This window comes from Stigmatopora argus, chromosome 15 (genome assembly GCF_051989625.1).
Source record: "Stigmatopora argus isolate UIUO_Sarg chromosome 15, RoL_Sarg_1.0, whole genome shotgun sequence".
Taxonomy (NCBI): Eukaryota; Metazoa; Chordata; class Actinopteri; order Syngnathiformes; family Syngnathidae; genus Stigmatopora; species Stigmatopora argus.
The window spans coordinates 10,878,338-11,158,736 of record NC_135401.1 but is presented as its reverse complement, the minus strand read 5'-3'; the positions used below and the strand labels follow the sequence as shown (position 1 = coordinate 11,158,736).

The 280,399-nt window shown below is 39.9% G+C and overlaps 24 protein-coding genes across 43 annotated transcripts in view; 14 read left to right on the top strand and 10 right to left on the bottom strand.

Moving 5' to 3' along the window:
- LOC144090379 (uncharacterized) overlaps positions 1-798 on the top strand; it is a 3,487-nt gene extending 2,689 nt beyond the window's left edge. The window contains exons 5-7 of one of the 2 annotated variants that reach the window (XM_077621862.1): positions 8-147; positions 232-358; positions 467-798. In XM_077621862.1, the coding sequence (XP_077477988.1) occupies positions 8-147; positions 232-358; positions 467-487 (288 nt within the window). In that variant the 3' untranslated portion in view covers positions 488-798. The other variant, XM_077621861.1, reaches the window with a different exon arrangement.
- Positions 799-1,848: 1,050 nt separating this feature from the next.
- LOC144090156 (uncharacterized) lies at positions 1,849-4,588 on the top strand. Its single transcript, XM_077621483.1, has 6 exons — positions 1,849-2,011; positions 2,109-2,225; positions 3,203-3,454; positions 3,564-3,727; positions 3,830-3,966; positions 4,331-4,588. The coding sequence occupies exons 1-6, from the start codon at positions 1,921-1,923 to the stop codon at positions 4,470-4,472; spliced, it is 903 nt and encodes a 300-aa protein (XP_077477609.1). The 5' UTR covers positions 1,849-1,920; the 3' UTR covers positions 4,473-4,588.
- ttc8 (tetratricopeptide repeat domain 8) lies at positions 4,507-9,601 on the bottom strand. 2 transcript variants are annotated; one of them, XM_077621481.1, is made up of 15 exons: positions 9,396-9,601; positions 9,175-9,198; positions 8,390-8,510; positions 8,254-8,317; positions 8,019-8,178; positions 7,839-7,928; positions 7,711-7,755; positions 7,528-7,613; positions 6,927-7,014; positions 6,717-6,827; positions 6,495-6,634; positions 5,654-5,828; positions 5,466-5,588; positions 4,934-5,017; positions 4,507-4,844 (listed from the first exon to the last, which is right to left on the bottom strand). In XM_077621481.1, the coding sequence occupies exons 1-15, from the start codon at positions 9,507-9,509 to the stop codon at positions 4,728-4,730; spliced, it is 1,542 nt and encodes a 513-aa protein (XP_077477607.1). In that variant the 5' UTR covers positions 9,510-9,601; the 3' UTR covers positions 4,507-4,727. The 2 variants fall into 2 exon arrangements, with proteins under 2 accessions (XP_077477607.1, XP_077477608.1); XM_077621482.1 differs by lacking the exon at positions 9,175-9,198 and having other exon boundaries at positions 9,396-9,600.
- A 1,445-nt stretch (positions 9,602-11,046) lies between these two features.
- eml5 (EMAP like 5) lies at positions 11,047-43,254 on the top strand. Of its 4 annotated transcripts, XM_077620816.1 has the most exons (45): positions 11,049-11,579; positions 17,687-17,846; positions 19,422-19,520; positions 19,869-19,937; positions 23,610-23,795; positions 24,698-24,833; positions 25,015-25,038; positions 25,383-25,584; positions 26,280-26,417; positions 26,504-26,760; positions 26,866-27,078; positions 27,143-27,310; positions 28,014-28,120; positions 28,206-28,324; positions 28,423-28,609; positions 28,723-28,828; positions 29,569-29,662; positions 30,835-30,935; positions 31,038-31,231; positions 31,376-31,487; positions 31,583-31,710; positions 32,800-32,941; positions 33,029-33,181; positions 33,268-33,399; positions 33,485-33,573; positions 34,595-34,771; positions 34,843-35,044; positions 35,117-35,243; positions 35,434-35,448; positions 35,889-35,897; positions 37,120-37,198; positions 37,437-37,566; positions 37,652-37,750; positions 38,365-38,385; positions 38,471-38,644; positions 38,735-38,943; positions 39,132-39,289; positions 40,187-40,301; positions 40,390-40,578; positions 40,679-40,851; positions 41,682-41,844; positions 41,909-42,012; positions 42,105-42,258; positions 42,861-42,961; positions 43,152-43,254. In XM_077620816.1, exons 1-45 carry the CDS (start codon positions 11,383-11,385, stop codon positions 43,186-43,188), a joined length of 5,949 nt encoding a protein of 1,982 aa, XP_077476942.1. In that variant the 5' UTR covers positions 11,049-11,382; the 3' UTR covers positions 43,189-43,254. The 4 variants fall into 4 exon arrangements, with proteins under 4 accessions (XP_077476945.1, XP_077476942.1, XP_077476943.1 ...); XM_077620817.1 differs by lacking the exon at positions 25,015-25,038 and having other exon boundaries at positions 11,050-11,579; XM_077620818.1 differs by lacking the exons at positions 25,015-25,038; positions 35,889-35,897 and having other exon boundaries at positions 11,050-11,579.
- A 1,988-nt stretch (positions 43,255-45,242) lies between these two features.
- Positions 45,243-46,520, bottom strand: isca2 (iron-sulfur cluster assembly 2). 3 transcript variants are annotated; one of them, XM_077621143.1, is made up of 4 exons: positions 46,434-46,520; positions 46,131-46,269; positions 45,727-45,842; positions 45,243-45,643 (listed from the first exon to the last, which is right to left on the bottom strand). In XM_077621143.1, the coding sequence occupies exons 1-4, from the start codon at positions 46,493-46,495 to the stop codon at positions 45,469-45,471; spliced, it is 492 nt and encodes a 163-aa protein (XP_077477269.1). In that variant the 5' UTR covers positions 46,496-46,520; the 3' UTR covers positions 45,243-45,468. The 3 variants fall into 3 exon arrangements, with proteins under 3 accessions (XP_077477269.1, XP_077477271.1, XP_077477270.1); XM_077621145.1 differs by having other exon boundaries at positions 46,104-46,269; positions 46,434-46,501; XM_077621144.1 differs by having other exon boundaries at positions 46,131-46,518.
- A 292-nt stretch (positions 46,521-46,812) lies between these two features.
- On the top strand, positions 46,813-48,638 carry LOC144089903 (NPC intracellular cholesterol transporter 2-like). The gene is made up of 5 exons (XM_077621146.1): positions 46,813-46,891; positions 47,148-47,247; positions 47,672-47,779; positions 47,865-48,037; positions 48,218-48,638. Exons 2-5 carry the CDS (start codon positions 47,169-47,171, stop codon positions 48,299-48,301), a joined length of 444 nt encoding a protein of 147 aa, XP_077477272.1. The 5' UTR covers positions 46,813-46,891; positions 47,148-47,168; the 3' UTR covers positions 48,302-48,638.
- Positions 48,639-48,666: 28 nt separating this feature from the next.
- On the bottom strand, positions 48,667-51,006 carry gskip (gsk3b interacting protein). Its single transcript, XM_077621147.1, has 3 exons — positions 50,774-51,006; positions 49,578-49,819; positions 48,667-49,432 (listed from the first exon to the last, which is right to left on the bottom strand). Exons 2-3 carry the CDS (start codon positions 49,815-49,817, stop codon positions 49,274-49,276), a joined length of 399 nt encoding a protein of 132 aa, XP_077477273.1. The 5' UTR covers positions 49,818-49,819; positions 50,774-51,006; the 3' UTR covers positions 48,667-49,273.
- A 151-nt stretch (positions 51,007-51,157) lies between these two features.
- atg2b (autophagy related 2B) lies at positions 51,158-67,551 on the top strand. 2 transcript variants are annotated; one of them, XM_077621106.1, is made up of 43 exons: positions 51,158-51,263; positions 51,780-52,166; positions 52,234-52,396; positions 52,484-52,636; positions 52,722-52,824; positions 53,222-53,384; positions 53,483-53,662; positions 53,765-53,861; positions 53,947-54,111; positions 54,744-54,895; positions 55,006-55,108; positions 55,380-55,626; positions 56,234-56,396; positions 56,492-56,584; positions 56,689-56,877; positions 57,927-58,200; positions 58,289-58,397; positions 58,471-58,672; positions 58,811-58,953; positions 59,324-59,478; positions 59,758-59,933; positions 60,027-60,177; positions 60,256-60,458; positions 60,841-60,921; positions 61,010-61,116; positions 61,209-61,301; positions 61,379-61,449; positions 61,529-61,605; positions 61,678-61,848; positions 62,532-62,664; positions 62,789-62,916; positions 63,246-63,475; positions 63,565-63,682; positions 63,821-64,012; positions 64,089-64,190; positions 64,286-64,364; positions 64,434-64,641; positions 64,727-64,796; positions 65,024-65,106; positions 65,402-65,523; positions 65,927-66,081; positions 66,426-66,575; positions 66,646-67,551. In XM_077621106.1, exons 2-43 carry the CDS (start codon positions 52,005-52,007, stop codon positions 66,874-66,876), a joined length of 6,147 nt encoding a protein of 2,048 aa, XP_077477232.1. In that variant the 5' UTR covers positions 51,158-51,263; positions 51,780-52,004; the 3' UTR covers positions 66,877-67,551. The 2 variants fall into 2 exon arrangements, with proteins under 2 accessions (XP_077477232.1, XP_077477231.1); XM_077621105.1 differs by having other exon boundaries at positions 62,735-62,916.
- A 270-nt stretch (positions 67,552-67,821) lies between these two features.
- tmed8 (transmembrane p24 trafficking protein 8) lies at positions 67,822-73,323 on the top strand. 3 transcript variants are annotated; one of them, XM_077621668.1, is made up of 6 exons: positions 67,822-67,988; positions 68,275-68,386; positions 69,857-69,938; positions 70,018-70,108; positions 71,337-71,633; positions 72,394-73,323. In XM_077621668.1, exons 2-6 carry the CDS (start codon positions 68,277-68,279, stop codon positions 72,609-72,611), a joined length of 798 nt encoding a protein of 265 aa, XP_077477794.1. In that variant the 5' UTR covers positions 67,822-67,988; positions 68,275-68,276; the 3' UTR covers positions 72,612-73,323. The 3 variants fall into 3 exon arrangements, with proteins under 3 accessions (XP_077477794.1, XP_077477795.1, XP_077477793.1); XM_077621669.1 differs by having other exon boundaries at positions 67,823-68,386; positions 71,340-71,633; XM_077621667.1 differs by having other exon boundaries at positions 67,825-68,386.
- An 807-nt stretch (positions 73,324-74,130) lies between these two features.
- Positions 74,131-79,433, top strand: LOC144089735 (uncharacterized). Of its 2 annotated transcripts, none has more exons than XM_077620861.1 (13): positions 74,131-74,302; positions 74,389-74,559; positions 74,638-74,743; positions 75,766-75,885; positions 75,947-76,060; positions 76,324-76,501; positions 76,608-76,736; positions 77,230-77,417; positions 77,488-77,675; positions 77,744-77,835; positions 77,921-77,975; positions 78,367-78,464; positions 78,940-79,433. In XM_077620861.1, the coding sequence occupies exons 1-13, from the start codon at positions 74,241-74,243 to the stop codon at positions 79,164-79,166; spliced, it is 1,728 nt and encodes a 575-aa protein (XP_077476987.1). In that variant the 5' UTR covers positions 74,131-74,240; the 3' UTR covers positions 79,167-79,433. The 2 variants fall into 2 exon arrangements, with proteins under 2 accessions (XP_077476987.1, XP_077476986.1); XM_077620860.1 differs by having other exon boundaries at positions 75,760-75,885.
- Positions 78,514-92,466, bottom strand: gstz1 (glutathione S-transferase zeta 1). Of its 2 annotated transcripts, XM_077620867.1 has the most exons (10): positions 92,240-92,465; positions 92,004-92,139; positions 91,869-91,920; positions 91,201-91,268; positions 91,051-91,131; positions 90,851-90,976; positions 80,402-80,477; positions 80,267-80,319; positions 80,147-80,196; positions 78,514-79,626 (listed from the first exon to the last, which is right to left on the bottom strand). In XM_077620867.1, exons 2-10 carry the CDS (start codon positions 92,019-92,021, stop codon positions 79,500-79,502), a joined length of 651 nt encoding a protein of 216 aa, XP_077476993.1. In that variant the 5' UTR covers positions 92,022-92,139; positions 92,240-92,465; the 3' UTR covers positions 78,514-79,499. The 2 variants fall into 2 exon arrangements, with proteins under 2 accessions (XP_077476993.1, XP_077476992.1); XM_077620866.1 differs by lacking the exon at positions 92,004-92,139 and having other exon boundaries at positions 92,240-92,466.
- A 135-nt stretch (positions 92,467-92,601) lies between these two features.
- On the top strand, positions 92,602-100,236 carry aldh6a1 (aldehyde dehydrogenase 6 family, member A1). Its single transcript, XM_077620862.1, has 12 exons — positions 92,602-92,744; positions 93,105-93,152; positions 93,243-93,317; positions 93,559-93,720; positions 93,799-93,877; positions 94,372-94,674; positions 95,983-96,104; positions 97,184-97,373; positions 97,642-97,823; positions 98,592-98,771; positions 99,387-99,485; positions 99,568-100,236. Exons 1-12 carry the CDS (start codon positions 92,706-92,708, stop codon positions 99,670-99,672), a joined length of 1,584 nt encoding a protein of 527 aa, XP_077476988.1. The 5' UTR covers positions 92,602-92,705; the 3' UTR covers positions 99,673-100,236.
- Positions 100,237-100,851: 615 nt separating this feature from the next.
- On the bottom strand, positions 100,852-107,814 carry LOC144089737 (basal body-orientation factor 1-like). 2 transcript variants are annotated; one of them, XM_077620863.1, is made up of 8 exons: positions 107,454-107,814; positions 107,317-107,384; positions 105,069-105,212; positions 104,921-105,001; positions 104,534-104,604; positions 102,929-103,073; positions 101,612-102,093; positions 100,852-101,544 (listed from the first exon to the last, which is right to left on the bottom strand). In XM_077620863.1, exons 1-8 carry the CDS (start codon positions 107,668-107,670, stop codon positions 101,436-101,438), a joined length of 1,317 nt encoding a protein of 438 aa, XP_077476989.1. In that variant the 5' UTR covers positions 107,671-107,814; the 3' UTR covers positions 100,852-101,435. The 2 variants fall into 2 exon arrangements, with proteins under 2 accessions (XP_077476989.1, XP_077476990.1); XM_077620864.1 differs by having other exon boundaries at positions 101,612-102,090.
- Positions 107,815-115,256: 7,442 nt separating this feature from the next.
- On the top strand, positions 115,257-122,259 carry entpd5a (ectonucleoside triphosphate diphosphohydrolase 5a). Its single transcript, XM_077621008.1, has 13 exons — positions 115,257-115,748; positions 116,024-116,103; positions 117,380-117,523; positions 117,823-117,898; positions 118,602-118,637; positions 118,931-119,019; positions 119,104-119,183; positions 119,265-119,326; positions 119,420-119,521; positions 119,968-120,111; positions 120,783-120,839; positions 121,166-121,281; positions 121,361-122,259. Exons 1-13 carry the CDS (start codon positions 115,328-115,330, stop codon positions 121,442-121,444), a joined length of 1,491 nt encoding a protein of 496 aa, XP_077477134.1. The 5' UTR covers positions 115,257-115,327; the 3' UTR covers positions 121,445-122,259.
- A 1,743-nt stretch (positions 122,260-124,002) lies between these two features.
- coq6 (coenzyme Q6 monooxygenase) lies at positions 124,003-133,721 on the bottom strand. Its single transcript, XM_077621703.1, has 12 exons — positions 133,319-133,721; positions 133,090-133,224; positions 132,117-132,175; positions 129,534-129,660; positions 128,331-128,461; positions 128,155-128,262; positions 127,776-127,838; positions 127,577-127,684; positions 126,871-127,073; positions 125,458-125,573; positions 124,600-124,766; positions 124,003-124,115 (listed from the first exon to the last, which is right to left on the bottom strand). Exons 1-12 carry the CDS (start codon positions 133,518-133,520, stop codon positions 124,086-124,088), a joined length of 1,449 nt encoding a protein of 482 aa, XP_077477829.1. The 5' UTR covers positions 133,521-133,721; the 3' UTR covers positions 124,003-124,085.
- A 72-nt stretch (positions 133,722-133,793) lies between these two features.
- Positions 133,794-139,725, top strand: fam161b (FAM161 centrosomal protein B). 2 transcript variants are annotated; one of them, XM_077621486.1, is made up of 9 exons: positions 133,794-133,961; positions 134,629-134,817; positions 134,896-135,305; positions 136,093-136,391; positions 137,272-137,390; positions 138,467-138,634; positions 138,824-138,923; positions 138,992-139,158; positions 139,394-139,725. In XM_077621486.1, exons 2-9 carry the CDS (start codon positions 134,630-134,632, stop codon positions 139,425-139,427), a joined length of 1,485 nt encoding a protein of 494 aa, XP_077477612.1. In that variant the 5' UTR covers positions 133,794-133,961; position 134,629; the 3' UTR covers positions 139,428-139,725. The 2 variants fall into 2 exon arrangements, with proteins under 2 accessions (XP_077477612.1, XP_077477611.1); XM_077621485.1 differs by having other exon boundaries at positions 134,893-135,305.
- A 2,273-nt stretch (positions 139,726-141,998) lies between these two features.
- Positions 141,999-147,312, top strand: ngb (neuroglobin). Its single transcript, XM_077621059.1, has 5 exons — positions 141,999-142,257; positions 142,327-142,541; positions 143,975-144,083; positions 145,037-145,156; positions 145,233-147,312. Exons 2-5 carry the CDS (start codon positions 142,444-142,446, stop codon positions 145,383-145,385), a joined length of 480 nt encoding a protein of 159 aa, XP_077477185.1. The 5' UTR covers positions 141,999-142,257; positions 142,327-142,443; the 3' UTR covers positions 145,386-147,312.
- Positions 147,313-151,239: 3,927 nt separating this feature from the next.
- Positions 151,240-176,912, bottom strand: tmem63c (transmembrane protein 63C). The gene is made up of 23 exons (XM_077621475.1): positions 176,755-176,912; positions 164,843-165,068; positions 162,478-162,557; positions 161,850-161,937; positions 161,688-161,725; positions 160,975-161,117; positions 159,716-159,767; positions 159,515-159,623; positions 158,617-158,690; positions 158,435-158,515; positions 158,248-158,368; positions 157,992-158,125; positions 157,788-157,910; positions 156,864-157,017; positions 156,677-156,783; positions 155,656-155,742; positions 155,507-155,572; positions 155,272-155,434; positions 155,084-155,189; positions 154,042-154,209; positions 153,832-153,944; positions 153,680-153,754; positions 151,240-153,470 (listed from the first exon to the last, which is right to left on the bottom strand). Exons 2-23 carry the CDS (start codon positions 165,050-165,052, stop codon positions 153,237-153,239), a joined length of 2,526 nt encoding a protein of 841 aa, XP_077477601.1. The 5' UTR covers positions 165,053-165,068; positions 176,755-176,912; the 3' UTR covers positions 151,240-153,236.
- A 1,524-nt stretch (positions 176,913-178,436) lies between these two features.
- On the top strand, positions 178,437-181,103 carry zdhhc22 (zDHHC palmitoyltransferase 22). Its single transcript, XM_077621355.1, has 3 exons — positions 178,437-178,526; positions 180,071-180,628; positions 180,714-181,103. The coding sequence occupies exons 2-3, from the start codon at positions 180,073-180,075 to the stop codon at positions 180,983-180,985; spliced, it is 828 nt and encodes a 275-aa protein (XP_077477481.1). The 5' UTR covers positions 178,437-178,526; positions 180,071-180,072; the 3' UTR covers positions 180,986-181,103.
- A 1,792-nt stretch (positions 181,104-182,895) lies between these two features.
- On the bottom strand, positions 182,896-188,561 carry cipca (CLOCK-interacting pacemaker a). Its single transcript, XM_077621709.1, has 4 exons — positions 188,413-188,561; positions 187,738-187,855; positions 186,836-187,005; positions 182,896-185,668 (listed from the first exon to the last, which is right to left on the bottom strand). Exons 2-4 carry the CDS (start codon positions 187,841-187,843, stop codon positions 184,958-184,960), a joined length of 987 nt encoding a protein of 328 aa, XP_077477835.1. The 5' UTR covers positions 187,844-187,855; positions 188,413-188,561; the 3' UTR covers positions 182,896-184,957.
- A 1,317-nt stretch (positions 188,562-189,878) lies between these two features.
- pgfb (placental growth factor b) lies at positions 189,879-203,178 on the bottom strand. 3 transcript variants are annotated; one of them, XM_077621039.1, is made up of 8 exons: positions 203,002-203,178; positions 202,789-202,926; positions 194,474-194,510; positions 192,843-193,051; positions 192,696-192,775; positions 191,448-191,477; positions 191,302-191,364; positions 189,879-191,212 (listed from the first exon to the last, which is right to left on the bottom strand). In XM_077621039.1, exons 2-8 carry the CDS (start codon positions 202,855-202,857, stop codon positions 191,191-191,193), a joined length of 510 nt encoding a protein of 169 aa, XP_077477165.1. In that variant the 5' UTR covers positions 202,858-202,926; positions 203,002-203,178; the 3' UTR covers positions 189,879-191,190. The 3 variants fall into 3 exon arrangements, with proteins under 3 accessions (XP_077477165.1, XP_077477166.1, XP_077477167.1); XM_077621040.1 differs by having other exon boundaries at positions 202,789-202,875; XM_077621041.1 differs by having other exon boundaries at positions 192,843-193,039; positions 202,789-203,178.
- A 21,349-nt stretch (positions 203,179-224,527) lies between these two features.
- Positions 224,528-240,584, top strand: slc35f4 (solute carrier family 35 member F4). 3 transcript variants are annotated; one of them, XM_077621004.1, is made up of 7 exons: positions 224,528-224,888; positions 235,018-235,318; positions 236,239-236,458; positions 236,536-236,661; positions 236,745-236,937; positions 237,569-237,658; positions 239,045-240,584. In XM_077621004.1, exons 1-7 carry the CDS (start codon positions 224,651-224,653, stop codon positions 239,284-239,286), a joined length of 1,410 nt encoding a protein of 469 aa, XP_077477130.1. In that variant the 5' UTR covers positions 224,528-224,650; the 3' UTR covers positions 239,287-240,584. The 3 variants fall into 3 exon arrangements, with proteins under 3 accessions (XP_077477130.1, XP_077477131.1, XP_077477133.1); XM_077621005.1 differs by lacking the exon at positions 224,528-224,888 and adding an exon at positions 231,777-232,253; XM_077621007.1 differs by lacking the exon at positions 224,528-224,888 and having other exon boundaries at positions 235,022-235,157; positions 235,229-235,318.
- A 291-nt stretch (positions 240,585-240,875) lies between these two features.
- On the bottom strand, positions 240,876-247,172 carry ap5m1 (adaptor related protein complex 5 subunit mu 1). Of its 2 annotated transcripts, XR_013305209.1 has the most exons (9): positions 246,651-247,172; positions 245,899-246,556; positions 245,112-245,339; positions 244,891-245,030; positions 244,144-244,229; positions 243,961-244,073; positions 243,773-243,869; positions 243,034-243,171; positions 240,876-242,936 (listed from the first exon to the last, which is right to left on the bottom strand). XR_013305209.1 is itself a non-coding variant. In XM_077621091.1 (8 exons), exons 1-8 carry the CDS (start codon positions 246,716-246,718, stop codon positions 243,095-243,097), a joined length of 1,467 nt encoding a protein of 488 aa, XP_077477217.1. In that variant the 5' UTR covers positions 246,719-247,172; the 3' UTR covers positions 242,985-243,094. The 2 variants fall into 2 exon arrangements, 1 of the variants encoding a protein (XP_077477217.1); XM_077621091.1 differs by lacking the exon at positions 240,876-242,936 and having other exon boundaries at positions 242,985-243,171.
- Positions 246,299-256,279, top strand: exoc5 (exocyst complex component 5). Its single transcript, XM_077621090.1, has 19 exons — positions 246,299-246,460; positions 246,986-247,141; positions 247,374-247,468; positions 248,392-248,539; positions 248,667-248,861; positions 250,044-250,108; positions 251,111-251,139; positions 251,221-251,330; positions 251,453-251,497; positions 251,567-251,707; positions 251,781-251,863; positions 251,942-252,151; positions 252,235-252,382; positions 252,466-252,574; positions 252,767-252,887; positions 253,381-253,467; positions 253,543-253,651; positions 253,734-253,949; positions 255,095-256,279. The coding sequence occupies exons 2-19, from the start codon at positions 247,115-247,117 to the stop codon at positions 255,281-255,283; spliced, it is 2,127 nt and encodes a 708-aa protein (XP_077477216.1). The 5' UTR covers positions 246,299-246,460; positions 246,986-247,114; the 3' UTR covers positions 255,284-256,279.
- Positions 256,280-280,399: the final 24,120 nt, after the last annotated feature.

Sequence of the window (280,399 nt, the reverse complement as noted above, 5' to 3'; positions counted from 1 at the left end):
TCTCCAGATACTTATAAGTGAAAACATTCCAAAAGCAACCTCTGGTTCCAGTTTGTGGTGGGAGAACGGGTGCTGGATGGGTCTACAAAAAAATCAGTCACAAGGAACGTGGATGTGGATAAACAACTCCACTATGGTTGAAACAGGGTGGGAACCTCAATGACTTACACATATTAATTCATATATTCAATACAATAATTCATTTTCTCATGCTTTGATGATTTACTCAAGATACTGGCGGGAACAACAACCCAGCATCATTGGACCACAGAGTGGGGACTGTGCGGCTTTTTTTTACTTCACCGACACGAGAAAAACATGGTACAATGGAAACTGCCAAGAACACCTGTATAATTGGGTATGTGAGATGGTCGCAAAGCCACTAAATGTATAAGAATTGTTCCATGAAAAATGAGTGAATAAAAACTTGGATATCTATCCATCCATACGTCCATTCTCTTTACAGTTTGCTGTCATGAGTCCATGAAGGGTGACAGTGGTGCAGGTGTTTGAGAGGGTTGTCTTTTGATTGAAAGATCGGGGGTTGGAATCTGGCTCTCCCTTTTGGACTTCACACAAATTACCTGTAAATGTGAATATTTAGTAGCCGAAGCGGTGCTAGCAGACAGGCAAGCAAGGCAGTTGCTTGGGGCTCTGGCCAAAAAATGTGGTGCCTGTAGGCTTTCAAAATATACTTCACGGAAAAAGGACAAGAATTGCCCATTTGGAATGAAAATTGAGTTACTTTTTTATATTATTAAATGTTTTTCTTCTACTAAAATGTTTGTATATATTGTCTGCTGACTTATTTTTTCTTTTGATTTGGCTACATTGTTTACTTATTTATAGTGAATTTATGTGTTTAAAAAAAATGATACGGAATGCACAGGTGGTCTGGACAGCATCCGGAATTCTTACTTAGAGCCCCAAGAAATCGTAGGATTGTCATTGGTTAGAACAGACTCGGGTTGGTTCGCGGGCCGCTTTAACGTCAACTTGATTTCACGTGGGCCGGACTATTTTAGAAATAATATTTAGATATATTTTTTTAATAAATTGATTAAAAGGACTGGATTAAAACCCCTGAATATTCAGTTTTTTTATAGATCTAAAACAATGTTTATTTTAGCTTTTTTTAAAATATATTTTTAGATTTTACAAAATGATTTTTGAACTAAAAACACAGAAAAAAAATGATTAAAAAATTACAATTATTGATTTAAAAGGGGGAAAATCAGGAAATTTAATATACATCTATAATCTTCATTTTCATTTGATCCTAAAACAGAAAGTTGGCACTCATGGTTTACTTTCCCGGGCCACACAAAATGATGCAGCGGGCAAGATTTGGCCCCCGGGCCGCCACTTTGACACATGTGGGTTAGAAGGTCCAATGGTGCAAATTGGCAACCTCGCTTCTGTCAGTCTGCCCCAGACCAACTATGGTTAAAACGGCCAGGGTAGCTTATCACCACCTTATAAGGACCGAGACAACAATGTGACATAATGCTCATAATTAGTATTCAGTTTAGACAACTTATCATCATGAAAATTATCCCAATGAACTTTGGGCATGAGTCAGAGTAGACCTTAAATTTGATGACGACCAATCCCATAAATTATTCAAATTCAAATTAGAGTCCATGTCAATTACAAATACTGACCAGATTCACACTGAATTATATAAGATGAATGTTTGAATTTGGAACCGCTTGACTGGGAGACAAACATAATGCAAGCTTTCATGATTACATCTGACTACTGATCATCAACCTGTTGGGATTTTGATTCAGTTTGAAGTTCTCCTTTCTGTGTGCCATGTCAATGTTTAACAAATGAACCTTTTTTGTTTGTAATGTTGCGGACGCGGGGCAATGTCCTCCCAAATACTCCCTACAGCTGGCTTTCATAACACTCAAAATGGAAGAGAGCGCTTATAACAAACTGATTCTTCAGGATGACTCCAGCGTGGATGAGCCGCCAGACTACTTGAACCATGAGAAACCACAAGGTAGGCTTCTGCTGAAAGATCCAAGACTTCTCTCCCATTTTATCAACATTGACTCGGTACTTAAAAATGATTTTACTGTCTTTGCTGCTCTATGGAGTCACCTTTTCGATGGTAAGGCCTGCCTCCATTTGGACCTCTCAAAGGGTGATTGAAATCACTCTGGCTACACTTGCTGCTGTCCTGCTAGCAGTGGATATTGGCTTAGGAGTCTATTGTGAGTCCCCATGCATCTATTGATTTCCAAACAAGTTGGAAGTTACCAATAAAGAGAGAGCTAAGTAAAAACAGAGCAATTAAACGCTAATCTAATCAAGATTTTGTGATCAGTACCCTGAAACGCTCAGGGATAAGTTTAATTCCTTAAATAACCATAACAAAATTATCACTTCATTTTTGTGAGTTTACAGGAAATATGTTTTTTTTCTTCTCTTTTACAATAGATCTTTAAAAGAGTATTGGTGTTTGACTGAATATATTACAATAAAATGAAAAATCTTTTTCATAGATGTTAGTTTACATGCGTAATTATGACAACAGAAAAGTTTAATTAATTCATTAGCCTAAATGGTACATTACTTGTGCATTTATCCAATTATTTCAATTAGGTTAGCACCTCTTTACCATAGTCTATTTCGCCGTTTTTCCCACTATTCATGAATACTTACATAGATATATGTTTTTAAAATTCTTGTATGCTGATGCCTTCTGGTCATCGCTGTTAAAACCTGAATTTATCCCCTGTCATCTTTTTTTTCATCCTGGTTTTACAGTACGTATGTACATTTAGGAAAATAATATCCAATATTTACAGCAAAATAAATCAGTGGATATGTTATATGTCAGGGGTGGCAAACAAGTTAGACACAAAGAGCAAAAATTTTAAATTGTGAGAGTCAAAGAGCCACACCTTACGTCAAAAGCTGCATAAATAAATCCAATCTGCCAAATTATTTTTATTATTATTTATTATTTGTTTTTAATGGGCCCTGATGAATTTGAGTGTGTTTTAAGAACCAACATAAACATGAAATGAGACAAAGAGCTATACTAAATACAAAATATGATAAGAAGCAAAGAGCCTTTCATGGTCGGGAGCCGCATGCGGCTTGAGAGCTGCGTGTTCGCCACCCGTTTTATGTGAAATGTTCGATAAATTTCCCTCTTTTGACTGCAACCCTTTGACTGCAACAGACAGCAACCTGACAGATGAGTCTCGGGCAGTGATGAGCATCAGCCGTGAAGTGGCTGCACTGAACGCTGCTTACGAGGCGGCCGCAACAAAACAAGCAGAGGCCCAAATGCGTTTGACACAAGAGAATATAAAACAGCAAGTGATCAGGTGGAAGGTGGAATACCAGGTTAAAAGAAATGGAGAATACAAATACATGGCAGACAACCTCCACAGGGATATTACCTTCTTAAAATCTCACGTGCCCGCAATAAGTACGTATATGATAAGATTTTGTCTTTTTTACATTGATCATGGACACACTACTTTGCAATTAAACATCCTGTTTTTCATCACGATATAAATGTAACTATCTTTCTGCAGAGGAGGGCTGCAGACACTGTTTACCTCGATGGACTTTAATTGATTCAGCGTGTTTCTTCCTAAGCTTTTCTGAAACATACTCTCATAGAACGTGGCAGGAAGCCAGGGAGTTTTGCAAAAAACATGACAGCGATTTGGCTGTGGTAGACAGCTTAGAGAAGCAGGTGAGACAAATCCATGCATCAAGGCGATATTTGTTCTTTCTGAGTCTAACCGAAATGTCACGTGTGTATTTTTGATTTTTTTTAAATGTCATCGCCTGTCAGCTGAAATTAAATCAACTCATAAATCTTCATCAAGACCCATCCAGACCCTTAGACAAGAATGGCTTCTGGATTGGATTGCGAGATGTGGACAGCGAAGCGGTTTGGAAGTGGCTGGACGGATCAAAACTGAATGAAGGGTAACTTTAATGCCGGACAATATGACTGTCAACTTCACAGCTCTGAGATCAAGGGTTCGATTCCAAGTCCGAACATTCCTGTGTGGGGTTTTCATGTTCTTCCCAGGCTTATGCTGGTTTTTTGGGCACTGTGGTTTCCTCCCACACCCCAAAAACATGCAGGGAAAACTCTAAATTGCCCTTAGGTATGAATGTGAGTGTGAGTGGTTGTCCGTCTGCTTGTGCCCTGCGATTGGCTGGCCACCAATTAGGGGTGTCCCCCACCTGGTGCCCATAGTTGGCTGGGATAGGCTCCAGCACCCCTCCACAACGCTTGTGAGGTACAGAAAATAAATGAATGAATGTGATATACCATTTGTTTCAGCTTCTGGAATGATGGTGAGCCCAATGATTCGGGTGATGAGGACTGTGCAGCCACTTACCCAAGAAGCAACCCTTTTAAGGGCTGGAATGATGCTCCATGCTCTTACAATCTCAAATGGATTTGCGAAATGTCTGTCCTGTAGAGCATTTTGTCACATCTGAATGCCAAAACTCAACGATCTTTACAATGAGATTTATTAAAAAACTACAAAAGACGTTTTCTGTATAAACAATAAATAAAATATTTTTCTTTTCTACATACATATTCCTTTACAGGTTACTTTACACTACACATCTTACCAGTGACTCACATCAATGTCAGTTATCCGGGTTAAACACAGAAGAATTTGGACCACATACAAAGAGATGTCATCTAAGTGAGTTAGATTTCCAAGAGTTCACAGTGCTGCAAAATGCTGCCGAAGTTGCACTAGGATCTGCTGAGTGTCCACGTGTTCGGGGAATGCGTCTTCAGACTTTTGGGCCGCAATGTAGCTGCTCTGGAGGTCTCCAATCTGGATACAAAAAGAAAATATCAACAAATGACTTGAAATTACTTAATAATTGTATAATTTCAGTAAGATGTTTGGTGGATTGTAATCACCTTTTCACAGAGGATGGACAGATTGTAGTGAGGCTCATACATGTGGGGGGACAGGGTGGCAGCTGTTTGCAGGAAAGCTTTCGACTGGATAGAAAAGGACAAAAACAATCAGTCATAGTTTGAATTTCTTAGCTGGAATGAAAACACTTGGATTTCAGACACCTCCCCAATTTTACATGAATACTATGTGAATTTATTATGTATGTTAAGCTAAAGAGCTGGAGGACCATAATATATGTGCATTTTTAATGCTGATATAAAAAAACGCACTGAAATCATTTTCTAACATTTTAAAATATTTCATCAATAAGATGAGTTGAGACGGGAATGTGTTTCCAAGTATAGTTTTTTTTTTTATTGGACTCACCTTTTCAAGTTAAATCGTTATCCAAACGGTAGGTTTTGAAATTGGTCACAGTGAGACGTGAGCGTTCATTACTGAAAAATGCCTTCTGGAGGTTCTGGACACATTTTAGCTGACAATAAACACAACTTACCTTGAGCCATCAAACGATCAAATGAAAGTGTTTACCTGTTCAACACGGCCTTTGCGCAGCTCCAACACTGCAAGGTTGTTGTAGGCCTCGGCATGGTCATTATTATAAGTCAAAGCCAGTTTAAAACACTGGTAAGCCAAAGTCATGTCACACATGCCCTGCAAATAAAGAACTTTGCGTTTACATCTTCAACACACAACATGTTTGGATTTGGCGAACTCACCACGGCAACCTGGCCGATGTTGTACCACACATCGGCCTGCTCTTCGTCGTTGGCCACCAGCGTGAGCGCTCGTTCGAAAGACGACAGCGTCATGTCATACTGCTGCGCGTAGAAGCAGCACAGGCCCAGGTTGTTGTACAGTTGGCAATTATACACCCCCATCTGGAGTAGCCGCCTAGCACACCAAAAAGTAAGTCGCCCCTATCATTCATTGGTATACGGTTGATTGGTCGCCGGTCTTTTGGTCGCCGATCTTTTGGTCGCCCGGAAGGTAAGTGATAATTACCATTTAAATTGTTGCTCAAATGCCCTAAATACAAACTGCGAATTACTATTTAGTCATACTTAATGCCCTAGTAATTATTAGGCTAAAGAAAAGCTCCAAATTTCCCGGACTTTTACTGTTTTTTCTTGGAGAACTTGTTAAGACCCTGACTGACGTCCCTTCCTACGGGGACAACTCATGTACATACAAACTCTTATACACTCACACGTCGGCTCAGTAAAACTGCTCATGGCCATTGTTGGCTTTTATTGATGCGTAGACCGTGTTGTTTTACCTTGTTTTGTCGCCGGTCTTTTGGTCGTCGGTCTTTTGGTCGTCGGTCTTTTGGTCGTCGGTCTTTTGGTCGCCGGTCTTTTGGTCACCCGTTGTCGCGGTCGGTGCGACCAAAAGACCACGACCAAAACACCGGCGACCAAAAGACCGCAACCAAAAGACCGGCGACCAAAAGACGGCGACCAAAAGACGGCGACCAAAAGACCGGCGACCAATCGACCACACACGCATTCATTACATCGCGAAATGCGCACGACTTGGTCGCGAGAGGTTTCGACCGACCTGTAGAAGCGCAGCGCAATCTCAGGTTGATCTGAGTAGAAGTGATTGCTGCCTATGCAAGCGATAGCCTCCACATGCGTGTTGTCTTGCTTCAGGACGTCTTTGTAGTACTCCGTGGCTGACACCATGTTGTTCATCTCCTGTGACAAGGCGGTCCCGGAAGGGAGAATATTACAGGCCAAGAAGATGAGCGAATCCCGGGGTAACGGCGACAAAGCTTACCTCGTATATGCGGGCAATTCCTGTCAGGAGCGTGACCTCGCCAGGAAAGTGGTCCAACCCTTGTTTGAAGAGGTTGAGGGCTGTGATCGGTTGATCCAGACGTTGATATAACTGATAGAGAAGCATGTTATTTACTGTGGTGGCTTAAATACTCATACTGTGGAGTTTTCTAATAGTGCACAGTATTTGTGTAAACATTACATCCATTACCTTAGCAAGATAAAGGTATGTGTCCACCATTTCTTGGTGGGTGAGAGCTGATCGAAACTGTTTTTCGGCCTCTCGGTACAAACCAAGTCTGCAAGGATCAGACAAATATTGAGTATTGTAGTAGGTGGTACATCAAAATGTACTTTAAAAGTTGCACATTTAGCATCAAAACAAATGTAGTAGATTCCTATGGGTGTGTACGCATCAATCCTCAGAGTATTTATGTATTTTTTGTCATAGGGATGATTAACGAAAATAGTTAGTTAGTAGTAGTTTGTTCTGTTTAATTTTTTTAAATTACTATGGCAAATCTTCAGATGAATCAACTTGATGACACCTGTGATTTAAGTCCTTACTTGTCATACCTACCATTAACTCTGTTGAACCTTTTTTCAAAATTGCATTAGAGTTAAACAAAAATGTGGTATTATAAAAATGTGTGCATTTAAATGAGAGTACTAAGAGGCAGCATTTGGAAATAAATGATTTCCGAGGAAAATAATTACTTCCAAATCTGAGATGGATTGAATATGTTTACATTATGTTCTGCTGCAAATTAGATAAATGCATTGCGTGAGTGGCATGTTTTTGGATGAATTGCCTGTAGTAGCATTTCCCGAGCTGGACTTTCCACCACCAGTCTTTGAAATGAGCCTGTTCAGTTGCTTGAGCAGCTAAATCTAGCGCCTATGAGCGAAAAAACAACAACAACAAAACATGGCATTTGCAATAGAACTAATTGAATTATTGACTGCTTCAATGGAGGGTAAAATTGCTTACTTACATTTCTTACATCATTTTCATGGTGGAAGATGTACTCAAAGAGTGTCTGAGATCAGAAATAAAGGTTACTCAAACAATTGTACTAGCTCAAAACAGGTTTTAGGCAAATATATTAAATTTATACGTTACCCGAGATAGATTAGGCTTTTGGGAATACTTTGACATATTTAGCCTTGAAAGGTTTATAAATGGTCCATCTTGACTGGTTAACATGGAAGCCTGGAGGAAGCAGTCAAAAGCAAAATTTAGAGTGTGTAAACCTGCCACATGCTACATATAGTATGACATGAGTTCTCCATGTTAACGCACTGTTCCAAGACGAATGAATCGACCCGAGGCACTGGAGACGGGCCGGGCCGTACTTGCGGTGCGCGGCGTCTTAATTGCCTGCTCCATCGTGCCAGGGCGTCCTGACTGGGTATTGGGTCTCACAAATCCTGTGATGGGACGCCCCGACTGTGTCATGGGCCTAGAATTTAGGGTTAGTGCTTGATCAAAACAAATGAAACTTTTGAGAATTATATTTAGGTTGCGTTATTTTTACCTGACAGCTTGCGTGGGACCACCTCCGTGACTTGTTCCGGGCAGTCTTAAAGATGTTCCAGGGCCTTTCGTCAGATTAGCGAAGAATATTTCACTATAAAGTTTTAACACTAAGTCACCTAAGACTCAATACGTACGTGCAACCTGAGCAATGGCGTTTTCATCCAGTATCATCTCAGCAATTCCTTCCTGATCAACTTCAATTTCATCAAGGTAGACCATCTCAGTAAGTGCCCGAGTTTTTAAGCTCCAGGCAGCCTAAAATGACGAATACAAAACACATGAATACCACTTTTTAGCTACTGTTGTCACAAGACTAACATTTTCAATTCGATATTAATACCTAAAAAAATACTCAATACCATCTATGATACTACGTGAATTAAAAAAGAAATAAATTAAATGCTACTTTTGGCGGCCCGATGATCGAGTGGTTAGTACGGCGGCCTCACTGTTCTGAGATCGAGGGTTCGATCCCAGACGGATTCGGACCTTTCTGTGTGGAGTTTGCATGTTTTCCCCAGACTTGTGTGGGTTTTCTCCGGGTACTCCAAATGAATGAATGAGTGAATAAATGCTACTCTTTTTCAAATAAACTCTTAGTGCCAATAACGGTGATTGAAATATAATCGTGTGTCGCTTAAAAATGAAATAATAGACGTCCAATCCAGTTGAAGCTGGGTGGCTTGGACGTCTGGTGCTGTCAATCAAACCCAATGAGTTAAAAAGAAAAATGTCAAAATATAATCCATTACCATTACTTTCAAGAGTAAAGCAATATCAAATGTACTCCATGGTAAGCTATTTCTGGTAACCTGTTGTAGTAAAAATAAAATACTTTTTCAATACTTTTTATAATCCTACAACAAACAATGAGTAGTGCAGAGATAGAAAAAAAAGATTAGGTAGAGACAGTTGTTACCTCAGAAACAGACAAGTCTGAGTCCTAAGAGAGCATGCCAAAGAAGTGAAAAGAGTATTGATGACAACAGACATAAATAAACAGTAAAGTGGAAATGCGAGCAAATAAGGTGAAACAATGTGATGAGCAGTATTCCAAACAACATGTCGTCTAATAAGAAGAGTCATATTTGCAGAAGCGAGCTAGCAAGCTGTGCTAGCACGCTAAAAGCAACAAATTACCTGATCAAACGGGCTATCTGATAAAATTTTGGAGCAAATTTCCGAACATTGTTGCAGTTTCCGCCTCCTGAAGTAACTCCAGGCAAGAAACAACGGGTCCATCGTCACCTCCATTGCGTCGGTCGCTCAAATGTGGAAATCAGTGGTGGGTTTTGAAGCGAGAAGATTATGGTGATCCGAAGCTACCTCGGTTGCTAAGAGACGACAGACGAGGGCGGGGTTTCGTGACGTAATTTCCGGCAAGAATAGCGATATGCTTTTGGAAAATGTTTTTTCCCCTCATTTTTTAATTGAAAGATATAAAAATATACAAATTATAAAGACAAAACAGAAAATAACAAAGGGGAAGAAAACACAAAGCCTGGTATCACAACTAAAGCTATACAATATTAATGACATGAAATGACAGTTTCAAAGTTTTACCAGGTTTCTTATTCTTAGACGGAGAAAGTGAGAAAAAATCAATTGAATTTCTTTCATTAAAGGACAAAATATAGGGTCGCTTTGGCAAATTTACATTTGTGAATATAGAACTTTGAAAGAAAAATAATTTCCAGTATAATAGTAAAGTTTTCCTATATGTACATCTATTCCTAATGTTTCTTTTGCTCATCTAAATTTCTGAAGGGTAGAAAAAAAAGATTTTGGACATATATTATTGATAATATGTTTTCAGTTCACCTTAAAATAATTTAGTTTAGTTGAAATGTGCTGTAATTTTGTTTATGACGATAAAACTGTTTGGAAATGCATGGTTATTTAAATTTGGTCACATATTTACATTTAATCAGATAATGTTGATTTGCCATTAACTTTATTTCATCAGGTTTGTTTTCAGATTTGTCTTGCTTAAAGCCTTGTTAAACAATTGCTTGGTACTATCATGCTAAGTGAAAAAGGCTTCTACGTACTTGCTTTTTGTTCATCCATCCATCCATTTTCAACACTGCTAATTGCCCCTATGTATGAGTGTGAGCGTGAATGGTTGCCCTTGTCCTTGTGCCCTGCGATTGGCTGGCCACCAATTCAGGGTGTCCCCCCGCCTGGTGTCCATAGTCAGCTGGGATAGGCTCCAGCACCCCCCTGTGACCCTTGTGAGGATAAGCGGTTCAGAAAATGAGAGAATCAAAATTTCTGTCATTCTAAATGTGGGAAGATGCAAAAAAAATGGGGGAATTATATATGGGAAAAGCCCTGGTGTCCTGGGTTCAAATCCAGGTCGGTCCACCTGTGTGGAGTTTGCATGTTGTCCCCGGGCCTGCGTGGGTTTCCTCCGGGTACTCTGACTCCCCCCCCCCCATTCCCAAAACATGCATGGTAGGCTGTTTGGACACTTTGGTATGGGTGTGAGTGTGCATGGTTGTCCGTCTCCTTGCGCCCTGTGATCGGCCAGCCACCGATTCAGGGTGTCCCCCGCCTCTGGCCCGGAGTCAGCTGTAATTGGTTCCAACACCCCCCGCGACCCTAGTGAGGATAAAGCTGTTCAGAAAACGAGATGAGATATAGGTATACAATATCGGAAACTGAAAGGAACTTCAGTCATTCCTTGTCTTTCTTTCTTTATTTATTTTCCAGCGTGAAATCATTAGCAGACTATGATTGGACAAGAGACTTGCTTATTTTCCATATGGGCGGAGCCTATGGAATAACAGCGCAGCTCCATCTTTGTTGGAAGGATTTGACAGGAGCTTTGACCTGCGTGCAAGAGGAGGACGGCGACACGGAGCTGAGCAAATATGAGCCCGCTCCCGGCAATCGGGCTTCCCGAACTGCTTCTCCAATAGCCCAAGAGTCTTCCCCGCCGGCCGAAGGATTATTACTTCACAACAACCTCCCCAAAAATGCCACCTTGTTATGCCCCGGACTGGTGAGGACGGCGGGGAGCTGATGGGACCCACGAGTTAAGATTAAATCCTCCTCGTCGGCGAATGCCACTGTTTGAGATACACTTGGTGAAAGAGAGCGTGAGACACACGGAAGTGAGGACATGGCTGACAGGACTGCTCCCAACTGCCACCTGAGACTGGAGTGGGTCTATGGGTACCGGGGACACCAGTGCCGCAACAACCTCTACTACACCGCCGCCAAGGAGATCGTCTACTTCGTGGCCGGTGTGGGCGTGGTTTATAACACCCGAGAGCACAAGCAGAAATTCTACCTGGGTCACAATGACGACATCATCAGGTACAGTGCGATTTGCAGGACGCTTGCTTTTTTTTTGGCTTCAACCTGGTCTAATATGAGATGTTGGAGTCACTGTGGGGGGCACTTTTAGGTGCGCCCAGTCGTGACTGGGTAGGGGTCTCCATTGTTTTTTTTTTTTGCTCAAGGACACTTCAGCACCGCACCTTTCACAATCATCTGTCGCCATCCTTTTGGATGATTCCATCAAGTTGAATATGATCCATACTGGTCGATTCATTTAGGGAGTGGAGAACATCTACTGTGTATTTATATCACTGTGAATATATTTCATACATGGGTAATGTTTCATGTGGAAGCACAGTGGTTTTTACTTCTTTATGAAGTAGACACATCCAAATTGTTGATCTAAGCACCTCTAGATTAGCCCAATGTTTTTTTTATACCTGTACAGGGCACTCATTGTTTGCCATTGACGGTGCAAGATGTCCAACCCATTTTGACTGGGAGGGGCGACTGAATGATCTTTTATTCGCCCCTCATAAAAATGGATTGCATTAAAAGAAGAGCATTCACGACCAGTCCTTCCAGTTTAAATAAATTGGACATCTATCAATGTCAATGGCATCCAATGAGTTAAATACTGTAGAAATGGAAAATTAAATTAGTGTTACTTAAGGCCCAAATCAGAGAATATTTATTCATTTATTTATAACTATAACCAATTAAATTTAGAATTCATAGTTACACAGAAATGTAATACTATATATATAATGATTCAAATTATAAATATTCCTTTATAAACAATACAAATAATTGTAATTGGTTTTTGACGACAAAAAATAGTCATTCGCAAAAGGCTATGGGTCTCGAGTGTCAACCTTTTGAATAATTTTCAATTTTAATAACCACGGTTATTGGAAGGGTTAATATTTGATAGACATTTATCTGAGGTCAAAGGACTGCTGTGGGTGCATTTTTTTTAATTTGAATTGTGTGTGATACAACAAGTGACCAATATGAGACATTACGCTTGTTTTTCTAAGTGTAACTTGCAATTGGTTGGTGGATGTCCAGGGTGTGGCTACTCGATGATGCAGTGGTTCTTCCATCTGACTTCGCTGTGGTTCGATTCCTACTCGGTAGGGCTGTGATTCTGAGCATGTGTGGTTGCTGCCGGTAGTTGGCTGGAATAGCAATAAACACTGAGCCATTGTGTCATTATTTTTCCACACATTTACTCTCGAAAGAATGTATAAAACCTGAAATGGCCTAACGAGGATAAAGGCTTGTATTCGTTACATAGAAAGACCCATTGAGACAACAGTTTTTTAATCAAATAAAAACAATACTGTATTACCCCATTGATGACGGTCAGCACATTCTTAGCACTTCACACCACAATAACATGTGTCCAACGCTCCAGTGCCCGTGTTGACGTGCGCGTGTGTTGACCTGGAGATAACTAGCCTTATATACTGTACCCTGTCATTGCTCAGCTGGGCTTCTGTTCCATTATTCATTGGACTATAGTGATACCAAACGCTCCCCACCTTGTGGGCGAGGCAAATCACATGGGTGTCACTTGACTGCAATGTGTGAATTTGCAGTAACATGGAGGCAAGAGGCAAACAATACGGACTTAAAAAAATTGCATCGAATTCATGAGCCTTTAAAATGTAATGTATAATTCCATTCGATTAAGTGGAAAAACCTAAAGAAACTTTGCCACAATGAAAAGAGTTGTTTTTAAATACATTAGTAATGTGTTTGTTAGTTAATTACCAATAATAGCAAACACTGAGAACATCTATTTACAGCAGTACTGAAATTATTTGAAATTCCAACCTGAAAGGTTTTTTTTGCCATCACTTTAATTATCCTATTTTTAATGTCTTATTGTTGTTTAATAGTTTTTCAGACTAAAATGGACTGCCTGAAACACCACTTGGTGACTCAGTTTGGCTCAGCAAATTCTCACCAACTAACTACATATGTAAAATGCTTAAGCGTCTTCATTTGCAGGGAGTGCTAGAGCGTATCCCATCCAACTATGGGCACCCTGTTTTGTACCCTGTGCTAGATGATCTCCAAATTGTGAATTCAAATGCATTGTTTTCTTTTGAATAAAATGTAGAATGTCGGGAAGAATTATAATATTCTTCAGCTGACAATTGATTCTCACATTTCAACGTGGCCTTCTTTGAACATTAGAACGAAGCACTGCCTGTACATCTTTATGGTCTGGCAGATTCTTCCAAATCCCATCTTTCTTATGTTATTCTTGTTTGGCACATTTCCCAGCTGAAAGCACATCTTAATTTTCTGGCCTAAATCAACACGGAAACTCTGCTTTAGATTAGTAAATCGCAAATTTCTTCAACAAAGCGTCACATTAACACACGCAAGTGTGCCTATTTCGTCTAATCTCACGTTTCTATTTTTAGTTTTAAGTACCTAGTGCATGGGCAGGTGTCTCAGATAAAGTTTGGTGGGGAACTGGATTAAAAATCCCATACTATATACTCGCAGAAATTCTTTAATCCTGTCCTCCTTTTAAAAGACAAGATGGCGAAAAACGACAAAGCCAACCACTGATATAAATTGTTACCACCGTACATAGTTTGCTTTCATTTGTGCTTGGAGTCACAGATTGTAATTGTGACAGACTCGATCAATAAATCGGAATACACGACTCGGTGCAGGATTGCGCCGTATGTCTTTCATGCTGTTGCTTTGCTTTCTCTGCTGACAGAATCACTTTTCTGCGCACTTTAACTATGGCTATTATACTGCATGTCTTATGGATGCATTATTTAGCAAGTGTTGCATTTGTAAAGCGCTGCATAAAACAGCCCATTTAATCAAGAGGACCGTGGCACTATGCCACAAGCTAAATTGTTCGTTTCAATGTTAACGCCTTACCGAGAGAAGGGAAACGAAACAAGAGCTTTTGCTGTGTCTAACACCTCAGAAATTTTTGGTCTTCAAGCTGTTACATGGATAAATAGGAAGGGAGGACACGAGTAGTCCCTTCGGTGGGAGGGAGTGCATTTACGTATGATTAAAACTCGTGTTATTTTAATTTTGGCCCTAAATTACATATAGATTTCTAAATTTGTGGACTCATCAATTCACTATCAAGATGATGGCTGGCCTTTTAACTTGTCAGATTTTAAAAATCTTTTCCCCTTAATAAATTATAACTCTCAACATCAAATATTTTATAACAATACAATAAAGGCAAAATTTACTATTTTTCATTTGGTTTATACCAGGGGTGTCAAACTCGGGTTGGTTCGTGGGCCGCATTAACGTCAACACCATTTCATGTGGGCTGGACCATTTTAGATCTAATATTTAGATATTTTTTTAAAATTGGATTAAAAGAACTGGATCAAAAGCCCCAAATAGTCAGTTTTTATAGATCTAAAGCAATATTTATTTGAGCTTTTTTTTCTTAGTAATGGAACATTTCTTTTAATCATGTTTTTCATTTTAAATGGAAACAATATATTTTTTAATTATGTTCAATATTGAAATAGAAAACGGAAAATATCTATACATTTATTTTTAGATCTTACAAAATGCGCTTTGAACTAAAAACACAAAACAAATAAAATTGGATTGAAAATATTGCAATGATTGATTTTAAAAAGGTGAAAATCAGGAAATGTAATGTACATCTATAACCATTTGAATTTGATCCCAAAACAGAAAGTCGGCACTCATGATTTACTTTCTCGGACCGCACAAAATGATGTGGTGGGCCAGATTTGGCCCCCGGGCCGCCACTTTGACACCTGTCGTTTATACAGTGTATTTGATTAATCGCTAACTAGCAAGCACGTAGGTATCTCCCGCTGTGGAGATTAGTAATTCTCCTGAAATGAGAATGAAGGTAAAACTAGTATATTGTTCTGTGTCTTCAGGAAAGAAAAGTCAGATAAAATTAGATTTATTGTTGTTTCATGCTAGACTCTTCAGGTAAGATGCACACCTTTCTTGTATTCTCCTGCATCTCAAAGCATTCCAATTATTTTTCTCCTTGTCTGAATGTTATTTTTAGCAGCCTCGCTCCGATTATATAATTTTTGAAGAAGTGAGCTACACCAGGTGGGTGAGAATTTTGAGGGAGAAGTACTGAATAAGATCTATTAATCCAAATTGAAAATATAGTTGTGTTTTAGAATAAAGACAGTTGAATTAAAAGTAGTAAATACTCCAAACAGTTGGGGTAAATTGAGTGGGTAGTATGTGCATGATTTTCTTGACTAGATTGACACTGCACTGCCTGGGCATCCTGTCAGACCTACTCCTGAATAATATGTGCTTATTCTTACTACATACTGGCAGGCACTTGGCTAAACACTCACTCTGATTATAATGAAGGGAGTACCCTACCAATGTGGAAAATGTAGGCCAGGAGGAAGAAAGCAAAAGGCTCAATTGCTGCCCAGTGAAACTGGAACGTGACCGGCGGCTGCTAAAAGAATGGGTGGGGCAGAAGGGGGTGGTGAGCGAGCTTTATACAGCATTCTGTTGCTCAGCTGTAGACCAGGAGTGCTTCAAGTTGGCGGTAGAGAGTGGGGGATTATGTAAGAGTGTTACAAACATATGCCTGGTTGGTTCCATGAGGAAAGCCCCTGGATAAAAATGGGTAGGTGAATTTGAAAGCCATTGTTCAGGATGTTTGCACTGTGAAAATGTCTTAAGCTCATGCAAGATTTCTGAAAATGCTGCAGACACAGTGGGATGCTCCTCATTCTATTAAAACGCAGACAGAAATACATGATTTATTTGTCTATTGTATATTTACTCTATTTTTTGTGTTATTTGTCTTGTTAATTAGGTACAATAATCAATTTTGTTACAGCTATTGTTGTTGTTTTCCTTTTTTTAAATCTTTTTTTTAATTTTCAAACTGGAGCCTATCCCAGTTTACTTGGGGCGGACTACACCTAAACTGGTTGCCAGTCAGTTGTCGGGAACATACAAGGATACAAAACAATTTATAGCTTGACCGATTATCAGTGCCGATATATGGAAATTTGACGTTTATCTGTATTAGCCTTTTTTTTTAATCCGACCGCTCAATTGTGAAGAAATCAATTTAGAACTGGGTGATATATCTGACTCTTATCAATCATCAGGCTCATTAGGATCTTATACATGGTGTAGACAACCTTGTGTAACATAAACGTCCTGTCATAGCTGCTCATTAAGTCGAGGCGTTGATGTTGTTGCTGATACTTGGCTCCAATTTGTCTCCCTTTGTTACCCTCCCTTATAATTCAGTGCCGAATGAGCCCACAAAACAGTCACTAATGCAAATCTGAGGAATGTAAGAGTAGCAAGATTGTATAGTGGTGGTTATGCAACATACATTTATTTCTTAATATACTATATATGGGTAGAATTTATCGTTTTGACTTGGTCATTTCCTTAGTAAATCACCACTTTTGTGTGATTTAATAAAGTTCAATGGTTTAATTTTTTACACTTTTACTGCAAATGAATATCGGCTCCAAATATCGATTATGGATCAATCTCTAATTTTCACTCACAATTACACCGCCATTGAGCGGGAATCTATCCCAGGTGGCCCTCACCGAGGTCAGGTGAATGTACTACTGCACCATCAGGTGGCATTATTGTTGTTCTGCTCTTTAAATTAAGTTTATATAACTTGTATTTTGTTCCTTTTTCTCCCTAGCTTACTTGCCCTCGGAGGCATTTGTGTTGTTTCTGATGGTCTGCAGGGGCTCAGCATGGTGCACGCATGTAGACACTGGTACTGGTATCAGCAGTGATTAGGATATCCTAATAGTATAAAGTAGCCTCAGAGTTTTGCACAATTGGGTTTCAAACCAAATGAGCCAATTTGATTCGTAAGTCACAAACTGACTGCTTCTCCGACATCCTGCAGGCACACTTTAAACTAGGCTATGTGTGTCCGTGTTAAGTCATCCATGCCGCCTTGTCAATCTGCCTCTCGCCTTTGCCATTCAGTCCCAACGTTGGTTTAATGTGTTCATCTCATCCCAGTGGTTTCCACTGGATGAACACACACACAGACACACGACATGCTTGCAAAATGACCATGCTAATAGAATGTGTTATTTTCTCTTCTCCTGTTCCTTTTACAGTTTAGCACTGCATCCCGAACGCGTGCTGGTAGCCACTGGCCAGGTGGGCAAGGAGCCGTACATCTGTGTGTGGGACTCCTACACTGTGCAGACAGTATCCATCCTCAAAGACGTGCACACCCATGGCGTTGCCTGCCTGGCGTTTGACCTTGAAGGACAGGTTGTACAGTTAAGAATCTGTATGTTATAGATTTAAAGTATTGGACTTGGACTGCATCCAAGAGTCTATTATCCTGTATTACTTTACAAAAAAACATGTATCTTTTCAAAATTCTCAAAAAAGGGTTTTGAAGCCCTCAATATCTTTCCTTCTTTGAATGAAAAATGCTTTGAAACCACAACCTAAAAACTACTTCATCCAACCTTCATGCCAATGTCATTCAGATCTGATACATGTTCAAAATTGAGTGAATTCAATAGAAAAAGGGTAATACCGTAAAACATGGTCATTTGTACCTAATCGGTTTGTACATGACTCAAATATTTTTTGCCTTGGCTGAGGTCTGTGCTATTGTATTTCCACTTGAGCATGATTTGAGAGTGACAAAAAGGCTGAGCACAGATTAGCTTTGTTGAAACTGCAGAGGCAAATATGAGCTCATTTTAAAGGACAATGATTACTACAGCAGTTTTGTCGGGAAAAGAACACTCAGGGATGTTAAAATTATGAGACAATGACTGATGCTGTCACTTTATTAAGCATACACAGCTTGGTTTGCAGTTCCAAATAGTCTGTAGTCAAGATACACACATTAACACATACATAAAAGCTTTTAATAAACTAAATTCTCTTTCCAAGAAAAAGTTTGACATTCAGTTATGTGTGGTAATTGATGTTTCAAAACTATTGGCTTGCAAAGAGCAACGTACAGGCATGTCATAACCATTTCTTGAAATTCATCTTTGCATGTCTCCCGCGCGAGTGTTTGTAGTGAAGTTAAATCTCCTGCACTTTGCTTGGAGATGCAACCGCACGATATTTTCCTGCATGGCTAACTAGCTGCAGACTTATATGGAAAGTGACAGTATTTAAAATAGGAGGAATTTGCGTTGCTTCCTTGTGAGGTAGTTTTATTCACCGCTTTTATTCAAAAGAAGTCAAGATGATCCCAAGGGATCCCTGATGCGATTAGCCAGTCCAAATATAAAAGCAATTAAAAACTGTACACAGACGCTCTCAGCGTGGCGCTAACTAGAGGAAACATGAAATGCTTATGGTATTCTTTTTGGACCCAAATTCGCATTTTCCCTGGAGCAAAGCAAAATAATAGGGCATCAATTTTTAAATGGGTATTCATTTTTCAGCCTACTTCTGTGTACATATTTGCTTAAATATCCTTGAGCTGTTAGGTCTTAAATGGCATGTCTTGAAATTAGTTAAGAGGGAGCCATCCGACAGCTGATTTATCATCAGTGGATCAAGGAGGACCTCCCCTGTTATGCAAAGCAGGCAGCAGTGTGGAACTGCATTTCCATAACAGAGGCTATGTTCACTTCTGCTCGGCTGCTCCTGCCTACTCACTCAGTTAGCTATAGGAGGTTCCTCCAGCAAAAAAAACACTCCAATGAACTCACTGGAGGTGCCAGGGGCTGGACAACTGTTCTGCTCTGTGTTGCTGAAATTATTAACAGCATTTTCATTATGGCCTGCACAGTGAAGATAGAAGTGTTTGTTTGTCATTTGGACAACAAACTGAAATGTTTTATTTTAAACAATGTCTATCTATGTCTACAGTGCTTGGTGTCGGTGGGTTTGGACTCTAAAAATACTATCTGCGTTTGGGACTGGAGAAGAGGCAAAGTTCTGGCAGCCGCCCCAGGCCATACAGACAGGGTAAATACATTCCTCTATTCCTGGTGTCATCAGTAGCTTATTTGCAAAATTAAGAGCCCGGCCAATGAAGTAAGCAAACATGGCCATGCGTAATTGTGAGGTTTGTAAATCATTTTAAGGCACCACACATGTACTCAAAGAGGATATTTGAAATGATGATGATGATATAGGCAGCTGTTGTTTTCTAATGCAACCCACACACAGTACCACTGTCCACTCTCCTTTCATTTATATACCGTAAATCTGACAAACACGAGCATAACTGTGAAATAAATGCTTCAAAATTCAGCTCTCAATATGAGTGTCATATTGAGACTCCATCTCTGATATACCACTTTCACCCTGCAGATATTTGACATATCGTGGGATTTGTACCAGCCGAGTAAGCTGGTGAGCTGTGGAGTCAAACATATCAAGGTAATTTTTACATTTTTTACATTAGACACAAGATTAGTAAATCATCTTTTGCAACTACACTAGTTATTTGTCCCTTTCTCACATGCTTATTTGTATGGATCCTTTCCCCATGTTAATCTTTAAAAATCATTCAACAAAACATATCAGACATCGATAATTCAAGTAAACATAATCTTTAGTTTTTAAATGTTCATTTTATTTGTTAAGGTAAACAAGCTCAAATGAACTCCGACCGCACGGCTCCCTAAATGATTCATCAGCCCAGAGACATAATAAGCCAGCCCAACAAGAGCCCATGCCTTCTACTGGCAAACCTGGAACAAATTATGTGATTAATTAATCAGCCCTGATACAAAAAAGAAAAAAAATCCCCTATGAGATCAATACTTGTGCATCCAGAGATATACCCACCAAATGTCATTCTCTTGCTTCTATGAATAGCAGAAGAGTAGCAATTTGAAGTGCGCAATTAATCTACCACGTAACCAAAACAAATTCAACTAGCTACTCTCTAAAAAAATCATTTAGATTTAAGATTTAGATCGCTGTTATCACCCATTACCATACTGTACGATTAAAACACCCAATTAATTATGATGTTCACTGGAAGGAATGTTGTCTTTGCATGATAAGCCATGAATCATGCTCAGAAAGATGTTCACTGCTTTCCACAGTACAAGATGTACTTCCTCTCGCATCCGTTTTTTTTGCTCTCATTTCTATTGCGTTTCTTTCACATCCACGTTTGCGAATTCATCTACACTGTCAGTGCAAACTTCCTTTGGGAATTGAAATGGCAGAAAGGCAATTAAAAGTTTCCACAGCTTTCCACTTTGAAAACAAAATAGCTCGCGTCTGGCCCACTGCCTGTATTACTTCCCTAATGTCTCATCTGTTTTGTCGGCCCTGTACTCTGTCCACAACTGCCGTGGCACAGAAACCTCCGCCGGCAAACCCCCTTTTATCCACAATGGCTGCTTGCTTCTCTCCCTCCCTCTACACTAGTTTCCCGATGGCAGGGAAATCCAGCAATTGTCCCACATAATTCCCCAGCCTTTACCCTGCAGACCATGTGACATCTGCTCCCCGGCCCTGCGTTTGCTCAGTGATTATAGCACTCAGAGCATCCAGGAGATTTAGTGGCAGTAATCCACTCACTCGTGGGCTGAGGGAAACAACCTCTGTGACAACTAGCAGGTCCGTGGATGACGTATTCGCTTTTACGTGCACGTTCTAACATGCACACACGTACAGCTAAAAGCCTATTTATTCATTAGTTAGGTCAAAGCCATTCAATCTTTGGAGTTTGTATTTTGATAGCCTAATGAACAAAACAAACAAAAAACAGTTTGTATTGGCATTGATTTATATCTGATTTGTCGTAATTAGCCACACCGGAAGAATCTACAACTGCTATAGCTGCCTTATTGTCAAATCAATACCTTGCCGACGGTATTGAATCACATTCGATTGCAGGGGATTAACTAATGAAGTGGAACTGAAGCCATCATGAAGGATACAAGAGCCTTGAGTGATATGTTACACTGCTGAGTTGTGTAACTTGAAAGCAGGATAATATATGCAGTAGGTGAAGTCATACAAATATCACGTTGTTGCATTGGGTAAGCCATTTAAATTACACGAATAGAAAAATGCTTGGATTCTGGTTGGGACTTTAGAATTGAGAAGTGCATTTTATACAACTGTAACTCTGATGAAGTGTATTCTCACCCATTTCAATCCAGCCATGCACTTTTATGCTTTGACTTAATTAACAGTCACACGTTTGGAGGTACAATTTCAACTGGTCGCAGAAAAATGAAGTTGGGAAATTGTGTAAAACTTAAAAAAAGAAATACATTGACCTACCTACTGTATTTTCCATTGGTGCTCAGTCATGTTGGAATGGCAAAGGGCCCATCCCAAAACTATGTCCGCGAAGCTGAGAACATGGAATTTGTGGAACTTTTTTATCCCTTCGATTCTTTTGGAAACAAATCTGGATGCTTCAGCACAACAATTTTTTTTCCTGCTGCTTTCTACTTTAGCAGATTCCCTCTCTGAGTTTTCTGCTCATGCCGCTGGACTCATCATAACCCCCGCTGGCTTCTCGTCTCCGTCTAAGCAATTCGAAAGGGGAAGGGATTAGCTGGTGCCCAAGTCTTGCTGTTATCAGTGTTGGGCAGCGATGGTTGTGCACTCATGCTGCATCACCCCTCCAGCCTCTGGAGCATGCAGAAGTACAACCCATCCCACCTATTTAAAAAACAACCACCTTAAACATCTCACTATAGACCTATTGACAGTCTCTCCCAGATTCCCCGTGCTCTTAAGCATTCAAGTAGCTCCTGGCCTGTTGAGGTTTTGGGAAATTAACTTTGATGAATTAATCAATCAGGCACGCCCTGATGGCCGAGTGGCTAGCACGTTAGCCTCACAGTTCTGAGATTGTGAGTTCATTCCCAGATACGGACCTTCATGTGTGCGGTTTGAATGTTCTCCATGGGCTTCTGTGGATTTACTCTGGGTACTCTGGTTTTGTCCCACATCCCAAAAACATGCATGGTAGGCTGACTGAACAGTCTAAATTGCCCCTAGGTGTGAGTGTGTACATGAATGGTTCTCCATCTCCCTGTGTCCTATGATTGGCTGGCCACCATGTCAGGGTTTTCCATGTCTGGTGCCCCATAGTTGGCTGGGATAGGATCCAGCACCCTCGTGACCCTTGGGAAGATGAGCAGTTCAGAAAATGAATAATCAATCAGGCAATGGGAAAATCTGCTGAGATTTCCTCAATTAAAATAAACTATGGTACTAAATTAATAGAAATTATCTGTTGAAGTCTCCGCACAATTCCAAAAATATAGTGCCCCGTGCGCTAAATTTGGATTAGAACCCTTTTGAGATAGCCGGCTCCATGAAAGCTTCTTTGATTGAACAACAATTCTCTTAGGCATGCTCAAATATGTTGTAGCCATTCCAAAATAGAAGCTGTGTTAGTTGCAAAGAGTGAGGTGACAATTCCTTCCATATTGATTTCTTTGAGCTTTCTTGGCTAGATGGTCCATTCCTCAAATCCGTTTTTAATTGTAATCTCTGGTATGGCAGGATTTATTTTGTCAATTCGGTTTGTCATCATTTTTAGAATTGCTAAAAATATTTATAAAATAACATATTACCAATGTTATGATTTTCTACACCAGCCAGTGATGAGTGTGTTTCTGTTCTCACCTGCTGACAGTCAGCATTTGAGAAGCTCATTGCAATCTCATCTCTATGCAGACAGAGCATCTCCCCTTCTCTCGTACCTCCCTTCGATAGATTTAGCTCTCAGACGAGACTGTGCCCATGCATCGCAATGACCTTGCTTATAAATAATGAGCATTCTGGTGTATGTGTGAGCAACTGTGTCTCTGCATGTTCATCAGGGAGATACAGCACTGGCTCATCTGTGTTTGCGTGTGTGGTGGTGGGGATAGGGTGAATATATTTGACTTGAGTGTATTTTAAGATGGCCGAAATGTGTGCTGTTGACTTGTACTACAAAGCACTGATTTTCCGATGACTGTTGTATCCAAACACTGTAATTGTCCACTCACTGTGTCACAACAGGATTACGTGAGGATTATTAGCCACCATCGTGCTCTTTCACTTTCCTGTCTGTGTGTGCAGTTCTGGAGCTTATGCGGTAATGCCCTCACACCCAAACGTGGAGTTTTCGGCAAGACGGGGGATCTTCAGACTATCCTCTGCCTGGCTTGCGCCAAGGATGAGGTCACGTATTCCGGTGCCTTGAACGGTGATATTTACATGTGGAAAGGGATCAACCTAATGAGGACTGTGCAAGGGGCTCATGGGGTAAGTTTTAACAATGTAAATAAGAAATGCCTTATGGACAATTGTAAATAAAATAATTGTAAAGGATACTTCATTATTTAACAAGTGCAGATCGTTTACGAGTAAATGATGCAAGATGTGAGTTCATGGAACAAATATTAGAATTTTAATGTGGACATTTAGGTCAATGCTTCTGATCAGCAGACAGGATAGTGTGGCCTGATTAATGACAGACAGTCCTTCATTTAAATGCTTCATCTGACACTTATTGTCCTCCCTTTTGGAATTGCACATGAACACAACACACTCCAGTGTGTTCGCGAGTGCTCACTGCATTGAAAGCAGCTACAGGTAGGCAGTGTTGGAAAAAAATGGGGGGAAATGCTAGTTTTCCTCAATCTTTGATTTGCTATCAACTTAACTTTTAAGCTCCAGTTTCGGAGCGAGTAGCACACTTGAGTTGGGTGTTGCAATTTTCCTTTTCTCACTAAATGCCACAAAGTGTCCTCCATTTGGGTGTTGTCGGAATGGCCACTCTACTTCAGGCTCTGTCTCCCCCGCCACTGGTTTCCAGCATCGGTACCGTGCACATGCTTGCTTGATTCTCCTCAATAGAAAAGGATCAGTCTTTTGCTACATAGGATTAAATTATATCTGTGGGATCAACAGCTTTGTTAGGGAATGGGGGATGGGATAATAACTACAGTACATGCTGATATCTGCTTTTTGTTCCACCAAATGTTTTACTGGGGATTTGGGAACATGCCTCCCAAAAAAATATTCAAGAAGCATGGGCAAAGGTACTATATCAAGCAACTATAGTAAGCAGGTGTGTGAAACTGTGAGGGTCTTGTTAAACTGCCTTGCCTTTGTTTCTGCCATAGCTCGTTTATCACACGCTAAGAGCCTGTCATTTCCTCCAGTCAGGGATTTTCAGCATGAACGCTTGCGAAGAAGGTTTTGCCACCGGGGGACGAGATGGTTGTGTCCGTCTGTGGGATCTCAACTTCAAACCAATTACTGTCATTGATCTCAGGGAAACGGACCAAGGATATAAAGGTGATGTCAAATGTCGTCGCTCAGTAAAGGTTGCTGGGCAAATTAGGGCTTAACTCACCAAGTGACATATATACTATGGATACACCATGCTGCTTAAGCCATCCTTTTTTGTTCTCCCTTCTAACATTTCCTTCTTTTTTTCTTCCATTTTCCTTATCTTTCTGTATCTTGGATCTAACAGTAGCTAGAAGCGAAAATAGCAGAGGTGGGTAATGCGTTTAAAGGGTGGATTTAATAGCCGTGCCAGTTTGTTTGTAGTTGCCCTCATATTGTTCTTTTGTGTTCAGAGAAACAGTTGAACAACTTAATTTTAGATTTCCTCGTCATAGAAAAAATACAATATACGCTTTCTTCATTCACATCAGTTGCATATTATTTTGGCAACATACTGTCATGTAGGTACTGAATGGTAAACTACTGCTTTGTTAATGAACCACGTGGTGGCTATTTACACATCCTTTCTTCATCCTCCACGCTTTGTCCCTTAATGCAAATTTAAACCTGCTTGAGCTGTGTTATATTTATGTTTTCTCATGTGTGTGTGAATAGGACTGTCTGTCCGTAGTGTTTGCTGGCGGGGAGACCACATCCTGGTGGGGACGCAAGATAGTGAGATTTTCGAGGTGGTGGTGCACGACCGCAACAAGCCTTTCCTTATCATGCAGGGTCACTGTGAGGGCGAGCTATGGGCGCTGGCCGTGCACCCCACCAAGCCCCTTGCTATGACAGGCAGTGATGACCGTTCAGTCAGGTGAGAGTCGGGTGAAGTTATCACAATATTTAATACATTTCTATCACTTTTTTTCAAGAGCCTATGAGAATACATGAGACCAGGGGTGTCAGACTCGGGTTGGTTCGCGGGCCGCTTTAACGTCAACTTGATTTCATGTGGGCCGGACCATTTTAGATATAATATTTAGATTTTTTTAAATAAATGGATTAAAAGAACTGGATTAAAAGCCCTGAATATTCAGTTTATAGATCTAAAACAATGTTTATTTTAGCTTTTTTAAAATATATTTTTAGATTTTACAAAATGATTTTTGAACTAAAAACAGAAACAAATATAAAAAAATTACAATTATTGATTTTAAAAGGGGGAAAATAAGGAACTTTAATATACATCTAAACTCTTCATTTTAATTTGATCCTAAAACAGAAAGTCGGCACTCATGATTTACTTTCCCGGGCCACACAAAATGATGCGGCGGGCCAGATTTGGCCCCCGGGCCGCCACTTTGACACACGTGCATTAGACAATTTAGCACCCGTTATTTTGGATTCTAGTAGATCATGTGCTGCATGTCCACTAAAACCTTCCGTGATCTCTATAAATGAAGGGGAATCTTGGTAAATTAGGTCCTCTGTGCCAGTGCATAATTATTATTATTACAAATGAAGTGTTAATTTTTCTTAACTTTTGTCTTTTTTTGGCCTCTCATTAAGGATATGGAGCCTTATCGATCATGCACTGATAGCTCGTTGTAACATGGAAGAGCCGATCCGCTGTGCTGCTGTTAGCACTGATGGTATTCATTTGGCTTTGGGAATGAAGGATGGCTCATTCACTGTTCTCAGAGTCAGGCAAGTGGACACTCAGATAAAAGACTAAGTATTTATGCCCTAGCGTTTGGGTTTTATTGAAGATCCTTCTTTTGTCCTTTTAACAGAGATATGACAGAAGTGGTACACATCAAGGACAGGAAGGAGGCTATCCATGAGCTGAAGTATTCCCCAGATGGCGCCCATTTGGCTGTCGGCTCCAATGACAACTCGGTGGACATTTATGGTGTTGTGCAGAGGTACAAGAAAGTAGGCGAGTGCATTGGCTCCAACAGCTTCATCACGCACATGGACTGGTCCACAGACAGCAAGTTCCTGCAGACGAATGATGGGAGTGGCAGGAGACTCTTCTATAAGATGCCAAGTATGTTATGTCTTTATGTTTTTCAAGCAGCATATAAGTGCTGTGAATCTGTGTATCCATTTAAAAAAAAAGCAAGTTAATATGTAAAATGTGTCTTCTATTTAGGTGCTAAAGAAGTGACCAACAGGGAAGAACTTAAGCTGGTGCAGTGGGCATCATGGACATGTGTGTTGGGCCCTGAAGTTAATGGAATATGGCCCAAATACTCTGCTATCAATGATATTAACTCTGTGGATGCTAACTTCAATAATCAAGTCTTGGTGACAGCTGATGACTATGGATTAGTTAAACTTCTGCGATATCCATGTATAAAAAAAGGTGAATAAAAAAATCTATTTTTTACAGTGATGTTGAATTAATATTATATTTTTCTTGATTTTAGGTGCAAAATGTAAAAAATATTTAGGTCACTCTGCCCACATCACTAATGTAAGATGGTCACATGACTACCAGTGGGTTATAACCATTGGTGGAGCGGATCACTCAGTGTTCCAGTGGAAGTTTGTTCCAGAGAGAAAGTCTAAAGAAGCGCTGCATATTGCACCCCAAGGTGAGGGAAAGGAAAGTACCTTGATTGGTTCAAAACAGAGTCTTGTTTATATCACCTTGTTTATGCAGATCATGTTTTCTATGGCATGTTAAAATGTCGCACCCACCTCTTTTCAACGGTACTCCTCCAACCAATCTTATGGCTTTGATGTCCTAAACCAACAGACTTATTTTGTTCCCATTCAATAATATTTAAACCCATCCATTCACAGTGAATGAAGGTTGGAAAGTACAATTGCATACTCACTGCCAACTTATTATTTTGCCCTGGACAACGTACAGCTGGGCTCTCAAATAAAATACAGCCTAACTGCTTTTCCTTTTCATTTTGCTAATGGACTATGAGAGCAATCTTCCTTAGCGCCTACTCAAGCTTATAGCCTTTTCTTGGCTTGTCATCAATGTGCAGCTTCAGCATTTTGAAATACAGTGGAACCTCTACTTACAAATGCTTCCACATACGAAATATTCCGATTTCAAAAGGCCTTAATGGCAAACCTTATATACAAAACCAAGCTAACAGATCATAGAATGAATTATGCCAATTTAATGTAAAATATGTCTCTATTTACAAACTATCCTAGTTAAGAAATCACTTCTGGAATGAATTAATTTTGTATGTAGAGGTACCACTGTATTTGGTTTTGCTGTCATAAAACAGCATCATATTTACAGCATAACTCAAAACACATTTATATGTATAGAGACCTTGGTGGACTCTAACAGCGAAGAGTCAGACTCCGATCAATCAGACGTGCCTGAGATGGACTCTGAAATTGAACAGGAGACACAGCTTACGTATAGAAGACAGGTTTGCATTAGTCATCAAAATCTTCCATTTTGAACATCTGTTGATTTTCACAAAGCACATACGCTCATGCTTCTGCATAATCCAGGTTTATAAAGAAGACCTACCTCAGCTCAAAGAGCAGTGCAAAGAAAAAGATCGAGCAATCGCAATGAAGAAGAGAGAACGAGCACCTGGCAGTGGGTTGAAACTCCACTTCATTCATGGGTGAGCTTGCTCTTTTATATTATCAATTAGCAACAAATTCAATGTCAAATACAGATTCTTAATCCTGAACTTTTTTTTATCACTGCCCATTCCTGCAGCTACAGGGGGTACGATTGCAGAAGTAATCTGTTTTATACCCAGACGGGTGAGATTGTCTACCATGTAGCTGCCGTTGGGATTGTGTACAACAGACAACAGAACACCCAACGTTTCTACATGGGTCATGATGATGATATTCTCTGTCTGGCGATCCACCCCCTCAAAGACTTTGTAGCAACTGGCCAGGTAGCTCGAACTTTGAGTAGCGACATCAGTATTGCAATGACTGTTCTCCAAGTTTGGATATCCAGAAGTAACAGTGGGAGTCGATCATTAAATTATGATTTATGTCTAATCAGGTGGGCCGAGATTCCGCCATCCACATATGGGACACAGAAACCTTAAAACCAATGTCTGTATTGAAGGGTTTCCACCAGTATGGAGTGTGCAGTTTGGATTTTTCAGGTAATAAATCAATATTACCTCAAGATTGTGATCAATATCAATTGTCTTTCCATTGACTAATTATGATAGTTCTCAACCTTTTTGGTATGAATGATGAGTCACCCATTGATTTGGCATAAATTTACTGTTGCCAAACAATGTATGTCCAAACAGCTAAAATATTGCTAATATTTCTTTCCAATGTTAGAATTTCTTCAGCAAACTGCAGTGACATAACTATGTTAGCAAGGTAAATGTGTCATTGTTAAGGGTTTTGTTTTGCAATCAAAATGTAAGATCATTATGTTCCTTACATAATTTAATAGGAATACGAACTATTATGACGACAGAGTATGATTGAACTACTTCTCAGGATTTTATATTCCACTCAAAGCGAAAATGTTTTGTCACTTCTAATATAAATTAAGTCTTTAATTATTCATCTTAATTTCCATCATGACTCACTGATTCTGAAAATGACAACAAAGGCACTTTATGCTGATACCATCCTTATTAATGTAAAAATATTAGCTACACAGTTCAGCATCTTTCCAGACATCTTGCCTTTATACTTACTCTATCCTCCCTCATAGCACTTGCTTTAATTGGCCCCCAAGCAGACATAACAAAATCCATCAATTGCGCCTTGTGAATTCCACCAGCCTTCTTTTAGTCTGCTGACAGGAGCCACATTTTAAAGCAAACTCGTTTGCTCGATCCATCCCTGCCAATATAGCACAGGTTTGATTTATCCTCCACAGCGGATGGGAAGCGCCTGGCCTCGGTGGGCCTGGATGACAATCACACCATTGTGCTTTGGGACTGGAGGAAGGGGGAAAAGCTCTCAGTCATGTGGTAAGTGCACGCCCGTCATTGTTTACACAGAGCTAATTTCTGGAAACAGCGAGTCAGTCAGTCCTTTGTCTTAAATTTTAAGGTTATTGAAGCGTCTCTGTTTAAATATGGACATTAATAAATGAGGATTAAATCGGAGCGCTTTTTCGGCGCGTGGATGACAGTCTGATTCATGGTTTTGAGGGGGGTAGAAAGGGAATTGCCTTTTAGATTAAGAGGCTGCTCCAATGCGACACTTAAGCCTGCCAAGGTCTGAATAGCTAGAGTATGCCCCAAGGCTCCAACTGTATCCATAATGAATGAGAATTACCTCCAACGCTTGTCTTTTTGCAAGCATAATATGTCAGATTTTATTTGCAAACATATTACAACATTGCATACGACCAAAAGGAAGCGATAATTAAAGGTAAATGAAAAGTTCATTAATTTATTCATTTTCCGTACCGCTTATCTTCACAACGGTCATGGGGAGTGCTGGAGCCTATACCAGCCAACTAGGGGCACCAGGCAGAGGACACAAGAAGACGGACAACCATTCACACTCAAACCATGAAATTTCAACTGTTCAAACTGAGTACCCGGAGAAAAACCACGACACGCTAACCACTCGGCCACTGGGCCGCTCTAAATGAAAAGTTTTAATATAAAATCACTGATTGTTATTGACTCCAATAATGCTTGCCTCATTGAACACAAGTATATAACTACTGCTAGAAATGTTACTGCAAAACATTTCAAAATATTGTACAACAGCTTCTTGGAAATACTGGCTTTATTTTTCATTTATTTTTTTCTCCATTACACATCATAAAAATGAAATGCAGTGTTTATTCATTTTGTTAAAGTTTTTTTCAAGGTTAGACAAGGCGTAGCTTATACTTTTATGGGTTTCAGATTGTATCCTACTTAGATGTCTTTGGGCAAAAATAACTTGAAAGGTATTTAAATGAAGCATAAAGTCTGTTTGTGGCATTACTGCATGCCCTTACTAATTTTAGTATCACGTTAGCCTGTCCTGTCAACAGGATTACACAAAATTAAAGGACTAATTTCCATAAAACCTGAAGGAGGCTTGGAGGTTGGCTTTAGGGAGAGCATATTTTGTTTAATGTAGAAAGTGGAACCCATCCAGTTGGCTTCATTAATAATGCATATTGTTGGTTTTGTTTCAGTGGAAGCAAAGACAAGATCTTTGTAGTGAAAATAAATCCCTACTTGCCTGACAAGCTCATCACTGCCGGTGTGAAACACATGAAGTTTTGGCACAAAGCGGGTACGAGCCGCCGCCTTGTCGGTGATGACAAGCATCCGCGGTAACAAGCTGCAGTCAGACTTCAACGCAAGGCATTATTTGTGTATACTCTCACTCTCTCAGGTGGTGGACTAATTGGGCGAAAGGGGAGCATGGGAAAGACGGAAACTATGATGTGTGCTGTGTACGGCTGGTCGGAAGAGATGGTCTTCTCGGGCACGTGCACCGGTGACATTTGCATCTGGAGTGACATGTTCCTAATGAAAACTGTCAAAGCCCACGATGGTCCCGTTTTCAGTATGCACGCTCTGGAAAAGGTAATGAAGGGCTTTGTATACTGAATTAATTCAACATAGAAATGGCCCATTCATAATCTCGCTGGCGGTGGTGTGAAATCCATTTTTCGGCTTCTGGTGACATGTTCATTGATCTTTAAATATGCCATTACACTGTCTCTGTAGGGATTTGTTACTGGAGGGAAGGATGGTATCGTTGCTCTCTGGGATGACACGTTTGAAAGATGCCTCAAGACTTACGCAATCAAAAGGGCAGTCCTAGCTCCAGGCTCTAAGGGTAATTTGATCAATCCGATATATTGCACATATCTAGTCAAAATTTCTCCTTTTTCAAAGATGACTTTTTTTGTTTTATTTTCCTCGAATGTGTAGGCTTGCTTTTGGAGGACAACCCATCCATACGTGCCATATCACTAGGCCACGGCCACATTCTTGTGGGAACTAAGAATGGAGAGATTTTGGAGGTGGACAAAAGTGGCCCTATTACACTGCTAGTCCAGGTGAGACAAACTCCCCAAATATTATTTGGGATTCGTTAAGTAGTTTAGCTCAGCAACAGCCATCTTCAGAAGATTACATTATTAACATTAATTTAGTAGCTGCTATTGTTGGGAATTTCAGTTTTTAAATGAGATTCTTAGTTGGGTTTTTTTCTTCTTCAAATTTTGGAATGCAGGGTCAACCCAAGTTCCTCCCAATTTGATCCGGTTTTAAATTTAACAGGAATAGCTTTTATTTATGTGTTTTTTTATGTATAAGGTTATATGTAGATGGGTTTAACTCTTTAAAGGGCACTCATTGCACTCTGCTTGGCTGCTGTTGACAGTCAATGGTGCTGAAACATAATCATTCACAGTCAGTTCTCACAGGTAAAATGAATTGGACATCTATTTTTGTCAATGGCAGGCAATGAGTTTAGAAGGAATTTATGCACTTATTGCTTAACCTTTTCCCAGTAACTTGATTTCCCTTTGTCCTAGTTGCAAGATAATATACGTTATAAATGTACAGACGGACCTTTTTCATTTACCGTAGATGCTCTTATTAATTTATGTATTTGATTTGATCTAATATAAATAGGAGACATTTTTTCTCAAATTGGCTGGTGTGGAGTGGTAGTTCCTGCCATTAGGAAGCAGGATTAATCATGGGATTGCAATTGTGGAGATTACAAGCAACTCAAAATTGTCTTAACGAAAATAAAAAAATTAAACTTTCTTTGGTTTTACCCTTGTACAGATAAAAAAAAAACAATCATCCATTAGATAATACTCCCTGTGATATTCCACACAACCAAATGAGATATCCACTGACAAAAATGAATTGCTGCTATGGTTAATTTGGCATAGTTCTGCAGGGTGAGGTTGTCAGAGTTGTATTGATCTCCTCTTTTGAATGCTCTACCAACCAAACTGGATTCTAACTGCTGGGAACAATCGATAAGTGAAAAATGCAGTAAAGATTGGGAAGCAATCAAATCACTGTGAAAATTGTACACGGTATATTGGAGGATATATAGAATACTTTCTAGTCTTCAAAGCTTAATTGAAACTGTAGATCTTAAATGTACTAAAAGCCCCATCATGCAGGGTCACATGGAAGGTGAAGTCTGGGGCCTGGCTACCCATCCCCATCTCCCTCTCTGCGCCACTGTCAGTGATGACAGAACCCTGCGGATATGGGACCTCTCCCCCAGTCACTGCATGTTGGCAGTGCGCAAGCTCAGGAAAGGTGAGTCACCCGACCTACTCTCTTTTATCATGACTGTGGCTGAATGAGTTCCAGGTCTTTAACAAACACGCTGTCTGTGTCCCACAGGTGGCCGCTGCTGCTGCTTCTCCCCTGATGGCAAAGCCTTAGGAGTCGGTCTAAACGACGGCAGCTTTCTCATTGTAAATGCAGACACCTTGGAGGACCTTGTGTCCTTCCACCATCGCAAGGACATCATCACAGACATCAAATTTTCTCCAGGTATCGGCTCTATCTTGCCATCGACAAGTCCCATCTTAAATACATGACTCTATAAACCCATTAACGATCCCTTCTCTGTTTTTTAGTTTCTGGCAAGTACCTTGCAGTGGCATCAGGAGACACATTTGTGGATATTTACAACGTAATGAGCAGTAAACGGGTTGGCGTGTGTAAAGGATGTCTCAACTCAATCACCCACTTAGATTGGGACAGGAGAGGTAAACATCCTTTATTGTTGATGCTTGCGCCGTAATGTGCAATAACCGGCAAACATGGTGGCCCTGGGGGCTCTTTAATTCACAGGAAAACTACTACAAGTCAATACCAGTGCCAAAGAGCAGTTTTTCTTTGAGGCGCCACGTGGCAAGAGGCAGATCATTGCTGCTACCGAGGTAAGATGGGAGAAGAAACACAACAGAGGATGTTGAAGTCATTGAACATGCTAAATTTGGGGTGTCAAACTTATTTTGGTTAGTGGGCTACATTGATACCAACTAGCTATCCCCCATAATGCATTTAGATATGAGCAGAATAAGATTACCTTTTTATAGATTTTTTAAAAACTTATTTACATAAATCTGTCTTCATGAACTGCTGGTTCAATGAACAACTAGCTTTTACTCCTGATATAACGCCAACATAAGTAAACATTTGATTATGCCGAATATTGTGAATATGACCAAAAGATATCAGGCCTTTGATCGTTTATTACCTCTTATTGATAAGTATGGAAAAATTTGGAACCCAAAGTGTACTCCAATTCTGGGGTGACCCTTAGTCTAAGCCACAGGTGTCAAAGTGGCGGCCTGGGGCCACATCTGGCCCGCCGTATCATTTTGTACGGCCCGAGAAAGTAAATGATGAGTGCAGACTTTCTGTTTTAGGATTAAATTCAAATGAAGATTATAGATGTATATTATATTCCCTGATTTCCCCATTTTAAATCAATAATTGCAATTTTTTTAATCCAATGTTTTTTCTTTTGTGTTTTTAGTTCAAAAAGCATTTTGTAAAATGGGAAAATAGATATCTAAAAATATTTTCTGTTTTCCACTTTAATATCAAACATAATTAAAAAAAATATTTTGTTTCCTTTTGAAATGAAAAACTAATTATTAAAAGATGTTTTCCCCTAGTATGAAGAAAAAAAGCTCAAGTAAACATTGTTTTAGCTCTATAAAAAAACTGAATATTTAGGGGGTTTTATCCAGTTCTTTTAATCCGATTTTTAAAAAAATATCTAAATATTATATCTAAAATGGTCGAGTTGATGTCCGCGAACCAACCCGAGTTTGACACCGTAAGTCTAAGCGGTAAAGAAAGTGGATGACTGGATGAACGTAGTCTTAACAAAAGTTTAAGTTGCCCCTGAGGAAGACCATAATGTAATACCTATATTCGTCTATGTCCTAGGTAGAGAAAATCGACTGGAGTACGTGGACATGTGTTCTCGGCACGTCTGTCGAGGGCATCTGGCCTGTGATCAGCGAGGTCACAGAGGTGACCTCTGCTTGCCTTAGTCATGACAAGAAGGTGCTCGCTACAGGAGACGATTTAGGATACATCAAGATCTTCAAACACCCTGTCAGGGTAAGTGTACAAGACTCGAGACAAAATACAATTCTCGCTGAAGCAAGTTGATGAAGGATTTTCACCCATAGGGCAAGTATGCAAAGTTCAAGCGCTACGTGGCACACAGCACACATGTTACAAATGTGAGATGGACCCACGAAGACAGCCTTTTGGTGACGGCTGGTGGGGGGGACACGTGCCTCATGATCTGGGCCCATGAAGCTGAGACCCATAGGGAGCTCAGACAGTGTGACAGCGAGGAATCAGATATTGAGAGTGAAGATGATGGAGGTGCATGAGCCGCTTCTTCTTTTTTTTTGCTAATTTAGGCAGCAAATCTGTATCACTCTTGTCTTTCGTCAGGTTATGATAGCGATGTGACAAAGGAGAATGAGATCAATTACACCATCAAAGCCTTATCCACCAACATGCGCCCCATGACTGGCGTCAAACCTCACTTGCAAATGAAGGAGCCTTCTGTGGATGAAAGGTATTTTTCAGTGAAACTATGGGAAACATGTCCATATATAGTAAAGAAAATGTGCCTCTCTTTTGCCTTAAATCTGTGACTTCAGTGTTTCACCTATCCTTTTAAAGTAACTTGCACCTTTTCTGCTCTTCTTTCTTGTAATGGCTGCATTCTGTCAATGTCCTACTTTCTTCTTTCTTTCCATCTGAAGACAAGGTGTGGTCAGGTAAGATCTCTTGTTTCACATTTTGGAAAATTGCAACCAAAATAAAGCCTGAGTTGCAAACACTGTAAATAGACAAAATTCCAAGCCATTGATGTCAAAGTAGGAGAATTGGATGGAATGTGCAGAAACTGTTTTCCAAACAAGCGCAGAAAATGTTAGAAATCGTGTTTTATCAAACTCAAAATAAATTGATACTCTTTTACGGAATAGCTGAAATGTTATATGAACCAAGCAGGCACGAAGGAGGCACTCACAAAGCAGCAGATGTCATTGAAATGGACTTTGGTTGTCATGGTTACAACATGGTGCTGACTTCTCTCTTTATGTCTTCAGCGACTGAAGTGTTTTTCAATTGCGTATGCGGAGATCAGAAGCAGTGAGTACTGTTATGAAACATTTTGAGTAATTCTTGTTCTTTCTTTGCTATTGCTACCATTTAGAGGTTCAAGGTAAGCAACTTGATTTTTTTTTGTATCACACATATTTAAGTACACAGAAATGAACCCATTCATGGATGCATATTTTACCTTTACAAGGCAGTCATTTAACTCTTTGGCTGCCAATAATGGTGCTACACCTAATCCATTTTTGTTTTTACTGGGAGGAGGCGAATGACCTCCCCTTCCAGTCAAAATGATTGGAAGTTGTTGAAAGATGAAGATTCACAGCAAGTGCTGTGATATTAAATGCATGTCTATTTTTGTTAAAGGCAGGTAAACACTATGGAAAAAAACTTTAGTGTTACCTTAGACTGCAACCATTGGGTATTTATGCTCTTTTAAATTTTTGTTTCTTGTTATTAACATTGTATTAATTGACAGATTTATTCATAATTAGAAAATAGAATCTAATGATTGATCCTTAAAAAATATAAATAATAATGGCTAACACTTTTTTATTGTACTGTATTTTTGGGAGTTGCATCAGTCAAAATATCTACAATGAAGTGGAAAAAAATAGTATGTTGAACTGGAATAAAAGGTGCCTTTAGGGGAGGGAAACTTTTTGATTTGATCTGAAACCGAGAACAAACATATGTCAAGGAAACAATACTGAAATGGAGAACAACGGGCTAAATAGACATCTATTAACAGAACCATTATGTCAAGGAAACAATACTGAAATGGAGAACAACGGGCTAAATAGACATCTATTAACAGAACCGTTATGTCAAGGAAACAATACTGAAATGGAGAACAACGGGCTAAATAGACATCTATTAACAGAACCGTTTTTCAGATAACCCTAACTTTTAAAGAAGACCATAACAGGCTGTCGTGGTCAGAGATGAAAAAAAATACATAAGTCACATTTGAGTATTAGTCGCATGCCCAGCAATACCATGACAAGCGCGACTTATAGTCCACAAACTACGGTACCTATTCACATGCTCTATAAAGGGTTAACGGTCTTAGCTGTCACCTTTTGAATAGGGTTGAAAGGGTTAAACATGGTGCTTTTCATCAAAAGATATAGCATTCGGTGGTTCATTATTTGTTAATGGTTATTTGTATTAGTGTATTACTACTGGTTACTAAACAACCATGTGTGCTCTAGTCAAGGTAAAGTAGTATCAACCCATTTTTCTCCTTCATGTACTAATTCATGAATCACTACTACAATCAGCATTTTGGTGAAAAGCAGCCCACGTAATCCAGCTGTCTGTTTCAGGCCCCCTGTTAGCAGAGCCCTGCCACAGCCTGAAAAGCTGCAGACCAACAACGTCGGCAAAAAGAAGAGACCTATTGACGTAAGACTGACTCCATATTTATCCCAGTAAAGTAAATCAGTAAAAATCCAGTAAACAGTACACAATGATGCTTTCTGGTAAAATGATGTCATTTGATGGTGGGTACTGCTGTGACATTCTTTCTGCTGATGCTTTTAATCCGATGATGATTTCACCTAAGAGCTGGAACTGGACGTTATTGTTGTCATGACAACCACCTTTCTGACTTTCTAACTGCCTTCTCTGACTTTCTCCGTAGGACCTGGTGTTGGAGCTGGTGTTCGGTTACCGTGGCAATGATTGCCGCAATAACGTGCATTACCTGAATGAGGGGGCGGACGTCATTTACCACACAGCCTCAGTTGGCATCGTGCTCAACTTGACCACCTGTAAGTTGTTAATCAGAAATGTAGTTTTACACGCTGCCGTAGTTTAAAGTAAGAACAGTTCATGTGCATGTGACCCCTTTTGCAGCCTGCCAAAGTTTCTACGTTGAACACAGTGATGACATTCTGTGCCTGACAATCAATCAACATCCGAAATTCCCCAATGTGGTGGCAACTGGCCAAGTAGGTATGTTTGTGAGACGACGGCCTCTTGCATCACCAGTTATTTGGTCCTCTTTCCTTTTTCTTAGTTTTTTTTCTTCAAGTAGCACTCCCTAAAGATTTCAAGATAATCACCATATCAAATGTCCTTCTTTTGAAATAGGAGGGTCATACCTGAATTGGAGGACATTTTATGTTTTGCTCTTCAAATTTGAACACTATATGGCCATACTTATCATATTTAATACATGAACAATGTGATTTGGGTTCGATCCCAGGTCTGGACATTCGTGTGTAAAGTGTGCATATTCTCCCCGGGATTGCGTGGGTTTTCTCTGGCGTACTCCGGTTTACTCCCACATCCCAAAAACATGCACCTTAGGCTGGTTGAACACTGTGAATTGTTCCTAGCTATGAGTTTGAGCATGAATGGTTGTCTGTCTCCTTGTCCCCTGCGATTGCCTGGCCACCAATACAGGGTCAGTTGGGATAGGCTCCAGCACCACCCGCTACCCTTGTGAGGATAAGCGGTTCATAATTTTTTTTAAAGAATTTGGACTTAAAAATGTCCTCCAATTCTGAAGTGTCCTTTGAAGCCAGGTAACACGAATCTGTAAAAATTCTTCTCTGCCTTTTTAGGTGACACTGGTGACATGTCAGGTAAGAAATGAGTTTTAAAGGATATGAAACTTAGAAAGGAACAAATCTACATTGTCCTTATGATGACGTTCTCTAACTCCCTTAGCCACATCTCCATCTATTCACGTGTGGGACGCCATGACAAAGCAGACGTTATCGGTGCTGCGCTGTTTCCACTCGGGCGGAGTGTGCTCTGTCAGTTTCAGTGCCACCGGGAAGCTCCTCTTGTCCGTGGGCCTGGACTCGGAACACACCGTCACCATTTGGAAGTGGCAGGAAGGTTGGAGCTCGCCCGAAACATTTGGATTCCATCATTCACTTAGACTGACCTGGATTCAACTTTTGCATGTCCCTGGATTTTCTCTCTCAGGTGCCAAAGTGGCCACTCGAATCGGTCACACGCAGAGGATCTTTGTGGCCGAATTCCGTCCAGACTCTGACACTCATTTCGTCTCTGTCGGGATCAAGCACGTTCGTTTCTGGACGTTGGCCGGGCGAGCATTGCTCAGCAAAAAAGGAGTGTTAAGCTCTATAGACGACGCCCGAATGCAGACAATGCTATCTGTGGCTTTTGGAGCGGTAAGTGTCTTCAAATGATTGTCCATCGGCATGAAGTTGGCTTGCTGTTGATCTAAGAATTGTTCTGTTTTAAAATGCTGCTTTTGCAATGTCAGTTTTCTTGGATGAAATGCTGCTGAACAGTTTGTTGCATTGCTTGCTCTGCTCTCTTAGACCACTAGATTAGTGCAGATTTGTTTTCTTTTCAGAATAACTTGACATTTACAGGTACCATAAGTGGGGATGTATGTGTGTGGAAAGATCACATTCTTGTAAGGATAGTGGCCAAAGCTCACACAGGCCCTGTCTTCACCATGTACACCACGTTGAGAGATGGCCTCATTGTCACTGGAGGCAAGGAAAGGCCGTAAGTTATCTCCTCATTTTTCTTGTAGTCAGGGGTGTATCTAGAGCGGGCTTGTAACTTTCTGAGTGGTAGCAAATAGTTCACAATGGTATAGTCAAATATCAATTCTTTGAATAATCATACGACATTCTGCTGCGATTCGATTCAAGGACCTCTGATTGATTTCTTGCAATATTATGCGGCCCTGTTTGGAATCGTTTGGAGACCCCTGCTGTAGGCCCGTGACCGGACTTTTGGTCGCAGGACTTTTGGTCGCCGGATGTTTGGTCGCCCGGACCCAAACAACGGGCGACCAAAAGACCGGTGACAAAACAAGGTAAAACAACACGGTCTACGAATCAATAAAAGCCAACAATGGCCCTGAGCAGTTTCACTGAGCGGATGTGTGAGTGTATAAGAGTTTGTATGTACATGAGTTGTCCCCTTAGGAAGGGACGTCAGTCAGGGTCTTAACAAGTTCTCCAACAAAAAACAATAAAAGTCCGGGAAATTTGGAGCTTTTCTTTAGCCTAACAATTACTAGGGCATTAAGTATGACTAAATAATAATTCGCAGTTTGTATATTTAGGGAATTTGAGCAACAATTTTAAACGGTAATTATCAATAACCTTTTGGGCGACCAAACGTCCGGTGACCAAAAGTCCGGCGTCCAAACGGCCGAGTACCCTGTCGGCCAATTTGACGTCAGCTCGGGCTGCGTTCAATGCGGTCGCATTAGAATTTCGCACCCGTAAATGGCAAATTGACCAGAGTTTTTTCTTCTTCATTGGTACTAATCGGGTGACAAGTGTGTCTTTTTAGGTGGCATTTGCCACCCTGGTAGAGCCACCCATGCGAGTAGTAGAAATTTAAATAATGTGAGGGTGAATTTCATGTGTTTCATGTTTGCCATTGCAGATCAAAGGAAGGAGGGGCGCTGAAACTCTGGGATCAGGAGTTAAAACGTTGCCGAGCCTTTAGATTAGAAACTGGACAGGTTATTGACTGTGTGCGTTCTGTATGCAGAGGAAAGGTAGCTATTAATTAAAAAAAATGGGAAAAAAACAGGAAACAATCTCTTAAGCATCATAAATAGTGTCTATGGTATTTTCCTGTACCAGGGAAAGATCCTAGTTGGAACGAGGAATGCAGAAATCATTGAGGTCGGGGAGAAGAATGCAGCATGCAACATCTTGGTGAATGGTCACATGGATGGACCAATTTGGGGATTGGGGACTCACCCGAGCAGAGATGTGTTTCTGTCAGCGGCAGAGGATGGGACAGTTCGACTTTGGGATATTCCAGAAAAGGTCAGTTCAGTTTAATGAGGTCACTTTTTTCACATGGTCGAAAAAACCTACAATGGGTTAAGCAGAATGATGCAATTTCCTGTCTTGTTCATGTCAACAGAAGATGCTTAATAAGGTAAACTTGGGTCACCCGGCATGCACCATCAGCTACAGTCCTGAGGGAGACATGGTGGCCATTGGCATGAAGAATGGGGAGTTCATCATCCTGCTAGTTGCATCTCTCAAAATCTGGGGCAAGAAACGGGACCGTCGATCTTCTATCCAGGATATTAGGTCAGGATTGTACAGTGCAAAATGGTTTAAAGCAGGGGTGTCAAATTCAGTTTGGCTCGTGGGCCACATTAATTCCAACTAGATCTTCTTTTTGGCCCAAAAAGTTAACTTACTTTCTTTCCACCATTGACGGCGTGAGATGTCCAATCTATTTTGACTGGGATGGGCGAATGAACAGTCGTCCGAAATGAAAGCATTTCATTCTGTCTACAGAATGAATGAGTGCCTGTGCAGTAAATCCGAAGGGGGGTAGGTTGGACTTGTCCCCATAGCAGGCCGCTTTTGGCCCACAGGCTGCACTTTTGACACCTATGGTTTAAAGCACATGTGTCAAAGTGGCGGCCTGGGGGCCAAATCTGGCCCGCCGCATCATTTTGTGTGGCCCGGGAAAGTAAATCATGAGTGCCGACTTTCTGTTTTTGAATCAAATTAAAATGAAGAGTATAGATGTATATTAAATTTCCTGATTTTCCCCCTTTTAAATCAATAATTGTAATTTTTTAATCCATTTTTTCTGTGTTTTTAGTTCAAAAATCATTTTGTAAAATCTAAAAATATAAAAAAAAGCTAAAATAAATATTGTTTAAATCTATAAAAAAAACTGAATATTCAGGGCTTTTAATCCAGTTCTTTTAATCCATTTATAAAAAAAAATCTAAATATTATATCTAAAATGGTCCGGCCCACGTGAAATCAAGTTGACGTTAAAGCGGCCCGCAAACCAACCCGAGTCTGACACCCTTGGTTTAAAGTGATGTGGGTGAAGGGGTTAGTGAGGTTTTTAGTTAAAATACACTGTGCGTCGTTTGGTTGAACCCTTTTTCTTGTAGGTTTAGTCCCAATTCACGCTACCTAGCCGTCGGCTCCTGCGAAAGCGCCGTTGACTTCTACGACCTTACCCTCGGGCCGCAGTTAAACCGCATCAACTGTTGCCGGGACATCCCCAGCTTCGTCATGCAGATGGACTTCTCCGCGGACAGCCTGCACATTCAGGTGCATTTCCGTCACGATATCCGTCCCAGACCTTGTTTAATCCGCAGGTGATTTTTCCAATCAGGTGTCCACCGGTGCTTACAAGCGGCTGGTGTACGAGGTGCCCTCGGGGAAGCAGGTCATGGAGCCGTCCCACATTGACAGGATTACCTGGGCCACCTGGACCAGGTCCGATGAGAAGCACTGCATCTCATGAATCGTTGTGTTTCTTTGGCATATGTGCGTTGAAAATTCTGAGTGGTCTGCATGAATGTGTCCAGCGTCCTCGGGGACGAGGTGGTCGGCATCTGGTCACGCAACACGGACAAAGCAGACGTCACCTGCGCCTGCGTATCCCACTCGGGCCTTAACGTTGTCACGGGAGATGACTTTGGAATGGTCAAACTCTTTGACTTTCCATGTCCTGATAAGTTTGTAAGTGTCACTGTATGCTAATACTTCTAGTAAAGCAGAAGCTCCAGTCGCGAAACAAATGTGAACAGTGCCCGGCTACTATTAGTATTAATGGGGCCCTTTAAGTCAAGTTGGCTAGCACAAGTGGGTTATACTAAATCATCACTCGTGGGCCCCTAGAGACGATGTGGGTCTCGTCTCATCTCATTTTCTGAACTGCATTATCCTCATTAGGGTTGCTGGGGGTGCTGGAGCCTATCCCAGCTGACTCTGGGCCAGAGGCGGGGAACACCCTGAATCGGTGGCCAGCCAATCACGGGGCACAAGGAGACGGACAACTATTCACACTCACACCCATATCTAGGGGCAATTTCAAGTTTCCAATCAGCCTACCATGCATTTTTTGGAATGTGGGAGGCAACCGGAGTACCTGGAAGAAACCCACGCAGGGGAGAACATGCACAGGTGGACCAACCCTGGATTTGAACCCAGGACCCCAGAGCTGTGAGGCCGACGCGCTAACCACTCACATCACCGGGCCTCCCCGCTTTTGAAATGTTACATCTAATTACTTTATTGCATTTTGATCTCTCCTTTTGTCAATTTTTTTACTCTAATTACAGGCAAAACACAAACGCTTTTTGGGTCATTCGGCTCATTTGACAAATATTCGAATCACAAATGGAGACCGTTTCGTGGTGAGTTCTGGTGGAGATGACAGAAGGTATGGCTTCAATTCACACTATTAACTACTAGATAAGTATCAACAAGCTTTTATTTGTTGGAGCCAAGCTTTAATTATAAGTAGTTTGTTTTTGATAACCCAACTCTTTTTACAGTACAATCAAAATTAACGCTTCAAGGATGTTTCCCTAAAATGCAATGTCGACATTCTTTCATGTCTCCTATTGTAGCCTCTTTGTCTGGAGGTGTGTCCACGCCCCCCACTGAAGGCCACATCGCCTCCCTTCACGGTTTTCTAGTCAAGCGTTGAAGATTTATTTAAAGGAGCAGGACGTGAAGAAAAAGTGTGACGCTAACTTACTGCCTCAAAACTTGGAGCTTGCACGCGTGCGCATCATGGTGTTGATTGACTGAGAACAAATGTGTTGTGCATTCAAACCTATTCAAATCATTGTTGAAAGAAAAAAAAAATCATGTATGCATATCAACTAAGGCGGCGTTCCCCAAGAGCCAGGTTGTGGACTGCTACTGTACCGTGGGTCATTTGAACACAAAATATACTAAAGGGACAAAGTGCAAATAAGCATTTACAGTGTGTAGTTATAAATTATACGCACCTATTCCAATGTGAGTGTTGTTTTGTTCTAAACAAAAATAGGATGACCTTAAAGAAATTATTGTGACCTGTTTAACTGAATTTAAAGTGTGTAAAAATAAACCGAGCATCAAGAGAAACTCTTTTTACAGTATAAAAAAAGTTGAATACAGACAGTCATTCTGTGTACTGGTATGATTCATAAATGATAATTCAACAATGAAAAACTGGATTTTCTGTGTCTAGAGCAACCAAAACAAATTTACAAAGATGAAGTATTAGAAATATACAATAGACTTTAAACAATTCTAAAAGAAACAAGTGCATTAATCCCACGTATTTCAACTACATTCAGTGTAATAGCGTTATGTGTTTTTAACTCATTGACTGCAAATTATTTGGACGCCTACCCACGCTAATAGCAGCCAAAGAGGCTATAATTCTTGTATATGCTGTAACAATGGCGGAAAAAAAAGTTTGGGGATTGCTTGATTCAAAGGATGCATCACTTTACGTGAGTTACGTCCGCAGATGAAGGCCTATTGTTTACTAACAATGCCATTAAAAAACATATATATAGGTATACCTGTAGCAAACTCAGTTAGCCTTAACGTGAGTCTAATGAGGTGTTTTCTTTAATTTAATATATTTTCATTTTGAATCACTTGGTCGTTTATATTTACTTTTTAACTGGTCATTCCAACTCGTGTGGCCTTCCTCCTGAATGTAACATCCACTGTTATGTTCTGGATGTCAGCATGCCAAAGCAGACTATGCACTGTACACCCGACCCAGTCACTGTGTCACCCTGATGATTTATTTCCGTGCTTGTGTTGTGGTGGTGCTGGTGATTGTTGTTGTTGACTTGTCAATCCCACTCATGATGTTCTTGGCCATGAGTGTAGATGTTTGTGTTTGTTTTTTTAGGTTTGCATGGGAGACGAGTCATCTAAAACGCCCACGTCATCCCTTCCCCGCAAAAAAAAAAAAGAAATTAGTTGTAACTTGGTGTTCTGATGCATTCTAAAATATTTCACTCACTTTACAGTGCGCTGCTACAATGTATTAGTCCCATTCCATGAATATGAAGGGTGTAAATTATTGTTTTGTGTAATTGGACATATTACTTAAATGGAATGTTTTATCAGAAAAGAAAAAAGTGCAAACTATTTTGTTCCTTTAAGTATATATACACAGTAAATATATACATAAAATAATACATATTTTGATTTACACCAGTGTAAATATCATTTGTAGATATTCTTTTTGTATATTTTTGTGAGCTGTTTCTTAAAGTCTGCTTTAATAATTAAACAAAAAATGAACAGGAGTTCTAACTTGTGAGTGTATGATGTTATGATGTGTGCAAATAGAAAACTATTTAACCAATGTTATCAACTACTGGTGCTCAATTATTAATAAAATGATTTCCAAAACACTTGTCTGACTCTTAACAATTTTGAAGATGATTTTGTGTTTTTAAATTTTGCTAAATAACATTTGTTGGAAGAAATTTATGTGTTTTACATCTCCTATCTGGCTCCATATTCTATCATTTTGTTCTGAAACAGCCTAAAACTGAATTGAGACAAAGAACATCTTCTGTTTGTATATAAATTTTGCAATCTACCTAAAAATCTCTAATATTTCAGACATTTTACAGAATTTTAATGTTTGATGTCCATTCATTCCTGCATAAAATATGTACATTAAAACCAAGTAGTACTAAACTTCACAATCACCTTTTATTTTCATCTACATTAAACTTTTTTGGGCTAAGCTTATTTACATATTTTACATGCATTAAAAAAACTCAAAACATACATTGTAAATCACTTCCAAGGCGCAGTTGACGAAATTCAATTTTAGCAGAAGTAGCTTCTGATATAATGTATAAATAATGTATTCATTTATTCAAAGCTTGTCAAATTGTGCAGGTAATGACATTTCATCTAAATTTTGACAGAAAATGAGCTGCCACAGGAGCATCCGTGTTCAGCTCGGGGATTCTTGAGGACCTGGAATGTGGCCCGGATGAGTTCTTGGCTAAAATCCACTGTGGCCCCTTTCACAAACTCCATACTGTCTTGGTCCACGATGACTCCTACCCCGTCCTGCTCAAACACTCTTAACAAAAGAGAGATGTGGACAGTGTATGGCAGTGAGACTTTGATGAAATCCCCCCCCCCAAAAAATCACATGCTGTTTACCTGTCATCTTCATTGGTGTTGGCATCAACCAAGAACTTGTACTGGAAACCGGAGCAGCCTCCCCCTTCCACACGTATTCTCAGGTACTCTCCTTTTTCCATGATTTCACTAAGTCTCTGAATCCATACGGATAAAACACCAAAGTCCATGACCAGTTAAAATACTGTCTTGGCCCAAATATAATTTAAAAAATGCATTGAAATAAGCAGTGATTGGTGCCATTGGCGGCGATAGACGTCCAATCCAATTGAACTGGGTGATCAGGCACCGACGACTCAAATTGGATTGGACGTCTTTTGTCGAAAGTGGCAGACGATAAGTTGAGCAGCTGTTTATTATGAACTTTAGTTTGAAAAATGGATGTGTCATCTGTTCACCTTGACGCATGACTGCGTGAGGTTCACCTTGTCATCATCGTCTGGGATCTGCTGGGTTGAGGCGTCGCTGAAGGGTCGATTATTAAGAGTGGAAATGAGCTGCGGACTGGTGAGGGGCCGACAATAGCGTTGTCTCACGGCGATGTTACCGAGTAAGGAAGAAGCCCTACAAAACATTTTAGCAGTGGCGTAACAACGGTTCGTTCTGGCGCAGGAGTTGAAGATAACGTCAGTCTGACGATCAAAAGTTGAACGTGCCGAATTATTAAATAATAACTATACCCTGAATTGTGATGTCACTGTAGTTGACAAAAAAAAAAACGCTTTTACCTGGTCAGGCTTAGCACTTTCGATTTTGTAGCTGATATCATTGCTAGTCGGACTAGTGACATCTTCCATAACAAACTAAACGGAAGTCCCGCCTGAGTTAACGGAAGTCATGGCTCAGCATTCAATTGATTTGTTGAGATACACGCCACTCATTTTGTTTCAGATTAAGTAATACCTCATTTTGGTTTGCAACGCTCAAAAGTCACCTCTTTTTTTTCTTTTTCAGTATTCATTCACAAGAAATCTCATGTTTTAAATTCATTGGAATTAAAAATGTATTTTAATTAGTTTCACCATTTCATTGCTTTCACATCAAGCAAAACGTTTTCCTGTAAGTCAAAATTCGGGCAAAATACTACATTATTTTTCTGGGCGTTTTTTTTCTTTTTTAGTCTCGTGACATGAGGAACTAAAACGTGTTGGGCGTTTGATTCCTGCAATACATCGCGCCTAAGCCGGTAGGGAAAATACATTAAAAAGTTACTTTTGTTTAATCTTTGGTTGTTTATTTTGTTTTGTTTTTTGTTTTTATGTTTTTGTTTGTTATTTTTTACTTTGATCGCTGACTTTCCAGAACAAAATTGCCGTGTTAGCTATTTAGTGTTTACTTAAACAGTGTATTGGGAAATCGAAGTCACAGATTGAACATGTTGTGGTGAAACGCCTTTAATGTGCACATTTTTTAATGTCCTTTTTTTAATAATTATTTTCTAGACCGTTGAAGGGGAAGGAATCATGAATTTTCCAGCTGGCGTCGTTCTGCTTTGTTTAATAGGGTTCGCCTGGGCAGATCCAGTCAAGTACATCGACTGTGGCAAGTTTTAACTCATTCCTACGTTCACGTGTAATAGAAATTCATTAAGAAATATTCAACTATTAGCATATTGTTATGGGAATTTTAGAGTAAGCGCAATCAAACACTTTGACAGACAATATTAACGATTTATGTGTTAATAATTATCTTCTAACGCATCAATTGATAGCTGAGGTATGATGTTCACATAACTTTGTTTATTTGTCAAAAGTGCACTGGTGACCAACCTTAAGTCAAATTGAAAACATTTGTTTACACATTTTTTTTTATTTAGGAAGTATAATTACAAAAACAAAAGAGTCTGGTCAACATTTGGCTGCTTATCCCACTGCCGTCTCAATATCTGCAATTTAAGCAAAGAAGGAAAACAACCAAAGACCTTTCCCCGTCATGTCATGTGACCTTGTTTGCGTTTTATCTTCAGGCTCATCTTCTGGCAAGGTGACCATTGTGGACATTACTCCTTGTCCCACTCAGCCTTGCCAGCTGCACAAAGGACAGTCATACAGTGTCAATGTGACTTTCAACAGCGGTGAGTGCTCCTTATTGATTTTGCTAGTTTACTCTCTGTACTATCTTGGAAGTGCTTCACTCTCATTTGCGTCTATTTTGTGCAGCTGTACAGAGCCAGACGAGCAAAGGCGTGGTCCACGGCGTCATCGCCGGCGTTCCCGTCCCCTTTCCGATCCCCGTCGCCGATGGTTGCAAGTGTGGAATCCAGTGCCCCATCAACAAGCTGCAGAGCTATCACTATGTGAACCAGCTTCCCGTCAAGACGGAGTACCCTGCGGTAAGTGCAATAAAGTAGTAAGTGGATTTTCTGTAATTCTAAAGTTTAGTGTTTTGAAAAAGTGAACCACTCAAATAAATCGTTTTTACAAAACATCTAAAATTGAGGGCGAAAAGTCGAAATAAAGCTTTGACTGTCTCTCATATATACAATATTTTATTTCCTTTTTTCAACTTCCAGATCAAACTGGTGGTGGAGTGGGAACTTCGAGATGATACCAACCAAGATCTGTTTTGCATTAAGTTCCCTGTACAGATTGTTTGAACCAGGTGATGTGGAACACGTCTTTTTATTGAGGGAATATTGACCCGTAAGAATGAAATGTTAATGATTCTACCTACAAATCTGTTTTAGTCGCTCTGAAAATTGATTTTATAATGCACATTTGCCACATTTGATTGCACGACGCCAGTGTTTAATGACACTTCGCAGATAAAACGTTTCTAAATCAGGCACTACATTGTCCTAATGGCTGCTATGTAGTCTGAATTTACACGAATAACATTTATAGCTGATAGAACTTTTGTAATGTCTTACTCTTTGTGCTCTATGAAAATTACTAAATGTGATGAAAATAAAGAATTAATTTGTATCACCTTAATTGCTGAGTAGTTTATGACACAGGCATACACATTACTTGAGAAACTTTTATTGGTCAGCAGCACGAAAAAAGGGCAAATTAGCGCTTGAACATTTCAAATGAATTCCGAAGTAAAAATTCCTGGAAAAAAAAAAAGATTAGCACTGAAACCCCCCCAAAAAGCAAATGCCATTCACTGCATTGTGCTGTAGATCAACACAAGATGTTGTTACACCTTAACATGCCTTTACTATCTTGGGAAATAAAATAGATAAAGAGGTATTTTGTACTTTTCTAACCAAACGGTCATTAAGGCAGATATTTGTGGAACGTGAGAGGAAATTCCGCTTTGGCCCATGTATTACTTCGGGGAAGTTAAACAGATATCAGTCACCTGGTCACAGCATCAGTCACATTTGCATTGCAAGGAGCACAAAAAAAGTAGAATTCTTTTTCCACATTAAGTCAACAGCAGGATGTTGCAATTGAGCGTAAGCAGCCAGTCAGGAATGAACTAGTAAAACAGGGTCCTTGGAAGATAAGGAAGAATGCAAAACGGATAGGGCAAAACTCCTTGTTATAATCGGCAGGTGGACAGACAGTCTGTAATGGTAGATATTTTCTCCTCCAAGTATTTTGATTGGCCTGTTTTCTGGTTACTGTCCATTTTGCTTGAGACTTTCCAGTCGCTGGAGCAAAGCGTTCCCAAATGCTTCTCTGTAGCCTGGACTCAGCGTGTCTAGAAGCGAGTAAACTGTCTCATGGTACTGAGTGCTCAGGTCTTCATCCACTTCATTAAAAGCGTAGCCCACCACCTTTTTGGACCGGGACCAGAGGAGAAATTAGTCTATAACATTTAATCCATTCTTAAAAATTATTATTTTTTTAAAATTATTTTTAGGAAGTTACATAGAAATTGTTTACATGTCAAATTATGGCAAAAAAAAAAGTTTTTCCCACCCTCAATCCTGCTTCTGTGAGCTCCAGACAATATCTGTTGCACTCTCTCGTCTCCACGTTGATATAAGCCACGTCTGATGAATTGTTGAGGTTTTTGGACACGTGCATTTGGGCCACGGCGAAAAGGACATCGTTGACAATGGCATCCGCCTCCAGTCTCATGTCCTTGACGTCACAAAGCTCTATGCATTCATCTTCGAATGCGGACATGGGGTCCTCGGGCTGGTAGTCCACTTCCATTGCTTTTAAAATAAACACACATACAATGACTCACTACCGTTTCTTCAAAAATGGAAAATACTGTACAAAAAAAGAACCCTGATCTCTTAACCAGCTGGTGTCATTGCATTTAAAAGCATGTGATGCTGTAATTCTAGTCCTAGATGTTAATTATTTGTACAGTTTAGTGTGAATAAAACTTTGACCTGGTGCTGAGCCTCACAACTGAAACAAGTTGACACCTGTCTTGATCTAATTGTGTCTATTTCCTGCATACCAGCTGTTCACCCAATGACAAATCGTTTCCTGGCCTCCTCACAATTTAAGAATTGTACAACACTTGAGGTGTGTACCGTTGCAATTACCAAAACTCTACAAAATTTCAAACGGAAAGTTAATGCCAAAGGCACGTAACTATTTCCAGCCTGCCCACAAATTGTCATCCGTAACAGCAGGGGGCGCTGTTAATTGAATAAAACGCCACCAGAACGTCAGCTTTCGCAGTCAAATGGATAATTAATTTCGATAGACGTCCACGATAGTAAACATACACAAAATCTAAATTGAAAATATTCCGTAGCTGTAATTCATGGGTGTAAAATGATGCTATTATACTAATAGCCCATAACTTCAGTATTTTGCTTTCAAGCTGCTCATGAAACGTCATTCACACGCAAGGGTTATTAACGGGGCATAGAAGTCCTACACGTATCATAAATAAATACTATACTAGAAATTCGTGAGAACCTTTTTTCAAACGTTCATGCATATCACTTTATAAACGTTTTTATACAACAAACCTTGAATTAACATCCGGCTATCAGAGCTAAGTCCTACTTATTACTTAACGCCCTTTATAATACGCTACAAGTAAATAGTACGTTTACATCATCATAACAATGTGATATTTGTTATATTTCATTACGATACAATAAATATGGAATAAATCCTTTGAAAATGCGTGCATTTTTCCTCACCTTCCGTCTGGTGTTCTTCCGTGGAAGCTTCCAGCCCAGAGAGCTTTCCGTGGGGGCGGTTGAGTTGACAGTCAATGGAAACTCCAGCTCGTGGACAAATAAAATCACTCTCTTACGTAAAAATAATTTTATCTGGTTTGAGTTTTTATCAAATTAATTACAGTATAAAAATAACTGAATAAAGTAAGTACGCTGTACGTGACAACGCCATGTTATGACGCTTCTGTGTTAGTCCCGCCCATAAAGAGCAAAACTAGTTTCTTTAGGAGAAATCTACTGGTTGAAAAATTGGGGTAGGCGGAATTTGAGCATTTTCTATTGGCTTTCATTTTAGCTGACGTTAATATAGGCCAATCAGATTAGAATGTTTTGATTCCATCGTTACTTTGTGCTATCCGCTGCTCCAACCGAGCATCAAGGATCCCGGAGAAGTGAGAAGGCGCAGTCGGTGGGGAGTCATGAGAGTGTTTGTAAACAACACATTTAGAAGGTAATTTCGCAATCACGCTTAGTCCTTTAAAATCGCTCATTTACGTTTTCTACCTGCACGCCCAGTTGGCTACGTACGTCACTTAGCGACAATGTGTTCACATGTTTTGCTTAATCATTTGACTTTGAACCTATTTTAATCCGTCCATACAACTAACAAGCAATCGTATATTTTGCCATTGTTTTACATTAGTGCCATGTTATTTAGAATGCTAATGGCACTGGACTTAAATGGTTGCTGCGCTGTTATAAGCTAGCTTGATCCCGGCCGGTTAGCAAATGACATGCTTTTGTCTCACGTCGTGACAGCTTTGCTTAATAACGCAGCTAATCACTAGCAGTATACATCGACACACCTTAAGCAATTTCGGAAGTACATTTGTTTCCTCAACGTTTGCTAAATTGATACACTAATGTAACGTTCGTAGAGCCTGATCACTTTAAAGTTGCCGTGTTATTTAATGTGAGTGATGTAAACATTGTGTGTGCAAGCATTCCTTGTGTTTATTCTGGGCAGAAAACTGGAGTCAGAGCTCTGCCTTCGCACATCTTTGTACCCCATCATACCCACCATCATCGTGGGATGTAAAGGATGTCAGAAGTCATATACTTTGATTTCATACAGGCGACAGGATGGCACAACACTGATTCATTCCTAAGAGTCATACATGTAATCACGCTGTAGTTGGAGCGCTTTAAGATATTTTTGTGTTTGCACTATACTGTCAAACATTGAGTCAAGATGCCTTGGCCGTTTTCCGAGTCCATCAAGAAGCGGGCGTGTCGATACCTACTGCATCGCTACCTTGGCAACTTTCTGCAAGAAAAATTGAGTTTAGATCAGCTCAGTTTAGATCTCTACCAAGGCACCGGATCTCTGGCACAAGTGCCTCTGGATAAGTGGGTAAGTTGGATAAACACACAATAGGGACCGACTCAAATAAACGTTAACATGTATTTTATCCTTTCAGTCTCTAAATGAGCTCCTGGAGACTGCAGATGCTCCATTTGAGATCATTGCAGGATTTATACAGTCCATTTCTCTAACCGTCCCATGGGCAGCCTTGCTGCACGATAACTGTGCCCTCGAGGTCAAAGGGTTGGAAATGGTGTTTAGACCAAGGCCAAGAGTAGGTAAGCAAAATTCAGATCATTGGGTGTTGACATTCTGATGCTTCTTGTTGATGTAGCTGAAAACTTGATTGCGACATTTTTGTCCAGCGTCTGGCACTGAACCCATGTATTGGTCCAGTTTCATGACGAGCAGCATGCAACTTGCCAAAGAGTGTTTGAGCCAGAAACTCACGGATGATATGGGGGAGAGCTTCCAGCCGTTTGAAGGACTGGAGAAGTTTGCCGAAACCATTGAAACTGGTACACATGTTGCGGAAGAGCTGAAAGAAGTTGTCAAGTGCTGAGATGGAGCATTTAATAATTGTTTGAATTGTCTCTCCCTTAGTTCTCCGAAGAGTTAAAGTGACATTTTTGGATACAGTTCTGAGGGTGGAACACATTCCAGAAAATTCAAAAACTGGAATTGCTCTCGAAGTTCGAATAAATAAGTAAGTTGGGACACCTCACATAAACAGACATATACAAAAAATATATGCACATATAGTAATCTTAATCCATAATATCCCTCTACTGGCTAACTCGGAAATCAGGCAAGAAAAAAAAACAATTAGGACTCAGATGATCAATGCATATAAATACCTGGCATATATCTACCACATTTCATTGTTATTTGTCTAGGAATAACATAGGAGGCGCAATTCTAGTTATCTTAAGAACAATCACAAAGTAAGTGATACTTTGAGACCTCCTGCCGGGCAGTCAAAACATAGAAATGTTCAATTAATAATATTGAAAGGTCTACCAGTATAAGAAAATCCTGTGTGTAATCTTTAAATGTATGCTTATGGATGGAGATTTGTAGTAAATATCTTTTTTTTTGTGCAGAATTTTTTATTCCGATGAAACTGGGGAGGAGACCTCAAGTATGAATGTGCATCAGCCAATAACATTTGCACACAAGAAACTGCAGATGGATGGCATTACTATATTTTGGGATGAGTTTTCTGAATTGTCCCGAGCTGACTTTAATTCTTCACCCCCTCCAAAGGTTGGTTGTTTCAGATTTTAAACTTTGTTTATATGTCTGTTGCCAGTCCCCCACCCCCAAACATAATTGAAACAATTCACTTTCTTGCATTTTAACAGGAGACAGAGCCAAAACTCTCTCCCAGTTGGAATCCAAAAATTATTTGTGAGCCTCATCCGCAGTTCACAGAGACCGTATCTTCCACGGTACCTTTCCAACCTGTGCAGGTTGGAAGTCTCTGTGGTAAAATTGAGCTGTCCCTCACCTTGAAAAACAACCTAGCCATGCCAGGAGCAAAAGTAATTCACTGAATCTGCCCTCTATAAATAAATATGTTTGCAATTAGACTTTGCTATTGATATTTGCAGACGCGAAACCAGTAATGTTTCTTTGCCTCATAGCTGGATGTGGGAGGGCACATTGACACACTGCTCATTTTGCTCTCCCCGCGCCAAGTTCACTTACTTCTGGACTTGTTTGGAGCTTTTTCCTGTGAACGTGAGTATTTGGTAATTCATTAATAAGACCCACAGTGTCACTAAATCTTTTAACTCTTTGAGCATTTCTCTACTTTGGCATGAAGGTGCAAAGGATTGGTCCAAGGACAGAAAAAGTCGACCGATGCAGCAAGAGGATGAATACCGACTCCACATGGAACTAAACCGCTGTCTGAAAAAGGAGACTGCAATGGCAGGCGGAGAGGTTGAGCTCTTTGAGAGCCAGAACACCCGAACTGTCTCAAGTCGAGGTTTGACTGAAACTATTCTCCACAGTGCAACAGCCATAATTTCCAGCACAATTCCTTTATAAGTATTAGTAACAGTTTGACCCTGGAGTGATTTGTATCTATCAAGTCATTTCTTAACAATTCGCAACAGTAAGGGTATTGCGATGTGATCCAATATGGAAAAGGGCATTCTCAATACATATTGCGATGCTTGTCAAACTTTTAGGTTCACAGATGAATGAAAAACAAAAAACATTGTTTTAACATGTTTAATGTAAAAAGGGAATTATTTAGTATGTGCTATTACAAACAGTTTTAAGGAATTAGAGCTAGCTATAGTCATATAGTTTGACTTATGCCAAATATCTGAAAATATGTAAAAAAAAAATATATTAAAAAAAAAGCTAAAATTGAAACTCTTTATGATGCGTTCTTGTCGTTTTCACCCAAGTAACATTTAATTTTGAATAATATCCCTTGTAAATTTTTGGATTGCCAGGGCACCGATTCGAAGTGTCCCCTGCCTAGTGCCTGTAATTAGCTTGGATAGGCTCCGGCACCCCTGTGAGGATAAGCGGTTGAGAAAATGAATGAATAAAGGATTATTGTTTTTGTCTTTCTCTAAATAAACCCACAATTGAACCGTGGAGTAGATGATGTCTTCTTCTCCATGGCTGACATGGACATGTCCCACAGCTTGTCCTCCCTTCCCCCTTTGGGCGAACCACCCACTGTCGATCTGGACTTGTCACTCAATAGCAACTACTCTGCCTCTCCGGGAGAATCCCCTTCAGGAAACACTAATGTAATTCTCATGGAAATGTTTTAATTATATCTTTAAAGAAAATTGTATCACATTTATACTTCCAAACGTCTACATTTCTAATTCTACCCAATGTATTTTTGTGATTGTAGGTTCTATGGGACGATTACATGGATGTACCAAGACAAAGAGACAAGCATCTTCCTGGAAAGTCACGAGATTCCCAATTCCCTCAAACATTATTACGACCAACTTGTAAGTGTGTGACAAAATAATGTCTAAAGACAATAGACATTTGTTCATTTACTGCCAACCCTCACAGTTCATTTGGATTGAACGTCTAAAAAGTACAAACTAATTTAAATTCACAGTACAAAATGAAAAGCGCCATCTGATTGGATGTCATCGGGCCATCCGTTTTCTCATTCCCCTTTGTCAAAGGCATTTGAAGAGTTACTTTTCTTGTCATTTTGGGCCAGTGATAGTGAAAAGCAATACTGAACACATCTTCTTTTGATCATTTCAGCACATCCATCCAAAATGCACGGTGACGAGTCACGGCCAGAGCTTGTGTTGAGTCTGACACTGAGTAGTCTGGCAGTCGCAGTCCTCCACATTGACCCGCTGCCACCATTAGATGCTTCCCCTAGTCCATTGGGCCCCATGGCTGCACACTTCTTCAACATATTGGGCCCTGCTAGACAACTCAACCCAGCTGCTTTCCTTCAGTATCGATCAGTCTTAAATCAGGCCTGTCCACAAGATCATCTCAGGTGCACATAATCTCTATTTTTTCCAGTTTTTTGTAACTGCTTGTCTCGGATTAGAACATCACATTGCATAAGAATGTATCTTAGTGTTGAAATTGTTTGCCACTAAAGTATGTTTTTTCATTTATGGCTTTGTTTTGTAATTATGACGGCAAGGCTGCATTAGTATATGTCAGGGTTGTGTAAATTGGGTGTATGTCGCTGCTTTAGTAGCCAAATTCAGCTGGAAGAGGAGGACCTCCTATATTAATGCTCAGTTAGATAGTGGTGTGGTAAAAAAAACTGTTTTTCATGTTTAAAATGAGCAAATATTGTCCTTGTCCATCATTAAGTATCCCTCAGCTGAAGTTGTTAAAAATTTAAACGTGTACAGCCCTTGTACAATGCAAATTACCTCCCTAATATCCAATTTCATTTTGCATTTCACTTATCCTTTCTTGTCAATTTAATGAAATCTTAAAATGTTATTTTGTGGAAGATTTATGTTGATGACAGTTTAACACTGAAACAGATTTGGATCTGCACCCTGGAAATTATTATTTTTAATCAATCATGTTCTGCTGTAATTCTTTCCAGATAAGTTATTTTTGTCATGTTGCTACTTCTGCAGGTTTGTGGGCCAGGGTCTCAAGATAAACTACGAGCATTGTCAGGGGTCCGGCCTCCGGATTTTTAGCACTGATGTTTCGCTTGAGCAAATGGAGTTGCTGGAGTGTCTGTTCCCCTCAGAGGTCGGCGACGGTAGCTCTCAAAAAGGCATTCAGTACACTGAGGTCAGCCATGCAACGCTGAGTTCAGCACATGCTCTGCATATGCATTTCTGAGGGATTCACGGCACGACACTCACCCCCTTTCTGTCACAACTCAGCTCCTGACTTTTGGCACCGCAGCAAGTGGCAACGCACCTCTCAGCACCTGCTTTCACCTGCTTTACAAACAGGCTGAGCGTAGAGGGCCGCAGGTAAATCCATGATCTGAAAAAACAACTCACTTGTTTGCCACTCACTTATATTTACAGCACCTTTTTATCCGAGTGGTACCTCATCCTGAGCTTTATGTCTGCAGGGCGGCCAGGTGCGGCTAAGCACCATTCCCAGGAAAGCTGACATGCACATAGAACTGGGCCCCGTAAGAGCTGAGCTCGACATCAGTATTGTGGACCGTCTCAATTCGGTGCTTCGGCCTCAAAAGCTGGCCGCCACAGAGATGATGGCCTCACACATGTACACGTCTTACAATAGGCATGTCAGCTTGGTAAGAAGCTTTCGTTATTATGCAGAACATTTCTCAAGGTCAATTTGATTGATTCTTATTACTAATTAAAGAATAATCATAATCACAGACACTGAGAAGTCACTACATTATGACCCCACTCTAATGTAAAATGATACAGTTCATTTACAATGGTGAAACTGCGTAGTGTGTTAAATTTATACCTTTATTAAAGTTTCAATAGCAGACCTTTGTTTACAATGAATTTTAGAATGTATTTAATCACATGTATGCCTGATAATAATTCACTCATTGGCTGTCACAGATGGTGGTAATTAAACCAGAGTAGCTCTAAAAATAAACTGTTTACACATTTACCACATGGATTTTTGGCATGATACTGGTACTTAAAGCAATCAAGGAAACACATCAACAAACGTCCTTTTTCTAACAGCTTAAACTTCTTTTGATAAATTAACTTATTGGATGCTATTGCCGATGCTAGTCGTCCAATCCATTTTGACTGGGAGGGCTAGCACCAATCAATCAAAAATAGCTTTGATGGGTGTTAACGGTAGCCAAGGAGTCCACTAGTCACTACACCAAGGGTGTCAGACTCGGGTTGGTTCGCGGGCCGCATTAACATCAACTCGATTTCATGTGTGCCGGACCATTTTAGATATAATAATTTGATTGTTTTTTAATAAATGGATTAAAAGAACTGGATTAAAAGCCCTGAATATTCAGTTTTTTATAGATCTAAAAGAATGTTTATTTGAGCTTTTTTGTATATTTTTAGATTTTACAAAATGATTTTTAAACTAAAAACACAGAAAAAAATGATTAAAAAATTACAATTAATGATTTATAATAAATTTAATATACATCTATACTCTTCATTTTAATTTGATCCTAAAACAGAAAGTCGGCACTCATGATTTACTTTCCCGGGCCACACAAAATGATGCGGCGGGCCAGATTTGGCCCCCGGGCCGCCACTTTGACACGTGCACTACACATTTACTTCTTGGTTAGTGGTTTGTTTTATGATTAAGCACAATAACGTGGATACAAATGTGCATTCTTTGCAGCATAAAGCATTTGCGGAGGTTTTTCTCGATGACAGCCACACACCCTCCAACTGTCACGTGTCATTGACCGTTAATGCCCCAACACTGGGCCTGGCCGTCCGCTTTCCCATTCCTGACCTGCGCTCCGATCAGGAGAGGGGTCCCTGGTTCAAAAAGTCTTTGCAGAAAGAAGTACTGCACCTGGAGTTGGAAGATGTGGAATTTAAAACTGAATTCAGGGGTGGCAGTACTCCAGATCAAACAAAGATGGAGCTCACCTTCAAAGAACTGATTGGTATGATGAGGTCCATTGTAAAGGAAAGATAACCCATTATCCACAGAAATAGCTCTATCTCTATTCTCCCTTTTCCCACTTTGTACAGGCCGATTCCAGGAGGAGCCAGAGCAGACAGCTGCCAGGTTCCTCAGAGTGTCTCACACCATGGACGGAGACATGACAACATCTGAAAGTGTCAAATTCGATTGGCCACGGTCTGTTTCATAAAAACAGTCTGGTCTAGTTGTTCTAGGTCATCTCCAACTGACTGTGGACTTTTCCCAACAGTGTCGTGTTGAAAATAAACCCTACTGCAGTGCACTCAATTCTTGAGCGTGTGACAGCAGAGGATGACGAAGGGGCTGAGGACCATTCTCTTGAAGAAGAAGAGGAGGAGGGGGCTGCCCATTCTCTAAAGGATGTTTGTGATTTTGGGAAACCAGAGCCATCACCCTTTTCATCCCGAAGGGTTATGTATGAAAATGAAGAGGTACGTGTCACTAACACCAAACTTCACCGGTTTGCACCTTTTATTTAAATAGCTACATTGATACCACTTTACAAATACGTACCTCAAGCTTGCATATATGTTTGGATATTTTGAAACGTTTTATTTTCATAATTCCAGATGGTCATACCTGGCGATGCTGCTGAGATGACAGTCTTCCAAGAGAAAACTATGAACAATTCTCGTTTTGTCCTTGAGCTATGTTTGCCGAATGTGCAATTAACACTACCGAGCAAAGCATTCTACGAAAAACTACACAACAGGTAAAAATGCAAGCGGAATTAAGAGCTGTACATGCTAACGTGATAATACTTTACATCACATTAGCGTTACAATATAAGTACTCTACTGTAGATATAGCCTCTATGAACGACCTAAATCGATATTAATGCTATGCTAAATATTGTAATGTACCGCACTAGCCGAAAATACACAATGAAAGGGAAAAAACATATGTCGCGTTTTTGGGGGAATTGTAGTTGCTAAAATCAAAAACAAAAAACAGACGTCATCTTGGCCACCATAATGTAATGATGTGTGAATAGTTTCACACAAAAGGCACACTGGAGTACAAGCCCTCCTCTGCCCCAATCACTTTATATAAGTTGTAAATGATCTGTATTCATATTATAGAATAAACAATGACCTGCTCCTGTGGGAGCCCACTGCTCCTTCGCCCGTGGAAACTGTGGAAAGCATGCCATATGGTGTTGGACTGTCTGTCGCCAGTCACTTCAATACTTACACCAAGGACAGCTTCACCCAGTTCCACTCAACAGGACCTGAGGGTGAGTTGGCTTTTCTCCTAAATACTGTTTATAGACTTGAGTTCACAAAATTTACTATCATTTGTACAGTAGTGCAATCAGGGTGTTCTTATGTCTTGTAAAGTCTAAATATTAGTACTCCTTTATCAAAAGGTAAACATTTTTATATTGACAGATTTTTATGAAGCCACATGTATTAAATGTGGCTATGGAAGTTTTGTTTGGGGGGGGGAAGAGAGTTACACTTGAGAAATTGCTAAACACGGGAAGATGTCTTGACATTTTCTGTTCTGCTTGTAGAAGACAGCGGTGGATCAGATGAGGAGTACATGCACTACTATTCACCTTCTTCTGACCGGGGAAACAGGTGTCAGAAAAAGAAAAAGCCTAAAGCTCTGAGTAAGAGCTCCCAAAGCTTGTTCTCTATCATCATCAGTGTCAATCATGGGTTGGTTGCTCTTCAAACTAATGCTAAGGTACCTTCATCCGCCTTATTCTTCCTAATCCTTGTTCCAAACTCTTGTTTGGGCAATTATGTATAACTTGTGCGGACGTTTTCCTTTCCCTAGAAAGAGGATAAAACACTACTGAAAAACAAACATGGGGAATTCTGGCTGGAGGTGAAAAACGCAGTGCTGTTCACTGTTATGCAACATCAAGGCTTTAAAGACCAACACTATGTCTGCTTCCACACCACCAGTAGTTCCATGTATCACCAAGGTAACTAACTGCATTGCTGGGTATTTAATGTTAATTTAGCCGGAGAAATTGATTTGTTAACCTCTTTCAATTACACAGGACTTGTAGATGGAAGCCCTTCCTCTTCAGACATCAAGCTACCATGCAGGTTCCATCCACATTGGCTGGAACCAACTATTTATCAGTCAGAGTCGTCCACCGAGAGATCATCAACTCCATCAGAGGTTATTGGCTTGGAGGCCCGCAGTATGGTGTCTGTTGCTGTCAAGATCTCATCCCAGAATGCAGAGGGGAATATCAAGGTAAACTGTTGTGATTTATGTCTGGTAAAAGCCATATCTGTGGGCAATGGCATGACATTATGGTAAATTTATTGCCTGCATGACCTTAAATGTGCATATGGAGTTCATTCTGTTTTTATATTACAAAAATATTGTTACTGCCCCCCTACAGGGTTGAGGTTTTCAGATTATGCAAAAATCTTCTCAGTTTTGAGCCGAGTAACATTAACATATTTAAAACAGTATAGTATTGACAATGCTTAAACCCCAGATATAGAATTATTACCAATAACTATTCTAATTGCCTTCCTTCTGGGTTAGTTTTTGCTTCTTGAATATTTGAATTAAGTGATGTTATTTATACTACATTTCCTACTTAATTCTGATTTACTTTCACATGCAGGAATTTTTGGTTGCTGTTGGAGTGAGAGGAGCAACAGTCCAGCACAGAATGGTCGCTGCCAATCAGAGCTGGCATGATCAGGTAGTGCCATTAGCCTCTCAAATTGAAATGACATATAATTCATTAAATCGATAGAGCGGAAAACCAAAGACCAATCTATTTTTTCCAGATCTTTGAGTTTTTGAATATAGCTGATGAGCCTGTTTTGGGTTACTCCCCTCCCACATCTGTCAGTACTCTTCATCTCCATTTATGGAACTGCTCTCTTGACTATCGGTAAAGTAGAGCTCACTGGGAATTGCCAAATGAATTAGCAATTAGTTGTCGACCATTTGTTCTCATGTGGTTTGTTTTTTATCTTTGGACAGACCTTTTTATCTACCTCTCAGATCACTGCTTGTGGTAGAAACATTTAGCATCTCTAGCAGTGTTTCTCTTGACCACTCTTCCTCGACGCTTAGGTATGGCGACTCGGTGGCTAAAACCCAAGGTTCTGTTCTCTTACAGCAGATATGTTAAGTCTCTGACTCTGTTCCAGGATCATTATGGATGAAGCTGCTCTTTTCCTCTCAGACAAATGTAATGCTGTCTCTGTCAACTTAGCACGTGGTAAGGTAACCTTAATAATGAACGAACTGCATTAGAAGCATGCTTTTAAGCGATGCTTGTGTTCTTGTTTTTGTCCCAGACTATGTCCAAGTAGTAGGCATGGGAACTCTGGAACTGCGGATCACAGCTGTTAAACCTGCCATGGATGGGAAACTGGTAGGAGGAACATTCCTATGACCTGAAGGAGCTCGGACTTTTGACACATTCTTGTCATTTTTTTGGTCATAGACTGAGCCGAGGTTTGAGCTTCGATGCTCAAGTGACGTGATCCATATCAGAACATGCGCCGACTCCTGTGCTGCCCTCATGAATTTAATCCAGTACATTGCCAGCTACGGGGATTTACTCCCACCTGGAGAGCCAGAGGCTAAGCAAACCAACTCTACACAAAAAAACAAGGTAAGCAGTGGAACAGTATTTTTTCAGGTCTCTGTGGTTGATTTTAAAATTGGATATCTGTTTAATTGTTTAACCCTTTATTCAAAGTGTATTTTCATTTAGTTTTATTTATATTCTTTGTATTATGTATTGTCTATTATTCATTTAACATGTTTTGTATTAGTTGTGCCAAAAAAATAAAGCATGGTTATTTTCCAGTGTGGTCAAAACCACATTTTGCAAATTGTATGACTGAACACATTCATATTCAAGAGCTAAGATAACAATGGGATGAAACCAAGACAATTTGAAGATCTGAAAATAGGGGAAATTAAGCTGCATCTTTAAACAAACAAACAACTCCATGCTTATAGAAAGTTTGAGCAAATAACGAAAGAGTATTATTTGGCGGTAAAGAAATAAAAGGTGTGGTATTGAGAGAAAAAAAAGTAGTAATACGCTTATAGGTGACCAAGAAAAAGAACAAGCTTCAAATTTGGATATTATTTTGCTGTTGTTGTAATTTTGAAATAGAAAAAGACTGACACTAAAACTCGGTTATTTTATGTGTAATGTTCAAAACAAGACGGAAATCAATCAACACCAAAAATCATGTATTTGTTCATGCCCACATAACATTTTTTTCAGTTATTGAACAATGGCAAAGATCTACAGATTCTTAGTCTGGGTGTATGTTTGAGCAGGCGGACTTGCCCAGTCAGCTTGTCGCACCGACACCGCTACTACCTGAGACCGAGCAGCAGATATTGCAGGATCTGATGAGCGAAGCAATGGAAGAAACTGATGGCCAGCATGCCCCTGGGCCTCAACAGAATGGTAAACACTGGCTCCATAATTATTCTTCCTGCATCCTTCTGCTTGATTGTATATATGATCAAACTTTCAGGTGCGCAGGAGAAGAAGAATCATCATCCCTGCTCTGACTTGTTCCTCTTCCCAGATGAGAATTTTGGTCAAGATTCCAGCCCTACTTTTCCCATTCGCCACTCTCTCCTCACTCTTGCCATCAATCAGACACAGGAGACTGACGACTTTTGTATTCTGGAGACGCCTGGTTCTAGAGCAGAGGTCAGCTTATTAACATAGCCAGTCCTAATAAATTTAGTTGGGATTTACAGTACGGTATTTTCCGCACTATAAGGCGCACCTTCAATGAATAGCTGAATCAATTAACCTTAAAATTTGTTTCATATATAAGGCGCACTGGAATATAAGACACAGTAGTAGAAATAGTGGTGGTGGTGGTAATGGTGGTAATAGTAGTAGTAGTAGTAGTTGTTGTTGTAGTAGTAGTAGGGTATTGTGTTATACATCCACTAGATGTTACCTGGATTGAGAACAGCTCAACTCTCTTAGCTGTCTGTTTCAATTGCATTGCTGGGAAATTTGTGTTTCAGGATGTCGATCAGGAGCCTATTGTGAAGTTACTCATCTCCGAGCCAGTCCAAATCAAATACGATCACTTCAGTCAGCCTCTGGATGGAGGGAATGCCACTCGTGGAGCCTTAAATTTCCCTGTCCCTGAGGTGCGTTATGTCATCAAGGAGATCTCCGTTGTGTGGCACCTCTATGGCGGCAAAGATTTTGGCAGCTTGACCTTCTCAGCTTCCCCTACTAGGAGCCGAGGGTGAGTTCAGAATAGAGTTTAAAATCGTGTGAGGTTCAATATACAGAGAAAACAACTGAATGTTTTTCTCCCCCCTCTATGCGATTTAGGACTACCCCTCAAAGTTCCCCCTCTCAAACCCCAGTTCGCCGGGGTAGAGTTTCAGGACGCACTGGAGGTGGAAAAGGGCGTAACCCTGATGTTCTGATGGAGATCCAACTCAGCAAAGTATTTTTTTCTCAGCTATCCTCAAAACATTGTGCTCCTAGGCCTAACGTTGTGGCTTATTTATGCCTGTTCAAAGCCGTTTAATGACATTTCCTCCGGTTTTTCAAGATATCTATCAACATCCTTTTCTCTCCTCAGGTGAGATTTCAACACGAGGTATACCCACTAGAGCAGGAGGCGGCAGGATCACCCGCAGAAAAACCAGTCTCCCGCCAGGTGTTTGTTGTACAAGACTTAGAAATCCGTGACAGACTGGCAAGTTCCCAGATGAACAAGTTCCTCTACTTGTACTCCAGCAAAGAAATGCCTCGCAAGGCTCATTCTAACATGGTGAGGAAACGCAGTGTACGTGTGGCACCTACTGCAATTCCAATGTGGTAAATGGAAACTGCATTCTGGTACTCAGTTAACAGTTAAGGCACTACACACGTGTCCTGAGTCTGGTCAGTCGCCACAGGAGTGCTGCTTACGTGTTTCTCTGCTGCCTCTCCGCCTAAATATTGATCAGGTAAAGCATGTTTGTGTGTGTTTGTGTATTGAACTGACAAAAAAAAGACTTAAAAAAATTCCAGTATAAGAATGCCATATAATTTTTTTTTTAAGGATTCACTCTTCTTCCTGAAAGACTTCTTCACGAGCCTTTCCACCGAAGTGGAGTTTTTCTCCCCGCCCACTCAAGATGGTAAATAATGCAAATGAGTTCAAAGTGTACTTGAAAATTGGCCGACTAAATCGTTTAATCCTGCTACAGTAAGCGTGTCCATGAAAAAAGCCGCCGCCCCCGAGATCTCATGCAGCTTCTCTAAGCACGCTGGCACCAATCAGGACCCAGCACCTATCATCTCTGTCCCTGCACAGAGACGTATAAGTCAAAATGGTTTCTCCATGTGTGGCCGGGAAGAGGTGGGTGAGAGTGACGGATGCACCTCTTCTTTTTCAGACCAGCCCATATTCTTTAGGTCAGTACCAGATACGGTGAATGAATGAAAAAAAAGATCCAATTTTTTGACAGCCTCCTTATGTACTCATATTTTTCTACCACAGGGAGTTCAGATTCACCTCTGAGGTTCCCATTCGATTGGACTATCATGGAAAACATGTCTCACTGGAGCAGGTAGTCTTAACTCATTGGCTGCCATTGACCGCGATAAATATTCAATTCATTTGAACTGGGAGTTTGTTAGCTGCCTATCCTCCCAGTTCAAATGGAATGGTTGTCTACTAGAATCATAACAGAAGGGTGAAAAGAGCCACGTGATTGGACGTCTATCATTGTCAATGGCACTGAAAGGGTTAACAAAGCTTTGAGTGTGCTCTTAATAATGTTGTTTTTCTCACCAGGGAACATTTTCAGGGATCATTATCGGCTTGACACAGCTGAACTGTTCAGAGCTCAAACTGAGACAGCTCTGTTATCGACAAGGGTACCGTTTTATTATTATTACTATTACTAAGAAAGAAAACTGATGCCCAGTCTATTTGTAATGAATGCCTTTTTAGTAATGTATGTTATTAGTTTCTTTGTTTAGTTTTTCTAGACTAAATTGTTGTACAAGTGACAGATTATTTGCCCACTAGTACATTATTACTATTAAATTGCCTATTTCAGTATAATGAAATAATGTAGGCCCCAGAAATAGTCATATTCAAAATTACATAAGACTTGTTTGCTTTATTTCTGTTCTAATTTTGCTCTTTTTCACTTTGAAACTCTTGCAGGTTATTAGGTGTGGATAAGCTCTTTTCCTATGCAATTAATGAGTGGCTTAACGACATCAAGAAAAACCAGCTGCCAGGCCTCCTGGGGGGTGTGGGGCCCATTCACTCACTTATCCAATTGGGTAAATATGACCTTCAAATGCATCCATGAAAGAATAGGATTGGATATAGATAAGAATTAGATATAAGTTTTTTTAATTACTTCACTGATGTTGACATTCATTGATTGGATGTCTATCAATGAATGTCAACATCAGTGAAGTAATTAAAATTTTCTTATATCTAATTCTTATCTATATCCAATCCTATTCTTCATGTGGCTCTTTTCATCTTACTGTTCATTTAAATGACGCTATCACTAATAGATGTCCACTTTCGTTTGAACTGGAGGGAGGTTTGTTCATTTGCCCAACTTCAAATGCATTGGATGTTAATCGCTGTCAGTGGCAGTGAATACGTTAATATTGGAGTTAGATTTCTTTTTTTCTTTTTTAACACAGCCCAATGGTTAAATCTTATGTTCAGTTCAGGGATTCCGGGATTTGGTGTGGCTCCCAATTGAGCAGTACAGGAAGGACGGTCGTATTGTGCGTGGTTTTCAGCGTGGCACCGCCTCGTTCGGAACTTCCACAGCTATGGCCGCCTTAGAGCTCACCAACAGGATGGTGAGAACCATCCAGGTAATTTAATGTTCTGGTTAGAGACTAAACCTGATTGTATCACATGCAGTTTCAAAAGTCTGTTTAGAGCAGGGGTGTCCAAACTATTCCACAAAGGGCCGCAGTGGGTGCAGGTTTTCATTCCAACCCATCAAGATGACACCTTTACACCAATCGGGTGTCCTACAAGTGCAATCAGTGGATTGCAGTCAGGTGCTTCTTGTTTTCTTCAGAAATCTCATTGGTCAAAATGTCTGTGCTGGATCGGTTGGAACAAAAACCTGCACCCACAGCGGCCCTCGAGGACCGGTTTGGCCACCCCTGGTTTAGAGCTTTTGCGATCATGACCTGATTGGATTTTGTAGGCAGCAGCGGAGACAGCCTATGACATGGTGTCTCCAGTGGTGAATGACAGAGATGTGAAGAAGGCGAAACGTTTCTCCCACTACGGTTTGGCTCATCAGCCTGTGGACTTAAGAGAAGGTGTAGCTAAAGCCTATACAGTTGTGAAAGAGGTAACCATCTTAAGCAAGGGTATTCATGCAAAAGTGCTGTTTCTCAATGGCCAATCTTTATCCACTCAAGGGAATCACAGACACAGCACTGACCATCTACGACACGGCCACTCGGGAACACGAACAACGCGGCATGACCGGGGCAGTGGGCGGCGTTCTCCGTCAGCTGCCGCCCGCAGTGGTGAAGCCCATCATTATGGCCACGGAAGCAACCTCCAACGTCTTGGGTGGCATGAGGAACCAGATTCATCCTGATGCCCGCCAAGAGGAGACTCAAAAATGGAGGCAAGGCGAGGAGTAATTGAGAATAACTGGTCCTGGTGTAAATAATCATCACCTCATGATGGTCAAATGCACTCGTTCCCTCACAGTGCCTTCATGTCAATGGTTATTCAAATCTATTCAAAGAGACACATTCAAGTCATATCCTTCTTAGATGGTGGAGTATCTAAATATTTAAGCATAATGATGACTTGTTTACAGATTGTTCTGTTTTATCCGTCCGTGTCAGTAGTAATTCACACGGGTAACCTTGGATTAGAAGTTTACGTGCTTTATGTTGGCTTTATTTACTGTAAATAGTCTTAATTTGTAACATTTCAAGAAAATATATGAAGGAAAAGGAAATAGTATTTTGGGGGAAGCTAAAGGGATACATACTAAAAAAAATGTACGGAATGGCGCAGCTCTCTGTGTCAGGCTAAATATTCACCTGTCAACATAGTCAAATTACCAAATGGACTGCTTTAAATTATGTCGAAACTAAATTTGGGGATCTTCTTTGTTATTTTGATCCAAAAGCTCAAGATATTACTCGGATTGTTTCTCTGAATTCGGTTTTTTTTTTGCAACTGGCTGCATTATTTTCCTTTTTTAGTAGGAGGTAAACATTGTATATACATGTACAGTTCATTCATTCAGACTTTATTTAAAAAGCATGAATGGAAAATTAAAAACGTACAATGTTCAAGAATAATTGTACCATTATTGTGAATGCAATGATATGCACGCTGACAAATTTTTGACCTGTTGAATCGGAAAAAGACGTTGCCTTGGCAACAGAGAACACGCAAACTTCGGACGAGAACTCAGGTGAATGCTGTCGTCCTCTCAAGACGTTTTTATTTAACATCCGATTGCATGCAATCAGTACACACAAGAAGAAGAAAAAAACACTATAGAATATTTTTAAAATTCTAAACAATGATGTGGATATCCACAAATCTCGCGAGAAGTATCATTGAATCGCACACATCCTCTTGCTGCGCTACTTTCACGGAAACGAGGAAGTCTCTAAATTTCCATCACACGTCACATGACTTCACTGACATGGACGCCTGCACCCCCGCAGTTTGAGTTGGATTAAAGTGAAAGCATTCAAAGACGTAACGTTTCTGCTGTCGTCGTACCGTGGTAAGAACGCCTTTTAGAACAGTTTTGCTGCAGCTACGACTCATTTGCTTCCCGCTACGCCAGCTAACGTAGGCTCACTAACGGGCGTCCTGGCAGAAAAATAATTGCGCCACCGCTTGTCTCTCTCTCTCTTTAAATGCGCGTGTCAAAACAATGATATCGAATAGCTGTTATTCCACTGTTTCCGATTCGTGCTGTTTATAGTTTGGCCCTCCCTGACTTCCGGTGGGGCGGGGCTTCATCTTCCCGAGCCTCGGACACTGTCCTGTTTGTTTTGTGTTGCCAGCTATGGAGAGCTTGGAAGACACATCAAAGCTTCAGTCGCGGCTCTCGTCCTTGTCTTTCTCGTCTTTTCCAGGTATAACTTCCAAACATTGTGACAGCGCCCCATCGGACAGGTAAGCCCGCCCCGTTATTACTTGGTGAAAAATAATGTAACTCTCGCTCAGTGACATTGACAGCGATAGACGTTGAAACTATGCCTTTTCTTGCTACTGTCACAATGAAATTTCCCGAATACGGGATGAATAAAGTTATCCAATCCAATCCAATCTATTTGAAAAGGGATGCCAGGTAGCGAGTGTCATGATTCAGTGCCACTGACGACTACAGACGTTTAATCCTTTTTTTTGACAGGGAGGGCTGGAAACGGGATTCGCTGCCACCTATCACAGTCCAAATAGATTGGACGTCTGTCATTGTCAATCGATGGGAAACAATGTATTGAAACTGTTTGTTCTTACATTTATGAACCAAACCTGTAACTTATCCATCATCAATTTGCAGAATTTTCAAAAATGTTTTCCTTTGTTTTAAGAGATATATAAATACTATTAAACTTTTTAAAGAATCTGATTAATCGATTAATTGAAAAAGAAACAAATGATTTGATTATGGAAATAATTATTTGCAGCCCTGGTCCAAATCTATACTTAACGTTTCAAAAGCCATCTGTCATTCCTCTCAACAACAAAGATAACAAAAAAGGAAGTAGCATGCTACCAATACGTGGAACCCACCATGAAAAATCTATGTACACTACTAAGCTCCATTGTAAGAAAGCCTCATATTTACTTATTCATACACGTGGTCAGCTTATGCCATCATGATGTGCGACCTGGCCGAATTTTAATACACGAGTGGACAACAGCTACCTTTTTGAAATAACTGAATTCGATTACTTAAATTAGTCACCTGATTTTGAGGATCTGCCTATACCGAGACCCGTTCCCATACCTCGGAAATGTATTGAGGGAAAAAAAGAACGTCCCATTGTCGAACAATGCTATACCAACATTTTAGCCATATCATTATTAGTAGTAGTAGAACAGTGTTTTCAACAAAACAAGAAAAAAAATCCAAAATACTTTTTGGGGGCTAATCGGTTGGCTGCACAAAATGATATTCCAAATAAATTACATTTAAATATTTACTTTTACATAACTGAACTAATATAAAATACAAAATTGGTCTTCCAATGTTACAAATTGAGTTTATTTGGGATTTTCCGGACCTTTTTTTACTGTAACTGGGCATTTTCTCTTTTTCCTGCATAATTTATTTCTTTATAAAAAATATAATTTGACTGATGGCCTAGTAGTGATGGAACAACCAATGCCACCCCTGCCAGTCAAAATGGCTTGGATACTAAAAAAATAATAACAAATAAATATATTTTAAAAAACACCATCCTTTTCCACCCAATTCCGATCCACTGAGAACAAAATCGGATCAATGTTCTTTTTTTCTTCCAAGCCTCTAAATTGTTCATACGTGTGTGAGACTGCGAAATCTTGCGCCCTGAGATTTTTTTTTCTGGCATCACCTCTGCAATAAAAGAAAAAGATTGTGTTATGTGTTCACTTCAGGCTCCAAAACACAGACCTCTCAACGAACTCAAGCCAGTCCCCACAGCTCTCTAATATGGATGCATCTGAGCAACGCCAAGAGGTAGTTTGACTTGAACCTAAAGCCAAGTTCACGTTGGCGGAGTGCTTCTGCTTTAAATGGCTTGTTTATGTATTTTCAGGCTAATGACGAGGCCCCTGCTGAGCACGCCTCAGGGGATCAGGGTGAGAAGAACAACGCCGAGAGCCCTCCGCTCTCCGCTGAGATGAAAGGTTTGTGCGCAATGTTTTTGTTCTAGGCAGGAATCGGATTCAAAGAGCAGTTTGCCAAGGACTGGGTGCGGAAATCATTTCTTTTCCATTATATCGCTCCCTTTTGTACTGCGGTTTGAATGTCCGTCCAATATAGCCCTTGTATAGTGGCCTCCTTTTAAAATACTAAATAACCAACGGTCTCTAGACAAACCATATGTCCTCACACAGAATAATCTGCTCTTTCTGGGGTGTTGTTTTATTTTTTTCCGTCGGAGGAGTGGTGATGTATAAATGTCTTAAATAGACGAAGAATCACACCTCGCGCAGATGATGGACATTGTGCTTTATTCGTATTCATTCTGCCAAATGCACTCATTGTAAAACAACACAGACTATTTGAGAAAGAAAATGAACCAAAACCTCAACCGATGAGTGAGTGAGGTTGTCCGCTTTATATAAATGTCTATACAGGGCCACTCCCTCAGGATACGATGTCCTGCAATGTTTTGACTTTACGATATCTGTGCCGTGTCCGCCTTCAAGTCCCCTGCAGTATAGTTTCTATTTAACTTAGTTCTTGTCTGTGTTTGTGCCCTGGCAATATCTTTGTTTTTTAGCCTCCTTTTATCACATGATGGGCCCCAAATGTTCAATGTAAGCAATTACCATGGAAACAAAGATTAACTTCATAAAAAGGTGAAAGATACCGATGTACATCGCTAAAGATATGCTACGTTCACACCAAAATTAAACCACCGTGCGAAAACACCTCAATGGTGGCCAAATGAAGTTTTGTGGTTACACTGACCTTACGTCGCCTGTCGTCATAGTCAAACAACTTCCAGTTCACGTGATCTTAAAAGGATAGTCATGTAATGAATTGGGTTGCATGTATGCTTCATGTTGCAGTTTTGAAATGTTACGTGCTGTGATTTTCGGGCTATCCCTTTGTTTGGGAGTTGCTCTTTTTGGTGTCATCTACAGCTGTCAATAGTCATCAATAAATACGCCTCTAAGCAATAATGGTAATTACTACATTTTTATTTATTATTTTAATGTTTTTATTTTGTATTTTGTAATCAATTCCAACTTTGAAATCCGACTTAGGCAGAAATTCGGGTTACAATGACAATGTAGGAACGTGACTCGAGGACTCCATGTAATTACGTTTTGGAAGTACAGAATGATGAAATGATTCCTTCGGATTGATAATCAAAGTGCCACTTCTATTTCGTGCTCCTCGCAGCAGCTGAGACGCCCCCCCTGGAACCCCCATCGACGTGGACACATGCCGCCCTCAAAGAGCTCAAGGCCAAACTTCGAGCGGAAAAAGACAGCATGGTGACAGTGTACCGTGGGGACATCATGACGGTTCACGTGCCCATTGTGCCGGAAGCCAAAAAGGTGTGCTGGGAGTTCGCCACGGACGGCTACGACATTGGTTTCGGCATCTATTTCGACTGGACTCCCGTCACGAGCCGAGCCATCACCGTGCACATCAGTGAATCGAGTGATGATGAAGATGAAGAGGAGGAGCTGGAAGGTCAGCATTTGTCAAATCACACAATAGAGTGGATGTAAAATGTCTTCACATTTTGGGTGTCAGACTCATCGTAGTTGTGGTTTCCCTTTGGAGGGCAATTAGTCCGCTGACCAGGGCTTCCATGATTAATTGATGACTAATTAATGATCAAAAGGACGGATAAGAATATTTTGATCAATTGTTTCAAGATCTTCATTTTTAACAATGCTCGTCCTTGTCACAGTTGCGGGGGGCTGGAAGCGTAAATATTCATTTTTTAGTCTTTATGACATTTTTAGTTAAAAAGAATGCTAGAAAATACTCTTTGTAGTTGTTTGAGTTAGTATTTTTTAAGTATTTTTATTTTAAAATACCTTTTATTTTGATATTTTCTACTTTTTGTTTATTCATTCATCTTCTGAACCTCCCTGGGGGTGCTGGATCCCAGCTAACTATGGATAGGAGACAGAGTGGGTACACCCTGAACAGGTTGCTAGCCTACTTTTATTTATATAAAAAATAAGGGGAAAAACTGTATTGATGACTTCAGTAATTGTATTTTAATGCTATTTGAATGCTATTCAAAGGAAATGCCCACGATTTCCTTTCGTGGACTACAAAAAATGATTCGGCAAATCTGGCACCCTCACCATGGCTCAAATGGCAGGTTTTTGGTGATATAAAAGCATGGATCGTCCTACTGGTTATATCAGATTCAGTGTGCAAATCTGTTTGGTCTCATTTTGTGTTGACATTGTGGTTTACATGATTTTCATTGCAGGCCCTGTCACCAATGGAGACGTGGAGAAGGGCTCCAAAGCGCAAAACAACTCCAACCTGGTGGAGCTCATCCCAGTCTACCGCCAGGACAGCCACTTGACCGTTTTCGGCGGAAGCCATGACTTCCCAGGCGAAGGCACGTACCTCTTCAAATTTGACAACTCCTACTCTCTTTGGCGAAACAAAACACTTTATTACAGAGTTTATTACAGTGCCTGAAAACCCCCCCAAGTCTCTGAATGTCTGATTTTAAAGGAGGAACTTACTCTTATTACAAATGCTAAAGCTATTTTAAATGATCTAAAGTTCAAATAAAAGAGGTTACATTAAGTATATCTATTTTTTAACACTCAGCTTTTGTTGCCAAATGAAAAATTCGAAGAAGCCTTTCATTCGCATCCGTGCCGTTAAAATCTAATCTTCGACATAGATACTGTGACATCTGTTAAGTAGCGGTTATCAGGGAAGACCTCCTACACAGCATCTACTTGCTAGGTGTTCGTAAGTGCTTTAAACGTGTATTATTTGCTGTTACCTGTAATTGTTTCTTTCAATTTGAGATGTGTTATAGTGTTGTGTGTCAGTAGGGGACATAAATCAAGAATGTACTGAAGCAAGCAGTGGCAGATAGCCAGGGTGTGTTTTTATGACATCGTTTGAGCCGCTCGTTATCACATAAAGCTCTTATTATGTAATAGTGATTCAATATTGACATTTGCCCAGTTCCTGCCTTTAATTTGCTGTAGTAATGTTTCATCGTATATGTAGTTTTGTGCAAATGTCTACATGTGAATGAAGGTCACTGTGTTTGTTCAATAGTTGTATTCTGCTCACTTCACATGCTTTAAAGCTTCCTATTGTTTGCGTGTTCTGTATATAAGTTCTGATGATCCCAAAAATTTATATTCCACAATAAAGAGAATATTGTCTATTTTGATGTGTGAGAGCGCCAAGACCGAAAACCGCCATACTGGATGTGAAAGAAAAGTCTTTTTGCCAGAGTGTACATAGATACAGCCCCACAATTACATAATTTCTCCTGAGATTTCAATGTGGCATTATGGGAGCAATGGGGGTGATGTAACTGTTACAAGTGTATCCCCATGAAAGAAATGTGGGCTATTCTCAATCTCAAATGGTCAAGGTGTGAATTGGTTGACGTCATTTGCACGATTTCCAATATCAATGCTGAAAAAATGATTGAAGCTATAAAATTGCATAATGCAGTGTGCGGACACGACTATGAAAGACAGGCAACCAAGTGTGTGTTAGCTTTGCACAGCCTGGCATGATAATTTGCATGTTATGCTAATCATTTGGTTGTGTTATCGTGGCAATTGTTAGGAGGAAATTTTTCTTTTATTGCCGTCATTGACAGCCGATTTTAATTTAAAAAAAAACTGGCTGTTAATGGTGATCGATTTTTAAAGGTAGATTCCTTTTGTGTTCGAAGGGTGATATTTAATTATTATATTATTATAATAAAATAGTCCATAGTGACTTTACTGCATTTATGTTTATGAAAATCTGTTCAATATTTCTCAATTCAAAGCTATTTCAAATAGTACGTTTCAATGACCATAGCGTTATGTTTAGTGAATAGCACTGACACAAAATGGCCAACAAGTGATGAAAGCTATCTTGATTGGCTCATACTGCACATTATGCATCTAGCTCTTTATATATGAGATATTTACGGTCGACAGGTGATCAATTAGGCTGCAGGTGCAAGCCTTTCATTACTTCCTCATTGTCAGCCAATCACAGGTCAGGACATGAGTTGGACCTTTCAATGAGCAACAAACAAATTAAGTTAACACACAGAGCAGTTTCTGACCCCAAGGAAATATGGGAAGGCTCAACTTTTATGTCATTTGGTCTCTGCGGGATGCGCCACGCCAATTTAGCAGGTAGGCATTCAATGTACATTCAAACCCACTTAATTGCCAATTATCATTTATCCCAACCAATTTTGACAACTTTGGCCATCGTGCAGCAAATCAGACCGCAGTTGCTTCCACGTCCACATGCCACTGCCTCTGCCTAAACACCTGGTGATCTTCAGTGTCGGCGAGTGGGCTTGCGACAAGACCACAATCTCCGCGGAGGTCGTGGTCAGCGCTGACATGCGGCCTCAGAACATCGGCACACTTACCTCTCGCGCCAGGAAAGCTTTGTTGTTTTCCCTCTTTTTCCTTCCAGTGGAGAATGGCTCCTGTGGCTGAGCTCTATTCTCCTCTTGCAGATGTTTGACTTTCGAGGGTGGTTGGAGTCCTGATATGGAGGCGGTGGCAACACACAGAGCCAGGAGAGGAGTTCATGCCAAGATAGTGCTCAGAGTGTGTGGACAGGTGCTTGATATCTCATTGTATGTTTCAGCAAAGGTCTGTGAGGGCTAGCTAAAATGGTAAACTCGCTTAAATTTGAGCCCAAAACAAAGGGCATACCTGTCAACCTCTGCCGATAACTGCCCTTATAAATGATTATGATTCCCCTTACAAACCCCCAAAAACCTTACAAACACCGTACGAGTCGTACGGTGTTTGTAAGGTTTTGGGGGGGTTTGTAAGGGGAATCATAATCATTTATAAGGGCAGTTATCGGCAGAGGTTGACAGGTATGGGTTATTCTCAAGGGTTGCGGGGGGTGCTGGAAACTATCCCAGCCAACTATGGGCACCAGGCAGGGGGAAACCCTAAATTGGTGGCCAGTCAATCATAGGACACGAGGACACAGACAACCATTCACGGTAAATCTCATATCTAGGGCCAATATAGTGTTCAACTAGCTACTGTGCATGTTTTTGGGATGTGGGAGGAAACTGGAGTACCCAGAGAATACCCACACAAGCCTAGGGAGAACACGCAAACTCCACACAGGAAGGTCCGAACCTGGGATTGAACCCTTGATCTCAGAACTGTGAGGCCGATGAGCTAACCACCCCCGGTCACGTGCTGTAGAGCTTTCATTTAATCTATTTTTGAGAATCCAGTGCACGGACGGGGCTTAACGGGGTTCGGTTTGGGGGTGTAAAGGGGACGTGGTTGGGCGAGGGGACAGTCTAAAACAAATTTCAGTCTTTAGGTGTTTAAATATCTTTGCAAACCTCTGCCGATCAGTTGTCTGTTGTGGCATCATCATCATCAGAAGGTGTACATGAGTGATGATTCCCTAGCACCCATAAAACTTAGCCGGTTGTTTGGAGGGGTTCATGGCTGATTATTTGAATATCCCGCAACTGGTGCCAGGGGCTTGTTGATACTTTTTGGACCTAGGCTTGTTCACATTTGTTCCACAATGGGCCCGATGTATTGATTTTTTAATGTTTTGCATTGCAAACGTGAAGCAATTTGTTTCCCTGAATCAGTTGCAGGACCACGGACAGATCCTAAGCAGCTGTATTCCAAAAATGCAGGGGAAATGTCAGTTCCCTGAACAGCTCAGCAACACAAATCTGTCATGTACTTCACTCCCAAATATTGCAGAGGACACGGTGAGACTACAGACTTGAAGGATGTTCTGCTTCAGTCCAATTCACACACTTTTCTTTGCAGGTAACCCTCAACTCTTCACAGTTGGCCAGCAGTGCTTGCGATAGCGAGATCCAAGTCAATCAAGTTGACAGCAGCCCTGCGGTTATGGGGAAAAAACCTTCACATTGGCTGACAGTGAGAGCCATGTTTATGAGTAAATTTGGGTATTGATAGATCTGAGTTGCAGTTTGTGCAGTTGTCAATTTGGCTTTGTGGACCAAAAAGCCTGTTGAGATATTTGCCATTCCACTACTTTGCATTAAATTGTATACATAAAAACTACTGGTCTTTAGAAGTTTTGTTTGTGTGTGTGTGTGTACTCTTTACCTAGGTAAGGGTAAGCCTAAATATATAATGAAATATTTGTGGATCTTTTTTTGTGTGACTTTCTTTGAAAGGATCAGACCCCCAGACAAACTGTAAACAATAAGCTTGGATTTTTAACATGGTGTCCTGAGGATATGGATGATCACATTGAAGTCAATGACCGAGCTTCAACTCCCAAGAAGATGAGGCTGTCCAGGATGAACAGCCAAGAGGAATTGGCTGAGCAGATAAAGACAGCAGATAGAGAAGGTAGGGAACAACATTTCAAACAGTCTCTTCTTTATACGTATATTTTTTAAAGAGTTTAACCGCGTTGGGCAATTTATTTGTATTTTTATTATTATTTTTTATACAGTTTCAGTCCGTCCTTCAGCGCGATGGACCCACACAATGTGCCTGACTGACCCCGACACTGCCATTCTCATTGGTGGAGAAACGTCCCATCAAACCTCTTGCAAGGACTCTTTGTGGAAGCTGGAGTTGGGTCTGTACTACTTAGTAGAGATTTCTAACACTATAATATTGCTCTCCATATCATCTCACATTTGTTTTATACTCGTCTTCATTACTTATTTATTGATTATTTAATTATTATACATCGGTTTTTGTTATTTGTGGACTTCCCTACTTATTTATGTTGTTGACTACTTATGTATTTATTACTGATTTCTTGATTTATTTATTGTTGTTGTCATTTGTGCACTTTGTGGTGAAGCTTTACATGTCATTATAGTTGTATAATGACAAAAGCATTTAATTCATGTCCTAAAATTGTGGCGCAGGTGTGGCCTAACTTTGGGTTCCTTTTGTAATATTGTAATGATAATCCAAACTACAGCAAAAATAGTTATGATACCAGTGATTTTAAAATGATAGCAAGCTATATTTTGGACACTAATCAATTCATATTTCTGAAAGAAAAGGAATCGACCAATTTATTACCTTCACTACTACGACGTTCATCTTTTCCCCCCCAGACAATGATTTTTGGTACCCAATGAGCGCTTCCACATCTGGACCTGCACCTCCTTGTGCCAGAGGACACTCCGTAACTTATGACCCGGAATCTAAGTCCATTTTTGTTTATGGAGGCCTGAAGGAGGGCCAGTGCTACAGCCAGCTGCACATTCTTAATACTTTGACTTGGAAATGGAAGCTCGTCACAGTGGGTTTTTTACTCACATTTAAACATGTCGAAAAATAAGATGAACACTTGTGACTTTTTTCTGTTTTAGGCAAAAGGAAATGTTCCCTACTTGGCGTATCACTCTGCTGCTTTTTATAAAAAGGAGCTTTTTGTCTTTGGTGGGACTCACCAGAATGAGGAAAAATCATGCAGTAATGCGCTTTACATCTTCAACCCAGAGTTTGAACTATGGTACAAGCCAATCGTGGAGGGGGATAAACCACTGCCACGCTTTGGGTAAGTCTACATTTCCATTCATTAGAATGCCAATGCTCATATTTCTTGTCTTTTTTTGTGTGGAAAAGCCACACTGCCACACTTTTGTCACAAAATCTGATCATATTTGGTGGTCGGAAAACTGCCACATACTTAAACGACCTTCACATTCTGGACCTGGGTAAGATATACATTTGTTGACTGTGCATGGATCAGATTTTATGTTGATGTTTGACCAAATGTATTTTACATTTTCCTGCCTCAAGGATTCATGGAGTACACAGCTGTCAAGTGCGGAAACATGCCTCCGCTGCCTCGGGGGTGAGCACAGTTCTCAACCTTGAGAAATGTTACTCTTGTAGAGAATAAACATCATCCATCTAATTAATCGTTCCCCATTTTAGACTACTTGTACAGTCATCTACATGTGTATTTTTCTGACAAATCGCACTAGGAAAAAAAGTGCTCAATGAAAGGGGAAACAAAATATATGTTGCAGTTTTGGGGGAATTTTATAATAGATAATATTATAGGAACAATTAAAAAAACTTCAAATCAGTGTGGAAGTAACAGGTGGAATGATTATTGTGTGAATAATTTCACAAGTCGCACGCACGGCAAAAACATGTAAAAAAAAAACCTGCGAGTTATAGTACGTAAAATACGGCATTTCGTATGACAATTGTGAATTTGAAATCTTTCCCATGAACAGGTTTCATGCTGCACTGCCAGTTTCAGACAACAGGATTTTAGTGAGTGGAGGCTGTAGTGCAATAGGAGCCTTGCATGATGTACATGTCTTCAATACAGGTAAACACTCTAATTTCATTCGTTTAAATAGTGGAAGCATTTAAGGATGTTCCAATGTTGACTTTTATTTTTTTACTGAAATACTCTATTTACAAACATTAAAAAATGTTAGTTTTAAAGAGAAATAGTCCCACTCGGTGGCCATGTTTGATTTACAGAATCCAAAAAGCACAATGCCACCTAAAAAACATGACCACAGGATTTTTAAGTTGACCTCGTGTATTTCAGTCCACTGTCTGTTTTTCAGATGTAGAAACATTTTTTTCCATGAAATCTACTTGGTGTCAAACTCATGTTTGTTTCTTTTTTTTTATCATAATTTTTTTGACATTTGAAACAAGAGCAAATTTTGATGCTTTTATGGTGATCATGAAGATGCAACTTTGGAAATATTCAATGTGTTTTTTTTAAACAGTCTTCTAGTTTTCCTACCAACTACATATATTGTGTATGCTTCTTCCTCCTTCCCCATCAGACACCAACTTGTGGAGTTCATTGACATCATCGCAATTGAGCTCCAAGCCCCGCGCGGGACACAGCATGATAGCTGTAACTCCGTCGACTACGTTAGCAGACTCTCAAAGATGCGGGCAGGATGAATCTGTCCATTTCCAATGCACGCTGCTTGTGTTCGGTGGCTCAGATTACTCTGGTACTTTCTACAATGACACTGTTAAGTGCACTGTTGAGATTCCTGTTTAATGTTAATGAATTTTACAAAACACGTCATGTAAAATAATTTCCTTTCTTGCATGGTGTTTGCAGTTATTTGTATTCTAGTTGTATTTTATCCATGGACATAATTAATTCTACTCGATATGCTGCAAGCAATGGATGTCACACTTTGCGTTGCCAATCTGTGATTTGCATATTTGGCAGAGTAGCCCTGTGGGGAAAAAAAGAGCAGTTATCTTAATCGTTTTTGTTCAATAAAGATTTTAATAAAAGACATTGATTCATAATAACAAAGAGGTCCTGTGTTTTAAATTGCAGCAACAGAAAGATTCATGCTCAGAGCATTTTTGAGTATTTCTTCTATGCTCGCAGCTCATCAGGCGTGTCTGGCTGGCAAGATGGGTGGCTCTCCTGGAAAGCTTCCATCTCCACCAGGGTTTGATTTAGCCTTTGGATAGTTGGATACAAGCTCATGTCCACTTTAAATCTGCCGTAAAAGTAAACACAAGCCCACTGAAATTAAAACTATGTTCAAGGGGCTTTTATATGAATTTCTATCCCCTAAAAGTAAACTAGTTTTTCACTTTTTTTGCCTGGGATGTGCTTTGATCAAAATGCCCAAAAAATAAAGATTTGTTTAAATGTACTGCTGTCATGCTGGAGAAAAAAAAAGGCTCAATTTTAAGATCCACTTGAATCTATGGGCACTCAGAGTGTAATTTATGTACAATTTACTATTTAAAGTTGTTTGTGGCATTATTTTGATATGTCCATCTGCTTTAAAAAGCTTAGGTTAATGTTGTAATGTAAAAGAAATAAGTTCTTAATTGGGCTACCATGTGACCCTGGAGACGATAAGCGGTAAGGCAAAAGAATGAATAATTGGGCTATTTTGATTAAGTACAACACCCACATATATAGTATTACTAACACACAACTGCTTGAATTGAGAGAGAAAAATGCATCCCCACACTCAGTTGAGCAATGTTCAGGCCTTAAAAATATACCTCTCTGCATTGTATACTTGAGGGACCAGACAGATATCAGCCATGGATATCTAAAAAGTAAAGGACTTGAATCAAAGAGTTCCAACGCTCTTATGATGCTGTTGATTTGAAAGCTCTTACCTCATCGCCTACACAATATTTTCCGGACGTTTGTTTCAGCAAAGGCTCAAGACCTAGAAAAGTGCAATTTTGCATGTGGTTAATATTGAAATGTCTTGCTACACTGGTTTGTAAAGTGCGATCTTGCTCGCTGACCTTCAAAACCTCGATTAATAAAGTACTGTGCCCACTGCACTTTTTCTGCTCCCACCTTTTGGAGCACATGTAGATTCTGAAATACACAGCAGATGATTCAGTTCATCAGTGATGGACTTTGGGCAACAAAAGTACCGCACTATAAGGCGCAAATATAAGACTTAAATTTTCTGAAAAGATGACAGTGTGCCTTTTCCAGACCAATATTGGTTAATCATTGTATGAAATGCCCTTTAGTACAGCTCCATCTAATTGTTCTATACCCCTAACCACTACTAGTGCTGCTGCTACAGCTCTAGCTAGTGGATGTCGAACACAACCCACTACTACTACGAGTACAGCTTCATCATGTGGATCTAGAACACCCATCGTATTAATTCTACAACAGCTTCATCTAGTGGATCTAGAACATAGCCAAGGGGAAAGTTAGGAAATATAATATACATTTATAATCTTCATTTGAATTTGATCCTAAAACAGAAAGACAGCACTCATAATTTACTTTCTCGGGACTCACAAAATGATGCGGTGGGCCAGATTTGGCCCTTCGGCCCCCACTTTGACACCTGTGATCTAGTTGCTGTATAACACAATCCCCTACTACCACAGCTCCATCTTGTGGATATATAACACAATACTATTAGTACTACAGACGCTCCCCTACTTACGAACGCAATTGGTTCCGAGCGATTGTTCATAAGTTGAATTCGTTTGTAAGTTGATTCAGTGCTATATTTTGTATTATAATTTATGTTTAAGGCCGATATAAGTATATTGAAGGTTTATATAAGTGCATTTGTATGTTTAAGGCTTGTATAAGTAACACGCATTGGTTTGTACTGAAAAAAAAAACATTTAATAAAATGGAGAGAATATGTACAGTACTGTAGAGAGAGAGAGAGATTTATGTATTAGAAACTGGCCAAAAGAAGCGACCTAATGACGATTGCACAGTTTTCTTCTTTTTTTCATCATAAATGATGCGGTAGCACTGTATGGCATCATTCAATTGATTTGCAAACTTTGTGCAACGTTCAATATTTGGGTCCTGCTGCTCGATCTTTCTGTTTATAAATGGTACTGACGGTCGAACGATTCAATGCCCGTGAAACGCTCACCACTCTCACGCGCATCAAGCTTCGTTATTATTGCCACTCGTTTCAAATGAAATGGCTTGCCTCTTCCTTGCAACTCCCTCAATAGAAGCCTTTAGCTTTTTACCAAGCATATTCAATATTGGATGCATGAGATATTTAATGATACAAATGAAAAAGGTTCTTTGCACACTGGAGATACATTCACGCACTTCCGCACTGCAACGAAGAAGAAGGTAGATGCTGGGTGAGCTGAGCTCTCACAGCGCCAGGCGTCGGTATTAGCGGCGGAAAGAAGTACTACTCCGAAAAAGGCGCGAAATACAAAATTGGACTTGCGAACATTTTTGGACTTAAACGCAATTTGCAGACATGTTCGTATGTACCGTTGTTCGTAAGTTGAATGTTCGTAAGTAGTGGAGCGTCTGTATATAGTAAGGCTTTTTTCTTTAAAAAATCGACATAGTATAGTAAAGCTAAGAAAGTCGGAGAATAAATCTGACTTCTGATTCTTCTCCTAGTTATTGCTGTGGTCCAGTGGCACAAATATTGGTTCAGAACTTGAGGTGGGAATCAGGAGTGAGTTCAATTCCACTCTTTGCAATTCACAAATTGTTTATTGAGGTAATGAAAAGGATAAATATAACTTCCAATCACTTCATTTCAGAAGTCACTGTGGTCCAGTTGCAAAGACAAACGGTCAGAACTTCTGGTGGACTCAAGTTCAAATCAGGAGTGAGTTCAATTCCACTCTTTGCAATTCTCAAATTGTTTATTGAGGTAATGAAAAGGATAGATATAACTTCCAATCACATCATTTCAGAAGTCACTGTGGTCCAGTGGCAAAGACAATGGGTCAGAACTTCAGGTGGACTCAAGTTCAAATCAGGAGAGAGTTCAAATCCACTCTTTGCAATTCTCAAATTCTTTATTGAGGCAATGAAAAGGATAGATATAACTTCCAATCACATCATTTCAGAAGTCACTGTGGTCCAGTGGCAAAGACAATGGGTCAGAACTTCAGGTGGACTCAAGTTCAAATCAGGAATGAGTTCAATTCCACTCTTTGCAATTCTCAAATTGTTTATTGAGGTAATGAAAAGGATAGATATAACTTCCAATCACATCATTTCAGAAGTCACTGTGGTCCAGTGGCAAAGACAATGGGTCAGAACTTCAGGTGGACTCAAGTTCAAATCAGGAATGAGTTCAATTCCACTCTTTGCAATTCTCAAATTTTTTATTGAGGTAATGAAAAGGATAGATATAACTTCCAATCACATCATTTCAGAAGTCACTGTGGTCCATTGGCAAAGATAATGGGTCAGAACTTCAGGTGGACTCAAGTTCAAATCAGGAATGAGTTCAATTCCACTCTTTGCAATTCTCAAATTGTTTATTGAGGTAATGAAAAGGATAGATATAACTTCCAATCATATCATTTCAGAAATCACTGTGGTCCAGTGGCAAAGACAATGGGTCAGAACTTCAGGTGGACTCAAGTTCAAATCAGGAATGAGTTCAATTCCACTCTTTGCAATTCTCAAATTGTTTATTGAGGTAATGAAAAGGATAGATATAACTTCCAATCACATCATTTCAGAAGTCACTGTGGTCCAGTGGCAAAGACAATGGGTCAGAACTTCAGGTGGACTCAAGTTCAAATCAGGAATGAGTTCAATTCCACTCGTTGCAATTCTCAAATTGTTTATTGAGGTAATGAAAAGGATAGATATAACTTCCAATCACATCATTTCAGAAGTCACTGTGGTCCAGTTGCAAAGACAAACAATCAGAACTTCTGGTGGACTCAAGTTCAAATCAGGAGTGAGTTCAATTCCACTCTTTGCAATTCTCAAATTGTTTATTGAGGTAATGAAAAGGATAGATATAACTTCCAATCACATCATTTCAGAAGTCACTGTGGTCCAGTGGCAAAGACAATGGGTCAGAACTTCAGGTGGACTCAAGTTCAAATCAGGAATGAGTTCAAATCCACTCTTTGCAATTCTCAATTTTTTTTTTGAGGTAATGAAAAGGATAGATATAACTTCCAATCACATCATTTCAGAAGTCACTGTGGTCCAGTGGCAAAGATAATGGGTCAGAACTTCAGGTGGACTCAAGTTCAAATCAGGAATGAGTTCAATTCCACTCTTTGCAATTCTCAAATTGTTTATTGAGGTAATGAAAAGGATAGATATAACTTCCAATCATATCATTTCAGAAATCACTGTGGTCCAGTGGCAAAGACAATGGGTCAGAACTTCAGGTGGACTCAAGTTCAAATCAGGAATGAGTTCAATTCCACTCTTTGCAATTCTCAAATTGTTTATTGAGGTAATGAAAAGGATAGATATAACTTCCAATCACATCATTTCAGAAGTCACTGTGGTCCAGTGGCAAAGACAATGTGTCAGAACTTCAGGTGGACTCAAGTTCAAATCAGGAATGAGTTCAATTCCACTCTTTGCAATTCTCAAATTGTTTATTGAGGTAATGAAAAGGATAGATATAACTTCCAATCACATCATTTCAGAAGTCACTGTGGTCCAGTGGCAAAGACAATGGGTCAGAACTTCAGGCAGACTCAAGTTCAAATCAGGAAGGAGTTCAATTCCACTCTTTGCATTTCTCAAATTGTTTATTGAGGTAATGAAAAGGATAGATATAACTTCCAATCACTTCATTTCAGAAGTCACTGTGGTCCAGTGGCAAAGACAATGGGTCAGAACTTCAGGTGGACTCCAGTTCAAATCAGGAATGAGTTCAATTCCACTCTTTGCAACTCTCAAATTGTTTATTGAGGTAATGAAAAGGATAGATATAACTTCCAATCACATCATTTTAGAAGTCACTGTGGTCCAGTGGCAAAGACAATGGGTCAGAACTTCAGGTGGACTCAAGTTCAAATCAGGATTGAGTTCAATTCCACTCTTTGCAACTCTCAAATTGTTTATTGAGGTAATGAAAAGGATAGATATAACTTCCAATCACATCATTTTAGAAGTCACTGTGGTCCAGTGGCAAAGATAATGGGTCAGAACTTCAGGTGGACTCCAGTTCAAATCAGGAATGAGTTCAATTCGACTCTTTGCAACTCTCAAATTGTTTATTGAGGTAATGAAAAGGATAGATATAACTTCCAATCACATCATTTCAGAAGTCACTGTTGTCCAGTGGCAAAGACAATGGGTCAGAACTTCAGGTGGACTCCAGTTCAAATCAGGAATGAGTTCAATTCCACTCTTTGCAACTCTCAAATTGTTTATTGAGGTAATGAAAAGGATAGATATAACTTCCAATCACATCATTTCAGAAGTCACTGTGGTCCAGTGGCGAAGACAATGGGTCAGAACTTCAGGTGGACTCAAGTTCAAATCAGGAGTGAGTTCAATTCCACTCTTTGCAATTCTCAAATTGTTTATTGAGGTAATGAATAGGATAGAAATAACTTCCAATCACTTCATTTCAGAAGTCACTGTGGTCCAGTGGCAAAAACGATGGGTCAGAACTTCAGGTGGACTCAAGTTCAAATCAGGAATGAGTTCAATTCCACTCTTTGCAATTCTCAAATTGTTTATTGAGGTAATGAAAAGGATAGATATAACTTCCAATCACCTCATTTCAGAAGTCACTGTGGTCCAGTGGCAAAGACAATGGGTCAGAACTTCAGGTGGACTCAAGTTCAAATCAGGAATGAGTTCAGTTCCACTCTTTGCAACTCTCAAATTGTTTATTGAGGTAATGAAAAGGATAGATATAACTTCCAATCAAATCATTTCAGAAGTCACTGTGGTCCAGTGGCAAAGACAATGGGTCAGAACTTCAGGTGGACTCAAGTTCAAATCAGGAGTGAGTTCAATTCCACTCTTTGCAATTCTCAAATTGTTTATTGAGGTAATGAAAAGGATAGATATAACTTCCAATCACTTCATTTCAGAAGTCACTGTGGTCCAGTGGCAAAAACAATGGGTCAGAACTTCAGGTGGACTCAAGTTCAAATCAGGAATGAGTTCAATTCCACTCTTTGCAATTCTCAAATTGTTTATTGAGGTAATGAAAAGGATAGATATAACTTCCAATCACATCATTTCAGAAGTCACTGCGGTCCAGTTGCAAAGACAAACGATCAGAACTTCAGGTGGACTCAAGTTCAAATCAGGAGTGAGTTCAATTCCACTCTTTGCAATTCTCAAATTGTTTATTGAGGTAATGAAAAGGATAGATATAACTTCCAATCACTTCATTTCAGAAGTCACTGGTCCAGTGGCAAAGACAATGGGTCAGAACTTCAGGTGGACTCAAGTTCAAATCAGGAGTGAGTTCACTTCCACTCTTTGCAATTCTCAAATTCTTTATTGAGGCAATGAAAAGGATAGATATAACTTCCAATCACATCATTTCAGAAGTCACTGTGGTCCAGTGGCAAAGACAATGGGTCAGAACTTCAGGTGGACTCAAGTTCAAATCAGGAGTGAGTTCAATTCCACTCTTTGCAATTCTCAAATTGTTTATTGAGGTAATGAAAAGGATAGATATAACTTCCAATCACATCATTTCAGAAGTCACTGTGGTCCAGTGGCAAAGACAATGGGTCAGAACTTCAGGCGGACTCAAGTTCAAATCAGGAGTGAGTTCAATTCCACTCTTTGCAATTCTCAAATTGTTTATTGAGGTAATGAAAAGGATAGATATAACTTCCAATCACATCATTTCAGAAGTCATTGTGGTCCAGTGGCAAAGACAATGGGTCAGAACTTCAGGCGGACTCAAGTTCAAATCAGGAGTGAGTTCAATTCCACTCTTTGCAATTCTCAAATTGTTTATTGAGGTAATGAAAAGGATAGATATAACTTCCAATCACATCATTTCTGAAGTCACTGTGGTCCAGTGGCAAAGACAATGGGTCAGAACTTCAGGTGGACTCAAGTTCAAATCAGGAGTGAGTTCACTTCCACTCTTTGCAATTCTCAAATTCTTTGAGGCAATGAAAAGGATAGATATAACTTCCAATCACATCAGTTCAGAAGTCACTGTGGTCCAGTGGCAAAGACAATGGGTCTGAACTTCAGGTGGACTCAAGTTCAAATCAGGAGTGAGTTCAATTCCACTCTTTGCAATTCTCAAATTGTTTATTGAGGTAATGAAAAGGATAGATATAACTTCCAATCACATCATTTCAGAAGTCACTGTGGTCCAGTGGCAAAGACAATGGGTCAGAACTTCAGGTGGACTCAAGTTCAAATCAGGAATGAGTTCAATTCCACTCTTTGCAATTCTCAAATTGTTTATTGATGTAATGAAAAGGATAGATATAACTTCCAATCACATCATTTCAGAAGTCACTGTGGTCCAGTGGCAAAGACAATGGGTCAGAACTTCAGGCGGACTCAAGTTAAAATCAGGAGTGAGTTCAATTCCACTCTTTGCAATTCTCAAATTGTTTATTGAGGTAATGAAAAGGATAGATATAACTTCCAATCACATCATTTCAGAAGTCATTGTGGTCCAGTGGCAAAGACAATGGGTCAGAACTTCAGGCGGACTCAAGTTCAAATCAGGAGTGAGTTCAATTCCACTCTTTGCAATTCTCAAATTGTTTATTGAGGTAATGAAAAGGATAGATATAACTTCCAATCACATCATTTCAGAAGTCACTGTGGTCCAGTGGCAAAGACAATGGGTCAGAACTTCAGGTGGACTCAAGTTCAAATCAGGAGTGAGTTCAATTCCACTCTTTGCAATTCTCAAATTGTTTATTGAGGTAATGAAAAGGATAGATATAACTTCCAATCACATCATTTCAGAAGTCACTGTGGTCCAGTGGCAAAGACAATGGGTCAGAACTTCAGGCGGACTCAAGTTCAAATCAGGAGTGAGTTCAATTCCACTCTTTGCAATTCTCAAATTGTTTATTGAGGTAATGAAAAGGATAGATATAACTTCCAATCACATCATTTCAGAAGTCATTGTGGTCCAGTGGCAAAGACAATGGGTCAGAACTTCAGGCGGACTCAAGTTCAAATCAGGAGTGAGTTCAATTCCACTCTTTGCAATTCTCAAATTGTTTATTTAGGTAATGAAAAGGATAAATATAACTTCCAATCATGTATAGGCGGGCCGCCTCGTGGTGCAGTGGGTAAGTCACCTGCCTGCGACGTGGGTGTCGAGGGTTCACGTCCCGGTGTCGACGACTGTGTGGTGTCGGCAGTCGGCCGAAGGCCGACTGTCGAACACCACCAGGAACCCCCCCCCCCAACTGTCTTCCGGTCAGCCGAAGGCTGACCGGAACATAATTGTTTTGCTGAAAAAAATGACTAAGTGTTTATTTTAATGAAAAAAGGACTACTCATTTACTGAACTACTAGCGTAGTGATTAGTCAAACGAGAGCGGGATTCGAACCCCATCTCCCACATGGCAGTCAAATCCACCATCTTGAGGTCTGTCTGACCCATTGTCTTTGCCACTGGACCACAGTGACTTCTGAAATGAGATGATTGGAAGTTATATTTATCATTTTCATCACCTCAATAAACAATTTGAGATTTGCAAAGAGTGGACTTGAACTCAATCCAGATTTGAACTTGTGTCCAACTTCAATTTCAACCCATTGTTCTTGCCACTGGACCACAGTGTCTTCTGAAATGATGTGATTGGAAGTTATATTTATCCTTTTAATTACCTCAATAAACAATTTGAGAATTGCAAAGAGTGGAATCAAACTCACTTCTGATTTGAACTTGAGTCCACCTGAAGTTCTGACCCATTGTCTTTGCCACTGCACCACTGTAAAGTTGGAAGTTGTATTTATCCTTTTCATTACCTCAATAAACAATTTGAGAATTGCAACGAGTGGAATTGAACTCACTCCTGATTCCCACTTCATGTTCTGACCCAATGATTTTGCCAGTGGACCACAGCAACAACTAGAAGGTGAAGAATCAGAAGTCAGATTTATTCTCCGACTCTCTTAGCCTTACTTGCGGTCATTTTTTAAAGAAAAAAAGCCTTACTATACTATGTCGTTTTTTAAGAAAAGAAGCCTTACTATACAATATCGTTTTTTAAGAAAAAAAGGCTTCCTCTACTATGTCGTTTTTCAAGAAAAAAAGCCATGCTATACTATGTCGTTTTTTTAGGGAAAAAAAGCCTTACTATACTGTGTCGTTTTTTAAAGGAAAAAAGCCATACTATACTATGTCGTTTTTTAAGGGGGAAAGCCATACTATACTATGTCGTTTTTTAGGGAAAAAGCCTTCCTCGACTATGTCGTTTTTCAAGAAAAAAAGCCATGCTATACTGTCGTTTTTTAGGGGGGAAAAGCCATACTATACTATGTCGTTTTTTAAGAAAAAAAGCCTTACTATACTATGTCGTTTTTTAAGAAAAAAAGCCATACTATACTATGTCGTTTTTTTAAAGGAAAAAAGCCATACTATACTATGTCGTTTTTTAAAGGAAAAAAGCCATACTATACTATGTCGTTTTTTAGGGGGAAAAGCCATACTATACTATGTCGTTTTTTAGGGAAAAAGCCTTCCTCTACTATGTCGTTTTTTTAAGAAAAAAAGCCTTACTATACATGGTCTTTTTTAAACAAAAAAGCCTTACTATACATGGTCATTTTTTAAGAAAAAAGCCTTACTATACATGGTCTTTTTTGTAAATAAAAAGCCTTACTATACTATGTTGTTTTTAAAGACAAAAAAGCCTTACTATACTGTGTCGTTTTTAAAGAAAATAAGCCTTACTATACTATGTCGTCTTTAAAGAAAAAAGCCTATACTATGTTGTTTTTTAAGAAAAAAGCCTTACTATACTATGTCGTTTTTTACGAAAAAAAGCCTTACAATACTATGTCGTTTTTTTTAAGAAAAAAGCCTTACAATACTATGTCATTTTTTAAGAAAAAAAGCCTTACTATACTATGTCGTCTTTTAAGAAAAACGCTTTACTGTACATGGTCGTTTTTTTTAAATAAAAAAGCCTTCCTATACATGGTCATTTTTTAATAAAAACCCTTAATATACATGGTCATTTTTAAAGAAAAAAGCCTGACTATATATACATAGTATTTATTTTTTAAACAAATAAAAGCTTTACTTTACATAGACCCCTTTGTTAAAAAGAAAAAGCCTTACGATGTCCAGCCATTCAAGTCATTTTGCATGCCAGCTTTACGTTTGTACCAAATCTCGGGGTATTCTTTGCTCAGTTATGAAGCACGTCTAATAAGATGAATAAATATTTGACATTATCGTCGACAAGGAAAAAGAGTGTCGCCAAACTTTCGTCAAAACATATACAGACGCTCCCTTACTTACGAACGCAATTGGTTCCGAGCTGGTTCATAAGTTGAATTTGTTTGTAAGTTGATTCAGTGCTATATTTTGTATTATAATTTATGTTTAAGGCCGATATAAGTATATTGAAGGTTTATATAAGTGCATTTGTATGTTTAAGGCTTGTATAAGTAACACGCATTGGTTTGTACTGAAATTTTTTTTTTTAATAAAATGGAGAGAATATGTACAGTACTGTAGAGAGAGAGAGAGAGCGAGAGAGAGAGAGAGAGAGAGAGATTTATGTATTAGAAACTGGCCAAAAGAAGCGACCTAATGACGATTGCACAGTTTTCTTCTTTTTTTCATCATAAATGATGCGGTAGCACTGTATGGCATCATTCAATTGATTTGCAAACTTTGTGCAACGTTCAATATTTGGGTCCTGCTGCTCGATCTTTCTGTTTATAAATGGTACTGACGGTCGAACGATTCAATGCCCGTGAAACGCTTACCACTCTCAACGGGCGCATCAAGCTTCGTTATTATTGCCACTCGTTTCAGAAGAAATGGCTTGCCTCTTCCTTGCAACTCCCTCAATAGAAGCCTTTAGCTTTTTACCAACCATATTCAATATTGGATGCATGAGATATTTAATGATACAAATGAAAAAGGTTCTTTGCACACTGGAGATACATTCACACACTTCCGCATTGCAACGAAGAAGAAGGTAGATGCTGGGTGAGCTGAGCTCTCACAGCGCCAGGCGTCGGTATTAGCGGCGGAAAGAAGTACTACTCCGAAAAAGGCGTGAAATACAAAATTGGACTTGCGAACATTTTTGGACTTAAACGCAATTTGCAGACATGTTCGTATGTACCGTTGTTCGTAAGTTGAATGTTCGTAAGTAGGGGAGCGTCTGTACTACCACTACCACCCCCACAATCACTACTACTACTGCATTGTATAATCCAGGGCAGTCTTATAACTGAAACACATTTTTAAAATAGGCCATTCATTGAAGGTGCCCCTTATAGTGCGGAAAATATGGTACTACAAAAATGCTCACCTGCACAGGTTGTATTCCAGAAGCAATGACATCACTTATCATTCTAACCTGGGCCCTTTTTTTAGGGTCCAAAGGGAGGAGGCGTGGTTCAGGCCTTGTTTCGTCAATGTACTGGATCACTGCCAGCTTTTTTGGGTTTGCACAGGAAGTTATGTCACATACGTTCATTATAACGAATGAAGATTTTGAATGTGACTCACCGACTGAGAAAGGATGATGCCATCGATTTCAACTGCAGGCACTTGTCGCATTGGGTTTAAAGTGTTGTACTCCTTTGTGAGCTGCAACACATTTTTTGTAACTAAAATACCCCTTTCAAGTATTTATTTGGGTTTGCAAGTAAACTGTACCTGTTGACCTCCATCTTTGATCAGATTGACTGGTACCTGGTCATATTCTATACCTTTCAGGGCAAAAGCTGATGAAAAAGAAGTTAGATTTTCACAAAAGTTTCCATTAGAGGAATCTAATGGTTAATGCTGGTGTTGCACCAATACCATTTTTGGCTCCCACTACCAAATCCGACACCTGCCTGTATGGCCAAAACCCCAACGATAGCATATTTGAAAAAAAATATAACATTTTTCCTTCAATACTAAATTACTGCACACTGTTATTGTCATTATAATCATATGCCATTGGCAATGCTCAATGAATGTTGATTTGCCGCCAGCCAGTCCACCCACCTCAAATGGATTGGACATCTACTAGGGATAATCTCTGAAAGGAGGAATAATTGGACATTAGATGATTGGATGTCCATTATAATCTTTTATTGTAAATGTCAGCCATCTTGGGTAGGGTGACTTGGGGTTGGAAAGGTACATATCACTCATATCAGTATGTTTTTTTCTTATTATTCTCCAACAGTGGGGCCGATATTTCAGTGCCGTATCGGTACCGATGCAAGTATCGGTGCAACACTAGTTAACACATTCGCCTCATAGTTCTAAATTTAGATTTTTTACTCATGCATTTTGGAGAAAAAAAATACAAATAGAAATGTTAAGTAACATACCAATGCGCACCCGCCAAGAACAGGAGCTTCTGTAGTATCCATGGAGGACAGGCTGGATGCAAACGACAAAAGAACATAACATCATTAAAAATCATGATCAAGTACTCTGAATAATACTTTTTAAAAGTAGTTCACCTTGATTTGCTCAGACATTGCTTCTCAGTCAAATTTGCTCACTGCAAAAAAGTTTTGGGACGACCACTTCGGCGTCCCCTCACAGCCAATAGGATGCGCTTCTCACATCTCCTCCTACGTACTCTTTGGCACATGACTAAGCACAAAAAAAGATCATCTGCTTTAAATTAAGTCACCAAGAGCAAACAAGAGGAACTACTACTACTAGCATCAGTAACAGGATTGAAGTAAACTACCTTTGCCAGGAGAATGCAGGATAATCGCATAATAGGGGTCAAGTTAGCGTTGTAGTTTTGTTTTCTATCTTTTAAAGATGGCTCATAAATACCGTCGTTACGTCGTCTTATTAGTTCCAAAACATGAAATATGATTTTACATGAGTTTCAGCTTCAGCCATTAATATAGTATTTTGTAGCAGCTAGCAGTCAGACACAGCAAAACGTGTTCTCCCCAATTGGTCAGATTGTGAATGTGAAGGTGGGGGTTTGTGAATTCTCTCATTGGTCATTGGACAGAATTCACCAAGTTTTAACCAATCATGTTACGTACAACAGTGGTGCTTGTACGTACCAATGGTGATCGTCCCGTGTGTTTAAGCCCCGCCCAAATCACGCTTGAAAGTGAAAACTGTGCGCGGTTGTCCTTTGGGTAGTTGCCACTCACCTGTCAATCAATTTACCTGGATCATACATCATTTCCACTATGGCCTCCATTTATTTAAGATCAGCAATCAAAACAAAGGTACGACCGAATTTCCTTTGCAAAACTTTTCTATCTGTGATGAAGTCGATTTATTGGCCACTTTCTCAAGTGTTTACAAACTGCAAGAGATTATTAAGGCTTAAGACGTGTTTTCAGACTTCTCTCAGACAGGATTAAAATGTCTAGTATATTAAGACCAATTGAAAAAGCCCACTTCCTGTGATTTAACTCCTATGGTTGCTAACTCCTCGGCTGCCATTGACTGCAATAGTCGTCCAATCAAATTTGACTGGGAGGGATGGCAGCAATAGTTCGGGCAATGTCAATAAAACATCATCATTCTCAGCAAATATGTTCAAGTGACCTTTTAATATTTAGTTAACAATTTCTGTTTAATAGATTTCCCGGGTCCCGTTTAAAAGTGGCTGTATGTGGTATTCCTCTATGGTCAGTTTACCCTTCATTGAAAGCACAACACAATTTCTTATTAGAAATAAACACGATTTGAAATGACTTACAATTCACCTCTGCCCACAGCCAACCACAAAGCTGTTCATCAACGGCAAATTTGTTGAATCCAAAACTTCAGAATGGATCGATATTCACAATCCTGTAAGTATACCACCATAACAGCACCAAATAATTAGTAGCTGATGTTTCAATCTAACTATATACCAACTACTAATAACTACTACTACTAGATTTTGTAAAAAGGATCCCTTCAAAACAGGTTTTGCATCTAACCTTCCTTCAGTTTTATGTATGCAAATTGTCTGCTTAGATTTGCACTACTTTAAAAGGCTCCTGCTGACACGAGCTACTGAAATATTTATGAAGTAAATCTGCACTACAGGCGACCAATGAAGTGATTGCCCGTGTACCCAAACCCACGCGGCAGGAGATGTCGGCCGCTGTCGACTCCTGTGCCAAGGCCTTCCCTTCCTGGTCCGAGACCTCCATCTTGGCACGGCAGCAGGTCTTTCTACGCTACCAGCAGCTTATTAAGGACAACATCGTAAGTCAAAGGGGTTTAGCATGGCGACTGTTTACTCAAGTTAAAACTCTGATCTGATAGTCCACGTATCTCCCTTAGAAAGAACTTGCAAAGTCCATCACAGTGGAACAAGGCAAAACCCTCGCAGATGCAGAAGGGGATGTGTTCAGAGGCTTGCGTAAGTAACCCACGTGTCTATGCTTTACTTTCTAGTTACACAAACGGTTAATGAGTTATGTGGCTGCTTAGAACAAAGGGCACTTCCCTCCCCTTAGCCCGGGAGTTGGCAACCATAGGCTCTGGAGCCACATTCGGCTCTTTAGCGCTGCCCTAGTGGCTTGCTGGAGCTTTTTCAAAAATATTTGTAAAAGGGGGAGAGAAATATTTTATGTTTTAACATGATTTCTGCTGGTTTCACCATTTTCAAATGCTGTAAGAATATATGGAATAAATATTAAATTTCAGCATTTCTGTCAACGAAGATTTGCGTTTCTGTGACACTCGTTTTGTAAACAAACCTGTGACTGTGAAAATTTGTGATTATGGAATATTTAATGAGCAAATGTCTATTTCTCTATTTTTTCCTTTCATTAAAAGACTATGTGATCTACAATATGTGAAGCAACAGAATAAAATGAAGTGATTTACAGTTGATTTCTTTTATGATCTCAGAGGTTGTGGAACACGCCTGCAGCATCACCTCTCTGATGCTTGGTGAAACTCTCCCCTCCATCACCAAGGACATGGACACATACACGTACCGCCTCCCCCTGGGCGTCTGTGCTGGGATCGCCCCGTTTAACTTTCCTGCTATGATCCCGCTGTGGATGTTTCCCATGGGAATGGTGTGTGGCAACACGTACCTCCTTAAACCCTCTGAGAGGGTGCCCACATGTGCTATGCTGCTGGCCAAGCTGCTGCAGGATGCTGGCGCACCTGACGGGACCCTCAATATCATCCATGGACAACATGATGGTAAGCGTTGGTCCGGGAGGTTAACTTTGTGTATTGTAGTATTTTCCATTCTTAAAAATGTTAGGAAAGTCAATTTGAAGGTAATTTTAAATGCCTTACCGAGCAACAGTAAATTGTTATGGTTATGTTGTGGAATGAGGTGAATAACAGAATTTTTTTGTGCACCCAAAGCATTTGAAAGTTGTTTTAAAAAACATGAAATCTGGCAAAATACTTGAATCTATGATACTACTATTATTGTATGAAGTTAAGGTCACCATTTTCATTTCAACATATTTTCATGTGCCACAAGATGGTGCTAAAGCAATGTTGTTATTTTACCCCTACAATAGTGTTTAGGTCAAAATGGAGTCACTTTTAATTTTTAAAAGTGAGTCCATGTAAAAGCTTTACATACCCAAGCTTGAAAATGAGTCATTAATTGATTCATTTTCTGGGGAGTATTGCGAAAACTGGTCCTTTTGACCCCAAAAACGATATTTAGTTTTGTCTGGTGAAATTGATCCACTAGCAAAAAATGTGGGCAGACTAGTAACACAATACAATTATTATTCTCAGGTTTGTTCTTAGAATTATTATTTTTTCTTCGTCCCCCCCTTACCATGGCCACCAGCAAAAACATATTAAAAATAACAACCCTTAAAATAAATTAATCAGAAAAATGAAAGTTGAAATAGAATTTAAAAAATCCTCAAAATAAATTAATTAGAAAAACAAAGAGTCGAAAGAAAACAACCACTAAAATACATTATTCAGAAAAACAAAGTTTAAAAAAAACCATGAATTTAAAAAAAACAACAACTCTAAAAATACTTTATTTAGAATAACAGTTTAAAAAATAATTAATTTAAAAATAACCCCCAAAATAAATAAATTTGAACAATGATCAGTGCTTTTTTTCCATTTTTAAGGTGAATGGAATACACTTTCATAGGTAAATTTCACATGCATGTTTTTTTTGTTTTATTTTTTGTTTTAACGTAGAAGGAAACTGGTGGAAATTCACACAAGCACAGAGTTGAGATTTGAACCCGGTACCTCTCCTCAATGAGACACACATGCTCACCGCAATTTGACCAAGCTGTGGTAATTTTGATTGTTATTGTAAACATGACATTATAAAAGTGTAAAGGGAATTCATTCACCGTTTCCACACTAACTATAGTAGCCGGACTGATTGGCACAGTAATAGGACCACACAGTATTTGGCACAGTAGGGCTTATGTTGCAATGAGTCAACTTTATTGGCCTAGTCCCTGGACGTTTAGTGTCACTGTATCACGTTTATTTCCGTTCTTCCTGCCGCAGCTGTGAACTTTATTTGTGACCATCCGACCATCAAGGCCATCAGCTTCGTTGGTTCCAATCAAGCGGGCGAATACATTTATGAGAGGGGCTCCAAAAATGGCAAGAGGGTGCAGTCCAACATGGTGAGTGTTCAGCTCACACACACATGATCCAATGCAGAAGCCAAAGCATTTTGAAGATGAACTCTAGGTGGTAGCCTTATACAACACTTTCCTGTGTGGGGCATGAAATCCATACAATTTATGTGGATAGTACTGTGCAAGCGCATATCTAACGCACTATTGCCTTGATTTATTGGAATACAATCATAAATTACACAGACTAGTGACAATTAGGGAAATGTATTAGTAGTCTTCTTATTTTCTGTATACTTGTAGGTTTCAGGTAGAAAAGCAGGCAGTTGACTGACTGAAATCCAATAAAAACACAAACCAGCACCTGGTAGGATTGTTCTGATAAATGCTGACCATTATGTGTATGTCAGGTGTTTAAAATTGTGGCAGTTTATTTTATTTTAGTAATGTTAAACTGTTGCTAAAAATAGTGTTTCTCAAAGTTGTCATATGATATAAAGTTAATCCTCAAGAGTTACTTGGTTTCAACTAATGTAAAAATATAACTGCTGCAAAATTGGAACTAATATAAAAAGGTGATTTCAACAAAGCAGAAAAAAAACACAAATCCCCTTTTTCAGTTGTGCGCCACCAAAATAAGTTGCAAACAGTGTTTAAATATTGTATTACATATAAGTAAACATACATATTGAATAAATTTGGTCTCTGAATGCAATAAAATGAGATATTTATTTTAATTGTGATTTGTTGGAAATTTACATTTTTTACTTCAAAGTTTGTTTCAATAGTGTCAAAATATTCTGTGTATCCATATATTTTTTCATGATATTTATGGTTCATTTTGTTTCCTTAACTCATTAACTGCCATAGCAGAACATTTAAAAAAATCTGATCTTTTTTTTAACCCGATTCCGATCCTCTAGAAAAGACGTGATTGGGCCCAATTTCTGCTAAATTCCAATCCGATTTTGGTTTTGGAGAGAGATTAGTTGCTGATTAATTGTAGCACCTCTAAAATACATCTACCTAATACTGTTCTGTTAAAATGACTTTGAAAAAGCTTGAAAACCAGGTCAATGATAGTGGGTAAAGACCTCTGGCACAGAATTGTCCACTTGTAATTGAAGGGAGCGAAGAACCATGGTGTGGTGATGCCAGATGCCAACAAGGAGAACACTCTGAACCAGCTGGTGGGGGCTGCGTTTGGGGCCGCCGGTCAGCGCTGCATGGCTCTGTCCACGGCCATCCTGGTGGGCGAAGCTCGCAGCTGGCTGCCTGAGCTTGTGGAACGCACCAAGGCTCTGCGTGTAAACGCAGGTACCCCTCAAGTTCAATTCTCTTTTCACGTCCACAGTTTTTTAAATGCCTTTTGACCAAGCAAAACTGTCTTACAGACATAGAAAGAGTATTTTTCCCCCCATGTGACGCACAGGAAACCCTCATGTACAATTTTTGAGGGAGTTCCTCGAGCTGCCCCTTCTCTTTTGTTATTCTTCTGGCTACCGTTTTGGAATGTTGCTACCACATCGTCAGAGCATCGGCGTACGTGTAACTGTATAACCGCTTGTTTCTGGGGGCCGCTCAGGGGACCAAGCTGGTGCGGATGTGGGGCCCCTGATCTCGCCGCAGGCCAAGCAACGAGTCTGTAGTCTGATCCAGAGTGCCGAGGAGGAGGGTGCCAAGGTGCTCCTGGACGGCCGACACGTTAAAGTAACGGGTTACGAGAACGGCAACTTTGTGGGTCCCACCATCATCGGTGATGTCACAGTATGTATTTTAATCCAACATACAGGTTTATTCAGGTGGCACAGTGGGATAGTGGTGAGCACATCCACCTCATAGTTCTGAGATCAAGAGTTCAATCTTAGGCTGGAGTTTGCATGTTCTCCCTGTGCATGTATGGGTTTTCTCCAGGTACTCCGCTTTCATCCCACATCCCAAAAACATGGGCGATGAGATGATTGACCTTTCCAAATTTTCCGCAGGTTTGAGTGTGTCCATGGGTTGTTTGTGTCACTCTGTCTTGCGATTGGCTGGCGGTCAATCGAGGGTGTACCCCGCCCTCTAGTTGGCTGGGATAGGCTGCAGCAGCCCCCACAACCGTTGTAAAGATACCCGTCATAGAAAATGAATGAATCAATACTTTTAACAAGGAAAGGCTCACATTTTACACAAAAAAATGTTCAGAAAAAGCACTAATACGCATACCATATTTTTTGGACTCTACATTTTTAAAATTGTTTGGCTGGGGTAGAATTTATTTTACCATTTCACATGTTTTCTATTTACACTGAAAAGCAAGTGGGACGCTCTAGGCATGTGTTGATAATTTCAACGTTCGCGGTGGGTAGACTTATGACTTATGGTCAGGTGCGATTTATAGTCTGAAAAATATGGTACTTATACATTTAGTTGAGCATAAAGCTGATTAATCTATATGATGTAAAGGATTTATACAATTGCATGACTGGTGACAGGTAGATTTGCTTCAACTCACAAGCACATACTTTTTATAACCGCTTGTTGCTTCTGCAGCCTCAGATGAAGTGCTACACAGAGGAGATTTTTGGACCGGTGCTGGTTGTCCTCGAAGCTGACACTCTAGATGACGCCATCCATTTAGTTAACAGCAATCCCTACGGCAATGGAACTGCCATCTTCACTACAAATGGTGCTACGGCCCGCAAATACACTCATCAGGTGGACGTGGGCCAGGTTAGTGCAGAAGACACATGTTCACGTCACGGAATATATTCAAGAGGGAACAACTCCCATTTGAAATGATTCTTTCCACGTCAAGTTTAGATATTTGCTCCTGACCAAAATCTCCTCGTTCACACTCTACACCTCCACCATCTGTAAATAGCCACAGCAAATGTGTGTTCAATGAAAACAAGGGACATGTTCTGTTCTAGACGGAGGGATTCCGTGGGTCATGTTTAACAAGCGGTCTTCACCCTGTTCATTTGCCCGTGATGCCCAGCCATGCCTTGTTTGCTGTTCACATGTCGGGGAATGCTGTGCAGGCCATGTGGTCCGCTGTACTCCTACAAACATTTCCCTCTCCTTGCCAAAAATCCAGTTTCCAAGCCTATTTGTGCCTTCTCGACCAGCAAGCCAACAGCGCCGTCTCTCTCTTGACTTCTAACAAAGATATTTATTTTCCCCCTTTCTTCCCGCTCACGCTGTATCGTGTTTGCAAAACTGCAAATTTAAGCCGCAAGTTATCATTGTGCTGTGCTTGTCCCTGCAATTTAGGCCCCAGGGGGATTTTTATAAGCCCTGACAAACATGGGCTTGTCAGTAAAACATTTTTTGTTGTTGTTTCAGATTGGAGTCAATGTTCCCATCCCTGTGCCGTTGCCCATGTTCTCTTTCACTGGATCAAGAGGATCTTTCAGAGGCGACATGAACTTCTACGGAAAACAAGTATGCAAACAAATATTTTCCGACACTTAAATGCAATCAAACTCAAACTTTAGGACAAAACAGGATTTTTTTTTTTAACCAGGGCATCCAGTTCTACACACAGATCAAAACCATTACTTCCCAGTGGAAAGCTGAGGATGCCACACTCAAGAGTCCTGCGGTTACCATGCCAACAATGGGACGCTAGATAACCTTGAGGTCCTATAGTAAGGTTAAAAAGTGTGACAGCACAGTGACTCAATGGTACTTAAAAAGGAGATTTTGTAATACTTCTGAGACAAGTAACCCTTTGTGGGACTGTTTTTTGGTGATTAAAAAAAAGCTTAACATTTTGACTGGGAGAGGCTGCCAGCAATTAGCAAACAATGGGAGTCAATGAGTTAAGTGAGTGTCCTATGAAGGGTTAAGGCATTGATTGCACTTTCAGCAGAAGTATTGGGACATCTGGGGAACTGAAACTATACAACTGGTGTAACAGTGATCACTGATAACTCACTTTTTATTTCATTAGAACATAACAAATACTGTAATTAACAGTAGCTGCTGCAAACATATACTTGTTCACACCTATCCACATATTTTCTGTAACGTCTCGATTTTCCTTATGTGCCACGTTAGCGGGAGAGTTGCTAATTTTGGTGTCAACGTAAGCAACATTGTGACTTACGGAATATTACAGTGCAGAAAAACATTTGCAACTGTCAGAATTGAATGAAAAGTGCCCAACTGAATATAAAAAGTTAAATGAAATACACAATGAAAAAGAGTCTATATTATTGACCGAAATATAAAGAAGGGAAAAAAATATTCGGTATTTTTTTTAAGCAAGGAGCACATTCCTTCCCTCTCCGTTTCCCATCCTGATTTTATGTCAAATTATTAGATTAAAAGACCAATATATTAATAATCATATTTGCAAAGAAAGAAAAAACCTATCCCGAAAATTGTTCCCACAAAAGCAGCAGCATGAAATAGTCCAAAACCTCTTAGCACTTAAATGAATTAACAGGCTCCATTCAACCTATAATTATAAATCAAAATACTGTGGAGAAAAAAAACCCTCACACAGCAGAATAGTGTTAACAATTTGGGATACACGCAAATAACCGGCAACTAATCCAAGTTTAATGATGGGTGGTGCGTTTTTCCTCCATGTCCTTGGTGTCGGTGGGTCGGAGGGAGTCAGGCGCCTGAGTAATGAAGGTTGACAGGATGCAGGGCTCCTCTCTAATTCAGAAAGAATTCATTATCATTATCCAGGCAAAAAAATGTAACGGATTTATCACCCATGTTCTCAAAGCACAGCATCTTTGCAGCTAAACATGGAACATGGAGCACAGTAAATCTGAAAGGGCTTTGTAATTGCAAGGATGAGGTACGACTTTTATTTCCGGAACATTTCATTTGGTGTCTTACCCAGTGACACGACTGTCAGACGAGGACGCCACCGGATTGTTGGCTCTCCTGTCAGGAATGAAGATTTTCTGTTGAGGCGCAAGTTCGTCGCCTTGTTTTATGCATTCAGCATCTCTCAGCGCGCACTAAAGGCCTAAAGACCCATCTTTTATTTCAGATCTCCTGAAGTCATACGTCCAGATACGTTGCACATGCGCTTCTCAAATCATGTTTCCAGCTGCTCTCTGACCGCAAATGTTCAAAGGACTAAATAAACTTAGAAGTGCACGTGAGGAGCAGCCAATGGATTCAAAGCGCGTCGATGTGACCAGATGTTTGTTTCTATTTTTACTATTGTGCTCAGACACTTATTCTTTACTCTTTTAAAGCAGTAGGGTGGAAAAGAAAATTGGTCAAAGCCTGACTGATGTTTTATGGTATCCTCTTAAATGATGTTAAAAACATTAAAAAGAGGCACCAAACGTTCAGCCCGGGCTACTGTAGAGCTTATGATTTCCATACGGGTCAAGTTGAACAAAACAAAGAGAGTTCAGATTACCTTGGCCTTTGTCTATTCATTTTAGCCAATAGGAGACGGAGGACTTGCTCCTTTTGCTCCCAAGTCAGGTCTGAAATTTCCACTTGACTTCCAGCTGGATGCATCCTGAAAGACAATCACCTTAAGTTTCGTGATGAAGAACGATCTGGGCGAATTGACAGTGTTGACCTACCATCTTGTGGCCTCCTCCATGTCTGAATAGACAGAGTTGGTGCTCTGCAAAGTGTTCTGGAAGGTGCGAATGGGCGGGAACTTGATCTTTCCCGCAGTCGCTTGTCTGAGGGCCCACTGGTAAGCCTGCTGTGATTCCTTCTTGTACTGGAGCCGACTGGCCGCCATTTCCTCCCTCACCAGAGCCAGAGATTCATGGAAAAAGCGCTCCAGCTCCGAGCGCTGCTCCACCATGGTGCTAGCTCGTCTTTTGATGTGCTTCAGTTCTTGCTCCCGCATGGAGAGCGCCCTCTGAAGCTTATCTAACTCTACCTCCCCAGCCTGGGAGATGAGCAGCATCATCTTCTCGCATCGCTTTTGTTCGTCCTTTTTATCTTCTACGGTTTGCTCCAGGAAAGCTACCTTTTCTTTTAAATGGCTAAGCTCTTCTCTCTGGGTGACCATCAGAGCTGCATTTTTCTTTGCCAGCATCTGCAGCGTCTTCTGAGGGAGGGGATGCAAGACAAAGTGTTTTAATTTCACGCATTAGATAGAGTATGATGATCAAGTCCAATTGATCGTTCAGGCAATAATTTGTCCTTCTTAGTTCAAGATGAAAAACTGTTGCACTCATCGCGTAGAAGCATTCATTCATTCATCTTCCGTACTGCGCATCCACGTAAGGGGTTGCAAGGGGTGCTGGAACCTATCCCAGCTGATTTCAGGCAAAAGGCAGACTACACCCTAGACTGGTCGCCATAGGGCACACAGAGACAAGCGACCGTTCGCGCTCACAATCATACCACCAACAGCGGGAATCGAGCCCGCGCCTGCACGCACCGAAGTCAGGCACGTGAACCACTACACCATCGGTCGGATTGTAGAAACGTAAAAGAATGACGAATTAAATTCATCTGTAAAGGCTGTGGTGCATTTCAGGCTTCAGGCAGCATTTGAATTTTCCAGATTCCCTTTTTGTGGCTTGTCTAAATGGGAACACAAATAAGGAATTCTATCCTAAACTTGACTTCTGAGTCAAGTTCGATTTCCGACAATTTACTGTCACCATTTCAGAGACGTATGTGAATATAGCAAATATTTATTTGCATTAGGAGTAACCACTGAAGCTGTAGGCTAGTGGAAACTCACCACAACCACAGAGCATGGATAGAGGCTGTGGGGTAAATACACAGAAACAGAACAAGCAAACAACAAGGGACGACGCTGTCTGAATTAGACGTTTCATAACTGCCATGATTGGAAAAATGACAAGCCTTTCTCGAAGCGTTGCCTAATAATAGCAGTCGTTGTGTTTTCCGCCCTTTGGCCCAAGTCTTACCTTGTCAAGTGCCAAGGACGTGTTTTCCTCAGCCAACGAGTTGGTCAGTTTGTGGAGCTCGTCCGCCTCCTTCATGTGGTTCTTCAATGTTTCGTTGAGACGGACGTTCTCCTTGAACACACAGCGCGAAGCGTCGTCCAGCTGTCTGAGGGCCAGTCGTGCAAATAAGTTAGAGCAATGATTATTCATTTGGAGCAGTGGTTCTTAACCTTCCTAAAGGTACGCTATCCCCTAGGTTTTGCATGCTCATTCGCTGAAACCTTCCGAATGATATCATAAGACAGTATTTTAGAAATCAAAACAAGCATTTTAATCATTTATCTTCTGCGTCGCATCTCCTCACAAACACCACGGGGGTTCTAGACCCTCTCCCAGCTAACTATGGCCACCCTAAATTAATTGGAAAGACAAGGGAACAAACATTCACAGGTGCACCAAATTATCTTGCCAATCAATGTTTTCAATCCCAAAAAAGACATACTAAATGTCATATATCAGTGTAATACTGAAATTTACTGCAAACTTTTGCTGTTGTTTCATAACCTAACCTAATTTCATATTTCAAATCATGTTCATTGCATGTCTCCCGTTTTCATTCAATTGTCACACCCTTAGATCACAGGCTATTTTCAAAAATTCATCATAAAATGTGTTTTTGTGTCAGCGCTGTTAGCGCTACACATGTTTTGCAATTTTACTAAGTTGTGTCTCTTCTTGCTGTTATTGGCTGGCCACCAATTCAGGGTATCCTCCGCCCTAGTGCCCGCAGTCAGCTGGAATAGGCCCCAACACTCCCCCCGACCCTTGTGACGACCTTTTACTGAGCACACTCATTTCAGCTCCTGTCAGAGTAGCTGTTAAAGGAAATGAAATAAAACTGTGGATTGGGTGCAATCCAGTCCAAAAACTCTTCTGGCAAACACTGACACTTTTCCCGATTTTTTTGGGGGGGGGGGCGAAAATAGGGCCCAGTGTGTTGAACTCGTGTAAAAACCTTGAGTACAAGAAGACCTTGAATGTGAAGTTTGTGCAACACGTTATTCATTCTTTGACCAATTCACTCACTGCCTTTCAGAGTGATAAAAACAAATCAATTTCAATTGGGATAACTGGCATTGAGTGATCATGTTTCACTGCCACTGACGGTGATAGAGGTCCAATCCATTTTGACTGGGAGTTCTGACAGCGATCGAATGGTCGATCAAAATTGACTGGTCACCTATAGCCGTCACTGAGTTAAAACTTTAGTCTTTAGTTGGCTCAAATGCTGAAATAAGAAGCAGGAAACATCTTTGACATTTAGTGGCACTAAATAATAACATTGAAACCTATAATACACAACAATAGGAAAATAGAATCATTTTTGTGGCTGTTTTGTTTCTTTTTCCTTCTTAGGTCAATTGGAAGCTCATTGGCCAGACTGGGCCTCACAGTGTGTGGGATGTGATTGTTGGCTTGGTCAACTATCAAGCACATGACCAACCAGCTTGGCTCAGAAACAATTTTAAGATTTTAAAATATATACTTATAGGACCAAAAAGTTGTTCTTTGGTTACGAACAAGCAGGAGAAGATTAAAATTAGGACATCAGTTGGGAAAACTCACAAAACAGCTTCATGGTGGGCTCGTTCCTCCACTTGTGCTATCGTTTGCTCAGCATCACTCTCCAGTCGAGCCTGTAAAGACGTTTACACCTCCCTTTATTACCCTCAATTATATTAGTACTTCCTTTTTCTTTTCGAAGGGTGGAAATACTATGAACATTTCACATCACAAAATAATGGTTATATTTTTCTACCCAAAAAATCAAATCAGCAACCTAATAAAAAATATAACATTGGGAATTGCAAATGGCAGTAAACAAACTGAATGATCACACATGCCATGGAATGTATTTGAAATAAGTAAAAACAGATATGATTAATAGACGTGTGAATCTATTAATTATCTAGCCACCCCCCAGAGGAGCCACTGATTTTACACACAAGATACCTTTTCTTGAAAAAATGTGCACTCCATCTTGTCGCGGTTTTCCCTGTGCTCCTTCTCAGCAAGCTCCATTCTTTTTTGTGTCTGTAATGCAAATATCAGGCTTATGCTTTGTAGACATGACAAGTTAAAAAATATATATGTTACGTACTTCCCTGAGCTCCTGTTCCATTTGAACTTTCCTTGTCTGGAATGCCTCAATCTTCCTCATTCCATCCTGTATCATCTCAAACTCACCCGCACGCTTTCGGAACAGCTCCTTCATCTCATTGATTTCAAGAGTGTAATTTTCAACCTGTTGAAAGTATTTGACACGTTTTCACTTTCACTTGTGTGTCTAAATAATGAGAACCAACCCACCGTCCATCTACAAACTCCATTTCGAGTGATATTTGGGCTGTTGTGTAAAATGTACACCAATTCAAGACCAAAATGTCTAAAAACTATTTAATATTGACTTCTCAGCGTGTACAGAATACAAAATATGTTGTGTTTTATTTACATACTACAGAACTATCCAGCTGTTTCAACTTCATTGAAATTGGGGTTTGTACAAAATAAATCTTCCCATGAGTGGGAGTGATTGGGGACCAATATATTTGAGCCCACCATGTTAGGAGTACGTCAACTTAAAGGTCATATCAGTTGAACACAATAATTTCAAAATGCCACCAAAGAAACTAGCAGTGTATAAGAAAAATGTGACCACGTGACCAAAATCATGAGAAGCTGGCAAAACATGCACCCGCAAACATGTACAAAATGACTAAATGAGAGGTTATCACCCATTTGATTACATCTTTGGCCCAAATGGTTCTTCACATAGCTATGTATATGTAGCGTTGGCGTACATTAGCATCCATCTAAAAAATATGGACTGCTAAAAGTCAGATTTACATCTTGGTCTTCCAAGAGCTATGTGGTCGCCCGGATTGGCTAAATTCTTCCAAGTGTAATTGTTTGGTTGAATATATCAAAATTCCTTATTTAATATGTCTCCAGCCTCATATGCCTATTTTGATAGGGAATAATTGTACTGGCCAAAAATGCATATAAACAGCGTCTTGGCAGTCTACTACTTTGCATTTAATATTTTGACAAGCATGACGGTGATTTACTTGTCTAAAATGGAGATTTTTGTAGGCCGTTCATTCATTTTCCGCCGCCATTTTACTGGCAGAATGAAAGTAAGAGCTTCAAGATGGAAAACGAATGCCTTTGATGGATCCTATTTTGCTTTTATCACTGCTTTATTTTTGTTTGTACACAATAAATGTCAACACAATAAGCTGTTATCCTAGTAGTAGCTGGTTCACTTGCCTGCTTGGTTGATTTAAGATGTTCGAGAAAGGAGCCATTGCAATGTTTCATTGTGATTCTCACTGTGATGCCAATGTTATACTTTTATGATAATTACCAACTTCTTAGTGCCAAATTGCTCCTAGCCACAATACTTTTACTTTTAAATTTCAGTAGAGCATTTTGTATAGTAATTAATACATAGGCAAAGAGGTACAACTTTAAGTTAAAATATTGTAAATGTGAATTCCCCCCTACCTTTTAGTGTGTTTACTGGTAACATATTGTCGATCCTATTGGAAGCTTTGAGTTGCTAAATTGTATAGTTCAACAACAACAGTTAAAAATAGTTTCACCTTACAATTATACTTTTTTTTTTAAACTTAATCCACCAAACCATTTAGATATATCATCAGAAGCTGTTATAGTCAATGCATCTAACTCAAACTTCAGTCATATTTGTAGCTCGCACTTTATATAAGTAGTTTTAACTGCAAGGACAAGATATGAGAAAAAAAAAGGATTTTGAGCAAAGTAACATCCCCGATTTCCCAATATACAGTTAAAAGTACAGTATCCATGTCGTCTCTAAAGCCATTACTCCCAAAACAGTTTGAAAAATTATACAATAATCTAAATACATTGCTTTCATAGTTTCACAAAGATGTCAAACAGAAACACTATGAAAAGGAATTGTCCTTTTAAGATCCTCAATCACGTTTGTTTTACTGAATTTGATGGATTGAATTTTATTGGAAAATGGTTGATGTGTTGTGTATTATATTTGAAAAACGCGAACACTGTATAAGGCTCCATTTTTCCCCAAAAAACAAGGCCAGCATCGTCAACAGAGCATCATTAAAAAAAGTTTCAATTTCAGATGACAAACTATTCGACTTTCAATCTCTAGGTTTGCTCATGAAGTTGTAAATGTAAAATACAGGGAACAACTTTCAATTTTGTATTCCATGATAAATCCAATAAGAACTTGTCTCCATACTCTTTCTATTGATCGTTTATTTTTGAATACTCTGACAGGATTCAATCATTTCATTGGAGGGTCTTTAATTGACAAATGAACTTGCAACACTGGCACTCACCAGTTTATTCTGCTGCTCAAGAGCTAGTAACTCTTGACTTTTGAGTGTGTCGTGAAGCACATTAATCTGCAACAGAAGAGAAAAACACATTTAAAATGTAATAAAAATTCAATGCAGAGGAGCTCGTCAACTTTCCTTCTCATCTTTGGCGGCATCCCGCTTTTGCCAGTTGGCAGTGGCATCCAGGAGTTCTCTCTCGGCGTGTGTCAGCTTGCTGCTGAGCTCGGCATTTGTGTGCGCTAGTTGACCGCAGTTCTCGCGATATTCTGCTAGACTTTGCTCGGTGAGTCGTAGCTTTAAGTCCCAGAGAGCAATATTAGCTTTGGTCTTATCCAAGTCCAAGTCTTTGTCCATTTTGAGCTCTTGTTTTCCACTCGTCTTTCTTCTCCTGAGTCAAAGCAGTAAGTCAAGGTGAAATTTTGCAGCCACATTGCAGCTCAAATCACAAGAAATGTACCGTATTTTTGGACTATAAGTCACACCTGAGTATAAGTCGCAGAAGCCAAAGAATACACAAAGAAGAGGTAAAAACAATATGCATTTGACAGTGGAGTATAGGTTGCTTTTTGGGGCAGACAATATTTTAATCAGAAACGAAGAAAAAAATATATGTTAAAGTATTGAAGGGAAATAGAATTTTTAACCCAATATTAATATTGAAAAAGGAAATATTGAAACAGAGTAAAAAAGTGCTGAGTCTGTTTGTAGCAAGCAGGCATAAACCATTCATTCATTTTTTAACCACTTATCCTCACAAGGGTTGCAGGGGGTGCTGGAGCCAATCCCAGGTGACTTCGGGTCGGAGGCGGGGGACGCCCTGAATCAGTGGCCTGTCAATCACATGGCAGAAGGAGACAGACAACCATTCACACTCACATTCATTCCTTGGGGCAATTTAGAGATTCCAAACAGCCTACCATGCATGTTTTGGGATTGCGGGAAAAAGTATCCAGGGGAAAACCCATGCATCCCCAGGGAGAACATGCAAACTCCACACAAGTGGAGTGACCTGGATTTCAACTGAGGACTGCACTGAGGCCAATGCACTAACCATGCAAATGATCTGACTTGGACTGACAAATGCACAGGGTTTAAATAGACACACATGGGTTGACGAGACAATCAGAAACACCTGGCTCACACAAGAGGTAGCAAGCAGGAGATAGACCATGGGCGGGCAGACGACAATTGAAATCAACAGCCAATGACATGGACAGGTGACACAGGGGAAAAAAATCGTAACAAGGCCAATCCCTAACAGAAAGACAACTCTTCGCTTTGTTTTCAACTTGTATAATAATGCTTTCAAGGCAGAGAGTCTTTGTCTTTCTATTTTACATCTGCTAAGGCTAAGATAATAATAGACTGCACCAGTGTGCTGTTTGTGACTCCTCTGTCAGGTTAATAAATTATTTGGCGATTGAACATGCACGGAACCTTAAGAAATAAGGAGTTAGCAGGTGATTTTTAATGCAGGGTTCCGAGAGAACTATAGGTTAAATAAACAACTTAACCGGCTGTCAGTGGTCAGAGAGAAAAAATAAATATATAAGTCGCACTTGAGTATCAATCGGAAAAAAGTGCGACATATAGTCCGGAAAATATGGTGCACACTCACCCGGTGATTGTCTTTTTCACTTTGACAATTTTCTTCCTCGGCATTTTTTCTTCTTGAAAGTGCAAATCAGCAGTTGATAACGCTAAGAGGTACGCTAACAGAGCACACCTGTCCAATGCGACCAGTTGTGGAGGGTTGTTGCTATAGAGATGTTGCCAAAGAAGGCTCATGTTTCCCTGCAACAGGAGCCTGGAGAAGTAGTATTGATATTCTGGACTGAAGGAGAAGTACAAATACTTAGATAAACCAATGTTGTTTAAAAAATAACTCATGTCTAACCTCACGATTAAAAATCACTCATAGGAGGCATTGTCCGCCACTGCCATTGAATTGAATTGAATTGAATTGAAAAAGATTTAAAATGTAATTGTAATTATAAGAAACAGACAAATAAATAATAACAATAAATAAAAAAATTGAAAAAATAAATAAATAACTCATAAATAAATAAGTAGTCAACATAATAAGTAAGATTAAAGCACAACTTATTATTAGTGTCACATGATAAACAAGGAACAGACAAAATAGCCGCTCATTGCTCAACAAGATTTAACTCAACATTAAGACATATCGTAGAATAACTTCAAAAAATTGTTAAATACAATGACTCCAACAAACAATACTGGAAAAGTACATCTTTGACTGCATTTTCAGTAAAATGACTGCATTTTCAGTAAAATGACTAACTATTCAAGCATAAGCTAGTTGACTTCATGCCCTAACATTGTGATCCCGAAATTGCTGACATTTCATATAGAAGTTACTGTTGTCGCATTTGTCAGAAGCAATTTACTGTACAGTAATGCCTCTGGGAATCAAGGGAGGTTTAGTTGGTTTCCTCAGGCCACATTGCCAACAAAGTTCATTTGTTGTTTAAAAGTGCATACAAAGGGTGGATGTGGAATGTACATGACTTGAATTGTATATATATATATATATTTTTTTTTTTTCAACTTTTACCAAACCCAAATGAGTCATAACTTTGATTGACAAATACGCACTCACTCAAATTCAATAAATGAAATGCGGAATACCACAACAAAGAGAATATTTGGGAGCACGATGAGAGCTTTTAGGTTGAACACATGGTGTTGTTGGTTAGATTTCAAAACACTTTTCAGAAATGATGCAAATTTCAAGGTTGTCTGCCACAATGAGGTTTGGGGTTCTGTTCGCAAGTTCTCCCCCCGTGCACACATTGGTTTATCTCAGGATACATTGGCTTCCTCCCACACTCCAAAACACACATGCAGTGTCAATGACAGCTGTAAATTGTCCTCGGGTGTGAATTGGGTGGACTTTTGTTCACAAATAATGCTAATGAGGACGAGCTCTATAGAAAACGAATGGCTATGATAAAACTGTCATTCAAGACCATTGAACTGTCACGTCACAAAACCTATATCAACTAATAACTGACTTCAATTGGATGTATATTGTTTCACAAATTCCTCTAAAATGGCCCCTATCATTAACACACCATTTCAGAAAATTATTTCCACTGTCCATCCCACTAGTACGTATGTCTCGTCTTTCTTTGTTGGTTAGTTGTAGGAATGCTATTAAGACCATTTATTTACAGCAGTGATTTTGACCATTGTACAAAAAACATCAACATCAGAAATACTGTAGGGAATTATTCAATTTAATGTAATTTGTCTAAAAAATGTTGAATTCATTCAACATTTCTTAGACAAATTAAATTCACCTGTCCTGTCCTCATGATAGGGAGAGCCAGAACACGTAAATGCACTTTCATTATATGGCAGAGTAAACCTATTCATGTATCAGATTAATGGCGGATAATAGAGCAAACAAATTCTCGTAAATGATCTCATAAAAATGCTTTTTTGGGGCTTTCCATGACAATTTTCCCATGTAAGACGGGTGCTTTGGCTCAATCAAAATTGGAAAATAATGCTCTAGAGGACTATACTGTTAGTTGTGTTCATAGAAACAAATGGCGTTAGCTATAATTCAAAGCCACTGCATTCTCCATGTCATCTAATTCAGCGTGTTAATTGTCACCCGTCGGCTGTTCATCAAACCATAGTGTACACTAGATATATTGCAATAAGCATTGGGCGTTGTTACAGTTAAGTGGATCATATATAGGGCTGTTCGGCGCTTGAGCATGGTGAACAGAGTTTGAAGACTAAATTTAAAGGTAATTACTATGACAGTGAGGAGAGAAAAACTGAAATAACCCCGAACATTCGAAATCTGTCATTATCATTGGAATTGTAATGACAAGGTTTGGACTTCTTCAGTGAACCTTTAGGGGTAGGACACCCACAAACAAGGCATTCCTGAGGCCAACCTTGCAGCATATTAATGATACATTGCACTGTGTAGATTACAAAGCTGAGGTCCCTTCTTGTGCTTGACGGTTTCACTTAACTTCAAGCAAAATACCAACCCTGGTATTGAAACTACTTGGGCTCTAAAACGCTGTTGGTAATGTGCTGTGTCATGGCATGGTGGTGGCTCTTTTATTGGGCATAAGAACATGATTTACGGCCCGCAGTGGCACATTTCTAAAATTACTGCCCTCATGCGACATTATGCCTAGAAGGGCAGCTCTGTTACATGACTTTATAATTGAACAACCAGTGTTGGTGCGTGCTATTAAAGCAGCCTATGATTCAAGACTTCACCCTCTTATTGCACTTAAGTGGATCACCGCTATCTAAACAATGTCAAGTAATGTATGGGAACATTCCTTTCAGCGTATGCAGGAAAAGTTGTGAAATATTGAGACATATTTCAACAAAGCAATTAACGTTTTTGACAAGTTTGGTTGGCCTGTGTTTGCGCAACATGCACCATGTTGCGCAAACACAGGCCGATGTACAATATCTAGCCACAAAGTCATCAACTTTTTTTGACAACCTATGTTTGGCTATGCTTTTGGCAGTACAGTCACGTAGTATGCATGGCTCTGAATGTAAAGTCTGTAAAATAATTATGCTCAAAACTGAGTGGGAACTTTTTTTAAACACTTAATCCACCATCGGAGACAATGGATTGAAAGATTCTCTGCTGCCTTTTTCCCTATTTTTTTGGTTATAAGGGCAACTTTATCAATTTGGCTTTTAAAAATCTTTTTACACTTGTTTCACAGGTAGGAATTTTAACTGAAACACATAAAGCATTTTTTTCCAAGGAAAAAAATATTTCTCTGCTGTTTCAACTTGTCAAGCACCATCAATCAAGGATATAAACTTAACATTTTTAACCGTTTTTGAAGGAGCAGTTATGTGTCCTCCAAACCACCCTCACATCAGGATTTCATCACCATGACGACCAGAAGAAAAGCTTTTACATATGCTGTTTTCTTATTAAAAAGAATAGTATTCATTCAAATGTTGGAAATATTTCAGCAACAATTTTGTCAAAAATACCAAAAAAAGTGTTGTTCTTTTTTATTGCTTCAAGTGATATGTAACGGATTGTGTTAAATGTGTACAGAAAGTCTTATTAAACTGATCTGTAATCTTTGATGCCACTTAATTTTTTGTTGCTTTAAGTGAAATGTAACAATTTGTGTAATATGTGTACATATAAAATCTCATTAGATCAATTGAATGCTCTGCAAATTGAATCACTGCATACTTGGTATTATCAACAAATATCATATCATCATTAAATTGGTGATTTACAATCCCAGTACTAGATGCATGCTTGCTCCAATAATGATAGAATGCATTGGGCACTCTTAGGCTATGTTCAGACCGCTTCTTGAAGTGGGCTAATTCGGATCTTTTTGCCATAAGTAAGAGTAATTTTTGATTGTCTGAACATGCTTTGCGTGCATGCCAAAAAATTAAACTGGCAACCTGATCGTCCAGACAAAAAGATCACAAGTGACGCAAAAAAAAAACGATTTGTGCATTTTTACCTGAACATTGCCTAGCAGTCGGCATCAGTAAATTACACTTATCGAATATTGGAGGTTGAAGAACAGCAGCAAACCAGAATCTTGAAGGGTTTATGATGGTGAAAGTCTTGACTTCGGATCATGTTGTTTACAGTTCCTATAGATTGTTTTTAAACTGGCTACCAGCCTCTCTCCCATTATCATACGGGGTAAGCCTCACCATACCCGTGACCCCAATGAGGACAAGAGTGTAGAGAATCAACTATATCATATAAAAATGATACCTTTCCAAAAATTTGATAGCAATTATTTATTGTGAGTTCTTTATGAGCAGGAAACCCCAAACACAAACCTCCTCCCCAGCGGTCCTCCCTAAAAAGGTTTCTGGAAGAAGCTACCACAGAACCCCCAATCATCGAAAACATGACTGTCTGGACAACAAATAAGACTTGGCAGGAACTGACATGTAATGTGTTCAGTGATGCAGAGCAGATCATTTAGATCTCAGACAGGAAAGAGCTGAGTACCAAAAAGATATTCTCATCCTTGTAATTTCTGAGTGTGATCATGTTACACGTTAGCCACAATCACAGCGCAGATGTTGTATTTCAATGATATGTATGGGGACGTTGTCAGACGATGTCGCGGTCATACATCATATTTTTAGTCGATAGAGGTTTGGAGGTGACTTCCAGTTTGTGTTTCATGGAACATATTGCAACATATGTGCTTCTAAATATTGTCACGGCCCAATTGGAAAATTCATTTCTCATTTTCTCATATTTAAATGAATACAGCTGTAGATTCCCTCTTAATTGAACACCTCTTTTTTTGACATTCAACTGTTGATGTGTCCTTAAGCGAGTGGCCGATCCCGCTACCTCAATTTCAGCAACGTGAGTTGAAATTCCCCCGCGAAAAACGAGAAAGAGCACCACACATACACGACACACACAACTGTGTTTCTCCAATGTGACTTTATTGCACTTCAGCAATGCCATGTTCAGTCAAATTCGGGTACACGGGCATACATTATTGAGAGTTCCTGCACATGTACGCTTTGATAGCGGCGAACGACCACTGCGGTAAACCACGGGCTTGAAAAAAGTAGCCACAGTATTTAGAAAAAGGAAGGAGGAAAGAGAGTCCAATATTTTTAGTTCAAATTACAGTGTTGGAACAGTGCTTTGCACAGTTGAGTGTCCTGGGAGGGGAATGGCATGATGGGGAGATGTTGATGCCAAACCCCACCCCCCCGCGTATTGTCCTCTGCGTGGACTTCCTGCATTTTCTGTACCCTCGTGTGCAAGCTCTGCCCTGCTATTACCCTTGACGTTCTCCCTCAGTCACACGCCACATGAGGTGAAACGCTAAACCACATGTTAGGGCCGAGGGTGGTTATAGGGTCACTATGCACGGATGCTCACACTGGATAGATATTCAGTCTCAGCTGGGAGCAAAATGTAGTTCAGATGAGGTATTGAGCTTGTTTGGCCTTGCAGCTGGATGTTCGCATCCCGAACATGGCAAAAAGAAAAAAAATTGCAGATGATACACTTGCAGCATGGTTCGTGATAAGCTGCTAAACAGGCACCTACAGTAAATTCACCCTGCGCGTCCTCTCGTGAAATGTGCTTAAATGTTGCCCCCCCCAAAAAAGAAGCCTGCGGCCGACCCAGATGAGTGGGAGTGAGATCTTCACATTCTTTCAACGTTTGTGCCAGCTGGAGTGCAGATCACATTTGCATATTTGAAGGTTGGTAAGGCGGCTGCGCATTTAATGTGGTGATTACTGCATGACTATGAAAGAGAGGTTAAATAAGGGTAGGGAAATGTGTTTTATATAAGCCACTAAACAAAACCACATACAACTATAAACCATATTATGCTTTATATTATCTATTGCCCTATCTTTATTCACATGTCAGTTCATCAATCAGTCAAGTTAAGGCAGCAGAAGTAAGCAAAGTACCATCTTTGTACATTTCTCCCCAAGCAAGTTGTCGAAGTCTTAAAATAATCACGGGAACATCCATAAACGAGCATTTTCAGTTTGTTTTTGTTCTTGCCGCGGTTGCTTTCGTGACCGGAGCACTTGAGCTCCAATTTGTAAATATAGACTATTGCCCCTACACCCCACCCCTTCATTATAGACCCTACTTTTCTCCTTTCCTAGAAAGGGGGGACCTCCACATCCAGTAAAGATGAGGAGGGAAAACAGCCCAAAATAAGCAAACTCCTCCTCCTTCTAAGTGAAAAAAAAGAGGCAGAGGCAGGTAGTCTCCAGCTCAACTTCCAACAAGAGGGGGACTGAATGGAGTGGGGATGGACCGCCACAGGATTGGAGGACTGCTGCTGTCGGTGTGGCCCCTCGCCAAGCCCATACGTCCTTATATAGTGTAAACACACGAGAGGACAGTCCTGTGTGCATCCACTCTGCTGAGCACTCAACTTTTAGTGTAGCATCTTCTCCTTCTACTTCTCCTCACCTCTAACTCTTCTCTTTTCACACCATGGCTGTGACAAGTCACCTCCTGTCGCTCTTCTTAGGGCTCCTGGTGGGGAGCCTCGTAGCCGAGGCGACCTACTACCGGCCCCACCGCTACTTCCCGCACTACATCCGCTTCCGCCAGCCTCCCTCCAACATGGAGAACCACATCCCGGAGGTCGTCAACCCGCCGCGCTCAGCCCCGCATCCCAGCGTGCTGAGGCACCCGGTCATCCCACACGTGCTCCATCCAAGACCCGAGGACATTCAGTCCTTGCCAGAGGTTTTCCACCAGCAGCATGAAGAGCTCCACCCGGCGCCTGAGCCTCGCCACCGGTCAGCGCTTCCACCCCTCCCCGCCCCCCGTGTCTTCCACGGCATCATGTTCGACGCAGGAAGCACCGGAACCAGAATCCACATCTATAAATTCATTCAGAAAGACCCAGGTAAGCCCCCAACTTTACCCTCCTCACCGTGCGTCAGTTGGCTTGCTTCCTCTCTCAACCCGGCAAGTGCTTTTCTAAAAGTAGCTGAGGTTTGACTTTCTAACGAGCCTTGCATGAGACGTATGTGACGTGATGCTGTCTAAATATCGCCTGCTGGAAAAATAGTTCCTCGTGGTTGCTGTTCTATTTCTTTCTATTTTAAACAGACGCAAATATTATCTCGTTGGTCATCTGTTGACTCACTAATTTTGATGTCATGTTTTTTTTTCTTGTAGTTGAGCTGCCAGTTCTGGACAATGAAATGTACCATGGAGTCAAACCTGGGCTCTCTGCTTATAAAGATAACCCTGAGGAGGTATGCATGATTTTGTTTGAAATATGTATTAGTTAAAGTTATGATTGACTCTTTTTTGGACTGTGGTTACAACAGTGGACCGTTATTCAAAAGTCCTTTAACTTTTCATCGTGTTAATCTTGGTGATTAAAAAAACAAAAAAACAAACAAACAAAAAGCATTTTTTAACACATTTAAAACATTCTTTTGAATATTAGTAATTATTCTTACTTAAAAAAAATAGGAATCAATATTTATTCTTTTAGGGATTTAAATTAACTTTTATAAATATAAATAAATGTATACATCAATTCAATGTTAATAAAAACTCTAAAAAACACAAGTACCCACTGATTAAAGGCTCAAGTAACACTTTTTAAATTTTTATTAATTGTCATTTATTCATTTAAACAGGTATGTCAGTACCATTGACGGTGCTGTATTCATTTTGACAGTCAACATGTCAGCCCTTGAGTTTAATAAGTGCCCTGTAAAAGTTAAAAAAAACAACAACAACATAATTTGTCCATGAAAGGCCTAGTGGACACTTAATTGTGAACTCTATTGAATATTCAGAAAGTGAATGCTAATGTTTTATTTTATTTTGAATTTTATACATTGAAACTAATTTTTTTATCATTGTATTCAAATGAATTTCCCATAAAGGATTCATAATGAGGCAGCAGAGTTAAAATACCTGCATGTTGCCGCTATATAGCTAATTGTTCATTCATTCATTCATTCATTCATTCATTTGCCAAGCCGCTTATCCTCACATAGGTCGCGGGGTTTTTGGAGCCTATCCAAGCAAAAAACAAGCAGGCCGCACCCTGAATTGTTTGCCAGCCAATCGCAACCCACAAGGAGTCAAATAACCATTCACGCACACACTGTAATTGTTCATTCATTTACTGCTTATCCCCACGAGGGTTGCAGTGCTGGAGTCTATCCCAGTCAACTGTGGGCACCAGGGGGGGGAAACCCTGAATTGGTGGCCAGCCAATCGCAGGGCACAAGGAGACGGATAACCATTCACCCTCCTACTCTAATTGTTAAATAGATTAAATAAAATCCGAACAATGCTATCTTTGTTTTATAGATAGTGCCAGATTGTATGTGCATAATACGGGTGTTCATATTACAGATATTTTAGGGTGTTCGCAAGGGTGGCTTTACATATGCAAACACAACTACACTAAATATATTATTAAGCAGTGATAACACAATATTTTGTATTTCCATTTGTTCTCGACACATGCTGTTGTACCTGTTATCATACGTGCTATTTCCTTCTCAGGGCGGCAACACGGTGCGCCAATTGTTGAAGATAGCCAAGAAGACCGTGCCAGAGGAGGAGTGGGAGAGGACCCCAGTGGTCCTGAAGGCCACGGCGGGCCTGCGCTTGCTGCCCGAGGACAAGGCTAAAGCTCTTCTCAACGAGGTGAGGCACGCTCGCCCGCTGCCCTCAGACGCTCTGGCACAAACACGAGCCGGCCCGCCGAGGAGCGGGATGAGAAACCACTAAGTGCTTACAAGTGTCACTTGGGGGAAAAAAAGGAGCAACTCTGCCCATTTGGCAGCTGAGATGTCACAAAAAAGGGAACAGCTGTTGTGGTGTTGTCATTTCAAGTATTTAATCTGCTACTGTTGCATGGGTTCCTTGTGTCATTTTTGTCATCCTCTACTACTGGATCTGTCAACTACTATTATAGTTAGTAAATGGTTGAAATTTTGTTGCAGGTGCGTCATGTTTTTGATGAGTCTCCCTTCTATGTGCCACAAAACAGTGTCACCATTATGAACGGAACAAATGAAGGTATGTTTTTTCTTCTTCTCCTCCATTAGTTAAAGCAAGGGTGTCCAAAATTGTTTCTCAGAGAGTCGTTTTCAGAAAAATGAAGGCTGCATGGGCCAATTTAAAATCCTTGCACTTAAATTTATTAAACACTAAGATTTACAGTCTTATCATATAGCACACATTTAATAATAATAATATTTATATAGTCAGTGGGGGGACCCAACGGACGAGTGGTTAGTACATCGGTCTCTTCTGGGGTTAGGGTTCGATTCCAGGTCGGTCCTCACTGTTTGTGGTTTGCATGTTTTCCGCGGGCTTGCGTGGGTTTTCTCTTGGTACTCAGGTTTTCTCCCACATTCCAAAAACCTGCAGAGTAGGCCAGTTGAACACTCTAAATTGTGCCTAAGTATGAGTGCAAATGGTTGTCCATCTTCTTGTCCCCCACCTGGTGCCCATGGTTAGTTGGGATAGGCTCCAGCACCCCCATGATATTTGTGAGAATAGGCGGTTCAGATAGATATGTCTGAGAAGTGCAACAATGTAGGCTGAACTCAAGCTTCTTGCACGAGCCTTATTACATTTTTATAATTTGCTTTGGCTGCAGTTGACCCGCGGACTGTGGTTTGGACATTACTGTGTTGAGGTCACGTGTATCTTGATGATTACTCACACTGTTGTAATCACAACTAATGCACATATTTGCACCCTTGTGTTATTCCAGGAGTTCTGGCTTGGGTCACGGTCAACTTCCTGACAGGTGAGCCATCACTTGTATTTTGCTATGCTGGTGTCAATGACTACAATGTCACAATCTGTGTCACCAGTTTACACTTAACAGTCATCAGTTTCCAAACAACTTTGCAAAGACATGTGATGCTAGTTACATTTTTTCCCCCACAGTCATTCATTTTAATTTATTTCATGTGCAACTTGTTCTATAAAAACTACATGACTTCAATTCCTGTTGACAAGGAGTGTCAAAGATAATTTGTTGACTTATCTGGATGGTGTCTTAGTGTCTTTATTGTTTTTTTCTCCGCTGACCTGTAGGTCACTTGTATTCCAACACAAAGAGGACAGTTGGCATCCTGGACTTGGGAGGCGGCTCTACACAGATCACCTTCCTTCCCAAGTCAAGGGTAAAAAAAAATAGACTGCATCGGATAATTATTTTCAGCGGCATCCATGAAAATAAATTCTCTAAATGTGTTTCTGTTTTACAGAAAACAGTCCAATCGGCTCCCCATAGTTACATTGCAAAATTCAACTTGTTCAATAGTACATATCAGCTTTACACACACAGGTAAGTTGTAAGGTTATCAAATAAAATATGATTGGTACTATAAGTTTTATAAAACCGTACCATGATCTCCTCACTATATAGCTATCTTGGAAATGGACTTTACGCAGCTCGGTTGGCAACTCTTGGAGCATTGGGAGCTGAAGGTAGTGTTTCTAAAAGCTATTATACAATATAAAATGCATTAGTATGAAAAGAAACAAAAGGGGTATTTTTTCCATTTTTAAAAAAAATGTTAGGTCTTGATTGGAAAGTATTCACCAGTTCCTGTCTCCCAAAGAAGTTCAGAGAAGATGTGACTTTTGGTGGAACCACCTACCATGTTAGTGGAGTTCCAGATGGTACGTCCAATCCACCCTATGTGATTTTTTTCCTCCCAAATTCTGTCCCACCAATCACAGCAGAGCTCCTCGAACACACAAGCACGTTTTATACGGTCACGTGAGAACATTCCAGCCACTGAAGCTTGGCGCCAAACACATGTTGCATCTTCTACCTTATATTTAAATGAAAGGAAAACCTACACAAATACAGCCGTCAATCCCATACCACAGTCCAAGTGTTGCAGAATTTTTTTCTTCCCGGTGCATGTAACGAGTGGCTCAATGTGGACCGCTCCCAATTATGTAGTAAAAATAGACAGGCCGTCATGGAGGCATAAATGCCTCTCTTGTCAGCACATCGGTCATAACGACACTTTTGGGCTTCCCCTCATGTATCATGTAGCGGAACCCCAATTTTTAGCGTCTGGCTGACACTTAACTCATACTACTCTACTTGGCTTCAGGTTATGCAGGCTACAAGCTGTGCTACTACGAGGTCATGAAGGTCATCAAGGGAATCGTGCATCAGCCTTTTGAGGTGAAAGGAAGCAGCGTCTTCTATGCATTCTCCTATTACTTCGACAGAGCTGTGGAAGCTGGCCTCATTGGTAAGTTGGCCCTTAACAAAATAGTCGCCTTACATTTTTTTAACCCTTTACTATCCAAGTGACTATTTTGGGAAATTAAGCCTAGCATTGTCATTTGTTGAATTCACATTTTCAGTCAAAAATGGTACTATGGCATGAATAAATAATATTTGGTAGTGACCCAAAATTCTCTTTAGTTTTTTTAAGCAGAAAATGTCACTCGGCCACAAAGGGTCAAGGACAAAATGGGTATTGATATTTTATAATAATACTTTTACAATATTGTTTTTTTGTTATTTAGACAAAAAATGAATGGATCAACGGATCTTGAATAAAAAAAAATTAAATGCATCAAAATAATTTAAAAAGGTACTCTCACTAACAGCAGAAAGTTTTTCTTTTAAATTTCATAACATTTAACTCACTGTCCATCATTGACGAGTATAAATATCCAATTATTGAAACTGGGAGAATTGGCTGTGAATGTTCATTTTTCAATGCCAATGACGATGTTAGCTGTCCAATCCATTTTGACTGGGTGAGGAGACTGAACAATTATCCATTTCAGTCTAAATGGATTGAACAATTTGCGCTGTCAATAGCGCTAAGAAGTAATGGATTGGTCGCTTAAGTCTAAATGAGTGCCATACAAAGGCTTTAATCCTATTCTAATTGTTGGTTTTGCTTCACAGACAGCAACCGAGGTGGTTCAATCGAAGTGAAGGATTTTAAGAAGCGGGCCAAAGAGGGTACGTGACGAGAACGTGTCAACATGACTGGAAACAAATCGACATTTTAATCTTCCCACACATTTGCTCAAATGCAACCAAATTGACAAATCTCACCTAAAAGGCACAATATAATTCTCAAAGAGAACATATATATATATATATATATATATATATATATATATATATATATATATATATATATATATATATATATATATATATATATATATATATATATATATATATATATATATATATATATACATAATCACTTTATCTTCCATTTGCTATGCAAACGATTCATTTCCTTTTAAATCTGACCCGTGTTTCTGACCCGTTTTCAGTGTGCAACAAAATGACCAAATACCGTGCCGTCAGCCCATTCCTCTGCATGGACATGACATACATCACCTGCTTGCTCAAGGAGGGCTTTGGCTTCAAGGACAACACCGTCCTGCAGGTACGTTCAATCACCGTGGACCCCCGTCTGCTTAACCATGAAAACGAAGTGAACCTGATTTCTTTTCACTTCTTCGCAGCTGGCCAAAAAGGTGAACAACGTGGAGACCAGTTGGGCCCTGGGCGCCACCTTCGACTACTTTAGAAACCTCAACATTCACTGAGGGGATCTCACGGGCAAAGCAGTCAGCACTGAGAGGGACACTTTAATCACTGCGGGGCTTCCCTCCCTCCGCCCACTCCCACATTTGCGTCCAGTCCCATCCTGCCCACCTTCCTCTCCCCAACTTCATCCCCAATCACTCTCAGAACTGTTTAAGAAAGAAACAAATCCCTTTATTTTTATAAGGCCAGCTATTTCTACTGTATGTTGAGCCCTTGACTGCTGGGCCGACTTTATTTTCGTAAAGCATTTTCTGGTTCCTCTGGGCGTTTAAAAATGTGTCCTCACCTCGCTGTCCTAGTTTGTAGCCACGGTTACGCCGTACACAACATTGTCACATCCGCCTTAACGCTTTCTTTTGTAGTAGACGCTAACGGTTTCGCTGGAAAAGGTCGACAAGCGCACGGATTCTGTCCTTCAAGTTTGCACGCAACACTTTAATCGTAGATATTGTAGCCATTTTTCATGACTCAAGATGTCAAAGCTCACTCTCGCATTGAGTGCGTGTGCGGTGAGCTGTCAAAAGCATGAAATGAAGGCTTTCCTCAACCAAACAGTCAGCATCAATGGTGGCGAAATTGTAAAGGAGCAATAAAACAACCTCTCATTAAGTGGAGTTAACACCGTTATTAAGCTTAACTACTTCAAAAGTTAAACAAAAGCAGCATCTCTGGCCTTGTAAATTGGGATGTCACTGATTTTATAACAGTAAAAATACTTTTTTTACTGTTTCTTGTGAAATGTACAAATATTTAAATAGCTGACATTCTATCTAATGTATTTTAACAATGTTTATTTTGGGCTTTTAACCTTAAATACTTTTACCCCACTCTTGTTCCAGTATTCAAAACGCTCCACAACTACTGTTATATAAATATACATGCCAGTTACACTTATTAGGAAGGGCTTTTAAATACAAATTAATACAACCCAAAAAACTATCATGTCATAGCTCAGTGGATGAGAATGGTCATAAAATGAATAACTTAATGGTTTTTGTATGTTAATTGTTTTTTTTCCTGTGAATTCCTTGTTTCAGTTAAAGATCTGTCTGTGTGAATATGCATTTCTTCCTGTTATAAATAAATAAATGAATAACATTTCATCGTTGAATGAAGCAAAATAATTCTTTGGAATGGAAGTACACACTTATGCACACTGCAAATTTAAGTCAGAGTTTAAATGGGAGCAGAGCTCCCAACTCCTTACAATTCATATTCATATTCCACATGGGGTAGGGGTACCTATCCAGGTCAATGTCATCACAGTGCTTCAGCGATTGACACATGACAGTAATTAGTACATGAGCTTCAAATTCTCAAAAAAAAAAACACCTCTAAATTGCCCCTAGGTATGAGTGTGAGCGTGAATGGTTGTCAGGGAAATGGTCCAGCAGCCCCCACAACCCTTGTGAGGATAAGCGGTTCAGAAGATGAATGAATGAATTCTGTTCAATATTTGTCTATATTTTGTCAATGCTATGGTGGCAAGTGAATGTCCCAAATGGGGGATGAATAAAGAACTATTCTATATCATTCTATTCCATTCATCTGATTCAGCCTTCAGCTTGAGGAGTTGGACCTAATGAAGTGCCTGTTGAACGAACAAGCCAAGCACTCTTTAGCAATCCAACTATGTATGAATAATACAAAGTGTAAGTAGCCCAACCTCAGAACATGTGAAATGATCTGATGAATACGTGTATACGTATGAAGGATGAGCTCTTGACAGCTGCGGCATGTGTACATGACAGTGAGATCGACACATTGCTGACAGATTTAAGGAAAGGCCAACATTCAGTACGTGAGTTTTGGACCCCTTGATTTGAGAAAAAAAACATCTGAATACCTATATATATTGTATAGGTTCATGTACTCCATTTTCACTTTTCCATCTTGCAGACTTAATTCAACACGACATCTTCCAAGCCTTTTCAGGCTTGTGGATTACGACAACAATGAGTCTTACTCTTGCCAATAGCAGTAACCATGATCCCATTGTGTGTTAAGGATGATGCAAGATTACAGCATAAGAGTTGAGATAAATCACTGTTCTTTCCACAAGGAATTTTAATGAACAGAAGTGTAGCATTTAGTCAGGGCACAGCAGAGAACTGGAATTTTCCATTATCCATGAAATTTATTCAAAATTTGGTGGGCCTTCTTGAGAGTCCAAGACAGGCTGAACTGTCAACTTTCAGCTTGCAATTAAACTCACAAGTCTGAAGTTGAGCATTGTGAGTTCAATGGCCGAGTTGTTCACTCCTTCAAGACATTCAGTTTTCATAAGTTCCCGATGCCTGAAGTGGTTTGTGATAAAGCAGTAATTTGACTGTACAAATCAACAAAATAGTTGCTATCTATCTTCATCTTCTCCCCAAAAAATAACTGACAGTCAATTGCATTGATGGACCAGTTAATCAACTCTATGATTTCCAATTTTACAGCAAGGGAAAAAAGACTGAAAACTAGAAAGATGAGGAAAATTAGAGAATAAAATTATCCATTAAGGTTGTGACATGATTTTTCTTTTACTCAAAAAGAAAAGAAACATAAGGAAGAAGGGAAAAATACATATTTATTAAATTCATTTGACATTCAACATTTTTTACAAGACTGACAACCCCTTGATTGCAGATTTCTTCACTTGCTTGCAAACGCCATGATCTGTTCCTGCACAAGCAAAAGTGTAAAAATCATTTGAATGGAAACTTGACAATATACAGGACATATCATTTCCAGCTTTAGATGACGCAAGCATCATTTAGAAAATGAACCCTTTTCTCCAAATGACCTATTTGAACTCAGGAAGAGGGTAAATACTAAGTAACCCTTATGGCAATGTGAAGGATTTTAGGTTCTGAATCACTAAGTAGTGAATAAGGCAGTTTCACTTGAACCATAGGTAATAAAAGGGGGTGTGAAAACACAAGCCACGGCCGCTGTCCGCTGCCGTAGTGCCAGCGCTGCACCCCACCCACACTTTTGGTAACAGTAAATTTGAAGCTAAACTTAGATGGCATAGTAGTAAGTTCAGAGCCCTGGAAATTACAGGCACTGGTGAAGTCAGGTTACGTGTCATTGCAAAAGGGCGCCGAAGTGGAGCTTAGACTGGACAGGTTAGCGTGTGGCGCGATCCCAGTTGAGCCAGACTTACTTTTAGCGTTGGCAGCATGTTGGTGGCCTGCAAGCCAAAGGTGCGCAGGAGAACCACGGGAGTTGTATTGGTGGAATAGAGACGCTTCATGAGGTCAATGGCGGCCATCATGGGAAGGTTGTGCCGCTGCCGTTCACTTTCATATTCTAACAGATGCTGTGTTGAGCCTGCACAACAAACCACTGATGAGTAAGAACTGACAACAAGCACTTAGTCAATATGGCCAATCAGAGCAAAGAGCACTTATATTTTTGGTTGTGCAAACCTGGTAAAATGATGTCTGAAGTTAATTCATTCAATATCTGAACTGCTTATCCACACAAGGGTTGCTGGGGGTGCTGGAGCCTATTCTAGCTAACTACAGGCACCAGGCGGAGGACACCCTGAATTGGTGGCCAGCCAATCGTAGAGCACAAGGAGACAGACAACCATCCACGCTCACACTCATACCCGAGGGTAATTGATAGTGTCCAACTAGCCTACCGTGCATGTTTTGGGAATGCGAGAGGAAACCAAAGTACCGGGATAAAAACCACGCAAGCCCAGGGACAACATACAAACGCCACACAGGAAAATCCAAACCTGGGATTGAACCCTCAATCTCAGACCAACACACTAACCACTTGCACACCGGGTCGCCCATATCAGAAGATTTTTTTTGGGGAAAGAAATAGAAATTTAGTTGGGGAAGTGTGTGTGTTTGGGGTGAGGGCTAAAATACCCTTTCAGAATGAAGAGGGTGGAAAAACAAATAAACAAGATGCGTATTTTGCGTGAGATGAGCCTTTGGAAAATGGTGGAAGGGAAACCACTGAGTTTTGGGCGCATTGCTGGTGTCTGTTTGGAGCTCTCACTGACCCAGGTCCTTCCCGTCAAAGGCAGCCTGGCTCAATAGCTGTGTGAGGCAAGCCACATCCCCGAAGCCCAGGTTGGCTCCCTGACCGGCCAGAGGATGGACACGATGGGCAGCGTCGCTGGAAAGACAAACATATGCTTGTCTCTACAAGTACACCACACACACACTCTTCTAAATAAAAGTACAGCGGAACCTCAAGTTCAACACAATTTGTGAAAACCATGGTTTCCCAACCAGATATGAAATGTATTTTCTAATATGAAATAGAACTTGTAATAGTATGTTCCGCGAAAAAATATCAGCGCTCTAAAGTTTGTCTGTTTATTATTATTATTATTTTTTAACATTCTTATATCATCTTGGACAACCAAAGCTGAATAACGTGGGAATGTTCAAGTTTCAACTATCAACTTTCCCAGAGAGGAAGGCAACATGCTACTTGATTCAAGCCACAGGTTCTGGTTCGTTTCCGATCCTTTACGGAGTTGGCATCGTCTCCCTCGCCACGTAATTTCAACACATACAGTTCACATTCCAAAATTACGCATGTTAAATTGAAGACTTTACATTGCCCATAGTGTCTATATGCGCCCTGTGATTGACCGGCTGGCCACCAGTCTAGGGTGTACCCTGCGTTACGCCCAAAGTTAGCTGGGATAGAATCCAGCTCACGCATGACCCTGAACAGAATAAGCAGCAGCAAAACCAGTGTCAATAAAAACTGAAAACAATGAAACCCCTTAACCCTTTAGACTTTAACAGTAAGTCTTTGGCTGCCATTGACAGCGCGAGACATCCAATTCTTGTTGACTGAGGGGGTCAGATGAACGAATGCCCATACAATTTTGCAAAAATGAGCATTCACAGTCAGTCCTCCCAGTGGAAATGTAATGGAAGTCTATTGATGTCAATGGTAGGCAATGAGTTAATTGTAAATGTTATGTATTAAAAGAAGAAAACAAAGAAAACCCAGTAAATGTTGTCATATTATTAGTTTACTCTGCTTCAATGAAAAAGATAAAATGGCAATTGTTCTTTTACTAAATTTGTATTAATTTATATATGTATATATGTAGCTCATATTTGTCTTTTTGCTGTGTTTTTATCCATTTTGTTGCAATATCAACACCCATTTTAAGAGTCCTCCTGGATTGGATGTCAATGGCATCGAATGAGTTAATTTAAGTGAAACTTTTACTATAATTTAATGATGACTCGTAGTGTCTACTGATGAGCAGAAAAGGGATCCTTGTTCAAAATTAGTCGGTATGTATTGCAAAATTTCAGTGGAACTGAAGATTAATTGGTAATGACCGAGGAAATTGCTAATAAATTCAAATTTTTACGACTTCTATTCACTTTTCTGATCGCAATGAACAGAAACTTTGCAGATAATATCTAGTCATTTAACTCACCCAATAAGTGCAACTCTGTGCCTAATGTACTCCGATGCGTGACCCATGCCGAGAGGGAACATGACGCGGGACTTGGGGCCGATGCCCGCCACGCTCGGGGGGAGCTGGCGAGGTGAACCTGCGAACGGCATGACGGTGGCGAGGGCGCTTCGGAAAAGAGAGCCGGCTTTCTCCACCAGCTCTGACTGGTTCTCGTTAGTCCACTGTGGAAAAAAAAAGAAAGAGTACATGAGAGAGAAAACAGACGATTCGGTCAGAGTGGACAAAGAAATTAGCTGACATTGGAGTAAAGCTGAACTCCAGGCAAGAGCCGTCATTTCCCTTCCCTAACTAAAGGGTTTGCAAGACCCGGAGAGCTGGGCTAATTAAAAGAAGATGCCGGTTAGGCAAAAGAGTTGAATTAGCTCAGTTTGAAAAACATTCCATGCAGTAATGGGCGACACTGGGAGACCGCAAGTTTAATTACCAAACCAGGCCCGAAAGCCAACGTGACTCAACCGTGGTGACCCCGTCCATCGGCAGGCAGTAAAAATAGCGAGCTTGGGAAAAAGGAGTTCCTCTAAACGCAAGAAAGAAATAGGTATCTCATTGTTTTGAGTCTGGTTTGAAAAATATGCGCTCACACAAAAACAAGTGGATGCGTGAGGACTTAAACCCAGCACACTGGGCCGCTCCCTGTCTCGTGCTCGTTTTAGTCGTCACTCACAAAAGCGGAGTTGATAGCGTCCACGAAGCACTCGTCGTCCATTGCTAAGAGCTCTTCGGCGAGGTGATGACTGGTTGACCACACGAGCGAGCTCTCTGTGTCCGACAGCTGCAGCACAATAGATGTTGGCTTAAACAACATACGTAAAATCCAATGTTTAATTTTTAAAAATGCAGCACTAACAATATGGAAACATTACCGGTAACATTGCAATGGGGCCTGTTGGGAGGAATCTCTGCCACGCCACATTGTTCTCTGTGGGCTGTTAAAATTCATGAAATGTATTGATTAGGAGTAATGCAAAATAAAAGGTGTATTATTTATTGTATTAGGGGTCAAGCATTTGTGTTTTAAAGGGACAATTAAGATCTTGATTATGTGCATCTTAGTAGAAAGAATTTTGTTTAACTTATTGGCTGCCACTGGTGGCGATAGTTGTCTATTGGCCATCTAACACAGTCAATGGCACTAAAATATGATCAATAAATGTCAACTATTCCAGTTTGTTATCACCTAATGTCAAAATAATACATTTGATACTCTTGCATTGGAAATATACAGAAAAAAATCTGATTAACCTCCGATAGATGAAGCACAGCAACCACAGCTGATTGGTCATAATTCCACTTGACTACGGGGATGCCTAATTGCCGCCTCACCATGGAGTTGGGTCCATCTGCTCCTATCTGAACCGGATGACAAAAAGATGACGCCATGCAAAGTTACAAATTTGAATACGACAAAATTTACTTACAAGCAGCTTGGTCTGTAGAGTTTCCCCGCTGGCTAACCCGACTTGCACCCAGGGTATGGAGTGTAGTTCCTGATGCGGCATCGGCCACGTGTACGTCGTCACTTTTGACCTATATTTGACTTGCACGTTCTCTAAAGAATAATCAGGGTGCAAAAGCGAAAAGAAAGAAGTTAATTTTCTACTTTGTTAAATCTTTTTGCAATAAATTTGACATTTTTAAAGTCATACACTTACCAATTACCCATTCATCTAATTGAAAAATACCTCTTGGAATCAGAACCAAGTAAAAAAAAAGTTTAAAAATCAATTTTAAAATGTTAAATGGTCACAAAAATGCTTGCACAACCCGTTTTTTTAAACAATCTGTAATTTTGTTCTTTTAGCAAGAAAAATAGAAATCCTGGCCTATGGGAATTTGATGCTTGTGCACTACTGCTTTCTCTCTAACTCAAGATGCTTGCTTACTTAAATTCCTATCTTAGGGTTGTCTTGATGGCTTTGGCCTGCCACAGCCCTGCCATGGACTAATAGTGTTTATCTACAAGCCGACCACGCCACGCTTTGCACATGCTGTCAGCTTGTCTGATATTGCATCAAAACCTCCTCCACTTCCGAAAATACCGGCAGCTGGTCCTCCAGAACATGAAAGTAGCCGGAGCTCCGCTGGCTCATGCCAATTTGGAGCAGAACACATCCAGATTGGCTACTGGTTACCGAACACGAATGTTAAATATGGGGTTTTGGTGATTGAAGGGGGGGAGATTTCTTTGAAACCGGCTGGCAGCACACTTTTCATGTACAACATCAATGAGAGGAGGACAAATGGGAGGCACGAGGCCAAAAACGTGTGGGAACCACAAGCCCCTTGTTTGGCCCAAACACACTTATAAATACGCCACTTCAAGTGCCAAGCACGGAGCGGCCCGATTTTTTATTTGCAACATTTTGGTTCAATGTCAAAAGAAATAGAGCGCTTTACGCTGTCAGATTTACAGTGGTGGCAAGGCAGGGAGCACATGGCAGCTTTAAATAGGTCACTGGACCACTTCACGTGTCCTCGGCAGTTCCTAAAATGTGAGGTTTTGATTCAAATGGATGGAAAAACATCAACGGCTCATGGCAGCCACACAAATAAAACCAGCAGAGGATGGAATAATGTGGCGGAACGGGCTCCGTTGGGTGACTGAATGATGTTCTGCTCACCAGACAGATCATCCAGCTGTTTGGTGAGCGCCGCCACGACCACGTCGTTCTCCACGATGTAAGCCATCTCCTCCTCCAGATTGTCTTTATCAAATGTGATGAGGGCATCGGAGCAGGCATCCCAAACCTAAATGAGAGAGTCATTACGTCTGTGGTCTCGTCTCAAACTAATCCGGCCCGTCCATAAATAGCTGGGCAGAGATGATCACGTCGAAGTTGCTGTCGAAGATTAACTCGGCCTGCTAAATAGATTAGGTCACCAAACGCAAAATTCATTTAGGATAGCGGTTTACAAACTTTTTCAACAAATGCCAACTAAAACAAATACTTGGTTCTTGAATGAGAACGTACCCAATTTGGTTACCAAAATTAAGAGTTTAAAAAACTAAATGTAAAAACGCCTTTTGTCCTATGGCATTGACTGGGTAATCCAGACATTTTAAAGGAACAGACAACACCTTAAAAAAAAATAATGAACATGTGAAAGTTGATTGCTCAAAGGGTTTAAGTATACAAGCAATGGATTTATTTAATTTCTGTTAATGGGGAAAGTAATGTTGAAAGGAGAGTGCATACATGTGTAGTTATATTTTGACGCATGTCAAACACAGGTACATGGGAGAATGGTTGTTACTGATAATAATAATAATAATAATAATAATCAGACATAGGCCCTGTCGTCACCTATGCCACGGGGACAGGCGAACAACCACGGATGCTTGTATTGGATTGGCCAAAATTGTTGAAATGTCTGCATTAAACAAAAAATATGTATGTTTAAAACTACACAACCTACAAAACCACCATAAACAGCAGAGGCAGAAATAAACACGGCCAGTAGTAAAGTGTTATGCTAGCTGTCACGGAAAGAGGTACTTAACAAGTTGAATATTTTCAAACATGTAGCTTGTCAATATGATTCTTTTCCGTGGAAATCGCATTACCAAATTGAACGCATCACTCGGGACAATATGAGGGAGTGAAAGTGTTTGCTCAGTCCTCTCCTGGGTTATAACCATACTGAAGTAACTCATCATCCAGCTGGAATATACTGCTGCTGTTCCTTCACTCTTTCTTCCCCGCTCACCATAAAGTCAGGGGATATACCCTTTAAAAAAGCCACTAATAGCATTTTGGTTTGCAACTTGTGATAAGTGGTTAAGAAGGGGAAAAAAAAACCTGAGACCAGCCCAAAAATCTTTCTGGTTTGTTTAAAGCCAGGGTTGACGCGATGCAGCTATTGCTTTCCTTGCAAGATTTAAACGCTCTCTTGCAAGCGAAAATGACCTTGTTCTGAATTTAAAACCTACTTAAAAGGTGGGGAGAGTAGAGCACGGTACAAATTTTATTCAGTCACGCAGTGCATACTTTCCCTTGCATGGCTAAGAGGGAATGACTATGATTCAGCAGGCTAAACAAACAAAAAAAGTCATAGAATAAAGGTATTATGGGTGAGGTAGGCCGCCATAATCACCCTTAAAGGCACGGCATGATGACATCTTAGCCCCAAGTGAAACACTGCGGTCAAAGCTTTGCTACACAGCGACCACATCTTACAAGCCAGGCTGAGCCTTGCATCCATTCCCATCGAGCGGCAAACAACCTTTCATCTTCCTGCACTTGTTCACATGAATCTTCATAATTAGAAGACACGGGGCGCGAGTAGCAATTTGGGAGCGTCAAGAGGACTTGATCCTCATCAAAAATGTGGTTTGAGAAAGAAAAGAAACTAGGTCATTCAATTTTGGCTCTTGCCTCATGAAGGTATGTTCAGTTTTTATGGAGCTGCTAATAAAGGCAGAGATTGCATAAAGGAATGAAGAAATTACATGTCACCTGAACCCACCATTTAATGTAAATGACTCCATACCCTGCGCATAATTATACACAGTAGAATTGAGTTGCGTGTTCATTTTGCTGTAGAACTGAGTAGAAGCGGCAGAATGTCAAAGTATTTTCTCTCCACAAATTGTATACTATTATGATTATTGGATGACAAAAATACATGCAGAATATCAGTATGCATTGATTTGCATGTTAAAAAAGGCAAAAGTGAAAGGAAAAAAATGAAATCTTATCATGATGGGGGTAAAAGAGTTTTCCGGGCAATAAGGTGTGTTTCCATTAGTTTTGTTTTTCAAAATGTAAGCAATATAAAAAAAATGAGCATAGTATTACTTAAGTGTGCTTCCGTTGAAGGTGGATTATAAAGTACCCTCATAACTTGTGAAGTCTCATTCACTGAGACTTAACTGAAGGAAGATTGACACCCCAAAGCTTTGGGTAAAGTGATCATGTGACTTGTGTACGTCCTATCTTTTGAATTATAAATGTGAAAAAAAGCTTGAGTTGTTTGTTGCCTCCTTACAACATATCTTAATTCCAAACAATCTGAATAACCACCTAATTAAAACGTAAAAATGTTTTTTCGTGCAACATTTGAGTGTTTTTTTCTCTCTCAAAATGTAGCTATCCTATCCTTATTATTAGTTTGTCATTGCAAAATTTCAGTCATGCAAATGACTTGTGCAATTAGAAAGACAGCTAGGTAACAAGAAACTAAATCAATAAATAATGACATACCTGCATTTTTTTATAAGGCTTGAACCTCAGTTTTTTTACGTGCTCCCATGCACCAATACCTGCAAAAACAAGATATTAGAAATCTTCAGTTTTTTTTTAAAGAGTTCTTAATCTGATACCTTTAAAGATTGATAAAACAGCAATTTCAGAAGTGTGGGGGATTATTAATTAATCAAACAGTGAAAAGGTTTGAGTATTTCTGCAGGTTTCATTATTCATTCCTTTTCGTAGTGTAAGGAGGGAGTTTTCTTATCTTTATTGCACAACATAACAAAAACACTTTAAAATCATATTTCATATTATCTTTTCTTTTAAAGTAAGATTACATAGTTACTTTCATATTTGAATAACGAGGACAGTAATTTACTTATTCACAGAACTTTGAAATTCGAAAGAAAAAAGATGTGATCGTTATAGTGATAATTATTGATACAGATTTTTTTAAATTTTTTTATAGTGATAACAATTTTTGTCATATTGCCCAGGCCTATTGAGATGTATGTTTATGTGCATGTGTGTGTGCTTTGTCTGTTGCCTAACGTTAGCTTGCTTGTTAAATTTAGGACACCTGCACGAATAGATGTTTTTGCATGCTTGTTTTTCATTTTAATAAATGAATAAATAAGTTTCTTATCTTATTTTCTCTCATTTCTGTGTGTTTTTCCACATCTTTCATACACAATTGTGACACTTTGACCTTTTTTTAAAAGGGTTTAGTTAATAGCTTTTTTTAAGGACCGTGGAACGAATTAGAGAATTGACATATTAAATAACTGATCTTTTTATGAAAAATTCAAGTTACGAAACAAATTTTGTAAAGAGAGGTACTGTACGTGTATAAAATGTATGTGTATAAAAAAACTAACGATTAAAACCATCGGGACACCTGATATTACACGGTAAACTAAGATAGCATGGCACATTCATTGGCAAAATATTGACATGAGAGTGGAAAAAAAATGATGTACTGCACCACTGAGAAGTGTAGCAGAGCCTGGGCTGATAGAGCTGACTCTGGTGCTGTAGCTGTCAGGAGCCTTATCCATCACTTTTTTGTTTCCTGCTTCAAGGAGAAGGATCTTCTTATCTGACAAGTTGGGGTGCATCCCTGCCAAGGAAAATCGCATGTTTGTTTCTTTGCTTTCCTTTTAATCAAGAGTGCATAATCTTTTCGACGATGACAGCTAGATGTTGTCACTCACCTAAGGCACATGCCATAGCCGATCCCACCATTCCTCCCCCAGATATAATAACATCATAAACCTCATTTTTGGCACTATCATCGCCGTGGTTTACACACGCTAGGCTTCGATTGATACTTTGTACTGCAGAAAAGCGCGTTTCTGCAAACAAGCCCCGACCAACCCCGTTTAAGGCTGGGATAGCCCTTGGAAGGTTTAGCATTGTTCGATATTATAACGTAACAACGCTTGTATTATGAGAGAATAAACATGCCCCTCATCAGGTTCTGTCCGACGATATAGGAAATACAGAGATCGCGGTTTCTCCTTGAGCGCGTTCTGTCCCAAAGGCAGCAACGGTGTCACCTCTGTACAACTACCATGTTGTTTTGATAACATGGGGCCGGGGTATCACTTCCGGGTTTATGGCCAATCACCGGAGACTTTTGTCGCTGCTTGCGCTTCCGCTTGTGGCCACAGGAGACGCGTTTGAGACCAAGACGGATGGGACAAGTGCGCTACCTTTGGCTTCTGTTAAACTTCTATTTTTTTTTAAATAAAAAAGTCCAAATGCAGTATATTATACGTTCTCACGAATATTCATGAACAAGGATTGAGCAACCTTCGACACAGAGAAATCGCGTGCACGACTCAGCTTGATCAGGTTAGCAGCTGCTTTAATTGTTCAAAATGACAGAGATGTGCACATTAAAGTAAAAACAGGAAATAAATAGAATACTTTTCTTAGTTAACTCTTTTTATCCGCAATATAGACTGAGTTAAATGGACTGTTTGGTTACCATGGTAACGCTTAAGACGCAGCCTAGGGGTGTGCTGGTTATTTTCAAATTTGTTGTCACAAGAAAAAAAGAGTTTTACATTGCATTTCTGTTGATTTGATTTAGATTTAAACACTATATATATATATATATATATATATATATATATATATATATATATATATATATATATATATATATATAACAAAGTGTCAGTTTATCGCACTGGATGACAACTTTATTCCCGTAAAACTATATATTTTAATATAATTTATTTGCAACCTTATTTTGTGCTGTACAATTAATTTGCAAAAGGGAAAAAAATACGTTTTTTTTTTCCAATCTCCTGTTTGAAACCATGTTTGCACTTTTTTGCTTATACTGCTGGGATAGCTTTGTTCAAATTGGGAAATAAAAAGTTAATTTCTTAAAATTACATTTCTAAGGTATCGGGTTGGAAATTGGTATGGTTAGATCTTTAAATTCCAATGTCTAGGACTCCCACTCGTACAAAAATATGTGATGGAGACATTCCCTGTTTTCACCAACAAGAATGACGGAGTCAGAAATGCTGGAGATGACATCAGGAGAAACCCTTAATCAAAGGCTGCGATACCTGAGTCAAACGATTCAACGGCAACTGCAGAGAACCGAGAGCAGACACAGGGAGGAGTTGGATAGCAGGATTCATCAGTACATACAACTCTCGTTGGATTTCAATTGCCCATCTCCTCAGACTCAGTAAGTTTTTTTAAGGTCATTTTTATTTGAAGTGCAAGAGAATTTATTAAGAATTCATTTTCTGCTTACACCCAGCAGTATGAGGAGAGCTGCTTCTACACTTGCTCTAACTTCTGACAATAACCAATCAAACCACTTCAAGCCAAAATGGCAACGGGTTGCTTCGTGCAAAACAACGAAGCAGAAGGAAGAGGAGGAAGCCGAGGCCGAGTGCAAGAAGAAGTTCAGTGCGCATCCTGTCCCCATTCAAGTCAAGCTTCCTCTCTACCAGGAGATGGTGGAGAAGAGGGACAAGAAAAGAGAGCAAGGTTTAGAGCATAGGAAAAGCTTTCTGCTTTCTTTTCAGAAACCTTTCAGCTTTCAGGAGAGAGAAAAGAAGAAACGAGATAAGATGGATCCATTGTTGATGCAAGTCTCGCAGGAGAAAGCAAAGACAACTGTAAAAATTGCCCAGCAGTCCTCTCCCAAGCAAGTGAAACCACCAAAAGGTCAGGGTGAGGTCCAGCAAAATAGTTGGACAAAAAATGACAAAATGCAGCCAAGTGAATACTACTGCTTATACACTTATGTCGTGAACAATTTGACCATTTAAGAAAAGTATATTAATTTCAACTATTCAGTTCAATAAAAAGTCAAATTCTGAATCAACACTGCTTGACAATCATCTCAAGGCTGTGCTGATTTATGTCACTTTTCCAGGGCATATTTCTTCCTATAGTTTCCCATTCCTATCAACATTTTATTAATGTAATGTAATTTGACTGTCATTGGCTGGCCACCAATTCAGGGTGTCACGTACCTGCTGCCTAGCACCCCCTCAACCCTTGTGAGGATAAGCGGAACAGAAAAAAAATGAATGTACTTCATACATGCACATACGTGTACAGTACATGTCCGCATATTATTATTATTATTATTATTATTATGGTCAAAGGTTTACATACACATACAGTTTCCAGTTATTTCTACAACTCTGATTTTTCTCTGATAGAGTGATTAGAACATAGACTTCTTTGTCACAAAAAACATTCATGAAGTTTGGTTCTTTTATGACTTTATTATAGTTCCTTGGGGATCTACTGGTAGATCACAATCTATGTAATGGGCACCCCTGCAACACACCATAAAGTGGCTTGAACTTATCATGATTTTCAAATATTGTACAATTCTGGATTTTTAATTTTGTCATATTCAGCAAAATTTAAAAGCCGTTAAGAAAGATACACCTGACGTTACAAAATATTCAGCATTCCTTTTTTTGCGATTTATGTACAGACAAGGAGTGTTGCAGGGAAAGCCGCATCAGTATCACACAACAGGAGAACCACGAAAAACCCAAGCTTCGCGTTGCAGAGCGGAACAGAATCGAAAAATTGGGTTTCCTAGATGAGAAACCAAGCTTCAGACCCAAGATTAACCACCAAGTGCCCGATTTCAAACGGCTGCACCAAACTCTTCAAACAGAGTGTCTCAACACATCATTAGCCCAACATATGACCAAGTGTCAGCCCTTCTACCTGAGAACATCCACGCGTCCTGCCAGGCAAAGTCAACCGAGCCCTGAAACATCACAGGTAAGCCTCCATCCTCTTTCTGATTTCAATTCTTATTCCTTATTTCTAATTTTGAATGTTCTTTTTTTTCGTAATTGAAAAATCTAATAATTCGTGTGATCGCTGTGAGATCTCCCAGTCAAAATGGATTAGACGTCTATCGTCGTCAATGGCAACCAATGTTAAAAATAACGTGTACTTTTTTACCAAGATAAAATATTGCACTTTTAAATGCTTTTTTCTTTTGTGGTTTTTGCAGTTAGTCAAAATATAACGAGGTAATATTAAACAAGCTGGATTTCTCATAGAAATATATATATTTATAAACTTCCCAACCATTATTGTATGTAATTTCTACAGTAAACCTCAAAATATGTTGTTCCAAAGCCACGTGTATGTCATCTTTGCGGGAAGGGAATTTTTTTCAAGTCTTCCCCAATTTTTTACTCAATGCACATATTTTGTAAAAAGTGCACCCAATCTTACATAATAATTCACTTTCCTTCCTGTTCTATTCTTGAGCCTGTTCTCATGAGGATTTAAATGGGGGGCTGCCAGGAAACATTAAAAGAGGCCCAGCGGTTTGAGAGTATAAAGAAAAATATACATGCAGAAAACCAGTTTTTCCAACTAAATTTGGCATTAAAAGGGATGATGTATATACATCGTCCAAACATGATTACAAAAACCATCAATTTTGTTCTCTGACAGGAGGGTAGTTCTCTCCTCTTTGCAAAACTCACAATGAGATTTGACATGTCAGATGGGGGAACATAAAATATATCATGTCTGGTTTTACCTATTAAATAAAGTTTCTTCAAATTCACCCTGAATTCTTGGAATCTGGTTTTGCTGCAAAACATTTGTGTGTGTGTGTGTGTGTTTTTTTTTTTTTTTACAGAAACCCAGTCAAAGTAATCTTGGTCGAAGTAAATCCTGTGATGGCCTAAAGTCACTGTCCCGAGACACACTCCCAACTTACATCACAGATGCAACCAGGAAACGTTCGATGGCCATTCGGTAATGTCATACTTTTATTTTAATGCTTTCTAACAGACTAATAAAGTCAATTAAGTCCCTCACATATCTGTTATTAAACCCACCAAATTCCTCAATTTCCTATAACTTATACACTTGCTGATATGTTAGTCCCCAAAAATCTGCAGCAAAAAGTGTTGATTTCGTGAAAAACAACCCTACAGAAAGCAACTTTTGATTTTGTGTTGTTTTTCCCCTCCCTATAATAACCAGTTTTAAAGCAAATTTATTCAAAATTTGAAATATAAAAACATTGCAAAACATTGCGTTTATAAATTAACGAACATCACTATTCTTTTTCTCACTGTAATATTGAAGAAATATACACAAAGCGTCAAAGGAATACAAAAGTAGTACATAAAATTAGTAAAAATAATTTAAAATAATATATGAAACATTACACAACCATACTTGAGTGATTCACTGTATGATTCTTAAATATTTTTTGGAGTGTACCACACAAATTAGTAGCTACAAAATATTAATGCCGATTTAATGAAAATGCTATGAATCTTAACAAGGCTCGAAGCGTTAAAGCTCAGCCAACTACAACCTTAATCGATATAAGGTAGTTTGAATGTTTGGATTGCTGTGTGGTTATTTCTTTTCATTACATTTGTATAACATTTAATATAAGTTACTGTACATAAGTGACAGCTGTGTTTTTTTATTTTTTATTAACAGAGGGGATACCAACGCTCTTGAGGGCGTGTTTAAACAAACATTCACACTCACATCTGCACTTATGGACAATTTAGAGTCTTCAATTAACTTCCCATGCATGTTTTTTTTGGGATGTGGGAGAAAAACCAGAATTGCCACGAAGGCGGGAGCAGAACATACAAAATCTACCCAGAAAAAATAAATCAAACAATCTTGTCTTACTGTAATGTCTTGCTGTGCGAAATGCATTTTACAGTTCTCAGTTAAAATGTTCACTTATAAGGCAAGTTTTATCTCAAAGTCTGCAATTTAAGGTCAATTGTCTGTTCCCTTGTTCAATAGTCTTTCTTTTTTTGGCTTAATTAGTTGACCCCCAAACCTAATATCTGTTGTAGGACCTCCATGGACATGCTGGATGTGAAGAAAGAGGAGAGTGCAGACTGGTTGAGGAAATACCAGAACAATTCAGAGGCCCTTAGGAAGACTGTTTCCCTCCATGCCAAGCTGCTAGACCCTCACAAAAGCTTGCGTGAAGTCTACGATGAAAGACTGCAGCATCATCGGTGAGTGGCAGGCTAACAAGTAGTACGTATTTAGTATTGAAAGAAAAAAAAAGGAATATATATTTTTGTAAAAACATGGTAGGGATACAGTACTGTCAATATAGCCTATATAGCTGGTATAGAATTGGTATTGATAACCCCCGCCCCCCAAAAAGGCATCGCTCCAACACTAATTGTCACACCAAACAGAGAAGCGGATCGCCAAAAGACAAGAGATTACATGAGGGATCTAAAGGACATTAAGGCTCGTGTGAGAGAGCGTCCCCTATTGTTTGAACAGGTGAAACAGGTGAGTGTCATGGTAGGCATCACCATCTGTACGCTCCAGCCACTGTGACACCATCTTGATTTTATCAGAGGAATGCCAAAGCTCGAGTTGAACAAGCATACAAGAACGAATTGAGGAAAGCTGGCATCAAAGAGCACTTTGTTGAAGAAAAGGGACGATCGGTGACAGTGACATCCAGCTCATCCAGATTCAAGGATGATTCAAACCCAGATGTCAAGGCTTGCATCGATGCTCAGTGAGATTTTTTTCTCTCCCAATTGTTTCCTCCATCCGTGATACGATCCCATTATGTACTGGGTTTTACAAATAACATGTTCGCTGAAGAGCCAACAGCTTGATATGGTTTCGTTCATGCGACATTACATAATGTTCCGGGCCTGCCTGCCCGGAACAAGAAAAATACAGGAGCCAAGTAAAAATGAAATATAATTACAATATAGACATTTTCTAACCCCACATGTCTGATTTAGGGAGGAAAATCTAGACAACAGCGGAGAAAATTGAAGATGTGGATGAGAACAGCGTTGGAGTCCAAAGGGGAATGATTGTCATGATCAGATGGTACAATGTTTTTGTGGTCGCTGGGCTGGAGCACAACACTCTATTCAAATATGACTCATGTCTACCTAACCACATCAACAATGGATACGCCAACATGTGTGCAACTATAAATTAGGAATTCTGGAAACATCTAAAGTCTAAGGGTAAAGCATGCAACAATAGCGTAAATAAGCATGGAAATGAGCCTAATAAGGTTAGTTTTGATTGTAAATATGTTTGCAGATTGTGATAATTAGCTCATTCGAACTAGGATGATAGATGTCAATGGTAGCCAAGGAGTAAATCTATGATGTAACATTAAAGCTGTTACAAACCAAGGAAGTTTGATCTGTTTCTTTGGTTTTTGTGTTGTGCCAGTATAAAACAGTTTATTTTTTTTTAGAGCTGGTCTGGTTCATCCATTACCAGCAATGACATCCAATGACTTAATAATAACAGTGGGAAATATTTTTAACATATTTTTGGGTTGAACAGTTTGCATTGTTGTTACTGTTTGCACACATCTGCCATATAATTTGTAAAAACAATTATTCATTCATCTGCTTATATTCACAAGGGTCACAGAGGTGCTGGAACCTATCCCAGCCAACTGTGGGCAGTAGGCAAGGGCAAAATGAAACAAACAATCATTCATGCTCATACCTAGGGACAATTTAGAGTTATCAACCAGCCTACTTCATGTTTTTGGAATGAGGGAGCCAGGTTACCTGGAGAACATAGACTAAAGCATTGATCTCCTAACACTGAGCTGATGTGCTAACCGCTGGTACACATTGCAAAAACATAAATGTGTCAAAAGAAACATTGCAGTCATAACTATTTCTTTTATATTTCATTGTAGGTCAACATTACAACATTTTAGTAAAACATGCCCATGTTAAGTACACTTTTGATTGTGATAGAGAAAAACTGAGATCAGTTTTGCATTTCGCACCCAAAAATTGATTCATAAAAGCTGTCATATCTTACTAAAAATATATGTTGCCTAATGTAATGTATACATTTTGATTATGGACCCTTGGCTATCAAAATAATGGGGTTTAAAACTAATCTCATTTATTTTCTAAGCATCTTAAACGTTGCACAGATACTATAAGCATGATTAAACTCAGATGACATTCAAATACGCAAATCCTGCGTGTGTTAACCTGCTGCATTTGAGGATGAAAGGACTTTGCTCACATGACTTGGTTGAGGTTCTGAGTTCACTTTAGCTGTACTGCCATCTAAATAAATCCTGGTGCCGTCACATTGACCAGCATGGCGGTTTTTGCTGCAAGCCCACAGACCCACATCAATTACTGCAACTCATGTACATTGGCCTCCACTGGATGGCTATGCTTATACAGCTGACAGCTTGGAATTTCTGATCTTTTTTTGTAAAAAACCACATGAGAATGTCTCAATACGTATGTATTCAATCATAATCAAAAGCTCATCATGGGGATACAGAACACTTCCTCTTTCTGGGCGAGTGTGTCGTTTCCCCAAAGCGACTAAAGTTTGCATGACTTGGGCTAAAAATGTTATTGAAATTCTGCCCGAAGTCAAGCTATATTGCGTTTCAGTGAATTGTTTTAAATAACATCACATCTCATATTTTCTGTTTGACCAGGCCTGCAATCTATACTCGGGTATGGCTTGTATGTTTTTGTCTGTTTTTTTGTTTCCCTGCACTGACTGCTATGAAAATGAGTTGGCCGATTTATATCAGAAGTGATAATGAGCATGACCATTCAAAGGTTAGGCTAATTACCTTGCTGTTTGTTTTTGTCTCTGATCCAACCAAAAAAAAAACCTCCCCTCCCCCCACTGTAAATGATTTATAGTCCACAAGGATTTACATATTTTTATGTCTTCATTGTGCAGTTGTTGGCTGGTGCGACTTATGCTCAGGGGTGACTTCTAGTCAAAAAATACGGACATGAATCATCTATATTACAAAAAAAAGGAACCGGAAATACTGCAATACAGAACTTCCCTGTAAAAAACATCATATCCTTTCAATGAGATTTCAGGCATCACATGGTACAGCTTCCTTGGCTGCATCCTCACGGGTTGTCATGGGAACAGCATATAACAGCGATGCACATATGTTTAGACAGGACGCCACTAAAACCAACTCTGTCCTTGCCTAACTATTTGATCATATTCACAATAGACGGTACACAAACAAAATCCATTTAAAAATGGGATGGCTGGGATTGAATCAGCATTTTCTAAAATTACCTTCATGTCCAATACATTTTAACTGGAATAATTGCTTAATAATAACAATCACAGTCAGTGTCAGCCAATAAGTTAAATTCGTGGATAACATGAAAACAGTGGGAAAATTTTTCATCTGTTTCCTTAGTTTCAGTGTTATAAATGATCAAATGACAAAGTTACTGTGCGGTCAGACAGACGCATTTAAAGATATCATTCCAGAGTTCACCTGCAGGGGGCGTTGCAAGTCGCTCGTTCGGCGAAGCCTGACCGGAGCGACACAAACCAGTGATGCTTCTTTTTTTCCTCTGTAGCATGAATAATAACCGGAGAGAGAGCACGTCGAGAGCGGCAGAGATAGCAGCCACAGTGACAGATGAGATCGTAGCACAACTTGTCTTTCTTGACTACGCCGTGGGCTGGGGGGAAAAGCAGAGAAGAGCAGGTGCATGAGAGTTTGAGGCGAAGCCCACCACAAACCACGGTGGCGCACTCTGGCATAAGCAGACCCCTCAGCCCAGCTGCTGCACAACAAGTTCAGAGCTCAGATTTTCCCTTTGAGAAGGTTTGTGCCTCTTTCTGGCCATGCTCACTTTCTGTCCACTTTGCTCAATGCTCCACATTTGCCTTGCAGGTGCACAAGTTTCATCTTGAAGATCTCTACTGAATTGTTATGGCTCTGCTAGAACCCAGCCGTCTTGCCCTCTAGAGGTCTGGTCTGTCTCCAGAAGAACTTGAAGACCTGCAGAGGATGGAGATGCTGTCAGGGAAGGACAAGGAGCTGATACGGAGCAGCTGGGAGAGTCTGGGGAAGAACAAAGTTCCTCATGGTGTCATCATGTTTTCCAGGTAACTATTGAGCTGGAAATCATCCCCCTTTTTTTCATTCCCATTAATCATCTAGTTTTATTCCCAACAAACCAGCATCCTTTTTATAAAGCGGAAACCAAAAGGCGGCTTGACCAGTTGCTTGGCGACAACCTTCAATGTTATTATCGCTCTACTATTACTGCCGCTAAAGATGACACGTGTTTCATAAAATTTGGTGTCTGTTAAAGTATGACTTATTTCACTTAGACCTGGCATACACATACCTGGACACCATATTGTGGTCCTTTAGGCCAAAGTTTTAACATTTGCTATAAAAGTACATATTGCCTACATAACCCAAGACATGATGTCCACATATCTAGACAAATGGGTTTCAACTAAATTTTCAGAATATGATTTAGCTATTGTTAATACATTTTCAATCAAGTCTAAATTCATATAGCTAAAACAAATAATAGCAGAAATACACTAATTATGGCGCCTAACAACACACTATAGTTAACCCCCTCTTTTCAAAATGTGATTATATTTAACTCATTCCTGGCTGAGGACAATGATTCATGTCATATTAATCTAAACTGGGAGTCCTGGCTACAAAAGCTCATATTTCAGTCCAGACGACCAATTCTTTTAGACCAAGGGTGTCAGACCCGGGTTGGTTCGCTGACCGCTTTAACGTCAACCTGATTTCACGTGGATATAATATTTAGATTTTTTTTATAAATGGATTAAAAGAACTGGATTGAAAGCCCTGAATATTCAGTTTTTTTATAGATCTAAAACAATGTTTATTTTAGCTTTTTTAAATATATTTTTAGATTTTACAAAATGATTTTTGAACTAAAAACACAGAAAAAAGGATTAAAAAATTACTATTATTGATTTTAAACGGGGGAAATCAGGAAATTTAATATACATCTATACTCTTCATTTTAATTTGATCCTAAAACAGAAAGTCGGCACTCATGATTTACTTTCCCGGGCCATAAAATGGTGCAGCGGGGCAGATATGGCCCCTGGGCCGCCACTTTGACACGTGCTTTAGACCACATTCTTTCATATGCCCCTCCTTGTCAAAAATTTCTGGGCATCTGGCACTGACAATGGGAGGCAATGAGTGCCATATAAAGACTAAATTAGTGATTGCCAAAGTGAAAAATATCTGCATGCCTACTTAAAATGACCCTAGTGAGGATAAAGCGTTTTAGAAAATGTCATGTCATGAATTAACCAGCTCATGCTAAGTGCAATTACTCCAACACAAATTGCTCAAATGATTTTATTTAACAGGGCATGAAGCAGATAAATATGTATATAATGTACAACACTTTATTTCTAGAAATCTCATTCAAATAATCACTTTTACAGCTTTCCGAGTGAATCATAATTAGTTAGAACCTCTTTGCTTTTTATACCACTTTAAACCTATGTTGGGTGTGTCTTCTTGTTAGGCTTTTTGAGCTGGATCCAGCTCTTCTAACTCTTTTCCACTACAACACAAAATGTGGCAACACCCAAGACTGCCTCTCCAGCCCAGAATTCCTGGAGCACATCACTAAGGTGAGCATATTTGTCCTTTTTATAGTGTCTTTTAGATGGAGATAAGTATTTATAATCAACTAATCAAACAGGGGAACACAATTTTTGTTTTTTCGTCAAAACGTAATCTCAGTTTTTTTCTATTAGGTCAAGTTTGAACTATACTGTGTATTGTGTAACAAAAGTATTGTACAAAAACCCACACGCACGGATTAAAATGTTCATATTTTCATACTATAAGTTGCACTGGAGCATAAGTCACGTTGAAGTGAGAAAAGTAAAATTGAGAACAGTTTTTCAGATAACTATAAACCAAAGATACAACATAAGAGGCTGTCAATGGTCACAGAGAGAAAAAACAAACAAACATAAATTGCAGTAGAGCAGGGATGGACAAACCGTTCCTCGTGGGCCGCTGTGGGTGCAGGTTTTTGTTCCAACCGATCCAGCACAGACAGTTTGACCAATGAGATTTCTGCAGAAAACAAGAAGCACCTGAATGCAATCCACTGATTGCACTTGTAGGACACCGGATTGGTGAAAATGTACCCTCTCTATGGGTTGGCATGAAAACCTGCACCCACTGCGGCCCTTTGCAGAACAGTTTGCCCACCCCTGCACTAGAACATGAGCAAAGACCACCCAAACTATGAAAATAGTTTGACCTATAGTCCGGAAAATACGGTACACTTTATTTATAAATACTGTATGCCTAATGTGGCACATTTTAAACAAGGCAGTGTCCAAAAAAAGTTTTTTACATTTCTTTGATGCTCCCAAATTAGTAAAGTTCATCAACTTTTGCAAAATTATTTAACTTGCAAACATGATTACAATAAAAAAAAAAATTAAAAAATACACAGATAACACATCAACCAGGGTGCAATCCCATTTCAATTACTACTCGTTCAATAAAGGCAAATTTAAACAATCATCTCTATCTTTTTGCTTGTGCTTTTTCTTCCTAATTCCAGGTGATGCTTGTAATCGACGCCGCCGTCAGCCACCTGGACGATCTTCACTCTTTGAAGGATTTTCTTCTCAACTTGGGGAGGAAGCATCAGGCCGTGGGGGTCAAGCCACAATCATTTGCTGTAGGAGGAATGATTACTTCTACTGTAATGTTTTGCACCATCCAGCTTGACTTGTGTTTGTTTGTCTCTCTTCCAGGAGGTGGGGGAGTCCCTCTTGTACATGTTGCAGTGCAATTTGGGCCAGGCCTACACGGCACCCATGCGTCAAGCCTGGCTCAACATGTACAGCATCGTGGTGGCCGCCATGAGCCAAGGCTGGTCCGAAAACGGCGAGCATAAAGCCGACTAAGGCGAGCTGCCGAGCGGTTGCCATCCTCTCGCTCATCGTGGTTGCCATGGAACAAGGTTGTGTAACTTGCAGCATTGTGGCTTTTTCCCCCGCTGCTGTACATCTGCTGTACTTTAGTAGGGAGTGCAAAGCAAAGGCAAATGTATGGAGTGGCCACACTTCGCCCATTGCAGAGATATTATTTCTGTGCAGTGTTTTGCAAGGTGGGTCAAAATCGGCCACTCTTGGTGATTTTGGAGCAAAGCAAAGAAAAAGTGTGAGGGTCGATTTGTATATAATGCCTTTTGTTATATCTTCTGACCATATTGAAATATGGGGTGTATCTGCCTCACGCTTTTTAAAGTGATACGGGTTTGTGAGGTCCACAGTGACAAGTCTGGGTCAAACTGTGACCAAAACAAAATGTTACTCCTAGAAGTGTTTTTGTTTTGTGTATGTTATTCGACTTTTAATGTGTAAGGCAACAACTGTTCCAATAGACACACTACCAACAGCTACTGACAAGAACTGTTATACACTGATAGCTTTCTACTTTAATCTCTCACTGACTGTTATGGTGTCCTGATGCACCTTTTATTTAAATGGTGTGTTACACTCCCTTCAATGGAGGCCTGATATGTATCTAAATAGTTTTCATCGGACTGTTAATCAATAAGACTGTTATGTGTAGATGAAGGGCATATAGAAGGACTTTCTTTACTCACGCACACAACTTTGATGTTCATCAGTGTAGTCATTGCGTATTGACGGTGTCATTGTGGCAACAAATCTAGGAATGTGGATGTGAACGCAAAACTAAACAACTGGTGGTAAACATTTGTTTACATTTTGAACAGATATAACCTAATTTATTGCTAAGGGATCATGTACTTTTGTGCATATCGTCATTAGCCAATTTTTTTGCCATGAATTTATTTGAACGCTAATTTAACAACAGTGTGTGTATTTGGTAACACTATACAACTGTAAATCCAAGTTGCTGAAATGTGGTTATTAATGCTTTATCCTGAGTTTACATTAAAAAGTTTATTTTTATATTCTCAAAATATAGGTATATGATAACTCAAATCATTGTTTTACACCACAACCATCCGCTCTAGCGCCTTTCTTTATAAATACGACAAAATCAGAGTTTTTTTAAGACTACGCTCACACTATTCGTTATTTAGGTACACACAAGCAATTCAATGAGATCCAATACAAGAAGACTGATTTATTTAGTCAGATTTAAATGCATTTTGAGTTGCGTTCCTAATATTTTGCCACTCACATGTAGCTAAATAAGGCAAGCAAAATAATAGGAATGGCTCCCAGTATGGCACAGTGCAGTGCAACACCACTTCCAAATGTCAACCATAATAACAAACTGCCATTTTCGTCAAGGCAGAAATCCAGAAAGTGTATTTAATCCTTGCATCGTCTGTGTTTTTCCAGGTGTACCATTTATTCAACTGGCAGTGTAGGTGGCGTATTTTTAGCGTTTCTTTTCCTAGCATCGGTATTTTTTCCTATGCAGGTTGTCTCGAGTTCCAATCATGTTTTTACAAAGCGCCACTGACACATGATGTATTATCCTGGGAAACATCCAGTTGTGTAGATATTATTGGGTGTGTTGATGCCTACCTCATCATTATAATCAGCTGCTATGGACCAGTTATGACTTCACCTAGGTATAATTTATTTAAACTGGGAGGACTGGCTGCGAATCCTCATCTTTCAGTGCAATTGACGGCGCTAGGCGTCCACACTGGAAAAGACTGGAAAGGGCGAATGAACGAATGTCCCAGTCTTAATGGCAGCCAATGAAAAAAAAACAAGACATGTTTTGAGTTAACAATGCAAGCAAGAAGCACTCTGTAAACCTGATTCCATGCTAAAGTTGAATAACGTCTGTTTGTGCATACTTCTTACAACTTAATAAAGTGACTTCTTGTGGACATTTGACAGTGAATCTGGGTCAGTGTGTTGTTACATTGCTTGCTGCAGATGGTTGCAACACAATCGTGGCCATTTAATTCCACTCACACGAGGCCCGATATCGTTTACACAGCCAGTTACATAAGATTCGTGCGTCGAATGGCTCATTGCCCTGAGTGGCGGAGATAAGGGTGGCTCGAGGCACATCAGCTCGCTTACCCGTGCGACCGCATAATATCGCATCAAGAGGGAAAAAAACCGCAAGGATTTGCCAAGAATTTCCCAATTCAAGCAACATCTCAGAGATAATTGTACTCCCCCCTGAGCTTGAATATTGGTTTGCGCATGCAATGGTGAGTGAGTGAGCGTTGTGTCATCCTTGAGCAGGCTGTCTGTTCCGCTGTTGGATCCTTTGGCTGACATGGCCTTAATTTGTCTCCGTGCGCACTGCCAACACTCTCCTCACAAGCTTAGTGTCTCCACTATTTATGTGGCCTCACAACAACATGGGCTTGTCTAGCCACCGGGCTGGAGACAGATGAGACTCTGACCCCAGCGTATCTCGGGTCACCGAACAATGTGACTGTCAATCCGTGTTGGAGCTGACGCCGTTACGTTACATAACGGAACTACTTTTTGGCTGTAACTTCTAACGTAAGACGTTACATTTTTCAACCTATAAGGGGCCTACAGTTATTGTACAAGCATTATCTGCGTTACGTGATTCAGAAGAAACATACTTATCATTGGTCCCAATCCCTCAGCCTGCAGGCAATATTTAAGAGCACATCTGCACTGGCAATTGAGTTTTATCTGGCATTTACAGGCGTCGCTGCTGCTCTCTCTCTGCATGGTGTCTCAGTTGGCAGCGTTAGTTTTTTTTTAACAACCCACCAGAGTCCACATGGCTCTTCTCACTAAACATAAATAAAGCACGTCATGGAAGAGGAAATGAATTGGCTAAAATAGGGCAAGATGTCATTCATTCATTCATTGATTCATTTTCTGAACCGCTTTATCCTCACTAGGGTTGCGGGGGGTGCTGGACCCTATCCCAGCTGACTTCGGGCCAGAGGCGGGGACACCGTGAATCGGTGGCCAGCCGATCGCAGGGGACGAGGAGACGGACAACCATTCACGCTTACACTCATACCTAGATGCAATTTAAGGTGTCCAATCAGCCTACCATGCATGTCTTTGAAATGTAGGAGGAAACCGGAGTACCCAGAGAAAACCCACGCAGGCCCAGGGAGAACATGCAAACTCCACACAGGTGGACCGACCTGGATTTGAACTCAGGATCCCAGAGCTGTGAGGCCAACGTGCTAACAATTCAATCCTCCGGGCCGCCGAGGGCAAGATGTCAGGTAAGCCAATCAGAGATAGTTTGACAGTGTAGGCCAGGTCTTACTAGTATGACTTACTAAGAGACAAACACAAACCCAGTTCATGCACACACACAAAACTTTGTTTAAACAAAGTCACACTGCAATGGCAAGTGCAGGTCACACTCAGAGTGGAGGCTTTTCAGGGTGGAAATATAAACATTACTGGGGGTGCTGGAGCCGATCTTCGTCAACTATTGGCGCCAGGTATGGGAATTGGTGGCTAGCCAAATAATATGTTATATTCTCTTTTTTTGGAAGGAAGGTAACCTAGTTACATTCATAATGGGGTAACTAGTAACATAATCTGATTACTATTTCAGAGAAGTAATGATAACTCTTTTCTTTTCAAAAGTAACTTGTCAACATCTGTTAATCAACAAGAGACCGAGAGACAATGTGCGACAATTACAGATTTTGTCGCTACTGCACCACCGCTCAACCTTGTAGTACGCAGGGTTTCGCTCTGTAGGTTGTCTGCGAAGAAGGTTATTATTTTTAGAAAGTCTGCAATGTGTTTTGGAAAGAATGGATATTAAATGTTGTCATGGCAACTGTTAAGCGGTGTGTGCATTTGTCATGCGCTTGTGTTTGCTTTTGATGATGGAGCAGAGAAAGGCATCGCTCAGTCGTCCTGAATAAGATGATGAAGAGCAGAAAATGGTGACCAGAGAGGGCTCAGGCAAAACTCATGAAGCACTCAGAAGCATCAACGTTACCAAGCTTTTTGCGCTCTGCTTTTGCCACATGTAAAACACACATGATTATATATAAAACTTACATTTTCCCTTTGGCGACCCGGTGAAAGGGTGCAATTACACTTTTTATTCTAATAGAAAAAAGTATGTTTTTCTCAGTTAAATGCTCCCAGGCAATGCTTCGCTCCCCCCCTGGCATTGTTTTGCGTGACCCCCCCATTTAAGAAAGCACTTCCCTAAGCCAAGCACGATAGAAATAGGAGTCGAGACAGGAAAAGGTTTTTTTGTGGTATTCTAAGCATCTGGCTAGAAGAGACAGAGGCGGGCGCGACAGGTGGCACACCCCTAGGAATTCACCTTTTAAGGGGAAGCATGTTGCCAATGGTGACAGGGGAAATGTCAGGGACTTAGTGTTCTTCTTAGTAACTATTAACAAAGAAGAAAGACTATATACACACACATGGAAAGCTTCAAATCTTTTTGATACATGCTCTGATACACATGAGCATACTTTACCACTCATGCTTTCAGTTTAGTAAAAATGTTCAATTAAAAAATAAAGGTGTAAGGTTAAGTTTAAAGCATGAGCCCGTTTTTCCCCATCAAAACTTAGTTTTGAGTCTGATCTCAAATAAGCATTTAAGATATTTTCTGCACAAAACACATCCAGAATGCATAAAACTGCCACAGCATGGCTTTGCATTTTGGAATTAAGTGCCCCATCCGTCCATCTAATGTAGCTTTGGGTGCCTTTGAGGCTAGTAATATATTCTGCAGCATGTTCTCAGGCTAGTTGGTATGCAGACACACTTCTTCAGTCATTCGTTAACATCACGGTTGCAAAAGTATCCAAAACATCCACTCAAGTAAAAGTATTTTTACACTGATGAAATGTTACCCAAAGTAGAAGTAGTGGTTTAAAAATCTACACAAAATAAACTCGGTCTTTAATTTTTACATTATAAAACCTTACAATTTGAAGACTGCTGTGGCCCAGCAATGTGAAGCAATGGTATCCTACTACAAAAAGTATGGAGTGATCTTAATGGGTTTTTATTTCAGATTATTACAGCTTTTTAAAATTTTGACACAATGAGAACAAGACGGGAAGGAATCTTTGTTTCTGTTCTAGAGAGATGCCCACAAATACAGAAAATATATGTAGAAAAACTAAAATAAATACATAAACTGAACAATTTATACTTGCCCATTTTTAACCCAAAGACTGAATTCAACTTTGAAATGCAGCACAATATATTGGCACATTTTCTCATGCTTAAGTTTATGTCCAAATGTTTTATTAACAAGATATTCCTCACAGATATCATTCAAAATACATTCCACCCTATGACAATAATTTCAAAGTACAAGCCTTTCTTTCCCTTTAAATAAAGACTATACAACATTTTCAAAAAAAACAACTATGACCTACAGACGAGTTTGTCAGTTTAGCATTTGATTCTTGAAAAGAGCAAAATGTCCACACAAGGTTACTTTAAGCCGAGGTTGAACTGTGTCACGGAATTTTAATGAAGAGTTACATTTCAGGCCCAAAATAGGACCAATAAAACCCAGTATAGTTAGGATGTATGTTGACATGCTGAGTTTAATGAGGTTGAATGCGACAGGAAAACTCAATATTGTCTAAATTAGCTCACAATGACTGGTGTTTGCTGTCTAAAAAGAACAAGAAATATATATTGTTAATTCGCTTGCTCCTTGGTCTTCAGTTCATGCAGCATATTTCAGGCCATGCTGGATTGTCACACAGAAGGGAGTGGTTCTTTCAAGGCACAGCAATAAGAGACAATTGCAGGATGGGGGTGAAAGGACATACACATATCCCCCCCCCCCCCCATACAAAAAAAGGCGAAATGTAGTTTCAGACAGATTATAGAAGAACAGTATAATGCTCCAAATTAGAATGCAGTGGTCATTCTGTCAACAAAAATGAAATCCTTAAACCACTGTATATTTGACACACATCATACAAGTAGTATTTTACAACATTCGACTCATTTGCTGTCACTAACAGTGATGTACGTTGTTTGGTTGTGGATGTATACCAAGAACATCCAAGTCACCTTGCTAAGCGGAAAAAAAATCATGACAATAGTAAAGGAACAACAACATTCAAAATAGATAAAATAATATATTAAATCTTCTGAGGGATGACCACAACAATTTGGGGTTAGGTTGGGCCTGGTGAAACCCAAATCTAAAAAAACAACAATGCAGGTCTGTAATTGAAGTACTAGGACCATGACCGTGGCATTCTAATGAGTTTCAATAATAGTTTTTTTGTTGTTGTTGTAGATATCCTGGTTTAACACCCATTCATTATAGAGAGGGGGCTACATATTAGATATTGACATTCCAAGACTTTAAAAACCCCCAAAATTGAAGTGCATATACCAAATTCATAAATTATACAGGGATGCCGGATTGCCAAAAGTATTGTGTCAATAATAAGCACTAATTTTGTGTGTCCATGTCTGGAAATCCAATATATAGTAATACCTTGTTTTCCGCGGTTAATATGTTCCAAGCCTTGCCTCAATAGATGAATAAGAGCAATAGAGGGAGTTTTTTTTATCGTGTCTATTTATTATTATTCAGACTTTAAAAACCTTCTCTGTACTATTAATTAACTCCCCAAAGTAGACACTGTCAGTGAAATACTGTCCAATTGTGGCTTGTCTTTTTTCCCCATTCCATGTGTTATTCTTCCTTGATTATAAACTTTTCACGTATATTTGGCAGACCCCAGGTGCGGTGTGGTGAATTTGAGATAGTCACACCACGAAGTGGTGCAATATTACTCATATTAAAGATTCAAGAGCAATTGGTGGATGCAAAGGAACTCCAGGCAATAACATCATGTCACATCTGTTCCAAATATGGTGGCGAGCGATAATTTTGGCAAATACAAGATGAGATAAATATTTTAACACCAGACATTCATAAAACCCTACATTATTGCTCTGGGAAGCAATCATACATATTTGTTTAAGTGGACCACCAGAGGTACACTTTAAATGCTCCTCTACAAGATGTCAAAAGGTACAGAAACCGTTTTTTAATTTTATTGTGAAAATTTCTTATTTCTAATGTAATGTCTTGGCTTAGTAAAGGTTGGGAAACACTGTCCTACAAAGCCCAAAGAAGAAAATAAATAATCAGCAACTTAAGTGAACAACTTGAAAGGCCAATGTAGAAATCTGACACCACTTTATATTAACAAAAAGAAATGCTTAACTAAGCTTAAGCTAGAGTGCCATTGCTTTTCAGCGGGGAAGGACAGAGCGTGTACATATCTTACAGTACATCTCTGCATTACATTGCAACCCTCCGTCTGTCAGCTCTCTCACTGCAGATGGCTTCGCAAGTTGCTCCCCTCCTCCATCCTCGCCGCACCGTGGTCCCCATCAACCAGATATCACTCGAGCCGGGACGGCTGTCAGTCTGGCAGGGCGACCCTGCTCACACCACCCACGATGATAAGATCTTTCACCTCCACTTGTGTGCAATGGGCACAATGCGTATAGCGTTTGCGACAAATACCCAAAGATAGTTTGTCTTTCATTCTTTTGAGTGAATTGAAAGCAAAGAGTCATGGAGGAGGGGTGTGTACGGATTCTACAGTGACGTGCGATCCGGGTGTATTAGCCGTCTTCTGGATAGGATCAGGTTGATCCAGTACTTTCATCATGTCCTCTTGGGCTCCCATCATTTGAATAAGCTCCACTATCGGGGAGTCCGAGGTAAAAAGGAAAGAGGAAACGTGGCATCGTTGCAGCACGATCTCAGGTGAAGTACACGTGGGAATCAACTGTAGGGGGGAGGCGGCATTACTGGTAGGGCACTAGACTTTCCATGAGTGGGCTGGAGCCAGAGGTGTCAGGGGGGTCTTGAAGCTCAGTCTCACGAGTCTGGGTGTGCTCATCCTCTCCCTCCTCCTCTTCTCCTGCTGGGCCATGGGCTGAACTCTGGGAGCTGGCCATGGCGCCATAGCTGTGGTGGGCCGGGGAGGGCATGGGGGTCAATGCAAGCTCTGGCTCCAGCAGGACGGATGCCACAAAGAGCTGAAGGGAGAACAACGTACAGTAGTAAGTTGTGTCGCCCAGTCGATCGGGTCACCGGGTTCACTTTGATTTTTTAAGAACAGTGCGATCTTCTCCCAAAAAGAATCAAGTTAGTGATACTAGTTATCTTCATGTTATTCTAATTTCAGAAGTTTTACGAGGGCATTATAAGAAAATGCTAGCTAGTTATAACAAAAATTGTACTTTACATTAGAAGCAGTGCTTGCAGTAACTGTACTTCTGTCTGGCTCGGGAAATGTTTCCTCTGCTGTTTGATTAGACATCTGAAATAAACACAAATGGTCCATGGAAAGGTAAGAACAAGTCATAAATCAAAAGTAAAGGCATTAATTAATATGACCTGGTAGCTTGTTGACTTGTCTGGTTGTTTTTTAAGGCACAAGCGGAAAAACGAAATGACAATGGAGGACAGCAGGGAAGCCAAGGTAAACAAGGTTATGGGATGCACTGCACCTGTGAAAGGCAGCACACATTCATTCAGAAGGTTATCATGACATGTTGCATTATGTCAGAAATCCCGTAGGGAAACAGGATTGAAATTGAGCTGTACCTAATTTAAGAACGGAGAAGAAGAGTAGCCAGAAGATACAGAGGATGGGAGCCAAGATGACCTGATGGATGGCAGCTCTATGGATGCGTTGGTTGAGCTTGGTAGGAACGTATGCATAGTAGATGTTGTAGCGGTCAACCATGTGTTTCAGGATCACATACACCAGACCTAAATGTCACATTTTAGAACAACATCAAACCTTCATTTTAACACAATATATATAGAGAGAGATTTTTTAAATTACTATCCAAACTTCAAATCAATAGACATATGGATACCTCAAATTCTTAGGTTCTCACGAGTAATTTAGTATTTTAAATATTCTTAACTGACGGCCTGGCGAATGAGTGGTTAGCGCGTCAGGCTCACAATTCTGAGGTCGGGAGGTCTATCACAGGCCGGTTTCAACCCACACCCCCAAAAATGCATGGTAGGCTGGTTGAACAATCTAAACTAAATTGCCCCTATGTATGAGTGTAAGCGTGAATGGTTGTCCATCTCCTTGTGCTCTGCAATTGGCTGGCCACCAAATCAGGGTGTTCCCCATCTGGTGACACAAGTCAGCAGGGAAAGGCTCCAGCACCCCCTGCGACTCTTGTGAAAATAAGCGGTTCAGAAAATGAATGAATGAAATAAAGTGCTTATTTATCTAAGCACTTTTAAGGGATGAACTTTCAATTTAGTTGTACTTGTTGTACTTGTACTCGTACTTGTACGAGCCTAAGTGGAGAAGCGTGATCCCGAAGCATATCAGTGGTGTCTCCCCGTGTCCTTACAAAGTGAGAATTTGTTTGCAGCAGAAAATTTGACAAAACAGTTCAGTTTTTGGCTGAGATAGCAGCTAAAGTGGGCGTCTGGCGCTGAAAACATGGTGTTTCTTAGTGTCTGGGACCAAAGCAGAAAATTTGCAGTCTGCACTCGACTGGCAGACAGAAGAGAAGATTGAGGTTGGGGTTTGAGACAGACAAACAGACAGACAGACACACACACATGGGGTAAAAAGGGGGTACAGGCAATGTGAAGCTTAACATGTGTCACTCACCAAAGGGTGTAATCATTGGACAAGTGATGCTGTAGGTCACACTGACAGAAAAGATACACATGGTCCAGGCGTACTCCAGGCCAAATTGAAACTCATAGGTCTGACTCTGCAACCACATACATCAGCTGAGCACACAAAAACTGTCAATCTGGAATACTCGGGAAAGATTGAAGAGGCACTTTGCTCACCCGTTTGACATGAATACGCTCTGCCTCTGACTTTGCAAAGCAAAGACGAAGGCCGTACACCGTCAGCGCTGGGATACGAAGCAGTTCCATGGCAGTGCCGATAAATCCAGAAGTAATTACATAGTTTACAAAAAACGCACCATTGTCCGGGAGAAAAACACACCTGCACAGACAAAAATGATGGGTGTTTTGAAATATAAGGCATTTGAATACATTGGTAGGTTTCACATCTTACTGGAATTTGACATCCTTCTCATCTAGGAAGTTGATATCGAAGAGCCACGTGAAGAACAGGTCCAGACTACAGAGGGCAGAAATAAGGAAGAAAGACGTGTTTATTTGTAGAAAAAGGAAAAAAAGGACATTTGACATCTGTAGGCACACCTGGAGAGACCAAGCGAAGGCAGGATCAGGACCATGAAAACCAGCAGTAAAAAACACTTGTGCATTGTCAACTGATTCTCACCGGATCTGGGGGAAAAAATAACAAAAACAAACGCAACAACATAAAAGATTAGCTACCACAGCAACATTACCATGTTAAGTGTGGATATTTTTCATTTAGCACTAGATGCATCGAGTTACTGAAAATTGATTTAAATCCATTACAGTGAATTTATGAAGTACAGTTTAGTTGCATTCATTTTATACAATAACATATTCAAGATTCAATGTTTTAGAACTTATCCAATATTTAGGAAGAACCTGTAGGTAGAGATCCATTTTCCTTCTTTTCATTTTTGCCACCTGCACTAATTTAATGTTGTCCATGATGATGGTACTCTGAAAGCCAAATACGTCTTGAGGTCATACTGTAAAATGTCAGGGAACCTCTGTATTAATGATTATGCCCTTTATATCTATAAGATTGTATAATTTCATGTCCCCGAATTGTTCAGCTGTACCTGATGCTGTGGCTAGGGAGTGTACAAATTTCCCTGGAGCTCCTTTGAAATGAAGTGAATACATCATAAAAACTCACGCCATGGCTATCAGCTGACATATTAGGGAGCTGGCGGGCTCATCATCACGAGCTAGGCTTTTCACTTCAGTAAACAGTTGATTTACATTCGGTCCTTCACACATCACGCCTGCATAACACGTTTGTGGGGGTGGTTATGTAAAGACGGGGTGCTCATAGGTGTTGCATGAGGTTGTCTCTGTGTGCAGCTGCTCCGCCCCTCCTCCCGCCGCAGCGAGGAGCGGTGCACGGTGACTGCTGCGCATATCGTTATCCTCGCATAGAGATCTCTATGACAACCTTCCAAGAATAACAGAGCGGGCGGTGACTGAGGTAAGGGGCAAGCAAGCTTAACAAGAGCAACAGGGTGTAAGAGGCAGAAAAGGAAGTGACTAAGGATGAAAAAGCGCAAGGCCCCTTGAGACAGGATAAGAGGCTAAGTACCTGGTCCAGTGGGACTCAAAGACGGCCGAATAGTAGACAATAAAGGGCAGCAGGACTGAAAACACCCACAGCAGGAGGGTTGGGAAGAATTGAGTAATGATAGGACTCTGTTGGCAGAGAGGGAGAGAGAGAATAAGATTGCATCTGTTTTGGACAGCAAACAGCTATAATCCCACCCGAATCTCACCTTGAGACTCTCCACAGGGCGGGTGACATTGAATTTGTCAATGGTGTTGACGATGATGGCGGGAGTGGTGAGGAAGAAGAGCAGCAGAAAGAGGAGGATGTTGAGCAGGACGCAGCGAAGCCACCAGCGAGATCCACAGACTGACAGGTTTTCCCTGAGTGGGAAGTTAGATGGATTATGAGCTCAACATTGATTGTATGAAGACAGGTCTTATGATATCCCTTTCATGACATACAGTATGTGACCTGGGTCAGAAATAGCCAATATTTGGATAATACATTGATAGAATGTAAATGGAAAATTGACACACAGATTGGCAGGGAATATCATATTTAATGTACTCTGATATGCACCTTTGAAAAACATATAAAACACAGTTCAATTAGCCTGCCTGTCCCAATAGTCTTTCTAGAATGATTTCACTAAGTGCAATTGATTGGCTTGAAGCAAGAGCAGTAAACACAGCCATATCTGTTCTTAATTAAACATGCATCACTCTTTTGTTACATAATGTCAATGGGGTGGCTCCATTTAATTTTCAGGATAGAGGGCATTAATAGAACGCAAATCATTAGTAACTACACGTATGTTGAGGTAAATTCCCGAGATTGCAAACAAAAATTCACCAATACACTTTAGCAGATTTGAGCAAAGGAAAATACTACATAACTTTAAGCTCTGTTCCAATGCTAATAATGAGTCTTGGTTCTAAACGCATACTTCAAACACAACTTTAGGGTGCAAAATTTGAAGTGAAAGTTTCTTAGGTGAGAGTAAGGAGAATCAAAAACATGAAAAATAATATTAAACATACTAATATTGCCACCAATTATGTCATATCTTGTTTTGACAGGGCTCTAAGTGCCTGGTTTCAATAGAATGGCTAAAAAATGTAAGGATAGTTAGTTAAATTCTAACACTGACCAGATGATGTCACTGGGAGCAGGAGCGTAGCTGATGCCCCAGTGGTGAGACTGAACTACTGTGGTTATACTGGACTGTTGGGGTCGGCGGCGGCAGCCCACGCAACTGTAGTCCTTCACAATTCTATAAAATACAACAAGTGTTTCAATCAATTTTTTCCAAACTATTGCAAAACATTATTCCAATGGCATCAATTTAACTCACACAGCAGTCATCCTCTCATCCCGGAATGTCACAAAAGCAATGCCCAGCCTCTTCATATAGATACGGTTCTTTTCAGCATTGAATTCATCTGTCCATTTCTCTTCTAACTCGCTGTAATATTGTTCCGCATCCACCTGCAATATTAGTTCGACTTGCTGAGAATCAGATTGACATTATACTTTTGAACTGCAGTGCCATCCAGGGGAATTCAGCTCTCAGTGCAGCACTAGTCAACTACTACATAAAATTTGATTACCTTTTCAAAGCCACAAAAGTCACAGCAGAATATCTGAGCACACGGGTGGGTTTTCATCATGATCTTTCCCTCCTTTTGTGATTTGCTCGCAAAGTACAGCCTGCCTTTCATGGCCTTGCGTCTGTAAACCCCAACACGTTATAGAAATTTTGGATTCTCAAGAACGAAAATAAAATGGTTACTTTACCTCTCCAAGTCCAGCCTCGTTAATTTGTTGATGTCAAAGCAGAAGCGGATGTCGGTGACAGTGCAGCTGGGATAAGCCTCACTAGCCGAGGAAGGAAAAGTAGAAGATATTACATTGTTGCATCACTAACAGCAGGAATCTTACAAAGTGAGGTTTTTAATTAGGATAAAGAATCTGTTTACTGTAAGTGTTTGGTAATCAATCCTGGGTCTGAAATTTCTCTGGGTATTGATGTGATCATCAGTGTCCTTGCAACCTAGAACACAAAATGCAATGAGAATAATATACCCTAACCCTAATATTCATTATTGTTCTTAATTGCTGTCCCAGGAATTAAGAGGGAGATATTCAATTGTTTATATGGTTACTGTTTACAATTGGGTTACAGTATTTCATATTTATGGCCATGAGGCCGGCATGACTCTAATGGTATACTGGTTGTGTCCAAACACAAAGTTTGTGGTTTTGATCCTGAGTCACTTGACAATACCCACGTGTCCTTTAGCAAGATGCTGACGTCGATATTTTTTATGGTATTGTATCAACAGGACATGAAAGCCCATTTACAATAATCTGCATTAGGATATGAAATTGACAGCCAGCAAGGTATTTCTACACTGGCCTCGAATCACTGATCTAAATTCACAGCCTAAATTCCAATATTTTGTTCCATTAAACTTTATCAATTAAAACAAAAACTTGAAATGTAATGTATTATTTCTTCATGTTTTTTTTCTTTTATTATCAATCTAACAAGGGAAGGCCACTGAGAAAATGTTTTCTGGTCCTTTGGTCATTGAATTGCCCGCTCTACCAACTAGGCCAAGGCAGCACTGATTTTTTTTTTCCTTCTCTTATTTACTTTGAAATGCAGAAAGTTTTTCGTCTGGAATGAATTGAAACTAGTAATTTTTCAGACTTCTCGGAAATATTGTCTATTATTTCCTTTATTCTCAACTAGCACACATTAGAAAAATGATTTTTTTCCCCTGCCATTTGATAGGATTCTTTGTACCAGGATGCAGTTGATCAAATCTCTGTCTGTCCCTTTAAGCATTTTTACAATAATAATTGACTGACCTTCTCATCTTCTGTGTAGTGCAGCCGTATAGAGTGGTGAGCCATACATAGGAACGTGATGATGAAGTAAACCAATGCAAAAATGGCGTGCAGCCACAGGAAGCTGTCTCTGTATGGCCAAAAAAAACACAGTTATAGTCTGAACTATCCATTTCACGGTTTACTTAAGAGGAGCTGTCAAGCACACAGTGTTGGACTTACTTTGCACTAACATTAGTCAGTGTTGTTCTTCCAAAGTTCTCAGGACTGTCTCCTGTAAAAATAATGAAACATGACAAAAAGAAACATTTTAATTGGGCCTATAGGAAACCTCCTCATTTGGGTGAGGCGACCTTTACTATTTTAAGGAGACTTTGTGAGCTATTTCATCATCCGAACGACATTTCTAACAACATTTAAACTTACTAACACTTAAGCCCAGCTCTGTTAATTTGGTTGCTCTTTGTTTGCTGTTGCCATGGTAGTCGGTCACCTACCGACTGTTTGTTTAATGACTAGGGAGGCACGCTGCTCTGTGAGAGGACAGTCAACAGCAATAAAGTGGTTCTGTGGAATACCCAGCTCTGCAGGGAGCCCAAAATGGATGCTGTCTCCATCTTATTATAGAATGCCTTGCTCGACATTTCCAATAAAATAAACACACAACTGGGAAAAAGGCGTATTCACTGTTATTTAGCAACTCGGTTTGTGACACCCCCACTCTTTGACACCTTCACGTGTACAGTATGTTGAGAGGATGGTATGTTTTTTCCGTTCACAAATCTATTTTGGGGAAGCTATGTGATGTCTGAATTGTGTGCCATCATATGAACTATGTCGTGGGGTGTCAAGGTTTCTGCTAACCTAAATGCCATCTGAGGCACTGATCAATACAATAATAAAAATGGATCAATGCTTTTTAGGGAATTTCTCTTTAAGCACATGTGGATGTATATTTTTTTTGCCCAATCGGATTTGGATCTCAATGTGCTGACATATCAATTTTTAGATAGAGCAATGTAACTTAAAACAATATTAGCAATAGGACAATTTCTTGAACCAATCAGTTCTCAAATTCAACCTGTCAACTGTTTTCATCTTCTGATTTACTTGGAGCAACATTTATTATGTAACATAATATTCCTTTTAATAGCCATTATTTCTTGTTCCATGTCATTTTATCGAATAAATGTTATTTCTGAATTGTCTCAGATGATGAATTTGATCAAGTTCCGTGATCTATAATGTTCCTATAATTGATAGTGATTTTTCCCCCCTAAGAATATTTTTATGTACTGCCACGACTCAAAAACTGACCATTTTGACTGATTTGCAGAAATACAAATAAACACGCATTTTCCTAACAATTAAAAAAGAATGCTGTGTTTTGACATGTGGCGCAAGTCCCCCGGGAAGGCCCAGGTACCATATTTATCCCCGACATTGCCCAAAACATTTCTTAGTCCGTCATTTGAGGGTACCCAAGAGATTGCCGGAAAAGTTGATTGGCAGGATCACGGCCAAAGACATCAGGCACACCACGGTCATGAGCAAAATGATGTGGCGCTGGAAGGACAAATAAGTCACGGCGTCAATGCCGCACTTGCTGCGGATCTCTTCGTCTCTGCAGAAACAAGGTAAAAACGATGTCAGAAGGGTCCAAACCAGAAAAAAATCTAAAAAAATATTAAGATTTTCCAAATAGAAACCAATTGCCAATCAGCATGTGTGCAGGTATTGTCTATTTGCACTCATTCAGACTCAAGCTGTGGCACCACTGGTTTGGTGGTTACCAGACAGGAACTTTGGGAAAGCCAAGAACATAAAATAGAATATAAAAAAAGGATGCTGGTCCTCACAACAGCCCACACACATTAAGAACTTTCAGGGTGGCTTTACACATTTCCCAAGGATCTCAAAGTTGGCAACTAGCACAAGAGCTAAAAACAGGCAGCCAAACCTGACCAAAATACTGTGCAAGCCAGTGGAAAGCATGGAAATTGCTTTTTACAACCTAAAATCTGTTATGTCAGTCAGTGTCCGGCAAAGTGCAAATATTCAGTGGGCACCAGTGGTTGTAGAGGCCAGACTTATATTTATTTTTGCTTGTCAAAGAGCGAGAAGATGACTCTAGATTTTACGATGACATCATCTTTGAGAACAAGGAGCCAGTAGAAAGTCAAGGTCAACTTACTTCATATGGTAAAGAGATGTGAGCCATGAACAAAAGCCCTAGAACATTAAAAAGATTCAGAGGATTAGTTTTAACACTAGCATGCCCAAGTGTGGATCAGTTGGTACTTAACAGTAGCACATTACTAAACTGTCTAAATTACATTATTGTCTACCGACTCACCATGTCCTTGGTCTCAGAGTCAGAAGGGCTCGACTCTGAGGGAGACTTCTCCTTCTCACTTGGTTCTCCATAGAAAAGGGACGTGAGGCTAAAGTGTGATAACAACAATATGACAAACATGAATTGGCAGTTATTCAAGAGGGCATTTAAATCCTTCCTTTTCTAGCTACTGTAAGAATTTTGTTCCGAAACCATGGTAGAGTACTAAAACAAACTTAAAAATAGTACATGTATGTAATTGACAAGGGAAAAATGCAAGATAGGTGTAAAATAAACTTATCGAGTAAATGTCAAAGACGTGGGCAATTAAGCTCTGTTAATGCAAATATGCATTGATATGCAAAAGAGGAGCAGAACTGGGATGTCATAATCAACTGTGCTGCATCAGGTTCGTGAATCACCAAAGAAAAGCAACAACAACAACAAAATAGTCATTGCAAACACTCATTTGAGCCTCAGATGACAGACAATGTGCTGCAACTCATTCATTTTTGGTTAACTATAAAGCCAGCAGAGGGAGCTAGTAGCTGTATCATGATGACTGATTGGACCGCTTAGTTTGTCGCGAATGTTTAATTAGAAGTATAGAGAGCTCGCATCACTCATTTCTGCAGAAATATGTCTTCACCTGTCATTGTCCATCAGCAGAGCCAGTCGGCCGTAATCCCAAGCAGCCTTCCTCAGGCAGGAGAAGATGAGCAAAAGGAACTGGGAAGCAAATCAAACATGCAGAATTACACAAGTGCATATTTGCACTGACACAGGGATGTAGACATTCGACTTGAGTCTTCAAATTATGATAATTCGCCTTTGTCCCAATGGTGGTAGGCACACGTTAAAATGTGTTCGAACTCATGAAAACAAGGAAGGGAGTCATTAATTATGTCAAGGATTTGTAAAGAGACTCATCCTGGGTTTCACAAAATTATAGCATCGGTGCCTCTGAGGAAGAACATGCCAAAACTAAAGTCGAAAAGGTATATGATGCCATATTCTATATATACATCATTGATTACAAATAAGGCCATTTGCTACTGCCACAATGAAGTTTCCCGAATACGGGATGAATAAAGTTATCCAATCCAAGACCTAACTACGATTATGAGACATCATTCTCCGTTGGAGTAGTATACGGTTGTCGTGGAAACTACTAGGGCAGGTCAGCGTGCACACAAGACATGCTGTGCACTCAACAAACGCGGTCAATCACCAAATCTAAAAATGCTTAAGTGGACAAAAAGGCTTTTCATCAAATAGGATTCAATCAAATGACATAAAAATACACCATAATGGAACACATTTGTGTAGAATATTCTTAAATACTTCTGTCTGAATAGCAAACAAAATAACAAATGAAAAAGATAGAAGTCCAATTTCATTTATTGCCTTAAAGCATTTAGTCTTTTGAGTTAATGGGATGTTTATTTTGGTGAATGTTATCATATATATTCCTGATTATATGAGTAAAGCCAATATAATTGATAAGTGACTCATGCTATAAATAACTCATTCTAGTAAACTTTGAGGCAATCTCTCCATTGTTTTGCTTTGGTCTTTTTCACTTCCATCGGCTGCTATCTGTTGTTTTCTTTGGATTTGTCTTGATGTGTGGGCACGTTCTCCTCCAATTTCTCAGATGATTTATTCTCTATGAAGATAGAATTGATGCAGAGGCGTGCTTTTGCCACCTGGGGGGGGAGCACGCTTTGACTCATACTTGTCATTAACAGACAGTGCTCAAGCCTCTGTGTTGCCTTGACAACCAGCCAGTGATGAAACAACCAATTAAAACGTGGAGGCGGCAGATTGAGACTGATATCGGAGTAGAATGGAGCCTGACACGGCTTGACAGCGGAAGCCAGTTAGCCATCAGCTGAAAGCGGAAGTCTATTATTATCTGCCAAACTGAAAGAAAATATTCTTGTGTGCACTTGCAAACAATTTTTATTCCAGGAAAAGACGTGATAATAACCTGTCACCATAATTGTTATGGACGATATAAGTGTATTCTTGTGCCCACGCAAGAATGGATACATCAATAGAAGGCTGAATACCTTCACAATAAACCCTTTTGCAGTGGCGATAATTGCACCAGTTGACAGACCCGATTATTCAAGGGGTAAATTCAGAACTCTGATTTCGTTATAGACGTTTTCTGTATGGAAAATTAGCTTTGCACCAAATACAAAACTGAATAGAGAGAGATATTTTTAGAAACTTTGATTTCTGCACTCCACAAAATCAAATGCCGCAATCTGACATTCAAAACAACACTCTAAAAATCCTGAAACGGAAGATAAATTATATTGTGATGGTATAAAAAAAAAAAACACCATGACCAGATAAATATTTTCTATCATTATACAGCTATTAACAGGAACTGTATAAGAAAGCTTTTACTAATTGATATTTTATTATTCATAGATTAAAACTAAACATTACATAAATAGATAAACATTTAGTCGCACTCTGAAATAAACATTAGGGGATTAGGGTTATTTTTTTCACCATTTAAGATCTCATCATATACATATACAGTGAATGTAAAACAAATTCATTAAATTATTGTGCCGTCTTTTCCGGACTATAAGTCACACTGTTTTCAAAGTTTGGCTGGGTGTGCGACTTATGTTTTCTTTTGTCTGTGACCCCCAACACCCTGTTATGTTGTTTTGTAGGCTATACTTATCTGGAAAAAAACTGTTACGCCAACAGATGCGTATTAAGCCTTTTGTTCGCTGTTTTACGATTGTTACTTTAACGCAGTGCTTCTCATTTATTTTCTGTTGCGCAGGGCGTCGCCCCACTATTTGAGAAGCACTTCTTTAACATATGTTTGTTCTTGGTTTCTGATAAAAAAAATTGCTCTCCCAAAAATGCAATTGATACAGGGAGACTTGTATATATATTTTCCCTCATTGTGCATTGTTTGGCCGGTGTGACTCACGTGCAACTTAGTCTGAAAAATACGGTACTAGGTACAAAATGCTTACCATCCACATGACTACGTTGATGGCCAAGACTGTGGGTATCCCCCCAAAAGGGAGACCTTGGAGGACACTGCTGCGAGAGTGTGCAGGGAAACATCTCTCAGCCGTGCTGTTCTCACTCCCTACTAGGTCCAGGACACCCAAGACATTCGGCACCACGGGCGTCCCTTCCACAGGGGGCGCTCTGGACATGAACAGTGCAGAGTCCGCCATCAGCACAGGACCATACCTTAAACAAATAGAACAAAATTAAGAATGGACGTTTCTAATAGTGTTTTTATGTCGAAATATAAAACTACTATGGTATTTTGTTAAGTGGTGCCGCATTACCATGGCATTGATTCCAAACCATTGTCAATGAAGCAAATTTGGGTAGAATTATCCATAACTTTCACTTAGAAATTGGTGTCAAATCGCTACCAGAACTATATATTTGCTCAACGATCTAGGCTAGTCATGTATATCGACAGGCTGAAGTGTTAAATGTGTTTTCATTACAAAGCAGAAGGTACACAATTGATTTAGCCACCTTTATTTGACATTTTTGTTTGGTGCTATGATATCTGTTTTAGTGCGGGGGGAAAAGATCACAACATCCAACTCAAGGGTACTCCACAAAACAATAACAGAATAAGGCACGCAATGGAAGAGTGGTTATCACATCCGCCTGGCAATTGAGATGTCAAAAAAAAGGAATCAATTTGATTAATCTGATTCTTTAAAACCATGTTTAACGCAGGGACATGCTAACAAATGAGTTTAAACGAAGAGAAAACATATTGTTGAGGGAATGAAGAGGCTTAGCTCAACCATAAAATTGTGTGTTTAATCAACTGGATATTTGAACAGCTGAGTCCAGGTGTTTTTTCCGTGTATACTGTCCTATGTAGACCATGGAAAGGATTTGATAATTCACAGAGACATGATTACAGACGTGAAGCAGAAATAATCCACGGGCATTTACACAATCACACAAACATACAAGATCAATAGGCACCGTAGTTGTTCAGTTTGTGTGTTTTCTGAGAAAATACTGAAAAAAGCAGTGCGTAAATGCCACTAAACTCATGGAGTTCATTCATCATATTGTACAGGAAATATGAGTTTAGACTACTGTAGTCACGATCCGACAGTTTCAACTTAATATCAATACTCCAAAATATACTCAATACGTGATATCATTTTTGGTACTTCATGTTTTTTTAAAGAACTCTTTTAGTGTTATTGACATTGTTACACATCCAACCCTTTTGCTTTTGATTGAAATGACCTTAACCTCTTGACTGCCTAAAGCACATTTTTGCGAAAATTAAAACAGTCATAACATCAATACTTTTGCAATCAAATATTGTATCATATTGATACTTTTGACCGATCTAGTTTTGAATACAAATTCAAGGACACGCACTGAGAAATCACATTTACCTCATACCTTATAATTGAATGTAAATAGTTACAATACAGCATCCCCACCCAAAAATCACCATTTAGAAATGGCTGCAAAATGAACAAACGTGAGGTTAAAATGATAAAGCGGTGCAAAAAAATTGAAACATGGCCATGGAGTAATCTTCATGTGGTCCTGAATTTATCTATACACATTAGATTAGACGCCTTCCAATGATGCAAACTCCACCTCCACAAAGGAGCAGGATGCTGACCACTTTGTCGATTTACACAACGTTTGGCCACAGTGTGACTCAGCATTTTCATCGCTGTGGAGATCACATGCTTCAAAAGCATATCAATTTCTTCCACATCCTTTTGAAGTTGGAAGTTTCTCTAATCCTCTCCCTCCCACATTTCCAAAGTCAAAGCAGCAGATGTTATTGCTCTCACAGGCTGCATGAGGGAAATCTCTGTCTGTGCTGAGCTCATCCCATGTGCTGGCAATTCAAAAAGTTACAAAACAGAAACCTGCTTTGCTAATTAGCTTTCCCAAGATACAAGTTTACATGCGTGGTTACATTTATAAAATGACAGCATGTCATCTCCAAGGTGACAGACATAACAATGGTAGACCCTTCAACTTCAGTATGCGTTAATCTCCTGCCTTCTGTGTTAACATTATCTCAACTCACAGTTACTTTAGAGTCATTAAAAACCACAGCAACACAACAGTACCATTTGACTAAGTGTGTCAGCAAAAAACATCCCAATAGCAGTGTAAAAATATTACGACTATATATTCCTTTGCATTTCCATTGACATGCCATTCTACAGAACAGAACTATTACAGCAATAGCCTGTGAATGGGTATTTTTATTATACTGTTATATTTATTCTTATTTTTAATATCTATGATGGTTTGATTGTATTGATTGTTTAGATAACAAAAAGTTTTATTATTTTCTCAGTGAATGTTACATGTTCTCCAAAGATGAAATCCAGTTATATCCAGAAAATTTGCTAAAGAAGGGGTATAATTTTCATTAGAATTTGGATTGTGCAGCATCAATTAACTTGTTTATTGTTATAGTCATTCAATATTCTGGTTTTAATTTTTAATGGCACAAAAAACATTGTATCATAACAAGAGCGGGTGGTATTAAGCCCCTCCTATGAAGCAAAATAAGGTCGCCAATTACGCCATTCTTCTTCTTGTAGAGGGAGAATTGTTGACACAGCTCGAGTAATAAACCTCACCAGAGCCCACATAATAGTCGAACTTGACTCCACTATAACTAATCAAAAGCCTTTATTGTCATCATACACAGCTGCGTATAATTGGTTCTAACTAGCACTATAAACATTTTTTTTTTGTTATTTGGAGCTTCCACGTCTTCATTCAATATCAATTCTGAATGGGTTTGGAAAATCCTACCATTCATTTTAAGGAGACTTGTATTTTGCTCCCAGCATGCATTACAAAAGATATCTAAACATCAAATTATCAAGCTATCCTATTAGGAACATATCTCAAACCAAGCACCAACCATATTATACTTGGAGCTACTACAAGCTCTGCCCTCATGTTGTCAAATAAGATTTACAATCAGTCTGAAAGAGCTATTAGCTTGTTTTGCCAAAAAAATGAACCATACATCAAATGAAAACCTGCATGGGCACTCAAGTCAGTGCACCAAATCAAGTGCCAGTCACTCAGAGGAAAAGAGCACATTTCCTGTAGCGCCAATGTGCAATTAGCATTAAATGAGAGCGCTTCAAAGCTGTTGTTCCCTCTGTGAAAGCCTTGACTGTGACCTTTATTGAGGTAGGAGGCAGAAATACAAAAATATATCACCGTATTTATCAGACTATAAGAGTACACAATGAATAGGAAGTATATATATGTATATAAATTTCTGAAGCGCTTTAGCCTCATTAGGGTTGCGGGGGGTGCTGGAGCCTATCCCAGCGGACTCCGGGCCTGAGGCGGGGGACACCCTGTATCGGTGGCCAGTCAATCGCAGGGCACAAGGAGACGGACAACCATGCACACTCAAACCCGTCCCTAGGGGCAATTTAGAGTGTCCAATCAGCCTACTATGCATGTTTTTGGAATGTGGGAGGAAACCAGAGTATCCACAGGAAACCCACGCAGGCCCGGGGAGAACATGCCAACTTCACACAGGTGGACGTGACCTGGATTTGAACCCAGGACCCCAGAGCTGTGAGGCCGACGTGCTAACCACTCATTCCACCCGGCCGCCCGACTCTGAATGAGTTACAGTTATATTGTTCCATGTGGCAAATGATTTTGAAGAATACTTGCTATTGAGATCTTAAAATTCCAGCTAAGGCAGGAATGACTGTGTATGAGACTCATTCACAAACATTCAAATATGTAATGTACTGTAGATCAATGAGGCCGGGTTGTAAGACGATAACCAGATGATGATAGTACATCATCACATAGCCTTCGTGTGAAGGCTGAACGAGCCTCAGCAGGACGACGAGCAAAGACTACTCATTCTTCCCATGCACAACAAACCAAACACCTGCTTCCTGTCTGGCCGGCCGCACATGCTCAGTAAGGCCCCAGGGGAGTTCAGTGTGTCTGCTCTGCTGCTGTACGGAGAACCCTCATTAGAACCCATCTGGCATGGTACGACATGCACTGAAATTGCAACCACACAATCTCATTTTACCATTCAGTGCTATGTTTGCTTTAGATTAGTTCACAATTTAAAGCCTCCCCGCAGAAGCTCATCCAAAATGGACCCAAGCGAAAACACGGGTTGTATTATTGTTAGTGCCAAAAAGTGCAAACACGGCTCATTGCAGCAGTCCATGAGTCAGAATGCAGTCCATTTATTTGCACCACACCAAAGCTGCACTGCGAATTGAAATGATACTGCTTTTTTTCCATTATCTCTTGAGGCAACCTAAATGGCAAGTTTAAATAACAAACTGTCATAATTATTTTGACAATTATTATCCAGCTGACTATGACAAGTAAAAGTAGATTCTACTCATCGTTCAATCTAGTGAGTTAGTAAAGACGATCTCAGAATGAACAATCACTGAATGTAGATGTTTTCTTCAGGACCCACCAATACGAATGTGTATGTAGTCAATAGTGATTCCTTTCAAAAAAATCTAATGAAGGAAATAACACATTTTGTGGCCATGTATCACTATCAACAACAATAAAAAATTTAAACATCTACAAATCTAAATGTTTTAAGTAATCTTTCAGTATTTGTTAAATTTGAAAACATGAAAAAAAATAGTACTAAAACAATGCCAAAAAAGCATGAATAGATATATTTATATATTTTTGGGCCACACGTATGCAGGATGAAGGCAAAAACTGTGAAAAATAATACAGGCAGGTCTTATTTATCTTGCTGGAGTTGCAAAAAAATCCACAGAATTGAGGAAATGTCATCATTCATCTCATCTCATTTTCTGAATTGCTTTATCCTCATTAGGGTCGTGGGGGTGCTGGAGCCTATCCCAGCTGACTCCGGGCCAGAGGCAGTGGACTCCTTAAACTGGTGACCAGCCAATCGCTGGGCACAAGGAATGTGGAAGGAAACCTGAGTACTGGGGGGAACATGCAAACTCCACACAAATGGATGAGACCTGGATTTGAACCCAGGACCCCAGTGTTGTGAGGGCGATGCGCTAACCACTCGCCCCACCGGGCCGCACGTCCCTCTTTCATTCATCTTCTATTCCGCTTATTCTCACGATGATCAGGGAGTAATGGAGTCTGCCACACATTACTATGGGCATTAGACGAGGTACCCCTTTTTGCACGTTTTTAGGATGTGAGAGGAATCCGGAGAAACCCCCCCCCCCACCCCCCACCCCAAAAAAAAAAAAAAAAAACACGCAAGCAAAGAGACAACAAGCAAACTTCACACAGAAAAACCAGAGCCTCGTTTTTATAATCTCGCCAATCTTTTTGAGTAACTGGAACTGTCCACCTTCTACAGGTGCTGAAAGGCAACAATTCAGCCTTAAATAAATAAATAAACACAAACTGTGTAATTGTGTAACTGTGTATTGTGCAGTCTGCACACCTGCTTTACATCCGTTCAGTCTTCAATAACAATAATACAAAACCATTTTACTTCCCTAACCATAGCCCTAACCCTAAACCCTAACCCTAGCCCTAGCCAACAACCCTAACCGTAGTACTAACCTCAGTCCATAATATAGGGAAAATAAGCCTTAACACTAACCTTAGGGAAATAAATTAAAACCATCTATATAATAAATAAACAAACACCAAATAAATTAATAAAAATATCATAAGACTACAAAAATTATAATACCTTAAAATATAAATACATTTTAGCATAAAAACAAGAAAGCCTAAAAAGTAAAAAAATGAAAAATAGGTCAAATGGAAAGAAGAATTAAAAAACAAGTAAAAATAAGAACAGTTTAAAACCTCCGTAAAAAAGCCACAAAAAAAGAAAGACACTCATTCAAAACGTAGCATTCGAAGAGACAACAACATTTACTTACCTTGACATTGCACCAGCCCTAACCCTAACCCTAAAAGTCGAGACATATTTGGTCATGAGCAAGTGTACTAACCCTAACCCTTTTTACTATCCCCCAAATAATCTAAAAAACATCAAAGAAATACTGCCGGGACAGAGGGACAGAATCCATACGTAGGCCAGGGGACCAATATCGGGCCAATGGGGCCATCTATATTATTATATTATTTCAAAGGATTTGGACGGACAGGCCCGTCAATGGCAGTGTCACCCGGAGAGGCTATCAACGGGGTCAGCTCGAACGCCCTCCAAGTAAGTGCTAGACCTTTTGTTAAGATTAAGTGCCAAGGTTAAAAAATAAGTACCATACTACAATGAAAATATAAAATAATAATAATTATAATAATATAAACAAGCCAAGTAAAAAAATCACACAACACACAAAAACATGCTAAAATATGTAAAAGTGATTTCAAAACATTGGCTCATTTAATGAATTCAGAAGGCGTAAAACGAACAAACCCCGCAATAAACCCGCCATCTCAAAAGATTTATTTGGACGGTGCATTGTTTATTGATTGGCATTATATGTCGGGACTTTTAGGGTTAGGGTTGGCGTTAGGGGTAGGGTTGCGTGCCAAATATGTTGGGACTTTTAGGGTTAGGGTTGGCGTTAGGGGTAGGGTTGCGTGAGGGTTAGGGTTAGTACACTTGCTCATGACCAAATATGTTGGGACTTTTAGGGTTAGGGTTAGGGGTAGGGTTGCGTGCCAAATATGTTGGGACTTTTAGGGTTAGGGTTGGCATTAGGGGTAGGGTTGTGTGAGGGTTAGGGTTAGTACACTTGCTCATGACCAAATATGTTGGGACTTTTAGGGTTAGCGTTAGGGGTAGGGTTGCGTGCCAAATATGTTGGGACTTTTAAGGTTAGGGTTGGCATTAGGGGTAGGGTTGCGTGAGGGTTAGTACACTTGCTCATGAACAAATATGTCGGGACTTTTAGGGTTAGGGTTGGTGTTAGGGGTAGGGTTGCGTGCAAAATATGTTGGGACTTTTAGGGTTAGGGTTGGCGTTAGGGGTATGAATGCGTGAGGGTTAGGGTTAGTACACTTGCTCATGACCAAATATGTTGGGACTTTTAGGGTTAGGGTTGGCGTTAGGGGTAGGGTTGCGTGCCAAATATGTCGGGACTTTTAGGGTTAGGGTTGGCGTTAGGGGTAGGGTTGCGTGAGGGTTAGGGTTAGTAGTACACTTGCTCATGACCAAATATGTCGGGACTTTTAGGGTTAGGGTTGGCGTTAGGGGTAGGGTTGCGTGCCAAATATGTTGGGACTTTTAGGGTTAGGGTTGGCGTTAGGGGTAGGGTTGCGTGAGGGTTAGGGTTAGTACACTTGCTCATGATCAAATATGTTGGGACTTTTAGGGTTAGGGTTGGCGTGAGGGGTAGGGTTGCGTGCCAAATATGTCGGGACTTTTAGGGTTAGGGTTGGCATTAGGGGTAGGGTTGCGTGAGGGTTAGTACACTTGCTCATGACCAAATATGTTGGGACTTTTAGGGTTAGGGTTGGCGTTAGGGGTAGGGTTGCATGAGGGTTAGGGTTAGTCCAATTGCTCATGACCAAATATGTCGGGACTTTTAGGGTTAGGGTTGGCTTTAGGGTTAGGGTTGCGTGCCAAATATGTTGGGACTTTTAGGGTTAGGGTTGTGTGCCAAATATGTTGGGACTTTTAGAGTTAGGGTTGCGTGCCAAATATGTTGGGACTTTTAGGGTTAGTGTTGCGTGACAAATATGTTGGGACTTTTAGGGTTAGGGTTGCGTGCCAAATATGTTGGGACTTTGAGGGTTAGGTTTGCATGCCAAATATGTTGGGACTTTTAGGGTTAGGGTTGTGTGCCAAATATGTTGGGACTTTTAGGGTTAGGGTTGCGTGCCAAATATGTTGGGACTTTTAGGGTTAGGGTTGCGTGCCAAATATGTTGGGACTTTTAGGGTTAGGGTTGCGTGCCAAATATGTTGGGACTTTTAGGGTTAGGGTTGCGTGCCAAATATGTTGGGACTTTTAGGGTTAGGGTTGCGTGCCAAATATGTTGGGACTTTTAGGGTTAGGGTTGCGTGCCAAATATGTTGGGACTTTTAGGGTTAGGGTTGCATGCCAAATATGTTGGGACTTTTAGGGTTAGGGTTGCGTGCCAAATATGTTGGGACTTTTAGGGTTAGGGTTGCGTGCCAAATATGTTGGGACTTTTAGGGTTAGGGTTGCGTGACAAATATGTTGGGACTTTTAGGGATAGGGTTGGCATTAGGGGTAGGGTTGCGTGGCAAATATGTTGGGACTTTTAGGGTTAGGGTTGCGTGACAAATATGTTGGGACTTTTAGGGATAGGGTTGGCATTAGGGGTAGGGTTGCGTGGCAAATATGTTGGGTTGACGTTAGGGTTAGCATTAGCTTCGGCGTTAGCATCGGCGTTAGCATCGGCGTTAGCTTCGGCGTTAGCTTCGGCGTTAGCTTCGGCGTTAGCTTCGGCGTTAGCTTCGGCGTTAGCATCGGCGTTAGCTTCGGCGTTAGCTTCGGCGTTAGCATCGGCGTTAGCATCGGCGTTAGCATCGGCGTTAGCTTCGGCGTTAGCTTCGGCGTTAGCTTCGGCGTTAGCTTCGGCGTTAGCTTCGGCGTTAGCTTCGGCGTTAGCTTCGGCGTTAGCATCGGCGTTAGCTTCGGCGTTAGCTTCGGCGTTAGCATCGGCGTTAGCATCGGCGTTAGCATCGGCGTTAGCATCGGCGTTAGCATTGGCGTTAGCTTCGGCGTTAGCTTTGGCGTTAGCTTCGGCGTTAGCTTCGGCGTTAGCTTCGGCGTTAGCTTCGGCGTTAGCATCGGCGTTAGCATCGGCGTTAGCTTCGGCGTTAGCTTCGGCGTTAGCTTCGGCGTTAGCTTCGGCGTTAGCTTCGGCGTTAGCATCGGCGTTAGCATCGGCGTTAGCATCGGCGTTAGCATCGGCGTTAGCATCGGCGTTAGCATCGGCGTTAGCATCGGCGTTAGCATCGGCGTTAGCATCGGCGTTAGCATCGGCGTTAGCATCGGCGTTAGCATCGGCGTTAGCATCGGCGTTAGCATCGGCGTTAGCATCGGCGTTAGCTTCGGCGTTAGCTTCGGCGTTAGCTTCGGCGTTAGCTTCGGCGTTAGCTTCGGCGTTAGCTTCGGCGTTAGCTTCGGCGTTAGCTTCGGCGTTAGCTTCGGCGTTAGCGTTACCGTTAGTGTTAGCTTCGGCGTTAGCCTTGCCGTTAGCCTTGCCGTTAGCCTTGCCGTTAGCCTTGCCGTTAGCCTTGCCGTTAGCCTTGCCGTTAGCCTTGCCGTTAGCCTTGCCGTTAGCCTTGCCGTTAGCCTTGCCGTTAGCCTTGCCGTTAGCCTTGCCGTTAGCCTTGCCGTTAGCGTTGCCGTTAGCGTTGCCGTTAGCGTTGGCGTTAGCGTTGGCGTTGGCGTTGGCGTTGGCGTTGGCGTTAGCGTTGGCGTTGGCGTTGGCGTTAGCGTTGCCGTTAGCGTTAGTACACTTGCTCATGACCAAATATGTTGGGACTTTTAGGGTTATCGTTAGGGTTAGTACACTTGCTCATGACCAAATATGTCGGGACTTTTAGGGTTAGGTTTAGTACACTTGCTCATGACCAAATATGTCAGGACTTTTAGGGTAAAGGCGATAGGGTTAGCGTTTGTACACTTTCTCATGACCAAATATGTCAGGACTTTTAGAGTTACGGTTAGGTTTAGTCCAATTGCTCATGACCAAATATGTCAGGACTTTTAAAACCCCTGACATATTTAGTCATGATCACGTGTACTAACCCTAACCCTATCTCCCTAACCCTAAAAGTCCTGACATATTTGGTCATGAGCGAGTGTACTAACCCTAACCCCCCAACGCCAAGCCTAATGCTAACCCTAGGGGTTAGTACACTTGCTCATGACCAAATAAATATGTCAGGACTTTTAGGATTAGTGTTAGGGTTAATGCTTACCCTAACCACCTAACCCTTGCGTGGGTTTTCTCTGGGTACCCCAGTTTCCTCCCACATCCCAAAAACATGTATGTAGCCTGGCTGAACACTCTAAATTGTCCTTAGGTATGAGTGTGCGGGCGTGAATGTTTGTCCGCCTCCTTCTGCCCTGCAATTGGCTGCCCACCAATTCAGGGTGTTGGTTGGGATAAGCCTATCCCAGCACACCCCGCGAACCTTGTGAGGATAAGCCAGTGGAGGTCCGTGCATTTTCTCGTAGCGCCTTCAACGGGTAAAATCCACTTCCTAGCAGCATTTAATAATTAAATACAAATACTAGAGCTTTTCAGACATTACAACCGGGCCGGGGGGTGATTTTCAAGGGAAAAGACAGCGATGAACGTCAATGGCGTACCGGCAAACATTGCCCGAAAATGGGGTAAAATCCAGCCGAAAACAGCATTTATTGATTAAATACAAATACTGGAGCTTTTTAGACATCAGAACCGGGCCCGGAGTATCATTTCCCCGGGAAAAAGACAGCGATGAACGTCGATACGTCCATACGCGAAACGGCAAAAAAATGCACTAAAATGGGGTACAATCCACTTCTTAGCAGCATTTAGTGATTAAATACAAACACTGGAGCTTAAATACAAACACTGGAGCTTTTCAGATATCAGAACTTGGCCCACAATTGAAATATTATTTAGGCATATAGCCATATTTTACTCACCAAAAATCCTTTTTAACTGTACACAATATCCATCCTCCTTTCTTCCTTCCTTCTTTTCTATCGCCATCGAAGCTAATGCTGAAAGTCGAGCCTGTCCTGTCGTATTTCTGGCATAGTCCGTCTTGAAAACGGTTTTAAATCAACACAACAATATATTTGCTTGTGCAGCCCGCTCAAAATACAGTTTGGTAGCTCTGGCTAATGACTAGCCTCGTAGTTGGTGAAAGTGATGACGTATCTCTACGCCTGCGACAAGGCAATGACCTATCCCTCCGCCTGCGACAAAGCATTGTGGTGTTGCCAACTCGAAATCTGATTGGTTAAAGCAACAGTCTTATCGACGCTTGTTTAAAGCGGCAGAGCCCGCAGAACTGATTGTGAAGGCCTTGAGGCAGATTTCTGACCCTGGCAACAAATAATGGCTGAAATGTCATTGGTTAAATGCTTCAATATGAAAACACACATCTGGAAGCAGTGCAACCAGGGGAGAAAGATAACAGACAATTTGGGATTATTTAATAAGTATTGATGGACAAAATATAATCTATGATTCAGATATTTCTTAGGCCAGCAGAGAAGGCCTTGAAGACCCTGACGGCCCATCACTGGGATAAGCGGTACAGAATATGAATGAATGAATATTCATGACCCACTCCATTCACCAAGTGTAAAAAAATGCATAGTATATAAATGATATTAAACAAAGCAGTGTTATTTGACTGTTGAGATGAAATGCAACGCAATTAGCTTTGATTCAACAAGTCAAACGACTCACAAATGATGTCACTCTGGTTGATGGTTGACTGACGTGAGTACATACATGACTGTAAACAGAGAGACTCAAGAAACAAAAGTCTAATTGCAAAATCATAACAGGCTTCTGGGGATCAGGCAGATAAGCAGTCAATGTAAAGCACACAATGAAGTGCAATGTGGAACTGGCAGCTTTTAGATGAAATAAAGGCGCTGTGTTTGTCCCTGTTTTGGGTGTAGCACGTCGGTGTAGACCTCCTTACCACGTCACATGGCCACCAAACCCCCCCGAAATACGATGGAACCGCGTTCCAAGAGTCTAAATTGAATGAGAAGTCTTCAAACATGATTATGCACGATTAATGGGCGACCCCTCGCCCCCCTGCAGCGGCGATCACAACTGTCTGCACATCCGTCAGCCGCCGTTCTACCTCAACTTGATGACAAACGAATGCGACATGATGAATTATTTTGAGGCACGTTGACTTAAGTCTCAGGCGGACACATAAGGTGGTCCGGATGAGCCCCACTCACCTCAAAAGCTCGCTCGCGGTGGGCTTCCGTGATTGAAGAGGTAGAAAACGCCGTTGTGTTTTTGTCTCCGTCAGCCAAGAAACACAAGAAACTCCCACCTATCCAGGGACCGTCTCAAAAGTTCAACACCTGCCTTCGCCAAGCTCTAAGGGATTGTCAACAAGCAAATCATGCATTTTAAAATTGGGGTGTGTTGACAATGGACAAATTAATAGCAAACCATTAGCTTTATAATTATGGTAGAAGTATTTTTATCATGTATTACCGAAAACCAACAATTAAATATATTTGTTCCTATGTGTTTCATTTTTTAAAATTTGAAGTACTGAAAATAAATGAATTTTCCAAATCTAATTTTAGCAAAATTATTTCCCCCATGTATTTAGATAGGATTACGGAATAATGTTCCATTTATTTGGGATTGAGTATATTTAGTCAGTTATTTTGACCCTCATGCAACAATGAGTAGTAAAGTCAGTATACTATGTACTATAGTACTTTAAATTCAATCAAAACATGCGCTTATCATGACTTTTATAAGACAACAGAGAGGCTGCAGTGCTATCTGCTGGGAAATAGTCTTCATTGCACTTTTCGACCCTACACTAATTTTTTTTTTGAAAGCTACGCATTTAAATTTAAAAGGGATGCAATTATGTGCCCCATTAAAGCATTTGGTTTGATACAGTAGTAATAATAATAAAAAACACAGTCATTTTGGTGTAAAAAAGAATGAATCATCATATTTTTGCTTGTCATTTAAAAAAAAATCCTATTTAATGCCATATATCATGTATTATCATACACCAGTGTCTCATTCTAATACATCATTCATTAATTTCTATACCGCTTATCCTCACAAGGGACGCGGGGGTGCTTGAGCTTATCTCAGCTTTCTACAGACACGCTGAATTGGTGGCCAGGCACGGACAACCATTCACGCTCATACAAATATATATATATACCTAGGGGGAATTTAGAGTGTTCAATCAGCCTACCCTCCATGTTTTTGGAATGTGTAAGTAAATCGGAGTACCCAGAGAAAATGCACCCAAGCCCAAGAAAATCATGCAAACTCCAAACAGCGAGGACCGACCTGGAATCGAACCCCTGACCTCTGAACCATGAGGCCGACACGCTAATCAATCTTCCAGCTATTACATCAAAATTATTTCAAATGTATTGATATGTTTATAGCAGTGTTTCTCATTACACCAAGATTTTCTTCTCAAATGATAATCCAGTTAGTGCAGTGGTGCCGAATACACGGCTCTCGAGCCACATGCGGCTCCCGGCCAAAACAAATGTGTCTCTTTGCTTCTTATCATATTTTGTATACTCTGTGGCTCTTTGCCTCGTTTCATATTTCCCTTATTACATCCTCTCTTAAAACACACTCAAATTCATCAGGGCCCATTAGAAAAAAATAACAAAATATATTTTTAAATTAATTTGGCAGATTGGATTTTTTTATGCTGCTTCTGACGTAAAGTGGGGCTCTCTGACCCTCATAGATTAAAATGTTGGCTCTTTGTGTCCAACATGTTTTCCACCCCTGTATTAGTGGAAAAGAGACATGGATAAAAACCAAAGAGTGGGGAGAGAGGGCAGGACGAATAACGGAGAACTAAAACATCCTCGCCAGCAGGAGGCGATGGCGTTAGACACTAACTTGGCACGAGTAAATAATGTTAACCGTGAGGCTCGGCTGGTGGCTGCACTTCGGTACAGCTCCGTGGTGCTGAAACAGACAGCTCCTCCCACGGTTGCAGGTACGCGACCATTCTCGTTTCATCCACCATCGTCTCCATCGCCGTCGTCTTTTCACAAATAACTGTGTTTTTAATTTCATTTTTTGTTTTAGTCAATCTTGGAGAGCGTAGGGTAGCACTAAGTTGAGGTGTGTGTGTCCAAGTGAAAAGTGGTGGTGGGTCATCCCCGTGTTTTTTCGTCGAATCTCTCTACCATGAGCATATCTCTGTTTTTCCATAGAAATGCTACATTCAGGTGTAGGTTAGCAGGGCACCGTGGCAGGGGGCGAGGTATTTTTGGTCCACCCGTGGCCCCTAAGGGCATGGGGAACCCAATTTAATCAAATGAGTTTTCTCTCTATCTCGCTCCCTTTCCCTCTTATCTATATAGTTGAAAAAAAAAATCATACTGATGAAATATGCTTTATCATTTACATCATCTTGATTTAAATGTTGGTTTTTAAACAATGTTTTTTTTTGTTTTGTCACCTGAAATATATCCTCCTATTTAAAAAAGCTTTCAATCTTCCTGGTTAACATATTAGATTGAGTCGGATTTTCAATTGCAATGCTATTTCACTTGAATTGCATTTATTTTCTTATAGACAGGGGCACTTTTATAGTTATGTACATATTTTATATATACAGCCTCCTAGCAGGAATCGAGCCCGTCTTAGGTGAGTGAACCTCTACGGTCTACGCCATCAGGCAGCTTAAAGAAAAAATATTGTACCAAAATAGCTTGTGGAAACATACATTACATGTAAAAGATATATACCAAAACATTATATTACTGAGGTCTTATCTAAGTCCTAATAATGTATAGAAATCGCATTGAGTTGTATCATTGTTTTTCCTATATAATAGTGATTAACATGAAAAGACACACTGTTAAAGGCTTTTTATCAATGTCAATAATGAGCATTATTGATGGCTTACTTTTTTATATCATGAGAGCAACATCTGCTTTCTTGTTGCATTTTGCTGAGATTACGTATAAGAGAACCTTGAAGCAACATTCATTTAATTGCTTAACTTATGCTGACATTGACATCACCAGATGTCCAATCTGTAAACATGTGACCGCCTCAAATTCTTAAATACTGATTATGAAACAAAAAAAACCTGTTTGTGAAATCAGTAGTAAAAACTTTGTACCACAACAATGTCGATTTATTCAAAACGAGGGAAATGTTAGCAAAAGAATCTTGCAATTTCTCAACATTTGACAAGTAGCAATTTTACCATTTTAGCAAGAAACAAAGTCAATGTACATGATTTGGCTTTGTGGACCACACAAAATGATGCAGGAGGCCAGATCTGATCCCTGGGTCTTAAGTTTGTGATCTAGAGGGGGTCATATTTATTACACAAAACATCTAGATTCTGAGGCAATTCAGAACGCATTCAATTAAATGACAAAAACAAAAATATGTATATAAAATAATCTTCACCAGAACATGAAATCAATGTGTGCAGTTTGCGACATTTGTGTTTTCAAACTCAAAAGTTAACAAGAAAATGGTATCGTGATTAGCTGTTTTGCGCCATTCCCCCCCACACAGGCATGTTCACCCGGATGCTGAAACTGAGGCTTCTCAATGCAGTGGCCCCAGCATACTTTTTCACGGCGACAGTGGTCACCTTCATCCTGCACTTTGGCTTCTTCATTCCTACAATCTTCCCGAGTCCCGCAGCCTCGTCAGGAGGCTCCACAACCGTACACACCTTAATTTTTCTTTTTCTGATGTTCAACGCGCTTGGGAATTACACAATGACTATCCTGTACCCCGCGGCGAGTGCTAACGAAACAACTGTCCCGGTGTGCTCCCCACACTGCTCGGACAAAGTGGACGCACATTACCTTCTAAACGGGCGCCACTTCTGCAAACTGTGCAAGAAAGTGATCCTCAAACGGGATCACCACTGCTTCTTCACTGGGAATTGTATCGGCAACAAAAACATGCGCTACTTCATCATGTTTTGCATCTACACTTCGTGCACTTGCTTGTATTCGCTGGTTCTTGGTGTGGCCTTCCTCACTGTGGAGTACTCCATCTCTTTTGAGAACCCGTTGACCTTTTTGACTCTTCTTCCTCTCTCCACTGGATACTTCTTTACAGGTGAGTTTTCCATTTTTTGTGGACAACAAAAATTTGACTTCATGACGACGCATGATGACCAGAGAATTCCTACTTTCCTATTCAGGAACGATATCTGGCCTGCAGCTTTTTCTGGTCCTGATGTTGTACGTGTGGCTGGGGATCGGGCTGGTGTGCGCGGGCTTCTGTTGCCAACAAGTGCTGCTGGTGGCCCGAGGCCAGACCTGGTGTCAGATGCAGAGGGGGCAGTTGGTGGAGAACCGATGCCCGTGGCGAAGCAACCTCACCGATGTGTTCGGAACCAACTGGGCGCTGGGCCTCATTCTGCCTGTGCACACAGCAGAGATCTACTCTGAAGAGCCACTAAAGCAAGACTGATTATTTATTTATGTCAGCAACTTCCAATAAGTCACACAATCTGTTAGAACTGCTCTGGAGGGACAAATTATTTTCATACAAAACAACGTTAAAACTGCTCAACAATGTTGTAGGGTACTCGGACGTTTCGTCGAAAGACGTTTGTTCCCCGGACGTTTGGTCCCCGGACGTTTGGTCGACCGGACGTTTGGTCGACCCGACGTTTGGTCGACCGGACGTTTGGTCGACCGGACGTTTGGTCGAACGGACGTTTGGTCGACCGGACGTTTGGTAGAATGGACGTTTGGTCGCCGGGTTGTTAGTGTTGAAACCAGCTCTCAAAATTATAATCATGAGAGAGAGAGTGAATTTAATATCTAAATATCTAATATCAAAATATCAACAGTAAACTCTGTCATAATTTGACAGCGAGCGAACCCGGCGACCAAACGTCCGTTCTACCAAACGTCTGTTCTACCAAACGTCCATTCTACCAAACGTCCGGTCGACCAAACATCCGGGGACCAAACGTCCGGGGACCAAACGTCTTTCGACGAGACGTCCGGTCACGATGTTGTAGGCCTCAAAACAAGTAAAATAAAATAAAGGTAGAGTTTGAACGGCTTTGTAATGACACAATTTAAAATATACTTTGTTTTAAAAATCGACTGCTGTCCCTGAATGGATTGTGTTTTTCATATTTTAAAACAGAAAGAAGAGTACAGTTTAGTACAGGAATAACAAAATGATATATTAAAATACACAGCTAATCAACATTTGAAGAGAATCCTACTGGAGAGGGAACATGGAGTTTATAGAGTGACAGACTAGCTAAAAGTGTTTAATAGCTATTGCTGGCAGGCAGATTTGCTTCAATAGTTGCTACCTATCAGACTGAAAAATAAACCTGCTGTTTTTGCATATACCAATTAAAACACTATAGACTATCGCTTTTTGTTGAAGTGATTGATGATCGTAATTTAGAGAAAAATAGGCTAATAGCAAAAATATGCCCAATGCAGTTGTGTAGGGGAAAGAATTATTAAGCACAGTAAAATTCGACCACTGACAAGTTATTAGGTGATATGCTTATAGCTACATGCTATTTACGTGGAATTAAGTTATGTGCCTGGTTAATAATTTTTGTTGTTGCTCATTCATATTGAGCAAGCAGACAGTTTTAAGTTTCCTTTCCAGCTCTCTCCTTATTATCACAACTTTCAAAATGTAAACCAAATTTACTGACATTACATGTGATGGTATCTATCAATTGCCTTTTTGGGCCACATTTTGGTCGACTATGAATCAAATGAATCGATTTCATTTGCTTCGTCTTGATGTAGTATCTATAATACATCTCTTAGCGTTCTGTCTTCTGCTTAGTGTCTTTATAAGGCAATGTTTTACCAATTTCTAACATTTGTTGCAAGGGGTTTCTCCACATGCAAGAGCAAAGAATATTCATGAAATGTACACTTCTTAAATTATAAATGTTAAGGGCTAGCAGGCAATAGTAATTCTCAAACATTAAGAAGAAATGTGACAGTGTGAGAGATGATCGGCTGCATATTGTAATTATCCAGGGTATTAATCTCAATGTGCCATAAAATCATGTCTATCATTATGCTTTTCATACACAATGAGGCCACAGATGAAATAATTGCTGCAAACTGGTAACAGTAACGATAAGGTAATGCGAATTATGAACTTTCCAACCTTTTTGTGCTGACTATAGTACTTATTCGGCATTATGTTAAATAAATTTTGATTATTTTGTATGTACACATTAATCCAAAGTGCTACTATATTCAGTATTCAAACAGGACTCAGGTGATACAACCTCCAATTATTAGGTGACAACCTTATTTTAAACAATTCACTGGAGATAATAGGATTTTCATAACAACAGTAATAAAGGACAACAAATGAACAACTTTTTAAAGCAAGTTTTATGACCTTTGGTCTGTTTGACTTTTGTAACAAGTGCTATGTTTTACAAAAAAAAGAAGCAAATATTTACATTTACATAAATGTCTACCCAATTTAAAATAAAATACTGTATACAATTGTCCAATTTCCCATTAAATTCTGTCAATGTGTTTTATGTCTTCCTGTCATCACTGATTATTTATTCTTTGCTATAACATAGTAAAACTGTACAGCAATCCAAGCATTACAAACTGTAAGAAAAGCACATATTTTTTAAAGGCACAGATAACCATTCATTTTTACACTTTGTATAAATATAAAATCAAACAAATAGCAATAGTAGGGAGACTAAAGTGCAGAATCTGATATGTTATCATTACCTGCCAGCTATAATAGCATAATGATGACAGTCTCACGCATACATACAACACAGTACAGGTACTAAAATGGCAGTAACAGAAACAAAGAAAACTCAAACAAATACTTAATATTGGGTTACAATTGAACCTTGTGTTCACTTGTTTTTTTATATTTGTTTACATTTATGTTAATTTGCTTGGTGACATTCAATAATAGCGTTTATCTTTGAAATGAACAGAAATAATTTCACAAAAAAATAATACTTAAAAAGCAGGCCGTTATTTTTCTATGTTGGATGTTTGTATCCAGATAGTAAAACAAACAAACAAAAACAAAAAGGAAATGTTAACTGAAAATGCATTTTAACAATGCATGCTAACATTCACCAAGTACGTAGACACAAGTACTCCTGAGGTTGCAGTAAATGTGTAAAAGCAACTGCATGAAAATTGTTATTTATTTACTGTTTCCTCTTGTTCTCTATTCAAGGGCATGCTATTATATCACAAATGTAATCTTTAGTTTTCTTAGGTTTGTTAAGAATTTTCAATCTTATTCAGAGCAGGATGATTAAAATAAAAAAATCACATTCTCAAGGGAATTAAGTAGAAAAACATGCACGTGCAATTTAACAGAACAGGCGTTCCAACACCAAATGTAGTCTAAAACAAAGACAAATGTTATTGAAATGTTTAGGGGGTGTAACAAAATTGCTTCAAATTTGAAGACTTCGTGTTTTTGTTTTCTTTGGTTTTCGACATAATTTTGTTGAGCCTTAATGACACTACCCGAAAAATCATTTCTATTAACTCTGAAAAAATGTTCTAATAAGTCAATGAGTGTAACACATTGACTATACTTTATAGAAAGTGTAGTCTAAAAGCTGCTGACATACCATGCTGTGAACATGTTTTTTGTTTGTTTTTTCAACTCTGAGAGCAGACGTTAATAGCATTTTATAAAAACAAACATCCACATAGTGCTTGACTTCCTTCGGTCAAAGCCATTTTTGCCTCGAAAAAAGTCCTCTCCAAGTATTCTCTTAGCGTAGTGCATTAATTTAGATTTTCAATGTGTATTGCAGCATACTTGTATATGAGGGACCGCAGTTACAGTAGATTGCATCACTTTATGTATATTAAGGTTGTACTTTGCAGAAAAAGAACATTGATTACAGAAGGTTTTCTCATACTTGTTAACTGCCGCAGGGTGAGCGTGGATGTGCTTCAGTTTTACATTTGGGAGATTAGAGCAGTTTTTTCCAGAAATATTTCAGGACTGGTGTTTCAAAATGTAATTGGCAAATTAAAAACACCAGAATTCGCCTTCCATAAATACTAACAACCTCACACAGAGAGGAAAAAGTTCAATGTTTGTACAAAGCTGGAGGTCACAGAAAATACTTCAAAGTAATAACATTGAAGCGGAAAACATGCAGTGTGGGTTTAAAATATTTTTTGGGAGTTACCACAGTCATGAAACCTTTCCGACACCCGCTTCATTAAAGACATCACAATCTATCTTCTCCGGAAAAGGGCACAAAAGCACTTAATGCAGCTGTAGTAATAATATGAGCTGGCGATGAGGAGTATTTGAAAAAGACTGTTGACATGCAGGCTCCTCACATTAAGAACTGCTATTTAAGTCGCCATCACAGTCCTAAATAAAGTAGGTCTTTGCTAATCATGCTTTCACCTCACACCACTACTTATTATAATCCTGCAAAGAGAGCTGCAGTTTAGTCCAGATATGCGGGTCACCACTTCCCAGAGCTTCTAGAAGGAGCGCTGTATGCTCCTGGAGAAGTTGAAGCTGACTTTGGGTACGCTTGTTCTCCTTAATCAGCTGCTTGGTGCGCATGGTGATGCCCAGCAAGCCGCAATTGCTGAGAATGTTGTAGGTATTGCTAAAACGCTTCAACTTCTCACTTTCAGCCAAGAGGCCGTCAGTGGAGATGTCAGGGCACAGCTGGTTTTCTTCCAGCTCGGTCCTTGCCTCATAGTTGCAGGGGGACTGCGAGGTGCTCCCCGTCACGGAGGAAAGACACTTCTCATTAAATGGCTCTGAGCTGTCAGCTGGCAAAGAAGAGTGGTTGCTTGATACTTCCTGTCGGGTCCACTCAGGGACAGAAGTGCTGTGCTGCCTATTGCCTTGTTGATGACTCCTGCGTCGGTGGCCGTATGCTGAAGATGAATGGTGCCTTTTCCTGGAGGATCCTGGCCTCTTTGACAGAGTTTCCACATAGTTTGGAGCAATTCTGGTATATGATTTGAGAGTGGACTTGTGACCTTTTGAATGGGGGATATTTTGAACGGTTGCCTTTGGAGATATCATTGGTTGAAGCAGAACCATCTGAGATTGAGGCATGACATCGAGAGATGAAGGAAACCTCCACTGTGTCTCATTTTGTGATGGCTGCAAACAGAAAGAAAGATCATAAAATCAATGGTCCTTATCTTTTTTAATACTCGAATTGAAAGCCGTCGCTCAGGCTCATGACAGTCTTCTAATTTATTTATTTGTTTTTAAGGGGCAAACAACTGTTCCACGCTTAAGCCTAATTGTTGGTGATTATGCACAAATGAGCTGAAATTAATGAAAGTGAGCAAAAGTTTGAATATTTAGTTCACAGGACTATTTAATATATACACCCTTAGAATAAGGGGCAATGTGCTTTTGGGTGTAAAAAAACAATAAAAAACAACATTGTTACTGTCTGGGATACAGATAATTTACCAAAGAAATCCCCACAGTCAGAGAAATACTACCAAAATACATGTCAAAATGATAGAACCAGATTTAGAGGAACTCCAGTGTTGCCTGAACCATCAATTCAACAAAAAGAACCATTCTGTAAATAACTTTCCGGACCCTGAGAGGCAGCACAGTAAAATATGTTGTTGGCAAAAACGTTCTCTCTTAAGGACAGGAATAAATGTCAATAAAACACTGGAAGAAGTACCATTTTTTATGAACTGTAAATCTGGCTTGGCCTGTGACTAATACTAAGCTGCATTTAAAATAAAAAATAAAATAAAAAAGACATGCTCTTAAATATTGCCTCACGCTGAACATTAAAGTAACAAAGATTATCAACAACTAGCCGCAAGAGGGCACTCTACGCTTGTGATTAAAAAGTACTAGTGACATAGAATAGAACATTTAGTATACGTATATACTAAAACACAAAATTTTGTAATTGCCTGTTCAGGATCAGAAGGAACATATTTCAACGGATTTTTGGTAGAACGTGAACGATACCCTTGTTTGGTCATCAGTGACTGCGCACACACTCACATTCAAGTCGGCACTGAGTGGGAAACTGAACACACACTACACGCACAAAAGAAGAGTGAAAGTACCACCATATCGACATCAGATAAGAATACATAAGATAAAATCTGACCCTGTCAGAATAAAAACAGGGACCTGTGAATTATTATCGGAGTACTGGCGGATGGACAGAAATGTCATAGGTAAAAAATAAGTCTGCTTCAGTATGTTCGTCCTCTATTTTCTGTCTACACAAGTTTAATGTCAGTTCAGTTCCAATCTAAAATCGTGTATACATGCTGCATTTACCTGATTGACGACAAAGTTATTCATAATGAGCATTGGAGAAAGTCCGGCATAAGAGCCTCCCATCACAGCCAGCTGCAGACCGGAGCCGTCCTGGGCGACTGTGGCTCTTTTCCTGCCTGCATCCTCGGAGTCGGTCCCATCTACTGCACCCAGATACTCAGAGCTGGCATCTGGAGAGGATGATACAATACAGCTCATCAGATTAGACCAGTTTTATGTTACCACTACCTGTGGTAAAACACTCAAACAGCACAAAGGAGACAGTTGGCAGATGAAGATAACCATCTTGAGGGTCCCTGCATAAGAAACCATCAACCTAATGAGGTTTCAACTAGTCCAAACGATTCCATTTTGTGTTATTTAAGACTGACCTGACCTAGGACATGACAAAAAATGTGACCCAGATTTCTCTGTTTGTGACTGACCTTTTCTTACCCGAGTCCTCACAAATAAAATATTAAATTTCGTGTTTGGTTCGGGCTTGGACCTGCAAATCAAGTTAATTCGGTGGGTTCGGGTTGAGCCGAACATTAATACCTGCGATCCCAGTCGGGTTGGGCCAGATTTTTTCGGCCCGATCTTACCCCTAAAAGTAAGGACTGACCTGGGATTGAACCATTGACCCCAGAACTGTGAGGCCGACGTGCTAACCAATCGGACGCCAGGCCGACGTTTGTTCGTTAATTTGTAAAAAAAAAAAAAACATAGAAACATGCAATGAATGAGCAATGATCAAGCAAACAAGAGGGGTCCATAGAGGTACCAACAGTTTTGTCTACTACAAACTATGCTACATTCGAAGCCTGGAACAAAAAGAGTTGGTAACTTCTTTCAGACAAAAATAAATAAAATAAAATAAAATAAAGGGCATTTGAAAGGACTGAATGAAACCAAATTGTCACCTGAGAATCCTGAATCTCGTTCCAAATCCTGCTTTGAGACAGCATAGTGTTTTACACTAGTGAATGAAGACATGCTGTGTTGGACGGGTTGACTGATGCTGCTCATGTTTGCCCCACCCTGGAGAGAATACATTGGTAGATGAACATTTCATGTATTAGTTATGATTTTGACATGCCTCACTGGGGGTCGCCACTGATTTCATTTTCTGATGCATTGATGACATGCCTATGAAGGTTTAATAGGTCACCACACGATTACCAACCCAATCTATCTGATTCAATTGACGTCAGGCGTAAGCAGCAACAGCAAACACCAAATAAAATAAATACAGTTCATACTCCAACAAACCGAATTTATTATTAGTGCCCCGGACGGCGATAGACGTCCAATTCGATTTGACCAGGCTGTCAACTAACATATGAGACGTTTACAAATTTAGGGGCGTGCCACATTGTTGCGATGTTTACTGACGTCCAAGAGCAAAAACAAACTGGTAAAAGCAAACGTTCAGAGCCACTGCTAGCGCTGGATTTAAACAATACATCTGTACAAAAAAGTGTAAATGATCGCGTGAGCCTTTTTTTATAAACAGTTTACTGCGAGCATATGAGAGCATTAGCATCGTAGCGAGACAACAAGGTTGATTTAGAACAGAGTAGAATTGTAAGCCTTACCAAATCGATTCCTGATGAATGCAAATAAAATAGTCGTAAAATTATTACGCCAAAAGTTATTTTTTCAATTACGTAGAGTAAGGTCTTGTTGTGCAGCTTTTTCTTGGTTATTGCAGTTTTGACGTCACAGGGAGGTTGTCTTGGTCTTCTTCGGTCTTCATTTACTGCAGATTAGACGCATATATGGCGTATTTTTGCCCCTTACTGGTGATACTTGGCAATACCTCGCCCTCAGTTTAGTTTTGTGCTGCCCACAACCTAAATAATCGTCTGTTACTAAAGAGTGCAAAGTTTCGAGCACTTCTCACAAACGTGTACTAAGAGAATTTAATTACTTGGGCTTCTTCATCTCCAGGATCTCAAGGGTTAGGTAGAGTTTTATGCATATATAAAAAATCCCACTTGTTAAAAAAATGAATGGCATCGGGCTTACAAGTTCTGGGGTCTAGGGTTTGATCCTGGGTCGGTCCTTACTCTGTGGAGTTTGCATGGCTTGGATGGGTTTTCTCTGGGTACTCCAGTTTCCTCCCCCATTCCAAAAACATGCATGGTTGGCCATTTCCTTGTGCTCTACAATTGGCTGGCCACCGACCGATTCAGGGTGCCTGGTGCCTGTGGTTAGCTGGGATAGGTTGTAGCACCCCCGCGACCCTTCTGAGGATTAGATTTCACTACTCATTTTATTTACTTTAGGTTCGGTGAATTGAAATTTTGAGTTGCAACTATAAATGTTGACAAAACTGCATGAAAATTATTTATGTTCCATAGACATGTTTTATTGGTATAGTGCCTACATTGTGATCACAATACTTTACCACATACACACATAATCTTGATCAATAGGGTCATTTTTTAAAAATAAAAACAACTGGGGAAAAATCATCTTGGATTCTTAAGAACTTTTCAACGGCAAGTGTTTTATGTCTTAGTATGAACTTATAACTTTGTATTACTCCTAAGCACTACACCTTTGCTTTTGATAATATCCCTTCTGGCGCCATTACGCTGTTCAAAAACGTTAATTTGCCCTTATGTCTCATTTTTTTCTCCCACTGTTTTTAATTCAGAAATAGGGCTAATGTTTTTACAACATAAAAATGCAATTAAAGTGTTTGCTCTTCATTTCATAAGGAATTTAGATGTGCTACTTATGCTATATTATTCTGAAACCAAATTGTAGATGATATTCATTGGACCAAGGTGTATGGATTTGTGCAATGTGATACAAGGAAAACATATAGATGTGTGAATAACAAGCAAAGAACAAAAAACAAGCATAAACCTTTTTGCTGTATGGCTATACCTGTTTTCATTCTTTTGATTGGGGAAAAATGACTACAATGCTTATCACTCAGTAACTCCAGGCAAATCCATACCTAAATTGGCACTCATAAACAGACATTATTGATATATCACACACACACTTGAACCTCTTTTCAAGTAAAGAAAAATACCATAGTAAAATGTAACAAATCACAGTTCATTTATTAATGCAAAATAATCTTGGGGACATTGGTTTGGTTCATTGGAAAACACATTCGTCATTTAGGTTAGTTACAAAATGTTCAGTGTTCAGTCATGATCCAAATTATGAAGACACCGAGGAGTTTACCACGGTGCCGGCCGGATGTCAGGGTAGACAATCTGTACCCACAGTTTAGTAATCTGTTTGCACCCACAGTTTAGTAATCTTTACCTATAGTTAGGCCAGGGGTGGCCATACGTGTCTCCCTGCCAAAATGAATGTGGCTCTTTACTTATCATATTTTGTATATACTGTGGCTCTTTACCTCATCTTATGTTTCTCTTATTTTTATTCTCTCTTAAAACACATTCAAATTTATCAGGAACCATAAAAACAAATAATAAATTATATTTAAAAAATAATTTGTCAGATTGGCGTGTTGCTTTGTTAGGGGAAATGTTATGGTGGATATTATGGTTTTAATTGTGTGTTTTTGTATGTGTGTGTGTGTCTGTTTTGGCAGGTCACTGCATGGTGTGGCTTTTTGACTTGCAGTTTGAAATGTTTGCTCTTTGTGTCTAACATGTTCGTCATCCCTGACCTAGTGTTTATTTGTTTGTCAACTAAGTATTTCCCAGTGAATTTAGGGACTCAGGTTTCCGGGTCATTTCTAAACTGTGGGAAAAGATTGCTCAACAGTAGATACAGTATAATAATCTGTGGGTAAATAATTGCTATGTAAAGTATTTTTTTCTACCCTGGCAACTGGGTGGCTCTGTAGTCTACCTCAGCACATTGATGACAGGTTTTTGAATCTCAAATGTTAGTAATGAAATGTGCTTGTTCTGACAGACACAAGAGGGAGACATTTTACTGTGTTATGAGTCAAGGCAGGTTTGCACAAAGCATATAGATTTTACTCCATTTTTTCAACTTTATTTCTATCAATAAATATAGATAATAAACACGAGTAACAAACTTTAAATACCAAAGAAATGTAACAATTACCATAACTATTGTAATCAGTCTTTTTGGTCCTACATTGCACTTGGCTCCCAGGTGTGTGTCCATTGTGTCAACGGAATAACAGCAGGCTTTCCACCAAATGAAAGCACATTTTCTGTTGAACCTTGTCATCACAAACACTGTGCTCATCACGAGATGAGCATGTCTTCACAACAACCAACATCTTTGGAGTCTCCTGCTGCACACTCCGCCTTGAAAGAAGAGCGAAAGGAGACACTTGATGCTGTCGCTGGGCTGGAAATCATCAACGGGCCACACTGCAGCAGGGATTTGGGTGGCTGCTGCAGTTATCTTCGAGGGATCTGGCACCTGAATGACACGACACGACACAAGACATGACATGAAATCTTTTTCGTTGCTTAGCCATCAGCATCATTTCTACCGTGTTGGATCTTTACCTGTCACAATCTTTTGTTTTTTGTTTTTCCTTTCTCCTCCGGCCTTTTCCTCTTTGCCTTTTCCTGTAGTAAGGTTTACAGCAAATGTAAACATGAGTAAAAAATGCATTTTCTTCAATTTTTTTTAATAATGTTATAGTAATTACCTTTCAACCTTCCCAACAGGCTTTTTGACTCTGAGGAACATGAAATTCAACATATTTATACGAAGGAAAGATATAATAATAATCGGACATAGGCTTTGTCATCATCATTGACTTGACAAAAAATACATAAAAATATGTTTACACATTAGTAAGTCAACACACTAGCCACACCAGCATTCTGAAATGCAATTCAACCGCAATATACAAAATTTACAATTGTGTATATTTTTATTGTCAAATTTTGCAAAAGCAGCCCTGTGGCCTTTTGAAAAGTATGTCTTCATGGATTCAACCCACATAATTCGTAGTGTAAATTTTGTCCATATACCCTATGTGGGTTTTCTCTGGGCACGCAAGCTCCCTCCCACTTTCCCAATGAAGAAGAATAAAATTGTCCACTGGCCAGATTCCAAGTTTACATAGTTGTTTGTCCAATTACGCCATGCGATTGGCTGACCACCACTTTAGGCTGTATACTCGCTCACTCTAAGTCAATTGGGATAAGGCACAGGATTGATAAAATGGGATAATTTTGTGCATTTTCTGTAACGTGATGGTGTTTCATTTGAAAGGGCCTCTAAATAAAATACATGATGATGAAGCTTTTGGTTGTTAATGTTCTTGTGGTCTATGAGTACTTTCAGTATGATGCCATGTACTTCCATACCTTTGTGAACTACAAGAACAGTAAAATGCACATTGTTTAATATTTCTGACTGAAGTGCTTTACGATTATAAAGTCAAATATTTCACATGATACAGCTCTTACATAATCACAACATCTAAATGACCTTATTGATGTGGCCAGTAAGTCTCTACATGGAAAAAATAACAACAATAAAGATCTCATCTCATCTTCTGAACCGCTTTATCCTCATTAGGGTCGCGGGGGGTGCTGGAGCCAATCCCAGCTGTCTCCGGGCCAGAGGCGAGGGACACCGTGAATCGGTGGCCAGCCGATCGCAGGGCACAAGGAGACGGACAACCATGCACACTCACAGCCATACCTAGTGGAAATTTAGAGTGGCCAATCAGCCTACCATTCATGTTTTTTTCGAATGTGGGAGGAAACAGGAGTACCCGGAGGAAACCCACGCAGGCCCGGAGAGAACTCCACATAGGTGGACGTGATCTGGATTTGAAACCAGGACCCCAGAGCTGTGAGGCCGATGCGCTAACCACTCGCGCCACCAGGCCGCCCAACAATAAAGATGCTATAGATATGATGTTCTCGTCGTTATTTCTTACCTACATTCACATGTCTGATGCTCCACAAAGGTCATCTCAACATATTCCTCGCCAAGGTCTGCCGGCCTTATTTTCAGCAGCTGAGAAAGAAACAAAGGGTGGGGATGAGTAACAATAAAGAAGCCCAGCATTCTCAGAGGAACCTACCTGCATTGTAACATTGGTGGTGAGGGTGGGGTGGCACTCAAGCTTTTCATCGCCACAGCAGCCTGCACACCTAACCAGGGGAACACAGGCGGGGCTATAGATGTGTTCCACCTCTGATGGGTACTCCTGCACCACCTCCACCAGTTTCTCAATGGTCCGACACAAGCTCCGAGCCCACACGTCTTGGAACATCAACACTGTTGGTGATGCTTACACAATTACATCCAAAAAGCTGCAATTAATTCTCCTTGAGCATTGAAACGGAAACCTTCATCTTCGGTTGAATCAAATTGCTCCTTGCATAAACACACCTCACAGTGTCATAAGGATTTTGCTAGAAAATGAATGTGCAGTATATGCTCACTCGCTCAGAAAATATGCCATGCATATACTGTTAAATAAACAATCACAGGATGCATACATAGTCCTATACATCTGCAAGGATGTAGTCAAGATTTTAGGTTCACCAACTCACTCCCACATTGTGAGTGAGTTCAAACAAACAAAATAGTTGCGGGCTAATTTTGTATTATATTTTCCATATGTGTATTAGGAAGTAGAACAGAATTATGTTATAAGAAGGCCTGCAAAATTGTATTATATTCATACATCAATGTTTTACAGTTTGTTTTAAATTGAGTTCGATTTTTTTTTAAAGATGCTTTTAGTTTTTACAGTTTTGACATGCACATACTTGCGCTTGATATGAATCTTTTAGGTTTCTATTCATATTAGACAGTCCACTGTTAAGTATGCATAAACTTACATAAGGTACAGTAAGTTTTCCCATGGGGTAAAAGTGTGTAAAAGTGTCCCCTTTACAGAGTCACTGGGAGAGGAACAGGGTCGACTATAGTTGACCAAACAGAGAAGGGAGAGAAAATAAATATGGGAAATACGACCATGAACGGAGCCCCATTGGAGCTGAGCTGCCCCACCGGCACCTCTGGGAGTGACTTGACCTCTGAGCTTGCAGAACTCAGCCTGACACCACAACAGCTGCTTATAACGGCAGGCGTGGAGGGGCTAGAAGCTTTCACAGATGATAGGGGCGTGAACGTGACTCTGAGTTCCAAATAATTAATCAAATACTCTTTTTCTTCATTTTCCTGAATAATTAAACAATCTACAGCAAATAGATTTTATAAATCATCAATAATCATAGTATATTTTGTAATAGTGGGAATTTTAGTGAGCAGAACCACCTTTGTCATTCATTGCAAAAGGAAAATCAATCAAAAGTTTCACTCTCCATCTTTTTTTTAGCAGGCAATAATTTCCTGTTTGAGTTGTTGTTTTTGCTGTTGCATCTCCAATTACTCTGGATCAGGAGTCTTTTTATATTTATGCTTGTAGCAGGTACAGCTTTGGTTATATATTTTTGTAGTGTGAGATATGCTGTCTTGCATTAAAGTTATTTTATTACATTAGCCCAATTTCAATCTTTTGAACACTAAATATCTTTCATCCATACATAATTACCAGAATGCACACACACAAGCTAGAGAAAACATTAAAAAATATGTATCATTTTTTCCTACTGTGTATTACTTGGTAAATTGACCAATTCGGAAAACAATGACAAATATTTCAGTCAATGAATGTAATTAAACACAATCCAAAGTACTCACCATTACTTGTGCTGTTGATGCTCAAAGTGGGTAGACTCTGAGGATGAGAATGAGTTTTGATTTAAAAAAAACGTGTTTCAAAAGCATATTCAACACAATTATGTTGTATATTTAAAGGCAGCAAACAAAATAAATCAATATGATCAGGAAAGCAGCCAGGCGTGGTTAGTGCGTCCGGCTCACAGTTCTGGGGTTGAGGGTTTAATCCCAGGTGTGTCCTCACTGCGTGTAGTTTGCATGTTCTCCCTGGGCTTGTGTGGGTTTTCTCTGGGTACTCCGGTTGCACTCTAAATTAGCCCTAGGTATGAGTGTGAGCGTGAATGGTTGCCCATCTCCTTGTGCCCTGCGATTGGCTGGCCACTGATTCAGGGTGTCCCCCGCTTGGTGCCCATAGTTAGTTGGGATAGGCTCTAGCTCCCCTTGTGACCCTTTGAGAATAAGTGGGTCAGAAAATGGATGAATGATGATCTGGTCCCTCAGATTGCCAAACTGTTTATGTACTTAGATTTTTTTAGGCTTAAATTGGGTCATTTGAATTCCCAGGATCACATGACAAACAATCTACATGCTTATGAAAACATAGATCTCTTCCTCACACCATGTGGGGTAGAGAATATGAATTAAAATTAATCCTCATGCACGGTCTCTGCCAAACTATCATAATTCCTACTTTCCTAGTTACATAACAATCTGCAGACAGACAATGACTTTCCCTGATCATGCTGCTTTTTGGAGCAGCTGTCCAAAATGCATCCTCTTCCTGTTATGAAGAAAAATAAGTTTGAGGATACCATCTGTCAGCACAGTACATTTTCCTCAGACAATGTGTTTAAACAGGAATGTCCTGCTGCCATAACACTGTCTTTCACATGACAGGTCCCCCCATTAAAGTGCAGCCAGTGTCTTGTACCTATGTCACTTAGATTAAGTGCAGGGAAGTCTGTTTATCGACAATTCATCAGTGACAGATATTTTTTTCGAGGTGTTTAAGCGTTTCCAGGCAACCAACTCCTTTGATAAAGGAGCATCTTAAGTATCTCTGCTTGCTCTTGCAGCTAAATTATACAATACAATAGTGGGGCTAACTAAGGGGCTATCCACTCACATTTCAGCTTCCGTTATTGCTAAAGGTCACATCTACTCTGCTGTCCTAGATGATAGCTTTCATTCATTTCCTGGACTTCAAGCTCACACTCATACCTCATAAGGGCAATTTAGAGTATTCAACCTGCCTACATGCATGTTTTTAGTATGTGGGAGGAAACCAGAGTACCCGGAGAAAGTCCACACCAGCCCGGGGAGAACATGCAAACTCACCACAGTGAGGGCCCGGGCTACCTGCGGTCGAACCTTTGACCCCAAAACTATGATGCTGATGCACCAACCACTCTTCAATTGGGGCACCCTTAGATATACAAGGTGGTACTAATTCTTGTCAAATACTTTCCTTTGGCCTGTTTATCATATAATTCATGAATACATAAACACTTTTCTTTGTCTAATCTTGGGAAGAAACAGTCTGTTTCTAAGTATTATTAATCACTTAACATGGAGGTGTAAATGCATGACTTAACCCAACTGGACCAAATTAAAATGCATGAAGAAAGAAGAAAACCTAAGTTTTCTGGAGGGCAGCCAATGGTCTCTGGCACCTGATCCGAAGTGATTCAATGTTTACATACGTTCACAACATGTTTCAATGGAGAGGTCACAGCAGTCACATTTATTGTTTGAACTTTTGAGTTACCAGTAGTGGCACTTGGTTGATGCTAATAAACAGTGACTGTAAAGTTCTGCTTAAGGTAGAGGCCAAATCATAAGTTTTTGGGATCTTATGATGGCTGTTCTGATTGTGATGAGACCGGCAGGATATTCCAACCATTGTCAACGATGGAGGCTTACAATGAAGAGAATGCATCTATATCCGATGCGGCTGTGATCAGAAGAGCTGCCCAGAAGTATCTGGTGATTTAAATCAATTGAACTGTGAAGGCTGACAGCGAATTATCATGTTTCACCTCCATTATGATGCTCGCTTTATTCACTGATCATTCAGTTGCTGCCATCTCTCCCAGTCCAAATGGATTGGATGTCTATCACTGTGTCTGGCAGCTAGAGAGTTAATTATTAAATACAATTAAAGAAGCAGTTAAAACAGTAGATCTGTTCATATATTTTCACTCTTCTATGTGGTAATATGCAACTTTATTATATATATAACTTAATAATATAACTTTAGAATTATCAGGGTTAAAAAAAATCATTTTTAGAGCTCATCGAACTTGTCTATAACCGTCAAAGACAGCTAATTAGTTAAGAAGGTTATATGAGAGCCATCATGTTGACGTTTCTTTCCTCCTTACATCATTTACGGTATTGCTATGATTAATCTTGAGTGGGAGTTGGGAATAAGAGCACTTTCTGACTTTCTTGGTTTCTTGCATCACTCTACCATGATCCTCCTCACGGAGGTCTCGAAGGTCATCATCGCTTTTTCCCGCAACCAGTCAAACATTCTTGACTTCCTGAACTTGGGAAGGGATGGTGTGTCTTTAAAAGTTATTACTTGAGTTTGACAAGTCATCTCATATCACTGCTTCAATGATGTAAAACATCTGGTTAGTAAAGATTTTTTTCAATTGCAAAACTCCATCTCTATTAGCAATAATCATAATAAGGCTCTTAATGTTAATGCCACAACAAACTGGAATTTTAGTACGCAGCACAGTATTAGATATGCGACACTTGCATCACCTGAACAAACTTTGACATATTATCAACAAAAAAAGTTAACTAAAATTCAAAGGCAGCCATTTTTACTTTTGAACAGACTTTTTAAGAAGAATAACAACAAAAAGGAATATTGACCGACTACATCCAGAATTTCACAACTGGTGTGGCAAGTTGTTAGTGATGAAATCACACAAAAAAGGTTAAAGTTTACAGAATAAAACAGATTTCCAAAACAAATCTTCCAAAGACAGCTGTGCTCTCTCAGACCATATCTGACTCATCTGACTCCAATTCCTTAGATTTGGGCAGCTCCAATGCAGTGGATGATTTGGTTTGCAATCACAAATAACAAGGACTGACATATTATCAAGCCACAGCATAAATAGACAAAGATGGGTATTTCTAGGTTTCATATTAGGCACATAGTCAACTTGAATGATTGGGAGTGTGTTCTGTCCATCACACTAACGACAATCCTGGACTCTTTCTTGTCAAACACAGGGTCTCTTTACTGTCCACTTCTATATAGTTAACGTGGATCAACCTATCATTTTTTTTAGATTGTGCCCAGCAGAATATTGTATTGAGATATCATTTAATGACAGTAAATGTAAGTGAAAATGAGCTCCATAAAAAACAAAGACATGGGATGAAAATGCCTGCAGTGATCCAAATCAGAACTCATTGATGATGATTAAGTATCAAAAGATTTGATTTGATGATTCTTAATGATCCCATATACTTTGCTTTGCACTTTGTGCTTTTGCTTTGTTGTTCTGCGGCCTTTGCGACTGTGTTGTCTAACTTGTAACTATGTGTAACTATGCCTTTCCTGTATCTGCATTCTCACCCTCTTGCTACTGTCACAATGAAATTTCCCGAATACGGGATGAATAAAGTTATCCAATCCAATCTAATCCAAAACACAAACAAACAAAGCTTTTTTTTTAAATCACCCTCGAAAGCTTGGGAAGAAAATTCATGCCTGAAGGTCCAATTTGTCAATGCACTGACATATAATGAACCGTTAAAATGATATTTTCAACAAAATGAACAAAAACAAACTTGCTACTATAACATTGGCATTTTTTTCCACATTGAGCTGCTTTAAAATGCCAAAGGCAAGGGAGAACTGTGTGTTGGTTTTATAGTGTCCTGAGTCCTAACTCTTGAGACCACACAGAAGCAGAGGCGCCAAAGCAGAACAAGTGAATACTAACACAACGGCAGTTAGACGAGTGAGAACCAGATCTCACCACCCCTCCTCACTCATCCGTTCTTCATCCCACGAGCACCAGATGCCACATAATCGACACCATGACCATAACATTAATTCTCTAAGCTCTCACAGTAGCTGAAGGCCAGCAACTGTATTTATTTACCATGCAGAAGGAGAGTGTTTCGTGTTGTGTATATGTGAGCTAGTACACTAAATGTGAAAATAGGACCATTACAGGTTTGATAGTAACCAGGTGGATCGCTGAGGTGGTCCCATTGCGCTTTGTGAGTACACTTTGGGGCAGTTTAACTTAAGCAGAGCATGAATATATAAATGTGCCAAAACAGTGCCTCAAGTGAGCCAGGTCAACAGAAGCTTCTAAATGTACATGTTGTCAACATTAGAGACATAAGTTCTAAACTGTAGAGAATTTGGTGACTGATTGTTTTAAAACTCAGTGGAATAAATGATGGCCATATCTGGGTTTTGTTGACTTTTTTCTTTCTTTTCATTTCGTGTTCCTGTCTAGTCATTTTGATTTCACAGTTTGCCAGATACTTATGTATGCCCCTCCTATCAGCATCCAAAAGATCTCATGTATATCTGTGAGAATCTTGTTGACTCATCACTTAGTCTGTGTACCCTAATAATCAGCATAATATTTTGTAAAAGATAGTGTTACATGGGACCAATTGTAATAAGTAAAGTGTATTCAATAGTCTAAAGCAGGGGTGTCAAACTAATTTTTTATTGCGGGCCACGTTGTAGTTTCGATTTCATCCGGAGGGCCGGTATGTCGTCCAACTAGGCTGCCAAAATTAATTGATTAATAAATTGACAGCTTTTTCAATCATTTTTGGACATTCAAATTTGTACAAATCGTCTGAAATTATTGATTTAAAATGAGCAAACACAGGAAATATTCCCTATACATCTATAATCTTCATTTGAATTTGATCATAAAACAGAAAGTTGGCACTCATCATTAACTTTCTCGGGCCACACAAAACGATGCGCGGGCCAGATTTGGCCCCCGGGCCGCCACTTTGACACCTGTGGTCTAAAGTTTTCCTTTTGCAGCCACTATGTTGAGCATCATCTTCGGTTTGCCCTTCATCACAATTCCCGTGTTAGTACTGGGCAATGTGCCAACGTACGTGCTAAACGGATATTCCACTTTAACAGAACCCAATTGTTGCATGCATAAAGCCATCAATGGTCGGTATCTTTTGCCCCTGACATTACAGTAAACCGAGACCTGGAGGTGTGCCAATTTTTTCCACAAAAAAGGCTGATCCAGAGATATTTAGATGGATGATAAGAAGGGAAATTTGTTTCCACAGCCTTTTAGGTCAAGATGATTAGGTCATTCTACCATCACACCATAATAAACAATAACAAAACCAGAGTGCACAGCAAAGAACAACATTTAACATTGTTGGGAAAGTGCAATAGCAAGGCTACTTGTTAAGAATTATTTGCTTGTTCCTCCAATACAGATTGTTTATTACTCAAATTGAATGTCAGATCGCAAACGAATGAAAAATGGAACATCTTGACCCTATAAATATATATTTTTAAAAATTCTATGACCAGATACTTGGTATTTTTTAACACAATTTCCTTGGGATAATTCATGTAGTATACTTATGTTTCATTAATTCATTTACAGGTGTTCGATAGGACTCCAATCACACACACACATACATGCAGAGGCACCCTCCACCCCACACACACGCACACACAACGTCCTGTTTAAACACATACACGCGCACACAAGCACACACAAGACAGGTCTTGCGATAAGGCTGAGCAGTGGTAATTGTGGTCTCCATTACAGTAAACGCTGCTCTCGCTGTGTAAACCACAGTAAATTACATCCAGATGGGAGATTAAAGTCTGCTGAGTAGACGGCTGCCACAAACGCCACAGCTCCGTCTTCTCTGCTCTAGGAAGTAGAAATCCATATTTCCTGATTGCAACTGTCCCAAGGGCCAGGACATTACAACTGAAGAGAAATGCCACAACATTGCCACTCCTTTCAGCTTGTAGGTCAGTGTGCAGAAATCCCAACCGGGTGTGTGCAAGAGAAAAACAAGACACTCACGGAGATCTAACATTTGTGCAGATGTATTATAAATCCCTGCAGCCAAAGAACTGTTTTCCATGTGCAAATGTGATACTTACTCAGAATTTAAAAGTCAAAATACATAAAAATGTCTCATCTCATCTCATTCTCTGAACTGCTTTATCCTCACTAGGGTCATGGGGGGTGCTGGAGCCTATCCAAGCTGACTTCGAGACAGAGGCGGGGGACACCCTGAATTGGTGGCCAGCCAATCGCAGGGCACAAGGAGACAAACAACCATTCACATTCACACTCACACTTAGTGGGAGTTTAGAGCGTCCAATCAGCCTACCATGAATGTCTTTGGAATGTGGGAGGAAACCAGAGTACCTGGAGAAAACCCACGCAGGGCCTGGGCAAACATGCAAACTCCACACAGGTGGACCGACCTGGAATTGAACACAGGTCTCCCACTGTGAGGGCGATACGCTAACCACTCATCCACCAGTTGTGTGCAATGGGTGCATTTTTCTTTGTAATTTCAACACTTTACAAAGCATCTTTGAATTCTTTTAATAATATTGTAAGACTGTTGCTAATCAATGAGTATTAATGAGAAAATATGCAAGTCTAATGAAAAAGAAAAAAAAAAGATGATTAAAGTGGCGTCAGAGTGGTGTGCCAATGCGACGCTCCTATTGGTGCCCTCTCACCAACAGTTTTCACATTCTAGCTTACATGTTATCATGTTATCGGGGAGTCATATGCACCCATCAAAAGTGTAATACACGGATCGTGAGCCGTAGGTTCCCTTCCCTTGATCTGCAGTATACAACTATGCATGCAATACTAACAGTGAACTTCAACATCGTGGAGATGAAGCGCCTGTGTTTTGAGTGATTTCAAACAATGTACACTTTGAAATTATCAGAACATATTTGAATTCTTATTGTGCTTTACTTTGCTTGAAATCTCAGAAGCCAGCAAACTCAAGTTCTACTTGCCCAAAACCCTAGTACAGACATTCTTTTTTCATGAACAAAAACACCCAGGGGATGTTGAAGCAGTCAGGTGCATATATGACTTGTGTGACTCATTAAAAAGAAGCACTTCAAACTAAGAAATAACAAGCACTCCGCCAGAGTGTTCCTAGCAACATGTCGAAGTTCTTCATATTTGCTGTCAATCATCATGTAGGCAGGCCATTTATTCAGTTGCATTCCAATGGGCCTGGATAAAGTCAGTTGTGTTTACTAGGTACAGGCAATGATTTGATTATCATGGTTATTGATGACATGCTGATACCACTCTTGCTGGGCTGTAGCCACACTGTTTCTAGAAAGCTGACTTTGAATTAGTCAATAAGTTTCTTCATGCAGCCTCTTGATTGACCATGCAGTTTTAGTTCTAACAAATTGTGACAAACCCTCATTGACAGCACATGCAGAATGTGCTGGTGATTTAAACACATTACTAGAGCAAGCAGCAGCAAGAGTGCATGTGCCACTAAAGACAAACCCTTATGTCATTATGCAAATTCTCCAGCAGTCAACGCTACAAGGAAACACTACCATGTCTTCATTTATTGCTGGATTACTGTACATGCCAACCAAATCACTTTAGGTGGTATAACCCTTTTAAATACCTCAGCGGTTAATGGTTTTTGTATTGTTAAAAATTAAATACCCATGGCCTCTGGAAAAATATCTTACCATAATTTTTGGACTATTAACCGCTAGATTCTCTCCTTTTTTAAACTCTGCTATTGCATGGATTTTTGGTTTAAATATACCACAATAAAATGTGGCGAACTGCGGTTTATAGTCCAATGTAGTTTATAATTAAAGAAAGAGTTTTTTTTTTAATTTAAGTGCGCCTTATAGTCCAAAATGGATGGCATGTATGGTTAATTAAAAATTCTGGAAGCCTAAATAGTTGAAATATCATTTAATCCTGTAATGATATTCTGCGGTCAAAATTTCCAAGTGGCATATGGCTAAATGAAATTAGTAAGCCTGTTAACTCTATGAAAAACTGAAGGCAACTGGAATTCGTTTGTATTTTAAAGCATTTCACTATTCACGCAAACTTTTTTTAAATCATTTTCCACAGTTAATATATATATGTGACTGTCACAGAGCAACTTGCTTTTTTAAATATGCTACCAATGAGGTGGATATACTCAACTTTTTTTATGTCAATGACGGAGAAATATGAAAGCAACACCTTTTCCCCGTTGAACTTGGACAACTTCCAAATCGTTGTAATTAAATAAAAAGTATGTTTATTTTTTACCTGTGCAGGTGAGAACAGAAGAAAGAGTAGAAGAGTCACAGCAGCCTCGACCACTGAGCAAAGTTTCATGTCTGGGTACCAATGATGCTGGATCCACGTCAAAAGGGGGGATAAATCAATCCAAGATGCCAAAACAAACTAAACAAAAACGTTCTACAAATCAGCGGGCATGCTATACGAGAAAATGTTGCATCTATTCCAAGTGAAACTCACTGCTGTTAGTCGAATGCTGCACGTAACATGAAAAATGGTTATAAAAACTGAAGTGCAGAGTCTCCAATGTAGGTCCGCAGTGATTTGTTTAGATAAACCCCAATAAATGATTAAAAAAAGAATAATAAGGTCTGAATTTATCCTTTTTCTCCCCCCCCCCCCAAATTAAATTGCCCTAAAGTTTCTGTCCTGCCACATAAAGGAACACATGGCTCTAATTGGCCCTCACTACCTTTTTCTCAGAGTGACCACTTCAATCCCCTCCCCTTCCAGGACCACTCCTACTCTTCTCACCCACCCCTCCTCCTCCTCTTCTCATCCACCCTTCCTCCTCCTCCATTTCATCTTCGTGGTCTTTCACAGCCCCTTTAAGCCGCCACTTGATGAACTATGAAATGCAAACATAACCCATGCGGCTGATGAGGATTCTTTATTACTGATTTCTAGACTACACAGCAGGTGATTTACGTGGTCTGCTCTCTATGATGAGAGCCTGTGTAAGAGCCATTCAAGGGGGGCCAGGTAAACATTTAGAAAGCCTCATTGGTGACCCGTGGCTCCGAAATGCATGGTGATTTTGGGCTGCAGAGACAAAAAATAGGGGGAGATTCCATTACTGTTGACACATCGAGTTAATCTTCTCTGTTTGCACAAACGAAAAAGATTCCTTGCGGCCTTAAGGGAATTCCTTTAGGAGGGCCGAAGAGCTCCAATGCCTTGTGTTATTGTACAGAACACACTCTCTAAACATCTCACATAGTCAAAACGGGTAGAAAAGCAGAAAGTAAAACAATCACAACACGAGGCTGATCCTTCGCAAGGCCAAGACGAAGGAATTTCCAAATTCAGAGTGGAATTATTTTTGTGCGCATTGAAGAAAAAAGCCTTGACTTGTTGTGAAGCAAGTGTGTGTACTGGTATTAAGAATACATTGTATTCACACTGATTGCTGGGTTGTTCGAATGTAGATCAAATTTGTGCTTTGATCGGATGCACGCCGATCTAATGGGGCGTTTTCTGTTATTTTGGTCAGAGCATCTCTTTGTAAAAGGCCCTTGATATCTCAGCTAGGTGATTTATCTGTTTTCCAAGAGTGCAGACACTGGGTCTACTTTCAGAGGTGGTCTTGGTTCACTTCCAAACGCATCGTGAAGAGGTTCTCCTTATGTGTGAAAGTGAGCGCACCATGGTTCTGACCAAACCTAAAATCAAACACAAATTCGTGCATGACAGGATTCCTTAGCCACAGGCATTATGGGTTGATAATATGTTGATTGGTTATCAGTACGTTGGCTGACATATGTAGGAATTCGACATGGAGAGAAGGAGGAGACAGAATGTTGTCTACATATTAACACATAAATCGATGTTGCATCAATACCCTCTGATCTCCCGCATACGCTTGTTACTGAACAAATCATGTCAATGTGACCATAAGTTTACCGTTTTGTCCATTGATTGAATGAAATTTGCACATGCATACGTTTTTGGTGAAATCCTGTGTCGTTTGTCCGGACCATACGCCGCAAGACCACCTCTGCGTCGAGGTTTCGCACTGGCTGTTTGGTCCGCACTAGAGTTCTCTGGGTTGTATTCACAGCAGCCCAAAAGTTGCACACCAAAAACATTTTAGATTTAGTCCAGACTAAAAAGGTAAGGTATGAATACACGCTGTCAAGCTGGCCAGAGTGATAGCGTATTCAATGAGAAATGTGTCTCTGTGTTGGCAGATCCTAAGAAGAGTTCACTCTACTCCCTTCGTCCATCTTGTGTCAACTATACTCATAGAAAGAAAAGGGTGTTTGGATTAAGTTTTCGAAAGACTGCAGAAATTTGTGTAATTTCCATGAAATTTATCATAATCTTATCAAATGATCACTTAATTTTTTCTTCTTGTTGTTAAAGAGACCAACTAATAAATAAGTAGTCAACATAATAAGTAGTCACGACATAAATAAGTAGGGAAGTGCACAAATAACAACAACAAACAAACAAATGTACCGTTAATATGTTGATTATTTATCTGTTTGTTTATTTGTTTGTTATTATTTGTATACTTCACCTACTTATTTAGCTTGTGAATACTTATTATTTTGACAATCTGTTTATTCATTGATTATTTATTAGTTGTTGGTTTTATTTATTGATTATTTATTTGTCTGTTTGTCATTGTGATTTGTGCATTTAGTGGTGAAACTTTAAATGTCATTATACTTGTATTATGACAATAAAAGCATTCAATTCCTATATTATTTGTGGATGGATTAGAATGAAATTAGGTACATTCTAGAAATACATATGCCTCAACAAGCCTATAACACTCTAACGGGGCTCAGGCAGTTGTTGTTTTTTTGGGCTACAGAGTACAAAGAGCCTAATTTCTTTCTATTGGTTTCTTGTTGCTTTTTTTTATTTCACCCCACCATTTTTTTTTAAATCCTGGGTGTCAGCTGGCCCAACTAAACGTCTGTCACTTTGTGGAGGTTTGCTTGATGTTGTTAGAAGCAAATTGGCGGTTCTCTGGAAATCGAGTGCCAAAGTAAGCACATTTCCTTTTTACTATTGACCCCTGATTTTCCAAGATTGCCAAGTAAAGAGTGCACAGATGAACATCGTTAATGATGTCCATTCATCATTGTTGGAAAGCTTTTGCTGTGCGACACTGTGGGGCCTTTGGGGGAATTAGATTGAATTGGATCCCTTGAAGTGACTATTAACAAACTTTAAGGGAGTGAAGAGGGGCTGGTATTTAAGTATTTAATTAAGTATTTCATTGAGTAAAGGCCAGGAGAATGAGGCGTATTGTTAATAGTGACCATGCTTACAGTGTTTGAGCAGCTGGACACCCAAACAGGACATGAGACAATTCCATCCAGATTTCCGTCTTTCCTGTCATTGATAGGCTGTGAAGAGTAATGTCATATTTCAAAAAGCTGGTAAATAGGAAATGATTCAAGCGTGAGTACAAAGCTGCTTACTGTTGCCTAAGGTGATTAGCGCATGATCATTCATAAAAATACACTAAATCCCGGTTGAGCTTCCACGCTACATTGTGCTATTTTTGTCCCAGAGACTTGTTTTGTTCAAGACTTGTCAGGTGTCATCCTGTTTTCATGGCATGTTTGTTCCACCTGTGGGCATTGTTTCATGTTGTGGGAGAGACGGCAGCCAACATCGGCATTAGGAAGGAATTTTGGTATGGAAGTGTAATCAGTCACTCAATGAAGAGGAATCTCCAGACACTATTAAGTGTGGTGCAGATATGCAGCAAGTCTCTGAAAGTGACCACAACCAGAGAGTTAATGAGTATTTTCCCCCAATTAAGTAAGATTATCACAGTAGGTGTAAAAAATAATAACTTTGGGACCGTAGTCAACTGGTTGTCTAGATGTAGAATAGTAGTTACTTACAAAAAATGACAACAGAGTTTTAAATCTTTCACTGCCACAATGTACAATATTCACAGTATGTATTGTACTAGTGAGTAACAGAAGAATTGTACATGTATAGTATGAAAAGCACCAATAGATGTCCAATCCATTTTGACTGGGGGAGCAAATGAAAGCATTTCTCCGAATGAATAAATTTGTTCATTACTCTCAGTCAAAAGGGATTGGATCTGAAGTGTTGTCAAAAGCTGCCAATGACTTAAGAATGCGAGTAACTTTTCTTCCTTCATGTTTAAAAAAAGTTTTCCATAAAAGTAATCCCCAAAAGACAAATTATAAAACATCCCATGACTACACTACAAACATAAATTAATTCATGTCTTGTGTTCACACTTCCCCAGCATGAATTTTTAAATGTGTAAGTATTCTCGCTTACACATGTCTTTAAATCATTAATATGTGTTTTGGACGTGAAAGTGATTTATAATTTGTCTTTTGGGAAGTTAGATATTTTCAGACAACACAGAGTTTTTCATACTAGAAAAAAAATGAAGCAAACCCAATTGTGAGTCATGTGACCAGCAAAACCTCTCAGTTGCGTTTGTATCTTATTTTTTTGTATTTTTTTAGATGTCTTGCAATATCATTCTAATCTACCATCGTCCAACAGAATCAGTTCTGCTGTCTGATTTAGCTAAAACTATCATAAAATTGTATTCTGCTGCTGCATGCTTTTATTGCATGTGATGCATTGTATACAGTGTATAAATTTTGTATAATTGAGGTATGCGAGTAGAAGAAGTCATGTACCAAATGCTGCATTGAAAACAAGTAATGGAACTACCGTAAACAAACAACGAAACATAAAGACATACATATATAGGTCCAATTGTTATTGTTCACTTATGCTAACTTATATATCAACCCTTTACTGTGTTGAATTTTAGGAAGCACACCCAGATGACTTCCAAGCTATCCCTAAAACCTCTTCTCATAATAGCAAGTCAGAAAATAACGGTGTCCTGTGCATCACAAGACTGTGTCCTGTCAGCTAGTATAACACCTGGACCACAGCAGGCGAAAGGCTCTCAGAGGAAATTGTTGAGTGTTTGTTTGAGATAACATTTCATCACGTCCACAAGCTTGTGGTCACTCATGTCGGTCTGAAAAAACAGCGCTCAGAGTGAGTTATCGCCGGCTGTGTCAGTACTAGTGGTGAAAAGGGTGTGCTTTCCAAACGAGGAGAGAGAGTGGTTGCGGCTGTGTCGTGGACGTCCCGCAGTCAGTGAGCAGGTTGTAACTCACGCCTTTGGCCATATCCTCCAAACTCCGTTTAGAGGTCACATATGTGGAGCACATTGGCAAGTTCACGGGTTAACATGTAATTGGTGATTTGGCTTGAGCTATTAAACAGATGAATTAGAACATTTTACATACCTAGTCTTATAATAGACATTTCAAATTATGTTAAATGTTCATATAATTTGCGGGCTCCAATAAGAGTATTGCTGGAAAGTGTCATATTACACAGTACAAATATGTTCTTCTTCACGTAAAGGATTTTTTTTCTCTGTCCTGATATATCATTAAAGGCGATCAAGTGAGATGAGGCTAATGGAACACATTCATTTCAATGTTACATTTACTGGTAGTTACATTAGGAGGAGTTTACAGTAAATGGCTGGCAATCAGATTACAAAATTAAATTTTGCTGCTATTTATTTTTGCAGGGTACCCTCATTTGTTGGATCGCTCTCAAGTGCTTTCAGGAATTCACAAATTACAATGGACACACTCAGGATTTAGGCCTTGATAAATGCACCACAAGTCTATATTTCTTACGGGAAATTATGAAAGTGTATATGCATATGAATCTAACTGAAACGCGTAGTTGTGGATTTTTATTCCCTTCTTCATAAAAGAGCAGGATTAAAAGGGTTTTTGGCAATGGTAACAATTACACACATCCTGATTTTCTTGTTAAAAAAACAGTGGGAGATCCTAATGTAAAAGCCCCAAAGAAAAAAAATCAACAAGCATAACGACAGGGGAAGAGTCCAGTGGAATTACTAAATAGACAATCATTGAGTGAAGTTCAACAGTGCGCTGTTGTTTACGCCAATGGCAGACAAGCAAATTGTAGACAAAGATTTATTTATATGTGTTGAAATACATCCACTCAATAACTAGCTTGTCGAATAAGAAAATAAGAGCAGAGGGGGGAGAATGAGGGCGTTGGGTCAGAGTGCTAAGGGAAGTTAATAACTTAAAATAACAAATATTAAAGCCGACTGATGGGAATTTGGCAGCCATGCCATGTATTTTCACCATCAGTTCAAGTGTGCAACGCTCAGAAAAGGCTGAGCTCATTGCTTTGTGGCTACTGTGCACTTGCTGGGACAGACGGTCTGTCTCATGACTTGTGACAATGTATATATTATATGCCTGCCATTGAGTGTCTGCTCTTCAAGTGTTACTGCGGGAGGGGTAGGGTGGAGACAACCAATCCCAGATGTTGCCTCGCCCAGAGGGGACAGACAATTGAGGACCACCAGCGTGGATAAAACAGTATAGTGCCTCTAGCTTGTTTGAGCATGCACTATATTAATAGGGATACTCACAATGCCCCTTTTAAAAAAACCTGTGCTACAGAAGGCAAAAGATAAAAAAAAAACCTTGGAAGAGGAGAGAATGAGCTATTGTCAAGAAGTATTCACGTCACCAAAAGACAAAAACAAAACAAAAACAAAAAACAAACAATATAACAGCAAACAGCTGCCAACATCATATGACAAAACTAAACAATATATTATACTCAGCAAAGTTGTTGTGTAAAGTATTATACAGCATGTATCCTTTCCTTCATTAATTTTCTGTACCGGTTATCTTCACAAGGGTTGAAGGGGGAGCTGGAGCCTATCCCAGCCAACTATAAGCAGCAGTCGGGGGACACCCTGAATTGGTTGTCAGGCAACCGCAGGGTAAACAAAAAAGACCATTAATTCACACTCATACCCTGTGCCAATTTGATGTAGTCAATCAGCCTAGCATGCGTGTTTTTGGGATGTAGGAGGAAACCAGAGTACCCAGAGAAAACCCACGCAGAGAACTTGCAAATTACACACAGGAAGGTCAGAACCGTTGATGTCAGACCTGTGAGGCCGACGTGCACTCTTCCACCCGGTCACTCACAGTGTATATAAAGAATTTCCAATCACCACCATGCACAAACTTTTTCTGTGACGCCAATGTTGGCTGCCACAAGACGACTGAAAAACAGCTGATGTAATTGAGGGCCAAGGGAACAGGTTTTTTCAGGACAAATACAAAGAACCAACAATGACAGAAAGAGAGCAGTGAACTGAACCAGAACAAAGTGGACACACAAAGGAACATTTGGACAAGAAACGTGTGGCTGGGATACACTGATTGGCACAAGTAAAAACCCGATAAAACCAACCAGGCCCCAAAACAAAGTCAAAATATGAATTTAAAATCTGATTGCATGGTTTAAAAATGCTAATAAGGTCATTTTTGCTCCAACCGATCCAACAAAGAGAGTTTCACCTGTAGGACATCAGATTGTTGAAAATGTGTTGGAACAAAAACAGGCACCCACAACAACCCGTTGTGGAATAGTTTCTCCAACCCTGGATTAGAATGACATGTCTGCTTGATTAACAATATTAATATTGAGGATATATACATATACACTACAGGAGGCATTGCAACAAAGGTAAATGCTGTAAATATTTGTATACGTAGATTGGTAATATTCATTCATTCATTTTCTGAACTGCTTTATCCTCATTAGGGTCGTGGGGGGTGCTGGAGCCTATTCCAGCTGACTCCAGGCCAGAGGCGGGGGACACCCTGAATCGCAGGGCACAAGGAGACGAACAACCATGCACATTCACACCCATACCTAGGGGCAATTTAGATTGTCAAATCAGGCTACCTTCACGTTTTTGGAACGTACCCAATGGAAAACCACACAGGCCCAGGGAGAACATGCAAACTTCACACAGGTAGACCGACTTGGATTTGAACTCGGGACCCCAGAGCTGTGAGGCTCCAGGTCGCAGATTAGTAATAAACAGTCACAATTTTACTGAGGAAATATATGCAATTTAGGGTATAAAATGTAAGGTAATTAGACCAGCAGAGAAGGCCAGAAAGGCCACAACTGGACTTTCATTTGTTTGTAATCATTGTGAAGAAATAAAATGAGATCTGAGTCTGTCTCTTGCTTCTTTGACATACAGTTTTTGGAGTTAAACAAAAATCACTTAAAGTGAGCTTGATAATGACAAATGGACCCTGTTGAAAATGGTTGGGCATGAGTCTACCTTAAAATTGTTCCCTTTTAAGAGATCCTTCCAAAGATTTACAACAGATCCATATTGTCCATTACGCAATAGCCATCTGTTAAAAAGACAGGGACATCAATCCTTTTTGTGGGTCTGTGACATCCCAAAAATATAAAACATGATTAGAGGCATGATTGATTTCAGACCACGCAAAACTTTTAAGTAAATGTCTTCGATCTCCGCTGTTCAGGGTGTGTGTGTGTGTATGGGGGGGTTATGATTGAAAACGGGTGTTACCATTGGTTAGATCAACAAAACTCAAAAAAGGGGTCACGTCTGAGTAGAGCTGAAGAGTTTGGGGGTTTGGAAGGTATTGAGATAAGCTTTGAACTGCAGCAGAAAAGACTAGTGTTGAATGAACACAGACCACTCAGCAGCGCCCCACACCCCAAGCCGTGAAGCAGCGTTAATCAAGGGAAAATAAACAGAGCTGAGTTTGAGGGCCTCAAGGTAAGAAGACTGCAGTAGTGAGTCTTGCTCACCCAGTCCATCCCTTGGGGTATCGTCGCTATTGTTTAAAGTTGCTATGAAATACTACAGCAAGTGATTTGAAAATGATAGCGTACAATATTTTGGACACTTATCCATCGATAAAGGTGATGAATGACTAATCAAAGTGAGTCTTCTTTTTTCTGCTGGCTTGGCCCACACACTAAAAATCTTCAAACAAAAGATGATGTCAAACCCAAAATGAGCTGCAGAATTTTGCGAAAAGTACGCTATTCATATGCTTTTTATTCTCTTGTTGACTTGCCAGCTTTCTCTCATTCTGGCAACATGCAAAAGATAGCATAGCACTAGAAACCTAGATATATGATGATTAATTCTGGTTTTAATGTCACAACTAGAATTGAGTTGAGAATAGATATAAGTGGCAATATCGTTTTCATTCCTTCATCTTCCGCACCACGCTTCCTCGTAAGGGTTGGGGGGGTTGTCGGCGTCATCCACAGGGCACACAGAAAGACAAACGACCATTTACACTCATAATCATACCGCCACCAGCCCGCGCATACCCCAATGTTTTTTTCTACATGTAAAGTTACATTAGTGCAGTAATTTTATTTTATTTCTTTTACCTGGTCAGCATTTCATAGCACCTTTAAATCAGTTGAAATATACAGCAATACCCCATCTGTTTGTTGTGCTTCCTTGCACGACACTGTGTCACTCATTAAATTGGTTATTTTGGACAACAGCCAACGAAGCCTGAAACCTGCTCACACATAGTGAGCCTCTGTTGGAGTCAGCACTGTCCGACGGAGGGATTCCGTCCTCTTCTTCGTAATTGAGAGAATTTTCCCATCGAGATGAGAAGCAGATGTCTTTGCTTCAGCCTCACGCTGTCGCGCCGCCTCCATTTCTGTATCTCTCACTGAGTCAAACCTGGACCTCCATCCCCTCGGGGACAGGAGCGGAACACGAGCACCATGGGAAGGGTGGCTGTCCCCGAGGAGATGACGAAGGAGCGCCTTTATGAGAGGCACTGCCTTTAGGTGCAGAGCTGAGAGCACATGGAGCCAGTCCAATGGCTCGGGGCTTTCTCACGGAAATATGCAAACAAGTCAGTTTGGTAAAAAAACAAACAAAACGAAAAATGTCATGTTCCGGCAACGACTCGCTCTTTTAGGTGGATTGCAGCAAGTCACTTGGCCGCTTCGTTCCCAGAATTGATCCAGGGAAAGACCCTAGACTCTTGGCAGAGAAATCAAAATATGACCGACCGAGTCACTCCCCTTCTCATCATCCTTTACTATAAGTGCTCTGGCCTTGCCTTATACACCTGCAGCTCCCATGAGCCCAATACCAGTTTCTTCCTGCTGTGCCTATTTCGGGCCGCTTCATTAAACAACCAGGAACAAACTGCTTGCTATTGCTTTCCGTCTGTAAACAGAATTTGAAAAAAGGAACACAAGCTCTCAGAGGAGACAAGACTGGCTGGGTATCCTGAGACGGACGAGATATAAGGCTTATGCAGATGCCTGCAAAATGTCGAACTTGCCATGCTATCATCCAAGATAAGGATGTTGGTATGCATTTGTTTAGCTAACTAGGATTACAGGGTGGCCCAATCATTGGGAGATGACTCCTGAAATCCACCACAATTGTAAATAGAATACCTTAAATTCTTCTAACTTCTTTGTCAACATTGGACAACCACCCACTAGAGATCCAATGAAAACTTTGTAAAATACCATAGATGCCCCTATAAGAGATTATGCAAATGTGATCACCAGAATTATTGTCTGTTGCTGTTACAATTCATTTAGATCCATTTATATAATACATGGATTTCATATTCATTAATATTCATCAGTAGTCGACACTGCAACGAGTTCCAATAGGCTCACAAGCTGTGAACTGTCTTTAAAAAGTAGCCATTCAAAACTGGTCTTCATCATTCAAACACTAAAACATGACCCTGGGATAACATATTTGCCTTTAAAAGCAGGTACATATTTTTTTCTTTTTAACTCAAAATCAATTGTTTGTCAATGTACGATGATAGGAACAGGTTATTCATATATGAATAATACTTTGCAAAAAAATATATAAAAATAAACAAGTGTGCTGATTTATAGCTTACATCATCATTGATGCAAGAATTGAGTCCTGGTGACAGCATTCCAAAGGAATTTTTACTCAAGTGCTGTCAGTCTTCATTAATGCTTAGCCATCAATTCCTGGTTCACCTATTCAAACTGTTTTGACACTTTTATCTCAGCACAGTGTGAAGTAACCAGCTCGGAAGGTCAATTAAAAATCAAACCTATCAGAACTTCATGGAAAAATGTTTGATTATAATTTTGTTTAATGAGCCAAGTAAAGTGCTCTTAATGAGGGGTCAAGTCATGGCTCCAGGTCACTGGGTGATATCACTGTAGCAGTCTTAACAAGGTTGTTTACATTCTGTCTCGGTATTTTAGCAGTCTTTGGTGATTTGGCATTAAAAAGATCCTCAAGGTGGCTTAATGGCGCAGGCACACATGATAACAAGCAGTGCAAATTAGAGGTAGGAAGGTTCAGGATGAAGGTTAGCTAATCCCAAGTCTAATGCTCCTTTCCAGCTCAAAACAGGAATAAAAACAGAAAAGGGTCATGCAAAAGCTAAGATACACATGAATTAGTTGAATGAAACTTTTCTTCAATTTCAGTGCAATACCATGTGCATCTACGAATGTAACAAATTGTAGGTCAGATCTGAATCTTCCACGTATTTTTGCTTACCTCCCATTTGCTCGTTTTATGACCAGTTGTTGTCAAATGAGCAGTAATTCATTTTATCAAGGCAGATTACAAGAGATGTGCCTGTTTCGAATGTGCCCATGCTATGGCTGAATTGTATACATACTTACAAGATGTTTGCTACAATTATACTTACCGTTTTTATACCAAAGTATGTAAAACATATTCCATCGACAGAAATGACTTGTTTTAGAGATAGATTGTACTTCTTTTAAAGTTATTATTTGCTTTGTGCAGCATAAAAGTGATGCCATTCTTGATTCATTTTATTTAATACGCTAGATAAGCAACAGTCGAACAATGTCAGCGATCAATTTGCGGTTAACTACCTTTACAATAGGGTCGTAGAATTATTTGACCCCAATTTGAAATGGGCAACACAATAACCACAAGCAGAAAAATATAGAGAATTGAGCTTCAGACAACAGCACAAACATCCGCTAACCCTAAAGAACCAGGAATATTTTTATATTATTTTCTTTTTTTTAATTCTCAGTCATATCCAAAGTCTCTCGTGCAAGAAAAATCAAGAACTTGTGCTCATCAATCATCTTGACATATTTTCACGAAGTGAACAATGGCCATTCCGCCGTTCTAATGTTCCACTGCGGCACTTCTGGGGCTTTCATTTTTGCTCGACAACACCTGGCTTTAAAGACACAGCAGTCAGTCAACAGGCACCTGCACCGCCCGCATTCTGCAAGCGGACAGATTAATCCCACAGCCGGTGAATGCAGGTGATTTCTGTCAAAGCATGACAGTGTGGTCATAACACCTAGAAATGACATGTGGGATGACCTACCGTTTAAACGCTACAGCAGGAGACCTAATGGGCCATTATTTGGACTTCAATGCTAGGCCTCAAACCAAAGGGGGTCCCCCCACACTGTCACTTAGCAAGGGGAAATGAGGGGAAGGGCCCATCTCCCATCTGCTTCTTTTGATGGTGCTGTTACCAGGATTTTCCCCCACCCCCTTTTCTATTCCCTGTGGTTTCTCTCTGCCTTTTCTTGTTTCTTTCTCAAAGGACACATTCCCACACTGTAACCAGAAAGAATCAGGGTCCACTTTCCCCAAGCATTTTTATGGCTCGGCTGGGGGTGGGGCTAGAGGGGCAAGGCTCTGGCTGCCCCGAGGGATCCCCTAACACCACCCCCCACCTGTGTCCTTGCTCTCTGCTGTCTCTCAAATAACAGATACAAATCAGACAAATGGGTTCTGTCAAGTGTTTTTACTCGTGATGCTGTGGGAGTCAACAATTATAGTGGTGCTCTTGCGCTCTAGCCGTCTCCCGGGAGCTCTCTTATCAATGTGAAGAAGTCACAGTAGGAAATGCCAACTTAACTAGAAGGGGATCCCACACTGCTGTTTATCTGCCATCGGCAGCAACAGGGGATTTGAAGAGGCTAGGGGGCTTGTAACTTTTAACCTCGTAGTACGTTGCACGGCGCACTCTGAGATCTTTGCTCGGGATCTTGTTACAGGCCGTGCAGGAAAAGGGCACAGCGCACGCAAGCAGCAATATCAGTCTGAGCACGCAAGCATGGGAAATGTACTGACGAATTGACGGGCCTTTTGCTCTCTGGGCAGGAAACCACACATCTGCGGATGTCGAACAGCTGTAAGACATCAGGATCGACAGCATGGGAAATAAGTGCTTGTGACATACTTGTTCGCACTGCTGACGTTTAAGGGAGGTCGCCGCCGTGCTACTGTGTCATGAATGAGATAATTCAAAATGCTGAGTGGAAATGTTGATCACAGTGGCCCTTGCAGAAATTTGGCCAAATTGGGACTTTATACTCACTGACAGCGATAGAATTCAAATCCATTTGTGCTGGCTTTTTCCCTCTGTGTGACTTGTCGTTCTGACCACCCATTCCTTTCACCTGTTCTCATCTGGCCTCCTGTGTCCTCAGCCAATCCCTGCCTCTCGTGTCAACCACCTGTTCCTCCGCGCCTTATGTTATACCATGTCATTATGTATTATACAGCAGTTGTGGGATGAATGGCACTTGCTAACTTCCTACAATGTACGCAAAAAAACATTGCCTAATGTCTCACAACAACACAAGCGTGAGCCTCTTTAGGAAGGTGATTCAAAAGCCTCCAAATTTGCGTAACATACTGTATTCTTTGTAATGGACAGGTTTTTATTTTTGCTAGCAAGTTCTAAAAATGTCACATTATAAACAAATATCAACTATATAGCAAATGGTTGGTATTTGCTAGTCATCTCATCATAATTTATTGTTTTCATTTACTGTTGATATCTTAGATACAATCTATTAACATTTAGTCTCATTTGGCCCAAATAACCACGTCTCTTCGAATAGAAGGGAATATTTCCAATTTCTTTGAAAATAAGCAGCTGGGACATCATGAAAGCATCACTTGGCATTATCAGATGGGCTTAGGAGCTTGTAAACATGTTTTAATGAAAAGAGCAATCAGATGGCAACACTTTGTAGCCTCCTGATAATAAACAGAATGTGTCTTTTGGGATAGTGAAGCAACACTAAATGTGTTTCATGAACTTTGGAATTATTAAAGTTATTGCCAGGGGCCCACTATTTCTGTCCTTTGGTTAAAATATTTTCTTGGGTCTTTGGTTGACAAAAAGTAGCAAACGGAACATAAATGATCACTCAAGTAGTTGTTGTTTTTTGTGTTGTGTTTCTTTTTGTGGACACTAAAGAGTTGTGATCCTCTGTTCATTCATTCGTTTTCTGAACCTCTTATCCTCAAAAGGGTCGTGGGGGGTGCTGGAGCCTATGCCAGCCAACTATGATCGATTTTTGATTGTTAAGAAACAGGGCTGATTAATTAGTTGGGCAGGTGTGCTCTTCATCCCAGCCTTCAGAGTGTGCTGTAGTACAAGCATGTTTTTTAAATGAAATAACTAAGAGGATAAAGCGGTTCAGAAAGTGAGATGAGATGAGATAAAATAACAGTTGAAAAGTCAATTTTCCATTCTATTCACATTCTTCCACATGTTTCCTATGTTATGGCGCAGTCGGTAGCTCGAGTTGTCCTGAGATTCCATTTGATTCCAGGCTTTGACTGCCCACAATTGAAATTCCATTGAGCAAGGCACTGAGCCCAGTTTCCCCCAGTAGGTTGACAGCGCAGCAGCAGCCTTTTAGTGTAAATGTGTAGGTGAATGGGTGCTAATGTAAAGCACATTGAATATGGTGCAAACGTGTGTGTAGATAAATGCACTATATAAGTACTCTCCATTTACCATTTTAACTATATCAACAGCATATTTGTGGATCATCCCTTAAAAACAGCACAACAAATATTGGATAATGCTAATACGGGGATCCAAGTTTTACGTCAAAGTTGATTAGATCCAAATGACAGTAAATACAATATAGAGTGATGCTCATTTATAATGTCTGGGAAGAATGAATACACTGACGTTTTATAAATGGGTTGAAAGGAACATACAGAAGGTTGTTGGGGACCAGATGAGAGAATATCTGATGAGTTGTTATGATCTGTTGTCTCAATATATTAGTCTCCACTGTTGCTGGACGAGAGTCTCCTCCCAAGCATCCTAATGTGAATCCTCTAGGGCTTAAGATTCAAGAAACCATAAAACATCTTATTGTTTGGGTGTGTATAAAGTATAACCCTTGTCTATGACATTTGAAGAATCTGTGGTATCAGAGCAAGGGTAACTTTCCCAGTTTGTCACAACCAATATAGAGTCGAATAGTTGATACCTTTTGTGTCACGCTCTTAAGAGAAAAGTCATGTTTCTGATTGACTGAATTTTCTCTCAGGCTGTGATACCTGGCAATCACTTCAACATCCTTCTGATCTCATGGAAAGAGATGAAAATACTGATTTTGGCTACATATAATACAAATGATAACTTCCAGAGAAGCATACACAGGCCATAAAATCCTTATTTTAGATTGCCTTCATGCAATGAGATGACTCTTGTATCCCCCTAGCGGCACATAATGGATGTGGTAGCCAAATGATGTTTCATTTAGCAGCACAATAACAGGTCAATCAATGCCTGTACCAATTTATGAAGCTGGATCTAACGAGGTTTAATAATTTAGATTTCTTATTAGTCCTGCAAATGGATTGGAGGGAAAATTCACTAACATCAGCACTGAACAGCCGAGAATGTCAACACATGGATTGAACAAATGACTTCCAACATCAATTGTGCATCAGAAATTGCCTAGTAATTAAAATTTCAGGACTTTAGCCAGAAAACTTGATTGTCAAAAAAAATGGGTGGAGAGATGCTCTGTAAGTCTCAGTTTTACCAGAGGCAGCATGGAGCCTAATAGATGTAATGGAGAAATACATGCGAATACTTGCTAAATTAAAAGAGTATTATTTGCAAAAATGGGAGACCAACTCCCGTGACAGCTGTTAGAGTAATCGATGTAATTTACAATATAATGAGAATGCACATAGTTTGCATAAATACATCACTGTGCATCTATAACAAGCAAGACTACGCCAATCTTACTGCAAGGTGAAGGCTTTGTGTGTATGCCCTGTAGTTTATAATTCATAACCTACTATTGGAACTATTGTGTTTAACACGTTATATTGATCATGTTATGTCTTGTATGTGATGCTGTGTTACTTTCTGTTTAGCATTTTTGTTCAGCCATTTTGGCTGACCGTAGGCCAGCGGTTTGGGCTTCAGAATGTTTTCTTTGCAAATTATATTTCCCTTGTTATGTAACTTGAATAAATGGGACTCCCCAGTTTGGGACCCCGGAGTTCTTTACCATTGGGAATGGTGGTGAGGTCTCTCCAGGTGTACATATGCTTTCCCCTTTAAAAATGCAGGCATGAGAAGTCTGAAGAATTGTTTGATGACTAGACATTTGTTCCCTTTTCCAAGAAAATCTAGAACGCCACAAAGAAAACACTTTTAATTATCAATAGGCATCAGCTAAATGAAAGATGACACATTAAGTGACTCCACAAAAAAGACGCGGGTTCTACCCACACACTTGTCTCCAGGCAGGAAATCCCTGCTGGTGTCACAAGACCACTTAAACAACACTCCTCGCTGTTTTTCATTAGAAGGAGAAGAGAAAAACAACTGACCATATCCTCCCCGGAGAATTTCAACCAGATCTCCAATAAAGAGCAATCTTGACCCTAAAATTGCTTTGTAATACTCTTGCGAGTAACTTTAAAATTACAGCAGACCATATTTTAGACACAAATGTATCTAATAAAGTTGTCAGAGCAGGTTCATTCATTCATTTTCAATGCCGCTTACCCTCACAAGAGTTGTTTGGAGGTGCTGGAGCTTAACCCAGCCAACTACGGCAACCAAACGGGGGACACCCTGACTTTTCAACACCGCTTATTCTGGACAGGGTCAGGGTGTAATGGAGCCGATCCCAGCTGACTTCAGGCAAAAGGCCCATTACACCCTAAACTGGTTGCCAGTCGGTCATAAGGCAGACATACAGACAGACAACCATTTTCACTCACAATCTTCGAATCGAATCGATCCCATGGCTGCCCGCAACGGAGTGAAGTTTAATGAACCGCTACACCATCAGGTGCCCTGTTAGAACAGGTTAAATAATGAAATTAGATTCTATTTAGTTTTCCTTTCTTGTCTCTGCTCACTAAAAATTCCCAAACTGAAGATAATGTCATACCTTATCCATAAACGCACTGTTCTCTTGTTACATGTGAGAGTTCTGTCCTTGTGTTAACCTGTAATAGCTAATGCAGTATTAGAAAGTCAGACAATTCTGATTGTGATGTCACAAACACAATTGCCAAAAAAGCTGGCGTTCCCTGGTGCATTGTTTTAGGTGAAATAACTATGAAATGGTAAAAATATCATTTTTTTAAAGCCAGTTTTAGCACCAAAATCATGTTCTACATGTAAAGTTACATGACTGCAGTGCTGTGCTGTTCATTTTCTTCGACATGGTCACTATTTCAGAGCACCTTCAAGTATACCCAGTGTGCCTTGTAATGGCCAACAACAAGTTTTACTGCCTTTTTTACAACCTCCTTCTCAAGCAAACGATCCACTCTCATTTTAGATTGTGCTTAATCAGTGATGTGCAAAGTGATTTATCTTGTATTCGAATGGTCCCATTAATCTGTAAGGGAGTGACATCTCTCTAGTTAACTCTGCAGTCATTTTTATTTGATGTAGCAATTCATATGTAGCACATTGCTGATTCTATACCACCTCAGAACTGTGAGGCAGAGGCACTAAACACTCGCCATCTTTTCCACTATTAATATTACTAAATAAATACAGCACTGCTACAAGCTTCAAGAGATAATGCATGTTGTGAGCAAAACTTGACAGTTTTTAGTAGCTAAAACATTGAATTATTTTTTAACGAAAGGAAGTTTAATAGGATGCATCAATTAGGCAGTGTGTAAGAAGGGTTTTCAATATAAAGAATAAACTCTGACTGAACTTCTAGTAGGATGGATGTAGTTTCAATCACAATGTACATACGTATGTATGTCATAAATGCTTTGTCAAACAACATCTGATGCTATGAGATATTTTTGAATTTTCTACATTCCAAATGCGTGAGACTTTTTTAGACAGTCCAAGATAATCTTGACAAGAGCATTAGTCTCAATCTCGTCTGGTCAATTAGGCTAAATGCCCTGTCCTCTGCTGGTCTTCAGTTTTTACTCCATAGCCCCCTCACACTGGCAAACTAATCCATCATCCTGACTGCACTTACTGACGATCGAGTGTGTGGAAAACCTGAAATAAATCTTCTGTCATTGCATCCCAGGTGAGCTCAGGTGAAATTAGTATCTCACATTTGTAACAATGAAATACATCAAAGTACTCTTCAGTGAATAAACACAGGACAGAAAAAAACACGAATGTGGGGAATAAAAATGCAATATCATCTGCAGATATAGCACGTACAAAAATAAAAAAAGGTTTTCCTCAGTGAGTTGGTATTGTGGTTTAATGTAGTCCAAGTTTTATTGAACTGAGGCACATATGAGGGGGTGCTGTTGCCTATCCCAGCTGACTTCAGGCACTAGGCGGGGGATACCGTGAAATGGTGGCCAGCCAAATCGCAGGGCACAAGATGACAAACAACCATTCACGCTCACACTCATACCTAGGGGCAATTTAGAGTGGTCAACCATCCTATCATGCACGTTTTTGGCATGGGGGAGGAAAGCGGAGTACCTGGAGAAAACCTACACAAGCGTGGGGTGAACATGCAAACTCCATACAGTAAGGACTCACCTGGGATCGAACCCTCGACCCCAGACCTGTGAATCCGACCCACTAACCACTTTTTCCTCCCCGGCCGCCTAATTATTATTATTTATTTTTTTCAAATTGGATCCAGTCACCTAAATAGAAATTAGAATTTAACTCCAGCTGAGAGGACACACTAAAATGCTTGAAAAATGACATTCTGGACACTTTGAATTGAAATTTATATGTAAAGTAGAGTGATAGACGATAAGATGAAAGTTAATTCGGTTGGAAGGTAAAATAAGTTTGAAAAAAAAGTGAATGTAAAGGACAAAGTGGGATGGGTGCATCAATTTTTAATACAAGGCGACTTGTAGCATCACTGTGGTATCTAGTCACAAGTGTTTGAGTTGCTTTCATTTTTATCGTTTTGCAGATCCGTCAGCCTGAAGTAAATAAGACTTCAAGGTTGTTGTGTTGCTTCTCGTCCATTGAGCAGATTAAGAGACTTACTACACAATCACAGCAATTCTAAATAGTGTATTGATTGCCGCCTAGTTCCATAGGGAAAGTTCAAAGACTATTGCATTCTCCTACGAAGACAGCATGTTTGAATCCTCTTCTGTACAATAATTTCCATTTTGCTGATGGCTACGTGACATGCTGCCTGTATCACCTGTCCGGCAACATGACATTGTGTGCACGTGCTTTGGAAGCAACATGGAAGATGGCAAGTTGTAACCCTCCCAAGAAACACGGACACATGCGGTATCTTATGAAATTTTTATGTGCATACGAATGCTTCCAGCAGTTACCAATGCTAATTGGCTTGAGTCTACTTTGTGTACTTTCTGCAAAGCGCTTGACTGATTTTCTCCAACAAGAATCAAATATAGCGAAGTGTGACTTTGCATAACCATGGGGTCTATTTTTAACAACGCCATTTGGACACTATATTTAATTCATATAGAGAACAGCATAAGAGGTAGCTGACTCATTTGACTGCAGGCTTATTTAGAGGAGTGAACAAAAGGAGATTTTGTAAACTGGTTCAAGAGTGTTTCTTTACTGAGGCAAGAGCAAAAGTTATATTATGATGGATTATTTTAAAGGACAGCATTTTAATCTGTACTGTGCATTCACAACCGACTCTTGACAGATAATTATTTCTAGCAAAGTCAAGTATTTTTACACCATAAATTTATTGGATAGTGCAGCAATACCATTACGTTCTGTTTTACTTCCTTTCTTATGCTGATTAAAGCCACGCATTGGACAGGAAATCAAATGATATATATTTAGCAAACTTTCAGGTTATTTTTAATAAAGCTAGCCAATGCTCTTTTTTTTCTTACTGCTGCATCACCCAGTTTATCTTCAGTGCACATTGAATATTAATGCTGCTGCAGGTGGCTAGAGGGTCAGTCATTGATCTTGAAGGAGATTTGAGCCAGGGGAGGTGCCACCTGGGATGAAGTCACGTGGGACACTTCTTTGGACTCTATTAAACCAAGGATGATGCATTGTGCTCAAATGCAAGAACATACAAGAGTCAAGGGTGGTACCTCAATTCTGCAAATTATTGCAGGGTCGATAACCAAAACGACATTATAGCTCAGCGTTTATGTAAACATCAGCCAGTATCTATATATAGAAGTCAGAAGTTGCAAGCCGAGCTGCGAGGATAATAGTATAAGGAATGATTACAGGGTTAAGGGAACTGTTTAGCACATGAGCAGGACCATTTTTTATTTAGTTAACTCTGATGAGGTGGTGAGAAAATGCTCATCATGCACAGAGGAATCATAGGATGACTTGAATGTTAATCAAGTTATCTGAGATTGTAGCCAGCCTCATTGCACTCTCATTGCTGGGGGACAATTAGAGGTGATATTAACAAAGATGGATTTTTTTTAATGATAGCTTTTAAGATATTGCTCCAAGGACTGAATGGTTCCTTCATCCTACAAAGATACTTTGTCTCAGTCTCTCACAGTAAATATGAAATGGTCTGGCTCATGCTAGAATGCCCAAGAGACCTCAAGAACAGACTTTATTTTTATGTGTTAGTAGTTGATTTAAAAATAAAAGACTCATTACTTGAAAATGACTGCTTATCATATATTCCGTGAATGGTGAGCAGAGCATTGAAAAGTAGCTCAACGAAAAGACGCAGTGGAAAACCTCTCTTGGACCACAACTGCAAAAGCTTTTAAGAACGTGTCTAGTAATAAAATTTCATAGGATGCGGAGAAACTTTCTGAGCAATTGTTGAAGCCACAAAGCTTTCCCTGGACTGCATATATGAGATTTGGAACCCAAACAAACTGAAACAAAAGAAGATGAGGTGGAAATTGGTTCAGAAAGCAAAAGAGGGGGAGGAGGCATGGCTGGCATACAAGGGCAATATAAACCTCAGCATCTGTCTGCACAACAATGCAGAAAGGAGACACACTCGTAATCGATTTCACACAAAGCTTAAAGTACTTGGAAAGAGGCACACATCAAGTACTGCAACTTGTGTTACTGGATTTGGAACCCAGTTTTATGGGCATGCAGCATCGAATACATACAATAAAAATCATAGGATTCAGTCAAGTTGAATGTCAGCTCAACAGCTGAATAAGTTGTCAGTAAAATTTGGTAGAAGTTGGAGTTCAATTTAATCACTGGAGAACAAAGTATGACAATATTTGTTTAGTTCTGTTTTACTTCCTTTTAAATACAGGACCCAAAGATTTCTTTTAGTTATACCGAATACATTCGAATTGACTAATGTATTGTTAACTGATGACGATTTGGCTATTTAAGGATATGTATCACAATAATTGAGGCTGTCTTTCAGGACTGGAACTGGACTATTTGGAATATGAGTTAAAACGGTTTACATTGGTGATGAATGAGGTAACATAAATGATATAAAGGTACTTTTATGTCCATTTTAATTATTATATTTTGGGGGGCACCCTGAATCGATGGGCAGCCAATGGCAGGGCACAAGGAGACGGATAACCATTCACACTCACACTCACAACTAGGAGCAATTTAGATTGTTCAACCAGCCTACGCTACATTTTTTGATGATGTGGGAGGAAACCGGAGTACCCGAAGAAAACCCACGCAAGACCGAGGACAACATGCAAGCTCCACACAGTGAAGACCAACCCCAAATTATTTTTAAAAATAATTTTAAGGTGCTATTCATTACTATTCTTGGTTCACTGTTGAATGCAAGATGAAATTCTGATGTCATCCAACACATGTGGCAGTAGGGACACGCCCCCTTGCGGCGCGTGTCTGTCACTCTCAAATTGGGACATGTTGGCTGGGCGTTATTGGAGGAATGTCAATGTTCTAATTGTCCATGCGGCGTGGACTCTGGGCGACTTTCAGATGCTTCGTCTGACGATTTGCCTCCGCACATCCGAGCCACCATGACGAGCACTGAGAGCGTGGCTGAGAGTGACAACCATCCTTGTGTCAGGATGGAGCCACTCGACGGCAAGAACACCTTTTTGCCGGGCAAAACAACGCCGAGGCGGGCCACGGGTCGCAGTCCCCTCTTGGACAGCGGCCCCAAAGTGACAGCCAACGGGGTGCACGACATTGAGGACCGCATCTTGAGGATCACCGGATACTACGGCTACAACCCGGGCTACTCCAGTCACAGAAGTAAGTGTCTAAAGGCAAAATTGAAGGAAATTTATAGGAGATGCAGCAATATATCAGGGAATACAAATGTATTGTAAATTGGATGTATGTCTATATGTTATATAGCCCATATTCAACTACTCTGTGTGACACACTACACAATAAAATAGAAGAGATTAAAACAATACAACACAATACAAAACAATACTACACTATATATTATACTCTACACTGCTCAAATAAAAAAAAATGGTCAATGTCATATTTACCATTCTGTGACACAGAAAATGTATATGACATACCATAAGAGAAGAAATCAAATAACAAGATACTACATTTTTTTTACCTTTCTATAGCTTACACATGAATTGATAATTGAAATCATGACAATGTGGAAACAAGGTCCTGACCAATTTCTAATTTCTTTAGGACACCAGTGAAATCATATCAACTATTATAGAATCATATTTTATATATTATATTAGGTGGCGGCGGGCCGGTCCCATTTTAAAGGTGGCGTGTTTATCAGAGGATATAACACAATAATTGTAAATAAAGTTTTATATACAGTGTTGTGTATGTTTAGCTGTATCACTTTGGTCTCACAGTTCTGGGGTCGAGGGTTTGATCTCGGGGTCGGTCCTCACTGTGTGGCGTTTGCATGTTCGACTTGGGCTTATGTGGGTTTTCTCCCTGTATCCTGGTTTCCTCCCATATCTCCAAAATCATGCGGGGTAGGCTGGATGAATACTCTGAATTGCCCCTACAAATGAGTGTGAGGTTGAATGGTTGTCTGTCTCCTTGTGCCCTGTGATTGGCTGGCTGCCAATTCATGGTGGCCCCTGCCTTGTACCCATAGTTAGCTGGGAAAGGCTCCAGCACCCTCCACGACCCTTGTGAAGATAAGTGGTTCAGAAAAAAAAAAAATGCACCCACGCCAATTAAAATATTGGATGTATATACTACTGTATAATTACAATAGAAATAAGTATATATTGTAGAAGAAAGAAACATGTGACCATAGTCTTTTTTTTACCCAGACAGATGACAAATTTTTCATCATTACAAAAGAATAAAGTAAAACTTCCAAACAATCCAATCACATAATCGACACCAGGCTACACGATGATAAATGTTACAACTTTATGCATGTTTAATCATGCCAAGTGCGCGTGTACCTGATGCTGCTCAGATCAATAACTGATGTCTCAACTGATGGTTGCTCCGACAGGCATGCTTTATTTTGTCATTTATTTATAAGAATATTAATGACGCTCTCCATGATGCAAGAGAATACTTCAGGGCAGTTTCCAGACATAACATACAGCCTCACATGCAATAAAAGAAAAAAATACACATGCATTTGATTGGTGGGAACAATATTGGGCCTTTTGCTGATGCAGACAAAAAGCCTGGATTAAATGTCGGTAGTTGCCTAGTGAATACAACTACCAAAAGCACTTTGTTGTAAGAATTGATTCACTCAGACATTTTGATTTTTATAATATTGATTTTGGTTTTCATCTCATGGTATACAAATGATTATGTAGACAATGATGGCACAATGTCTTTTTTGTACAGTTGGTTATCTATTGGCTTTATTATGCAAAAGAAGTATTGCGTCAGAGGCAGAAAGGCTTCACTCCAAATGAATTAGGCTTTGCACGCAATCTCTAAAACATTTTACCCTGGCTGTTACATAAAAGATTAGCGGAACATTATTTAAATATCTCCAAGTTCTGCGCTCACAATATTGGAAAGTTACCCCTTCATGATGTAGTTTTGTCAAACAAAATGCAAAAATGCAAGTTCACTTAAGAAAATATCCAATCAAGATGCTTCTCTTTACTACGATAGATTTTTGGATTAGAGGCAAGGACAAGGAAATGAGTTTCGTGCTCATTATCTGAGTCCTGTCCATTGTAGTAAATTTATCATGAATGCAATCATGGACTCTCATTTGGGAGCCATCTGCCGTTCAGGTTGATCCCATGAGAGGTGGTTCGGATAATGAAAAGCACCCCAAACTTCAGATTGGAGACCAACAAAACAACTCGCAAACGATCCAATAATGAGCCTTGGGGCGTAAGCAATACAGGATTAAAAGTAGTGGCAGTAAATGTGGTTCGTATTGAAGAATTGTACATTTTAGGGAGTTCTATTAGCATAAATGGTGGCCTGATACTACACTGCAAGAGTTCATTATACAGTAAAATAAAATAGTGTTGTTGAATTAATGGTACAGTGGTACATTGGCGTGACTTTGTTGCGGGTAGCGTAGGATTGATTCCCACTTGTTGGCAGAATGATTGTGGACACGAATAGTTGTCTGTCTCTATGGGTGCCCTAAAACTGATTGGCGACCTGTCTAGGGTGTGTCCGTCTTTTGCCCTTGATCAGCTGAGATAAGCTCCAGCACCCCAGAAACTCTCATGAGGATAAGCGATTGTTGAAAATGAATGACTGAATGAATAACCAGTATGAAGTAGAACTGTTCTTTTCAGTGCTACATAGCGAGGGTAAATGCAAGGTTTTCTATATCTAATTTCAAATATAGTATGTTCGTTGGACACAATAAAGGTTGGAAAACACTGTTTTAAAACACCTGCACAGAATCCCAAAACACAATGATTGGTATCCATCATTGTGTCAGTTTCTCTAGAAGGGTCTTGGGTGAAAATTGATTGCTGTTTTTTTATTTGGCTTTCTTTTTCATAACCAACTTTTTGTTAAATAAGGATGCACTCATTACACATTGTAATGACATACAAACGCCATCGGGTGGTGCTTTCATCACAATAGTCGTTGTTGAATTAAACATAAATATCCAGAGGATTTTTTTTCTCATGAGTCACTTCTTGGAACCATGAAATTATATATCAATAGCGGCAAGGTCAGACAGTATAATTTGCTCTGTATCGGAATCCGTTACGAAGCAAGGTGAGTAATAGTGTGTCGACTCTGCTATAATTTCAGACCTAAGGAGCAGGTGTGCATCATAACAGCACCCTTTCCGAGCCCATAAAAGACCAGGCGTCTGTAAGATGATGGGTATATTTAACCTGGGAAACATTACCAATTTTCTGATAAGATTGGCCATCTGCACAGCCCTCGTCTATTCATCAAATCATATTTTTTTCAGCCAACACAAGGTAATCCTCAGGGCGCTGTACTTGCACTGTTATTAAAAATATTGTTTTCTTTAGTCTGCATTAATAAGCAAGAACTGTACAGGCACAAACTGGATCCACCCCAGGTCAGTCCTCAATGTGTGGAGTTTGCATGTTCTCGCCGGGCTTACTTGGGTATTCTCCGGGTACTCCGGTTTCCACCAGCGCCCCAAAATATACAGGGTATGCTTGTTGAACACTCTATATTGCCCCGAGGTTTGAGTGTGAGCATGGTTGTCCGTCTCCTCGTGCCCTGCAATTGGCTGGCCACCAATTCAGGGTGTCCCCCTCCTGGTGCTCGAGGTCAGCTCGGATAGGCTCCAGCACCCCCCGCAACCCTTGTGAGAATAAGCGGTTGAGAAAATGAATGAATGAATGGAAAAGATAATATCCCTTCAGTTATGTCCACGTGAAGAACAGGAATGGTTCGGACACACACACACACACACACACACACACACACACACACACACACACAAACCCAGAGTGATGTCCCAACTAGCTTTATTGCTCCTGCTGTTCCACAAGATAATAGCTTGCACCAAATGCCTCCTCAGCTCCTCTTGGATACCATTTAGGTGATTTATTGGGTATGTGGTTTTAAATTGTTAAATTATAAAGAGGGCTCTGTGACTGGACAGTCCTAATGCAAAGGAAATGATAATAAAGCTCAGCTTTATGATTGTGTTGTGTTTACTGCCTTCACAGAAAGACATCAATACACTTACAGCAAAATTAGAATGAGAAACTCCTTGAATAAACAATGTTAACAGCACATCTATTTTTTTTCCTCCAAACATAGAGCTTATTTATGCAGCTATTTTGATGAAACCCGTTCCCATGCCTTTCCTTGCAGAGCTATTTATAACAAGCCGACTGTCGACCGGGATGTAAGCCCTGCCTGAATGACTCCTGGAGTGCTGTTAGGCACCACCGTCTCACGAGGTTCTGTGAAAACACTCTGTATGTAGTGGGTGCGATGTTTCACCAGGGGAACCTTTAGATCTGCTGACCCATACTGACCATTTTGTGCATAATAGTCATAAGTCAATGTGCTTCTTGTCAGGTGATTTGGGATAGTCGGGCAACCTCACTGTATTTAAATACTAAAATTAGATCATATTATGCCACACTAGGGTAGAGTTTTCCGTGCGTTTATGCTTTTTACGAGTAGACCTGAGTGCCGTTAGCTGCCTAACGGTGCCCTTGTGGGTTCACTGAGTGCACAGCATCAATAAGATGACCTTCAAAGCCCTCTTAATGAGATGCAGAGCTGATATGTTTGTTGCAGTGTGCTCAGGGTTAGACAGAAATTGTCACACAGAGGTTTTTGGAAACATGCAAGGGAACAGTCCAGGGTTAAACTAAGCTCTGATAGGCTTCCAGCTGGCTCACCCTTTGAGAATTTGATAGATAGGCCCATTGACATTGTGTATGCTATAGTAGAATTCACCGCTAGATGCCGTTATACGCCTTAATTCCAATTAACCTTCCTTGAGGGGCAAGTGAATTCCTGCATTTTTGGCAAAAGTAAGGATGTCTAAATGTTGAAATAAACAATTGCATAATAGTCAGATTTTTATCTGTCCTAATTCTATTATGGTATGTAACAACAACAAAACTCTTGGAAAATATGTTTGAAAAGTGTCAGGAAATTTTAATCTAAATGACAAAAGGGCCTAATAAAAGGATTGAGTGCATTAGTAGATGGGAGTGCAGCTGTTGCCATGGGGCCAAAAAGGGTAGATGCTTTATTATTTGCTGCTTTGATCTCTGATGTGAGTCCACTTGGTCGCCACGTCCAGTGTTGTTTTTCTGATAACAATGGAGAATTATTATTTCAACATTGAGTTCATTTGAGGCTTCAGGATGGGTCGCCATATCAGTAGAAAAATGGAGTTATACTTGCTTTCACACTATAAAATAATAAATACATTTACAGAGCAAGTATTTTCCCCCTTACCTTACATATACGAATATTACAGTATTTTCAGTGACAGCAGAAGTGCCAATGCTACTCTTAATCAGATGGAATTAGTAACCCGGGCTTTGCTGACTGGATATTTTTCATGCCGTCCCTCTCTGTCTAGAGTTGTCTCCACTCATCAGCAGGTCTATTTTTAAGTGACCCTCCTCTCACGGGATCCATTGTCCTATCCTTTGCTTACTCCAGAGAAAATCGTATAGCTTCAGCTGCATTTGGCTAGCACATTTATTCATTATGATGGCTGCAGGTTTAGTATGTATTCAGCTGAACTTTGCTATATTACAATTGGGACGTTAAGACATATAAAGAATGTGGATTTTATATATATATATATATATATATATATATATATATATATATATATATATATATATATATATATATATATATATATATATACATATATATACATATATATATACATATACATATATAGATATATATGTATATATATATACATATATATACAACACAGTATTAACTTCTGATTGAAATCTGGTAATGAATTGAATACAACAGCAATATTTCAATGAGTAACTTCTTTCATCTACAAAAAGCTTGGATACAGTACACACCAAATACTACTGTGCACTGTGATGCAGTGCTACTGCAGAAAAGAGACGGATGAATGATATACAATGACCAACATCCCAAGCCAACAACCTCTCCGAATAATTAAATAAACAGTGTATACGCTTGTATTGCCTATTTACTTAACTGATTACACAACTACTTCATCATGAAATGAATGTTTGACTCAATACTACATCATACTAATGTGGCATTTATGAATACTATAAGAGTCTAAGTCCAGAACTGCATAATAAGAAATTCCATTATATTTACATGAGATTAAAGTCAAATATAGAAGGATGTGAGAAATTGACTTGAGATGGAAACACAGAAATGATTTAAGATGACCAGCCTCAGATATGCGATGCTCTTAAAAATACAGTAAAAAATACGAACTTTGAATTTTAAATACAAATGCTGTGGTCTGTTACTTAACTTTGGTGAAGTTTTGTGTTCTATTGTTGCCATCAACCTGCAACCCTTTCGAGTATGCGCGGTATGGAAGATGAATGAATTATGAATGTTGCAATCTAGGCAGGTAGGATCCTGTGGGTGCGGGCGAAAAAAAGGCGTGTCCAGAATTCCTCTTTCACTCCCCCTAATGGTGCCCTATGGCTGACTGGCAACCAGTCTAGAGTGTGGTCTGCCATTCGCTCAAAGCCAATTGGGATAGGCTCCAGCGCCCCGTGACCCTGACCAGGCTGTGTTATAAATGTATGAATAAATGAACTTCCTCTAATTGCAAAGAATTGCTGAGATTTTCTCAGGCCAGGTCCTTCAGAAGTGTTGTTGTCTTTTGCTATGGTCTGGTAGTTTTTTTAATTTATTTTTTATTTTTTATAGCATTATTAACATAACTGGTAGATCGGTGACCTATGGAAATTCTGATTCTCATGTATTTGATATTGCATTAGATTATGAGGTTTACAAATATTTCTACAACAAGAAAGAAGGCAATAGTGTACAGCAGAAGACAATAAGACCGGGCACTGAGGTCTGCTCAGGTAGAAAACGGATGAGTGCTAGAGAGGAACTAGCGCAGCATAATTATTCTGGGCTGCTTGGTTACCTTCCAAACAAAGCTGCTGATTTGTAGAGTAAAAGAGAAGGGAGGGGGTAAAGTGTGTTGGACGGAGACAAACGAGGTGGGGGTGGCGAGGATGAAGTGAGATGACGGAAGTGATTGCACCGTGCCACACGCACTTGAATCTCAGTCTCCCTTGGAGACAGTGGCAGCACTGGATCACGGCATGACATTTCAACAGTAGTGTCTCCACCAGACTGCACTACAGCCAGTCAGCTGTGTCACTCCTGTCCAGACAGACAGCGAAAAAGAGGAAGTGTGCAGAAAGTGAGTTGAGCCTTACTGGAGTGCTGGGGAGAAGAGTTGACAGATGCGCTTAACAGGCACGCAGAGCGATAGAGGTTCTTAGGGGAATAAGTGAAGAGCGTGAAGAAGACAAAGTAGCGGTGGAGTAAGGATGCAAAGAACGAGGAGGAAGAGCGTCTGACGTCCACAGGCTTTGACAAAAATAAATAGACTTCCTGGGGAAGGACGGTGTTGTGGCCCCCAGTAGAGGATGAAGAAACACTCAGCCAGAGTGGCTCCTCTCAACTCCTACAGCACTCAGGTCTTGACCTGCTCCATCTCTGAAGGTAACTTTAGGTTGACTCTAAATCCTTTTATAAAGGTTATGTTTACACTTAGTCCAAATGATCTGTAAGGGCTTTTAATGACAATTTTCATGTGCTACGAATGGACCTGTCATATCAAGTTCAGGGGGTGAAGTGGTGCATGCGAAGCAGAAATACACACCTTTATATCTTTATGGGTAGGATAGCCTGCGTGCATGGTACAGCCTGGATCGAGGAAAAGAGCCACAAAACAAAGATATCAGCAAGTTTTGCTCACCGCCTGAAGCTTCTCTGCTCACAACTCAAAAATAATCAAACTCCCTGATCCCTAAAAGCCTTGAATCCATTTTCTAATCTGTAGAGCTCACCTTTGTTTTTGTGAGATTGAAATGAGATACCCTAAATCCCTTTTCTGTCAACATCATCAGCATCCCACTTCTTCTTAAGACGACTTATTCAGTCTGCACATTGCTGCTGACGTGACCACGAGCCCCAGCAGGAGTCCATTCATCAATGCAACAATAAAACACAGAACAAGATTCAAACATTGGGCTGGAACAGCAGATTCCATCACATGAAATGGATGTGCTCCATTTATAAAAAGTTAATATTGAATGATACTGTATTGTCAGTATTGTGGAGCTGTTTGAAAAAAATTGGACCAAGTTAGGACTTTTTTCCTTTGTAACAAATTTGTAAATATGGCTGACCAGGGACCTGGTTTCTTGTTGACGAATGTTAAAATCACTGTTCTTTCAAGTCGTGCAATACTTGGCTGCTATGCTCTATGCAACGCTATTGGAACTTATAAAGTGAAAATATTTGTGAGCAATAACAGCATCACAAAAGAGAATAATTTGGCCATGAGAGCTGCTTCCCTGGGGTAGGGGAATAGTGGAGTTTTAATATTACCGCATGTTGGCTCCAGATCAGCTGTATTGGCTTTTATACCTCAGGACTGAAGCATCGGCATCCAACACTCAAGGCTTTAGGTTTTATCTGCAATGTAGAATATAAAAATGTTATTACTTGCAGGATAAAACAAAGTAGTCAAGACGAACAGAACTGCTGCATTCTTGCAGAAAGGAAAGGGACAAAATCGCTTTCATAAATTTCCTCAATAAACTATTATTAGAATTAAGATAATGCACTGTATATCATGAGAAGGTATTCTAGCAAAATTTCTCGAAGGCAGGATCAGACTAACGATGAGGCCATTTCCCTGGGTGTGCATGACTACCAGAGGCCCGCAAAGTTCTCTTAAAAACAGATTAATAAACTTATTGTCATCTTGGTGTTATTAGTGATGTTGCATCAATTGCATGCTTATAAACGTTGAATCTTTTGATTTTATGGTTGTTCAAATACCGCAACCTTACCTTCTCAAGTTTATATTCTCAAGTTGTAAAAATATAGGAAATGGGCAAATAAACTTGCCACCATCATTCAAATAAAGCAATATTATACGATTGAAATAAAGAAAAGGTGATATCACACTAATAAACATGTTTGATGTGCTCTTCTTGGAGACATATGTTAACACTACAAAACCTATTACATTACAAACCTATTACATTCTCTACGCCACCATAATTTGATGTATTCAGCTTACTCGATATAAGAACGTTGTGTGCAAGGAGAAACTTATCACGACTATGGTTGTGCACAACAATATACTCAATAGGTTTTTATTAGTTTTGTTTGTAGATATATAGTATTTTGTTGTTTGTAGATCTTAACTCGTCATTGAAAGTTATTAACATAAAATCCATTTCATTTGTAAAGTCTGGCATTGAGTGATCATGTTTCATGCCATTTGACGGTGATAGATGTCCAACCCAGTTTGAGTGGGGGACTCACAGCAATTGAATGATAAAAATGCGCTTTTTTTTCTAAAGTGTAAACCTAACTGCCCTTACTGTCCAAATACATACAATTTGTGTTTTTTCTATTAATTTATTTGTCTTTAGGAGTTCCGATTTTAATTGGTCTTCCAGTTTAACCCCAAACTCTGAAAAGTCTTGACGTATCGCAACCGCACCTTCATTTTTTCGCGATGTGATAAAACCAGTGTATCCAATTTTATGTACTGTCATTATACAGCAAAAAAAGAAGAGAAATGGGTCTGCAGGAACACATTTGTTAGGTCACATTTTGCCACCTCATAGTCTTCAACTGACTTCATAAGTTCAAGCAGAAACTTACTTTCTACCCATATATTTTCATTGCAGCTTGTGAGTGGTTGTGCTCACCTCTTATCGGTTAAAAAGTCCATCGATGCAGTAATGAGTAGTATAGAGATGCTGTCCTATGCTAGAAGGGAAATACTAACAGCCATGCATCTCATGCTGAGCAAGCAGAGAGAGCCTGGGCAGCACAAGTCTTTGATTTTCCTGCCCTAGTGTAAATTGATCCCTCTATGCTGAAAGTAAAGAACATATGAACTTGTCCATGTTGAGCACTCTGCTAAAGTCTTAGTCCAAGATTCAGTGCCATGTTGATGACTGCAGTCTATTTTGACACGATGACCTGTCAACACTAGTAGCAGTAGCATTTTTTCAGTCTAACCTTTAAGCAGAGTTTGGCCCATGACCCATCAATCTAATTACCTTCAGAAATGAAAATAGATCATGAAAATAAGGATGTTATTTTTAAAATTGTATTTTATATGGTATTATGTGTCCTGGTATATCTTTGTACAGTGCTCATTGTTTCAGGTTTGTAGTCGGAATGTCAATTTGCCTGAATAACATTTTGAAAAAAAACCTGTTTGTCTTCTGATTAGGAGAGGATGGTTTGGAGTCCCACGCTGAGACCCCTGGTAGTGAGACAAGTGTGGAAAGTCAGTCATACCAGACATGCACTAGCATAGTTTTGAAGGTACTCAGTGGCCTGCTGATGGTGCTGTGCATCTCCTCTTCCTGGGTGGGTACCACTCAGGCAGTCAAGCTGACCTTCAAGTCATTCTCCTGTCCTTTCTTCATATCGTGGTTCAGCAGCAACTGGAATATCTTCTTCTTTCCTATTTATTACTCGGGACATGTGGCGATCACAAGGGACAAACAGACACCCATTCAAAAATTCAGGTAATAAGTGAATCCATCCATCAGTTTTTTTATACAACATATGTAGTTAAGTGTGAAAGGGAGCTAAAAAGCTAGACTAGGTCAATTAAAAGAAAATGCAGGTAGACATCCATTTGCACTGTACTCACACCATAATTAACTGCTGCGTGTACCATAGACAGGCTAGTATACAGCTACACAATCAGTGACCACAGTAATGTGTATGTGCAGGGTTTAAATCAAATGTAAAATGTCATTAACCCATTGGTTGGGTTAGATAGATGTTTATGCAACAATAAAATAATGGTGTTGCAAGTGACTGGTTTCCCAACATTAGCCTCAACTCAGATTGCATGTCCAAACCCCTGTTTATGTCCTTGAAAGGGTTAGAAAAACAACAATTGATACATGGATGGATGTTTGTAGAGGCAAAAATAAGTTTTTAGCCATGCTATGATTGGAGAAAAATGAAGGGAAACATTTTAGGTCAGGAGTTTAATGCATTTCCTCCACATGAAACTCATAAAAACATGTTTACTGGAACCCTGGTTTGTGGGACATAGTGATAGTGGATGGAACAGGTAAGGATCTAAAAGGGACAAGGAAAATCATTATAGAATAATCTGAATATCTTGAAAATTAAGATTTTATTATCTTGGAAACATTAGACCATATTTAAAATGACAGCAGTTTAGCAACTTTAAGACACTTTAAATTATCCTGTCATGAAATATGATGAGGCTCTGGTACACAATGCATGGATGTCGAAAAATGCAAGTAACCAGACCTCCATAACAACTTTAGAGACTAACATTTCTCAGAATTTAAATGTTAGGTACTCTAGATGTTATTCCCAGGGATTACAACACATTTATCAATATAAAACACACCAATTCTATGTCTTCGTGGGCAGACCTTACAGAAATAATGTCTTTCGACAGAGAGTGCAGCAAGCTCTTTGGCGAAGATGGGATGACTCTGAAGCTTTTTGTAAAGAGAACTGCCCCTTTCTCCATCCTGTGGACACTGACCAACTACTTATACCTTTTGGCCTTGAAGAAACTGACCGCCACTGATGTCTCCGCCCTATACTGCTGCCACAAGGCCTTTGTATTTCTCCTCTCCTGGATTGTCCTCAAAGACCGCTTCATGGGTGTCCGGGTACATTTTGAATTTTAAGGAGAAAAATATACAGATAGCAGCAGATTTCCCATCTTATTAATGGACTCTTCTCTTAGATTGTTGCTGCCATCATGGCCATCACAGGAATTGTTATGATGGCATATGCTGATGGTTTCCATGGTGATTCCTTTGTTGGGGTGGCGCTCGCTGTGGGCTCAGCCTCAACTTCAGCTCTTTATAAGGTAAGCAGATTGAAACAAGTGTGTATTAAGCATTAGCTGAGTTCATGTCAACCATGACAACCATACTTTTTTTTGCAATCCAGGTGCTGTTCAAGATGTTCCTGGGAAGTGCCAATCTCGGCGAAGTGGCTCATTTCCTTTCAACCATGGGTTTCTTCAACCTTATATTCATCTCCTGTGTGCCCCTCATCCTCTACTATACCAAAGTAGAGCAATGGGGTTCATTCTCCTCATTGCCCTGGGGCTATATGTGTGGTCTCGCAGGACTCTGGTTAGGTGAGAATGCAAATACAGGTATGGGAGATTAGCGCAGTGGTCTCCAAACTATTCCACGTAGAGCCGCAGTGGGTGCCGGACTTCATCCCAATCAAATAAGAAGAAACCTTTTCACCAATAAGTTTGCTTCCAATTGTATTCAGTTGATTGTATAATGCTTGTTTTAGCAAGAACCTTATTGGTTCTGCTGGATCAGTTGTAACAAAAACCAGGACCCTTAGCACCCCTTGAGGTCCGGTTTGGTAACCACTGGATTAGAGGGTTGTAATGATGCCATGGGTTTTTCTGCATTAATGTTTGAGGTTATACAAGTTCTTTTAGCTTAATATAGATAGCCATGTTAAACATACATTAGAGTACATTTGTTAAAACATAAAATAGAGTATGTACATCTGCATTTAATAATTAATGATGATACAGTTGGACATAGTGGCTCTAAGTGTATAAGCACTCCAGGTCTATAGGCTGTAAATTGCCAAAAATATATTATAATATTCATCCTTAAACAAGCGTACGGGCATAATATTTGGTGCTGAATCCTTGTAAACCACCATACATATACAGTATATGAATATCATCTACAGTGAAAATGCAGAAATGTGTATTTTAATGTACTTTGCGTCTTTTGCAGTGTTCAACATTCTGGTTCATGTTGGTGTGGTCCTGACATACCCCATTCTCATCTCAATAGGAACTCTACTCAGTGTACCTGGAAATGCAGGTGAAGTTTTTTATTAGTATTTCAAATATAACCCTCAATTTAGTGAATATATTACAAACAATTATCCATATTATCACTATTGAATGAATATCTAAGTTAGATTCTTTAAGGGGCAGTTTATGCAAATGTATTTGTCTGTCTTCAGATCAGTGATATCATTCAAATTCTGATCATAAGCTCTCCCTTGCAGTCTAATTAACTGAACAACCAAATAAGGTTGTCTTTCATTGATTGTGTAGTTGTTCACTTCTTTCACTTTTGTTGTGAAAAATAGGTTTTGGTCATGCTCCTCAATAATTTGAATTAGAGGGTAACAATGACGGATAACAACACATTGCTGTCGGTCAGGTTCAGTCAGTAAAAGTAAAAGAGTCCAAAGTGCCCACATCTCTGAACATCCACCTCCAAGTCATTGATAGAAACATATTATTGGGAAGATTCTAATCCAATAAGCGAGATGAAACACTGCCAAGACCTTTTTCCCCATTTCAAATTGAATTGAATTGAATGCTATTATTGTCAATATACAAGTATAATGAGATTTGCCTTGTTATGAAGGGATAAAGTGGTACAGAAAATTAACGAATATAAAAATACAATTTTTGATCCTCTCTTTGACAAAGGAAAGTGGAAGGATTTCAAGTTGGCCTTTACATCCTTTGATTTTACTGAAAGCAGCTTTTGGAGAAAAAAAAGTTTGGACACCCCTGCTTCTCTAAAAGTCATAGTATCTCTAACAAAAGGATGTGTTTTATTTTCTTTTGGTACAATATTAAATGAATAGTGATTATGGCTTCTTTAACATAGTTTGCATGCTGTTATATTGTTTTTTGTAGCATATTATTTGTTTCTTTTGTGACATGAGGTTGAGTAATGGATTAAATATGGTAACTCCCTGATAGAAGAAACATATGACCAATTGAAAAAATAGTGCCTAATTCATTGGCTTCTTCTTTGGCCCATTCCACATGCCTACCTCAGTAGGTTTTCAAAATGTTTTATACTCCGGCACCCCCCCCCCCCCCCCCCCCCCCCACTCCTTTCCTTCATAAAAGGAATGAATGAATCAACCACCTATGGCAGGGATGTCAAACCGGTCCTCAAAGGGCCGCCATGGGTGCAGGATTTCAATCAAATCAAACAATTGGGGCATTTTGCAAGTGTAATCAGCTGATTGCAGTCAGGTCTTACTTATTTTAGAAGACCCCTCATTGCTCAAAATTGTCGGCACTGGATCATTTGGAACAAAGACCAGGACCCACCGAGGCCCTTTGCGGAATCAGTTTGACACTCCTGCCCTACAGTCCCTTTGCAATTAATCTTTTTTTGTGTATTATTTTGTTTCTCTACCTTGCCCCATTCCTCCTCTTTGATTATAATCTATAGCTATAGATGTCCTCAAACACGAGGTGATCTTCAGCATGGTGCGTCTTGCGGCCACATGCATCATCTGCTTGGGCTTCTTATTGTTGCTGCTTCCAGAGGAGTGGGACTCGGTCACGTTGCGATTCCTGGCCACCATCGCAGACAAGAAGTCTGAAGATCACGGCGAGGAGCTCACTGAGTCGAGTGTGCATACGAGAAGTCGCAGTCGAGCCAACGGTGCAGTCTCGCTGCCTTTAGCGTGACGTAGCGGTTTGAGCTCCTCTTCCTCCACTGCCCACTTTAGGAGAAGAGACTGGCAAAAACGTGATAGGAACAAACTGGAAGACGTGACAAATGATCAAGATTATTCATCAAGGGTGCATTAGTGTCTCCAAAGAAGAGGGATATTTACGAGTTTTGCCATTGAAAATGATGGAAAGTGTTAATCACTTTCTCGGTAAACCTGCCTCACTCAACCCTTCATACACTGACTGCTCTCCAGAATGTATTCTGTGAATATAAATCCTGGCAGAGACAGTTTAGCGAAAACCTTTATGTATTTATATTTACTTATTTAGAGAAGGAATAACGTATTTACGAAATGCATCGTATATAAGAAAGACAAGCAGTTATCTTATTCTCAATGTACAAGTATTTTCTTTGGGTTCTTTTTAATGTTCATTAAACAAGTGTTCACAAGACGTTTACTGTCGTGTATAACTAAATCAATTGGGTACTAAAAGTATTTCAAAGTTGAGTTTGATAAATGGCAGTTTAGCCACAACTTCTGAGGGCCACAATGATCCTAAAAATAAAAAATAAAATCTCAACAGCTTTTGAAAAACTGGACAAAATAGCTTTACAAAGACTTTAATATGTGGCATAAAAAAATCATGAAATGTAACCATTTTTATTTTTAACTAATTTAAAAATTCACTTACTAACGCTATTTTTATGAATATCATTTTTGTGTCTTTATCAGTTATTTTAAAACTGTTAAAGACATTTCATGATGATGAAATTCAAAACTTGAAGGTTATTTTGAGCGGTTAAATGGTTTTCTGTGTATATTTTTAAATCATTCAAGTTATTTTTGCATTCACTTAAGGATCTGTGCCAGAGCATTAATTAGCAGACTTGGAATTACTGACTGTTGGTGTTATTATTTGAAATACAAACTGTGATGGAGAATCAGAGTGCTCTGTGCTGCATGTTTCTTTTTTATCTGTGCATGCTTGCCAACCAAGAGGGAGGAAAAGCCTTGGGAGAATGCTAAACTGCAGAGCATATACTATATGATTGGCATGTCACAACGCACACACTCACACAGATGCACACACAATCTACATTACAGTAGTACTAAGGTTTCTGAGCACAGTGAATGAGTTAAACCTCAAATGAAGCATTTAATGAGGTGGCATTTAATTAAACCAAACAATATGAATAATACTGAAGTCCCGCGCTAATCTGATCAAATTATAAATCAGAAAGCATGGCCAAAATAATTCGACATACACTTGAAGACAATTTGTCAAACTGTCCCTGCCTAGAAACACTGTTGCACATCAAGCTCTACCACAAGCATTTCCCTTCAAATACTCAGGAACTTGTGCAGAGTTTCAATAGAAACATCATCACAACAAGAAAGTGTTGAACAAAAGCAGGGCTGAGGCCATAAACAGGTACTATATGTATTTGGTTTTTATAACAATAGTTTTCTTCTTATGGTACTCGATTCAAGTGCCAGTCAGGAAAGGACAGCAATCACTTATTCTTTTAAGGCTTGTTCATGAGTCATGCTTCACTAAGAGAATTAAATTGCACTGCATTAATAATATTCATTCATTTTCTGAACTGCTTATCTTCACAAGGGTCACAGGGTGAGCTGGAGCCTATCCCAGATAACTATGGGCACAAGGTGGAGGGTCAATATGTATATCAATGAAGTAATACTGATTTCTTTTTTTCTTAATACTGAATTTAAATACATCATATAAAAGGTCATTAATGCACCCACATTGATGTGAACTATATGTGTTGATCATATTTAATTGATTGGCAGGCATGGACGGTGATGGACGTCCAATTCATTTGAAGTGGAAGGGTTGACAGTGAAAAAAAATTATTCATTCACTGCCACCATCCCAGTTGAAATTAATTGGAATGGATAAGCTAATAAAAAAGGTTGTTGGTAAATTTTCTATGTCTTTGATGAAACATTTTGGGCGTGTCGGAATAGCTCCGACTACCCAGAAAGAACCCACACAAGCACGGGGAGCTCATGCTTTCGCTAATCAAAAAGAATTCAATGCAGCATCTCGGGACTGTAAGACAAATTTGCAATCCACTAGGGCCAGATTACCATTAAACAACGTCACCTAAAATGTGATTGCCTCGCCCAGCAGTCAATGAGGCGACCTTTTCTTAAATGTTGAGATTTAGCGACCTCTCTCAGCGACTATGAGGTATAACTGCAAAATAATTGCTAATGTAGATGTCTCACAAAATTATTATATTTTTTAATTTGTTTAAATGTGGCCAAAAAGGGTTCTGAAATTGGTTTTAGCAGTTTTCCTTTTTCGAGCAAACACTGGAAAATTATCCCTTGGCATTATTTTGGAATAAACTGGAAACAAATGGTTTTGAAGACAGTACTACAAGAAAAAAAAAACTTTTATGACATTTAAATTGCCTAATTTTGGGTGAGTTTGAAAACTGGTGTACATTTCAACATATTTACTTAGCACTTTTGGGCGTAAAAATGGTTTCAACTTTACAGTGCACATGGAGTATATTTCGAATAGAATAGAATCCTTTAGTCACGATGAATTTAAAGTGGAACAACTGAATGTAAAGCTTCAGGCTACTCAGCTGAAAGCACTGGAGCATTAAAACAAGACAGTGCCTGAACGAGACAAATCCACCAGCAAGAAGTCAATGACTGTAGACATGAGGAGCCAGTCTGGCGTCATCTTGAGGATAAAAAAAACCTTTTCCAGCTGGCTACCCATACACACTAGGCCTTAAAGCCAAATCACGGCGAAGGAGAAGACCCGAGAGGTCTCGGTATCCGTCGCTCGGCGTGGACACTCAAGAAGGTGAAGTATGTTGTGTGAGCAATTGGTTCCAATTGACAAAGGATTGGTCATGGTCAGCCTTGTGAGTGGAAATCCACGTGAGAATGTGGCATTTGGAGCGGTGAGGGGGGCACAAGAGGCCAACAGCAGACAATGGGGCACTCAGAAGAGTCTGGATGGAGTAGTGGGTGGGGCACAACCTCCTCTGATTTAACCCTTTAACACTAGTTATGCGTTACTTTGATGGGAGTTCCTACCTTGTTAAGTTCCCAAAAAAACTCCTATTACTGATTACCTTCAAATTACTTTTGAGGATAGCGTACATATTAGAAAGTTTGCCTTAATGGGGCTGTGATAGACTGACAACTGTGTTCTACAAAACCAACAAACAAAGCACTCCAATGAAGTTAGTTCACCTACATAACATCAACAGAAAGCCCAATCTCATCCATCCTTGTGACTCTTTCGCCAATTAGTCAGGTCCACCAGCTGAATGTTTCCCACTGCTTTAATGTCTCGGAGGGCCAGAGGGTCAGCGCTCAATCACAACCTGGCTGGAGAGGTTGTTTGTTTGAACTACTCACTAGTTGACAGGGCGGGTACGGGGGTCAAAAGTGGTGGGGGCTGGTGCAAAGACCCCTGCCAGCTCTAAAGAGTTGCCTTTTGTCAGCAAGGCAGTGTTCAAGGCAGTCAAGCCTTTCACTGCCCTGCTGGCCCCGGCCTCTGCAGGACTACAACAGCTGATGACAAGGCCCCAGCTGCTAATTATCCGGCTGATGGAGAGTCACTGAAGTGGGCCCGTCAGAGCGAGGGGTGGCCCTTATGCCTGTAAGGGGCTAAATGGAAGGGAGGAGGATGAAGAAAGGTTGAAAAGGAGTCGGAAGTACTTTCAGTGTTTTTTTAATCAATATTTAATCCAGTTAAACTTTATACCTCCAATTTAATCATCACTGAGTATATTGGAGAAATGTGTCGTCCTTGATTTGAGTCCAGATTACAGAGACATCTGGCATATGGGAGCAGGACTTGTCGAGTTCCAAATGTAATAGTCTTTAGATTTAAGTGCCCGAGCTGAAAGAAGGATGCATTAGAAATAAAATAATCAGAATAGATTATAAATATGAATTAATATAATATGCAGTGGTACCTCTACTTACGAATGCTTCTACGTACATATGAAAATTTCCGGTGACAAAACACTTTGAAATGGAAATTATTTTCCCGCTATATGAAAACGATCCAAGTTACGAAATCCCCAAAATGTCAATACATTTCCTTTGTCCTTTTTTATTTTGAAAATGTCGTGGTAGCGTTGTGTCCTGCTTGACAATGTCCCTACATTCTACTGGCCTCGCATTGGCTGTTTCACCACAACTCTCATGCACCTGCACTAATAAATGTTTTTGAAAAGTTTTTATTCATTATAAAATAAATTTCCATAATTTTTGTACGTTTTTCACATCTCTTTATACTAAATTGTGACACTTTCATCATTTTTAAAGGGTTTAGTTTGTAGTTTTTTTCAGGACTGGAACAAATTAGAGGATTTACATATAAAATACTGCTCTTTTTACCAAAAATACAAATTATGAAGCAAGGTCCGGGAACCAATTCATTTCATAAGTAGAGGTATCAGTGTATATCATATCAAAAGTATATAGTGTAAACTTACAAGTTATTATTTTTGGTTTGGCTGACGAATACACCTGTACTGAGTTTTGGTCCACGCAGCATCCAGAGAGTGTGATGTCAGGCACTTTAAAGTACAACTGCAAGGCAAATAAAACAAAATACAAAATACATGGTGCAATACACGAATAAATGAAGATTTTCCACAGAAGTGTGTATGTGTTAACCTACTTTCATATAAGCTGTGAGTTCTGTACAAATGGGGTCAGTAGGTCCTGCTGCTGGCCCTGAAAAGTTGATCCTGCCTTCCATTGTAACTTCACGAGATTTAGGAAACTTTGGTCCTGAATGTTCAAAAGTGGAAAAGAATTTGTTAGCTTCTTGACAAGAGTTCTCTGATAATTCAACACTCACCAAGTACCCATACCAGTAGGTTCTTCTCCTTGAACACATCAACATGTCCAGAGCTCACTTTAACATCCATAAAGCCCATCTGAGACCTGTACAAAAAAGATTCATAGGCAGAGAGGCTATAGATTAAGTCGTATAGTCATATAGTATAGTTTTGACCATACTGCTTCAAAATATCATTTTGGCTGAGCAGGGAGAAATGTTCCCCATTAGACATTAGATTTAAGAAGTGATATGACTAAACCAAACTTGCAATGTTGCTTTCAATATTCATGGCAATAATTCATGTTATTTATCTTTAATTATTATAAAAGAGAGTATAGAGTTTACTAAATAGTTAATAAGATGTGACATTGATAACGGACACCTTCACACTTGAGCTTCCTGTGGAAAAAAATGTTCAGAAATCCAAAGAGGTCAAATGGCATAACAAAAGATGTTTCATATACAGTATGTCTATTCATATGTTATTATTTTGAGATTATAAACTGCACATATCATTTTTTATACAGGAAAACGATATTTGTTCCTATATAAACCGTACCAGGCTCTGAGATGCAAGGTTCCACATTATATTATGGTATGTTTATACCAGAAGCCATGCAACTCATTACTCTACCCAGTAAATATCCTTAAATAAGCCACAGTCTTCATAGTAAGGTGGTCTTATTGTTAAAAAAACATCTTAAATAGATATGAGGAGAAAATGAAATTGCATGAGATTGAAAGGCATATACCCCCCTTGATTACCTGTTAAAAAAAGATAGGTGTGCTTCACAGTACTCAAAACTATTCTTCACACTCTCATGGAGTTTCAGGTTGGCAGACAAAAGCAGGATTTTTTCCTCTTCCTTTAATTGATATGACCCAAGGATCGGGGGGACAGGTACCTATGGGAGATTTTAAAATGAAATGATAAATGCAAGAAATGTCGAATGTAGTACTAAATCATATTGGCTGTGTATGCTAACCTGTGATGTGTAGCCACATAGTCGGAAAGGCTCCAGGGGAGGAGAGAAGGGAAACTTGTACGGTCCGGAGAAGGACGAGCCATCGCTGTTATCAACGCTGCAGGCAGTCAAGATACTGGAATCCAGCGAGGTGACGCAATGATGAACCAGGATATCCTGCAGCGGTGATCCATTGGGTGGGAGAGTGAGGGTCACCGTCACATCTGGGAGAACCCCTTCCACTTCACACTGTTAAAATAGTCAAATGGAAAAAAAACAGTCAAATGTATAGATCGACCGATTATCGGCGCCGATATTTGGCAATTTGATGATTTTTGGTATCTGCATTTAAAATCCGTCCGAAATAAAGAAATCAATCAAAACTAGGTTATTTCGGCTCGGATGCTGTCGCGCCTCCTGTCCTTTCTCCTGCTGGCTGACCCTACATTTACCCTAGTATGAGTATGAGCGCAAATTGTTGTCTGTATTCTTATGCTCTTTGATTGGCTGGCCGCCAAATCAAGGAGACAGACAACCATTAGTGCTCACTCATACCTGGGGGCAATTTAGTGTTGAACCATTCTACCCTCCCTGTTTTTGGAATGCGGGAGGAAACCAGAGTACCCGGCTAAAACCCATGCAAACCCAGGAAGAACATGCAAACTCCGCACAATGAGGACCCACCTGGGTTCGAACCCTCGGATATAATAATATTGGTAATAATAATTGGTATAGGTCGATCTCTCTTGTCAAATGATGGGCGAAAAAAAGAAACATGTGTTCTTATTTGCTTTTGCTGTCCACTTACTTTGCACATAACAGTGCCGTACACATCCCACGTGTCCTGTTTACTTGGGTCACCGTATTGCATGGAGCGTACAGTTTCTGTCAGTGCTATATTAACTACAGCCCGTCCGCGGTGGAAGCCTGTCTTCCAAACTGGGTGCTTTTGGCTGCCAGCTGGAGCAACCACAGAAGATGTGGCGGGTGCCTTGACAGAGGGCACGTCAAGAGGTGTACCAAAAGGGAGGACCTCCAGGAGCACAGGGGGAAGCATTGCCAAGCGAGAGGCTATCACCTCATTATCAAACTTCCCCCCTGGTCCCAAGAGAAAATTCTGTAATCCAAGGAGAAATGTGATGCCCTGTGAGACGCACATCAGTTTGGCCATAGGTGGGCGGGGCTCCAGTGGAACCTCCACTAGACCCAGACAAGCTAGGATGACAGGTCCTTGAGTGATGACCACCACTGGCCAGAGCGTTTCCTGGCCAGGACCGACGCGCAGCTCATAAGTAGGGGTCTTTGGACAGCGACGACAGTCATCTCGGAGAAGGACGAATGGTTTGTGCGGGTCTGAGAGGCCGAGCTCGGTGAGCAGGAGTTTGAGCACGGAGCTATCCTCCGGAACTGCTACATACAAGGATCCCCCGAATTTCTTTGCTCGGTGCTCCACAGTGGCAAACCTCCTACGAGTGAACGTTAGCAATGTTACAAACACGTTCTGTGGATGATCGCGAAGGAAAGGCGTGAATAAAATTGACAATCAAGCAATATACCAACCTTGAAAAGCGAACTGAAGCATTTTCACCTTTATCGTGGGTAATAATCCACAAAGCCCGAAAACTCATTTATTTACTGGGTTGGCGTCGCAAAGTCAAGATAAATTTTCGCTAGTTCAACAACGAATTGAGCGATTTTTGACAACCGATTGCTTTGTTGACTGTACTTCTTGTTTTTGTCTCCACCCGTAGATATCACATACATAGAAAACTAGATGAACCAACCAGAGATGTTTACTGCTTTAAGATGGCCGTCGCTTACTAACGCCACCGATTTGGACAGTTCAAATCCAGCACTCTATATATGATATCTATGTCTCCACCCGTCTCATACAGGAAGCAGGACCCGCTAGCTGTCAACAAAAGGCAACATTTTTAAAATCCATGTCGACGTCGGCGTTATTGCTGAATTTACGCTCCTCCGTAGAAATTGTGATTGTTCGCCTCGCCAGCTGATCCTTCAAGATGGCGACGACTGCTCAGCTTTTCGAGGTAAAATGAAAGCTTCTCTCCTGAGTTTGGTTAGCCTTCAGTAGCTAGCTGTCTAGCCTTCCTGAAAGCTGCTTCTTCTTATTTGCATGCCCTTTCTGCTTTAGGGTTAGGGTTATTGCTTAGGGAACAACATCCCAAAACGGGCTCAGAAAAAAACTCTCGCCAGGAGGTTTACGAGGCTATCTTGTGAAGTTTTGTGTGAGACACTCTAATGTTGATTTTTGCACATTAGGAGCCCTTCGATGCTGATGAGTACATTGAAAGATTGGCCTGGCGGACCCCCGGAGGAGGATCCAAAGGAGGAGTTGAAGCATTCGACCCTAAACGGTAATTAAAAAAAAGTCATCATTTACAGAAATGTGCATTATGGCATGGTAAATTCCCGTGGAATAACAATGTCCTAGTTTATTTCTGCTATTCATGTTCATGAATTCAAAAGCATCAGCATTTATATTAAAATTTGTGTTTGAACTAAATTTCTTGGAGTGTTTATGCATATTGAAAATCTGAGTGTTAAACTCATATTTCTCTTTGATTTTTTTAAATTACTAATTGGATTGTTTTGTTTGGTTCAGAGTAAAAAAATAAAGCATTCCTAATACCAATTCTGGTGAACAGTACGGATCCATAAGTAAGTCAACTATTTGTCTCGTATATAGTATTGGTTCAGTTTTAGTTCTGTTGTAGTCTTGTTTATGCTTATGGTGGAAGTTATTTTCATTAGCAAAAATTGCCACTACTCTTTAGCTGCATGTGTTTATCCTTCCTGCGTTATCTACTTCGTCCACAAAACTGTTGCCACTACCTCGTCGGAAGCTCTTAGTGAAGAGTCGGAGACAACGTATCTTCGAAGGGCACCACATTTGAGTCACCAACCAGGGAATGAGTGTCGGCAAAGAAAGTCTGGGAGATGTCTTTAAGCTGCAGCCTTTGCTTAGGGAATTAGTCAGAAGATTATACACTCATCATTTTGGGATGTTTCCTGCTCTGTGAAATATGCTGCCGACTTAGAACATTTGCTCAGTAGCATTTATGGCGTCGGAAAATGCAGCTGACGAAGCTGCTCGAACTTCTTAAAGCGGGGAACCTACGAATTAAGCATGTGACACTGTTCTTTTTAACAACCGCAGTATGACTGGGAGGTCAGTGGGACGAATTTAACCTTGTGGGACTTGATTACTTTTCCAGGCAGCCTACACGTAATCCCAGATGAATTTTGCAATTTGACACCATATTTCCCGTCACGGCAGGTTGTTGGAGGAGTTTGAGAATCACATAGAAGAGTTGAAACAACTGGACGAGAAGATACAGCGAAGGGTTGAGAAGTTGGAGCATCAATGTCACCGTGAAGCTAAGGAATTTGCCCACAAAGTGCAAGACCTGCAAAGAAGCAACCAGGTGTGCTTTTTTGGACTACTTGTATTGAATTGAATTGGATGCTTTTTATTGTCATTATACAAGTAAAATGACCACTCTTTACTTTGAACGATTTCATGATATGACTTGAATTTTCCTCCCTTGTCAGGTGGCCTTCCAGCATTTTCAGGAGCTGGATGAACATATCAGTTATGTGGCAACCAAAGTATGTCACCTGGGCGATCAGCTTGAAGGTGTGAACACTCCACGACAACGTGCCGTAGAAGCTCAGCGTCTGATGACCTACTTCAATGAGTTCTTGGATGGGGAACTGCGTAGCGATGTATTCAATAACCCAGACAAGGTGGGTAGGATGATTCCCCCGCTTTGTGAGATTGTGAGACGACTGAGGAGTAATGTGCTGATATTCAGCTGCAGGCAAAACGGTGGAGGATTAAGATGTAAAACTCCCTTAATAACTTGTCAAGTTATCACCCAAATTGCATCCCACAGCTAACTAGATTGAATAAATACACTGCTATTTGACAGTTTTCTGATGGGCTTGCCTTGTTCATCCCAAGCCTAGTTGTATTTACATTGAGTATTACTGTATGTCGCAACCATAGAAGTTGAGATAAAATGCAGACTTGCAGGAGGCCCATGTTCATATTAGATTGTATTGTTTGGGATGACTGTGCTATGATGAGCTTCAGTAAGCTTTTTTATGGTGGGGGTCTGAAACAGTGAGGGTGTGTCAGGGTCAAGATCGTCATTCCCAGAAAGGGATGTGGACATATCTGTCCAGATTCCTTTTTCCAGAGCATACCTCCAGATGGAAGGGGTTGAAAAGTTGCAAGAGAATAGCTGGAGGGGAATGGCTTTGCTAATCCTCCTGAAAGGGAGGGATGGCCCGCCAGCGTGGAGACAAGTGCTGCTAAACCCTGACTGCAGGGAGACGGCTACATTACTTACATGGGATTTAGCTAATCTTAGCTGGGGGACAGATACTTAGAAAACCTTCGCTGAGCAGAAAGGCTGGATCCTCCTCACGGGAGCAGAGTAATGATGTTAGCTGAGGCAGGCATCTGCGGGAACAGAGGAGTTGCATACAGTGGGCCTTTCGCGGGGCCGGGGCTTTTTACAGTCAGTGTGTATGTCAGGAGTGGTGGTGGGAGGGGCACCTCCATTTAAAAAAATAAATAAATAAATAACATTTTTTTTTCAGGCAGATATCCCTGGCCGGACAGATTATAGAAAGCGATTTTGAATCCTTCAGGATTACAGGCCATTGAGAAAAGTCAAGCTAATAGAGCTGCATGTGTTGCTAAGTTAGCACGGCTGGTGCTGATGCCCAGGTGAGCTCCGCCTGTCTGTTATCAGCCAGCTGTTCAACACAGAGAGGCGGGGAGGGCTGTTTTAAGATGATCCCCCTAGTGGAAACACTGCCGACAGCCTTTTTTTTTTCCAGAGATGTCCGCTTCTCATGGTCATGATGGCCTGCTCTTGCTCATTTCTTCCACATGTTAATTTCCTTACCCTTCTTCAGATTAAAGAGGCTGCTGATATAATTCAGAAACTACATCTCATTGCCCAGGAGCTGCCATTTGACAGGTGAGTCAGACATCCTAGAGGCACCTTTAAACAAGGGCACTGGCAAACATGGGCAAGGTGCGGTATTTAGCATGTTAAATATTCTTCACACTTAAGCCGCCTTTTATATATTTATGTAAGCATCATCAATTTCAATAAGTTTTTAGAAACAAAGGTCTGACTCAGGGGATATTTCATTCCGCGTGTTCCAATCTCATATTTACAGCATAATCTAAATTTCAGCGTTTACAAAAATAATAATTCTAAGAGTTATGTGAAACAAATGTCTTAGTGGTGTTAATTTATTTAACAATGCTCGTTTTCGCTTTGGACTGCAGTGGTGTATCATTGCACTGCAAATGTTTAAATTAAAATTATTCATACGTATAGTATTTAGCTACATGAGGAGTGCAAAACATTACCGTATTTTCCGCACACCTTTAATGAATGGCCTATTTTGAAATTTATTTCATATATACGGGACACCGGATTGTAAGACACAGTGGTAGTAGTGGTGGTGGTGGTGGTGGTGGTTGTGGTGGTGGTAGTGGCGGTAGTAGGGGATTCTGTTAAAGATCCACTAGATGGAGCTGTAGTAGTCGTGGTTAGAAGTTGTGTTATACATCAACTACTGATGGAGCGACCTAAAGGGAATGATTACCCATATTGATCCATTTATAAGGCACACTGTCAGCTTTTGAAAAAGTCTTAATTGCGACTTATGGTGCGGAAAATACGATATATGTTTTTGCCACTGTTTTTTTGCCCAATTAATATCCACAAAAGCAGGTATATTTTTTATTCAGAGCTTATATAATTTACCTAATGAAATGTACAGTCAGTCATCACAATTTCTAGTCCGATTTACACTGCTTAAAAATGTCAAAACATTTTAAGCAACACTTTAAATGCTTTAATGTAGGTATCTTTTGTATCAGGCCTTCTGACATTGTGGGTGTATAATCAAAAACTGGTGATTGTAAAGCTGATCTCTTTTTTTCTGTTTATTTTTGTGGTCTACAGATTTTCAGATGTCAAAGCCAAAATTGCAAGTAAGTTTCCTATGTCTACCACATATACAGTTATCCTCATTGAAAGGTTATACATGTGTATTTTTGTATTTTTGTTTTCAGGCAAGTACCATGACCTGGAGCGTCAGCTAATCCAGGAGTTCACTGCTGCCCAGCGCAGGGGAGAGATTGGGCGTATGCGGGAGGTGGCAGCAGTTCTCCTACATTTCAAGGTGACTGAAAATAGACAATTTTTCAGGCAGCTACTGTATTTCTTTTGTTCCTGTTTTTATTTTTTTTTCTAGGTTTTCCTCTTATTACTAAAAATTGTAACCATTGTGTTGTTTTTCTGAAGGGCTACGCTCACTGTGTCGATGTCTACATCAAACAGTGTCAGGATGTAAGTGAGGTTTCTTTTACTAAAAATGGGATGTGTAGTTATTAAATGTAGTCCTTGCATTGGGTCTAGGGTGCTTACATGAAGAATAATGTGTTTGAAGACACAGCAGCCCTCTGCCAAAGGGTCAACAAACAGGTAGGCGAGGTCTTCAGCAGCCCAGAGACCATCATGGCCAAACTCATCCAGAATATCTTTGAGAACAAATTACAGGTACTTCTTTTGTCGACTTTTGAAAGTGACTTTTCTCAATGGGCCTTTTATTAACAAGTTTCTGTGTGATTAGGCCCATGTAAGGGAAAAACTGGATGGCACACGACACTCTGATGTGGAACAGTACCTCAAGAACCTCTATGACCTTTACACCAGGTAAGCCATTCTTCCTTTCATTTCCTTTATGTATATACCACATTCTTCATCCTTATGGTTTGTGTCCAAATACACCAGAACCACGTTGTTGGCCACCCAGCTCAGTGAGTTCAACCTGGGCTCCGACAAGCACACTTTCCTGTCCAAGCTCATAAAGAGCATTTTCTCCTCCTACCTGGAAAGCTACATTGATATGGAAAAGGACTACCTTCGCAATCGCGGCGCCATGATTCTTCAACGTTACTACGACTCCAAGAATCACCAGAAACGTCCAATTGGCACTGGAAGGTCAGATTTATTTATTTTATTTATTTTTTAAACAGTGCTCATTTCACAATCACGTACTAATGTTAAAGTTCTTGTCCGCGCAGTATCCAAGACCTAAAGGAGCGAATCAGACAGCGCACCAATCTACCCTTGGGCCCTAGTATTGACACCCACGGGGAAACGTTTCTCTCTCCGGAATTGGTGGTCAACCTTCTGCAAGAAACTCGTCACGCCTTTGAGAGATGCAACAGGGTGAGCCTACATGTGTTACGTTTTAAGTTCGGCTATGCTTCGTAATCCAAACCTCATGCTTGGCTTTTTGATCACAATCACAGCTTTCAGATCCAGCAGACTTGCCAAAGAACGCCTTTTTAATCTTCTTGCTGCTGGTCGAGCATCTTTGTGTGGACCACATTGACTATGCTTTGGAGATCGGCCTTTCAGGTACAGTCATCTTTTAGGATTGTGTCGGAGAACAGGTGAATCATGTGAAATGTTATCTTAGTTTAACTTTAGCTGCCACTAAAGTGTTTTTACTGAGAAGAATTCATAGAAGAGAAATAAAGATTTGACTGCATTGGGCCAACACTCAAGCGTATCATTTGATTATATTCTCGCTCTCTTGCTTCCATACAGCAATTCCCTCCTCAGATGCCAAGAATGCCAATTTGTACTTCCTTGATGTTGTCCAACAGGCAAACTCCATATTTCACTTGTTTGACAAGCAGTTCAACGACCATCTTATGCCTCTAATAAGGTTAAACGCTTTATTGGCTACACAATCTGTACACATACTGAAAAAGACAATTCTAATTAAAAAATGGCAAAGTACATTTTTGAAACTCGAAGTTCATGATTATTTTCTAAAATCAAGGTTTATTAGTTTGGACATTAAAAATCACGTGTTTTGTAGTGTATTGGTTTAAACATATTAAGTTTAACATGATTTGCAAATCATTGTATTCTGTTTTTATTTATATTTAACATGACTCCCAAGTTCATTGGTATTGGGCTTGTACAAACAGAACAATAAGCATATGACAATTGTGACTCCTGATAATATAAAAAAGTCAGCATATATTTGTAAAATACAGTTTTATTCAGCTTTTATACTGATTCAAGCACAATGAAATCTGCTGTGTGTATCACACAATAGGTACACAATTGCTCAACCATTTTAATGTTGAGTTATTTAGGTTGTCAGATGACCTACCTTAGGTTTGCGTTATTATTCAAATTTGTGTTTACAGTTCATCCCCAAAGCTGGCTGAATGTTTGCACAAAAAGAAAGAAGTCATCGAACAAATGGAGGTAAAACTGGACACAGGAATAGACAGGTTAGTGAGTTCCAACAGAAAACCCACATTGGGTTTTGAATGGATTGTAAATGCTGCTTGTATTTAATGCTGCAGAACGCTAAACTGCATGGTGGGACAAATGAAGCACATCTTGGCAACAGAACAAAAAAAGACTGATTTCAAGCCAGAGGATGAAAACAACGTCCTGATACAGTACACCGCAGTAAATATGACATAAGCTATAAAAAAGGGAAATATTTTTCTTCTTCCATGTTTTAAATGTCTCCTTAATTATATTTGGGTAGGCCTGTGCCAAAGACTGTGTCTACGTGAGACGGCAGGTAGAACATGTGCGGAAATCTATGGATGGCAAGAATGTGGACACGGTGCTGACAGAGTTGGGAGTTCGCTTCCACAGACTCATTCACGAGCACCTCCAACAGTACAGCTACAGCTCTATGGGAGGCATGCTGGCCATCTGCGATGTGGCTGAATACCGACGATGCGCCAAGGACTTCAGGGTGAGAGTGGGGCAGAGGTCCATGGCAAAACATGGCCACCCCCCTTACAAAAATAGCCTGTGCATCCTGCTCTTGAAATATAACTTAACTTTTCACGTAGCTCCTTTCCTATGTCTTGGTAAGGATTAATCTGGCATCTCCAAAATTCAATTCAGATGTATTCTGCCGTCAAAACTATAAAAACTCCCATACCCAAACCTTAAAAATGATATTAACAGTGATAAAAAAAAGATCCTTATTACTCAACCTGGCAATACTTGTCACAAAGTATCCAGGTTAGTGACCTTTGATCAAAAATATAAAAAGCAATTCACTACAAGTTCAGTGTTCAATCAAAACAAAGATATGAGCAACTAAAATAAGTAGTACACATTAAGCCAATATAAACTATTAACGGTGCTTACTCACTGGCCAATCTTCTTCTCGGTCATCACATGACATTTAGCTGTCATCTTTTGTATTTATGTATTGTCATGGCCATTTCCGCAGTCTTTTCTGATTGAAATGTGTGCCCTGCCAATTAACTGTAGCCTAAATATTTCTGTTTTTCCATATTATCTTTTGCGACTGTATTGTTAGGAAAAAATAAGAACAAACAAACTGCAAACTCAGTAAATCATTCATATTAAGTCAGACATTATGATGTTCAACATTTGTTGGAAAGCCATTTTATACACCAGATGTCCTCATCACAGTTGAGTTGAGCTAGGCCCTATCCCAGCTGAGTTTGGGAAAAATGTGGTGTGCATCGTGGACTGGTCACCAGCAATCAATCTCATGGCACATTTGGACAAGTAACTATTCACACAAAAGAATTTTGAGTTCAAATGTTTGGTGATGTTGACAAACTGGTGATTCAATGAGCACTAACAAGCAAGACATGCAAAACCTTAAAAGGAATCTAACAATCTGATACCTAAACTACAGAACTATTTAAAAAAACAGTTTAGCCACTGTGTTGCGTTTTTAGAACCTTTTAAAGCATAGTTTGCTCTCTAAATTTGAACATAGTGTGATCTTAAGTTGCTTAGCTTAAGAGTTTCTTTGTGACATTTGTCTATGTATACTAATTAGTAATTACATCAGATTATGCGTTCAGGATTACTGTTTTTGTTCACATGCTTTTTTCTGTATCCACCCTGCAGGTGCCTCTGGTCCTGCAGCTCTTTGACACTCTACATGCCCTTTGTAACCTTCTGGTCGTTGCCCCTGACAACCTAAAGCAGGTGTGTTCAGGTGAGCAGCTGACCAATCTGGACCGCAACCTCCTGCACGCTTTCGTCCAGCTCCGAGTGGACTACCGTTCAGCACGATTGGCTCGCCACTTCAGCTAATGACTGAGCCAACACTTGGCAAACACCCTCCGTCCAATACCAGAGTCCGCTGCCATGCTTCAATGAATTGATGCACTTTGGATAGAGACGCCTCCGCTTAAGAGGATGCAACTTGATAGACTTTCCTAGCGTTGGCATCAAAACGCCTGATGGTAACTGTTCCTTGGGGTTATGTGCATTTTACCTCTTGCTTAAAATGTGTATCAATGTAATATTTGTTTTTAAATACTAATGTCACCCATATTTAGATTTCACCTTAAATGGACATTGATTTATGTACAAAAAAAACATTATTTTTGATTGTGCCAACTCTATCAATTCTCTGGCTGCCATTGGGCACCCAGAATAAACCCTCAACCTGCTGTAAAGGGAAACAAATAATGTCTTGATCAGCACGAGAAGCAGGGGATGGAGCTCTGTCAGGATAAGAGAGACACATGACCACCTCGCTGACCATTGACCCCAAAGCACAAAGCAAATGTCAAGAGGCCACTGAAACGAAGTGAGATCCAAGCTCGAAGCAGGTCTGAGAACCTCTTCAGAGGTTTGGGTGGTCCTTTGTTGGTTCAGATGACTGCTGCGATGGGTCACTGAGCATGTGTCACTGTAATTGCAGAGATCAACACTTGCTCAAAGACGTTCCCGGCTAGAAGTGCACACTCCGGGTCAGCGGAGATGAAATACTGACTTTTACTGATTAGAGAAATACACTAGGGAGAAGCTCTTCACTCAGCGCTTGTGCCGCGGTTGCTGTCTTTTTGCACTAAAAGAGGAAGTATGGATGATGCTGGAAATGTCTTCTCTGCAAAGCTGCTCCCAATGTAGTGCTGTTTACCTTAACCAGAGACTCATTAAACAAAATGGATGGATTTTATCTTTGCCTTTATCCTCAAAGGAGACGAGCAACGACGGCAAGTTGGCCCGGTGCTTTAATATGTGTGAATGTCACTTTCAAAGTGAAATAAAAACCCCTTCCATTTCTATAGAAGTCATCAAGTATTCATGGGAATTCTTGCCACCGGAGCAAAGTTCTTTCTTCTACTTGGGGAAGTGAGCAGCGCCGGAGGGGATTAGATATCTCTGGCTTGATGAATTGTGTGCAGTAGTCATGGACGGGGGTGAGATAGAGACGCCTGAGAGCTCGGTTCCAGCTCCGGCTGGTTGGCGTTGTGTAGAAGGTACACACAGCCGAGCATGTTCAAACAACATAATTAATTAGGCTAATATTAATATTATCAATGCCACATAAATTCAATTCTCTCTGCCCTAATCACAACTGGTTAGGTTGTAAAAATTATTTTGTTAGGCCCCGATGCAAACAAAGAGTCTCTTCCAAACATTGGAGAACTATTTGTATTTGGGGTGTGATTAGTGTGCGTGATGCAGGATGGGGTTGGGGAGAGATGCCAGGTCTGTGATGATAACCGGTGTGGAGACCAAGCAAGGCAGAGGTGCAGCCTGTCCCTGGGGGTCCCCGGCACGGGCTTGTGGAAAAGAGGGAGGGATGTGTTTTTTGGGGAGGTGGCTGTTTGAGCAGGTGGAGGGGATTAGTAGTAGTGTCAACACTGGAGAGCTGGATAAGACTGTCCTCTGTTACTTGTCAATTGCAGCAGCTCTTGCATTCAATTTTGGATACATAAAGACACCAGAATGTACTGACTGGGACGGGCAGAAAAGAGGCAGTGGTTTAACCGCTTAATTTAATATGAATCCGTATGGCCAAGTAACTCCGAATACAACCTTTACCTGGTGGACAAATAACCAAGGAGGATCAGTCATTACAATAAAGTCAAAGGTTTGACTTAAGAGTACAATAAAAGGTTGTTTTTAGAATGGTTACACTGATCGGACGCGGGTTAGGGTAACATCTTGCTTTGCAGGTTAATTAAACATTTAGTTGAGAATGTTTGGTTGTCTATATGTGCTCTGTAATTGGCTAGTGAGCAGTTCAAGGTAGATAGGCTCATGTGATTCTATTGCAGGCTCTAGCATCCCGTGACAATGACCTAGATAAGCGGTGTAGAAAATAAATGAGGTCCATATACTATAAAGGCTCCAAATTTCCAAATCCACACCTCCTACCCTCATTTGCTTATTTCCCTCACAATCCTCCCCTTTCCACTTCTCTGACCACACTTTCCCGTGTTAGTCCACTCTTTGTGCACCCCTCCAGCTAGTCCTCCCAACATCCCATAAATCCTCGCTTTCAGGACATTGCCGCCTCAACTAGGCCGGCCCTCCCTCGTTCTCCTGGAGCAGTGACAATAAAGCATTACAGCAGTCAATCCATGTCAACAACAGCTTTGCTTAATTCCTACTAAACACGTTTCAACTAAATCTTCACCTAATGATGCATAATGACTGCTCTTTAGCGCGCCTGCAGCCTGCCTCCATTCACATGCTTTATTTTGCTTTCTTGCTTTTTTTTGCATGACATCACAATCACCTTGTCAAAGAAAAGTAGCAAAATGGACACTTCCTTCACACATGCATTGCAAACCAGAAATTCCAATTTTGAAACCTTCTCCTTGACAGGTCAGGGGCACAATGCCAGGCTCTCTGATGTGCTGCAGATGATGCCCGCCTCTTGACCTCCTGCCCAAAAGATGTCAGGGCCAAAATGGCACAGGTGCTGCACCACCTTCACTCAGACGACCAGTAGGTGCACTGGTCAGAATGATGTCAACTCTCCTCTTTTATCACTTTTTAAAAATCGGACGAGCCTTGATCGAAGCTCTCATTTCACGTATCGGCACATTGTGGTGAAGACTACTGTGCTGTTCCTTCGTGCGTTCCCGCAATAAAATTATACTATTACTAATTCTCTGGCGGAGTGGAGTATTTTCCCTGTGTGATTTGTTGGCCCGCTGCCTGTGCCTTGCTCTCTCTTGGCTGGGTTTGTGTGCTTGACTGCTCCACAGGAACAGACTGGCACTCTAGCTGAGGGCTCCGGGGTTCACACACACAATCCACTAAACACGTCTCTGTGTGAGGAGCTTCACTGCTCGTTTCATCTTAAGCCTTTCTCAACCCTCTTTTTTTGTCGGTAAACATTTTACTACGTTATTTTTTGCTTTATTTACACTATAGGGCAATATTTTATATTGTGAATTTGGTACTACTTTATACCATAATGAGGTCGTGAAACATTGTCTGTCGAGAAGCTTCTGCTTATTATTAATGCTTTACTTTCCGTCAGTCAGAATAGAAAGAATTCTGTATCTTGGTCTGAATAGTGTGTATGTCTTTACATTTCCGCCTAGTGCATTGCCTATGTGCTTTTTAGAATTATTTGCTAATTCATTGGCAGTCTAGGTTTATATAGATTATTCAGTGTTATATTGGTTAGTTAAAGAAGAGGAAATTTCACATTAAAAAGAAAGCCTTCAGTTGAAATAATTTGGCATCTATTGTCGTCTATCAATGGCATCTAAGGAGTCAAAAAAATGCAGCACTTGAAACAAAAAGCATCCATTTTTCAAGTATAATGCACGGAGGTGAGTGTAGTGGAACGTAAAGTACTAGTTTCATTTTGCTAATTTAGTTAGGCTACTCTAATTGTTTGAAATAATTTAGCAATTTACTGCTTTGTATACTGTTTTTAACAAAAATAACTGACTATAGCTTTGAAAGTTATAGACTGGCAAAAACTGCATTTTTGCAGCTAAAATTTGACACAAAGCTACATTTTTTAAAGTCTACTCTTGCCTGAGCCAGTAGAATGTTACATATCTCCATTTTTATTACTATATTTGGACAGTATTTTTTTGTTGGCTCTCCACAGTTAACACCAATTGTTGGCAATGATGAAACAGTATATATCATTATTAGATATTTTTATCATGTGTATACTATTATTATTTCTAAATTGTTAAAGACGTAAAACTATAAAATATTTCCAATTTCTGAAACAGTATGACTACAACAACTAAACAACATTTTATTTCAGAGGTTAGTTTTGACATTCTGCACAAAATCTTCATATGAATGACTCTTAATTTAACATTATTATTATTTCAAATGTATTGCTATAGTTCTTGTGTCAATCTATATTGTATTCATATCATACCATATTGTATCGCACTGTACCGTATCATATTACAGCGTAGCTATATTGTACCGTATAGTGTTGCAATATATTGTATCATCTGAAATATCATATAACATTTATTCTACAACATCATATATCAGTACTTGCATAAACTAACACTGAAAAACAAATAGTGCCACCCAATCATTTTTTAAACCTAATAGTGATCTTGTGAAAGGCTTCTGTTGGATAAGTGAACTTGGAATGCTATTGTTGAGGTATCACAATTGTTTAAAGAAAAACAGAAAAAAGATCATACATATCATTGGTTCCTGATTGTAGCTATATTTGTGATATATTACTATACAATGTCATATCATGTCATATTGTAACATACCATGTATTATATCATAATGTGTTAATTATTCCATGATACATACATATTTAAGTATGTGCACGTTAAAATGCCACAGTTAAATTAAGAGAATAAATTCATTTTCATAGTTGAGGGATGTCTATAATAAGCACAAATAAATAATATCTCTCTCTCTCTCTCTCTCAATCTCTCTCTCACACACACTCACTCTCTCTCTCTCTCTCTCTCTCAATCTCTCTCTCTCTCACACACTCTCTCTCTCTCTCTCTCGCTCTCTCTCAATCTCTCTCTCACACACACTCACTCTCTCTCTCTCTCAATCTCTCTCTCACACACACTCACTCTCTCTCTCTCTCTCTCAATCTCTCTCTCTCTCTCACACACACTCTCTCTCTCAATCTCTCTCTCTCACTCTCTCTCTCTCTCTCTCTCTCTCTCTCTCTCTCTCTCTCTCTCTCTCTCTCTCTCTCTCTCTCTCTCTCTCTCTCTCTCTCCTCTCTCTTGCTTTCTCCCCTCCACCAAAGATGAAAGACCAAATCATGTGCATTTGTCTAATCAAGCATTTGCCCCAGGCTACATTAAATGTAAATGAACATGGCAAGAAGGTAGGTGCCAACCGCTTTTTCTGTTCACTGTGCCTTCTTGATGATGAAATTGTGCGTCTGACAGTATACAGAAGGGGGCACTAGTGCTCCAGCTTTGCTCTCCTCCCCTGTGAGGCCTTCTCTTCCTCTCAACTCCACAATGGGGATGTGCCTGAGGGAGGAAATCTTGCTTTTTTAGGTCTGCAGTGAGCCCATATCCCTTAATCCCCGGCCATGATTGACAATCATGATTTAGGGTATATGGTGTCCCATTCTAATCCACGAGCAATGATTTCATTTGCATACCTTGCGTACGTGGCCTCGTTTTGGAGGAAAAACGTCTGCCTTTGTAAGTGATACAGAAAGGGAGAGGCAGAAAGCTGAGAGTAATAGTGAGAGCAAGATAGAGACTAAGGAGGAGAAAGAGAACGGATGAGGAATGTTTGTGTTTCCCCCCTTTTCTTTTTTTGCCAGGAGCAGGATGAAAGCAGTCTCCACTTCTTCGCCAAACCGTCACATGTTCCTCTTGAACACTTTTTTTCATTTTTTTTTACCTCTCAGACAATGCAGTTTCAAGTAAATGCTTACATTCAGAGAAGAGGCAGAGATGAAGGAACACACAGAGATGCTCCCTCACACGATGCAAAACTAAATTGCTATTTGCTCATTCTATAACCAAGTCAAGCTTAATTATAATCATGGGAGTTTGGGAGTTACCATATAATCTCTGGAAGGTATTAAGAATTACCCAGTGTATACCACAGTAAAAAAAAAGAGGGAAGAAAAGAAACAAATACAAATACTTCCAATTATTTCTCAGGCATATGGCCCATGGGAGGGGAATCAAATAATGCTCTGTGCTTGGAATGTCCACAGAGACCATTCATCCTCATAAAAGGCCAAAAGAGTATTCAAATATAATTATTTTATCCTCAGATCAAAATATATTGCCGACAACAAGTTATATGTTGAAAATAAGCAAACAGGTGACAACATACAAGAAGCCGTGAGAGCAAGACAAAGTATTTCAAAAATCTATTTGATACCTTGTACTGGAGCTATTTAATACTCTTGTATGTTTTAAAATAACTGTGGGCACTCATTTATAACTGAACATTTATTATGGAACGAAAAATAACCAAAAAAACAATTAAACATAATTGAAAAATGATGCGTTGGTCCAATGAATTGAATGAAATTGCATTTGCTATTTAAAAAAATTATAAATAATCCTTTAATTTAAATTTTCCATGAACCTGGATGTCTGATATACATTTAATTAAAAAACAACAACAAAAACACAACTTTGAACCTACAACTCCTCAATTATCAAGATGGCGAATCACAAATGATAGTCTGTTTGCAAACGTTGTTTACAGTCCTCTGTGTACAATCCTTGAATAGAAATAAATGACAAAGAATTGACATAAAATTGACTCATTGTTTGCCATTGACAGCAATACATGTCCAATTCACTTAAACTGGCCGTGGATTCTGATTTTTCGGGGCCATTAACGGCGCTAGGCGTCCAATCCATTATAACTTTAGGAGCGATTGAAGGAATGTTCGTTCACCTCCCCCAGTCAAAATGGATTGGATGTTTAGTGGCGAAAATGGCGGCCATTAGTTGACTTTTAGGGGAAAAAATAAACCAGTTTGATGCACATCAGATCTAACTGCCATGCATGTGGCCCGCCAACCAAAGTGATGTAGAGTGGCAGAAGAAATGCAACTGAAATAACATCTGTCCTTCTATCCATCCATCCATCCATCCATCCACCGATCCATCCAATTGCTTCTCTTTGACGGCCAAAGTGTGGTCAGATACGTGTGACAGAGAATTCCCCTTTGGAACAATAACAGTGTGATTATCTGTTCTTATCTCCAGTTTGTTTAGTGGATGCTTAACAGCCTGTCAACATGATGGGTGTCTTTCTCGCCTCTACTCGGAAGGAAAACCACAATTGTTGAGGACTAACTATATGGTGGGAAAAAGATGACTTTGAACAACATACTGTACTGACATCCCTGCAATTCTAAAGGGATCCAATCGGAAAACTCTATTAATTATTTTGTCTCAACTAAGAAAATGCTGTTCTTTTTAAATTATGCTGTCATAAATGTATTTGTTTTACACGCTTTATTTGGCATTGACGCTAGGTTTGCACAATACAAAGGAATCAATTTTTTTCTGTAGTATAAAGATTCCCCATTACATTATAGTTTGCATAGTGGTATTTCTACACTAATAACAACAACGACAAAAATAAATGAGCGGTAATATTTATGTATATGTCAGGTTTACGGTAAAGCTCTGGATAGGGTTTCATTCATTCATTTTCTGAACTTTATCCTCTGAAGGTCGCAGGGGGTGCTGGAGCCTATCCCGGCTGAATTCAAGCACCAGGTGAGGGACATCGTGAATTGGTCGCCAACCAATCGCAGGGCACAAGTAGACGGACAATCATTAATGCCCACCCACACTCATACCTAGGGGCAATTTAGAGTGTTTAATTAGCCTACTATGCATACTTTTGCATTGTGGGAGGAAACCAGAGTACCGAAATAAAACTCACGCAAGCCCGTGGAGAACATGAAGACTCCACACAGTGAGGACTGACCTGGGATCGAACCCTCGACCCCAGAAGTGTGAGACGGATGCACTAACCACTTGCACCCAAGGCCACCCTGTATAGGATTCATTAGGTTAAACAGACATACTTGATTAATCCCATATGAAGAATTGAACTCACAAATTGACTCCATTTGAACTTGGCGGGTTGGTAGCGAAATGAACAATATTTTTTTTATTTACCACTTATCCCAATTCACATGGAGTGGACATCTGCTAGTGAAAGGAACCACATTATTGGACGTCTATCATCGTGAATAGCACTGAACAAGTTAAAGAATAAAAAGTTCCCCACTGCCCTCACTTCTGTGTAGGATAAAAATGTGGGATGTGACATAAAACGACGCCTGAAGGTTCGAGAAATCTAACTTCATTAACCTCCTCCTCACCATCATCACATCGCCAATGTCCATCCAACCCACTCTAGAATTAGTTTACCAAGCCTGGTCTAATTGATTGCTTTTCTTTATCTTTTTTTTGTATTTTTTTTTACCTCCTTAATTTTGTTATTAGTGCAGCAGAGGCGCAAAGCGGCTCCCTTTCTCGCATATTGAGAAATTATACTCTTGTACTTGATCCAGCTAACAGGATTTTCTTAAATTACTTTATAAAAGACCATCTTTTAACTTTCTCGATGCGTTCATTAGCAGGTCTGCCTGAAGGCCCGCTCACATCAATTTCTTGGGTTAAAGTTATAAACTTAGGCAGCTCAGATCCACGCTCACGGTGGTTTGTGGACAACGACGGGGGTTTCTGGGGGCGGAATGGAGACAAATTATTAATTTGGGGAAGTATTAGAAAAATAAAGAGATTGAATTAAGAGTATTGGCCCTCTGTTATCCAGCATGGATGCCTCAGGGACTTACTGTGGTGGAGGACATTATGCAAATTTTCTCTCTTGCTGTCTCTCTCTCTTTCTCTCTTTCTCTATCTCTCTCTCCCTCTCACTCTCGCTCTTTCTCTCGCTCTCATTCTCTCTCTCTCTCTCTCTCTCACTCACTCACACACACACACACACACATACACACACACACACACACACACACACTCATACAGTCAATCTCTGCTCTTTTATAATCTTCCACTCTGTGTCTCTCTTTAATCTTCATCTGTCAGCAGAAGAGACCGTTTCTCCTGTTTGCTACAGCTTACTTTTCTCAAAATGGCTCACCGTGACTTTTTCACAATGTGCAGAAGCTAAAAATATAGTTTAACCACTGTCTCTCCCTGTTCTTTAAATTCGCATTATCTGTGCTGTTTAATTTTTTTTTAATTTTGATTCATTTATTTCAGATTTTAATCTGTGCTTTGTTAATCCTAGTTTACTTGTATCTTTGGCATTTCCGGATGTAAAGTGTCCTTGGGTGTCTTGAAAGGCACATTGATAAAATGTGCTATTATGATTATGATTTTTATTATTATTATTGTTATTATTATTATTACTATTATTATTATTGTTACCATTATTATTATTATTATTATTATTATTATTATTATTATTATTATTATTATTATTATTATTATTATACAGGTGGGGGGAAATGCCCTAGGCTTTAGTCATCGCTGTTGTTTTTTGTCAAAAAGACATCTTATATTTTATAAGATATAATATATTGTGCACATATATCCCTGTCCAATGTTATGTTTATTAACTTTCCCCGATTCTTTCATTAACAAAAGAAAAAGAGAGAAGTAGAAATATAACAACAATAACACTGAATTCCCCCATGAGGTATTAAAAAAAGACTATTCTATTCTATTCAGGCAGCAAATGATCCCTCCCAGTCAAGATGCATTGATTTGACATATATCATTGGCTGCCAATAACAATTTAATTTGTATACCTGCAAAAGGATAGAAAAGGAAAATACTTTATTTTAAGCATCTTAATTTTCTGCTAACATGAGACCTACAGTATTAAGACATGAAGATAACAATGTTGAGGCACTTGTTGGCTTTGAGTTGTAGAAATAATTTCAAGTTCCAACTCCTAATTAAATTTTTTCTTATAAAAGTTAGTGAAGATTTATTTCACTTAATAAATGCTAGCTCTTTCAAGTTAGTAGATTTCTCCCCAAAATGTTTATTGCATTTCCCATTGGCCTTCCAAAAATGGCCTGTTACAATTGGTCAAGTCACTTGGTGTTCTCTATTAGTACCGTATTTAGTTTCACCAGAGCAATAAGCTGTCATGGGATGCTATTATTAATATTCAAGCTTGACTGTGCTAATCTGACATCAAAAACCTGGTCATTACGGACGCTTACTCAAGCAGTCTGCAGAAGACTGATATTGCTTCAATTAGGGTCTTTACGGAAGCAAGTTACAGAGGGAAAAGGGCCGAGGGGTGGATGATGACAGGGAGCTGGCCAAGGGGTTGAGGATGGGGGAGTGGAAAGAGGAGGGCACAAAAGCAGGGTGTCAGTGACAAGGCCGCTAATCTTTCAGTGGGCGGGGGAGACGTCGGAGGCATCCTGCGCTGACACTACAAGCACAACAGACAGGTTTGATGTTAACAAATATTAGCTTGAGCTGGATGTGGATGTATTCTCTTTGACACACTCATTGCATATTTACACACAGATGTTACCACCGCACAGGCGAGGAGGAATACGAGGAGGGCCACTGAATAAAAAGGCTCGCTGAGGAGCAAGTAATTGGCCCCTCGACGGCGGAGGCGACAGAGAGAGACACACGGTTTGATAGAAGGACATGCACGCGCCTCTCATCCGTTGTGCCCCTCTTCCCCGATCTGATAAAGGTAAACGTGTATCAAATTTGTCGTTTGATGGGCGCGGATTTCCACAAACAGAGCTGACATGATGGGCCTGTGATCTGCCTGTATGAGAGTCAGCAGGGGCCCAGCCAGCAAGAGATCTCAATCCTCACCCCCTCCTGCACTGCCTCCTCAAATACTGTCACACTCACACTTGGCTGTGTTCACATGCAGTCTAAGACTCAGTAATTGCCGCACGCCAACCGTATCTCTTCCCGTCCTCCGCCTTGGACTCACTCGCTTGCTCGCGGTTGCCATCTATCTCTCTTCCTCAAAGACATGTTCTCCTCTTTCGAAAGGACACTCGCACACTTTTTCCTCTTCTCTCGCACTCTTTCGCTTATCTCTGGGCTTTACGCCTGCACACTCGTGAAGTATCCACACTTACCTATGGCTGCTGCCAATTGTATCAAAGCAAAGAGGAACACTTCAAACTCATATCCACATTTTGGAATTGAATCAGATGAGAACGAGATTGAAAAGAAATCGAGACTGTACTTGATTTTCTTTGTGTGTTATTTATCACGGGGTGGAGTTGGCTTAGCAGTTTTCCCAACTCACGTCTTTCTGCACTATTACAAAATGGAAAAATAAAATTGTGTTTTTTTAAACTAAGAACAATTATTTAGCTGGGATGCACTTGATAAAGATGTTATCTGTCCTTTTAAGACTTTAGCTTCACCCATAATTTTGCTATCCCTATTAATATTAATACGTAGTCCTTTAGTCAAATAACTTTTAACTTAACTTGAGTTTATTAAAATATGAATAATGTCATATGCTGTTTGAAATTCAGCTGATGCATTTGATGAGTTTGGTGAATAATAGCCTGTGACTCGAGACAGCCAAAATACAATTTGTGTTTCATCAGCATTGACTTTAAAAACATTTTGAACAAAACCAGATTTTAGGGCAATTCTTCCATTGTGAGAAAAACTGTAACCATCAAAACCTCCAATAGACTCACATCACTCATTTTCTGAACCGCTTAATCCTCACTAGGGTTGTGGGGGGGTGCTGGAGCCTATTCCAACTGACTTCAGGCCAGAGCCGTGGGACACCCTGAATTGGTGGCCAGCCAATCACAGGGCACAAGGAGACAAACAACCATTCACACCCACACTCATACCTAGTGGCAATTTAGAGTGTCCTATCAGCCTACCATACATTCCTTTGGAATGTGGGAGGAAACTGGAGTACCCAAAGAAAACGCACGCAGGCCAAGGGAGAACATGCAAACTCCACACAGGTGGACCGACCTGGATTTGAACCCAGGTCTCCCACTGTGAGCCCGACGTGCTAACCACTCATCCGGCAGGCCGTCCCCTCCAATAGTAGTTTTAATTATTTAAATTAATATAACTCATTACTGTTTGTACTTTTTAGAATTAAATGGCATCTCATTCAGTCACTTTCAGAACCGCTTTAACCTCATTAGGGTCACGGAGGGTACTGGAGCCTAGCCCAGCTGACTAGAGGCGGTAAATTAGGTAAAAATAGGGGCAATTTAGAGTGTTCAACCAGCCTACCATGCATGTTTTACTCAGAGAAAACCAATGCAAACATGAGAACATGCAAACACAAAAAAGTCAGAAATAACTGGGGATTGAACACTCGTTCTCAGAACTATGAGGCCGACGCGCTAACCACTCGGACTGCCATCTGTTCTGTGTTAACTTTTCAGACTATTCAACAATTAAGAGATTATGACTCTGATGAAGTTACACACATTCACAGGTGCTAATAGCCACTACTGGAATTTTTAAGAAAAGAAAAGGATTATACGCAGCTTTTCAAGGGGTTGCGGATCAGGTGATTTCTAGGGCACCAAGTTAAATAAAGTTTAGTAGAAATAGCCCATTCAGACTTTTCTGTTAAAAAGTGACCTCCATTACCACAAGGATCCAGAGTGTAGTAACTATGCTGCAGAGATTATTCTTTTAAAGGTCTCAGTTTTCCGGATAAAAAAAAAAGAAATCTTCATCACGCCCCTTATTGCTTTGAGCAAATCTCTTTTTTCTTTGCACGCAGTCTTTCTACCACTTTTTCTGGCTTTCAGGAGTCACTGGGTTTGAGCCTTTTCACTCAGAGTTAATGGTTCTGCCTCTAGCCAGTCCCATGACTTTAATCCTAGAACTTCACATCAGCCTTCTACTTCCTCTCCACCGTGACTGGTATTTGGAATTTGGAATATAACATCATTCTGAGAAAAATATTTAACAGCAAATTGAGCTTCATCATACTAAATATATATTATAAGTGTACTTTGTTCATTACATCATCACTTCAGGTTGGTGTTATGATCAATTGATAGCCAAAGCAATGAAAACAGATTATAAAGTATGAATGATATTATCCTACATGAGCGAAACCTGAAGGTCTTTCACGTCTTCAATCTCTTATGTACATTGGACTTTAGTATTAGGACATCATTAGGACTATGAAATGTTTTCATGATGCCAAACAGACATCTTCTGCAAAAAAACAGACAAGGAGGAGGAGGGCCAGCAGAGAGCTGAACTTTGTTAATGGAGTGTTTCTCTGCGCAAGTCACTTAGCTTTGAAAGCCAAGCACCCCCCGGCTAAGGACTCTGAAGCGCGGGAATCAGACATGCACAATCAGTTCCACTCCTTAAATCTCTGTCAGAATCGTATCTATTGGAGCAGCCTTTGCTTCATTTACTTCTCCATCAGTTAGTGGCGTGTGATCTGGCCAAGTGAACTACAGAAGGTTCTCCTCTGTCTTGTGCTGATTTGCATGTGCATACACAAACATAGGCAGTGCCTATCTCTCTTCCTGTGCCCTCACCGCATCTGTTTAGGCAGGGCCTTTGACTAATTTGCCCATCGCACTTGCTGTCGGCTCCTTTACGGTTGGAGATGTTTTGACGCGTCTCTCTCGGTTGACTTTTCTCCACTGGCACTGTCTCCGCTATGATTAAGAATACTCTGATAATAAGCAAACGGCAAGAGTGCTTGCCTGCATGGCTGAGGGATGTGGTCTTCCATAGCATGAGAGTCAGCTGCTCCGTATCAGTGAAGGAAATAAAGTGTTTAGAGCGTGCACAGCAATTCCACTCTAAAGAAATGTAATCCAAAGTGCAGATGGAGAAGGTTCAAGGGGACATGTGCTTTATACTCAACATGAAAGAGCTGCACACTACACAATGTGCTTTTATTGCACAAATATGACACCAAATAGTGGATTCTTGAATAAACTCTTTTTTTAAATATTGAAGTTATCATTAAAGTCCTGCTATCATTGATTGACTCATTTAAGACATGACTTGTAGTCCTTTTGTTGGTAAAATAAGCCTAAAAAAAAGTGCAAAACTATTTTAATTCCATCTTGCTGTTCACCGGGACACTAGAGTCAGTAACATTACCCTCAATTAGTTTCATGGCTGTGGCGCCCAAACGGTAAAATTGTTAATATATGATGTGCACTGAACAACGGTTAATACGGGTAACATAGGAAATTGTTTTAACATGAACTCAGATGATATAAGCCTCTATTTTTCCTCCATCCAACCAAGTGGTGAGCAGAGTGGATTGATCACTTAGAAGTTGACCAGCAGGTAAGTATTTGTTGTTTTGATCCAAACATTTTCATAAACACCCCTTCAACCCAGTGATAAATGATGTGTTTCCAATTAAAAACGGTTAAAAATGACTTTAGAACCAAAACACAAGGCTTTCACGATTGTTGGCCCCTGCATAACAAAAGTGCGCTAGTAGAAAAAAACCTCTGGTTTATATATTTTCAGTTTTTCACATTACAAATTATTAGTTTACAATGTCTATGCTTGCTCTTGTGTAAAGTTGAGAGGTTTATATGTTAGATATTTGCCATTCAGTAGGCGTGCCTCTTTCTCTTTCCCTTACTTGCGTGTTATGGCGATTTTGCCTCTGGTTTGAACTTTTATGGTATCATGTTCTACAGTACTTCATCCTCCTCCTCACTTCCTCTTCTGACCCATATTCATATTCCATCTCATCAGATGGCGTCAGTGGCTCACTCGGTGGTGTGATTGTCAGTACGAATGGTTGTCTGTCTCTTTGTGTGCCCTACGACTGAGTGGCGTCCAGTCTAGGGTGTATTCTGCATTTTGCCCAAAGTCAGCTGGTTAATGGGATGGAATATGTATGAATAACTAAATCTCTTCCGCGAGTTTCAACTACTTTTTTTCCCATTTAGTCATAAGCCTTATGCCACCGGTTTCAACTATGCAGAAGCAAACAATTACAAATTAATTTTTATCGGACAATTTTAATAGGTATGGATCTCTGTGAAAACTGAGTGATAATCTATTTTGAATACTTTTTGGCAAGATTCAATTATTTAAATATTGTGTAAAAATTGTGACAATTGAGCTTTAAATGGTGCCGAAAAAAAGCGGCACACAAGTACCTTTTTGTTTCACCTGCATGTGAGGACATGCCAAATTGACATCAGAGATGCATTCAGCTGGGATAGACTCCACAATTCTAAACAAATATACAATACCCTAATAATGTTAATACTTGACTGAACTCAATCCTTCTGCAGGGTGTAAAACTGTTGTAACCTTTCCAACAATTCTTATGGGAAAAAAATGGGGCACATCAGTGACAGAAAGAATGTGCCTAGCCACCACTCAGGCCCCTCCAAGCCTGGACCTCCACCCAGCAACTGGACTCACCAAGTGATTAGTTGAGGATTAAAATATTTGCTGGGCAAATATCTGCCTTAGTTGTCTGACCCGACATCACATGGGCTTAACCGTCTTTCACTTTCCTTGACAAACCACAGAGACATCCACCGACCACGCCCAAGTTGTCCATGAATCATTTATAAGATTTTCAGTGTCAAATAATTATCAGTAGCCACAGCTCACGAGGACATTTCTCTTCAGAGAATGACATTGGCTGAGCTTGTTGAACAGTGCTTCTTTTGGTGCAGAAATGTTTAGGGAACCAGTAAACGCTTGATGGATCATGTGACCAGTTAAACTGGGGTAATGTGTGAAGAGGATTAGAGAACGTACACATGCATGCAGGGACTCATACTGTGTGCAATTGAAATCTTTTAGTTCATACTCTATACAAGCAAAAATATAGTCACCATAAAAATAAAAACAATGCTCAGTATGGAGTATAATACATACATATAACATAAATTTAACCACGTGTATATGTGGTTGTAGTGTGCATCAGTAGTTAGCATGTTAACTCAACAGTCTATGAATCTCTGCATACATTCATTCATTCATTTTCTGAACTGTGTATCCTTACAGGGATCACAGGGTGTGCTGGAGCCTATCCCAGCTGACTTTTGGGCACGAAGCGGACACCCTGAATTGGTGGCCAGTCGATCGAAGGGTACAAGGAGATGGACAACCACTCTCACTCACACTCACACTCATACCTAGGAGCAATTTATAGTGTCCAATCATCCTAAGCTACTTTATATATTGCTGGATGCTGGGTTTTAGCTGCCAAATAAATTATTTTTAACCCTTGTGGTAAAACAACAGGGGACTCACATCACTCAAGAAATTAATAGTGCTTCTTATAAATGTTAACATCAGCATGTACCTTGTACCAAAACAATACACTGTTCACTACCTTGCCCCTTGTTATTCTTTATTACCCACTGTGACCACTATCGGGGGTTCATATTATGTTGGGACATTTGGCACAGAGTGCACTTTCACCCAGTTTTTCCATAACTTGAAGGCTCCAGGTGGTTTAATTATGTTTAGTTGAATTAATTAAAAGGGAAAACTTGCTTTTTTGGAAACAAAAATGGCAGGAGGCGGTGGTCAAGAAAGCAGGTGAGGCCACACAGGGGCAAGCTGGCAGAATAAAGTGACTTTTATGTAGATTGAGTTTCCTAATGACGGCAGGGCCCCCTATAAAACATTAAGACCACTATCTATCCATCACTGTTACGATGTTGTGATGTTCATGTCTGGTAAAAATGATTTCACCAAAAGTGAAAATATTCCTTTATAAAATACATGTGCATGTTCTCCCGGGCTGTGTGGGTTTTCTTCGGGTACTCCAGTTTCCTCCCACATTCCAAAGACATGCATGGTAAGCTGATTGGACACTCTAAATTGCCCCTAGGTATGAGTGTGAGCGTGAATGGTTGTTTGCCTCCTTGTGCCCTGCGATTGGCTGGCCACCAATTCAGGGTGCCCCCAGCCTCTAGCCCAAAATCAGATGGGATAGGCTCCAGCACCCCCTGCGACCCTAATGAGGATAAAGCAGTTCAGAAAATGAGATGAGAGCAAGATGATGCTTGCGCAGCAGAGGGTCTTGATTTGCACTAGACTCTAGCTGGGGTAGGCCCCAGCAACTCCCGCAACCCTAATATGGATAATAAAGCGTTCAGAAAATGAGATGGGAGATGAGACATCTAATTGCACTGTTTCTGGCCAATATTGCAATTTTGAGTTGACTCAAGATTCTCTTCAAATCAAATCCACGATTTAGCCATATTTGCAAACAAGCCATTAAATCACATCATACCATCAAACCTTATAAACTAGTATTCTAATAATGCAAGGAGACTGTGTGAGACAGCTCTTTGAATGTTTTTATTTTTTTAATGGGCAAGTGATGCTTGCGGTCATACATATACTGTATATACACATTAAACAACGGCTAATGTTATCATGTGGTGGCTCATTTGTTTCTCTCTGTAAAAATATGCACGTGTGGGGGAAATTGTGTATACATAATTGGATGAAACAACTTAAACAATATATACTTTTTTTTAATTACTATTAGTGTTGTATTAAATTCAAAAGATTTAGGTTCTCACGTGATACTTCCTGTTTTGATACTTTTTGCCATTAGATTACAAGATGGACAGACAAAATTGTTTCAAAGGCTTGAGAGGATACTTAAACCCCATGGCGGGTTCATTTGTCTATTTGTTGTTTGTGTTGGTGGCAAGGGGGGAGGGAAAGAGTGCTTGAAGACTCCATCCAAAGTGCGCGTGACAGAAATATCACCAAATTAGATGTTTCTAATCCCTCTGGAATATGAATTAGCCTGGAATGAATCAGTGCTCAAATGAGTAGGTGTTTTGAGGAAAGAGCGGCACTGATACAGCGCAGCAAAGCCAGTAAACAACAATCCACAATGAAAATACAAAACGGAACGAGAGGGGAGCGAGGCTGCCAGAGGAAGATGCCAATGAGATCTGAGACATTACATTCAGCATTACAAACAATGAGATAGTGCCATTGTCAATGTAGGTTTCTTCCACTTATCTTTACCTTACCTATTATCTTAATTTGTATACAATCTTCCAAAATATGGCACAGGTTTGCCATCCTCTTTTCTGAAGCTTTTTTTTTTACTTTTGTTTGATTTGTCAGGACATCTAATATAAAAAAGTTCCAAAGTGACACACACTGAAAGGTATTTTAGCTCTTTGTGGGAAGACGCCGTCTTCCTCTGGTTAAACTGCTTTGATGTTCACATGGGAGGAAGAAAAAATACATTTGACTGTCATTTAGCGGAAATAGTGGCAAGGAAAACGTGTTCTGCCATTGATTTGGTGATCAAAGCTGCTAGCCTTTCATTTCATCATTTTGCTTGCTTTGCTGTCACCTCATATGGAGAAGCTGTCTGTCTCTCTTTGTGTCTCTTTTTGTCTTCAACACAGGCTCTAACATCAAACTTCCCTCCCACTGGTTCTATTAGAAATATTGGACAGTTATGTACACAGGTTGTTGCTTATATTGTCGTGTCAAGTGAATGACCTATTCCTTCAACCAACCCCTGGGGGATCGTCTTCCCCAATCATACCAACCAAAATGAATGTGATTGGGGCCTTGGTTTGTAACACTGGACTGGTGGTCCGCCAGTTGTAGGGCGTATACAGAAAAACAACTATTCATTGAAAATGCAAACCTGCCAAATGTCAAAAATCATATTGTGTAGTGCACATGTGTCAAAGTGGCGGCCCGCCGCATCATTTTGTGTGGCCCGGGAAAGTAAATCATGAATGCTGACTTTCTGTTTTAGGATCAAATTCAAATGAAGATTATAGATGTATATTAAATTTCCTGATTTTTCCCCTTTTAAATCAATAATTGTAATATTTTAATCAATGTTTTCTGTGTTTCTAGTTCAAAAATCATTTTGTAAAATCTTGAAAATATATAAAAAAGCTAATATAAACATTTTAGATCTATAAAAAAACGGAATATTCAGGGATTTTAATCCAGTTCTTTTAATCCATTTATTTAAAAAAAGCTAAATATTATATCTAAAATGGTCCGGCCCACGTGAAATCAAGCTGACGTTAAAGCGGCCCGCGAACCAACCCGAGTCTGACACACTTGCCGTAGTGGCTGAATGTAATTTTAAGATATTTTGACCCTTTATCCAAGTGCCATTTACCAGTGATGCATACAAAAATAAAGCTCAATAATATCTCATTTCCTTATGCTTTTCAATTATTTTGCTTTTTTCAGTAGGCAATTCTTGTAAAGAAATAAAAAACACAAACAGGGGGTTCATAGTTGTGATACAAAATGTATATGCAGAGTGTTTAAAAAGAAAGAAACAAACAAACAAACAAAAATTCACTGTGACACATTCAGAGTCTAAATGGAGATATCGGATTCATCTTAAAAGTACCTAAGCTGAAAATTCTTCAAATGTTTTTCTTGGCACATGGGAGTTTCTCGGGTGTCTAATTAACAAGGATTAAGTCTTTTGACGGTGGTCCAAAGAGAATGACAAGAGGGCTTCATTAGACTCATGTGACAATTTAGTGAGCGCGGTCACTCACTCTGTGTCCAACCAGAATAGAAGTGGGAGAACGTGGGTAAGAGTAAGTTCACATAAAAGGAAAAAATAACTTGAAGTGTTTTTAAACATATTTGAGGGAGTTGATGATAGATTTATCCAATCTGTACAATAAATAAATATTGCGGTTGGTCTTAATGATGGACAGTATCAGACAGATTTTTACATTTGAAATGCTTTATCAATGATTTTTTTTCCTCCATCTGAGTCTCAGACATATTGGTTCATGTTGACCAAGAGCAAACGAAAGCATCCAGAGCAAAGAATGGATGAAGCCATGTCCATAGTGCGAGCAGGGGAGGAGAGGCCCCAGTGTGCTGAAATAGCTCCAAAAGAAATGAGATCCAGGCACTTATTTGTCAGGGTGTCTGCCTGCCTGCTCTGCACTCTGTGAATATGCATGAGGATTTGAGGGGTATAAATAGCGGAGGTGTCCATATTGCCACTGCCTCTTGCATCCGCACAGAGAGGGGCTTTAATGGGCTTATTATGAAGCGTATTACATCACCAACGGCCAATTACAAACTCCACAAGGAGCAGGAAAAGGGAGCACTTTCTCTTTCATAAGCTTTGGACTTGTCAGTACTATTTTTTTATTCTTTTGACCAGTTTGTTTACCTCACTGGAAGTGCCAACGAAATGAACTGATAGCTTCTTTAAAGGGAATTCTTTGACAACACAATACTAGGAGAACTACAAAATAAACTTTGATGAAACAAAGTGCATAATAATAATACGTAACCCAGTGATGGACAAAGTATTATAAATATGGGCCTTTAGTGAAGCTAGTCCACCTCTTGATTCTTATACTCATCGACGATGCTGCGTATTTGTAGACAAAATTCAATCTCTTTTGCTCCTCAAAGATGACTAATTATTGCATTATTATTACAGTTTGTATGTGTTATGGATGAATTGTTGCATTACCTGCATATTGTATTTCATGTCACATATATGTTTCTCTCAAATTCTTGAATTACAAAATGTCTTTTCTATCTGTGTGTCAGCTAGCCAGACAGAATGATTGAACATAATTTTTGAATGGGTGAGTTTGCATTCAGTTTTATATTGCTAATCTTATCATTCCAAATAAAGTGTTTCTTTGCCAGGCTTAAAATAATCTAGTACTTTATGTTCCCAAGATGAAAAAGTCAAGTGTTAATCTACTTTTTTCTGGACTTTCTGAATTTGAATATAAACACTTTGTACATGCCAATTCTGTAACAGTTATTTTTTTATGTTATAATAATTAGTACGGTAGGGTGCTTCATTTGTAAATCATAACATGCCAGAAGAAATACAGATTGGGCTTAGGAAAAAAGTCGCAATGTTCATTTCCCTCGCTTTTTTAACATGACTATAGATACAACTAGCCAGTGTAGACTGCAAAGCAGCAAACAAGCCCAATCACCGTTGCCGCCACACCTCAGCATGCGCACTATTTTCGTCGCATTTGCATTTATATTTTTTAAAAGGTGACACAAATATTTCCAATTATGATTGCAGAAAAACTACATAATACAACAGCATGTAATACTCCACAACTGTGGTCAAATTTAGATGTCAATTACAACAGAATCGGTTGTTAAGCTACCGGACCTGCCCAAATTAGTCAGGTAACAAAGTGGAGTGAAAATCAAGACATACCGGCTTTTTAAAAAGCAGGATCTGGCATAAAATAAACCCTGACGTTAGTGTATTAGAGCAGGGGTAGGGAACCTATGGCTCGGGAGCCACATATGGCTCTTTTGATGGGTGCATATGGCTCTCCCCTAACCTGTGAGGTAAAATATGGAAACTGCTGGTGAGAAAGCGCAGGAATAGGAGCGTTACGTTGGTATTATGGCATTGACACCACCCAGCGCCTTATAATCTTTTTTTTTTTTCATTACACTCTTTTGCATGGATTTTCTCATTGATACTCATTGATTAGCAACAACGTAACAATGTTGTCAAAAGAATTCAAAGACTTTTTGTACTTTAAAAGTGGTGAAATGACTAAAAAAAAGCACAAATTTTCATGTATGTTGACTTTTAAATTCGGGGGGCATGGCTCTCAAGGATTAACATTTAAAAAATATGAATTGTTTATGGCTCTTTCCATCAAAAAGGTTCCCGACCCCTGTATTAGAGGCTCCACACACATGCATTCCTGTATGGAATAAGTAAGTAGTGCAACAAATGGAGACACAGATACAGTAGTGTTTGAAATCTTATTTAAAAAATCTGATCAGTTGTGATTGTGAATGCCTTCATCGCATATGGTGCGTAAATTTGTTTAGCAGTGTGCACCTTCGTTCACTTATCCCACAGCTACTGATACACTCAGTCAGATGCCTGCTCCATTTCCATTGACCCACTTTGATAATGTTATCAGATTGTATCAACTGAGAGTGAGAATGTTGCATCATCAGAAAATGGTAAGTGTAAACTGTGTTTTCATAGGCAATATGGAAGGTCAGAGGTGGACAACGGCGCTACGTTTGAAAATAATGAGTGCAACCATGACAGATAACACGTGTGATACATCCCGAGCCAGTGTGAAAAAGAAAGAGGGTGAGATAAGTGTGCAACGGGGGAGCCCAAGCAGTGATCTCATGATAAGCCTGACAGAAAGAGCAGCTCAGAGTTGGAGTTGCTTGAATGCAGCATACAACACATTGGGCCTCCTGTGCCATCAACGACACCAGCTGAGTGCCTGCCGCCGAGTGGATGCCAGTGCGCATGCAGATGAAGAGCATCGGGAGAAACAATTGGGCAGGGGGGCAGTGTGGCAGACCATGAGGAGAGGCAGATATAGAGCGGGCGAGGGACAAGGTACCATCCCTGCCGCTCTTTATCGCCGCTATTGATCATGGCGTGTGCGCATTGATCCAAGTCGACCATCTGCTACAGTTAGATAAGCGTGCGAGGGCCCGGGCATTGTGCTGTCACTCACCGAGTGTGCACTGAGAGAGAGAGAGGGGTGGGATATTGGGGGGGCAGAGCAAGATAGAGGGGAATGGGAGTGGTGATGTTGAGGAGGGAGGGCTGCGTTGGCTGCAGGGAATTATGGGGGCAGGATTAGCCTCCTCACTTGCAGGAAACAGAATTTTAAACGGCTGTCTCCTGCCTCCCTCAAACAGACACACACCACCCCCCAGTGTGTTGTCTCCCTGCCTCCACCTTGACTCCTCACACACTCTCTACTACAGTCAACTTCATCAGCTTTATAGTGTTTTTTTTTCTTTCTTTTTTTTCCTGGTTAGTCCCAGAGCCCTAGATAGCTTCCATGATTTTGGCCCCCCACGGCTTTCCCACTTTGGTGGGTGCATCAGTATACAGGGTGAAACTTGTCTCAGTTTATTCATCAATGAAACCATCAGAAAATTCACTAAACCTAAAAAATCAGCAGAATTCTAGAAATATAACCAGAAATGTATATGATGCATTATAAGTGGTCAAATGAAAACTAGCAAATCCTATTATTTAATGCTTTATTCAATTTCAAAAAGATGATTTTGTAAAATAAAAAAATAAAAAAATGCTACTGCTAATGAATCCATTCAATAATTATTAAGAATTGAGAGGAATTGACTGTTGATTGTTCTCAACTTGAATGAAGAAAAAAATGAACGTCTTATAGTTTTAGCAAACCAATGGAAATGTTAAAAAAGAAATGATTTTTGGGGGTTAATTCAAATTCATACCTCATTTGAATAATTGATGAAAAAGTAATTAGTACTATTTCATTACATTAAAGAAGTGACACTCACAAATAACATTTGCTACATTTGGACAATTAGGCAGATTTTTTTTGCTATGCACATTAAAGCTGGCCAGTGTACAATGTTCAGTGGACTAACCTAGGGCTGGCCTAGGATTAGATTTTAAATTTTTATTATATCACCTGCAAGAACATCAAATTAATTCATTAAATCGATTTATCGCCCAGGCCTAGGTAAGTGGCACCTGCCCCCTTCCCCTGCCTACCATAAAAGGCAAAGCAAAGAGTACTATTTCAGTTGCCGGGGAGATCTTCAAAAGAGCAACTGCTGTCGCGTCAGAGGAGAGGGAGCATGTGTTCTCCCGACGAAGAAGCCCACCCGCCTAAACTCCAGAGCTCGCCCTATCTTGTGTGCGTGTGTCTTTAGGTCTATTCTGTTCTGTTGTTGCAACTTTTTTTCCCCCTCTGCTCTATTTTGCTCTTTAGAATGTGCACATAGGGGTCCAACACACAAGACTACTGCTTTGTGGGAGGGTGGGGGCTGTTTTTGATGTGAAGGCGAAAGTGCTATGGAGGGATTAGTGTGGTCGGTTGGATCATTTTACAGCCACCGAGCCCCCCACCCCAAGACTGGCGGACAATGGGGATTAAAACTTTTCTTATTCTTCAGCCCCAAACGACAGGACGACAAAGACAGTATTCCTCTGGGTCTTTTAACACCAGGCTGCAAAGCTGAGGTTTTGGCCGTGGCGGGGGCTGCGGTGGGTGGGGTAGGGTTCTTTAGCTGGTCAGGGGTCTTATACAGAAAATTAATCCTATGGAATTTTCTCTTCATTGCAAATGGAGATTTGTGCCTTTTGCCTTGATATATTGGTCAAGCCCACATGAAGCGTCAATAGAGGAAAGGAGCTTCCGGTGGAGGGAATGTTTGGATGTGAGGAACCCAGCTGGTGCATCCACACAGCTGCACTACACAAGACAAGGCATAAGTCCCTGCTTTGAAACACAGTGCACATGACACGTTAATTATACTTTATTTCATCCAGCACAGATTCTTTGTAAAAACCTAACAAATAGTCACATCCATTTCACTCCAATTCTTTGCACCCAGGGGGAGGTCACCTGCTGAAATGATCTTAACAGGCTTCAGATTGGTAACAGGGTTGATGGTGGGATAATAGAAGAGACAGTGGCATGGTAAGGTGTGACAAAAGGCAAACCGAAAGCTTATAAAACATTGTTGATTTACTGCTGCGCAGTACACAATAGCAGGACTATGATCTGCGATGGTCTCCACATATAATGGCACAAGAACATTAAAAAAAACACACACATACACACACATTGAAGACAGCAAATCATCTGATTAACATGTATTAACACGACAACTATGGAAAAGAATGATTATTTTTTGTATTGGCAACATGTAAATGGTGACCCAGTAAAGAGACAGTTTTTTTAAGTGGACTATTGAAACTGAAGTATTAAGACCTAAGATTAAAAAATATATATAATGAAAAACGGGGTGCAATCGCACAAAAGCCAAAAGGTTTTTTGGTTTTTGTTGGATTGCGCACCTAAACTCATTAATTCCACTTATCCTCATCAGCATTTTCCTTTTGTCAGCGAATCAACTCCCCTCAACTACTCGCGTCCTATCCAGGTGTTGCTCATGATCTAGTCATTTTGTTTCTATGTACTTCCCTGCTTATTGTCCTTATCATGTTTTTTTATGTGTTATTGTCCTTGTCTGTTGCTAGGCCATCTTCTGTCATGTTGTGTTCTTTCCTTTTTAGTATGTTTATTCCATCATCTATCAAAAAATAGTGTTTTTATAACGTGACCCACCTGAAACATACTTAGAATGCTCTGAATCATTGTAGACATGAACTCTTTAGCTGTCAGTGAGGTCCATATGCGTCCAATCCATTAGAAAGAATAATGCTGGTCTAGATTTAGAATGAAAAAAGTGCAATTTTGTATTGGGGACAACACAGCAAATGACAGACATCCCCCTCCTTCAAGGGAAAATGTACCTCTGATATTAATAAATAAACATCTTTTGATAGTGTGGGGATGAGGTTGGGTTTATTTTAAATGTATGCATATTATCTTTCCCTCTTTCACCCCAGCCTATCTCACACTATTCCTCCTCTCGCTTCCTCTTCTCTCTCTTGCTCCTCCTCTCTCTCTTTGCT

Excerpts from the sequence above, each read along its gene's own strand:
- LOC144090156 (XM_077621483.1), top strand. The coding sequence starts at position 1,921 with ATGGAAGAGAGCGCTTATAACAAACTGATTCTTCAGGATGACTCCAGC. Across the intron at positions 2,012-2,108 it reads GAACCATGAGAAACCACAAG|TCACCTTTTCGATGGTAAGG; the intron begins GTAGGCTTCTGC and ends TGCTCTATGGAG. Across the intron at positions 3,728-3,829 it reads TAGACAGCTTAGAGAAGCAG|CTGAAATTAAATCAACTCAT; the intron begins GTGAGACAAATC and ends ATCGCCTGTCAG.
- ttc8 (XM_077621481.1), bottom strand. The coding sequence starts at position 9,509 with ATGGAGGTGACGATGGACCCGTTGTTTCTTGCCTGGAGTTACTTCAGG. Across the intron at positions 7,929-8,018 it reads GATTCATTCGTCTTGGAACA|GCTTCCATGTTAACCAGTCA; the intron begins GTGCGTTAACAT and ends TGCTTCCTCCAG. Across the intron at positions 4,845-4,933 it reads TGTCCATCCTCTGTGAAAAG|ATTGGAGACCTCCAGAGCAG; the intron begins GTGATTACAATC and ends TTTTGTATCCAG.
- eml5 (XM_077620816.1), top strand. The coding sequence starts at position 11,383 with ATGGCTGACAGGACTGCTCCCAACTGCCACCTGAGACTGGAGTGGGTC. Across the intron at positions 27,311-28,013 it reads GCTGCATATTGCACCCCAAG|AGACCTTGGTGGACTCTAAC; the intron begins GTGAGGGAAAGG and ends TTATATGTATAG. Across the intron at positions 31,232-31,375 it reads GTATGCACGCTCTGGAAAAG|GGATTTGTTACTGGAGGGAA; the intron begins GTAATGAAGGGC and ends CTGTCTCTGTAG.
- isca2 (XM_077621145.1), bottom strand. The coding sequence starts at position 46,495 with ATGTCACTAGTCCGACTAGCAATGATATCAGCTACAAAATCGAAAGTG. Across the intron at positions 45,843-46,103 it reads TCACGCAGTCATGCGTCAAG|AGACTTAGTGAAATCATGGA; the intron begins GTGAACAGATGA and ends GTATGGATTCAG. Across the intron at positions 45,644-45,726 it reads AACACCAATGAAGATGACAG|AGTGTTTGAGCAGGACGGGG; the intron begins GTAAACAGCATG and ends TCTTTTGTTAAG.
- LOC144089903 (XM_077621146.1), top strand. The coding sequence starts at position 47,169 with ATGAATTTTCCAGCTGGCGTCGTTCTGCTTTGTTTAATAGGGTTCGCC. Across the intron at positions 47,248-47,671 it reads AGTCAAGTACATCGACTGTG|GCTCATCTTCTGGCAAGGTG; the intron begins GCAAGTTTTAAC and ends TTTTATCTTCAG. Across the intron at positions 48,038-48,217 it reads TCAAGACGGAGTACCCTGCG|ATCAAACTGGTGGTGGAGTG; the intron begins GTAAGTGCAATA and ends TTCAACTTCCAG.
- gskip (XM_077621147.1), bottom strand. The coding sequence starts at position 49,817 with ATGGAAGTGGACTACCAGCCCGAGGACCCCATGTCCGCATTCGAAGAT. Across the intron at positions 49,433-49,577 it reads TCACAGAAGCAGGATTGAGG|GTGGTGGGCTACGCTTTTAA; the intron begins GTGGGAAAAACT and ends CGGTCCAAAAAG.
- atg2b (XM_077621105.1), top strand. The coding sequence starts at position 52,005 with ATGCCTTGGCCGTTTTCCGAGTCCATCAAGAAGCGGGCGTGTCGATAC. Across the intron at positions 59,934-60,026 it reads CTCTTCAAACTAATGCTAAG|AAAGAGGATAAAACACTACT; the intron begins GTACCTTCATCC and ends TCCTTTCCCTAG. Across the intron at positions 63,683-63,820 it reads TGGAGATCCAACTCAGCAAA|GTGAGATTTCAACACGAGGT; the intron begins GTATTTTTTTCT and ends TTCTCTCCTCAG.
- tmed8 (XM_077621668.1), top strand. The coding sequence starts at position 68,277 with ATGGAGAGCTTGGAAGACACATCAAAGCTTCAGTCGCGGCTCTCGTCC. Across the intron at positions 69,939-70,017 it reads CATCTGAGCAACGCCAAGAG|GCTAATGACGAGGCCCCTGC; the intron begins GTAGTTTGACTT and ends ATGTATTTTCAG. Across the intron at positions 71,634-72,393 it reads TGAAGAGGAGGAGCTGGAAG|GCCCTGTCACCAATGGAGAC; the intron begins GTCAGCATTTGT and ends TTTTCATTGCAG.
- LOC144089735 (XM_077620860.1), top strand. The coding sequence starts at position 74,241 with ATGGGAAGGCTCAACTTTTATGTCATTTGGTCTCTGCGGGATGCGCCA. Across the intron at positions 75,886-75,946 it reads CAAATATTGCAGAGGACACG|GTAACCCTCAACTCTTCACA; the intron begins GTGAGACTACAG and ends TTTTCTTTGCAG. Across the intron at positions 78,465-78,939 it reads TGTACATGTCTTCAATACAG|ACACCAACTTGTGGAGTTCA; the intron begins GTAAACACTCTA and ends CTTCCCCATCAG.
- gstz1 (XM_077620866.1), bottom strand. The coding sequence starts at position 92,269 with ATGCGATTATCCTGCATTCTCCTGGCAAAG. Across the intron at positions 91,921-92,239 it reads CCTGCATTCTCCTGGCAAAG|CCTGTCCTCCATGGATACTA; the intron begins GTAGTTTACTTC and ends GTTTGCATCCAG. Across the intron at positions 80,478-90,850 it reads CTGGAATACAACCTGTGCAG|AATCTACATGTGCTCCAAAA; the intron begins GTGAGCATTTTT and ends TGTGTATTTCAG.
- aldh6a1 (XM_077620862.1), top strand. The coding sequence starts at position 92,706 with ATGGCCTCCATTTATTTAAGATCAGCAATCAAAACAAAG. Across the intron at positions 92,745-93,104 it reads GATCAGCAATCAAAACAAAG|ATTTCCCGGGTCCCGTTTAA; the intron begins GTACGACCGAAT and ends TCTGTTTAATAG. Across the intron at positions 94,675-95,982 it reads CATCCATGGACAACATGATG|CTGTGAACTTTATTTGTGAC; the intron begins GTAAGCGTTGGT and ends TTCCTGCCGCAG.
- LOC144089737 (XM_077620863.1), bottom strand. The coding sequence starts at position 107,670 with ATGGACAAAGACTTGGACTTGGATAAGACCAAAGCTAATATTGCTCTC. Across the intron at positions 107,385-107,453 it reads GGATGCCGCCAAAGATGAGA|AGATTAATGTGCTTCACGAC; the intron begins AGGAAAGTTGAC and ends CTCTTCTGTTGC. Across the intron at positions 101,545-101,611 it reads ATGGAGGAGGCCACAAGATG|GATGCATCCAGCTGGAAGTC; the intron begins GTAGGTCAACAC and ends ATTGTCTTTCAG.
- entpd5a (XM_077621008.1), top strand. The coding sequence starts at position 115,328 with ATGGCTGTGACAAGTCACCTCCTGTCGCTCTTCTTAGGGCTCCTGGTG. Across the intron at positions 117,524-117,822 it reads CTAAAGCTCTTCTCAACGAG|GTGCGTCATGTTTTTGATGA; the intron begins GTGAGGCACGCT and ends ATTTTGTTGCAG. Across the intron at positions 118,638-118,930 it reads CACGGTCAACTTCCTGACAG|GTCACTTGTATTCCAACACA; the intron begins GTGAGCCATCAC and ends GCTGACCTGTAG.
- coq6 (XM_077621703.1), bottom strand. The coding sequence starts at position 133,520 with ATGCTAAACCTTCCAAGGGCTATCCCAGCCTTAAACGGGGTTGGTCGG. Across the intron at positions 133,225-133,318 it reads GGCTATGGCATGTGCCTTAG|GGATGCACCCCAACTTGTCA; the intron begins GTGAGTGACAAC and ends TTTCCTTGGCAG. Across the intron at positions 132,176-133,089 it reads CTCTGCTACACTTCTCAGTG|GTATTGGTGCATGGGAGCAC; the intron begins GTGCAGTACATC and ends TTGTTTTTGCAG.
- fam161b (XM_077621485.1), top strand. The coding sequence starts at position 134,630 with ATGACGGAGTCAGAAATGCTGGAGATGACATCAGGAGAAACCCTTAAT. Across the intron at positions 136,392-137,271 it reads CGAGCCCTGAAACATCACAG|AAACCCAGTCAAAGTAATCT; the intron begins GTAAGCCTCCAT and ends TTTTTTTTACAG. Across the intron at positions 138,924-138,991 it reads TGTTTGAACAGGTGAAACAG|AGGAATGCCAAAGCTCGAGT; the intron begins GTGAGTGTCATG and ends TGATTTTATCAG.
- ngb (XM_077621059.1), top strand. The coding sequence starts at position 142,444 with ATGGAGATGCTGTCAGGGAAGGACAAGGAGCTGATACGGAGCAGCTGG. Across the intron at positions 142,542-143,974 it reads GGTGTCATCATGTTTTCCAG|GCTTTTTGAGCTGGATCCAG; the intron begins GTAACTATTGAG and ends TCTTCTTGTTAG. Across the intron at positions 145,157-145,232 it reads TCAAGCCACAATCATTTGCT|GAGGTGGGGGAGTCCCTCTT; the intron begins GTAGGAGGAATG and ends TCTCTCTTCCAG.
- tmem63c (XM_077621475.1), bottom strand. The coding sequence starts at position 165,052 with ATGGCGGACTCTGCACTGTTCATGTCCAGAGCGCCCCCTGTGGAAGGG. Across the intron at positions 155,573-155,655 it reads CCTTCGCTTGGTCTCTCCAG|TCTGGACCTGTTCTTCACGT; the intron begins GTGTGCCTACAG and ends TGCCCTCTGTAG. Across the intron at positions 153,755-153,831 it reads ACAAGTCAACAAGCTACCAG|ATGTCTAATCAAACAGCAGA; the intron begins GTCATATTAATT and ends TGTTTATTTCAG.
- zdhhc22 (XM_077621355.1), top strand. The coding sequence starts at position 180,073 with ATGTTCACCCGGATGCTGAAACTGAGGCTTCTCAATGCAGTGGCCCCA. Across the intron at positions 180,629-180,713 it reads CACTGGATACTTCTTTACAG|GAACGATATCTGGCCTGCAG; the intron begins GTGAGTTTTCCA and ends TTTCCTATTCAG.
- cipca (XM_077621709.1), bottom strand. The coding sequence starts at position 187,843 with ATGAGCAGCATCAGTCAACCCGTCCAACACAGCATGTCTTCATTCACT. Across the intron at positions 187,006-187,737 it reads ACGAGATTCAGGATTCTCAG|ATGCCAGCTCTGAGTATCTG; the intron begins GTGACAATTTGG and ends CATCCTCTCCAG. Across the intron at positions 185,669-186,835 it reads ATAACTTTGTCGTCAATCAG|CCATCACAAAATGAGACACA; the intron begins GTAAATGCAGCA and ends TTCTGTTTGCAG.
- pgfb (XM_077621039.1), bottom strand. The coding sequence starts at position 202,857 with ATGAAACTTTGCTCAGTGGTCGAGGCTGCTGTGACTCTTCTACTCTTT. Across the intron at positions 194,511-202,788 it reads TTCTGTTCTCACCTGCACAG|AGTCTACCCACTTTGAGCAT; the intron begins GTAAAAAATAAA and ends TCTCATCCTCAG. Across the intron at positions 191,213-191,301 it reads AAAACAAAAGATTGTGACAG|GTGCCAGATCCCTCGAAGAT; the intron begins GTAAAGATCCAA and ends CGTGTCATTCAG.
- slc35f4 (XM_077621004.1), top strand. The coding sequence starts at position 224,651 with ATGACGAGCACTGAGAGCGTGGCTGAGAGTGACAACCATCCTTGTGTC. Across the intron at positions 224,889-235,017 it reads GGGCTACTCCAGTCACAGAA|GAGAGGATGGTTTGGAGTCC; the intron begins GTAAGTGTCTAA and ends TCTTCTGATTAG. Across the intron at positions 235,319-236,238 it reads ACACCCATTCAAAAATTCAG|AGAGTGCAGCAAGCTCTTTG; the intron begins GTAATAAGTGAA and ends GTCTTTCGACAG.
- ap5m1 (XM_077621091.1), bottom strand. The coding sequence starts at position 246,718 with ATGAGTTTTCGGGCTTTGTGGATTATTACCCACGATAAAGGTGAAAAT. Across the intron at positions 246,557-246,650 it reads GCTTCAGTTCGCTTTTCAAG|GAGGTTTGCCACTGTGGAGC; the intron begins GTTGGTATATTG and ends GTTCACTCGTAG. Across the intron at positions 245,031-245,111 it reads TATGTGGCTACACATCACAG|GTACCTGTCCCCCCGATCCT; the intron begins GTTAGCATACAC and ends AATCTCCCATAG.
- exoc5 (XM_077621090.1), top strand. The coding sequence starts at position 247,115 with ATGGCGACGACTGCTCAGCTTTTCGAG. Across the intron at positions 248,540-248,666 it reads ACCTGCAAAGAAGCAACCAG|GTGGCCTTCCAGCATTTTCA; the intron begins GTGTGCTTTTTT and ends CTCCCTTGTCAG. Across the intron at positions 252,888-253,380 it reads CATCTTATGCCTCTAATAAG|TTCATCCCCAAAGCTGGCTG; the intron begins GTTAAACGCTTT and ends TTGTGTTTACAG.